The sequence below is a fragment of the Lissotriton helveticus genome, chromosome 3_1, assembly GCF_964261635.1.
Source record: "Lissotriton helveticus chromosome 3_1, aLisHel1.1, whole genome shotgun sequence".
Lineage (NCBI taxonomy): Eukaryota > Metazoa > Chordata > Amphibia > Caudata > Salamandridae > Lissotriton > Lissotriton helveticus.
The window spans coordinates 181,613,261-181,901,618 of NC_136061.1; the positions used below are offsets into that span (position 1 = coordinate 181,613,261).

General features: G+C 46.9%; 1 long non-coding RNA gene across 1 annotated transcript; it reads left to right on the top strand.

Annotated features, from left to right (window-relative positions):
- Window positions 1-99,955: 99,955 nt before the first annotated feature.
- Window positions 99,956-216,078, top strand: LOC144824467 (uncharacterized). The gene is made up of 3 exons (XR_013608964.1): window positions 99,956-100,041; window positions 188,374-188,442; window positions 215,676-216,078. It is a non-coding gene; the product is annotated as an uncharacterized LOC144824467 (long non-coding RNA).
- Window positions 216,079-288,358: the final 72,280 nt, after the last annotated feature.

Consider the following 288,358-nt stretch of genomic DNA (forward strand, 5'->3'; position numbering starts at 1 on the left):
TTTGTTTAGTGAGTTACATAAGAACTTTCCAAGTCGACGGTCCGCAAATCAAGCAATACTAATAACGTAGTAGACCACATGGGATCGGTCAATATATCCCGTGGAATAGTTGTCTATTTGCTATTTCGCCAAAATATTTTGTTATTGTTCTTTTGAAATGTGTGATTTGGTTGACAACAATCATCCATGTTTTCGTGTCTTTCTTTCTTTCATGTTGTACATCAGATCTCCCCAGGGGCAAGAGGACAGAGGAGGAGGTGGTTGCTGCTGCTGCTGTAGAAGGACAGGATCGGCCAGGCGAGGGCTCCTTTGCTGGCCCCAGTAAGTTTTCATTTTAATATAGAGTACCTATTTTTTCCTAGCGTTCCTCATTCGATTTTTTCTAAATCGTCTTTGATCTTCTTGTAGACTGTATCTAAATTCTTATCCTGCCTCGACTATGACTCCCTGTGGTATTACTAGATTATTCTTATTAGTCTGTCTATGTAGCTAACTAAGATTGCACATTTGGCAATTCCATTGAACTCCCATTCTAGTCAGCAATAGCTCTATGCACTGAGCCTTCCCAGGAAAAAGGAACATTTTTACTTTAGATTAGACAGTCACAAATTAATGCATTGTTTTCTGTTTTTTTTCACATTTCTTTATTCCTAGACCAAATATTATATAGTAGTGAGTGGTGTATTCTAACAATCTTAAATGTACTTTGTAGGTGGAACATCTGGTGGCGGGGCCAGCGCGGAGGTGGTGGTAGTGGATGAGGAGGACACTTCTGGGGAGGAGGTGGTGCAAGTGCCGGACAACACCAATGTGCCTGTGAGGGTTCACACGGTGGTGGCGGGCAGAGGTAAGCTATATATTCCTTACTTATTGAGATTGAAGACTGCAGTGTGTGCTTTCTGCACGGGTGTATTATAAATCAACCAGGTAGTAGCCTCCTCTAAATGTACTTCGACTTAGCTGTGAAGTTTTTGGCGAGAAGAATCCCAATCAGATCTGAGATGAACTTGATGGATGGGATGAACGAAAAGCGAAAGAAGGGTGTAAGTAAGTGTGGAAGGACGAGAAATTTAATGATGACTGGCAAAGAAGAATGATATGTGTTTGCTTGGTCCCCGAGGTGGCTGGGAAGGAAAGAATATGGTATGGTGCATGGCTGGGTGAATGATGAAGCAAGGATGGGTGGAAGGAGAACAGCCTTGGTGGGTGAAACAGAAACTGTATGTGTGCATATACTTTGAATGGATGGATGCCTGGATCATGGTACTATCTGACTCTTAGATAGCATATGTGTATCTAGAGAGAGTAGATGGTCACTGGATGAACAAAGTGTTACTTTGAAGATCATGTAACACCGCACCCGCACGTCCGTTCCAGTGTAGGAAAGGCAAGGAAAAGAAGTTGTAATTTTGTCCAAATACTACCATGAATAGTAGCAGTAGTTTGTATTGCAACTGCAAGCACAGCATATATCCGGTTATTATGGTGGACCCTCCCTACCTCTCTTAATAATTTTAGTTTAGTAGTAGTACGTCATTCATGTGTGGGTGTATCACTATTCACGCAATAAAAAGCAAAGCACCTAAAGTCATCCCATATGTAATCAAATACATCCCATGTGAAGTGATAGATAGTCAGATTATTTAGTTTCTTCTTTTTCCTTCTCTAGTACTCATTTGCACTGTAGGGTGAAAGTTAAATTAATTAAGCAGTAGCCCTTTTAACAGAGTATTCTCAGGGCCACCTGTAATAGAAAAATATGAGCTTCACCACCTGCATGTACTGTACCGGTACAGTAACGCAAGTCTGTCTCACTCATCATGGTGTGCGTCTGTTTTTCTCGGGTGCAAGTTCACTGCGCTGGCATTATGCCGGCTTGCAGAAGATAACGTACCAATTTTCCTAAACAAGAGAGAAGAATAAGAATAAGACTGGTGTACTGTCATAGTCGACTGTAATGGAAGTCCATAGTGCTCGTAGAATTTGTTCCTTAAACTCCCAATAATGTTAGAGCAAGGATGAAGAAGTGGGAGGTTAGATAGATACTGGCCTCAATAGTTATGTACTGTGCTTTCAAGTTGCTAGTTGTACTGTGACACAACTTCCTGCTCAATCATTTTGTGTTAATCTTAAGAGCATTGGTTACAGACTATGTCTTTCTTTCTTTATATAGTTGCTCCTTCCAAATCCAACAAACCATCAAGGAAGGAGCAGGCTCGAATGGCCCGGCAACGGAGGCTGGATGCCACTGTCGCAGAATATCGGCGGCTGCTGGCCCTGGAGGAGGAGGACACGCAGTCTACTAGTACATCTACTGCGACAGCTGCATCCTCCTCCGGGCCCACACGGGCAGCCAGCCAGCGCAGTGCTCCAGCGGTACGGAGCCGGGCTACCAAAGCCAACCGCCACCGCCGAGCAGCAAGGACATCAGCTGCCCCCCACAGGAGTTGAAAGGCACGCCAGCGCCGCTTATCCCTCAGAGTGTCCTACCTGGAGCAGGAGGTCTTAGCTTATAAGAACTTGGTGGAGGGCCTCCGCTCCGACCATGCCACCCTCCGCAAGGAGTATGATGCCCTGGCCGCTACAGTGAACAGCATCCTGCCGTAGTGTCCCTTGCTCCTTTTTTAGAGACTTTTGGGGGGTGGGATTTGGGAGTTGGGTTCTTTTTGGGACTTTTGAAGGACAATCGTTGGGGTTAGGGAGGGTCTTGCGGGAGATTATTTTGTTAGGGCTATACAAATATACTTTTTGAAACTTTATCTGAGCATACCTGTTTTTTACTGCTTTTGAGTCTGGTGGGTGGGGGTTTAACAGTAAGTTTGTTTTCCTGAAACTTAAGTCTGTGTCATTTTCTTCCATTAAGTGTAAATGGCTAAATGTTTTCAACACTAAGTGCCTCTCACAGAGTAAGTGATCCCCCCAGTCCGACCATGGATTTTCTTCAAATCACGTGCAACCAAAATTACACATTCCCACGAGTGCTCTAAGACCCCAGAACTCAGTTGCAAAAATCAAGAACACCCCGAAAAACATGCAATCCTGCTGCTAGGGCTAACCCTAACGAACCCTAAGTTACAAAAAGTGCCAAAAGGCTTTCCCGTATGGATGTTGTCCAAACCAGTTTTATCCGGTATTAGACCTTCCCAGCAATTGCCCAGAGCCGTCAACCCAGGCGAAAACAAGTAGAAGACCCCCAAACAGCCAAAAAGCAAAAGTACAAAAATTGGGACTTAGTTACTTTTCTGAAAATTTCCAAAATCACTCAACGCGCGCTCTGCAGCTAGGCCCTAACTCCCCTCTGCCTCCATGGATTTCCTTCAAACCTCTTGCTATCTAAACTATCCATACCCAGTAGTGCTCCCAGACCCTGAAACCCACCCACAAACACCAGGAAGCCCCCCAAACAGGCCCCTGAAAACGCTACATTGAGCGAAAAGTCAGCAAATGCAAAACCTTTTTCCTCATGGATGTTGTCCAAACCAGTTTTATCCGGTATTAGACCTTCCCAGCAATGGCCCCAGAGCCGTCAACCCAGGCGAAAACAAGTAGAAGACCCCCAAACAGCCAAAAAGCAAAAGTACAAAAATTAGGACTTAGTCACTTTTCTGAAAATTTCCAAAATCACTCAGTGCGCGCTCTGCAGCTAGGCCCTAACTCCCCTCTGCCTCCATGGATTTCCTTCAAACCTCTTGCTATCTAAACTATCCATACCCAGTAGTGCTCCCAGACCCCGAAACCCACCCACAAACACCAGGAAGCCCCCCAAACAGGCCCCCAAAAACGCTACATTGAGCGAAAAGTCAGAAAATGCAAAACCTTTTTCCTCATGGATGTTGTCCAAACCAGTTTTATCCGGTATTAGACCTTCCCAGCAATGGCCCCAGAGCCGTCAACCCAGGCATAAACAAGTAGAAGACCCCCAAACAGCCAAAAAGCAAAAGTACAAAAATGTGGACTTAGTCACTTTTCTGAAAATGTCCAAAATCACTCAACGCGCGCTCCTCAGCTAGGCCCTAACTCCCCTCTGCCTCCATGGATTTCCTTCAAACCTCTTGCTATCTAAACTATCCATACCCAGTAGTGCTCCCAGACCCCGAAACCCACCCACAAACACCAGGAAGCCCCCCAAACAGGCCCCTGAAAACGCTACATTGAGCGAAAAGTCAGAAAATGCAAAACCTTTTTCCTCATGGATGTTGTCCAAACCAGTTTTATCCGGTATTAGACCTTCCCAGCAATGCCCCAGAGCCGTCAACCCAGGCGAAAACAAGTAGAAGACCCCCAAACAGCCAAAAAGCAAAAGTACAAAAATTGGGACTTAATCACTTTTCTGAAAATTTCCAAAATCACTCAGTGCGCGCTCTGCAGTTAGCCCCTAACTCCCCTCTGCCTCCATGCATTTCCTTCAAACCTCTTGCTATCTAAACTATCCATACCCAGTAGTGCTCCCAGACCCCGAAACCCACCCACAAACCCCAGGAAGCCCCCCAAACAGGCCCCCGAAAACGCTACATTGAGCGAAAAGTCAGAAAATGCAAAACCTTTTTCCTCATGGATGTTGTCCAAACCAGTTTTATCCGGTATTAGACCTTCCCAGCAATGGCCCCAGAGCCGTCAACCCAGGCGAAAACAAGTAGAAGACCCCCAAACAGCCAAAAAGCAAAAGTACAAAAATGTGGACTTAGTCACTTTTCAGAAAATTTCCAAAATCACTCAACGCGCGCTCTGCAACTAGGCCCTAACTCCCCTCTGCCTCCATGGATTTCCTTCAAACCTCTTGCTATCTAAACTATTCATACCCAGTAGTGCTCCCAGACCCCGAAACCCACCCACAAACACCAGGAAGCCCCCCAAAGAGGCCCCCGAAAACGCTACATTGAGCGAAAAGTCAGAAAATGCAAAACCTTTTTCCTCATGGATGTTGTCCAAACCAGTTTTATCCGGTATTAGACCTTCCCAGCAATGGCCCCAGAGCCGTCAACCCAGGCGAAAACAAGTAGAAGACCCCCAAACAGCCAAAAAGCAAAAGTACAGGTGATTAAAGTTTTAATTATATTAACTGTGCAAAACAAAGAAAGACAGAAACACAGGAATAAAAGTGAATAAGTACGAAAAAGAAAATTTCAGAATTCATTGGCTCATTTTCAGGGCTCGGTGTCAGGGAAGAAGAGTTCGTCCTCATACTCTGCAAATTCAGACAGGAGTAGGTCAGTGTCACCTAACACAGAAGAAATTCCCTCATCTAAGTTGCTGCCCCCTCGTCTTCTTCCGTCGTGCAATCTGGTACTTTGAAATCTGGTGGTATGAGGTGCTCATTCATCTTCATCATTGTCAATATCTCCACATTTTTGGGCGAGAGGCGGGTCCGTTTGCAAGTTACAATGCCACCAGCAGCACTGAAAACACGCTCAGAAGACACGCTTGCGAGTGGGCAAGACAAGTAATGTATAGCCAGGTTGGTGATCTCTGGCCACAATTCTTTTTTCCCATGCCAATACGCCAATGGGTCAGCATTAACATAGACCTCTGTTGAGTCATTCAAATAGTCCTGCACCATCGACTCAAAGTTCTCCACGGTTCCTCCACTTTGCTGAATTTTTGCTCGGACATTTTGAGAACCATACCCAATCTCAGCTAGCCAATCCTCTTCATCACCCGATATTTCTGTTGTGTCTGGTGCAGATGATGCGATTGCTGGTGTCTTTGACGGCTGAGAGGTCACTTCTGCCACAGCCACAGGTGCAGAAGTGGAGTCTTTTGACTGGGGATGGCCTGCTGATGCTGATTTACTGCCTTTTCCTTCAATTTGCTTCAGTTCTCTTTCAAACCTGATGGCTGACAAGGCTAGCCAACGTTTGCACTTTGTAACATCTTCATCACTAAAAGGAAATAATGCACAGCCTGCCAGCGCCTTTTTGTAGCGTGGATGCAGAATAGTAGCACAAATGCAATGCTGTTCTGAGTGGATCTTTTGAAGACGTTCATCGCCAAGTAGGCGCTCTAATAATTTCTCCGCCAAAACAAAAGCTTCTTGCTTTTCTTCATCTTTTTGAAACTTTGAAGACACCGCCTTCAGTTTGTGCTCCAGCATGCGCAACTATGGGATAGCGTTTCCCAAATTACAGTCCTCCCTGCTGACTGCACGCGTGAAGACCTCAAAAGGACGAAGCATGTCTGTCAGGCTTTTAACTAGCTCCCATTCCGCCGCATTTAACCTCAGGTCCTCCTTCACAGCTGTACCCAGTGTTAAGAAATACTGATCGACTACCGCATACTGCTCATACAGACGCTCAAGCATGTAGAAGGTTGAGTTCCAACGTGTTGGCACCTCCTGGATGAGTGCTTTCACTGGCATTCGACGTTCATGTAGCAGGTGCCTCAGATGCTTCCGGGCCTTAAAAGAATGGCTGAAATGGTTGCACATTTTTCGGCAGGTGACCACTAACTGGCATGCTGGACTGTCTTTATCCAAGAATTTTTTAACTACCAGGTTTATACAGTGCGCCAAACTCGGCACTCTGAAATAGTCACCCAGTTCCATGGCCTTAACTACATTGGCACCATTATCCGTGGAAACATAACCAATGCCGCGTTTCTTTGGAGACAGCCAGTGAAAGACCTTTGTGTTGAACTCATTCAAAATGTTTTGTGCTGTATGACGTTTCTCCAAGCCAAACATGGCTAGTGTTGCATGTTTCCGAGCAGCTTTAAGAACTTGGTCAAGGTCAGCACTTGCGTTTAGCTTTGCTTTAACCCCTGAAAAAGAGACCCAGTGTGCAGTGATGCACATGTAATCAGTGCCTGCGCCACTGGTCCACATGTCTGTTGTCAGATGTATAGTGTGAACAGCACTCTTCTGCAAAGCTGCCCCAATCACCTCCAGCACATCTTCATGTAGTGCTGGAACCGCAACTCGGGCAAAATAGAACCGGCTAGGAACCTTCCATTTAGGGCAGATCGCTGCCACTAATTCTAGAAAACCAACCCCTTCTACAAAAGAAAAAGGGAGAAGATCCAGCGCTAGCATTTTAGCCAGCTTAGTGTTATACAGAAGCACCATTGGGTGGTTGCGTTCATATGGCGCGTCTGAAAACAACATGGTTTTAATGTTGCCCTGGACCATTTTACGGGATGATGATGAGTCTGACTTCTTCGACCCAGTTACGCTCGCTGATGAACTTTTTCGCATTGGTGTCTCACTCTGTCCCACACTCTTAGTGTGGCTCACAGGGGGTGTGCTGACAGGGGTACTGGGTGTAAGTGAAGCGTGTGACGCCTCTTCCTCCTCGTCATCATCAGATGGAACATCAACGTTTTCTCGACTTGCAATTCGGGCTTTCTTGATCTCCTCTAGGTGCGCAAACCATTGGACAGTGTGCTGTCTCTCAAGATGACCTCTCTGGCCTCCAGTCCCATAGTTGGTACCAAGCTTACCACGACTAACTGCAAGCTTACAAATGCTACAAATGGCTCGGTTTTCCTTTTTTGTGCAAATACTAAAGAAGTCCCAAACTGCGGACTTGAAATGTCTGGGGGGGCCGGAGGAGGCGATACTGGTGGTGGTCATGCTGCTAATTCCAGATGAAGTGGAGGATGCGTATTGCTGAACTTTACTACGTTGTGCACTTTGCCCACCACTAAATGAGGTCGAGGTGGATGGAGGTCCCTTCTGGCGAGGAAGAAATATGGAAGCGGTAGGTGGTGGTGTACTAGTTAACTTCAATGATTGTGGTGTTCCCATTGCCTCCTCGTCGACTTCATCATCACGCTCAGCAGCTTGTCGGGCTAGGGTCAAAATGTCTGTATGCTGCATGCCCGCTGGGGCTTCAGTGACGTTAGTGTTGACTGCGTCGTCGTCGTGAGAGTCTTCAGCAGCAGAAGTATACGCCACTTCTTGTTGAGCGTCATCACACTCCATAACTATGAGAGTTTCAACGATCTTCCTTTTACGCTTAGCTACCTTTGTCAGATCATGGTGTGCCTCAGCCTCACTCTCAGACGGCAGTGGTGCTGGTTCCCAAGTAAGATCCATATCATCAGAAGGAGGTGGGCTTGAAGAAGATGTAGACACCACCACCCTTGATCTTTTCCTTGCTCGGGATGTGGAAGACAATGAATGATCATCAGGAGGAGTGGCTTCCTCGAATGATACCTCGGCTTGATTGTCGAGTTCCAGATGTGCCCCTACTTCGGGAGGAAAAACTATTGTGGGCACTTGTGCCACTCCATGCACCTCTGCTTGCTCCTCTCCTTGCGCCGCCTCTCCTTCCACATGTACTTGGGCTAGTACTTGCACATGTGGTTGTTGTTGCGGCTGTGGTTGTTCAACACTCGTCAGATGAGTTACAACAACTTGTGTTGATTGAGGGGCATTGCTGCTACTTTCATGCGATGAGCCAACATCACTGGTCGATGGTGATTGAACAAGTAGACTGGCTGCCTCTGCAGCACTCAAGGTCTTGGACTTAAGTTGGCGTGGGGGTCGTGGCACTGAGCCCAATGGAGCGGGGGTGCTGCTCCCAGCTTGGTCCCCAGTAGATCCCTCTGCTGCTGCAGGCGTATTTTTTTTTTTATTCCCCAAAAATGTGGCGGGCGGCACACCAGTTTGCTTGGTAACTTGCTTCTTCTGCTCCTTTCTGCCATCTTTCTTGCTAGAGGAGCTACGGGGAACTTTTTTTGGGGCCATCTTCTTCAGATGTCACTCAGAACAGCAGACCGCAGTTGCACAAGTTGCAGAGTTGTCTGTGGCCACACGTGACGTTGTGCTGCACACACCGCAGCAGGACTTCTTCCAGGCACTGGTGGTTCTCTTGTGCACCTAAAAGCAATGTAAGACAGAGGAACATCAGTTATACAACCCAAAAAATCGACAAAAACCACAAAATTCAGCACAATCACAGCCCACCCATGCCCTCAATGATGTTTAAATTCAAGAAGACACCCCACAGAAAGACTAGACTCATGCACCACTCACTACCCCTGGGCATAATGGATGAAAGCTAGGCAAAATGGGTGCACCCCAAGCACATGTTGCCTGTACCAGCACTCAAGATGGCCACCACCACCCACATGGCCAGTCCACATCAACAGAACACCCCCAAAAAAACGAAAAACACACAAAAATCACCACAATCCAATGCCATCCAGGATGTTTACATTAAAGAGAGTGAGAGCCCACAGGCAGACTCAGTCCATGCACCACTCACTACCCCTGGGCAAAAGGCCCCACCAGCAGCCCCAAAAAAACGACAACCACAAAATTCAGCACAATCCCAGCCCATCCATGGCCTCAATGATGTTTAAATTCAAGAAGACACCCCACAGAAAGACTAGGCCCATGCACCACTCACTACCCCTGGGCATAATGGATGAAAGCTAGGCAAAATGGGTGCAGGCCTCAGTCACTGCCTGTCTTCAAAATGGCCCCTTGAACCCCAAGCACATGTGGAGGGCCTGCCTGTACCAGCACTCAAGATGGCCACCACCACCCACATGGCCAGTCCACATCAACAGAACACCCCAAAAAAAACTAAAAACACACAGAAATCACCACAATCCAATGCCATCCAGGATGTTTACATTAAAGAGACCCCACAGGCAGACTCAGTCCATGCACCACTCACTACCCCTGGGCAAAAGGTCACAACAGCAGCCCCAAAAAAATCGACAAAAAACACAAAATTCAGCACAATCCCAGCCCATCCATGGCCTCAATGATGTTTAAATTCAACAAAACAGTTGTATCATGCACCCATAACTAACCCTGGTCCTACTGGATACTGTGGCTACCCACAATATATTTTATTTAATGTTCTGAAAAAGTTCCAAAATTGTAGTTGCAGCAACTGTAATGCCCCAAACAAACTTACTTGTGAAAGTTGATTTCTAATCCAAAAGTGATCCAAAGAAAGTCAAAAAGGCCTTAAATCCAAATATCCAGCAGCATCCACAAAGAGTAATCCTTCCAGGTCAAGGTCCAAATGAAAGTGACCAGCACATGAAGAAAGCACTGGGAGGAGCCTGCTGTACAGGAACAGGAAGTTGGAGACTGTGGGGCACTTCCTTCCAAAATGGACTCCTTGCTAAAAAAAGTGCAGGCAAATGTCAACCTGAGGAGTGATTCTGATAAAAATCATCATTTTCTGAAGGTTTATGCTGTTTGCTGGTGGATTTTTTGTGCGAAATTGCAAAATCTGTATTTTGCGAGTGCGAGATTGTTGCTGCCCGCCGCACCTACGTGTTCGCAATTGCGAACTCTCGCGATGCGTGCTGCTGTGCAAGGTGGCAAGGCGCGATGACGTAATCGCGGTCGACAAACTCCCGCGGGATCCCGCAGCAAGATCCAAAATGGCGCAGCACTAGCAAAATATCGAGAAAAACAACTCGGCAAACGCGGAATGACGGTAAGTGAACGCCGCTCGCCGCAAAATTGTATCACCAAGAAAAAAAATCCGCCGCGTGCGAATTTACGGTTTTTCGGCAAATTCGCTAGAGTTCGCGGATTGCGAATTTACCGAAAATCCGCAAATTCCGCGAGCGGAACGGATTTTATGCCCATGCTTAGTTAGGGTTTACTGACCTAATCTTGTGCCAGCAATTGATGAAAGCTCCGTAGCTGGCCCAGGTTTGCTTTATGAGACCAAACTCCAAACAAATTTGTGCCGGTGAGGTGTAGGTCGGGAGGCTGAACATTGTACTATATGCTTTGACAAGTGTTTTATCCAGGAGGTTACTAACTCTCCCGCACAGTGCCTCAGTACCATAAGGAATAGAAGGTAGTATTTTAGCCCGGGCTACCATCAAGAGTGGGCTCAGAGGGGGACCTAGCAGTTTAGCTGATAATCTTTTCAAAGAAAGTGCAAGGATCATCCCTTTCCATTTAATCTCCTCTTGCTGGCGACTGAATAAACCTTCTTTGTCTATGTAAATTCCCAGATATTTGTAAGCCTCTGCTGTTTCAATGTGTTTGTTGCCCAGGTACCATTAGTAGCTCTTTTTTTTATTTCTTGTTGATTGTTATGGTCCTTGTTTTGCTTAAGGTTATTGAGAGACTGTTTTCTTCTACATAGACCTCTAGGCAATTCAGGAGATGTTGCAGGCCCACTGCCGTGTAGCTGAGTAGGACAACGTCGTCCGCGTAAAGTAAATTAGATATTGGGGAGCCCCCTAATCTGGGTGCCTGCGAATTACAGTTATTGAGTGCCAGGGTTAGGTCTGCCATGAATAGATTGAATAACATGGGGGCCAGCAAGCAGCCCTGTTTGAGACCTTTCGATGTTTTGATTTTTCTTGAGAGATGCGTTCCTGAGCCCAGTTTGACTTGAACCCAGGTGTCGGAATGTAGTAGCATGATCATTGATAGAAGGTTGTTGAGGATGCCCCATCTGGCTAACTTAGACCATAGTTTGGGCCTCTCCACATTGATAAAGACGGCACTGTAGTCAATAAGGCAGATATGGAGCTGAGTTTTCCTGATTTTTACCATGTCCATTAAAGTGACATTGCCATGATATTAGTTATTGTGCAGGAGCTTTTTTGGAATCCTGTCTGGTTTAGCGGGATCAGCTCCTCCAGCAGTGTGCCTGCAAAGTATTTGGCTTCATTATCGAACAGGGCCACTAACCGATAATTAGCTGGTAAATTCTTGCTTCCCGTTTTGTGGATTGGGATGATTGTCGACCCTTTCCATGAGTCTGGAATTATGTCGTACTTCCAGAAATAGTGAGTGGAGTATTTTTGCCCAGTCCTCCGGCTTTTCCTTAAGCACTGCTGGTGGGATTCCGTTCGGCCCTGGTGCTCCCTCCTTTTTCCCCTTCTTGATCTGTTTTTTAATTAAGAGCTGTTCAGTGGCGGGTGAACATTTGTCGCTGTGTAGCTTTCCTCCAGCAAGTTGAGATGTACTGATTGCCTTTAAACATAAACCTGCTTCGGGGTTTACAGGAGGGGAGCTACCGCTTTCCCTGCTCCAGTTGATGGTATCAACTGCATCCTTGACTGTTTTGTTCTTCCCCGCGTTAAATCAATGAAACTTTGGCTATTGAAGCGGGACTTTAGATAACTTGCCCATGTTTCCTCTAGTATGAAGGAGGTGAGGCCCCCTTGGTTCGGGTGTATTATCTTATTTACTGTTTTCCAGAATCGGGCACTGGCATTATGCTTGATGTTGTGCAAGAGTTTAGCCCAGAGGTCCTGTTCAATGTTGTTGTTAATGTTCCATTTCAACCTCTTCAATTTGGTTCTCTGTTTCCGCACATTAGAAATTAGCAATATATTGCCTGGGTCATGGCGTGAAGATCTTTGCAGGCCATTTATTGATTTTTTAAGTCCTTTTAGTTGTAATCTTTGACTCGTAGATAGTTTATTCTGTTGTGACTGTCCGAGAGAGGACCTTGATTTTGTAACTGTTGCCTTTAGACTACTGAGGTTGATTTAAAACGTTCCCAGGAATGTATCTGGTTCTTGCCGGGTGATTGAGCAGATATAAGGTTGATTGCTGTATCTGTCAAGGTCTTTATGGATTCTGTCGAGAACTTAATCCTCTTGTAGTTGGTTGTGTAACTTGAGCCTAATTGTAAATCAGGGAAGATGCTGTACGTAGGTGTACCCGCTAAAGTAGCCTCCTGCGGGCAGTGATCACTATCCCCTATATCACCCATTTTGAAGCCTGTTACGTATTGCAACAGTGAAAGACTGACAAACGTATAGTCTATAAGTGAGCTTGTTAGCTCAGTGTGGAAGATTTCCGCTGGGGGAGTGTCATTGACTGTTCTTCCATTAAGGGCCCTCAGGTTTAGGTGTTCAAGGTCTTCCAGGAAGTGTCGGTTTACCTTGTTCGGCCTCCCATGCATAAAGGAACCTTGCTGAGGTAAATTGTAATGTGATGATTGGAGACAGACTTCCTTTGACTCGAACGTTCCCATTAGAAATAGATTAATGTCCCCTGATAGAATAAAGTTTGAGACTTCCGAGCAGTCTCCATACGAAGTTACTAATTCTATTATTTTTACTGTGTCAGTTGTTGTTCGTTTCGGATGAATGTAAACATTGAACAGGATTACGTCGGTCTTTGCCTCTGCCCATGGGAGAGGGAGTTTAACTGCTAGTGCTACATCCGTTTCCGGCCCGTTACTTCCGCTGTTGGTATGGATGTTATTGAAATGTAGGTCGCCAGCCCCCCTGAAGCATGGACTATTTTGCTGCCCTTGGTGGCGGGGCGAGTGAAACAGCGAAATCCGTGGATGTGCTGTGGTTTCGTGAGCCATGTTTCCTGTAGCATGATGATGTCAAAGTTGTTAAGATATTGAAGGAAGTCTGAATCCTGGGTCTTTGCTGCCAAACCATTTACGTTCCACGAACAAAGGCGTATCATTGCTTCTTTCGGCACAACTTTATCATGGACTGCGTAGTTGTTATGTCATTGGGACACTGTTGCAAGGGTTATTGTTCTAATACATTGGTCGGCAAACCCAGATTTCCAACTGCTTGAAAATTCCGCCATTAGAGGCGCAAATTGTTTAGCTTGGTTAAAAGCCCTTCTAGGCTCTGAGCAACTGAGAGCCCCTTTTAGTACCGGGGTAGAGGGACGAGAGCATTTTTGTGATGCTTGTCTTGGACTCATGGTTAATAGCGGTGCCTGATAAGCTGGAAGATGATAGGGGCTGATTTGAATGCCCCAGTCTTTAAAGGTGGTGTAGTAGTTTAATACTCTTTGCGCTGTAGCCGCTGATTTCCATAGTGCCATTGTTGTTTCCGGATTTGCTGGATTGTCTGCGGGGAGGAACTCAATTGCAAGCAGATCTGAAGTATTCAGGCCTTTCAAGGAGGGAATAGCCCGAAGTAGTTTTAAAATATTCCCAAGATTCAGCAGATCATGGCGTCCTTTCGTGGTGTACTCTGGTTTGAGCAATATATAGCTCTCGTGTGGCATCTGATCATTTGATGGATAAACTATGCTTTCCCGAGTCCCTGGTTGGTTGGCAGCAGTATACTGTGATGGCTGGTAAGACATTTTCTGATCTTGTTGCACAGCTACACATAGATCATTGGGGCCTTTTCCTGTGAATTTTGTTGAGGTTGGAATTCCCGGAGGTATCTGAGCTTGCCCAAGGAGTGCAGACTGTAATATTTGGTTGGGGACTATCCTCGCTTGGATTCCCTCCGGAAAGAGTGCCACTGCCTGGGATGTGCGGGTCTTTCTCTTTGTCGGCTGGTGCGGATGTTGATCCCGGTTGGATCTGATCATGCCTGAGGAAAGGGTGCTGAATCAGCTGGTCGGGGGTTGTCCATGCTTGGTTCCCCTCTGACACAGATGCCGCACCCTGGGGTATGCCAGTCTTCTTCTCTCCCATCGCTTCATTGCCCGCTGGGTAGTGAATTGTTTTTAGCCCAGTTGCCTGCCAGGTGCTCACATGGGGAGACTCCTCATCTTGGGGCGTTAATTCAAATTGCCTAGGCAAACCGGCGTGGCTCTGTATCTCGAAGCTGGTGTTAAGAAGCGGAGGGCCAAGACCAGTTGTATTGGATGTTTTTTCATTTGCTGAGCCTAGGTCTATATCTGCTCGCTTAGGAGGGTCTTCCTTTGATCCTATTGGCTTGCCAACTGGGTTAAGGGGTGCTGCTGTGTGAGGATGGAAACCTGTGAGGGTCGTTTTTTCTTGCCTGCCATCCTCTTTACGAACTGTTATTAAGTTTGGGCTCTGTTTGATGAAGATTGGGTAAGTCTGTGCTTGCTTGAGTGGCAGTGATTTCTGGTTGTGACCTTTTCTTTTCAGCAGGCGGCGTTGTTTTGTGTTCAATGTAGTCACTCCCGTAATTACCATTGCTACCTTTGGAGAGTCGCCACTGCTGTTCAAAATGCTTACCCTTTGCAGTATGCCAGTTGCGATTGGTTTGCTGGGTTGCTCGGTTTTTATTTCTGCTGTTGGGAATGCGTTGCTGTTGTTAGTGGGGCAGTTGACCCTGGCAATGCCGGATGGTTTTTCCTTCAGCTCATTGAGCATGGTAGAGAGCATTGCCGGGAGCGTTGATAGCTTATCCACAAATTGACTGCACCCGTATTGGAGATATGATGCTGTCTGTTCCCTTCTTATTAATGAGTTGAGATCCCCAGTTTTTCATCAATCCCTGATGTAAACACTGCCAGTTTGTTTAATAATGTGAGCTGTATGTCCATCTTATCAGATTGGTATTGTAGTGCCTCCACTGACAGTTGCATAGTTTTTAGGAGGGAGGCCCAAGCGCCTCCATCTTGCGCATTTGGGTCCCCCCACTCCTTGAAGCCCCCTTCCACCGTCCCCCCCGAGGTCTGAGAGTCTGCTACTCAAATCTGCGGGTGGATCAGCTTCGGCGAGAGAGGGTCCTGGTGTAGGACTGGGGAGTATGCTGCCAGCAAGTCCTCCCATTCCTGATTTCCTAAATATGACAAAGCGGTCCTATCTTCCTCCTGCATTAAAGATTTTGAGTTGACTGGCAGGGGTGTGGGGTTCTGGGTGACTTGACTGGTGGAGCTAACGTTGCCACATAGTGTAACATTCCTTTCATCATTGCGATCCTTAGAGGCCTCGTGACCAATGGCCACCACTTCAGTGGCAGGTAGAAAACTAGAGTGAGCAACACGTACTCACAAGATGCGCGCTAAATGTTACATGGAACAATCGGTTCCTTCACTGTTTCATCTCATTATAATCCAACAAGGTTACTTCATGTTTGTGAGGTTTCAAAATTTTATTTTCATCTTTTGAATATTCATGATTTTACTGATGTCATCTCAGCATTAAATTAATTTCTCAATCTTCCCAAAAGAACCCAATGCATTTCGGGTCACGAGAACAAAGGACCCTTCCTCAGGGGTCTGCAAGGAAACATACAGGACCCTGTTAGTTACCAGCGCAAATAGTGTGCATTGTAAATCAACATACTGCCAAACATACATGACAACGAAAACATAAGGTACTGAACCCGCTGTAATTATCTGTAAACAATGCTAACGAAAATAAATACTACATAGCATTCCTCATTTTTTTCTCGCTAAGGCTGAACTGTGACAAATATAACGGCGATTTTGTGAACCGAGTATCAACATTTTGTACAAAATGATAACTGTTGCAGAATACACATCATTCCAAAGCCGCATGTTCTAAAACTAAAAACATATCTGGAAACGAAGTTTTGAACTTACGGAAAGATTGAAAAACAGCGCGTCTCTCACAACGCTTAGGCAGCCATGATCAAACACTTCCCTTCCGTTATTAACCAATAGCTGACATGGACCTGTGCACGTGACGACAGGTCACATGTTCAGAGTGGAGTGGCTTCAACATGGCAGAGTTGCCGGCAGTATACAAGATAATAACAAAGTACACATTGTGACATCAACGCTCCATTATTATGACAGTAAATATGTGATAGTGAAACTAACACGAAAAATACATTATGTAAAAGCAGCAAAAACGATAATAATGCAAAAATCTATAATAATGCAAAAAAGATTCATGTGATGTATGATGCTCAGCGGTGATAATAGCACAAAATTCATCAAATAGAAATCTTCTGTTACTGTAATAATTTGGTTACGAAAATAGTTCAGTTACAAAAAGAGGTAAAGGACAGTCCTTCTACCAATGTCTTCTGAGATCGAATGGTCTTTATAAAAAACAAGTATACTCAATCCTGTCGTTCATTCCGGTTGGCTGGAGAGAGTTTAATTTTTTGATCCAAAAGAATTCGGCTTGTAGTCTCTGTTTATTAGGATCCATGCCTCCGCGCTGTTTTATCACCTGCAGAATCATGCATCTTAATTGTGCGATTTGGTGACGAGCCTCAATCCAATGGTTTGCCACTGTGGATTTTTTGTTGGAAAGTCTAATATTGCTTTTGTGCTCTGTAATACGCACTTTTAATTTCCGCTCTGTCTGGCCCACATATACTTTCCCGCAGGGGCATTTGATTGCATATATGATGTTCTTAGTGTCACATGTTGCTGAATGTTGCAATTCAATTTGATATCCTTTCGAAGGATGGGTGAACTGGTTCCCTACAATTATGTTGCTGCAATGGACGCAGTTAAGGCATTTAGTCATTCCTTTATGTGTTCTGCGTTCTTTTTCTGGACAATTTAAGAACTCTTTCAAGTTACGTGACCTTTGATGTGCGAACAGAATCCTCTCACTAAATAATTCTTTTAAGTCTGGTTCTCATGAAATTAATGACCAATGGTGGTTCAAAATTCGTTTGATGCGTGTGACTTCCGTCGAATGTTTTAGTACACATACAGTTCTGTTTTTTGGACTCAAAGCGTTAGGTTCAAGTAGCTTCTCTCTGGATTTAGTTTTCACTCTTTCTAGAGATTCCTTCAAGATGGTTTCCGGATAACCTCTTGTCCTGTATTTCTGAACTTGAGTCTCTAATGAGGTTAACAAATCACTTTAATGCGAAGTGATGCGTTTCAATCTGGTAAATTGAGATGTGGGAAGATGCTTTTTAAGCGGTTCTAGATGAAAGCTCTGAAATAATAAACATGAATTGCGATCCGTTGGTTTCGTGTGTACCTTAGTACTCAATTGTTGGTTGCGAAGTGTGATTCTGACATCGAGAAAAACAATGGATGACTCATCAATGGTGTGGGTAAATTTGATTCTTTCATTGTAAGTGTTTAATATCTCAATGTTTCTTTCCAAATCACTCCTGGTCCCTTTCCAAATTAAAAATGTCATCAATGTAACGTTTAAATAAAACTGAACCACTTGTCCAGTCAGAATTTTGCAAAATGTGATCATGTTCAAATTTATGCATATAAATATTGGCATATGAGGGAGCCCCCCAAAGCCCATCGATGTTCCATTACATTGATTGTAGAATTTTCCATTCCATTCAAAATAACTGTAAAACAAAGCAAATTGCATTAGTTCAAGGATGAACATCTGTTGTGATTCATCCAGATCACTCTGTAATAAGCTCCACTCAAGTGCTTTGATGCCATCATTGTGCGGAATTGACGTATAAAGAGATACTACATCAATCGTACACAATAAATATGTGGATTCTTCATCAAATTGAATGTCATTTAACATCTTTAAGAATGCTGTAGTATCCTTAATGTAAGTGACACAATAGGCTGTAAAAATGTGTCCACAAATCTTCCAATCGGTTCTGAGATGGAGCCGCAGGCCGAGACAATGGGTCTAAAAGGAGGGTTAACAGGATCCTTATGTATCTTCGGCAACATATAGAGATGCGGTCTTCTTGGATATTTTACTCCAAAAAATGTTGGGGTCTTTTCACTAATCCAATTCATTTCTCTGGCATGATCAACTATATTCAGTAGAATAGCTTGATATTCCAATGTTGGATCATGAATTAAAGGTAAGTAAATGTTCTCATCAGCATCGTGATTTTTTACGCTGTTAGTGTAGAAGAATGTGTCCATAACGATAAGGGCACCGCCCTTATCTGCTTTTTGGAATGTTAAATTTTTATTGAGACTCAAGTTTTTCAAAGTGTTCCACTCTTTTGGTGATAGATTAGTTTTAGCCGGTTTCAAAAATAGTATTTTTTGTACATCAGCGAGCACTGATCTTTCAAATGCATCAATGGTTTTATGCGATGTGGGAGCACAAAATGTACTTTTGGGCTTGAAATCTTTATCCCAACTACTTTCACTGACAATTGCTGGTGTGTCTTTAAAGAAAAACTTAAGTTTTAGAGATCTGAAAAATTTAAACAAGGCTATTTCGGTTTCACCCAATGATGATCTGTAGGTTGGGACAAAGATCGTTCCTTTATTTAACAGGTTTTTTTGTGCGGGTGTCAGTGTGGTTGAAGAAATGTTAATGATTAAGTTGCTTTCGCAATTTGACTCCTTGTTCGTTTTGCAATTTCTTCTTCTGTTTCTTTTCCCCCTTCTAATATATGAGGGGGGGCATATGCCGCTGGACTGGTCTCCAAAAAAGACACCTGTTTAGATGAACCACTTGTTGATGGTTTCTGGGCTTGTTGTACAGGTCGTCTAGACTGTGAGATATCAGAATCTGAAACCACACCCTCCTGTGATGATGTTGCAGTGGTTTTTTGCGGTTGGGACGAAGGTTGCCATTTCTTCTGATTATAAATCTCAGCCCACGTATACACTTCCTCCAATTTATAATCGATAGTATCTCGGCGGTACTTACATACCTTGCGTTCATTGACTTCTTTTGAGTAGCGATCTAATTTTGCATTGATATCTTCTAGTGTTTTGAAACCGGCTAAAACTAATCTATCACCAAAAGAGTGGAACACTTTGAAAAACTTGAGTCTCAATAAAAATTTAACATTCCAAAAAGCAGATAAAGGCGGTGCCCTTATCGTTATGGACACAGTCTTCTACACTAACAGCGTAAATAATCACGTTGCTGATGAGAACATTTACTTACCTTTAGATCATGATCCAACATTGGAATATCAAGCTATTCTATTGAATATAGTTGATCATGCCAGAGAAATGAATTGGATTAGTGAAAAGACCAAAACCTTTTTGGGAGTAAAATATCCAAGAAGTCCGCAACTCTATATGTTGCCGAAGATACATAAGGATCCTGTTAACCCTCCTTTTAGACCCATTGTCTCGGCCTGCGGCTCCATCTCAGAACCGATTGGAAGATTTGTGTACACATTTTTACAGCCTATTGTTCAGAATTGTGTCACTTACATTAAGGATACTACAGCATTCTTAAAGATGTTAAATGACATTCAATTTGATGAAGAATCCACATATTTATTGTGTACGATTGATGTAGTATCTCTTTATACGTCAATTCCGCACAATGAGGGCATCGAAGCACTTGAGTGGAGCTTATTACAGAGTGATCTGGATGAATCACAACAGATGTTCATCCTTGAACTAATGCAATTTGCTTTGTTTTACAGTTATTTTGAATGGAATGGAAAATTCTACAATCAATGTAATGGAACATAGATGGGCTTTGGGGGGGCTCCCTCGTATGCCAATATTTGTATGCATAAATTTGAACATGATCACATTTTGCAAAATTCTGACTGGACAAGTGGTTTAGTTTTATTTAAACGTTACATTGATGACATATTTTTAATTTGGATAGGGACCAGGAGTGATTTGGAAAGAAACCTTGAGATATTAAACACTTACAATGAAAGAATCAAATTTACCCACACCATTGATGAGTCATCCATTGTTTTTCTCGATGTCAGAATCACACTTCGCAACCAACAATTGAGTACTAAGGTACACACGAAACCAACGGATCGCAATTCATGTTTATTATTTCAGAGCTTTCATCCAGAATCGCTTAAAAAGCATCTTCCCACATCTCAATTTACCAGATTGAAATGCATCACTTCGCATGAAAATGATTTGTTAACATCATTAGAGACTCAAGTTCAGAAATACAGGACAAGAGGTTATCCGGAAACCATCTTGAAGGAATCTCTAGAAAGAGTGAAAACTAAATCCAGAGAGAAGCTACTTGAAACTAACGCTTTGAGTCCAAAAAACAGAACGAATGTGTACTAAAACATTCGACGGAAGTCAAACGCATCAAACGAATTTTGAACCACCATTGGTCATTAATTTCAAGAGAACCAGACTTTAAAGAATTATTTAGTGACAGGATTCTGTTCGCACATCAAAGGTCACGTAACTTGAAAGAGATCTTAAATTGTCCAGAAAAAGAACGCAGAACACATAAAGGAATGACTAAATGCCTTAACTGTGTCCATTGCAGCAACATAATTGTAGGGAACCAGTTCACCCATCCTTCGAAAGGATATCAAATTGAATTGCAATATTCGGCAACATGTGACACTAAGAACATCATATATGCAATCAAATGCCCCTGCGGGAAAGTATATGTGGGCCAGACAGAGCGGAAATTAAAAGTGCGTATTACAGAGCACAAAAGCAATATTAGACTTTCCAACAAAAAATCCACAGTGGCAAACCATTGGATTGAGGCTCGTCACCAAATCGCACAATTAAGATGCACGATTCTGCAGGTGATAAAACAGTGCGGAGACATGGATCCTAATAAACAGAGACTACAAGCCGAATTCTTTTGGATCAAAAAATTAAACTCTCTCCAGCCAACCGGAATGAACGACAGGATTGAGTATACTTGTTTTTGATAAAGACCATTCGATCTCAGAAGACATTGGTAGAAGGACTGTCCTTTACCTCTTTTTCTAACTGAACTATTTTCGTAACCATATTATTACAGTAACAGAAGATTTCTATTTGATGAATTTTGTGCTATTATCACCGCTGAGCACCATACATCACATGAATCTTTTTTGCATTATTATAATTTTTTGCTTTATTATCATTTTTGCTGCTTTTACATAATGTATTTTTCGTGTTAGTTTCACTATCACATATTTACTGTCGTTATTATGGAGCGTTGATGTCACAATGTGTACTTTGTTATTATCTTGTATACTGCCGGCAACTCTGCCATGTTGAAGCCACTACACTCTGAACATGTGACCTGTCATCACGTGCACAGGTCCATGTCAGCTATTGGTTAATAACGGAAGGGAAGTGTTTGATCATGGCTGCCTAAGCGTTGTGAGAGACGCGCTGTTTTTCAATCTTTCCGTAAGTTCAAAACTTCGTTTCCAGATATGTTTTTAGTTTTAGAACATGCGGCTTTGGAATGATGTGTATTCTGCAACAGTTATCATTTTGTACAAAATGTTGATACTCGGTTCACAAAATCGCCGTTATATTTGTCACAGTTCAGCCTTAGCGAGAAAAAAATGAGGAATGCTATGTAGTATTTATTTTCGTTAGCATTGTTTACAGATAATTACAGCGGGTTCAGTACCTTATGTTTTCGTTGTCATGTATGTTTGGCAGTATGTTGATTTACAATGCACACTATTTGCGCTGGTAACTAACAGGGTCCTGTATGTTTCCTTGCAGACCCCTGAGGAAGGGTCCTTTGTTCTCGTGACCCGAAATGCATTGGGTTCTTTTGGGAAGATTGAGAAATGAATTTAATGCTGAGATGACATCAGTAAAATCATGAATATTCAAAAGATGAAAATAAAATTTTGAAACCTCACAAACATGAAGTAACCTTGTTGGATTATAATGAGATGAAACAGTGAAGTAACCGATTGTTCCATGTAACATTTAGCGCGCATCTTGTGAGTACGTGTTGCTCACTCTAGTTTTCTAGTTTCCAAGGCACGGATTGACGACGTGCGACAGATGCAGCGCAAACATGAATGTGTGAAATTTTCGGACAACAGTTCATTAAAGATTTTGAGTGCACAGGGGTAACACAGATTTGATTTACATCACCACTTCAGTGGCCCCAGGAGAGTCCTGCTTAGTCAGCTTGTTTTCTAGACTGAAAGCTTCTGAACCCAGATGCTTTCTCTGGTTAGCCTGTAGGTTTATTTCCTTTCGCAATTATTATTTTTTTAAGCGCACAATCACCCGTAATGGTCTCTAGGCGCTGGGGGCGGTCGGGAAGATTAAGCAAGCTATTGCCCAGAGTCACATGGTGCTGGGCTAATTTTGCACCGGTGCCGGGGATCGAACCGTGATCCCCAGATTCCGGAGTCAGTCACCCTAGCCGCGGCGCCACACCTCTACCAAATGCTGATCTTCTCCAATTGAGGGCTGCGGGGCCTGAATGGACTCAGGAGTTTCTGCTGTTGTCGATAAAGTTGTTGCCAGTGTGGCGCTGGCTACTGATAATGAGTGCTGTACTGCTGATTGTAGTGGTGACTGCGGCTCCTTGGGTTCTAGTGCATTTGTTAATGCCTCAGGATCACTTTGGGCTGGACCAGTAGGTTTTGCGTCTCCTGTAGATTGTGTGAGCTGCGCAGTGCGATGCACCGAAGGACTGGCTGAAAAGTTGGTTGTAGGGGTTCCAATTTTATATTGATTTGAAAATTTCTCAGTGCTGATTTTGGTTGGTGGTCCTTCATTTGTAGAAACCATCCTTATAGGAGAAGTTGTATTAGCAAGCAGAGCAGTTGTTGACTGAAATGCGGGGGTCTCCAACTTATCTGGCACGGCGGAATTATGAACTTGGTTGTGCACTTGTGCAATAGTTTGCTGCTCCTGCTGAGTTTGTAAAATTGACTGGCTTAACTGCCCTTGCGGTGGTACTGGATCTAGTGCTTGGTCTGGTAATAAGGGTGTCTGAAGGCCTTTCTCCATGTTGATACTGGAGTACAGGGTGGCCCCTACATCCTTTATGAAGTTGAATTTTGTAAATATTTTTGGTTGGACCAGTGGCGCTTTAAGCTTCTCTCTATGTGACTCTCCTGCACTTGGGTCGCTTACTATCGAGATTAAAGCTGATTCCTCGCTACTTTGATCGGAGGGGTCCAAAGAGGGATCTGCTTTGCCCTTTTTTCTCCGAGCTGCGGGCTTCGGGCGACCGACCACCCGAACCCGACCTGACCTCATGGTGAACAAACAGACAGACAGACAGCTGCCTTGTCAGATGAGGTAAGGGGTGTAAAGTTGTACTTTAGGTAAGCAATGCTTGTTGTTCTTTGTGAGTCATAGCACAGGCCAGCTACACTCTGGGAGCCAATGCAGCCCCAATGCTCTTGAACGACCCCCTTCTTACTGCTGCTGCAGATTCAGAAGTGACAGAATCTATTTTTTGCCTCAAACTTTTCCCCCCGAATCTTGCTCTTTTCTCCTTGTTCCTTGAGCCTGCTCCCAAAGCCTCCGCTGTCCACACAGAGGTATGTGTTCATGAGGCGATGGGTCTGTGCTTCTCTGAAGAGCAGGCGAGTGGGGCACGCACGGCAGAACGCAGGCTATTCCCGACCTAGTCAGGCCACCTCCGCTGAATCTGCCACGGGCACACACTTACCGGCCGCCAACTAATGACGGCCGCGCTCGCCCAGCCTACCTTGCTCTCTTGATTCCAAAGGAAGAGTCCTGGCTGATGCCAGTTGGGAGGCTGGAAGGCTCCACTGCCCCCCCCCCCGCCGGTGAGTACCGGAACAAGTCCCCGGTAGCCGCGCCGGCTGTTCATCCCTCAGAAGCCGGTGGGTCACGGGCGAAGGGAGCTGCAGGACACCGGCAAGAAGCACCCTTTTGAATTTCTGAAGGCTGATGCTTGAGTCCCAGGGTTCACTGGTACTATATCGATGACAAAAATATTGATGTTAAAAATATCCCCCGAAAAATATAGAATACAAAAATATCGACTTCCATACCTACACAGGTAAGTACAAACATATTGAATCAAAAATATTGAAGTAAAAAATATAGATGTAAAAATATCGATTTAAATATATATATATATCAAATAAAATAGAAATTAACTATAATAAATATTAATATTAATTTTAACAGAATAATGTCAATTTAATATACATTTTAACTAAATATAACAAATTAGCTTAATTAAAAAAATAAACTCAAATATAATAATTTATACATATATATTTACTTCAAAATAATTAATAAACGATTATCTTTAATTTATTGTGAAACTTTAAAATTATATACAAATAATATATATACATATATATATATATATATATATATATATATATATATATATATATATATATATATCTCAATAATTCAAAATATAAAAATAAAACATTCTACAATAATGTATGACAATACACTATTAAAAAATATTTAAACTTACATTTCCCAATACAATAGGTACAATAGTATGGAAAGTGTTGGATAGGAAAATAATGAAATTTACTATTCCAACTCCAGTGAGTGCAACAGTAGGGAAATTGTTGGCTAGCACAGGGGTAAAAATGACTATTTCCACTCCAGTGAGTGCAACAGTAGGGAAAGTATTGGATAGCGGAGGAGTAAAAACATTTTTTTTTTTTTTTACGTACAGCCCCCTTTCCCTCCCAGCCTCTCAGAACACCCGAGCCTGGGGCTTGCTCCTCCATTACTATTCCCACTTCAAAGAGTGCAGCAGTAGGGACCTTGTTGGGTAGCGGAGGAGTAAAAATGACTATTCCCACTTCAAAGAGTGCAAAGGTAGGGAAAGTGTTGGATAGAGGAGGGGTAAAAATTACTATTCTCACTCCAAACAGTGTAACAGTAGGGAAAGTGTTGGACAGCGGAGGGGTACAAATTACTATTACCACTACAGTGAGAGCAAAAGTAGTGAAAGTGTTGGATAGCGGAGGGGAAAAATTACTATTCCCACTCCTGTAACTGCAACAGTAGGGAAAATGTTGGACAGCGGAGAGGTAAAAATTACTATGCCCACTCCAGTGAGTGCAACAGTAGGGAAAGTGTTGGATAGCGAAGAGACAAAAATTACTATTCAAACTCAAACAGCTGAAACAAAAATAAAAAACATTAAAACTTTTTAAAATGTTTAAAAAAAAACTATATTTAGAAATTGAAAATCAAATATATTAAATATATAAATATTATAATATTAATTACATATAAAAAACCTACAAATAAAATAAAATATAAAGAAAAGATAGGATTATAAAATAACATTCTTTTAAACTAGAAAATATTTACAAACAAATAAATTAATTAATACATAAATATATTTATTGTATTTCCTACCCTATACCACCACATCAATAACAAAAAACGTCAACATTTCCAATTACATTCCCCAAATTAACATAATTATTAATACATTTAAAAAATATTATCAATAAACAAAAACTAATAAACATTCATTGACTACATACACTTTAACACTATGTTCTCTACATTACACACCTAAATTAAACTCTAAAATAATAAAACACAATTAAAATTATTTATAGGTTTAAAACTATTACTATTACCAACAAATAATAAAATAATTAAAATGTATTTAATACCTACCCATTACCCCTTTAAAAGTAAAAACACCAGACAAAAAAATAAACAATTACCCAAAATAAATATGAAATAACTAACATTAATTAATACCTATATATTAATTAAATACAAATTACCTCCCACCCTTTACTCCTATAAACACCAGAACAAACACCTAAAATTACACAATTACCATAATTAACTACCAATTAAATAATTCAAATTACTTAACATCAAATTATTAATTCATCAACTCAAAATAAATTACTTTCCAATCTTAACACCTATAAACACCACAACACACACCTAAAATTAATTACGCAATTACCATAAATAATTACCAATTAATTAATTCAAGTTAATTCACAGCCATTAATAATGCATCAAATAAAATAAATTGCTTCCCAGCCTTAACACCTATAAACATCACAACACACACCTAAAATGAATTACACAATAACCATAATTAATTACCAACTAATTAATTTAAATTAGCAATTATGAATTAATAACTTTACACATGTAACGCTAGAACATCTCAATTAAACACATATTAATAAATTAACAATAATCAATACATTTAACATAACTAAATTACTTCCCATCCTATTCCCCTATAAACCCACAACCCGCTACGGAACTAAAAACACAACATTAAAAAAAAAAAATTAATAACTACAAAAAACACCTATATTAAAAATACAAACAATTCTTACACACAAAAAATACAACACATACAAATAAAATAAATATTGTAATACATAATGTAGGAACTGGGGTCACCAGTTCCCCGGGGGTAGCCTGGCACGAGCAGGTAGGCACCCGAAAGCTTAGGTGTTAAGTGACTACACAGCACACGTAACCACTGAGACAATAAAAGGCACGCAATGACTGACGCCACTCCAGTGAGTTTGATTAAAAATCAAATAACTTTTATCTAAGCTCAAGGTTCAGGAGTGGAAAATCACAGTATCAATTACTCATCAAAGCATTTCATCAGAGGGGAGTAAAGGGAGCAGTTCAATAATCAATGTAGCATATTGCAAAAACCATTTCATGAAGGTATTAGCATTTCATTAGTTAACAATAAATATTTCATGAAAGAATTAGTTTGGACAACCAGCTCATCAGGCAAGGATGAGCATATCATGTAGCAAGAGTCCACAGGTCTTCAGGTAAGTAACCTGGTCAGTAGGCAAATCAATTAACTTTTCTTCAAGCAAGGGTGAACCTTTCATTAAACTCCTTTGCAAGAGTAAAACATTTCCTTCAGCAGGAATAAACAATGCCTAAAATTAGGATAGAACATTTCATTAAATGTAAAACATTTCATTAGGTATAAACCAGCATGTCATCAGGTAAGTTTACACATTGCCTCCAGCATGGGTAAAATATTTCATTAATAAACAACCCCTGCAGTATAGCCCTTTTAGGCATTTGGGCAACTGTTCCTTAGATAGGAAAACATTTCATGAAGCCCGCCCCTGCAAAGAATTCATTAAAGAATCATTTGAGTACAGTTCATGTAGAGCCATCACTATTCACCTGCAGCCATTCAGGGGATGCAGCGCCAAACGGGAGCCTAAACATTTCTTTGAAGGTAGAACCTTCAATTAGCTGGAGTAAATCGTTTCATTAGTCAGGTTAAACCATACATAAGGCTAAGAGTAGAACATTTCCCTATATCACTGTAGGCATTCAGGAACCCCTACCCTAGACAGGAGTAAAACATTTAATTAATTAGGAGTAAACATTTCACTAGGGTGAAACCAGCCCTTTCATTAGGCAACCATTTTAACAAGACTTCAAAGCCATTCCCTAAGGCAGTAAGAAGCAGTGCCTGCAGTAACATGAGCACCTCATCACATTCGAGATCAGCATAGCCTTAAACATATAAAACTTGGCTTAGGCATATGAACCATTTCCTTGGCAGAAGGAAAACATTTCTTTAGGCATAGGAAAAACCTTTCCTTAATTGGGAATAACTATTTCCTTTAACCTGGGTAGCATTAACTCCGATAAAAATAAACAGTTCCCTAATTAGGAATCACCATTTCTTTCACCAGGTTAAACCCTGCATAAGGCTAAAATGAACATTACATTAACCTAGACTTAGCCATATCTAAGGCCTAAAAGAGCATTCCATTATGGTAAAGATAAGCCAGGCCTCAGGCAACAAGAAGTCATGTTCCCCTAGTCAGGGGTTAACTTTTAAGGGCTCACCAGTCAATGGCCTCTGCCCAGTTCAGGGAGTGCAGGGGGCCAACGGGGGCCTAGTAACAGCTTTTCCCAGGGGAGGGGCCAACTCGTGCCTTCCGCAGCCTCCCGCCCTCCTCCCTGGGGATTACCTTAATCTTTGGCCCCTTTGGGGCCCTTGCGACGGTGATGGCAAGTTGGGGGAAGGCTCGTTCTCTTCCCTGAGCCCTCCGATGTGCACCACTCTGTCGGGGCTGGTTGCGGCACAGCAGGGCTACACAGGGCCCCGCGCTGCTGGTTTAGTCGGGCGGAGGCTACAGCTGGCCTCGGAAGGGAGGGAGCCTATCTAGGGAGCCCGCTCGCTCCGCTGCTCCTCCCGAGGCTGGTGTGAGCTCTTGGGCTCCTCCGGGCGTCAGCGCTGGCTCCTCTCCTGGTCTCGGGCCTCCAGAGGCTTTCCCGGGCCCAGGACCAATCGGAATGCGGCGATTGGGCAATGACGGGGGCGCGGCCGATGACGCAGCCGGCGTCCCCCGTCATGGGGGTATTCTTGGCCTTCAAGGCCTTGCGCAGCCTGACAGGATTTCGCGGCGGCCTGCCTCAGGCACCGGGGGCCGCCGCGAGGATTCCTCACTCCTGGGCTGGATGTAACGGGCCTCTTCTACACTCCTCCACCGGACCTGGCGTGGCCCACGGCACACGGCGGCGGCCCTCTCTAGGCACCGAGGGCCGCCGAGGGCAAATTACAGCTCTCCACAACGGCAGTGAGTGGGGATTAAGGTAGCGCCTCGTGAGACAGCGCTTCAGGGCCCTCACACAGCGCGTCAGCAGGTTGTGGATTACAGCGCTTCAGGCAGGAATAGCGCCCAGGAGCTTCAGGCAATTCAGTCAGGTTAGCAGTTCAGGAGGCTAGCGCTACGCAGAGTTAGCGCTCGGGGGCAATTTCACAGCGCTTAGATGCACAACAATTCCGGCAGTCAACAGCGCTTCTCAGGGGCACCATATGAGAGCGCTGATTAGGCAGGACAGTCAGATTTGCAGATCAGATAAGGCAGGACAGGCCACACGACAGTGGCAAAATAGCAAAGGGGGTCCAGGACAGGATTGAGGGGCGCAGAAGTAATACAGCCCAGTACCTGGTTGATTCCCCAGCAGTCCTGTGGTAATTTGAAGGTCTTCTTTTTGGCGCTTGATGGTTATTGCGCCCTTGTAAATAGCAGTTTCTTGAAGGGGGTTTGAGTTGGGGGCTTGTTAGCAGGTCACTGTAGATGGTACCTGGGTTCCCCTCCCGCCGGGCCAGATCAGTGGGTTAGTTCAGGGTACCTCACTCAACTTAAGAGGCAGCACCTAAGTCCTGTCACTCCCAGTGGCATAAGTCCCTGACTAGGCCCTACCGCCTAAATCTCCTGCGTGGGTCCCCCAGGTCAGTGATGCCCCAACTGACTGGAAAGTTTCCCTCCCTTTCCTTTTATAGGCCCAGGTCAGGTGACCACCCTCTAAGGCGGCAAAACTAGGCTCCGCCCCTATTCTAGAAGGTGCCAGGAGCTTCCCTACTCTAACTGTGGGCAGGCAAGGCAGGCTGGAATGGCAACAATGTTTGGGGTCCCTGCCAGCTCCTGGCAACTAGAATGCGCCTTAACAAGACCACGCTGCAGTAGCAGGGGCCTATGGCAGCCATGTTGAGGGAAGAGGGCACCTGCACCTAGCATTGATTTTAACATTACCCAGGGCACTTTAACCTCACAGGGCCTATACAACTACATTACAAGGAGGGACTTCCAGAATTAGGGGAAGCAAAAAGCAATAAAATTCCGGGCAAAAGGCCAAGTCCAACACAGAACATTAATAAAAATACAACACATACATATAAAATAAATATTGAAATACATAACAATCAATAAACAAACAATATTTTTAGCAATTATATTTTTGCAAACGATATTAAACACTTTGATATTTTTAACATCGATATTACTTGCCTAAAATCGATATTCTTGACCACGAGAATCTGTGTCGATATTTCTGACCCACAATATTTGCAATTTGATTTCTGCAAGTCGATATTTAACAATCGATATTCTGTCTCTATACCGAGTCCCAGGCATTCGATAAACCAAGCGTGTTCAGAGACTGGAACAGGTAAGACCTTGCTGAAGACATCGGTTTTGTTTCTAATTCCAACCAGGGATAGAGGCCTAGTGAATCTTCATTTGATGACCTAAGTTTATGACAACATATTGCAAAGGCCGCCTTCCGTGCCAAAGCCTACCTAGAGATCCCAAACGCCAGCCTTACTTGTGCTGGGAAATTGTGAGAAGGAAGCTCAAAAGTTGTTCTGTAGATCTTAAGGAGCAGCCGGAACAGAATTGCTGTATCCCGTCCCTTGAGGGCCTCACTTCTATTAGCTAAGGTTGGAAGAATCTTTCCTTGGCCACCTAAAGGATGGGCTTAAACGAAGGGCCTTTTAGTTTTGTATAAAGAGACCTAAGGGCAAAAAATAGTGCAGAACCCTTCTTTCTGATTTCATTCAATTGGTCACTGTATCCCCCATTGTTATTGAAGTCGACTCCAAGATACCTGAAACTTTTGGTTGACTTTAGCCTTTCTTGGTTTAGAAACCATTAACGTTTTTGTGTTTTGGTACCTCGGACCAAGAGGATCTTCGTTTTCTGTTTGTTGATTTGTTCCTGGTTGAGAAAGCTGGGGTAGCATCCAGAAGGGGTAGCAGGCTGACCTTGATTTTACTTATGAGAACTAGATTTATGCATACAGCAATTTTGCCAGGTGGAAGGCCCCCCAGTTTGTGCGCATGAGAATTGACTAAATTTAGAGCCGCGGTCAAGTCAGATAAAAACAGATTAAAAAGTGTTGGTGCATGGAACAGGCCTGCTTAAGTTCTTGTGAGGTGTTTATTGGCCTGGACAAGTGTGACCCATCTCCAATCTTCATTCTGACCAATGTTTCTTGGTGCAACAATTACAAGACCCTAAGCAGGCCATCCAGGATGTTGAGATGCACCAATTTCTGCCAGAGCTTCTCTCTATCATCCCTATAGAGTCCGGATTTATATTTGATCAATCCCAGGAAGACTGGTTGGCTAATAAATTCCACCTGATCATTTAAAAGGGTGAGTGCCATCAGATTCATAGAAGTCCCTATGTGCTTAGTCCCTGTGTGATTTGGTTTGACGGGATGATCTTGTTTGTTTTGGCCCACAACTGCAGCGTGTCTAGTACCAGGCCTGAAAAACATTTAGCATTGTTATCAATTAGTGCTAAAACGATAGTTGCCAGGGACTCTCTCGTCGCTAACCTTGAATACTGGAGCAAGTACTGAACCATGCATTGAAAGGGGAATACAGTTCTGCTGCAGTTTGGTCAAGAAGAGCGGGGTCAGTTGAGCGGGCCAAAATTTTGGATCAACCTTTTAAATGGCTGGTGGTATTCTGCCTGAGCCTGCCGCCACCTCTCTGCGGCCTTTCCCAATTTGTTTCTGGACTAAAGCTTAGGTGATAAGGTACCAAGATGTTTCTTAATCGCTGCTCTGGAGGACGGGTTCCAGTGGTAGGCTGACTTTCAGGCACTCCCCTTGTACAGAGAGCCGGTCTGACTGGGCTAACTGGTTAAAATGATTAAGCATAAAATGATACTAAGTTTGCCTTGAAATGATAGAGCCAAATTTGGGAGATTTCAACCCCCTCCATTTACAGTTCGCCGGAAGTTTGCGGAGTGGTCTGACCTAATATCATACAGTAGGTTTGTCCGAAAGGCGTTCCATTTCTCCATTTGATTATTCCATTTTTCCGTCTGTAGGTTTCTTCTTGCCTTTCTTAATTTGCATATTATGTTTGGCTCCATTGGCGATCTTTTGAGGCTTCTCCACAGCCGATTGATCCTTTTTTTGGCGCTCCTTATTAGGCAATTTGTTACCCATCCTTGTGAGGAGGTCAGATTTTTGATATTGGAGTTGTGTTTTTTATTTCCTGGGACAAGCTTTGCATACTGAGTTACAAATGTTTCAGTAAACCTTACCCAGCAGGATAGAGGGCCTCCCTCTAGCTTGTGAGTAGTAGCCAATAGTTGTTTGGTTTCTAAGGCCAGGCTTGATACGTAGCCAGTTGTGTACTTAATGCGCTCAAGACTGACTGTATGGCCTTTGGAGCCTGGGTCTACTGCACAATCGTACTCACCAAATACAATGTTGAGGGTTAGTTCTGTGATCACTATCCATTTTTTCTCCAAAGCCAAAAGAGCTGATAATATTTAACAGGGGGAGAAGGACAACGGTGTAATCAATTAAAGAAACTCCAGGACTTGTTAAATATGAGAGACCAGGTGGTTTATTGGTTAATATTCAGCTGTTTAAAGCTCCAAGATGTTCAAGATTCCCCTGCAGGGTCCCTCTTTTCTTATTGTCTGTATTCCACCCGGGGGTGGGGATCTTGAGCAGGGCTCAAAAAACTCACTCGCTCTCTCACCTTGTGAGCAAGATTTCATCCGAATGCTCTATTTTTAGGGACTACTCATCCTTTCTGGCTGGCTGAAAATCATCTAACTTCAGTCACAGAACAAAATGTAAATGAAGGAAGACAAACTGACTTTTGAGCTCTGTCTATGAATGTGGAGCAAATGTGACCAGATAACAGGATTTAAGACTTCTTTATTGCTCACAAAGGGAAAGCATAAAGATGCCTTTAAATCATGTTATCTTGTCACATTTGCTGGCTTTCAGAAACAGAGGTCAAAAGTCAATTAGTCTTCCTATATTTATTGTCCTTTCTGTGACTGAAGCTAGAGGATTTTATAAAGTGAACTGTGTGACAATTGAACTGTGCAAAGCATGAAAAATAAAAGGCTGTAAGATGTCCAGCTTTTTTCTAACACAACACTATAATAGCTAAATGAACTATTCAAACATTTCAAATATATTTCACTAATTATGAAGACACATTTTTTGTAATTCTGTAGTAAAAAACATTTTTATAGGATCAAAACAAATTAGAACACTTTATTTGGTGATATGCAAATTTTAAATATTTTTGCTGAAACCCAATTTCCAAGCATCGTTTATGCACTACTATCAGTAAAACTACATGTTAGTGGGAACGTTTTGTGGCCATAATATGCTATCTGTAAATGACAGTGCACTACCACATCATGCTTTAGTAATATATTTATGAAAAGTGAGTTTTTAAACATGAACTGGGAATTATTACTGCTTCTGCCAAGATGACACTGCTATTAGTGAATTGAGATGCAAGTCAGAGACAATGTGTACCCTGTATATGGGCTTAATTCTATGTCAGGACGGAGGCGAGGATTATGCAGTCCTTTCTTCTCTTTATTAATACAGCAATTCAAAGAAAAAATAGTCAAACAAATACGTCGAACCACAACTCCCATGAGCACATGGGGCACAGTGTCCATAGCAACCGCCAGCCAATGATATCGCCATCCGATGTATGACTAGCCGTGACGTCCCTTCCTCTTCCTCTTTCTTCTCTGCTTCGTCAGTTAAGTCACTATCTTTTCCTCTCTGACGCATTGTATTTTATCGATTGTGAGCTTTGCTAATTGTTTGCCTGTGCAATTGCGCTGTTTCCATTGTGCGCTTCTTTCCCCAGTTTACCCTCGGCAGCCGACGGGCGTCAGGCGCTGCCTGCGCCGTCTCTGCCGACTTAACGCGGACTGTTGCGAAGCGCGTCCTCGCGCTTCCTCGGCTCTGTGGGGCGCCACCGGCGGAGGGAAGGCTGCGCTCGCGGTGCTCTCTCTTTTAGGTGGGCGCGCTGAGGCGGTTTGTTGCTGCCCTCACCAACCCTCGCCCAGACACCGGCTCGGTGCTTTTCATCGCACTGTGTGCGCGACGCCACCTAGTGGCGGTTTGTAGATACCCCACCTGATTTATTGACAGATAAGCTGTCAGGGCACCGGCGAGGGGGCTGCCTTTTGGGATTTTAGGTTTAAGGTGTTTCTTGTGCCCACACCCTCAAAGAATGCAGTCTGCTGGGCAGTCTGACCCCCCCATTCAGGAGGTGGAGGAATCTTGCTGCACCCAACCCCTGCCACCGGCGGTTGGTCGCGCGCTTTCACAGGCACTGGACACGGTGCTGGCGCCCCTGCGGGAACGAGTGGATGCCCTCACCCAGAGTATCCCCGGGGTGTTTGGTACCGCAGTGCCTGTTGACCGCGGCCCCAAAGGTGCGCCAGGGGGAGGGGAAAAGTCAGCGAAGCGTCACGCGGGGCACCTGGAGGAGTTCGATCGCTTGAGGGACTCCTTCCGCAAGAGTGCGCGAACGCTAAAGCATGTACCCTGCCGGGAGGGCTTCTACCCCGGAGATGATGGCGACGAGGTCGCCCTGGACTCGGACCATGAGGATGGTTTCCCCGTGGAGGGAGAGGGTGTTACGGAGGATGAAGTCTCCTCGGAGGACGAAGATGAATACACTGGGCGGCCCTGGCGCCCGACGTCCCAATCTTCGGGGTCCATGGAGGGGGAGGACAAAACTCCCGATATGTTTGATCCGACCAAAATCTATCACCCTAGATCATCGGAATGGACCCCTGACCCCAAAGTAGCAACGTATGTGGCGGGGAAGATTCGTCAACCCCTGGAGAAAGAGGTCCGGGCCCGCATGCGGGGTGAATGCCCTCGTCCAAAGCTGGAGGGCAGAGTGGCTTCCACTCCGGACATCGATGAGAAACTTGATGCGTTCTTCGCAAAATTTATGAAGGACCCTAGGAAGGGCATAGATCGTTCCTGGCGCAACTGCCAGGATAAGCTCTTGGACGCCGTGGGCCCCGTGACCCAGATTATCCAGTTAGCCGAAAGGGCCAAGGACTCGGGGACGGCGATGTCCACGGAGGTCGTGGCAGGTTGGGCGCAGCGAGCGCTATGCTTCCTGGGCAACGCAAACTGTGCGTTGGCTGCGGAGCGTAGGAGATCTCTCCTGATCAAGATGGATCCTAAACTGGGGGTTCTGGCCACATCGGAGGCAGGGCCCATTGCACAAGGCAAGTTATTTGGTGAGCTCTTTATTAAGGAGCTAAATAAATTCGTCACCACTTTCTCGGCGCTGGACAGGGCGCAGACGTCCATCAAAAAGACTTTCCCTGGACGGGTTTTTGCTGGGGCCGGAAGAGGACGGGGTCGCTCCTCCGGCCGCCAGTTCCAGCAAGGCCCTAATAATAACAAGAACCAGCAGCGGCGCAACAACGGCTGGAATGATGGCCGACAGGGAAACTTCTATCCCTCTAGAGGTGCCAGCAAAGGACGCGGCAGAGGATATCATGGCGGAGCCAACGCTCCGGGAGGCCCATCCGGTGAGTGTTACCCTTTTTTCCCCATCCGTACTGGGGGGGAGGATAAAGAATTATCTCCACAACTGGTGCAAAATCTCCGCAGACCCTTGGGTTCTCCAAACCGTCAGGGGTTTCTGAATAGAATTTTATGGTACTCCCCTCCAGAGAGTTCGCCCTCGACCACTCACTTTTTCCTCAGAGGACAGGAGTCTGATCGACAGCGAGGTGTCGGAACTCCTCCGAAAGGGCGCGATTCGCAGAACGCGCCTTCACCCTTCGGGGTTCCTGAGCAACCTATTTTTGGTTCAGAAGAAGGACAAGGGGTTTCGCCCGGTCATAAACTTGCAGGACTTCAACGAGTGACTAGTTTACCGCCACTTCAAGATGGAGGGAATCCATCTCCTTCGCGACATTCTCCTTCAGGGGGATTGGATGGTCCGCCTGGACCTGAAGGACGCGTACCTCACGGTGCCCATATTCCCACCTCATCGGCGTTTCCTGCAATTTCAATGGAACGGGGAGGTTTTCAAGTTTCAGTCTCTCCCGTTCAGCCTCTCGTCGGCGCCCTGGTGCTTTACGAAGCTCCTACGGCTGGTGGTGGAGACTCTTCGCGAGAGGGGTGTTCGGATGATCATCTATCTCGACGACATACTGATCATGGATCAGTCGCCGGATCGACTTCGTTCCAACTTGAACATGACTATTGCATTGCTCCAGGACTTGGGGTTCGTAGTGAACGCTTGGAAATCCGACCTACTGCCGACGAGACAGATAACCTTTCTGGGTTTCCTCATAGACTCGGTGTCGGCTTGTCTCAGCCTTCCTCAACAGAAGGTGTCCAAGATCCGCAAGGAACTCTCTCAGATCCTTCGGAAGGAAAGAATTTCCCTTCGACATTTGGCGTGAATCGTGGGTCTCCTCTCGTCCTCGATTCAAGCAATTTTCCCGGGCCCCTTGCATTACAGGGCCCTTCAGCGCCTGAAGGCTCAACATCTCCGGAGAGGTCTCACGTACTGCGAACTCATCTCTCTCACGGAGGAGACGAGGACAGAGCTGCGTTGGTGGATCGATCACATGAGTGCCTGGAACGGCAGTGCGATCTTCGGATCCAGCCCGGACCTGGTCATCGAGTCGGATGCCAGCAGGACGGGCTGGGGGGCTCGTTGTGGCGAGATCACGATGGGGGCCCGCTGGTCGGAGGAGGAGCTTCTGCTTCATATCAATTGCCTGGAACTCCTGGCGGGTTCCTTCGCGGTGAAGTCTCTCACCCAGGACCGGGTGTCGTGCTGCATTCTGTTGCGCATGGACAACGTGTCAGCAGTGCAGTACATCAACCGCCTGGGCGGACCGAAGTCTCGGGCCCTGGCGAACCTGGCGAAGGACTTCTGGCACTACTGTCTAGGGAGACGAATCTCGGTGTCGGCGGAGTATCTGCCGGGCACGCAGAACTCGATTGCAGACTGGCATTCCAGGAATTTCCAGGACTTCAGCGATTGGCGGCTCCATCCTGCGGTCTTCCAGGCTTTGATGGACAGCTGGGGTCCGTGCTCGTTGGACCTGTTCGCTTCCCGACTCAACCGTCAACTTCCGAGGTTCGTGAGTTGGGGGCCGGACCCGGAGGCGGCGGCGGTCGATGCGTTCCTGCAGGACTGGTCGCGGGAACACGCATACCCTTTCCCCCATTTCTTATGATTCCTCGAGTAGCGGCGCAGGTTCGCCGTCAGCAGGCCTCCCTGGTGCTAGTGACCCCCTTCTGGAGGGCGCAGGCCTGGTTTCCCCAGCTGCTAGAGTTGTCATGGGACTGCCCGATTCGGCTGCCCTTGTTCCCTTCACTGCTTTCGGGCCCTCTGGGGGAACCACATCCGTTGATACTTCAGGAGACCTTGCAGCTCATGGCATGGAGGATTTCAGGGGATGCTGGCAGGACGGACACCTTTCGGCGGACGCTGAGGAGCTCATCCGTCGAGCCTGGGCCCCAGGTACCGTCAAGAGGTATAGATCGGCTTGGCAACGGTGGCGTCGTTGGTGTTTGGCAAGACACACCGATCCCGTGGGGACGGAGGTTGCCCACATTCTGAATTTTCTAGCTGAACTGGTCCAGTCAGGGTTGGCCTACCGGTCGGTCAATTCCTTCAGATCTGCCATTTCTGCAGGCCATACTTACATCGACGGTAGACCAGTGGGGGAACACCCGTGGGTTTGCAAACTCATGAGAAGTGTCAGACTTTCCAAACCCCCGGAACCCAGATATAGGCATCTCTGGGATGTCAACATCATACTGCGATTTCTTTGCTCTTGGCGTGACAACCAATATCTTACCAGAAAGGTACTGTCGTCTAAGTTGGCGATCCTTTTGTGTCTGGTGTCGTGCAAGCGCGTCTCTGACGTGCGGGCACTGGATATTACGTTGCGCATGTTCACTCCGGAAGGGGTTACTTTCATGGTCGCTAGGAGGACCAAGACTAATATCAGGTCGGTGTCCTACCCTTCTTTTCCGGAGCATCCTAAACTCTGTGTGGTGCGTTGCCTTAAGGCGTATGAAGACATGACGGCGGAGTCCCGCCCCCCGGGGAGCGTCAGCTTCTCATTGCCCTACAAAAGCCGTTTAAGCCGGTCTCGGCTCCTTCCATCGCGAGGTGGGTCGGATGGATCATGACCGAAGCGGGGATAGATGTCACCATGTTCGGAGCTCATTCCACGAGGGGAGCTATGGCCTCTAAAGCCGTTCAGGTGGGAGGTAGACTGGAGGACATTATGGCGGCGGCAGACTGGTCCTCTGAATCCACGTTCAAGAAGTTTTACTTCAAGCCCATCTATGGGGCGGCAGAACTGGTGGTGGATAAGCTTTGAAACTGCATAATCCTCGCCTCCGTCCTGACATAGAATGAAAAATTTCCTAGCTAACGTAACGGAAAGTTTCAATTCTATTAAGGACTAGGAGGCGAGGATTATCCCACCCGAGACTTGTCGGCTCTACCCGCCCATGCAACTTCGTAATTCAGTAAGTACCGATTTCTGGTGTTTTTTCCCTGTTATTGTTATTGCATCATGTTATTATGCATTGGATATTGTATTCTTGGCATATTTAAACTTTCTTGGAAGCATTGTTATCCTATTATGTCTTCATCATGACAGCGGTGTACTGCTTTTCTTGGCTTTCTGTTGTGACAGAAGGACTGGATAACGGTTGTCTTGTATTGGTTTAGGATAAGACCAGAAGGATTGAAGATCGTTCGCGGATTTTCCTCACAGAGAAGAAGAGGAAGAGGAAGGGACGTCACGGCTAGTCATACATCGGATGGCGATATCATTGGCTGGCGGTTGCTATGGACACTGTGCCCCATGTGCTCATGGGAGTTGTGGTTCGACGTATTTGTTTGACTATTTTTCTTTGAATTGCTGTATTAATAAAGAGAAGAAAGGACTGCATAATCCTAGCCTCCTAGTCCTTAATAGAATTGAAACTTTCCGTTACGTTAGCTAGGAAATTTTTCATTCTTGTTATATATGGAGCAAACATAGTAAATAAAAATAGGTTTTTTTTTACAGCTGGAATCAAGAACTTGCATATTTAAAGGTGCTCTCTTATGTGATAGGAAAGAAAAAGGAGGCTCCATAAAACAAAATATTTGCTTAGGATCATACAATTTGAGACCAGTTCACGGGTCGAGTACATTGCAGTTAGGTCGAGTGGATTATTCATTAAGATTTTTATGATTTTTCGAGCCCTAATTGAGATAGTTTTGCTCAGTCTGCATCTTGCACCTCTGTGATCTCATTTGTAGGTAGCACACTCATTAGCCACATATTGAAATAGCCTGATATCATGATGTTTTTGCTGGACTTCTCCAATCTAACGCCTAAAGTGATGTTGATCAGCTTATTTGAGACCTCTGTGCTTGAGCTGGAATTTGGGTGGGAATAGACATTTACCACTGTGATTTTTATAGATTGCCCGTTAGGAGTTTTAAGAGATAAATCTACTCCTTTTAGCCCAGCGTCATTGCTGTTGTGTTCTTAGGACTCAATTGCACTGGTAGCCAATACATATATGGCCAAACCGCCCATACTTCGGCCATACTTTTGTTTGATAGGAACAGAGATATAAGAGGGTTTCCAAGTCCCCCGGTTTATTCGCCTATCTGTTGATATTCCAGGAACATATCCTGAGTGCCTGATCTGAGAGTACTATTAGGGGGCTCTTTTGTCAGCATAGCAGTCTAGTTGAGTTGAGGGATCCCGACAACCAGCCCCAATTGTCTGCCACCTCTGAGCCAGCTGCTGTTTTTTCATGGCAACTGCTGATTTGCTCAGTTGCAGGGGTTTTGCCTTGTGCACCTTTATAGACCGAATAAACCAATCTAGGCTATGCAGATGTTTTGACCTCTTTGGACAGATCTTCGAGGATAATAAGGATATCCTGGTATCCTTGATTTTGTGATCGTAATCCCCCACTGTTTAAAGGTATCAGTGTTTCTCAAGACTTTCAGAGTCTACTCAGTGGATATCCAGGTTATCTTGGTCTTTTCGTTGTTCTGGCTTGGCCTTAGCAATGAATTCAATAGAAATGATATACTGCGATATGACGTCTCCGAGGGTGCCTATAGATTGAAGTAGCTTGTAAATGTTACCACAATTTAAACTCTCAAACGAACGTCTGGATTAGTGAAATTAAATGAAATGAAGTTAAAACTATATAGCGCAAGCCACCCTACGGGTATCCTGGCGCTTGGATTGACGAGTAGACACCAACCATAAAACAGAATCAATTGTCAGTGAAAAGAGCTAAAGATCTATTCCAGTTAGAATAGTATAGTAGTTTGGGCTTGCACTAAGTAGTGTCAGGGCAGCCTGCATGTGTCTAAGGGCCAGATGTAGGTAAATATCATTTACGGATTCTAAAATACCGAATTTTACCGATTCGGTATTTTAGAATCGGTAAATGACAGTAGATAATGATTCTGTAAATTTTACCGAATCTGTAAAATTCGGTAATTCCTATGGGCCTGGAGGCTCATAGGAATGAATGAGAATTACCGATTCGGTAACTACCGAATCGGTAATAGGGGGTAGACCTACAAGGGTGGCAGGGTGTCACATTGACACCCTGTTGCACCCCTGTATAGTGCATGGGTGCAAATGTGGCAGACATACATGCCCTAAGTGCATGTATGTCTGCCACATGGCACTGAATAAAAAGCTAAAAATTGCTTTTTGAAAGGTATTCAGAATTTACCACTAACTAATAGTTGGTGGTAAATAACGAATCCTTAAATGTAAAAAGCACTCACTTGAGTGCTCTCTACATTAAGGATTCGGTAATTTACCGAATCGGTATGTTAAGAGTTCGGTAATTTACCAATTCCTTAAGTTACCGATTCGGTAAATTACCGAATCCTACAATTTGGCCACCTACATCTGAAAAGCCTAATTCCGGTCAGTAACGGACAAAATTCGGTAATTTCGGCCGTTACCGACCGGAATTTGGCTTCCTACATCTGGCCCTTTGTGAGTGGTCGTACCTCCCTGTCCGGATGGAAAGAGGCTAAGGAGTTGGTGTTGACAGAGGCAAATGGGACAAGCTGATCATGGGATCCTCCCATGAAACCACAGGATGCAACTGTTGTCCCTCTTTTATTACAAGGCTTGTTGTTGAGAGATGAATAGGGGTCCCATTAGACGGGATTAAGGTCAAGGCTCAGGATGCCATTTCAGATGACAGGTAAAATGCCTGAGGCTTTGTTGAGCTCTTTATGGCTGGTCCGTTGGTGACGTAGTACTCTTCTTAGGTGGGTACTCATAATGTTGGTCTTTTGAGGTTTAATCATCCCATTTTTGCTGCCCTGCAGGTTATTCAGCCAGACACTAGAGCCCCCAACCAAATTGTTCAGCTTGGAGTGGAATTATCCTGCTTGGCTTGTGATACAAAGGTAGTGAGGCGATCCCTTTTCGTATGTTAATGAAGAAAAAATAGGTTTGGTGAAATAAAATATTTGTCTACGATCTCCCAACTTTAGCAGGGAAGTAGCGATTTATCCAGGTTTTCTGATTTCACCTTGTACAAATCATCCAGGAAATGGATATGTATTTGTCTTTCCTTATGTTATGGCTTTATTATTATTTCCTTGTGCATATTTCTGCAGTTTTTATATAGCAGGAACTCGATATGAAGGTTTTGGAGCACTTCACAAGAACGTTAGTAACGTTACATTTTCACATTCATTTTTATGGGATGGGGAGCGGGGGGTGGGAGGAGGGGTAATGATTTGCCCAGAAACATAGGATGTTGAGCCAATGTAGAGACACATCCTGGGGAGAGGGAGGAAGGCAGGCAGACGCCATATGAAACTTCTGGGCTCGAGGTTCCAACAGGACCTGAAGCTGAGCCAGAGCCATGCTTCAGGGTCCAACCTTGTACGAGCTTTAGTGGCTCTTTCACCTATACTCGTAAGCAGTGCTCAACACATAGCCTCCTCTCTTCTATCACATAACAAGTAGCGACTAGAATGACTTACAAAAAAAGGACATCTCTGCAGAGATAGAATACCTTCACAGGTCAAATTGCACAGTGTGTTCAAGTGTTTGCCAACACTATGAAATGACACTTTTTGGGTTGACTGAGGGAGCTCTAAAGGTCTAAGGTCTACAAAGGCAGAGCTCTCAAGTAATCTGATGTATTGTGTAATTAACTGATCCAGGCCACGTTTTTTCTGTGCCTTCTAGGACTTGTAGCCCTCATTTTTAATGGGATAATTAGGACTTTATATTGGAAACCTTTAATAGAAAATATGGAGTGTATCTTCTGCTCACACATGAAAAGGGGAAACTTTAGAGCTTTGCTAATGGGCTCAGAGGGTTAGCAAAGGGTTACAAAAAGCTCTGTTGGTTATTTAGTCATCAGTTGGGGGTCTCTTTGGCAGAACTGCTGGCCAGCAGCAGGTCCGAGTGTTGGCAGTGTAGATCTGAAAGGGTGTGGAGACCTGCTGAACAGCTGTTAGATTAAAAATAGGGATTCCAAGTCTCTACACGCTTGGGAATGGTCTCTGAGAGGTAAATGCCTGAGTGCAAGAGTGTGTCTGAAGCAGGAGAATAGGGGCTCATAAGCCAGAAGAGTAGGTATAAGGGTTAGCAGAACTAGGCGGCTAAATGGTGATGGATCTTTGACAATGGGTGCAAGAGTTATGTCATTTACACTGCAATCCAGCAGAGTAGGGCTAACTCCCAAAGTCAGGCTCCATTTTGAGAATGTTAAGATAGCCTCTCTGCCTTTGGTTCAGATAGCACGTGCCATTATTTTTTGCAGAACTTGTGAAAGTGCTATTTCATCAAAACAAGGACTTTGTTAAAACATCAGTCTGCCACAGGCTATGCAAAATCTATGTTTCAAGGTTTGACAGTTGCCATGGAAGATAAACATGTAGTCCAAGTTTGCATATTTTCATTCTTTTGGTTTAGACCGGTTACATGTAGGATTATTGGAATGTCCCTGCTATGCTTGGCAATGTAGGCTAAAAGTCAGTGGTCAAACTATATAAACCAAAATAAAACCAAAAAAAAACCCAAAGGTGGTGATGGACGGAGCGTTGACAATACAAACACTCACCCCCAGTCAACTGGCAGTTCGGGCTGGACTGTTCCCATGAGGCACAGGGTCAGACTGATTTGCATATGGCCATGTCTGAACTGGGGTGGCGGAGTGAGCTAAAGAACGGTGATGGATTAAACCCAGATCAGTTGACTGGGGGTGAGTGTTTGTATTGTCAACGCTCCGTCCATCACCACCTTTGGTTTTTCCCCAAACTATATAAACCCCTTGTAGGAGGCTGACTTAGTATGTGGTGCACTTTCATTTAAGTGATGCACATTGCACTAATCCAGGCAACTCTTATGGGGATTTTAGTGGTCTTTTATAACCATAGAACGCTCTCAAAGTGATAGATGTGGAAAGCAGGCTTCAGGCTTATCTTGAAGGGATGTTAAGCAGCTTGTTTTATCATTTTAATCATATAGTGTAAGTTAAATGAAACTCACAGAGTTTATTTAAAAATACTTCTATTATTACACAATGGAGAAGTCGCAGTTGCAGTTTTGCAGAAGAATGGCATGTTATGTTATTAAGGTATTTGTTAAGCGCACTATCACTGATTAGTTTCTTGGCGCTGAGGTCAACAGTAACATAGACATGGGTGAGAGGTGGAGAGTTATTGAAATGCTTGTCTGAAGAGCCAGGTCTTCAAGGCTTTCCGGAAAGAGAGGAGATCTTGACAATTCCGGATCTCCAGAGGGAAGGTGTTCCACAAGCAGGGGGCAAGTGTTGCAAACCTACGGCCACCAGCACGCTTGAGTTTGAAAGGGAGCGTCTGGAGGTGGCCCTGGCGGAGTGAGCGGAGGTTGCGAGATGGTACGTATCTGGTGATTAGTTGGTCAATGAATTTAGGGCTTTTGCCGTACAAGGATTTGAAGATCATGCAACCTGCTTTAAAGACACAGCGTTGAGTGACCGGAAGCCAATGCAGTTTACTGAGTAGGGGAGTAGCTGCATGCCACCTCGGTTGCTTCAAGATCAACCTTAGTTCTGTACCATCTGGAGACGTTTAAGTAGGTAGTTGGGAAGACCCAGGTAAATGGCATTCGCGTAATCCAGATGGGACAGAACAGTGGCGATCACGACCTGGGTGATTGCCTCCGACGTGAGTAGCCGCCGGACCTTCCGGATTTTTTTTAGCTGGAAGAAGCATTTGGAGACCACCTGGCCCACTTGTACTTTTAATGAGAGATCGCAGTCCACAATGACTCCAAGTGTTTTGGCCGATGGTGAGGGTGGCGGGGCTTGACCCAAATCCAATGGCCAATAATAGAGGCCCTAGTAGTTGGCGCTGTCCCCGGTAAGGACCAATTCGGTTTTTCCTGGATTTAATTTCAGCTGGCTTTGGTCCATCCAGGATTTGATGAACCTCATGGTTGACTGGAAGTGCAGGATGGAGTTTTCAGAGTTGTCAATAGTAAAGAGTAGCTGTAAATCGTCAGCATAGTTGAAAACTCTCACCTGTTCATCTCTGAGGGTCTGGATCAGAGGGAGTATGTATAAGTTGAATAGGTGGGGTGACAGGGAGGAGCCCTGTGGCACTCCGCATGTGATGGACTGTTTAGCGCCGGTTAGGTCTCCCAGGCGCACCGCTTGAGAACGGTTCTCCAAGAAGGACCTCAGCCAGCAAGCCGCCGTGTCCCGTATGCCGGCCTGTCCGACACGGTCGATCAAGATGTTGTGGTCGACCGTGTCGAACGCGGCCGACAGGTCCAGGAGCACCAAGGCCTGGGGGGAGCATCTATCGGCGCAGTCCCGCAGCGTGTCCAAAACTGTGGTGACCACTGCCTCTGTTGAGTGTGCCGGCCGGAATCCAGCCTGGTGGGGGTCAAAACAGGAGGAATCCTCAAGAAAATTAGATAGGCATTGTTGGACCTAGAGTTGTCAGGTCACCTAGGGTAGCCTGGCCTAGGGTAAGACAGTCATCTATCAGAGGCACATGTGTAAAGGTTGCACACAACCCAGCAGTAACTCCAAGCAATTCCACTCAAAAATGACACTACACCAATCTTTGTGTACAAATACGAGCTGGTTTATAAAAAATATTTTTGTTGATCTCTCTCTCTCTCTCAGTAGTTTACAATGAGGTACACAGTGCAATTTTTATCAGTTCTTTCCACATACTCAGTAACATTAGGAGAACCCCGTTCAGCAGTGTTTACTTCTCCAACATAGAATTATTCATAGGAAATACTTTCTTAACAGACTCTAATAGCCCCGTTTAGAGTGATGGATTGTCCACCCCAAGCTGAGGTCCCCTGGTTACACCAAAAGAACAATTACATGTTTATATTTCACCTACTCCAGCCTATTGCTTTGGGAATATCAAGGTCATGGAACTCTGGTAGATTTCCTCTTCCCCCACTGTATGGCACCTTCCTCCCAATCAGTGAGTAATCCAAGAATTTCAGTCCACAACTACTACATAAACAGCTCTGTCATCACTTATTCGCAATAAAGCACAGGTTGAGATCTCGACGTCTTCTTCCCTTCCTCCCCTGTAAGAAAATTCCAAAATATACACCACTCTCAATTCCCGGTATCCTCAGTGTCTCAGGTCACTTTCCCAACGCCGAGGTGATTCTCTGCTTTACTTATCCCTCTGAGCCTTTATCCCAACAGGTCTTCTGAACAGACCTCCTTTTCCCTGACAGGGTTAGTTACAGAGTAAACCGATGAATTCAAAAGGTGTGGGGAACCTCCAACAGTTATTCCTGAGGGAAATGACGTGACAGAACTCCTTCCCAGAGTCTTAGCGGTTTCCCCGGACTCTTGTTACTCTTTCCCCCCCTCTTTCTGCACCTTACTTGGGTTGAACTGAAGGCCGCTGAATTAAAGCTCCAGCTCTCCCTTCCTCCAGCTACTCCTTGGTCGGTAACCGGCCCTTCGCTCCAGAGCCCACCAGGAGACGGTATCAGACGGGGGTTACTGGAGTCGTAGTCACCCGCGGGAGCCTCGCGGCTCTCTCCCAGACCAAGAAGCAGCGCAGGCGCGGGTGAGCAGTGTTCCCGCTAGGCGCCGCCTCCCTCGTGTGGCGATCCGCTCACCGCTACAGAGCCTGCGCGGGGTATCAGTGCTTCGCCGGCTCCCCGCCTCTCCTACAACCGTACCACTGGGCCTGCGCCGGGATTAGTGCTACTTCCCTCAGTCGCTCAGCCCAACAACACCTACGCCAACACACGCCTCCGTTCCAGTGGCTCTTCGGCGGCGTAGGGTGACGGATCTCGCCCTGGTCTTCTCTCCCGAAATACTGGTAGGCTGGGTACTCGAAGGGAAAATGAAGGGAGCAAGTTCCCAGATAGTAGTTAGGAAACTGGGGGAGAGGGTCAAGAGGGGCTCAGGGGCCAATCGCCACAGCTGCACCGGTTCCCACAGAAAGTGGAGTCCGATGGGAGGGTTTGGTCAGGGGCCAGAGGGGGAACGTCTTCCTGAAGAGGTTGACTATTACTCAGACAACTACTGCTTCCAGTGCGTCCTCCTCCTCACACCACTGCCTCTCTCCTCCAACTCCCTGTACTGCACAAAATGGCTTCCTGACCTCTGCCCTTATATAGCCTGACCACTCGGAGTCCAGTAGGGTCCAGAAGGTTCTGGAAGGCCTTAATGTTAACCTATGGGGCATTCAAGGATATGACAGTTGTGGCAGTTAGTAGCCACCATTTTGTTGAACTGGGTGAATTCCAGTCATGAAAGGCACCTAGGCCTAAGGTGAAAAATCATGAGGGCAAAAGACCATCTATCCCCCCAGGCCAACACCATAACAATCTAGTGGACACAAAAAGATAGAAAGGGAATGAGGGGCAAAACGTGGACAAAATAAATGATTAATAGGAGGGACTACCCAGAGGCAGACAGGTCTAACACGCGCCCCCCCCCAGCTGAAAGTGGGGAGAGCTACCCAACCCCTTGGGAGTCCTCATCACTAAGGCGGAAATACCTGGAGAGACCGTCTGCATTGGCATGGTCCACTCCAGGCCGGTGTTCCACCCGGAAGTCCATTCCCTGTAGGGAGATGGACCATCTCAACAGCTTGGGATTTTCCCCCTTCATCTGCATCAGCCAACGAAGGGGGCGGTGGTCAGTCTGAACCAGGAAGTGCGAGCCAAACAGGTATGGCCGCAGCTTCTTCAGAGCCCACACCACCGCAAAAGCCTCACGCTCAATTGCACTCCACTTCTGTTCCCGGGAAAGTAGTCTCCTGGATAGGAAAACTACAGGCTGATCCAGACCCTCTTCCTTGAGTTGCGATAACACTGCCCCAATGCCATGTTCTGATGCATCTGTCTGGACAATGAACTCCTTGGAGAAGTCTGGGGCCCTCAGGACCGGTGCTGCACACATTGCCTGCTTCAACTTTTCAAAGGCTTGCTGACAAGCCTCTGTCCAAACTACCCGTCAAGGTTGTTTCTTTGAGGTGAGCTCTGTGAGGGGCGCTACCATAGTGCCATATCCCTTCACAAAGTGACGGTAGTAACCTGTGAGGCCCAGGAAAGCTCGGACCTCAGTCTGGGTCTTGGGGGGGTCCCAGGCCATGATTGCCTCAATCTTTGCCTGGAGGGGCTGCACTGTTCCCCTACCCACCAAGTGTCCAAGGTACACAACCGACCCCTGCCTTATCTGACATTTGCTGGCCTTGATTGTCAAACCAGCTTGTTTCAGGGCCTGGAGAACTGCTTGCAAATGTTGCAAATGGTCCTCCCAACTGCTGCTGAAGACAGCAATGTCATCCAGGTAGGCAGCGGAGAAACCCTCCATTCCGGAGAGGACCTGGTACACCAGCTGCTGAAATGTAGCAGGGGCATTCTTGAGCCCAAAGGGCATCACACAAAATTGGAAGTGTCCCTCAGGCGTGGAGAAGGCTGACCTTTCCTTTGCTCCATCTGTCAAGGAGATCTGCCAGTACCCTGAAGTGAGGTCAAAGGTACTGAGATATTGGGCAGCTCCTAGCCGGTCAATTAATTCATCCGCCCTAGTGATCGGATGAGCATCAGTTTTGGTAACTGAGTTCAGTCCCCGGTAATCCACACAGAACCTCAGTTCTGGAGTGGTGCCTGGTGGAGCGGCTTTTGGCACTAGAACCACCGGACTGGACCAGGGGCTGCTGGAAGGTTCTATAACTCCTAGCTCTAGCATCTTGGTAACCTCACCATGGATGCTAGCCTTCACCTTGTCGGACAGCCGGTAGGTCTTTGACTTCACTGGTGGGCTGCCTCCTGTGTCCACATCATGGGTACACAGGTGAGTCCTTCCCGGGACAAGGGAGAACAACGTAGAGTACTGCTCCAGTATCTGGCGGCAGTCCTCCCGCTGTTCAGGAGTTAGGGATGGGGAGAGAATCACTCCCTCCACTGACCCATCCTTTTCCTGAGGCGAGAACAAGTCTGGGAGAGGTTCGCTTTCCGCTTCCTCTCCTCCATCAGTCACCATCATTAAGATGACCTCGGGCCTCTCATGGTGGGGTTTGAGTCGGTTAGCATGTAGCACCCGTAGGGGCTGTCGAGGGGTCTTAAGGTCCACCAGGTATGTGGCCTTACCCTTCTTTTCTAACACCTCAAAGGGGCCTGTCCAGCGATCCTGGAGGGCACTTAGCTCTCCAGGCTCCATCACCCACACTTTCTGGCCAGGCTCCAACTCCACCGGGTGAGCGTTGTGGTCATACCACTCCTTCATTACTGCCTGGCTGGCCTCCAAGTTGTCAGAAGCTTGCTTCCACAACTTCGCCATTTGGCTCCTGAAGGCCAGCATGTAGCTCACCACATCCTGGGGGGGTTTCCTGGGAGACTTTTCCCATCCATCCTTCACCAGGCTGAGAGGACCGCGTACAGGGTGCCCATACAGAAGCTCAAAGGGGCTGAAGCCCACTCCCTTCTGTGGCACTTCCCTGTAGGAGAATAGCAAACAGGGTAGGAGGACGTCCCATTTCCTCCGCAGGCTTTCAGGCAGACTTCTGATCATGCCCTTAAAGGTCTTGTTGAACCTTTCTACCAGTCCATTGGACTGGGGGTGATAGGGAGTGGTGAACCGGTAGGTCACTCCACCATCCTTCCACATTGCCCGCATGTACGCTGACATAAAGTTGGTCCCCCTGTCGGACACAACTTCCTTGGGGAAACCCACTCGGGTAAAGATCCCCATCAGGGCCCTAGCCACCACCGGTACAGTGACAGTCCTCAGAGGAATTGCCTCTGGGTACCGTGTGGCATGATCCACCAGAACCAGGATGAACCTGTGACCAGCTGTTGTTGGTGGATCCAATGGCCCTACAATGTCGATGCCCACCCTTTCAAAGGGGGTGCTAACGACAGGAAGTGGTTCCAGGGGAGCTTTCAGCTTCACCCCTGTTTTCCCACTGGCTTGGCAGGTTACACACGTCCGACAGTAGGTGTTAGACGCCACTTTCATCTGAGGCCAGTAAAAGTGGGGGACAAGCCGAGCAAAGGTCTTGTCCTGACCTAAGTGTCCTGCCAAGGGAATTTCATGAGCCAATTCCAGCAGAAAGGCTCGGTACCGTTGCGGGACTACCAAGGCCCTTGATGAACCAGGTAAGGGTACCTTGGGTTCACTGTAGAGGAGTCCATCCTCCCAGTAAATGTGGTAGTGTCCCGCAACGTCCCCTGCTGCCTGGGCTTCAGCCTGTCGCCTCAGTCCCTCAAGGGTAGGGAACTCCTTCTGGCCCTTACAGAACTCTTCTCTGGTAGGCCCTCCCTCCACATGCCACTCAGCAGGGATGGGCAGGTCCTCCAGAGAAACTACTCCCCCCTCCACGGACTCCTGGTCCACCACCGCAGGTGGCCGATCTGTCACATGGGGTGTGGAAGCCGAAGCAGGCTTCTCCTGTCTTCGGGTCTGTCCCTTTTTGGCAGCGGGTTGGGTCATTGTTCCAGACTCCAACCCAGGTGAACCTCCTCTCTGGGCAGTCGCAGACCTTGTGCTTACACAGGCCCAGTCAGGTGTACCTAGCATCTCTGAATGCGTCCGGTATTCCACCTCTCTCCAAGCATTGTGCTCCATGTCATTCCCCAACAGACAATCAACTGGCACGGCAGGGCTTACGGCAACTCGAAGTGAACCTGCCACCCCTTCCCACTCAAAGGGAACCTCGGCCACGGGGTAGTGGCCCATTCTGCCATCAGCCATCGCGGCGGGGTGGAGTATATTGGGAATCACCTGCTCTGGAGACACCAGTTGACTTCTCACCATAGTCATACTGGCTCCTGTATCTCTCAGAGCCTCCCCTCTCTGGCCATTGATGGTGATCCATTGCCCATACTTAGTAGTATTTGGGCGCACCTGAATCTTAGGAACCATCTCCCGTTCTCCCAGGGACACTAAGGTGACACCCGCCCACTCACCGCCCTTATCTAAGGGCAACTCCTCCCCAAGAGCTACACTAGCTACTCCCGGGGCTTTTCCTCCCGTGGGAGGGGGTGGTCTCTTTGGGCATCTGACATCTCCCTTATAATGTCCAACACCACCACACTCAAAGCAGTGGACAACCCTTGGCTGCTGGCTCTAGCCAGGATGAGGGTTTCTGGGCGGGTTAGCCTTAGGGGTGAAACCTGTTCCCTTTCCCTGGAAACTGTTTTGGGGACCTTTAGAGAACTCCCGCTTTTTAGCTCCCCCCTCCTTCTTCTGAGGGGCGCCCTGTCCGGCCTTTTGGGAATCCCCTCCAGTCCCCTTTGAGGACACCCGGGTACTTGCCCAGATGTCCGCCTCCTCTGCAAGCTTCCGGGGGTTGGTCAGCTTGCTGTCCACCAGGTGCTGGCGCAGCTCGGGAAAACATTTCTCGAGTAGATGCTCTTTAAGAAAAAGGTCATACAAACCCTCATAGTCCCTCACCTCACTGCCCTGTACCAAGCCCTCCAATGCCTTCCTCGCATAATCCAGGAAATCCACCCAGTTCTGGGTGCTTAATTTGTGGCTCCCCCTGAACTTTTGGCGATACTTTTCCGGGGTTAGCCCAAACTTTCTAATCAATGCTAACTTCATGGTGGGGTAGTTGGTCTGCTCCTTCGGTTCTAAGGCTAACAAGGTGTCCCGACCAGTAGGAGGCATGTACTTATACAACCCACCCCCCCAGTGCTTTTCCTGGATCCCATGGGCTCTTAAGGAGACCTCATAGGCAGCCAGCCACTTAGCTATGTCATCCCCCTGACTATACCTGGCAACTATATCCTTAGGCAGGTAGGGTCTGGACTCCCTGGTTGGTTCTCTGGTTTCGCTGCCACCATTTGGAGAGTTGGCGAGTCCTAACTGTAGAGCCTTGAGTTCTAGCTCTTTTAGTCTAAGCTCATGAGTCATCCTCTGTTCCTCCCTCCCCTGATCTAACTTGGCCAACTCCCATTTCAGTTGCCTCTTTTCCCTCCTGTCTGTGAGTTCCGCTTCGGTCAAGCTTCCCCCGGAGACACTACTGCCCCCCCTAGAGGAGGTCATTGGTCCTGGGAGTAGGTTTCCCACCTCAGGGTGGAATAATCCCTCTACCTCTATGACCGTGTCCCGGTCTGTCCCTTCTTCCTCCTCCTTCCCTTCTCCATGTGCTGCCACCCAAGCCCTCAAGCTGGTCTGGAGCTCCCCCTTCTTGGCAGCCCGCTTAAAGAACACTCCCATCTGTTGACAAAAGTCCCTAAGCTGGGCCACAGAATAAGTGTCCAGTTCTTCCAACGCAAATTCCATTTTGCTAAAGGCAAATCAGGGACAGGCACACAAAAAGAATGGAGTTACAAGGGCAACCTGAAGCTACCTCTACCCCACCACCAGGAATAAATTTGGAAAAAGCAAAATTAAAAAAATTAGGAAGGCCGCCAGGAGAAAACTCCTGGTGTAGGTCAGTGGATTACGCTTAGATACTGCAGAGTAGTTGCAACCATAGTTCTCATCCCACCGCTAGACACCAATATGTTGGACCTAGAGTTGTCAGGTCACCTAGGGTAGCCTGGCCTAGGGTAAGACAGTCATCTATTAGAGGCACATGTGTAAAGGTTGCACACAACCCAGCAGTAACTCCAAGCAATTCCACTCAAAAATGACACTACACCAATCTTTGTGTAAAAATACGAGCTGGTTTATAAAAAAATATTTTTGTTGATCTCTCTCTCTCTCTCTCAGTAGTTTACAATGAGGTACTCTGTGCAATTTTTATCAGCTCTTTCCTCACTAACATTAGGAGAACCCCGTTCAGCAGTGTTTACTTCTCCAACATAGAATCTCCAACATAGAATTATTCTTAGGAAATACTTTCTTAACAGACTCTAATAGCCCCGTTTACAGTGATGGATTGTCCACCCCAAGCTGAGGTCCCCTGGTTACACCAAAAGAACAATTACACTTTTATATTTCACCTACTCCAGCCTATTGCTTTGGGAATATCAAGGTCATGGAACTCTGGTAGATTTCCTCTTCCCCCACTGTATGGCACCTTCCTCCCAATCAGTGAGTAATCCAAGAATTTCAGTCCACAACTACTACATAAACAGCTCTGTCATCACTTATTCGCAATAAAGCACAGGTTGAGATCTCGACGTCTTCTTCCCTTCCTCCCCTGTAAGAAAATTCCAAAATATACACCACTCTCAATTCCCGGTATCCTCAGTGTCTCAGGTCACTTTCCCAACGCCGAGGTGATTCTCTGCTTTACTTATCCCTCTGAGCCTTTATCCCAACAGGTCTTCTGAACAGACCTCCTTTTCCCTGACAGGGTTAGTTACAGAGTTAACCGATGAATTCAAAAGGTGTGGGGAACCTCCAACAGTTATTCCTGAGGGAAATGACGTGACAGAACTCCTTCCCAGAGTCTTAGCGGTTTCCCCGGACTCTTGTTACTCTCCCCCCCCCCCTCTTTCTGCACCTTACTTGGGTTGAACTGAAGGCCGCTGAATTAAAGCTCCAGCTCTCCCTTCCTCCAGCTACTCCTTGGTCGGTAACCGGCCCTTCGCTCCAGAGCCCACCAGGAGACGGTATCAGACGGGGGTTACTGGAGTCGTAGTCACCCGCGGGAGCCTCGCGGCTCTCTCCCAGACCAAGAAGCAGCACAGGCACGGGTGAGCAGTGTTCCCGCTAGGCGCCGCCTCCCTCGTGTGGCGATCCGCTCACCGCTACAGAGCCTGCGCGGGGGATCAGTGCTTCGCCGGCTTCCCGCCTCTCCTACAACCGTACCACTGGGCCTGCGCCGGGATTAGCGCTACTTCCCTCAGTCGCTCAGCCCAACAACACCTACGCCAACACACGCCTCCGTTCCAGTGGCTCTTCGGCGGCGTAGGGTGACGTATCTCGCCCTGGTCTTATCTCCCGAAATACTGGTAGGCTGGGTCCTCGAAGGGAAAATGAAGGGAGAAAGTTCCCAGATAGTAGTTAGGAAACTGGGGGAGAGGGTCAAGAGGGGCTCAGGGGCCAATCGCCACAGCTGCACCGGTTCCCACAGAAAGTGGAGTCCGATGGGAGGGTTTGGTCAGGGGCCAGAGGGGGAACGTCTTCCTGAAGAGGTTGACTATTACTCAGACAACTACTGCTTCCAGTGCGTCCCCCTCCTCACACCACTGCCTCTCTCCTCCAACTCCCTGTACTGCACAAAATGGCTTCCTGACCTCTGCCCTTATATAGCCTGACCACTCGGAGTCCAGTAGGGTCCAGAAGGTTCTGGAAGGCCTTAATGTTAACCTATGGGGCATTCAAGGATATGACAGTTGTGGCAGTTAGTAGCCACCATTTTGTTGAACTGGGTGAATTCCAGTCATGAAAGGCACCTAGGCCTGAGGTGAAAAATCATGAGGGCAAAAGAGCATCTATCCCCCCAGGCCAACACCATAAAAATCTAGTGGACACAAAAAGATAGAAAGGGAATGAGGGGCAAAAAGGGGACAAAATAAATAATTAATAGGAGGGACTACCCAGAGGCAGACAGGTCTAACAGGCATTTAGCCACGTGTGCCTCCAGGACTTTTGCCAGGTAGGGCAATAAGGAAATGTGCCGGTAGTTAGCCTTACAAGCTGGGTCAACCCCGGATTTTTTCAGAAGGGGTATGACCGTAGCTTCTTTAAATGCTGAGGGAACTATACCCGAAGTCAGGGAATCATTCAAGAGTATAAGGGCAGGGGCCGGGTAGGTGGAAAAACACTCTTTTAGGATACGGGGGGGGGGCAGTTATCTGATGGGGCACCGGATTTGACTCTTGTCAGTAGTTCCAGAAACTGGTCCTGGGTTATGGGGGAGAAATTAGTAAGGGTGCCAGGGCTCGTCTTGATTGCCATACCGGTAGTAATTGGGGACACAAGTTGGGGAATGCTAGCTTTAATGTCTGCTATTTTGTCGCTAAAGTAAATATTAAGTGAGTCGCAGAGAGACTGGGTGGGAATTACCTCGGGGCGAACATTGTCCAAATTCGTCAATTCATTAAAAATAGAGAAGATATCCTTAGATCTAATTGAAGATTCTAGGATTCGGGAAGAAAAGTAAGCCGCCTTTGCAGCGGAGATGGTGTTCATGTATTCCTTTCTGGTCCTTGTATATTTAGTTTTTAACTCAGGGTTGTATTCACGGCGCCATTGGCGTTTTAGATGCCGCAGGGCCGATTTCCTAGATTTTAAGTCAGAGGAGAACCATCTATTGGCATCAGTTCGCCGTGCCAATCTAATATTTTTGTACGGGGCGTGGAGATTGCTAGCCGCTTGTAGCCAGCCTGTGAGAATGGATACTGAAGAGTTGATATCACTGTTCAGGAGAGGAATGGTGTTAGCTAGTGACTGTAGAAAAGCAGTTTTGTCCATTGCGTTCCAGTATCTAGCTAGCCCGCCGGCGGTTGGCGCGGTAGTCCTAGTGGGGGCAATACATACTTTGAATTTAAGAATTAGGTGGTCTGACCAGAGACATGGCAAAATTGTCGGGGTTGTTACACAGGTGGTGTTGGACCACACCTGATCTAGGATATGACCCTTGCAGTGGGTAGAGAAGAGCACTAGTTGATTAAAGTTTAGGTTGGACTTGAGGTCAGTCAGTTCGGCCGATTGAGGGCCCTCCGAGGGATCTTTATACCAATAGTTTAGATCACCTACTAGGAAGAATGACCCTTCCCAGATGACCCTGAAGAATTATCTTGGACAGACAGAAGTTTGGAGAGACACCCTACCAATGGAGGCCCCAGGAAGCCAGGTGCATAGGGTTGAAGAGACGTCGGAAATCTCCATAGAAGACAATGGAAGACTTAGAAAAAATGCCTCTGGAGAAGAAGTCCGGTGGAATCCAAGGGTGAATTCTGAAAGTGTGAAGAACCTGGAAGCAGAGGGTACAGAGCCTATGCCACTGAGGAGTGACCAGGAGGCACGAAGACACAATGCCATCCGATTTCGGGAGGTTCAGAAGAGTCGGCTGTGACTTTGTCCCTGCAGCTGTGAGGACCAGGTGACACTGAGGAAGACCAGGAAGACCAGGAGTAGTGCACAAGCTGTTCCACGTCAAATGTTGGTGACTAAGCGGTCAGTGTCTGGCGGTAGCACCAACAAGACTTGGTAAAAGCAACTGGCATAGAGAACGACGAAGGAGCAACATTGGTACCAGCAAAGTCCCAGTCACTCACCAACACCAGGAGAGTCAGAGCAGGCCCCGAGCAAGCAGAGCTGTCCACTGAAGCGGAAGAAGACCCTTAGGAGGGTCCACAGGCCAAAGGCACAGGAGTCACAAGAGGACCTCGAGCAGCTCACCAAGAACGAAGGCCCACATGCAGAGGATGCGTGAGGATGCTGAGCTTGGAGGGAAGAGATGCTGGAGGCTGGAGTTTCTTGTAGCCTAAAGATCTGGAGTGCAGAGCCAACAAGCCTTGTCAACCAGGTTTGGGTCCCGTAGGGGTGCACAAGGGTTCAGTCCAAGCAGTTCTGACGAAGGATACTTGCCTCAAAATTGCAGAGAGGACAGGTCAGGCCTGCAGGGAGTTACAGAACCACCACCTGTGTTGCTGAGTCTGGGGAAGTCCGTAGGACGACAGGAGCAGCAGACTGGTCTGGTTCGTTGCAGTGTCTGCAGATGCAGGGGAGTGACTCCTACACTCCAAGGAAGATTACTTCAGGTTTCCTTGATGGCCACAGGTCTGTTGAAGAACCTGGAAGAAGCACAGATGAAGAAGATGACTTGTAGAACAGCGAGACCAGGAGCAGCACAAGTCTTCCTTGGTGCAGTCTTGGTTCCAGGCGAAGTTCAAGTGTCCAGATGGTCAAAAAGTGATGTGGTTTCAGGCTTGAATCTTGTCCCACGACGAATCTGAGGACCCACTTACAGGTAAGCCCTTGAGTACCCTAAGGGAATGGTTGGATCTACTCAAGGGTGCCTTGCAGAGAGGTGGCTGGACAGAGGGGATGATATTCCCATGTCCTTTGTCCAGTTTTGCGCCAGAGCGGGAGCCAAGGGTTCCTTGAACTGGCTGAAACTGGAGAATGCAAGCAGGGCACAAAATGTGCCCTCCAAAGAAGTCTGGTGTTGCTGGCAAGCTCCCCCACCTCAGCCCAATATAAGTCCTGTCTTGTATGTGATTACACCTCATGGTGACAGGAAACCTATTGTTCTACCTCCCCCATCTCAAGCTTGGCTCAGCAGCTGGAGGCCAGAATCGTGTCTCTGGTTGGCAGCAGCACTTGGTTGTAGTCAGACCCTGAAACACTGTTTCCAAGAGTACAGGAGGGGGTGTGCCCCCAGTATATTGGCTTTTATTCCCAGTACTTGAATCGGTGTTAAGGTATGCTTCCAACATGTTTGAAACCAAACATGACCGGGTTTGGTGCAGCCACAATATAGTTAGACATCTCTTAATGACTGATATCCACTATATGTATTGAAATGGCTGACTGCACTTACAAAGTTGGAAGAATTGACTCCGGGGTTTGTAGGAGTATCCAGCTCATGCAGGGTCACCCTCACACTTATTACCAGGCACCCTGCTCTCCGGACTGAAGAGCCTGCCACAGGGGTGACTTATATATAGGTATTAAGTGTAGTGACCTCCGATATAAGGAACTCATCTGTTGTGAGAGGTGCAAGCACCAACTCACACAGGCTGCAATGGCAGGCCTGTAGTCACAGTTGAAGTGAACTCCCGGGGTGGCACAATGCATGCTGCAGCCCAGACCCCTGATGTACCTATGCCCTGGGTTCTTTAGTATCATATACTAGGGACTTACAAGGGTACACCAGTAGCCAATTGTGGATGTACAAGAATACTAACCGTGGTGATTGTGGTACTGATTAGCAGGATCCCAGTCAGACTAGGTCGAAACCACACTGACACCAGGCAAAAAGTGGGGGTAACAATGCTAGAAGAATCTTTCCTTCCTACACCCCTTGAATTGACTGCTGAAATGGAGAGAGTCTCTGCACCTGATTATCTATAGAGGACCTGCTATACTGCTGGAATATTAACTATAATGTTAAGTTTATCCAGTAATGAGAGGATCTCAACCCAACTGATTGTCTGTTTTTCTGCTGAGCTGATTGCATGTTTTTCTTCAGAGGTAACACTCATTCCCCACTGAAGTCTGATAACCTCAGCTGACCCACTGTGAACAGGTATGCATAGCACTGGACCCCAGGGAATTCTAATGGCAAGCTAGCTATTCCATTATCTTTTAATGTAGTGCATAAAAGTACCTTTCGGTTAGTAGGCTGCTAGGAACATTCTGAATGTGTTAGAACTATTCATTTTATTCTGGCTGCTAGCAACATGCATTTGTGCTGTTTTAATTTTACTCTGTGTGGTTATTACTCATGTAGTAAGAAACAGGATATCACTACTGGAAAAAACCGAGTTTAAATATATAGTCTTAGTGCAAATAAAGCAAAATTGGATTTGAATTCCTACTATGTTCCTGAATCCTTTAGGGACTGTTAGTACCCCAGAAAGCACAGACACCACAACAGCAGGAATACACATGCGGTTTTGTGGGGCTACAGTAACTTGGAATTCTCTTTTCAGCATTGGTGTAGTGTAGTAAGAAATTGCACTCGTGGGTTGAGAAGTCAAACACTGAAGACCTGGGCTCGAGTCCCAGGATACGCAACAATTGAGGAATTTAAGGTCTCTATGAGCTACTATTGTGGAATTCTTGGTGACTGGATTTATAGATTCTCCTGAGGGCTAACGGTGGTGGGGTGCTAATGTTCTGGAAGGGGGGGAGGTATGAGAGTTTTTTGGGGTTCAAATAAAGGTCTTAGCATTACAAGAGACATTTTATCATGTGATAGGCTCTAGGTCTAGCTGAGGGGTATTTGGGGTTGACTGAGGTCACGTCTTCATTTTTTTTTAGGATCAGTATTTATTTATCTATTTATTTATTAACAGTTTTATATAGCGCGTACGTGACCCATGGGTATCAATCAATCAGGTCATTTATAGAGCGCACTACTCACCCGTAGGGTCTCAAGGCGCTGGTTTGGGGGGGGGGGGTGCCGTTACTGCTCGAACAGCCAGGTCTTGAGCTTCTTCCTGAAGGAGAGGTGGTCTTGGGTCAGGCGCAGGTCGGTTGGGAGTGAGTTCCAGGTCTTGGCGGCCAGGTAGGAGAAGGACCTTCCTCCTGTTGTCGCTCTTCGGATGCGGGGGACGGCGGCGAGGGCATGGCTGGTTGATCTGAGGAGTCGTTTGGGGGTGTAGAAGTTGATCCGGTTGTTGAGGTAGCTCGGGCCTTGGTCGTGTAGGGCTTTGTGTGCGTGGGTGAGGAGACGGAAGGTGATTCTCTTGTTGACCGGGGGCCAGTGCAGATCTCTCAGGTGTCCGGAGATGTGGCTGCGTCGGGGGATGTCGAGGATGAGTCTGGCCGAGGCGTTCTGGATCCGCTGGAGTCTCTTCTGGAGCTTGGCGGTGGTTCCGGCGTAGAGGGCGTTGCCGTAGTCCAGTCGGTGGGTGACGAGTGCCTGGGTGACCGTCTTCCTCGTCTCGGTGGGGATCCACCGGAAGATCTTGCGTAGCATGCGCAGGATGTTGAAGCAAGATGAGGAAACGGCGTTTACTTGTCTGGTCATGGAGAGGGAGGAGTCCAGGATGAAGCCCAGGTTGCGTGCGTGGTCCGTCGGTTTGGGTGCGGTGCCCAGGGCGGGGGGCCACCAGGAGTCGTCCCAGGCGGAGGGCGAGGAGCCCAGGATGAGGACCTCCATCTTGTCCGAGTTCAGTTTCAGGCGGCTGGTCGTCATCCATTCGGCTACCTCTCTCATCCCTTCGTGCAGATTGGCTCTGGCGGTGGCGGGGTCGTTGGTCAGGGAGAGGATCAGCTGGGTGTCGTCGGCGTAGGAGATTATGTTGAGGTTGTGTTGGCGTGCGATGGCCGCGAGGGGGCTCATGTAGACGTTGAAGAGGGTGGGGCTCAGTGAGGATCCTTGAGGGACGCCGCAGATGACTTTGGTGGCCTCTGACTTGTACGGTGGTAGGCGGACTCTCTGTGTTCTTCCGTCGAGGAAGGAGGTGATCCATTCCAGTGCCTTGTCCTGTATTCCGATGTTGCCGAGGCGCTGTACTAGGGTGCGGTGGCAGACAGTGTCGAAAGCCGCGGAGAGGTCCAGGAGGATGAGGGCCGCTGTTTCTCCGTTGTCCATCAGAGTTCGTATGTCATCGGTGGCAGCGATAAGGGCGGTCTCGGTGCTGTGGTTCGCTCGGAAGCCAGACTGTGAGGGGTCGAGGGATCCGTTCGTCTCGAGGAAGGCGGCCAGCTGTTTGTTGACGGTCTTCTCGATGACTTTGGCCGGGAACGGGAGGAGCGAGATGGGACGGTAGTTCTTGAGGTCGGTGGGGTCTGCTGTGGGTTTCTTGAGAAGAGCGCTGAGTTCGGCGTGCTTCCAGCTCTCAGGGAAGGTGGCGGTGTCGAAGGAGGTGTTGATGATGTCCCGCAGGTGGGGTGCGATGACAGCGTCGGCCTTGTTGAAGACGTGGTGGGGGCAGGGGTCAGTCGGAGATCCGGAATGGATGGAGTTCATTGTGCGGATGGTGTCTTCGGTGCTGATCGGAGTCCAGGTGCGGAGGGTGGTGGTGGGTGGCGTTGTTGCGGTTGTGGCTTGCGTTGGTTGGTTGCTGAAGCTGTTGTGTATGTCCGCGATCTTGTTGTGGAAGTAGGATGCGAGGGAGTTGCAGAGGTCTTGCGACGGGGTGATGTCATTGTTTCCGGCGTTGGGGTTGGAGAGCTCTTTCAGGATGTTGAAGAGTTCCTTGCAGTTGTGTGCGTTGTTGTCCAGCCGGTCCTTGTATGTATTTTTCTTGGTGGCGCGGATCAGTTGGTGGTGATTCCGGGTGGCGAGCTTGAGGGTGGACAGGTTGTCCGTAGTAGGTTCCCTTCTCCAGACTTTCTCGAGGGCTCGACAGTTCTTCTTGGAGCTCTTGAGTTCGTCGGTGAACCATGGTGTTTTTCTGCTGCAGGGTCTGCTGGGTGGTGTTCTCAGAGGGGCGAGTTCGTCTGCGCAGTTGTTGATCCACTTCGTGAGGTTGTCGGCGGCCTGGCTGGGGTTCGCTGAGCCGGCAGGAGGGTGCTGGCTCAGGGAGGCGGTGAGCTGGTCGGCTGTGATCTTGTTCCAGCTTCTTCGGGCAACCTGTTGCTGGTGGTGGTGGACCGTCGTTCTTCTGAAGGTGAAGTGGACGCAGCTGTGGTCCGTCCAGTGGAGTCCTGTTGCGTGGCTGAAGGTGACGTCTTTGCTGGAAGAGAAGACGGCGTCGAGTGTGTGTCCGGCGAGGTGGGTGGGGGTGGACACCAGCTGCTTGAGTCCGAGGTTGGCGAGGTTGTCGAGCAGGCTGATGGTGTTGCGGTCGCTGTTGTTCTCCAGGTGGAAGTTGAGGTCCCCGAGGAGGATGTAGTCCGCGGAGGGGAGGGCATGCGGGCTGATGTAGTCGGCGATGTCCTCGCTGAATCGTGTGCGTGGCCCCGGGGGTCGGTATATCAGGGTGCCTCTGAGGGTGGTGTTCGGGTTGGTGTGGATCTGGAAGTGCAGGTGTTCAGCGGTGGTTAGGGTGTCGTCGGTATTGGTCGTGATGCGGATGGTGTCTCTGTGGATGATGGCGATGCCTCCTCCCGTCTGGTTGGCGGTGCGGTCCTTCCGGATGATCTTGTAGCCCTCTGGGATGGCGATGGCGATGTCTGGGGCTGAGGAGGCGTTCATCCAGGTCTCGGTGAGGAAGGCAACGTCAGGGGCGGTGGTGTCGAGGAGGTTCCAGAGTTCTACGGCGTGTCTGTGGACGGAGCGGGTGTTGAGCAGGATGCACTTGAGGTGGTTGCTGCTGGTGTTCGGCTTGGCGGGTGCAGGGGAGGTCCGGATGCAGGTGAACTTGCAGGTTTGGCAGCTGAAGGGTCCGTGGGTGTGCTTCGGGGCAGCTCGATGACATCCTGGGATGCGGCCTGTGTTGAGTGCGATGAGATCGGCGGTGGTGTAGGTTCGGCGGGTCGGCTTCCGTCGGTGGGGGCCAGGGGTCCTGGCACTGGGCGCGGTCCAGGCGCGGACGGGCGCAGACGGGCTTACCTTTGGCGCGCCTTCGGCGCACAATCGGCGCGCCCGCTGCGCGTGACCGCTGCGCGTTCGCACGGTCGCCATTTAAGGCGAAGTGCGCGGGTGGGCGGAGCAGCTGGGAGGCGGGAGCGGGGAGGGAACAGAAGAGAAAAGGGGCGGGGCAAATGGCGGTGGCGGGAAGCGGGAAGCGGGAAGCGGGAAGGGAGAGCGGAGGGCGGCGAGGTAGGCGGCCAAACAGGAAGGAACCTGAAACACGGCACAGAGGTTACTTTAAGTGAAACAGGCACAAGTGGAGGACAAAATAAAAGGCAAAAACAGGAAGGAAAACGATGTCACGGCACAGAAATACAGGCACAAATGGCGGGCAAAACAATGGTGAAAACAGCAAAAGAAACGATCACACGGCACAACAGAAACAAGCACAAATTTAGGGCAAAACAACTGGCGAAAACCAAAGGGGAGCGACCAAGGCGGCAGCGAGGCCGTCGGCGAGGCAGAAGGCAGGCAATGGGGCACACGCAGCAGCTGGTGGCCGTGCGGCGCGGGGGTGTCCCACAAGTGGGTCACACTCACCTGCGTCGCACGGTCGCCATTTAAGGCCAAGTGCGCGGGTGGGCGGAGCAGCTGGGAGGCGGGAGCGGGGAGGGAACAGAAGAGAAAAGGGGCGGGGCAAATGGCGGTGGCGGGAAGCGGGAAGCGGGAAGGGAGAGCGGAGGGCGGCGAGGTAGGCGGCCAAACAGGAAGGAACCTGAAACACGGCACAGAGGTTACTTTAAGTGAAACAGGCACAAGTGGAGGACAAAATAAAAGGCAAAAACAGGAAGGAAAACGATGTCACGGCACCGAAATACAGGCACAAATGGCGGGCAAAACAATGGTGAAAACAGCAAAAGAAACGATCACACGGCACAACAGAAACAAGCACAAATTTAGGGCAAAACAACTGGCGAAAACCAAAGGGGAGCGACCAAGGCGGCAGCGAGGCCGTCGGCGAGGCAGAAGGCAGGCAATGGGGCACACGCAGCAGCTGGTGGCCGTGCGGCGCGGGGGTGTCCCACAAGTGGGACACCCCCGCGCTTAACAGCATGTGATATAAATACAAAAAGAAATGTACAAACGAGCAGAAAACCTGTTGACTTAGTAAATGGCGATTTAGATATAGTAATTACTATAGCTTAAAAATCTTGATAAGCAACATCGAGGTATTGGTTCAATACCTGAGTTAATAAAGTTCTGAGGTAGAGAATAATGGTGTTACATCAGATCCTATGGGAATAAAATCCATGAAAGTCTCCGGTTTCGAATTATCTAGATTATGGGAGGAACTTGTTCATAAGAAAGATCTTTATTTCTTTCTTGAATGTTGCTGTGTTTCTAATTATTCTGATGTTTGCAGGGAGGGAGTTCCAAATCCTGGGCGCTACGCCTGAGAAGGTCCTTTCATAAGTTTTTTTCTTCTTAAAGATAGGCGGTTTCAGGAGCAGATAGTTGGCATTCCTGACCAGTCTGTTTCTTCCTGTGATTTCTATTTTGTGGGCGAGATATTTAGGTGTGTTGTGATGAATCGCTTTATGGGTTATACAAGCCATTTTCATCTGTACTCTGGCTTCAAAAGGTAACCAATTTAAGGCCTTCAAGTGAGGTTTTATGTGGTCAAATTTCCTCGAGCCCGTAATTAGTCTTGCTGCTGCATTGAGGCAGGCTTTTAGGGGTGCCGTTGAGATTTTTGGTAGACCAGCCAGTGTAGTACAGCCGTATTTGATCCTGGAGATAACCAGAGAATGCACCGCTAGTTTCAGATCTGTCTCCGTTAAAAAGGATTTCATCTTTCTCAGCTAGTTCAAGTGGAAACGAGCGTTTTTTGCCATGGAGTTAATGTGCGTTTTCATATCCAGGTTCTCATCCAGAGTGATTCCGAGAGATTTCGCCGAGTCTACTAGGGTTGGGATGCAATTTAAAGCTGTAATCATTTTGGACCATTCTTTCACTAAGGATTGATTTTTATGTGGTGATATGAGCAAGAATTCAGTTTTGTTGGCGTTAAGCTTGAGATGGTTGTTCGTTAACCATTCCATCGATAGATTGAGGGCATCATTCATTGTGGTTATGTTTTCTAAGCTAGCAATCTTGATGTACAATTGCGTGTCATCTGCATACATGTGGTAGGATATTTTTGATTTCCGTAGAATTTCTGTAAGAGGTTCGATGTATAAGTTAAACAGAGAAGGAGATAAGGTGGATCCTTGCGGCACTCCGAGTGAGTTTGGGCATGAAGGCGATAGTGCTTGGTTTACTAGGAATCTCTGAGTTCTGTTCTTTAAAAATGATTCGAACCATTTTAGTACCGTGCCTGACATTCCCATCCTACCATGTAGTCTGTTCAGTAATTTTTCATGATTGACTGTGTCAAATGCTGCTGACAAGTCTAGGAGGATGAGTAGACAAGATTGATTTTTATCTAGCGCTTGAAGTGCATCATCGACAATGTGTAGGATTGCTGTTTCCGTGCTGTGATTAGCTCTGAATCCCGATTGGTAGTCATCTAGTAAGGAGTAGGTGTCGATATGTTTATTCAGCTGATTTTGTACACATTTCTCTATGAGTTTGGCGAGAAAAGGGATGTTAGTCACTGGGCGATAATTGTTTGGATCGGTTGGGTCCGCTGTGGGTTTTTTGATGATTGGGACAACTTGTCCCGTCTTCAGGCTGTCAGGCATGCACCCCTGTGTGAGAGAGGCGTTTATGATATCAGTCCAAATTGTAATCATGTTATGGCTAATTTCTTTCAGGCATTTTGATGGAAGTGGGGCGTTATAGTGGTTGTTGGGTTTCGTGGTTGCTATTATATTGGCAATTTCCATCTGGTCAAATGGTTCGAAGGTGTTCCAGTGGGCATTGTTTTTAGTCGTAAAGTTCTCAAAATTAGGAACAGAAGTAAGTGTATTAGTGTTGTCTTTTATATTATCTGCGGCGGTCTTAAGCTCTTCTTCCAACTTATCTGCTTTGTTACTAAAGAAGGTAGAAAATTCATCGCAGCTTAGTTGTGTTTTTGTAACCTCATGGGCAGATTTTGCCAGTGTTGTTTTATGATTTCGAATAATTTGCGAGGTCTATTTTTGGCGTTATCCAGTTCAGTTCTGATAAATTCCTTTTTAGTGATAATAATCTTCTTGTTATATTCATTTCTGATTTTTCTGAGTGATTTCAGTGTAGGGGAGGAAGGGTGTTGTCTCCATATTCTTTCTGCTCGTCTCAGATTTCGTCTTTCTTCATTCAATATTCCATTGAACCATGGATTTTTATTCTTTTCCGTTATTCTTTTTAATTTGAGTGGAATGGTGTCATTGACTATTTTTGTTACTACGGAATTGTAGTGGTTCGTTAGATCGTTGACATTTATCATATTGTCAGGTGAGTACAAGTCTCTCTTGCAGCTAGCAAATCCATATTAGCGTCTCTGGTATCTCGGATCCATTTTTTTTTCATCTTGGTAGTTTGTGTCGTTTTTATTTTCTCCTGTGATGGTATTCGGAAAGTTATGGCGTGGTGATCTGACCAGTCGCACTTTTCAATGGAGAGTATTGAGATGTCCTTGTTCTTTGAGATAATCCAGTCCAGTGTAGCTCCTTTCGAGTGCGTTGGTTGATGACAAGCTTGGTATAGTTTTAGGTCATTTAAGAATTCTTTAAAGGCGTTGACTTGTTTGTCGTTGTTGTCGTTCCAATGGAGATTGAAATCACCTAAAAATATATTGTTGATGTCAGCGTTGGCGTTGGTGGTGATGATCTCCATCATTTGGTCAATGAAATTCATATTGTTTCCTGGTGGGTGGTAAAGGGCGTGTAAGTTGCAGATATGTTTGTTAGCCGATCTTACGTTGAGCCCTAGGTATTCGCATGATTCTAGGGGATCTGATTGAAATTGGCTAACTTCAAAAGTCGATTTATGGATACAGGCAATTCCTCCCCCTGTCCTTATCAGCCTGTCTAGTCTCAATATGTTAGACCAGACCGAGTAGACTCGGTCTGGTGGGTGCTTGAGGCTCTCTGACGGATACTTGGTACCTGCAGTGAAATTTTGTCAGCCACCATTAATGAAATCAAGGCAAGTCAAAATACTAATGGTGAAAGCAGAAAGGCTGTCATGAGGCTCAGCAGAGAGCTTTGATCGGAGGGCTGCAAGGACTCTTGAGGCCAGTAGAGCAAGAAATTTGGGCTCTTCAAAGGAGCAGACGCATTTGAGGATAGCATATTTATTTTATTTATTTTAAGAGTTTTCTATAGCGCTAGCTGGGCCCAAGGGTATCAGAGCGCTTCACAACATGTACATTTAAGAGCAGAGAGCGGTACAGATACTTGAAATAACAGCAGGGTAGGGGATGGATGACAGACGCACATAGAAGGGAAGGGGGAGGGGAGGGGTAGGGGGAGAACAAATCGAACGAGTCTCTGAGCGGTTTCACTGTTCAGAAGGGTTACTATGTTCGGGGCAGTGACGTCTGCTATCTGTTCCTTTGAGATCGTTCGAGGAAGAGGGCTTTGAGTAAGATCTTGAATTTTGGAAACAAAGGGGTCGTCCTGATGTGAGGGGGAATGGAGTTCCAAATTTTTGGGGCATTTCCAGCGAATGATTTGGATGAAGTTTGTTTCTTCCGTGTTTCCAGCTGGATGAGTAGCATGGTGTTGGAGCTTCTGAGGCTTCTGGACTGGCCAGCCCTTTTGAGTTTGTCGGCTAAGTATTCAGGTTTGCCTGTGTGCAGGGCTTTGTGTGTGAGGCAGGCTGTTCTGAAGCTGGCTCGCAGCTCAATAGGGAGCCATTTAAGTTCTTTGGTGGCGGGAGTGATGTGTTTGAATTTTCTGGTTCCGGTGACCATCCTCACTGCTGCGTTGAAGGTTGTCTTCAGGGGGCAAGGTGTACTGCTGCTGTCCCGGTAAGGGTTGCAATCCCATAGTCAATTCTAGAGAGTACCAGTGCTTGGGTGGCTTGTTGAAGGTCCTTGGGGGGAAGGAAGGGTTTGATTTTGTAAAGTAGTTTCAGGTTGAGAAAGGCGCTTTTGGCAGATCGTGAAATATGATTTTTCATGTCCAGTTTCGGATCTAGGGTGATGCCAAGGGATTTTACTGACTCCGCCAGGGCGAGGTTACCGTTGAGGGCATCAATTGCTTTGAGCCATTCTTCAATTTGGGGGTTGTCGTTTTTGTTGGAGATGAGGAGCACTTCCGTTTTCTCTTGGTTGATTTCCAGGTGATTGTTTGTGAGCCTTAGTTGCACCTCTTTGAGCATATTATTAAGTCTTTGGATGTCATCAAGGAAAGTGGTTTCCAGATAAAGTTGCGTATTATCGGCATATAAGTGAAAGGGGATGTTGGATTTCCTGAGTAGAGAGGTGAGGGGTTCCATGTAAATGTTGAAAAGCTGCGGGGAATGTACAGATCCTTGGGGGACACCTCTGATGACGGGGTGGAGATTGGACTCAAAGTTTTTAATTTTGATTTTTTGTGAACGGTTGTGGAGAAAGGAGGAGAACCAGTGTAGGACCGTCTCCTGAAGGCCAGCCCTCTCTTGCAGAGCTTTGATGAGCAATTTGTGATCAAATGTATCGAACGCGGCTGATAGGTCTAGAAGGATGAGAAGACAGCAGTGATCCGAATCCAATGATTTGAGGATGTCATCAATGACATTGAGGTTTGCAGTTTCGGTGCTACAGCCTTTTCTGAAGCCGGATTGATGAGGGTCAAGGAGATTGATATTGTCAAGGTGTTGACTCAGCTGAGGGAGTATACATCTTTCCAAGATTTTGGAAAGGAGGGGTAGATTCAAGACAGGTCTGAAGTTGTTTAAGTCCTCGGTGTCTAGCTCCTGCTTTTTCAGAAGAGGAGTGACTTGGCCTACTTTGAGGCAATCTGGAACGCTTCCAGAGCTCATAGAACTGCTAATATGCTTGCACCCTACTGGCGCTAGCACAATCTTCTGGTCTTTGATCAGGTGCATGGGAAGCTGATCAAGGGCGTGTAAAGAGGGTCTAGCATTGGAGATTAATTTAACTAACTCTTCCTGGATGTGGGATGTAGGAGGACCAGTATTTAGTGGGCATCAAGGCTTCACTCTCATGATTGTTAGACACTAAGTTCACCGTGGGGGGGGAGAGCTTTGAGCCAAGCGAGAGATCTATCCTGGCAATTTTCTCATTGAAAAAGTTGGCGAAGTTGTCGCAGCGTTCTTTGGATGCTAGGGTTAAGGATGACATAGGTTTTGAGGTTTGGTTCCTGATGATGTTGAAAAGCTCTTTGGGTCAATTTTTCGCATTGTCTAGAGCCGTGCGGAAGAAAGCTGACTTTTTATTTTTAATGTGGATTTTGTAAGAGCTGCGGGCTTCTAGGAGTTGCTTAGGATGGAGGGTGGAGGGGTTATACCTCCATGTTATTGTTTGTGCTTAGATATCATGGTCTGAAGACCTTATTGGCTAGCTTGGGGAACTGAGAGCCAGTAAGTATCTCTGATGGAAAGTTGTGGGTCTCTGATGACAACTTGTGATGCAGTGAGGATGGCTGATAGTCAACTATAGGTCTTACTATTCAATTTGTGACTACAAGAGTTGGGGTATCCACAAGCGATGTGATGGCACAGTAGAGGCGGTGTGTTGTGGAGGAGGAGAAGTAGGGTGCCAAGGCCTACGGTGTGGTTCCACAGGGGTGTTACTTTGCCTATTGGACGTTTTTTTTTTAGTTGGCTGTGTTGTGCATATGTGGCTAAAGAGGCAGGGACAGGAGCAGATTGGGGGCACTAGCAAGTTAGAAAAATGGGAGAAAACCTACGAAAATGCTATAAAGGCTCTTCTCAGTCCTTTCTCTGTGTTGCTGGTGGTGCTTAAAAGACAACAGTTTGTGGAAACTGGGCAAGGGAGTAGGCAGAGTATCTGGGTCTCTATCTCTTTAGATATCCTTTCTAATATCTGGTCTGAGTGGAGGGTGCTGTACAAGCTATACCTTCTCTTCTTCCATCTGAGCTTCACTAAAAACCTATTCGCTTACATTCCGCCTCTGCAGTCTCCTCTTTTATATTTTAATAGATCACTCTAGTAAGGCAGTAATGATGCAAACAAGGGGAAACAATGTGTACATTACAGATCACCTTGCAGAACAAATGTGGGTCCTGATTTAGATCTTGGTGGGTGGGTCACTTGTCACAACGGTGATAGATATCCCACCCACGAAATATAAATACCATTATAACATAAGGGATTTATATTTCTGCGGATGGGATATCCGTCTCTGTTGTGACGGAGTTACCCATCTGCCAAGATCTAAATCAGGCCCTTGGTCCCAACCTTCTCTAGCCCTCTCAGCCTCTCCTACAAGGTTGCTCCCCATCATCCAAGTCACCTGCCGAGTCAGCTCGTCATATCCCAGATATCCAGGATAAAAGTATCGGGAGAAGAAGGCTTGAAGATGAGGCCAGAGTTGAGGAGGTCCTCCCTGGACTGAAGAAGTCTGCTTGACCCATGAAGAGGGGGACATATCAGTATCAATACTCCCACGTCATAGTCCTCACACTGTTGCATCATCAGCAGCTTTTTTACATTGCCCTTTCCAGTTGGTATAGGGGAGAGGGAAAAGCCTGAGCTAGAATAACTCGAATGGGACCCCTTACCAGGTTAGATTCCATGTGGATTTTACCCCAACTAGGAATGGGCAGCAGGAAGACTCACAAATGTGGGAGCAGCTGAGGCTAATGGTGAGGTTCTTTAATTTTGACTCCATCTTACATTTGTCGTCATTTTTGTTGCCTTTACACAGGCTGCTCTATTCATGAAGTGTCTCTGCCCTTTGGACTGCAACGTGTTGAAAACCCCCCTTTGTCCTTGCTTTGAAATTAATCTCAGACACCAGCTGGCCTAACTGCATACAGACATGTCCTGCCATTACTGATTGACCTATAGGTGTTGTAATTGATTTACTTGTGGGTTGGGCAGAAACACGACGTAAGGGGGGTGTTCTGGTTATATGATGCCTTGTTTTGAATGTTTTCCTATTGGCTAATATTTTGCAGATCTTGTATGTCCATATTAGGTATTTTGCATGCTTGTAAAAGCTAGGACTGCCCCTTACTTTTGTGCTGAGTTTGTAACCCTAAGCATATAAAAGGCCTCTGTGTTTTGTACTCTTTAGACTGCCTCATTCAGTTGCGAAGGCTCCTGTGTGACGTAGTCTCACTTAATTAAGTTTAATAAAGATGTCTTTTCATATCTCAGCTTCTGTGCCAAGTTCTTTGTATTAGTGAGACCCCTGAGAATCAAGATTACAGTTCTTCAAATGGTGCCCAACAACGCGGGCCTCATCAGAGAAGTGACTTTCTGAAGGAGTGATCTTGTCAGGAGACTGAAATCTACTGAGGAGGACAGGACGGGACTCTACTACTCTGTGCACAAGGATTCTGGGGATTCTTTGTCTTTGCAGCCCAGTATATTTCTGATCTTCCTGATTTTGATCCTCCACATGATGTCACTCCTGACTGAGAACCTTTTTGGCGTGAGTATTCTAAAAAAGGACCGTTAGGTCATTTAGAACTTGGCAGTTAGAATTTGGACAACCTTTTGATTCGTAAGAGTAAGGTAGTTTAGTAACGCTTACTGTAGCTTTGGAACTTTGGAATTTGTGTTGGCCAACTTTTGATTTGTATGGATTTGATATGCAAATTGCAATTTGTGTAGACAGGTAATGAGGAGATTTTTCTCTATTTGGGTTTGTTGAACGGTGCACGTACGAAAAGTACATTAAGCACTACTTTGATTATAATATTGTATATTCTGCAATATTTTTGGCATGCCTGTTTTCAAAGCTCACATAGAAGAATGTGTTGCTTTTTCTTGGCGGTACCATAGTGTGATGTGAAATTAATTAGCCGGCTCTCCTAGAAGGAATACTTAAATAGGTTTAGGTATACAAACATATTTCTTCCTTCGTGATTCTGTATCCCCAGGGAATTAAAATATGGACATAATACATACAATGATCCTTTGTTCTGTGCAATTTTATGAATGAAGATATGCAGAGCGATTTTTGGTGTTCTGCTAGCCAAAGCTAGTGAATTGAGTGTATTTTCACTTCTTGGACACACATTAGTCTGTTGAGCTGTTTTTGCAGTCTTTTGGAACACAATTGAGAAGCGTTTCTTGTAAATATGACTTACAACTCGTATTTACAAATGGTTTGGTTTAAGTACAGTCTGTGGGCTGTCCTTTGTTTCAGTTCTGAGTATTGGTTTGTGGGTTAAATGTGTATTTAAATGTCTATGTGGTTTTCCCATTAGTACAATTTCTGTAAGTGAATAGCGATGGCGCTATTCACGAAATAAATGGCTAAAGCCCGCCGTATTGTGTGTCCTGAGTGTTTGACCCCTTTCTGTTTATGTCTGAAATGAGCTCAATGTCTGTTCGTGGTTTTTCTTGATGTTTTCAGTCTATTAAGCAAAATGTCTAAATGCTTAAAAACTAAAATGTAAATTCACATTCGCTAGGAATAAAAAAAGCCTCAAAATCGAAATTGTGTGTTTTGTAGAAAAATAAACATATAGTATTTTTTACTTACATTCATTGTGTTAGATATTAACAGGCAAACACTTCAGCTGAAGTAAATTTTTGCTGAATTCAAACGCATATTATAGAACACGCATTGATATGTTTTAGTTTGAAAAAGATTGCCACCGTGCTCATGTTACAAACATTGAGAGACAAGCTAAATAAACAGGAATATTTACCAATCTCAGGACTTCGCCCTCAGTTGCACGGGTGAATCTTTGCATTTCAGAATGTTGTTTTAAAAAGGTTCCAAAACTAAGGTTCATTATTTTGTATTATAGGACGACATTTCAATTAAGGGTTTTCCTCTCTTTAAGCAATTCTTTAAGCATATTCTTGGCTCTGTTGCTAAATAATAATTAACCCATGTAATGAAGAAACATTTAAAAAGAAAGAAACAGTAACATATGCTGAAACAAGATAAGGCATATGCAAGGAAACTAAAAAGTTAACGATGTCTTGAAAATTGATTGGCAATCTCAGATAAAGATCAATCAGGGAAATTGGCTTTGCGAGGTCAGTTTCAGGTGAAGAGGTCAGTTTCTTACAGTTTATTTCAGAGTAAACCTGGTTAATGTGTACATGAACAGGGGAGGCCAGGCCACCTTGTTCGCCAGGCTATCTTTGCAGGCCTACGTGGCACAGAGCAAAAAAAAAGAAAATGAAGTCAGATTCGAGGAATTACAGAACCTTAATATGTGGAATTATCAAAAATGATTAGGTTTATTAAAAATAATTATTAATTAAGCAAAATAATTATTAAAAATAAGTGCTACAAAATTCGTTTTTTACTATTCATGAAGCTTAATACTTATACTGTGACCTCCTAGCATTATAATTTAATTTAAGTTATGTTATACTGCATAATGAGGACATTGGCATATAGAATTTCACTTGGCGCAGGCGTGACAAACTCATTTTTCTAAGGAATTACATGAGATATGTCTAATGTCCAATCTTTGTAATCTGTAAAGAACATTCTGAGGATGATTAATATGTATCACAATTGTAGGATCTTTATTTTTAAGTGCCCCAAATATCAAAGTCGAATTTGGGTAAAATTTGGGCATTTTTGCCATTTACATTAGCTTTAAAGTGCTTTAGGCTTCAGTAAATGCATACATTTAGGTATAATACAGATTTGCAGGTTGTTCCTATTTAGGGTTGCTTTTAATGGCTCGGTGAGCCAATGTGCCTGGTGCAGAGGTTTGAGTTTAATATCAGGGTGGAATGTTTTAACTTTAGCTGGACCTACTGAGACCTTTATCTATTTAAGGTTGATGAAATAAGTACCATTGCAACAAGCATTTGTTCTCAATACATTAAAGAACTTAATTCCAATGGGAAAATATGAAAAAAGGGTCTCTTTGAAAGTCCCAACATCATGCTAAATACTCTGCAGAAATGATACATTTGTATCCCTGCTCTGAAAAAATAATGTCCGCTAGTTGCTTTTATTTGGCAGAAAATGAGGTATTGCATTAAGTTTTAGACAGAAAATAAGACAAAGCTCTTTATTAAAATTTTTAAGGCTACATGCCTAAGTGAGAACGATTTGCCAATTAAGAATTATTTTTCACAGTGGAAATTGTGGCACAAAGCTAACATGGAGTGTCAGTGAAACAATTTTACTTTTAGTTTAATGTTGCAAGTTGACTGACAAGATGGTAACAGTTAAGTAATGGAAATTTATTTTTGTGTTTATTAATGTGTATCATGTTTTGTCTTCTGATTAAAAGTTATAAAGGATATTTGTTTGTTATGAGAAATGTCTCTCTTTTGTGTGTTGTGTATTTTTTTTTGTTGCTTCTGCCCACAGATCATTCATGGATTGTTCTGGGCGATTTTAAGGCTGACAAGACACGTGAGTTTGGTTGGTTGAAAAGAGATGTGTTTTTGCGTAATTCCTTTGGAAAGAAATGTTCATGTTTTTTTTAAATGTTTGTGTATTTGGTCCTATCATGAATTGCTCTTGCAGGTCCTGTATGTCAGAAGTGACACAGTAGAGTGTATTGACAGCCGATCACAACTGACTAGTGACCAGCTGTCAAAAGGAGGGTAAGGAAAGTAAAAGAAAGTGTGAAGAAAGTAAAAGAAAGTGCGTAAAAGAAAGTGTAATTTTGATTTTAAGCCTGACAAATTAAGCAGGCCTGAATATTGGGTTTTGGGCTGCAGGTTTACAGTGCATAAAGTGCATGCAATGGTGTTGTGTGTCACCGCTTATTTACATATGCTATTTGTACTTTGTCTATGCTTTTTGTGCTTGATATACAGCGCGTATATCTGATGGCTTGGCATGTGTGTGTTTTTTTTATTTATGCATGTTTTTGTTTTATGTTGCTGCTTTAGATACTATTACAAGTTCACCTGTGTTGTGAAGGGTTCTACATGACGATGTATATCTCTGCACAACAGTTGGGTGAATTTGCGCTGATACTAAATTTCACAGATATGATTTTTTATGCTGTGAACAAGACAGACAACACTTCACCAGTGTATGTCAAATTTGGCTATATAGTATTGAAGTAAAATAAAAGAGATATACAGGATCAAAGTGTGTCACCTGCAATTAGTCACAATACTGTCCTCTTCCCTTAAGGAACAGGCAGCCCTAAATGTATGTTTCCTTGATTGGACCTAAAGATGAAATTATAGATTTGTGTCTCTTGCTAAAGGTGACCTAAAGTTTTCATTTTTCCCTGAAGAAGGAACTGGAACATTAGCTGAGGTTACCGTATATGGTTTAGCGGCCAGCGGTAGAGCTAACATTTGTGAACTATTTTTGATTTTTGTTCACCCAAGTAATTCCTTGTTCTTCCTATAGATTTTTCTTTTGTTACTTCTCCCCTGACCGATGTCGCATCGTGCCTAGTTATTGGGGATTTTAGCTGTGTCCTAGTTCCATTTCTCTTTTCCCTATTCCTTTCACCAGTTAGCCCTTTTATTATTTTTGTATTGTTCAGGTTCACACTTCCAGATTGCAGTAATGTACCAGAGACACCTATAATTTGTATAATTCCCTTTTGTATGACCAGACTGGTTTTCAAGAATTTTCTTTGGGCCTACTTTGATGTTTTCCAGTCTGACTGTCAGGGCAGGGATGGACTGGTTAACTGACTCAATACTATAGTAAGATAAGTGTTCCACCTCAATAGGAGACACCTTACGTTTTTTTGAATATGACAAATTCAATGCCTATTCTAATTTGGTTTTTAGTTCCTTTTTTCTGCTGCTTTAATTTTTGGTGGATTAGATGTGTTCTAAATCATGGAAATACCAGGACTCTCTAGTTCTTGTCTTTTGTTTCCACATTTTGATCATTAGCCTTCGTGTTGTATAGTGCACCTGATGCACAGTTATTAAAAGGGAGGTATCTACATGTCCCTGATAATCTGTATCATGTAATTTCTCTTTTGAGGTGTTCTAGATAAGGAATTTAGGAACACCTAGACGTAATCATTGAGGGAAAGAAATGTTTGCCCCATTAGACAATGCCACCATGTGTGAGGACATCCATTCAGATAGAATTCCCATGTAGCTATCTACCCTTAGATGGTAGAAGATATGCTCTCACATGGAAACCAATTGAAGAGGCTAGAGGCACTGTTTTGTCTACTGCCTTTGTCTTTGTATTGCCTTTGAGAATGACAGTGTGTTCTAGACCAGAATTGTCCCATGACGTATGGCCACTCCTTTAAAGATTGCAGGCCACCTGCTTGCAGTCCCCTTGTTATACAATGAACTGTTTTTGTACTTAATTGAAGGAAACTAACAACTGTGTCACATTTTCTACGTCACTAGGTTCTGCGGGGTTAAGTCATAATAACCTGCGGAACTCACCCACAATCCCATCAGTGACAGCTATAGATGAAAAGTCCCAGCACCCAGAAAAGAAGCAAGACTGGACAGTGATCGCCAGCGTGCCATCAGTGGTATCTCCAAAGTATTGTGCTTGCTTCATCAGACCGCATTGGACATCACAGAACCAGAATTTCAGTGCAAAAGAGCGAAAGAGAAGGATTCTTGTTGTTTTGAGGCTTCAGTTTTCCACCTGTCATGTGCTGGTAACCTCTGACAGTGTGCAGTCCCTTGAGCCCCTTGGCCTGAGTTTTGGTTTGGCCACACACCCCCTTTTCTTTGCTCCAACGGAAGTGCAGTGCACCGGAGGATCCAGGATTGGCAAAAGGCACTACATTGTGGTACCTATGATTAAATGAAAGAGCAGCCCAAAAATCCTCTGACACTGAATAGATAGTGTTGGAGCCTGAAAGTGTTGCTGAGTGTGACAGTCTGTTGCTCTTTCCCGATTAATAGTACTTGGGTCTGCATGAGATGATCTGTGCCCATGACTAACGAAGAGCACAATATCTGTAGTGCCTGCAGCACAGAAAAAATTGGTGCACTGCATTGAGACATTGAGACTTTCAAGTGAGCTGTGAGTGTTTGCCAGGAAGGCACTCCAACGGATACCATTTTCATGAAAGGCCTGAATGAAGAGGCCCATGCGGAAGAAAACAACAGAAGCAGATTTGATGGACAATAGAAGCCTGCCAGAGAGGCTTCGACGGACTCTGGGTATTTCCCGTGCGATTGCATAGAATGGGTGTTGGGAGACTGATTCTTATTGTTTCACTGGCATTGTCAATAGTCGCTGAAATAACTAGGAGCCCTGAAAATGTTTGCAAAATAATTTTAGGATTTGCCTGTGTAATGGCAAAAGGAGGGTCTGAGGTTCTTTAATTTTGACTCCATCTTACATTTGTCGTCATTTTTGTTGCCTTTACACAGGCTGCTCTATTCATGAAGTGTCTCTGCCCTTTGGACTGCAACGTGTTGAAAACCCCCCTCTGTCCTTGCTTTGAAATCAATCTCAGACACCAGCTGGCCTAACTGCATACAGACATGTCCTGCCATTACTGATTGACCTATAGGTGTTGTAATTGATTTACTTGTGGGTTGGGCAGAAACACGACGTAAGGGGGACGTTCTGGTTATATGATGCCTTGTTTTGAATGTTTTCCTATTGGCTAATATTTTGAAGATCTTGTATGTCCATATTAGGTATTTTGCATGCTTGCAAAAGCTAGGACTGCCCCTTACTTTTGTGCTGAGTTTGTAACCCTAAGCATATAAAAGGCCTCTGTGTTTTGTACTCTTTAGACTGCCTCATTCAGTTGCGAAGGTTCCTGTGTGACGTAGTCTCACTTACTTAAGTTTAATAAAGATGTCTTTTCATATTTCAGCTTCTGTGCCAAGTTCTTTGTATTAGTGAGACCCCTGAGAATGAAGATTACAGTTCTTCAATGGGTAATAATGAGTTAGAAGAGGCCCTTTGTCTAAATACGTACATGCAACCCAAAGCTCCAGGTGTCTGACTGGAACTTATTGTTCTCCAGTATTAGGGTGTCTTTCATAGATTCACATGCTTGAATATTCCCCGTCGTCGAAGTGGGAGTCCCACGGTAAATAAAATAGCAATAAAATACTAATAACATATGTATGTAAAAACATAACACATAAAATACACATTAGAAAAGGTAGTAAATACCCAGAGATAATTCCTACATAGGAATACATGGTAGAGAGAAAAAACACATGTAACATATTCCTGTCATTATGTTAGTCCAAACTACAGCCAATCAGGCACCAGCACCCTTCCAGAACCGTCTCCTCAGAGCTCAGTCCCTCAGATTTTCTACCGCACGTCGTGTGAAGGGAGTCTCCCTGAGCTCCGCTCAGTTTTCTCAACTTCTTCAAGTTTTCCTATGATTTCCAGCATGTCTTCAAGTAAGAAGTCTTTATTTGGACCTTGTTCTTCTTGTGGGAAGCTGCGTCTTTACTCTGAAGATCCCCACAAGAAGTGCATTTACTGTCTTTATCCCGACCATGAGGTTGGCAACTGCAAATTTTGCAGAACCTTCTCTACAAAAACCCTTAAAGACAGGGAAGGCCGTCTGCTCCTGTGGCTTCAAAGTCTTAAAGATAAGGATTCGGTCCTTTCTGACTCAGAAAGCCTGGTGTCTGGACCTTCAAAAGCAGCCTCCAAACGTATCAGTGTGCAGGATTTGCCTTCTTAATTCCTGAAAAAGAAGAAGCTTTCTCTCTCTGTGGCTCCTGCGGTGTCTTCACCTCCTCCTGCTACGTCCACACCCACGAGACCTGGCTCTCAGGCGTCTACTACTTCTTCCCATCATGTTTCTGCTAAAAAACATGTATCTTCGTCGACGGGAGCGTCGACAATCGTCCCGACGACGAGTTCTGCCATCTCCGGCTCGTCGACGGTGACAGTGACGATGACATCTGCTTTGGGATCGTCCACGACTGCAACATCGACGTCATCCATGTCGACAAAGGTATCCCTCAGTTTTAAGACTGTATCGTCGACGATACCTATTGCTTCGTCATCGAAGAAATCTCTATCGTCGTCAGCTAAATCTTCGTCGACGAGAGTTGTTAAGAAATCTTCTTCGTCGTCCCCCCCGTCGACGAGTGCTCCGTCGATGGCGGCTTCATCGACGACGACTTTGTCGACGGCGGTGCCTTTAAAGATGGCCCTGTCGACGGTGACCCCATCGACGGCGGAACCTTCGGCTACGACTCCGTCGACACATATGCCATCATCGTCGTCTGGTCCGTCGACGACGATTGCTTCTTCTTTTGCTTCGTTGCCTTTGGTACCGATTTCTTCCACCGGGTCTGCCGCATCCACCGTCGACCCACTGCACCAACGTTGCAAGATGCCCTTGTTTGCTACGGGTTCCGAGCAGAACTCTGGTTCGGACGACGATGTGGATGATTCCTTCAGGGTGGCACGCAGTCCTTCTGATTTAGTTATCAAATGCTAGGACTATGGTGAGGACGATGAAGAACAGTATTTTCAGGCGTAGGAACGTTCTGTGCAGGTTCCAACTGCGACATTGCCGCTATCGCTCATCTCCGATCTCCAGCATATGTTGAAGGATTACAACCATGAAAACGAAACTGGGTCTTGACTCCTAACCAGCAAGGCTAAGTCAATTATAAACTAAACTAACAATACAAGTGCCAGTACTGGGCTAACTTCTTATGTATTAGCCAGAAGATCTGTTATGAATAAAACGTAGCAGGCTATTATCACATTTGTTACAGATTTATTCGAATACTTTTTCAGAAATTTTGCATATTTGTCAAACAGAAATTTTGGTGCATATCATGAATATATACAAAATGTACAAATACATACAAACTTTTTACAAATATTTACAAAACAGCAACTTTTGTAACACAACCACACTGAAACTTTCACGCCCCAAGCATACCATTCATATTAAAAAAAAAAAAAAATACCTCTGAGGTAAAGGTCCGTGTCACTATTTCATTAAATTATATGATACACCAAACATATATCATTAGAAACGTAAATAACACCAGTAATTTAATCAAAACAGATCTCAATATATTTTTTCCTTTAATCTTTTATATGACACTGGACCAACAAGGTCGACGCGTTTCGAACCCCCTTAGTACAGGGGTTCTCCTCAGGACCAAACACGATTTCTACAAGACAAAAGACGTGTACACCACGGTAAACTATCTGCGCTAAACACTACGTTTAAAGAACTGCGTTTAAGGAACAGCCACCAGCTGGCTAGCCACCGCCTACCTTAATTATCCTGTGTATGGAAGCACAGTCCGATGTAACCAAATCTACACATAGAAAAACAAACAAAAGGGATAACATGTATGACATTCTAAGATTGTGACTTACAATTGAGGTTTTGGCAGGAAGGGGGGTCACCTTCACTCTTTATTATGTTGGCTTCGGTTACCTAAACAGAAGGATGGAGTCAGTTAGGACCTATCGAGGTGTCCGTGTGGAATACTGGCTGATGTGGAGCATAGTGACTTTCAAAAAGCTTACCCGGTGTTGGCGTGGTTATCGTTAACCCTGGGGTTTTCAAGGCGTGGGTGAGCTCAGTCCATAGCTTGAATCCGTTTGAAACGGCGGAGCCTACAAATAAACTGAATAGCGTATCAAAGTTGAGTGACAGTGTCACAAAGTCCTTGGCGTTTCACTAAACTTAAGTAAACGGGAGCAGTCTCACTTGTGCCGCCGAGTGTTCTAAACAATGTGCGTCATCACTAGGACAGCGGGCGTGCTTCCTGGAACTCATCATGAGAACGCGCGTCTTCTTACAGGGCCAGCCCAATTTCGAAAGATTAGTCATTATGTATAACAAATAGTTCAAGATCAACCAAATAAGCGGTCTCACAGTCTAGCTGACATTGTGAAGGTTATAATCTTAAAGGTTTCGTCAAAAACGGATACATTATTATGAATGATCCATGTGCAAGGCATTGTGGTTAAGGTAGTCCGCTAGCGAGAAGACTTGACCAACATCAGAGAGCCACTTCAGTTTTTGGTTGTAATACTGTGGATGGAGTGTCCTACACTAATGGGCATGAGATGGTTAACCAGGGGTCCCCCTATAAATCTCAGAAATGTCATTAAGTCCAGATGAAGCTGTATTGTATTTCATTATTAAGAATGCTTCTCTTTGAGCTAGCTTCAATTCCATATCACCACCTTGTGAATCGTTTTCAATTTGGAGATGATCGTCCAGCGAAGGTCATTTTCTTTGTGTTCATGTGTAGTCCAATGATGGACTAAGGGTGCATTCGGTACCTGTTTCCTAATCCTTGACTTATGCTGAGTGATTCTCTGTCTTGCCTCCTGTGTCGTTTTGCCAATATATAGTTTTGGACATGGGCACCAAATGCCATATACTATATTTTTTGTTAGACAGTTGGTGAAAGTTGTATGTTTCCAGTATATGCTTTCAAAGCAAAAGACAGTACCTTCTTCCGTTGAGTCACAGCAGGTGCAGTTACCACATTTACGTTGTCCGGTAACTGGAGGTAAACCCATCATACCTCTTAGTGTCAATTTCGGTTCTCTTGGCAAACTTGCCCTTACGATATGATTGGCCACACTTTTCTCTTTTTTGTATGCAAAAAGAGGAGGGTCCAATAATTCGCAAGGGAGATCTCTCACCAAATGCTAGTTTTGCAGTACCAGTTTGCGTAATTGATGTGTGTTGGGACCGAAAGTTGTTAAACACACAATCCTTTTCAACTCATGGCGTGTTTTTTTATGCAACAGTGTCTCTCGAGGGACCCACCAAGCTCTTTTCAGGGAGTGTTTTAAAAGTTTTTTAGGTTAGCCCCTGTCTAGTAAATGGTCCTTAAGGCTGTTGGCATGTTTGAAATATTCCTCCTTGTTGGAACAATTCCGCCGAATTCTTAAAAATTGTCCGAAGGGTAAGTTTTGCTTCAGACTCCTTGGGTGGTGGCTGGTAAAATGTAATGCCTTGTTTCTATCTGTAGGTTTACGAAATAAAGTTGTGCCCAGTGTGCCCTCTGCGGAATATACCTGGACGTCCAAGAATGTGATGCTCTTGTTCGAAGCTTGCGGTCCTATTCATGGGCCTATATGAAGACAAATTCATATATAACAATAACCCATTTGCTGACTACATTACAGAATACATGCGTTATATTGACAACGTCTTCTTTATTTGGTCTGAAACACATGAAAGGTTAACAGAATTTATGACATGGCTCAATATGAGGACGGTAGACATAAAATTCAGTCATATTGCTTCGAACAAGAGCATCACATTCTTGGACGTCCAGGTATATTCCACAGAGGGCACACTGGGCACAACTTTATTTCGTAAACCTACAGATAGAAACAAGGCATTACATTTTACCAGCCACCACCCAAGGAGTCTGAAGCAAAACTTACCCTTTGGCCAATTTTTAAGAATTCGGCGGAATTGTTCCAACAAGGAGGAATATTTCAAACATGCCAACAGCCTTAAGGACCGTTTACTAGACAGGGGCTACCCTAAAAAACTTTTAAAACACTCCCTGAAAAGAGCTTGGTGGGTCCCTCGAGAGACACTGTTGCATAAAAAAACACGCCATGAGTTGAAAAGGATTGTGTGTGTAACAACTTTCGGTCCCAACACACATCAATTACGCAAACTGGTACTGCAAAACTGGCATTTGGTGAGAGATCTCCATTGCGAATTATTGGACCCCCCTCTTTTTGCATACAAAAAAGAGAAAAGTGTGGCCAATCATATCGTAAGGGTAAGTTTGCCAAGAGAACTGAAATTGACACTAAGAGGTATGATGGGTTTACCTGCAGTTACCGGACATCGTAAATGTGGTAACTGCACCTGCTGTGACTCAACGGAAGAAGGTACTGTCTTTTGCTTTGAAAGCATATACTGGAAACATACAACTTTCACCAACTGTCTAACAAAAAATATAGTATATGGCATTTGGTGCCCATGTCCAAAACTATATATTGGCAAAACAACACAGGAGGCAAGACAGAGAATCACTCAGCATAAGTCAAGGATTAGGAAACAGGTACCGAATGCACCCTTAGTCCATCATTGGACTACACATGAACACAAAGAAAATGACCTTCGCTGGACGATCATCTCCAAAATTGAAAACGATTCACGAGGTGGTGATATGGAATTGAAGCTAGCTCAGAGAGAAGCATTCTTAATAATGAAATACAATACAGCTTCATCTGGACTTAATGACATTTCTGAGATTCATAGGGGGACCCCTGGTTAACCATCTCATGCCCATTAGTGTAGGACACTCCATCCACAGTATTACAACCAAAGTGGCTCTCTGATGTTGGTCAAGTCTTCTCGCTAGCGGACTACCTTAACCACAATGCCTTGCACATGGATCATTCATAATAATGTATCCGTTTTTGACAAAACCTTTAAGATTATAACCTTCACAATGTCAGCTAGACTGCGAGACCGCTTATTTGGTTGATCTTGAACTATTTGTTATACATAATGACTAATCTTTCAAAATTGGGCTGGCCCTTTAAGAAGCCGCGCGTTCTCATGATGAGTTCCAGGAAGCACGCCCGCTGTCCTAGTGATGACGCACATTGTTTAGAACACTCGGCGGCACAAGTGAGACTGCTCCCGTTTACTTAAGTTTAGTGAAACGCCAAGGACTTTGTGACACTGTCACTCAACTTTGATACGCTATTCAGTTTATTTGTAGGCTCCCCCGTTTCAAATGGATTCAAGCTACGGACTGAGCTCACCCACGCCTTGAAAACCCCAGGGTTAACGATAACCACGCCAACACCGGGTAAGCTTTTTGAAAGTCACTATGCTCCACATCAGCCAGTATTCCACACGGACACCTTGATAGGTCCTAACTGACTCCATCCTTCTGTTTAGGTAACCGAAGCCAACATAATAAAGAGTGAAGGTGAGCCCCCTTACTGCCAAAACCTCAATTGTAAGTCACAATCTTAGAATGTCATACATGTTATCCCTTTTGTTTGTTTTTCTATGTGTAGATTTGGTTACATCGGACTGTGCTTCCATACACAGGATAATTAAGGTAGGCGGTGGCTAGCCGGCTGGTGGCTGTTCCTTAAACGCAGTTCTTTAAACGTAGTGTTTAGCGCAGATAGTTTAACTTGGTGTACACGTCTTTTGTCTTGTAGAAATCGTGTTTGGTCCTGAGGAGAACCCCTGTACTAAGTGGGTTCGAAACGCGTCGACCTTGTTGGTCCAGTGTCATATAAAAGATTAAAGGAAAAAATATATTAAGATCTGTTTTGATTAAATTACTGGTGTTATGTACGTTTCTAATGATATATGTTTGGTGTATCATATAATTTAAAGAAAAAATTGCCACACGGACCTTTACCTCAGAGGTATTTGTTGTTTGTTTGAATTTGAATGGTATGCTTGGGGCGTGAAAGTTTCAGTGTGGTTGTGTTACAAAAGTTGCTGTTTTGTAAATATTTGTAAAAAGTTTGTATGTATTTGTACATTTTGTATATATTCATGATATGCACCAAAATTTCTGTTTGAAAAATATGCAAAATTTCTGAAAAAGTATTCGAATAAATCTGTAACAAATGTGATAATAGACTGCTATGTTTAATTCATAACAGATCTTCTGGCTAATACATAAGAAGTTAGCCCAGTACTGGCACTTGTATTGTTAGTTTAGAAGGATTACAACCGGTGTTTACCGCCATCTCCACAGGGTTCACCAGTGCCTACTGCTCCTGCGTCTGTTGCGTTTCCTGCTCCGGCTCCACAACCACCTACGTCTTCACCTCAGGTTCAGACGTCAGTTGGAATACACACTACAGTGTATGTCGATGACGATGATGACGTTCCTCCAGAACGTGAGGATGGTGAAGTTCATGATGATGATGATGACGCCAGACACATGGCTGAGTGGGACGACTACCAAATTCAAACGCCGTCCCCCCCTCCGGTGACGCCAGGAGATTCTCCTCTGGTGGACATTGCAAGTTTCCATCAACTGATGGATAGAGTGGCTCAACGCTTTAAGCTGCCAAGAGTCCAGAGAGAGGAGGACTGTTTCCTCTACGATTTCAAGAATCAACAGTTTAAACAAATCCATACGGTTCCCATAATCGATTTCATTTGGAGTGAGGGGGTGAAATTAATGCAGACGCTGAATTCCTTACCGGCGCAAATGCCCCGCCTTGAAAAGAAATATATGGCTCCCTTTTGATCTCCAGCGTGCCTGATTGCGCAGCCAAAGCCAGATTCGGTAGTCACCCAGGCTGCACAGCACCTTTACTGGAACCCGACTTCTCCCGTTACAGCGCCTTCACGATCGGGAAGTTTGTCGCCTTGACGCTTTTGGCCGCAAATTTTCAACGATGGCCTCTACTACGGTGAGAGCGGCTAATGCTTTACCCATTTTAGGGCGCTACGACCGCCAGATGTGGTCAGACATGTCTGCCCTCGTGGCCCTAGTCCCGGAACTCTCCAAGGCGTAAAGCCTTGAAAATTCTTCAAGAAGGAGAGAGAACGTCGGAAGAAATTATTGACTGTGCTGTTGATATTGCTTGTACTGGCTTCCGGCAGCTTGCTGGGGCAGCTGTTTTGCGATGGCAGGGTTGGTTACGTTCCACCTTTTTTCGCCAGGAGGTACAGGCGAAGATCCTGGATATGCCGTATGACGGCGAGTCGCTTTTTGGTGCACATGTAGATGAGGCACTACAGACAATCAAGAAAGACACTGACACTGCTCGTTCTATAGGGACTTTACAGTTTCGTAAGCAGCCTTTTCATGGTGCACGTGGACGCGGCACCTCTTCTACTTTCCGTGGAGGAAACACTCAATATCGCTCCTACCACCAGGGTGATCAACGATATTCTTCCAACCAACAGCGGTCCTCCCGTCAGCAGTCTTCCAAATCCTACAGGGGGAAATCTTCCTATAGAGGATCCACTTCCAAACGGCAATGACTTGTCTTTTCCCCCAAAATTGGAGGTCGAATCTCTCTGTTCCCTTCTCAATAGTCCTCAATCACCTCCGACCGTTGGGTTCTGGACATTGTAGCAAAGGGCCATGCTCTAGAGTTTGTCAAGATTCCTCCTCTCACTCCACCATCTGGCCCGCCTCCGGCCCACCTCAAGGAGCTTTTCCATCAAGTTCGTCTTATGATCCAAAAAGGTGCCGTCGAAGTGGTTCCCAAGTCTCAAAGGGGGAAGGGATTCTATTCCCGTTTTTTCTTTATACTCAAGAAGACAGGAGACTGGAGGCCGATCCTGGATTTGCGAGCACTCAACAGGTATCTCAAATGCCAATCCTTCCACATGCTTACACTCGTAGAGATCTTGCGTCTTCTCTCCATGGGCAACTTCATGACCACCATCGACCTCCAGGACGCTTACTTCCATGTCCCTATTCTTCCACGGCATCGGAAGTACTTGCGCTTCCGGGTGGGATGGATAGACTTCCAGTTCAGGGTGCTGCCTTTTGGCCTATGCTCCGCCCCTCGTGTCTTCACAAAAGTATTAGCTCCAGTGGTGGCTTACCTGCGTCTCCAGGGCGTAGAAATGTTTCCATACCGGGACGACTGCCTCCTCAAATCACAGTCTCGCAATCAGCTACTTCGGGACACTCGTCTTTGTCAGGACGTGTTTCGCTCTATCGGCCTTTCAATCAATGCCGAAAAGTCCCCGGGGTGACCCAGCTCCGTGCAGAAATTTTCTAGGAGCCACTTTGGACACAACACTTGCCAAGGTATTCGTGTCTCAAGAGCGTCAACTGAAGATTCCCCGCTTAATGTCTCTGATACGTGCAAAACAGTCCGTTTCAGTCCGGATCTTAAAGTCATTTCTGGGGATGGCATCATCATGCATTTCGCTGATCCCAAACTGCAGACTACGGACTCTCCCCATTCAAGAGGAATTGGACGGACAGTGGTGTCAGGTCACCGGTTCCTTCAATGACCTCGTCAGTGTCACCGCTCGCATGAGGGCGGCTCTCAAGTGGTGGGCGCAGCCATCCAACCTTGCAGCAGGGACTTCTTTCCTTTCCACCATTCCAGAACTCACTCTGACAACGGACGCCTCCTTAGAAGGATGGGGTGCACACCTTCAAGGCCTGTCCATAAAAGGCAAGTGGACTCTGCTTCAACGATCTTGGCACATCAACAGACTGGAGTTGATGGCCATTTTTCTGGCACTCTAGTCGTTCCATCCTCTGATCCAAGGGGAATCTGTGCTTATTCAGACAGACAATACAACCAGTATGCACTATGTCAACAAGCAGGGCGGAACCAAATCTCCACTCTTGTCTCAGTTGGCTCAGTCGATCTGGGATTGGGCGCTCCTTCACCAGGTTACCCTGACCGCAGTTCATCTTCCAGGCATCTCCAACATCCTAGCAGATTCCCTAAGCAGATCCACGTCGTCGACCCACGAGTGGGAGTTACATCAACCGACTCTCGACTTAGTCTTTCGACGGTGGGGTCATCCGTCTTTGGATCTCTTTGCAACCCCGGAGAACCGGAAATGCCCATTGTGAGAAGTTGGCCTGGTATATAATGTTCGCTATCCTAGTGAGCACCTTGCGCCAGTCCAAACAACCCTTATGGTGATGGTTGTAAAGTCAACCTTATAGACCAGCTATCCTAGTGGTAGCATGGACAAAGCAGTCTTAGGCTAAAACTTCAGAGAGCATGTGAAGCAAGCTGTTTTACCATATGTAACCCCTTGAATACTAAATGAAAGGACACCACACAGGTTATATATAATATATATATATATATATATATATATATATGTATTTATTACTAACACAACCCCTCTGAACTCTTTATGAGGTCAGAGGACAAAGCACATAACAGGTTACTTAATTATCATACAATAAGTTGCACAAAATACAGTTTAGCCCTAGGGGCGTTGAAAACCATATACTAAAATAGTGGTATAAGTACCATGTCACGAACAGGGAGTAGGCCTAGGGCCTAGGGAATCGCTGGGGCTACACTGATCTAACAAGTGTTAGGAAGCAGGAGGCCCACGGGATGCGTGTGTAGTGTCTATTCACACACGCGAGTTACCATAGGGAAACAATGGGAACGTAAGAGTTAGAAACTAGTTATTTTAGGACACTTCCGGATGTACTAGGAGAAAGCCACTGAAAACTAGGACACTAGTATAGTCAATACGCACAGGAGCACCGGAGTGCCCGCATTACCTCACCCACAGGAGCCGAGTGCATAGGTGTCAAGTTGTGTCGGGTTTCATCGCTGAATCCTATGGTGACCTGTAAAAAGATGCTGCAGGCGACCAGGAGAGAAGTGTCCGGTTGGATCCAAGGGCGGATCGAGGATGAAGAGTACCTGAAAGCAGAGGGGACAGAGTCTGGGTCACTAGCCAGTGACCAGGAAGGAACCAGGAAGGTACCAGGCGATGTCGCGAAGCAATCAGGTGATGTCGTGAAGCTTGACTCTGCAGCCACGTGGACCAGGAGGTGTCGACGATGACCAGGAGCTGGATACGGACTGTCCCAGGAAGGATCTCGCTGTTGGCGATGTCAGCTTCCGGATTGGAGTCAACAGGCCTTAGCAAATGCAACCCACGCAGGAATCGAATATTCGCTTCGAGTTAGACTAGCAAGGTCTAGGGGGCTTCTCCTTTGCAGGGAAGCAGGGGCCCACCTGGAGCAACCAGGTAGGCGGTTCAAATTCAAAGGTTCATCGTCACAGAGGCCACTAGCCAACGGGCAAATAACCGGACAGACGCGTCGAGCACAAAAACACTAGCAGGCCTCACGCGGCACTCGTGGAGTGTGGAGGGCTGTGCGTCAGTGCTGAAGGTGCTCGGGGCTGGGGCTTTTCAATCCCCAATGCAGTAATGCACAACTTCGAGGGTGCCTCAGAAGCTGCACAAGTAGCAAAGAGCAGGTTATTCAAGATGCCCGGTCCCACGTCTCTCGTCTTCTCCACGGGTCTCAGCTTTGCTGTGGCTGTGGATCGGGGTGAAAGAAGTCTGGAAGTCTGGCTGGCACCTCCCAAGACAGGAAACCTATTGTCCAAGCCTCCCTCGCTGGAAGGACTCCCAGCAGCATGAGGTCAGACTTGTGTCTGTGGCAGCAGCATCCATTTTGTGATGCTGAGGCTCTGCTTAACTTTAACCGGGATTAACAGGAACAACATGTCTTCTCCCTCTAGAAGGGTGGAATGCTACCCCCGTCGCCAGAACTGGCAAGGGGGTAGTATTCCAAAGCGTATGACATCTTGCACGACCTGTTTTGATAAAGCAAAACCAGAGTTAGCATTTAACCGCGAGGATTATAATGCACTTGAGTATATGGTATGGCTATATCATAGAACAGCTATAAGGACATGGTTCTGAAAGCTGCAGACAGGCTCAGCTCATGCTATAGCACCATCCCACATAAAAACAAGCACTCGGCCTTCAGGTTAAGGCCTGCCATAGGAGTGACTTATAGGTGCATATGTGTCTATATATAATGTGAGATATAGGAATACTATCTCTAAGCCAGGGGTGATTACATGACCTTGCCCCAGCTGAGTGATCAGCCAATTGTGTCAATGTGGATGGGCAGCCAGGGGTGGGATAATATATGCTGCAGCCCCTGGTAGGCCTTGGATGCACTTATGTCCTGGGTACCTATGGTAAACTATACAGGGGCTCACAAAGGTGACCCAATTCCCAATTGGTTATGTGCCTAAAGTACATGGTATGAATTTAGAGAGAGAACAGCTGGGCTGTGGGTCTGATTAGCAGGCCCACAGCCACACTAAGTCGAAAACCAGTAAAGCAAAAAGTGGGGAGACCATAGGAAAGCAGACCCTACTCTCCTACATAACGCCCAACCCCCCCAAACAAAGGGACATTAAACTAACCTTGACCAGTTGAGTCTTCATGTTCTGAGTGGAAATATCTGGTGAGGCCATCTGCATTGCCATAGTCAGTCCCAGGTCTATGTTCCACTGTAAAGTCCATCCCCTGTAGGGAAATGGACCACCTGAGCAGTTTGGGATTTTCACCCTTCATCTGATTTAACCACAAGAGGGGCTTATGGTCTGTCTGAATTTTGAAGTGAGTGCCAAACAAGTATGGCCTCAGCTTCTTCAGGGCCCAAACCACAGCAAAGGCCTCCCTCTCAATAGCTGACCAACGTTTCTCTCTAGGGGTCAGCCTTCTGCTAATAAAAGCAATGGGCTGGTCTTGACCATCTACATTCAGTTGTGAAAGTACAGCTCACACCCCTAACTCAGAAGCACCTGTTTGGACAATGAACTCTTTGGAGTAATCAGGACTCTTCAGAATAGGTACAGAGCACATGGCCTTCTTCAGGTCATCAAATGCCTTCTGACAGCTTACTGTCCACTGAACTTTCTTTGGCATCTTCTTTGATGTCAAGTCATTAAGTGGTGTCACAATGGATCCATAATTCTTAACAAACTTTCTGTAATAACCAGACAGGCCCATGAAAGCTCTGACCTGTGTCTGGGTGGTTGGAGGAGCCCAGTCCTTTATGGTCTGGATCTTACTTTCCAGTGGTTGAACCTGACTCCCACCTACAAGTTGGCCCTGGTACACAACCTTACTTTGCCCTATCTGGCACTTAGTGGCCTTGATAGTTAGGCCTGCCTTCTGCAGGGCCTCCAAAACCTTCTTCAGGTGGATCAGGTGATCCTCCCAGGTGGAGCTGAAGACAGCAATATTGTCTAGATGAGCTGCACAAAAGTCATCCAACCCAGTGAAAACTTGGTTCACCAACCTTTGGAAAGTGGCAGGTGCATTCTTCAAGCCAAAGGGCATCACCACAAATTGGTAATGACCTCCTGGGGTTAAGAAAGCAGTTTTGGCTTTTGCATCCTCAGCTAATCTGATTTGCCAGTAGCCTGCTGTCTGGTCAAATGTGCTCAAAAACTTGGCAGAAGACAATCTGTCAATGAGCTCATCTGCCCTTGGAATTGGGTGGGCATCTGTCCTGGTGACAGCATTGAGACCTCTGTAGTCCACACAAAACCTCATCTCTCTCTTACCATCTTGGGTGTGAGGTTTTGGCACAAGGACTATTGGACTGGCACATGGGCTCTCTGAGGGCTCAATAACTCTCAGCTCCAACATCTTCTGTACCTCTGTCTTAATGCAGTCCCTTACATGGTCAGGTTGCCTGTAGATCTTACTCTTCACAGGCAGACTGTCACCAGTGTCCACCTCATGGGTGCACCAGTTTGTCTGGCTAGGTGTCAAGGAAAACATATGTCTGAAGGACTGTAGAACTTGTCTGCACTCCTGTTGCTGCTGGCCAGTGAGGCTGCCAGCTAAGGCCACACCATCAACTGAACCATCATCAAGGTTCTGAGTCAGAAGGTCTGGGAGAGGGTCACTCTCTTCCTCCTGCCCCTCATCTGTAGCCATGAGCAAGCCCATGTCTGCCCTGTCAACATATGCTTTGAGTCTGTTGACATGGAGCACCCTGTGGGGGCTCCTGTGAGTTCCAAAGTCCACCAGGTAGGTGACCTCTCCGTTTTGCTCAACAATTGTGTGTGGGTCCAGACCATTTGTCTTGGAGTGCTGCTGGGGCCACTGTCTCCAACACCCACACCTTCTGTCCTGGCTGGTACACAGTCAGCACAGCCTTTTGGTCATGCCAAGCTTTTTGAAGTTCTTGGCTAGCCTCAAGGTTTTTAGAAGCCTTCTTCATATACTCAGCCATCCTGGAGCGGAGACCAAGTACATAGTCCACTATGTCTTGTTTAGGCTTTTTGAGAGGCAACTCTCATCCTTCCTTCACCAGACATAGGGGTCCCCTTACAGGATGCCCAAACAAAAGTTCAAAAGGGCTGTAGCCAACCCCCTTTTGTGGGACCTCTCTTTAAGCAAACAGAAGGCAGGGTATAAGGATGTCCCATATTCGCCTAAGCTTTTCAGGTAAACCCTTGATCATACCCTTCAAGGTTAAATCTTTCTTCAATGCCATTGCACTGTGAATGGTAGGGTGTAGTGAATTTGTAATTTATACCACACTCCTTCCACATTGCAGTTAGATACCCAGACATAAAGTTTGCACCTCTATCTGAGACTACCTCCTTCGGAAAGCCCACTCTTGAGAAAACTCCCAGGAGGGCTCATGCCACAACAGGTGCTGTTGTGGTCCTTAGGGGAATAGCTTCTGGATACCTGGTGGCATGATCCACTACCACCAGTATAAATCTGTGCCCAGAGGCTGTTTGGGGATCCATTGGTCCAACAATGTCAATCCCTACTCTTTCAAAGGGAACCCCCACCACAGGTAGTGGTATAAGGGGGGGGGGCTTTGTTGTGCCACCTGATTTGCCACTGGCTTGGCAGGTCACACAGGAGCGACAAATCCTTGGTATCTTCTGACATATGGGGCCAGTGAAAGTGAGGGACAAGCCTGTCCCAAGTCTTGTTCTGGCCTAGATGTCCTGTTAAGGGAATATCATGGGCTAAAGTAAGAAGGAAACCCCTAAATGCCAGAGGTATGACCAACCTCCTGGAAGCACCAGGCTTGGGGTCTCTAGCCTCTGAATAAAGGAGTCCTTCATCCCAGTACACTTTGGGGGTACCTGTAGCATTCTCAGCAGCCTCAGAAGCAGTTTGCTGTCTGAGGGGTTCAAGAGAGGGGCCGTCTAACTGTGCCTGCCTCAAGTCTGCCCTTGAAGGTCCCCCTGTCCCAAGAAACTCAACCTGGTTATGTTCAAGTTCTTCTAGGACAGTTCCTTCAGGGGTCTCACAACCAGCTTCTTGAGAAGGCTGATCTTCACTTGAGGGCAGGGGGGAAGGCACTGCCTTAACCCTACTGCTCTTTCTCTTGGGTGGTACTTGGTCCATAGTTACAGGATCCAAGACCTGTTCAGTTTGGCACTTTTTGGCCTGTGACCTGGTCACAGCAAGGACATGAGCTGATATGCCTAACATCTCTGCATGAGTCCTATACCCCACTTCTGACCAGACTGAGGATGCAAGATCATTGCCCAACAAACACTCCACAGGGAGATCGGCACTTACCACAACTCTTTTGAGGCCAGTTACCCCTCCCCAGAAGAAGTTAACAACTGCCACACTATGTGTAGTAGTGACATTGCTTGCATTGGTCACCAGGTAATTATCACCCAGTATAATCTGTCCAGGGTCCACAAAGCTAGGCGTCACCATGGTGACACTGGCACATGTGTCCCCGTAGGCCTGAGCCACTTTATCATTGATCAAAGGTGTTTGCCTGTATTTGCCCAGAGTACTGGGACTCACAGTAGAGGACATAGCCATGTCCACATCACAGACAAGAACAGCCTGAGTTGGAATCCTGACTAGACCAGAATCCATCTCAGTACCCATGGTTAATCCCACTATAGCCTTGGGTTGGGAACTACCACTGTTAACTGTACTAGGGTGTTCAGTTGCCTTAGGGGCAACAGTGGTAGGGGCTGTCCCCTTCTTGGTGCACTCACTGAACCAGTGAGAGGCAGATTTACAAAAGTTACACCAAGGTTTCTTTTGGCCATCTTTCTTCTTTTTCTTGGAAGTTTGGGACCCCCCTCATTAGAAGTTTGTTGGGGCCCGAAGAAGACTTCTAGTTTTTTGTTTTCTGATCCCCACCTTTTTGGTCTGCCTTTTTCTGATCACCACCTTGGTTCTGGTTTTTCTGCTTAATGCTGGTTCTGGCCCATTTGTCTGCCTTCTTTCCCAATTCTTGGGGAGAGGTCAGATCAGAGTCAATCAGGTGTTGGTGCAATAACTGGTTCTGACAATTGTTAAGTATTTGCTCTCTCATGATCAAATTATACAATCCTGTATAGTCCTTAACTTTACTTCCCAGCAACCAGCCTTCAAGAGTCTTAGTGGCACAATCAACAAAATCAGTCCTGTCCTGAGTCTGTGTCTTCTGGGTATCTCTGAACATCAACCTGTGCTGTTCAGTGGTTAGGCCAAACCCATCAATCAGAGCACTCTTCAGGACAGTGTAATTGTTAGCATCATCATCACTGACTGTGAGGAGCTTGTCTCTTCCTTTTTCTGAAAAGGAGAGCCATATTATTGCTGCCGACTGACTTTGGGGTACCTGCTGTACTTTGCAGGCCCTCTCCAAAGCAGTTATCCATTTGTGTATGTCATCCCTAACTTTGTAGGGGGGCACAATCTTACTCAGGTGTCTATTGTCATAGGACCTGTCTTTATCCTTAGTGATATTGCTGCCACCAGTGGAATCTAATCCACTTAACTTTTGCTCTCTGGCAAGGGCAAGTTTCTCCTTGGTGAGGGCAGTTTCCTCCCTCTGGATCCTCAGATTGACTTCCTTCATTCTTGCCTGATGTTCTCTCCTCTGAGGAGAAGTCATTCCCCTCTGAGCAGACAGAGCCATTAGAGCCCCTAGAAGCTTTAGACTGGAGAGATTCCCTGGAGTGGGACCTCCTCATCCTATACCTCTGGCTAAGTCTACTTATAGGCCTGTATGGGGCTAGCCCTTCTGCAGCCCCATGTAGGCTTACGTTAGCCTGGCTAAGTCTTCAAACTTGGACCTGGCTGTCTACTTCCTCCCCAGAATCTTCTGCCTCCACCTCTTCCTCATCATCTATGAGTGTAGGGTCAGTGGCATCTTCTGCTGAGGGTAGGACCTCATCTGCATTCCCAGAGGGGCCTGGATTAGAGGCTTTCTGAGCATCATATCCTTCCATGAGCTCTATCAGGTGCTTGAGGGTAGGGTTGGAACCCTGTTTTAACCTTCTAGTTGTACACAAGTGCCTTGAGTCTTGGAAGGTTAGGGTATCATATCTGGAAGGTGCCCTGGCAGGGTCACTTCCCACAGGGAGAGTCACACTAGGCTCTCCTGTGGTAGACATGATCTAGTGTGGTGTGGTGTGTGCACCTATCTACACTAAGGGGTCGATTCCGATCCGGTAAAAAGCGCTCCGAATCGTCGTACGGAGCGTTTTTTCCCCGTACGAATCGTACCTGTAAACGTCCCGTACGTACGACGAAGTACGATTCGTACCAGGAGCCGTACTCCGTACGAGTCGTACAAGACACCGTACGACTCTAATCTCCGTACGATTCTCCCTCGGAACCCGCTGTACGTGACATCTATACGGTTCGCGGCTGGTTTTTACGACCCAGCAAGTACGATACGTGTCGGGTACGCACCGTACGACCCTTTTTCTACGGGAGCTGAAAACAGCCGTAAAAGCAGAGTTCGAGCCGAAACAGGTACGGAACGGCCCCCCCGGGTACGGTGCGTACCCCCCATGATCGCAGGGGTACGCACCGTACCCCTGCAATCATGGGGTGTACGAGCCGTACCCCCATTGTACGATCGGTGTATGAGCCGTACCCCCATTGTACGATCGTTGTACGAGCCATACCCCCATTGTACAATCGGTGTACGAGCCGTACCCCCATTGTACGATCGGTGTACGAGCCGTACACCCATCGTACAATCGGTGTACGAGCCGTACCCCCATTGTACGATCGGTGTACGAGCCGTACACCCATCGTACAATGGGGGTACGGCTCGTACACCGATCGTACATGGGGTACGGCACGTACACCGATCGTACAATGGGGGTACGGCTCGTACACCCCATGATTGCAGAGGTACGGTGTATACTCCTGATATCATGAGGGGTACAGACCGTACGGTGTGTATGTGTTTGTGTGCTTTTCCGTACGACTCGCCCTTACCTGACGTGGACCGTACAAATCGCGTCCTCATACCCCGGTCCGGATCGTACTCGTCGGGTCGTACGGCATGTGTACGAGTCGTACGGTATGTGTACGAGTCGTACGGTTCACGGTTTCAGCCTTGCAATACGTACGGATCGCGACGATTCGGACGGATTCACGGAATACGGCTCGTACTTCGCGACTCGGACGGACGGGTACGATTCGTACGGAGAGGGCTCCGGATACAAATCGTACGGACGGTTTTTTTCCCGAATCGGAATCGACCCCTAAGTGTTTCCTACTAAACCTCTATAGGAGTTGTAGTCAGGGTGTGCTAAGCCCTTTACTCTACAACAACTAATTTCAGTAGAACTTAAGTATTATAAGACTTGTTATATGTACCTATAGGTACCTAATGTGATCTTTCAAATTATATTTTAAGATTACAATTGGTAACACAACAGCAAGCTCTTATCCCAATCGCTGCACACCAATGTGAGAAGTTGGCCTGGTATATGATGTTCACTATTCTAGTGAGCACCTTGCACCAGTCCAAACAACCCTTATGGTGATGGTTGTAAAGTCAACCTTATAGACCAGCTATCCTAGTGGTAGCATGGACAAAGCAGTCTTAGGCTAAAACTTCAGAGAGCATGTGAAGCAAGCTGTTTTACCATATGTAACCCCTTGAATACCAAATGAAAGGACACCACACAGGTTATATTTAAAATATATATATGTATTTATTACTAACATAACCCCTCTGAACTCTTTATGAGGTCAGAGGACAAAGCACATGACGAGTTACTTAATTATCATACAATAAGATGCACAAAATACAGTTGCAAACCATATACTAAAATAGTAGTATAAGTACCACGTCACGAACAGGGAGAAGGCCTAGGGCCTAGGGAATCGCTGGGGCTACACTGAGCTAACAAGAGTTAGGAAGCAGGAGGCCCACGGGATGCGTGTGCAGTGTCTATTCACACACACACGTTACCATAGGGAAACAATGGGAATGTAAGAGTTAGAAACTAGTTCTTTTAGGACACTTAAGGATGTACTAGGAGAAAGCCACTGAATACTAGGACACTAGGATAGTCAATACCCACAGGAGCACCGGAGTGCCCGCGTTGCCTCACCCACAGGAGCCGGGTGCATAGGTATCAATTTGTGTCGGGTTTCGACGCTGAATCCTATGGAGACCTGTAAAAAGATGCTGCAGGCGACCAGGAGAGAAGTGTTCGGTTGGATCCAAGGGCGGATCGAGGATGAAGAGTACCTGAAAGCAGAAGGGACAGAGTCTGGGTCACTAGCCAGTGACCAGGAAGGAACCAGGCGATGTCGCGAAGCAATCAGGTGATGTCGTGAAACTTGACTCTGCAGCCACGTGGACCAGGAGGCGTCGACAATGACCACGAGCTGAATACGGACTGTCCCACGAAGGATCTCGCTGTTGGCAGCGTCAGCTTCCGGATTGGAGTCAACAGGCCTTGGCAAATGCAACCCACGCAGGAATCGAATATTCGCTTGAGTTAGACCAGCAAGGCCTAGGGGCTTCTCCTTTGCAGCGAAGCAGGGGCCCACCTGAAGCAACCAGGCAGGTGGTTCAAATTCAAAGGTTCGTCGTCACAGAGGCCACTAGCCAACGGGCAAGTAACCGGACAGACGTGTCGAGCACAAAAACACTAGCAGGTCCCACGCGGCACTCGTGGAGTGTGGAGGGCTGTGCGTCGGTGCAGAAGGTGCTCGGGGCTGGGGCTTCTCAATCCCCAATGCACAACTTCGAGGGTGCCTCAGAAGCTGCACAAGTAGCAAAGAGCAGGTTATTCAAGATGGCCGGTCCGACGTCTCTCGTCGCCTCCACGGGTCTCAGCTTTGCTGTGGCTGTGGATCGGGGTCAAAGAAGTCTGGAAGTCTGGCTCTTGTTGGACTCTGTGCTAGGGCTCCCGCGGGAGCGTCGACAAAGTAAACCGCAGATTGCTGGATGGTGCCTGTTTGCACAGGGTGGTCACTCCTTGACCACAAGGGAGATTCTTCAGTCTTCTAGTTGCAATAGAATGTTGAAGGTCTAGAGTTTCGTTTCGAGTTTCAGTTCAGGATTAATCTAAAGTCCCATGACTCAGCTCCTACCTATTTACCTATCTGAGGGGCTGGATTACCTGCTAGGTCCCTCCTATGGGTGGGACCAGGGAAGGGGGTGGTTACACCCCTTTCGCTTTGTCCAGTTTTGCGCTAGAGCTGGGGCTGGAGTGCCCCAGCAACTGGTTTGAACCGGACTATGCATAGGACACCTTGTGTGCCCCAGGCAGTGTCTCATTTCATTCAGCCCTCCTTGCCCCAATACACTATGGCCTGTCTGGGGTGGTGCTAGCACCTCCCAAGACAGGAAACCTATTGTCCAAGCCTCCCTCGCTGGAAGGACTCCCAGCAGCAGGAGGTCAGACTTGTGTCTGTGGCAGCAGCATCCATTTTGTGATGCTGAGGCTCTGGTTAACTTTAACCGGGATTAACAGGAACAACATGTCTTCTCCCTCTAGAAGGGTGGAATGCTACCCCCGTCGCCAGAACTGGCGAGGGGGTAGTATTCCAAAGCGTATGACACCTTACACGACATGTTTTGATAAAGCCAAACCAGAATTAGCATTTAACCGCGAGGATTATAATGCACTTAAGAGTATATGGTATGGCTATATCATAGAACAGCTATAAGGACATGGTTCTGAAAACTGCAGACAGGCTCAGCTCATGCTAGAGCACCAACCCACATAAAACCAAGCACTCGGCCTTCAGGATTGTTAAGGCCTGCCAGAGGAGTGACTTATATGTGCATATGTGTCTATATATAATGTTAGATATAGGAATACTATATCTAAGCAAGGGGTGATTACACGACCTTGCCCTAGCTGAATGATCAGCCATTTGTGTCAGTTTGGATGGCCAGCCAGGGGTGGCATAATATATGCTGCAGCCCCTGGTAGGCCTTGGATGCACCTATGCCCTGGGTACCTATGGTACACTATACAGGGACTCACAAAGGGGACCCAATTCCCAATTGGTTATGTACCTAAAGTACATGGTATGAATTTAGAGAGAGAACAGCTGGGCTGTGGGTCTGATTAGCAGGCCCACAGCCACACTAAGTCGAAAACCAGTAAAGCAAAAAGCAAAAAGTGGGGTGACCATACTAAAGCAGACCCTACTCTCCTACACCCATCTTACGCAAGTTGGCATCCCCACCACGGGTCGTGCGGGAATGCCCTTTTGATGAACTGGTGTGATCTATTCGCCAATGTTTTTCCTCCAATTCCGCTGGTGCCTCGCGTGTTGTGGAAGATGCGGAGGCAGCCTTTCCACATTCTCCTGATTGCCCCCAGATGGCCCCGACAGGCATGGTTCTCGGAGCTGCTTCTTCTATCCCAGTGCAAGCCCATCCTCCTTCATCCTCGAGCAGATCTCCTCACGATGAACAAGGGTCAGATTTGCCATCCGGACCCCTCTTCTCTGAAATGATCAGCCTGGAACCTGAGCACCTTGAATGTGCCCATTTGAATATTTCGCCAGACTGCAGAGACATTCTCGCTCAGGCCAGAGCTCTGAATACAGTTAAGACCTACAAGCTTAAGTGGAAGAGGTTCTGTCATTGGTGCGCAGCTGCTAATATCCATCCTATTCATTCCACTTCGGCTCAGCTGCTCCCGTTCTTTTTGCAACTGGCTCAATCTGGGCTTTCCCATTCTACTTTGCGAGTTTTCTTGGCGGCAATTTCTCGTTTCCGTCAGGATGGCTCCTCCTCGCTCTGTTCTTCCAGAGTCATTCGCCAATTTTTCAAAGGACTGTTCTGGAAGTTCCCACCTATTCGGCGTCCTCCTCCTGCCTGGCACCATAATGTCGTCTTGGCTCAACTAATGAAGGCACCATTCGAACCTATCCACAAGGCGGACTTAAAGTTTCTGACCTGGAAGGTAGCCCTTCTCCTTGCTCTGACCTCATCACGTTGCGTGAGTGATATTCACGCCTTCACCATTAAGCCTCCTTTTCTCCAATTTAAATCGGACTGTGTAGTGCTTCGCACCAACCCAACCTTTTTGCCTAAGGTGCCCACGGATTTCCATATTAATTAACCTGTTTTCTTGAAAACCTCCTTTGTCAATTCTCAATCTCCGGCAGAGCAATGCTTACATTCCTTGGACATTAGAATATGCCTTAAATTTTACATCAATAGGACGGCCCCCTTTCGCAGGTCCGCTCAACTGTTCATTGCTTATGGACGCATGTGCAAAGGGCATTCTGTTACCAAGCCAACTATTACACGTTGGATTTCTTCAGCCATTGCCTTCCGCCATCAGAAAGCCGGCAAGCCTCTTCAGTCTTCAGTGAGGGCTCATTCCACCAGAGCGATGTCATCCTCTACTACCCTGTTTGCCGGTGTGCCCCTTCATCAGATCTGCAGAGCAGCCACATGGTCCTGCAGGTATACGTTCACGAAACACTACTGCCTGGGTGCCATCAACAAAGCAGATACAGCAGTAGGACAGGCAGTGCTTCGCAATCTTTTTAACTAAGGTGAGCCTCTGTCTTCCCTCCTCCATTATGGTTTTACATGATTACTGTTATTACTTGCATGACTATATTATGGTCTCATTGAGTGTCTTCCATGCTGTTGCATGGCTTTTTGAGCCTTAATCGGCTACTACTGCTCACTATTCTATTCAAGAATGTGAATCTATGAAAGACACCCTAATCCTGGAGAAGAACATTTGTTACTTACGGGAAACATCCTTTACAACGCAACTTTTACCACGCAGTGCCTTTACGACGCAACTTTTACAACGCAAACCATTACAACGCATTGCGCTGGGGGGCGCTCTAGGATAGGGAATAGATTTAATTTACTATCCAACACCTTCCCTAGTGTCCACGGGGACTGGAGTTTGAATAGTAAATTAAACTATTCACTATCCAGCACCCCAAAGCGCTATGCGTTGTAAAGGCATGCGTTGTAAAAACCGCGTTGTAAAGGCATGCGTGGTAAAAGCATGCGTTGTAATGTCATACATCCGTTACTTACCTGTAAACAGGTGGTTCTCCAGTATTGGTGTCTTTCATAGATTCACATGCGACCCCCCCTCCTCCCCTCAGAGGCTCGCTTCTCCTCATAGACTCTTTTGTCACTCTTGTGCTACGAAAATCTGAGGGACTGAGCTCTGAGGAGAAGGTTCTGGAGGGGTGCTGGCGCCTGATTGGTTGTAGTTTGCACTAACATAATGACAGGAATATGTTACATGTGCTTTTTTCTCTCTACCATGTATTCCTATGTAGGAATTATCTCTGGGTATTTACTACCTTTTCTAATGTGTATTTTATGTGTTATGTTTTTTAATACATATGTTATTAGTATTTTATTGCTATTTTATTTACCGTGGGACTCCCACTTCGACGACGGGGTATTTTCAAGCATGTGAATCTATGAAAGACACCACTACAGGAGAACCACCTGTTTACAGGTAAGTAACAATTGTTCCTAATAGGCAATACACAGAGTTTAATTTTAGTTTATTTTATTTTAATTTTGGAACATGCATTTGTCTAAAGAATTTCCTTTTTTATAAAAAAAAGTTCCTCAAAATTATCAACAATTCAATAAAGTGGATTTCCATTATGTGGGGGTAAATGTAAAGGCGACCCCCTTCTTTGTATTGTGCACTAATATACAATACTGGGCATGAGCTAAACATAAGAACATTAAACCAATTAATGTATCGCCCTAGCACTGGGTAGATGAACCCTACCTATTTCCGTTTTTGAATAGACTGGGAAATTCGATACAGATAGGTCACATTAAGACATGTAAACTATATCGATATAGCCTGTATACACCAAAGAACTCGATGGTATCTGGTTTAAAACGCAGTACTGAATCATATATTGGCCCATTCAAAGATGGCGCCCACAGTTGAGATGTAGATCGATAGTAAGATCTCGCGAGAACACGGAGTATACCGGAGCACTCGAGTGATTTATAACACGAGTCAGTTCCCCGAAGGTACACACAGGCTGAGGAAACGCTAGCGGCTTTTACATACCGGTAAGGAGTAAGGGGTCCCGTTGGTGCATAGAAAAATAGAACTCTGGCCATTATTAGTTAGACTCTTGGCAAGGTCAGATCGTTTGGAGATAAAATAGCGAGCAGTCTAGTAAACTCTCACAATTCCGAGTTAGACTCTTGGCAAGGTTAGATCGTTTTGAGATAAAATAGCGGGCAGTCCAGTAACCTCTCCCAATTCAGAAGGGTTTAGTAATAGATGAAGCACGAAATTAAGCAGGTTGTATATCTAAAAAATAAGATAAACGTGTAATCGTGCACTGTTTTCAACTCCCTGCAGTGTCATTACAGATGGAAAAGAAAAGAGACTCACGTTTGGAGCATTTTTAGAAACACAATCAGGTGTTCACCTCTCGGCTGGTACGAGATTGGATAGCTGATAGAGGGTAAATAAATACATTGGAGTTATGTGTAATTTGGTCTGGCCACATTAACAGTGGTTTTAAAGGCAGGTTGACAATTACTACAGTGCTGTGTATTTTATCATTTTCACAGTTGTCAAGACGATATACGTCCAATGCAGTGGCTTGAAATACGTAATGCCCTGAAGAAATTACCAAAAAGTTGAATGGCAATGAAACATGTCGGCAAGTGGAGTATGGTTGGATAAGTAGTAACCACACTCACTTTTTTAATAATCCACAACCAACACTACGGAGAAAGAATAAAATTGGTTATCTGTGTTGTTTGTGGTTTGTCTGTTGTTTTGACTTTATGTATGTCATTTGTCTTTCTACACTGCACGTTTTTCACAAACACAATCCTTGTTTGTTTATTTGGACACAATTATTTTTGAGCTTGATGGCACCAATGATGAGAACGGGGCAATCCTGGTGAGTACCTGCCAGGTTCCCGTTGGTGGTGCGCCCAGGAGGTGCCATCTCGCTTACACACACTTTTTTCTTTAGTCTGAACGTGACACCAGGGTGTGTGTTCTTTGTAGTCTTGCAACTGTGATTTTATAGTTAGGGACTGGGCAAGTTTTAAATAAGGCATAATGTGGATGTATCTCCTACCCCAGTAATTGAAATAGGGGAGATTAGTTGCAACGGTTTGCGGCATATGATACACCATCAAATATAAAATTATACAATGCCTAGGTTCTTTTTTTGTAAAGATATCCTAATAGCCGAGACAAAGAATTGCCAAATTGGCAGCCTTTCAGGGGAAATGAAGACTCATAAAGGAAAGATCAGGACATCAGTTCTCATAATTATGTAAAGCCCACATTGAAGACAAGGGTATCATAGGCAAAGCTCACTCAGCAGTTACCAATGGTACTGGAATGGGCATGTCCCCTGCTGGTAAAGTGGTGACCCAACTGCATGATCTCTTGTATTCTGACTTTTGTGGACCAGCTGACATGCTCATCTAGTTTGCTCACTGTGGCCTAGACCTGTCTTTTGAGATGATTCTGTGACCTGGAAGGGTGTATCAATTGTGCCTTTAAGCTGACTTGGAACTACTGTCCTTGTCCTAGTTTGACAACATTAGGCGGCAGTGGCCATTTTTTTATGTAACACTGAACAGATCTTTTTCTTTGATGCAGGAGTGTGGTGCCTACTGTAAAGATCCAATTGTATAGGACATGCAAACCCTTGCGCTAAAATCTCATGTGCATGCTGTGTGGAGAGTATATGATAGCATCAATTTGCATGGAAGTGCAGGCGTGGTACCAGGACTCTGAATAAACAGAGAGACTTGGGCAAATATTCAGAAATACCTCACATGATTCTCAACTCAACAATGGCATGCCAGTATTTATACCTCCAGTCCAGATCCTTCACACCGGTGCAGTGACGACAGTTTTTCTGCATTCCCTGCTGGTAGGGGGTAAGGGAAGAACTGAGTTTGTAATCATTCAAAGTAGCATGCTAACCTTTCCACTGCAACTGAATAGCTGCCTTGGATCTATGCCTGCGTGATTTGCGATTTATTTCACACATTCTCATTTTTAAGTCTGTGCGCTGTGCTTGCGAGGTGTATGGTTTGCAATAAAGGGCTTGGAGCTCATCTTGCTTCTCATTCGTTAAAGCCATTGTCGTTCCCCTTTAGTGCCTCTTGATTGACCTGTTTCAAATCTGGCGCATGGACGAAGTACACATTGATGATTCCTGTGGATTAATATCCGTTCTGCTGCTCGCGCTGTCATTCAGGTCCTATTTCTTTTCCTCCCATGTTTCTGCTCTATGCTGTTTTCTTTCAGCATTGTTTTATTTTGTTTACGACCATTTTTGGTTATGAAAACTTTTTTTTGTGCGACATGTTTGTCTCGTGTCGGCATTTGTCATTTTTTTATGTGTAGTTTTTTTCTTTTTTCCGATCAGCATGTTTATTTGTTCGACGTTGTCTTATTTTGTTTACGATGGGCATGCACTGTGCTTAAGAGAAACATTTTTCTACTGCACCATGTTTCTTTCCGATCAGCATGTTTAATACATTCTAACGCCCGCAAACCTTTTCCCCTCCACCAGTGCCACTATTTCTCTCTCTAGGTTATGGGATTAGTCATACTCTAGGTTATGGGATTAGAATCGCTTCAGCTGTTCTAGCTCAACCCTAAACCTGTGACCAAAGACTGCATGCTTGCCCTCTTTCATTGTGTACAAACATTATTTATCATGGTGTGTTTCACGGACAGAGACAAAGTGCTGTCATATAAACGTGCACACATTCTCCCCCCTCCCCCCCCCCAGGCTTTCTTCGTTATCAAAACATGAACATTTATTTTGTACTAGCCCCAGAATTCTGCTTTGTGTCCAAATAAAAAAAGCTGAATTCTGGTGCTAGTACAGAATATATTTTCCCAACAGATTAAAAGAAAGGATTATGTTGCTGTGCAATGCGTTTACTTTTCATGTTTTGATAACGAAGAAAGCCTTTGAGGGAAAATGTGTCCACGTTTATATGACAGCACTTTGCGCTCTGTCTGTGAAGCACAACGTGAGAAATAAGATTTGCAAATAATTACAGAAGGCATGTACGCAATCTGCTTGGTCGCAGTTTACGGGTTGAGCTAGAACAGCTGAGACGATTACCATACCATAACCTACTTCAGAAAGAAATCATTGTGTAACATGCAGGTCACAATCTTTGTAATGTGTCTCAGTGGGTTTTCCTCCATCTGCAAAAAAACGGTGTCTAACCTAGAAGGCTCAAATGGCGATAGGATGTGGAGTAACTTCCAGAGTTGCCAACTTTAGAGCTAGGGAACTGGATTCAAGTCTGGGCATCAGCTCAACATCCTGTGATTCTGGGCAAATCACCCCCCATACATACAAAAAAGGAGAATGTATAATGTATCAGGTGCTTAAGTAAAGCACTCCAATACCTTTGGGTTGAGTTTGCGCTATATAAAACTGCAAAAAAAGTTATAGTCCTACAAGTTTTAATTAAAACTGTCATTATTTTAAGGTTGATTAAATTGGTTCTGTTGTGCAGTAGTAAACCATTATTATTGAGTGCCAAAAACCAGTGCCTTTAATAATTACGTGGAAAATAAATGTTGAGTGTGTATTTGTTTCTTTGGGTAGGATCTTGGTTTGTGGTGATTGGCTATACGCATTGCATCATTATTGTGCCTTCAGATTAATCTTGGAATATCATTTATAAAATATTGTGTATCTTCACACGTTTTGTGTTTAGGTTAACATTTTTTTATTTATTTGAAAGAGATAAAAAAGATTCAGTCAGCAATACATATCCCCATTTGTGGGCTGAAGACATTTGTAGTGCTGTATAGTGCATCAAAAATGAACAAAGAACAACAGCTCAAGCCCCCCCCCCCCATGTCCCCTCTCTCCCTAATTCGACAGCCCCAGGAGAAAAGAACATATATGGCGCATGGTATGTCATGGTGTTGGCGGTTGGGCCGGATCCTGTGACAGCGCGGGAAGTCGGAACAGCCGCATGTACTTGGGGCAGGTGAGCTCGCAAAATTAAGAGCATAACAGAGCTATACAGGGATGCCATAGTTCAGCAAAGGGAGCCCGTCTCCTTCAGGTGACAAAGAAATGCGCTCCATGCCTAGCACATAATACAACCTGTGCAACCACCCCTGCAGTGAATTGAGGGGGAAGGTGAGTCTGGCAGAGACGCCCAGTATGACATACTCCGGGAAGCCTTATATGTTGGTATCGAAGTGTTTATCAATCTCGTCTCAAATCTGTTCCCAGTATAGTGCAAGAGTGGGACATTCCCATAGTAGGTGGAGCATTGTGCCCTCAGCCCCACATCCCCTCCAGCATCCCGGGGTTGCGACTGGAGTCCCTCCTATGGAGTCTGGGGGGAGTGAGATACCAATACATTGTTAACTTAGTGGCAGACTCTATACTGGAGATATTGCGCGCTGAATGTTAGGCCCTATAATAGGTATCATCCCATTCCTTTGGAGACAACGTCCGCCCCAGCTCCGCCTCCCATCTCTTCTGGCCTGCAGATTTGGTCAGCTGTTTCAGGGGGCGTAAAATATGATAAGAGTTCTTTATTAAGCCGTTTGTTTGACTGCTTCAAGAGCAGCCATCTCTCATACGGGGTAAGCCTTCTCTCCGCTCCCTGAAGTATTTAGGGCTGCATTATCGAGTGGCAAATCTGCTGGTAGTGGTATCGCTTAGTTTCGGGCATTGCAAAGTCGGATCGAAAGTCTTCGAAAGACAGGGGGCCCTCTGCAACGAAAAATGCTCGGTGACCCTCCCCATCCCAGTGACCAAAGGCAACCTGGTCGAGGCCCGGGGTGAAGTCTGGGTTATTGGTTATAGGGGTGAGAGGCGATGGGAATGAGGTAAGGCCATTACGTATAGCCGTTGCATCCCAGGCTTTTAGAGTGGCCCGCACTATTGGCGTTCCATATAGTCCTGGAGGCCAGGAGGCTTTGCTTAGGAAGGGAATCTTCTACAAGGACTGGCCAGCCACTGCACGCTTCATGATAAGCCAATGTTTCTCGGATTCCTTTTGAGCCCACTCTAGCAAGGATCTTATCTGCGTAGGCTTATAGTAGCGGTCTAGGTTAGGGATCCCTAGACCCCCTCCCCAGGGGTCTGAAATTCATGTCCTTGCTAGACCTTGTTTTCTTGTCCGCCCAGACAATGGAAAGAACTCCTTTTGAAGCAGTTTCAACATGCCTGGGGAGGGGGTTAATGGGCAAAGTTTAAAAGAGATATAGGATTTCGGGAAGTACGCTCCTCTTAAGGGCTGCCACCCGGCCCAACCAAAAGAGGCCGAATGACCGCCAGGGGTGCATGTCCCGTCCGATCCGCACCAACAGGTGAGTGTAATTTAAAGGAACTGTGTCTGGAGTGGACACTGTTAGTTTGATGCCAAAGTAAGGAATAGTTTTCTGATCCCATCGGATAGGGCAAGCTTGTTTAAAGATGGTAATGGTTGACGGCTTTAAGGAAAACCCCAGGGCTTGCAATTTTGACAAATTGACTCGGAAGCCCAAGGCGGCCGCAGACATTTCCAGTTCAGCAAGGAAGACCGGTATTGATGTCTCGGATGTCTCTAGCGTGGCGATTACATCATCCGTGTATAGGCTGATGGTATGCTGCTCTCCTCCAAAGAGGACCCCTCTGATCTGCTGGTTATCCCACACCCTCTGTGCTAATGTATTTCCAAATGAGGTCGCACACTGCTCGTCCCATCAGCGTGTGACCCCGGAGCATGATGGTCGATGTAGTAGGTATCAGCGGGTGCGCTTCTACCCGAGTCTTGAATCTTGAGGGTGTTCACTGATGTGCTTGCCATCCCTGGACACGTGTTTCGCGTTCATTAACGCTCGTCAGCAGGGAAATACTATTTATACTGGCCCCACCTGCGCGCCATAAGAGGTATCTGGAGCTACGAATATTTTCGGCAGCCCACACAGCAACCCCGTGCACACGCCTAATCCCTGCTGACGAGCAATAATGAACGCAAAACACGTGTCCAGGGATGGCAAGCACATCAGTGAACACCCTCAAGATTCAAGACTCGGGTAGAAGCGCACCCGCTGATACCTACTACATCGACCATCATGCTCCGGGGTCACACGCTGATGGGACGAGCAGTGTGCGACCTCATTTGGAAATACTATTTATACAGGCTCCCTTGAGCCGGTGGAGGTGACGACCTCGAGATTCCGCACCTGCACGCCATAAGAGGTATCTGGACCTATGAATATTTTCGGCAGCCCACACAGCAACCTCGCCGTCAGTTATTGTGTTCCCCATGGTGTTGCCAACTGGGGGAGTTGTGCTTACAACGGTGTGTACACCAAACGTGACGAGGCCTGATGCCACTAAAGCCCAATGAAGAAACATGCACAATTTACTGGAGTACTGGCGAGGAGTGGGGACTGCTGTTCTGCGGCCCGCCCCTCTATTAATACTTCCACTGTCATGTGACCTTGGGAGTAACCGTGCCGGCTAAATACTTTGGGGCGGTGGGTTACACACCCTTTGACCCTCGATATTACAGTGGCCAAAGGGATTGTCTCAATCATGCCTTTGCCCCATCGAGCACCTGCACTCAAATTGCCCCGCATGGCCCTCCAAGTGCGAGCCACGTCCAAGCTTTGGCCGCATATTCATGGACATCAATTCATCATAATGCTAGGGGTAGCAGACGTGACATCACATGCCCTTTGACCCCGATGACATCACAGGATGTGACATCACACATCCTTTGACCCTGATGACACTCAATGCCATGTATTTGTGAAGGCATCACAACCTACAGCAGATGCAAGATCAATTAAATGTTTAATAACACAAAATGAAACTAAGACAGAAAAAAAGAGTAGTTTAGTTGCCACATGAATATTACACGGGGAGTTACAACGATATGATTGGGGTAAATCAATACACTAGTTATGTAAAATTTTACACAATGATGACGTAGAAACTTAAATGTCTGATAAAAACCTGACATGCACAAATTAAATCTCAAATGTCCAGGATTAACTATCATAATCCCGCTTCAAGGCATTTCTTTCAACCCCTTACTACCCTCCTTTTTCTTTTCTTTCTCTGTTGTTAATTGCCTGCATTCTGTCCCACTCTCTTTCATTCTTCCTCTATCTTCTACTGTCCCCTGTTCTATCCCCCTTTTTCTTCCTTTCCTTCACCATTCCTTATTTCTCTAATATCATTAGTTGTCATTCCCTCCCATGTCGATGAGTTATTTTCTGATCTTTAGTCCCTGGGCTTTCAGCCGTGCCAGTTACATCTCTTACCTAGGTTGTTTAGTACAAACGTAACCGATGAAGAGGGCCCATAATACGTACTTTTCCACTTGCAAAAGAATGCAAAAGCAAAGGGAACAAGAGAGCAGGATGCTTTGTTTAAAAATAAGCGGTAGATGGTGAAAATATCGATTCCAAAATATAGACAAACCAAAATATCGAGTCCAAAATATAGAATGGACAAAATATAGAATGGACATAATATAGACATCAAAAATATCGTTTTGAAGGTAAGTAATGTAATATCGATTTAAAAAATATAGACAGTCAAAATATCAAAGTACATAATATAGTTCAGTGGTTCCCAAACTTTTGACTCCTGAGGACCCCCATTGAGTCATCACTGGAAGCCGGGGACCCCCAAGCAATTTGTATGAGTTACATTTCAAACATTAAAACAGTAATTCGAAAAAAATACACACGTGTGCACACAAAACAAATACTCAAAGTACTAAGGATTTTGGGGCCAGATGTACGACCATTTCATTTAGCGCCTCGCAATTTGCCACACATTGTGAGTGGCAAATTGCGAGTCGCTAAATGAAATGTACAACAGTTGGGAATGCCAGCCCTCCCAGTGATGGTGGCCTGCTGGGCTCTGCAGGCCACCATGTCTCGAACTGCTTTTAAAGAAAGCAGTTTTTTTTTTAAATGCAGCCTGTTTACCATGCATTAAAAAAAAAAAGAAAATGAAACGTTTCCGTTTCATTTTCTAAGGGCAGGCAGAGGTCCCTCGGACCACTGCTTGACCGTAAAAAATAATTTTGCATGCATTTGCGAATGCATTACTATTTACTTGAAGTAGGTGGTAATTGTGAATTTTTTGTGACCGCAAAACATTTGTACATGGTTTTGAGGCTCGCTCTTTGGAAGGGAATGCCCCTTCCAAATAGCAAGTTGCAAAACCTATTTAGAGAGTCGCAAACAAATTGCGACTCGCGAAATAGGCAATGTACATGGCCCATAAGGTTTTGCGAACCCGTTTGCGCATATAAAACCAGATCGTCCATCTGGCCCTTTGTATTTTATATTGAAGTAATAGCCCCTCTGTCACATGTATTTCATTTGTTTTGTAGCATCTCTCATACCATTGTAGGATGTCAGAGCACTTTACATCACACACATATAGAGACATTGAATCATACATGTAAATCAGTGTGTATATAAAATGTTTAAAGAGTGCTTGGTCTGGAAAAGCACAAACTCAGGATTCAGAGCATAACACAGTGGCTAGTATTGACTTTAACATTAAAAATGTATTTCCACCCAAATATATCTTTTTATCAGCATCAGGATAATGAATAACTGGGACAAAATAATAAGTTACTAACTGGTACCATGCAGTTTGCAAGCAGCTCTTTGATAACAGTTTATAGGTCCCTCTGCTAGATTACGATTGTCACTTATGAAGTGCACAGTAATAAAGGAATCTCTGTGACAGAAGCAGTAAACACGAACCTAGGCACATAAAATGATGCTTTTTAAGATGCATGTTACACGTTCTTTGCAGTAGGCACATTAACCCTCTGTGCTTCATTAGTTAAATCAAAGCTGCCACTTAACAAAACTCTCCTCGCTCTCCAGCAGGTACATTAATCACTGGCATTCTCTTGACACTTTTATTGTTGCTGGAAAGCTGCTAATTATACAAGAAATGTTTTTGTGCTTTTAAAACTGTTGCCTACGGACCCCCTGGGAATGTGTCACGGACCCCTGGGGGTCCTCGGACCACAGTTTGGGAGACACTGATAAGGTATTTTCTTGTGGAAGACTGGTGTATAGGCTTTACACATCCAGGCTCCCTAGTAAATCCTGTTATTCATCAAATTCTATGTGTAATGTGTGCTGCCAGATCATTTTTGTCTCTTCTGTATGTCTCAGCTTTTTGCAATATAGGTTTCAAAAAGAAGTCACAAAACTGGGACAAGGTTTCCAGAAGGGATGTCTGATACAATTGGTCTGCCAGGAATTGGCACCCGTATTTGTGAATTTTGGGTAGGGTATGAAAATACAGTATTACAGAGTTGGTATTCCGTAAGAAATCCCCTTCCTGCTTACTGATTCTAAAATCAGTCTTATCTGTACCTCGCAGGATCAGCGTGATCAGTTTTCCTGAATATTCCCCTTCCTTGGGTGCTGAAGCGGCAGCAGACTCAGATAAGTGCGTTGCACACAGTCCAAGTGGCTTGCACTTAGTAGTCGGAGGATCCTCACATGCGGTCACGCCTCCACAGCAACTGGAAGTTCTCAGCGGCTCTTCACTGCAGCGTGTCTGGTTCCTTTAGTGGTGGGGGAGTGGAGGTGATATGAAGCTCCTGGTGCAAATCCTATGTCCCAGGCAGGTGCACAGGGTTCCACAACAGACTTCCTCCTCTTGGTGATGGCTCCAACCAGGTCACATTACTTTCTAGTCCGGATGACCCCCTCTGGCAAATGGGGTCACTGTATCCTCATGGTATGCTGGCTCCGGCCCGATCAACATCAGTGAAATCCTAGGTAGTGGCCCTACCTAACATACGGTGTAGGGACCCCATACTGCACATGGGCTATGGCCCTTCCCACAATGCAGTCTTCTCATAGTGGTCCCTTTTAGCACACAAAGTCACCGTTTTGCAGGACAGGCCCCAGTTTGATCAGCACAGCGGTGCACAAGGCTGAATTCACCGTGACTCTCCTCAGGCGTACAAGGGTCACAGGCTTCATTCTGCACACGGGCAAAGACCCAATTGGTGCACCAGCTCTCTCCTCATAGTTCACAAAAGGAGTCCACTAGACAGGGCTCCCCATTGGACCTCATTACTGGCAACGCTCTCCTCTGTCTTACAGCGGCACACTAGTCTTGGCAAGCAGGGAGGTACTGGTAAACCAGGCCCTAAGGCATTAGGTATTGGATTCCCTGGGTGATGTCCCCTCACCAAACAGATAAGACTAGCAGACCTTGGCACCCAGGCCAGGTCACAGGCAGAAGTCTTACACTGCTTCCCCTCCTCACATTGCCCATCTGGCTGCTTGGTAGACCTTCTTATGGTCCATTTCCAGACACCAAATGTGATTTAGAGACTGAGTCTTTTAAGTTTATGTTGGGGGTCTGCTTACTTTAAATTGCCCACTCTTCTGCTCTCTTCTTCCTCTTGAAATCAATCTGTAAAATCAGGAGCAATTCCAAAGCTGAAAACCCTAAAACACAGGCCATGGGAGTGACTGGAGTTCACATCTGGATGTCAGCCACAGTGATATGTGTATCAAAAGTAGGGGTGGGTGGAATTTCCGAAATTGCCTTTCGCAAAATTCAGCGAAACGGCAAAAAAATCGCGAACATGCGGAATTTGGCGAGCTCCCGGACATTTCAAGTGATTCCAACCTGGTTTCTCTGTTCCTAAGTGGCAGCTCTGCCCCGTGAGCCACATCTCCTCGCTCTTACCAAGCCTGAGTAACGCTGGGTGGGGAGTACCAGGGTAGGGCAGAGATCAGAACCTGTGGCGAGGGGGCACCAGAAAGGCAACTGTGGTATTGTGAATGTACCAGAGATATACCCGCTATGGAGCTTATGGCCACAGCTGCGTAAAGGGCCAGAAGAGTTGTCTTCAGTGACCATGTGTGTGTAACTTTGCCATCGTGCCGAAAGGCGCCGGGGTCCCTTCAGTGAACTGTCCATCATGGTGGGTAAAGTGCGGGAAGACGGTGCACACTGCTAGTGTGTGGGGCGGGGTCAAACGGGCGGGGCTTCTATGCGAGTTCACATGCAAGTTCACATGCCTCTTGTGTTTATAAAAAGTCAGAGACCGATAAGAGCAGCAGATGAGGAGAAAGAAGCTCCTGGTCACAGGAACTGCACGGGGATTGCGCTCATGAAAGTCAAGGATGCAAAGGCCTCCATCAAACATCACAGCTAATTTTTGACGGTAGATATGCAAGTTCACACGCCTCTTGTGTTTATAAAAGGTCAGAGACCGATCAGAGAAAGCACACCTGCCCAGCCTCGACAAAGCTCCCGATTTCTTTGGGCTGATTAATGAGTTACTGAATTTGAGCTTCAACACGGGCACCTGCTTTATTTATATCTGTAAGTGTTTCCTGTTGTACAATTCTGTTCCGCCGAGGATCGCGGACGTTTTGACATTTTCGCGTTCTGCGCGGAATGCAAAAATGACAGAATTTTGCAAGTTCCGCGAGCGGAACGGAATTTGCTACCCACCCCTAATAAAAATGTTAGCCCAGGGCCCCAACCCTATTCTTTATGATTCTCTTTTCAGCCCCATCTTCTTCCTGAGATGTGCTCAGGCCCCTTCCTTGTGACCTTTCCCTTAATCAAAGAATACCCATTGAAGTGTACAGGGGAAGCCTGTCTCTTGCATCTCCAGCGTGTTATGTTAAAATAGTTGGCTTTAACGGCATGAAGAAGGAAAGCTGGACCCGGGAGCCTATAGAGTGATAAATAGGCAGGTTTTTAGAGTTTTCCTGAATTCTAATAGGTTGGGTGCCTCCTTGATGTGCAGTGGCAACATATTTCAAGCTTTTGTGGTGCCTAGCATATAGTTCCTGCCACTCCAAGCTGCTCACTTGAACCTAGGGACCACTGAATTAGACAGTAACCAAACGTAGGGTCCTACCTGGGGTGTACCATTTGAAACTCTATTGTAGGAAGTCAGGGCCGAGATTGCTGAGAGCTTTATAAGCAATGCCGAGTGCTTTGAAAGTAATTCTCTGTCTTAAGGGAAGCCGATGCAGTTTTTTCAAAATAGATTAGGAGACCAAGCGATGTTTTTTGGATCTTTAGGAGGAGTCTAGCTGCAGCATTTTGCAGTTTGCAGTTTGTTCAGTAAGTATTGGTATGCAGTGAGAAGTAAGCCATTGCAGTAGTCTAATTTTGACATTACCAATGAAGTGACAACAGTTTTCTGAAGGTGCTCTGGAATGTAAGGAAGTATCTTTGTTATTGTCTTGAGAGTAAAATAGGCGGAGGAGGTCATTGCATTCCAGTGATCTGTGTAGCTTAGTTTTTCATCTATAAGAACTCCTAGGTTGCAGGTCTTCCTGACAGGTGTCGGTAGGGAGTCATTTGCTGCAGCCAGCTGGCCAGCGTACAAAAGAAGGTTTGACATCCACACAATACAACTTCAGTCTTTGCTCAATTAAGCTTTGGGCAGTTCCTGTCCATCCAAGTACTGACTGTCAGCATGCAGTTACAAAATCTGGACCCTGCGCCATTGTCATCACCAGGGACAATTTGGGTATCATCTACATAGGAGGTCAGGGAAAAGCGGAAGGTTTTTATTAATTCAGCCATTGGGGTGTCATACAAAAAAAGTTTTGGACTGAGTAAGGACCCTTAAGGGACCCCACAATGGATAGAAAAAGGTTGTGAAGCCGATTCGCCCAGTCGGGCATACTGCTTGCGACCTAGGAGGAAAGATCGCAGCAGATCCCAGGCGGGGCCGGTAACCCCAATTTTCACTAGTTGATCCAGCAACAAATCATGATTGACAGTGTCAAAGGCTGCCGAGAGATCAAGCAAGATGAAGGCTGCTCCCTTTCCCGCCAGCCTTGTCTCCTCGATAACCTTGACCAATGCCGTTTCGCAGCAGGGGCCACTGCGGCACCCAAATTGAGAGGAGTACAAAAGATTGTTAGATTGAATGTAAACCTCCAAATGATTATTCATGATATTTTCTGCCATTTTCGCTGGAAGAGGACGGCACAGCTGTTCCGATCCCCGGGATCCGAAGTAGCTTTCTTTAGCGCAGAAGCATGGAAGCTTTCTTCCAGATCATTGGAAACCTTTTGGATTTGAAGTGAAGTTGAAAAATGTATGAGACCATTGGGGCAATGGTCTCTGCCACTAGCTTGGCCACCATCAGAGGACAGGGATCCTGTGGAGAACCTGAGGTCATAGATCTAAGAAATGTGGTAACTTTTTTTAAAGGGGGCGTGGCAACGTAACTTAAGTTTTTCCGCTCTGCAAGCGAGCTGGAAGAGGACCTGTTGCTGAAAGGTACTGAAGGAGTGAACCTATCATACATTGCTTCCACTTTTTGTCAAGAAAGATTGGCCAGGGTGTTTTCCGAAAGCTAGACTAATTTCAGTGAAAGTTTAAGTAGCATCCATGGTTAGTTTGATGACAGTTTGAGGGGGTTCTTAAGAACTCGGAATTGGGGGTTGTCGCAGGAGAACCAACAGAATTGGAAATTGTAGATTATATTAAGGAGTCAAGATACTCTGGGGCAATGGGACCAGATGATGTTCCAGTAGCCATAATAAAACAGGATTGTGAAGATTGGGCAACATTTTTATATCCGTTGTTTGCTCATTGTTATGACACTGGAAACATCCCATACTCCTGGAAGGGAAGTATATTGGTTCCGTTATATAAGAAGGGCCCAAGAAATTCCCCGTCTAGTTTCAGACAAATTTCCCTTTTAGATGCAACGGGGAAACTGTTTGCGAAGAGTATTCTTGGCCACTTGCAAGAGTGGGCATTTGGAAACAATCATATACCTCTGGAACAAACAGGATTCTGCAAGAATAGTGGCACTCTGGATAACATTTCTGTTTTACAAACTTTAATTGAAAAATATCCTGTGGGCAGAGGGGTCCCGTTGTACACCGCTTTTATAGATTTCTCCACAGCGTTCGATAGGGTCGATAGGGGGACGCTGTGGAGGAACTTGGTGACAATGGGGATCCCAGGGAACCTTTTAAGACTAATAATTGCACTTCATTCCTCTACGTGGACACAAGTTTTATTGGGGGATCCCAAGGCCTATCAAGGAAAATCTGTACTTACAACGAACTAAAGCAGGGGTGCCTTTTGGCACCTTTACTCTTTTCTATCTATATCAATGATTTGCCGAGTAGTGTGGGACGGAGTAAAGGTGACCCTCCCCAATTAGGTCTTCTTAAATTAAGTTGTTTGTTGTATGCAGATGATGCAATAATAATGGATTTAACACCAATTGGGCTGTAAAGAAGATTGAGAGAGCTGGTTAAGTACACAGAGGAGCATTTTTTAAAAATAAACATTTTAAAGAGCAAAGTTATGATTTTTAGCTATCAAGGGTGTAAGGTGAGAAAAAATCTGAGTTGGTTTCTGGAAAGGGAAAAACTTGAAGTTGTGAAATTTTATCCATATTTAGGAAAAATATTCTCAAACAGGTGCTCGGCTAGCAGACATATGGACCATTGTAAAGGGAAAGCAATTTCACAAGCATCGGCAATTAATCGCCTGTATATGCAATGTGGGAAAAGACATTTTTCCCACATCATTTTGGTGTACAAAATAAAAATACCGCCGACATTGAATTATGCCAGTGAAACAGTAGATGAGTGTGAATGGGCCAAATTTGAGAAAGTGGAAGGAAAGATCTGGCGCCAAATATGTAATCTGAATTATGCTGCACCAATTGCGGCACTTAGGCTTGAATTTGGTCTTCTTTCAACATATGTGTTATCAATGGCTGCCTGTCTAAGATGGTGCAATACTTTGATTAATGGCCCGATAATTATTGAGGGCAGCATTGCACAGGGAAATATTCGTAAATATGAAGGGGAAAAGCGCTATTTTTAGAAATTATATAAAGGCTTTAAGTATGTTCGGTCTAGATAAGGAAGGGGCAGCAGCTTTATGTAAAACCTCGTTAAAGCAGATAATTAAGAAGTCAATTTATGTGGTCTCTCGCGAAAGAGATCTGATTCTATGTTCATTGAATGGGAGGATGGACTGCATTGCGGGGAGCTCTATTGTCAAAACCCCCCAGCCATATGTTCTGTGGAACCTGGAACACGGTGTTCGTAGGGTTATTCTGTTGCTAAGATTGAATTTATTACCCCTAAGAATTGTAACAGGTGCCTGGGAGGGTATTCCCAAAAATGAAAGATATTGTCATCTGTGTAATTGCGGAATACAAGATCTGAATCATATTTTGATTGTGTGTCCCGCACTCCACTCAATATGCCTTTTTAAAGTATAATATCTCAACAGCTGAACAGGCCCGTAATTGTCTTCTGTCCCTCCATCTGAACTGATGTGTTTTAAACTTTTTCGGTTCTTTAAAGAATTTTTAAATGTTTATTAGGATTGAAATATTTTTAAGTGAGTTAAAAGGTTGAAATATCTCAATGGTAATTCATCTATACTGCTGCTATATCTGTTAAATGAAATTGCACTGAGCACTTGCACTCTTTGTATGACATGTAAATAGTCATTTTTAATACTTTGGGGTTAAAATGTTTGTATAGCTGCTAGGGGAGTGTTGGTAATATCTCCTCCAAATTTAGCACAGAGCATTTGCACTTTTCTATGTCAATGTAGTGCTTTTCCCTTCTCCCTAAATTCGGATTACATCTGGTATTGTTTCTTCTGTGTACCTTTTTTAAAATCAGGTACTCCTGACGGCCCATAGTGTGTGTTTTAATGGAAAGTTGTTCATTTAAGTGACTCGAGTATTTATAATATCTCGATGTTAAATCAAATATACTGTTGCTAGGGGAGGGAGGGAGGCGTTTGCCCTAAAAGATTGCACAATGCACTTGCACTTTTTGTAGGGTAGCTTTTGGTAGGCACCCCTCTGGAAATTGCCTAGAGCACTTGAACATTTGTATGATGGGGTAGTGCTTTTCCCTTTCCCTAAGACCCTATTATGATTGTGATTAACTCTTCTGTGTACCTCTTTTTAAAATAGGTTCTCCTGACAGCCCATATTGTGTTTTAACTGAAAAAAGATCTTTTGCATTGATATGATGTAGCCCAGTGTATAGTTTAGTCTACTGTAGGAAAAGGTCCTCTCTTTTAATTGCTGGTATTTTAGTATAAAATTGTACTTGTATTCTTACTTCGCATTTCTGTATGTAATGAATGATGTTTTATTTATGTACTTTATGTGGAATTCTTCGGAATTCTAAATCATAATAAATACTAATTGAATTGAATTGATGACGGTTTGGAACAGTTCTTTAGTAGAGTTTTTGGCTTCTTCTATCTTTCTAGTAAAATAAGAGTCCTTTTCCTTTGTAATAAGAGATTTGTAATTTGCTAGGGAGAGCTTATATTTGACCTTTTCCCCTTCACTGTAGGCAATTCTCCATCTCTTCTCCTGTCTCCTACAACTTTTTTTAAGAGCCCTTAGCTCAGCTGTGAACATAGTGGCCAAATTGTTATTGCATTTAGACTTTGACATTTTAACTGCAGCCAGAGATCTGGTGGCTATGTCCTACCATAAAGTAGATTGAGAGACCGCTGTGTCTATATTAGCCGAGAGTGTAGGCAATGACTCAATAAGGATTGTAGATAGAACATTTGGTTGAATAGTGTGCCAGGCTAGGAAGGAAGATCTGATTGGTTGGCCTTTGGTAACAGGAATGGACTGATCGGCATACATGTCGAAAACAATGCCACTGTGGTCTGACCATACTAAAGGGAGAGTTCTAATGTTGCCTAGTGAAGACATGGCAGACTCTGAAGAAGAACTGCAGTGTGACTCAATGTTCCCTCTAATTTTTTTCCTCTGTGTGCGGCAGTGGAGGGTCTCTGTGCGCTGCAACCATGGCTATGTGCGCCAGGAACCAAACAGTGCATGTGTGCGGCGCCAAATGTCACGTACAACGTTTACTTAAAAAAGTTAAAACATGAATTTAATTAGAGCGGTTCACTCTTGCAAACAAGTAAGTAACATTAGCAGTGTTTCTTCAACCTAGCTTGAATAATCAACCACTTGAATGGTAACATTACATTTACTTTGGAAATGCTATCAGTCAGACTCCAGTCACCAGCTAGCTTGTTGCTGAAAATATAAATTTTACTATCAAATAACAAAGTCAGTTGCCCCAAATTTGCCGAATGTCATTGTACTATGATTCTGCCTGTTGTGCCCATGCACTGCAATCACAAGAAGGAATGGCCACCACAATGCACAGAGCAGAGGAGAAATTTGGAGGGAAAACAGAATTGTCACAAGGAGGAATGAGAGGGATAAACTACAGAGTTTGGACTGCAAATCCCACAATTCAACACGTTAAATGGAAGCAATCATGTGCAGCGAAAACCACAAGTTTAAAACACAAAACAGGTGATGAAATATGCAATCACAGGCAGGTTAAAACTACAATTTTAAACTGTAACAACCACAGGCAAAGACAGTAATCACAGAAAGGGAAAATCATTTAACAACTTTTGTTTTGGGGAAGCTGGTGCTAACTGATTAGAGTGCCCTGGAGATTCTTAAGGTCCTTAAACACTCCAGTGGGATCTGTAAAAGGGCCAGAAAGCTGTAGGGTGGGCTCTGTAGGCGTCAATTTGCTGAAGGGTCACAAACAAGCCAGGAAACTCTGGTGCACTGGGATCAGCATGAGTGGGGATTAGCTCCGCAGTCTGGGACTGCAGATAAGACCTACCAACATGTAGTGTAAAGTATAGCTTTGCCTCCCAGTCCCAACTGCTTTCAGGTGCATGAGAGAACTCTTGTTGCTTAGGTTAAACTCCTGGCCTGAACCCAGACGCACAGTGTGCAGGTCTGTGACCAACATCTATTTTCTGCAATGCTTGAAGCCGGTTTAAAAAAAAAAAAATGGCTCTTGGTTTTAAAATGTAAGATAACGTTGTAGACCAACACGTGCGTGCTGTGCTGCTACACAGCATTGGTGAGGTTTCCAGCTTCTTCAGGCAGAAGTAATCAGATGATTAGTTACGCTAAAGGCATCATCTCAAATCGTTAACCTGAAATTGCATACGATTCCAAGACAATAAACACAGGATAAGTACAACTGATAGGCAAAGACTGTGGCAATATAACTTAACAAAATGGAGATACATAAGCTTGCTTCACAAGACATTTAACTAATGAACTTTCTTTACCATAAACAATGTGATGACCATCAAAATATGATAATCTGAATGTTGAAAAAGAAAAAAAATACAATCAATAATTTACCCAGGCCCTTTCGATCTCATAATCTTAGCATGGGATTGGTTCAGAGCCAGAACTCTGCAGAATCATGACAAAATAGTAATCACCGAAAAATAATAAAGAATAAAGCAGGGAAGACTAGAAGACGTGAAAGGCAGAAGCTGCCCCAGAGACTGTAAAGTAGGAACCATTAAGGTGGATTAACAGTCTGCTACAGTGCCGTTCTTCATCTCCCTGAGCCTTCACCAACAGGAAGCATTATTTCAACACGTCAAAGCTATTTCATCATAGAATAACCATGGCCAGCTGCCCCAGAGAAAGACAATTGGAAGATGTTTTGGAAGGCATGCCTATTATGGCCACCTTCACAGCTCTGGAATACCTCAAAGATTTAGTCGTTGTGAATACCATGTTGTAATCACAGACAAGGGAAACAATGCCTAGGACTCCTAGGTACAGGATGTAGGAACTGCGCGCCACTAATCAGTCCATAACCAGGTCTAACCACTTGCTTTTATCCACACCATGCCTTACCATTCCAAATGCCCAGCTGTGCTTTACCCAGTAATTCTATGCTATGAAACACTTAGAGTGCATAGCTACCCATAGGTATCACAGCAATGAAAGTGCGACCCAGACTCTTATGGAGAAATTATCGGGACAAAGAAAACCTTTCAAGGGTGGAAATCAACTTTGAACAAAAAAATGCCATATTTCTTAGTCTCACTAGTCTACAACTAGACTCCAATCAGCACATAGGGATGGTTAACTACATTAAAAAAAAGGGCGATGTGGACAAACAGGATCTCAAGAGGTCCTTTTATTTGCTCAGGTTTCAAGCCCTATTAATGGTAAAATTGTAACAATAAAATTACATTTAAGTGCCAGGCTCATGCAATGCAGCCGGAGTGTCTTGCGGATGCTTTCCTACAGTATATTTCCTCCTATGTTTATACAGTAAGGCTGCTTTTGTGGATGAATTTGTTCTGGTACTCTTATGTTGACCAAATTAGGTCACAAGCAGCTACCACATAGAAGCCCTTTTAGTTAACAAGTTTTCAAAGTTAAAATCAACAGCCTCTGTGAAAGCCTAGCAAAACATCGGCTGTCACCCTGCAATGTACCTCGGAAAGCAAAATTCGAGCCGCTACTTCAAGTAGAACATGGGAGACATTTCACCATAAACCTGTATATATGCAGGGTATGCACCTGAATAGAATATCCACACAATTTACAGTATAGTGCTAATTTGTGTTAATTTCGCAAACATCACATGCATTTGATGAATTAATGGTTTGTGCTCGTTTATTAGATATTGTCAAGTCAAGGGACATTACCCCGGGTAATTCGTAGCATGATGGGGCTGAATAATGAAAGCTATTCAGGTACATTACAGGAAGCCACTTTATAAAGAAAAGGGGCTTTACATGTTGCATTATGTGGTGTTAGAAACAGTATATCTTTAATTTACAAACATTCACTCTGTTTTGTCCTACCCATGCATCCACATTTAGGAATCTGTGGAACTTACAAAAAATAGATGCAAGGAATTATTTTTCCCCTTAATAATCATTGGAGTCAACGTTTTAAAATCTGCAGACTCTATGTCTGACAGCGTATTGAGCCTGTGACTGGTGCATGCTGCAGAGATGTGCGGGTCTACATTTGAAATATATCTTTTTAGCAGCATCAGGATAATGAATAACTGGGACAAAATATAAGTTACAAACTGGTACCATGCAGTTTGCAAGCAGCTCTTTGATGACAGTTTATAGGTCCCACCGCTAGATTACGATTGTCACTTATTAAGTGCACAGTAATAAAGGAATCTCTGTGACAAAAGCAGTAAACACGAACCTAGGCACATAAAATGCTGCTTTTTAAGATGCATGTTACACGTTCTTTGCAGTAGGCACATTAACCCTCTGTGCTTCATTAGTTAAATCAAAGCTGCCACTTAACAAAACTCTCCTCGCTCTCCAGCAGGTACATTAATCACTGGCATTCTCTTGACACTTTTATTGTTGCTGGAAAGCTGCTAATTATACAAGAAATGTTTTTGTGCTTTTAAAACTGTTGCCTACGGACCCCCTGGGAATGTGTCATGGACCCCTGGGGGTCCTCGGACCACAGTTTGGGAAACACTGATATAGTTTATTAAAAATATCGAATTTTTAATAATATCGAATTTTTTAAAGTGTTTTTTATGTTAGTATATGTGTGAAAAGTGTATATATTTGTGTAATTTATTTTAAGTAATTAATTTTATGTTATTTAATTATTGCGTAATTTAATTCTGTAGCGGGTTGTGGGTTTATAGGGGAATAGGGTGGGAAGTAATTTAATTATAATTAATTAAAATATGTTAATTACTTAATTGGTATTATTTAGAATAAATTGTTAATTAATTTTTAATTGGTAATTAATCAATTCTTAATTGATAATTATTTTTTATTAATTGATTAATTGATAATTATGTGAATTAAATAAATGTATTTTCTGTAGCGGGTTGTGGGTTTATAGGGGAATAGGGTGGGATGTAATCTAATTATAATTACTTAAATATGTTAATTAATTAATTGGTATTTATTTTGATTACATTGTTAATTAATTTTTAATTGGTAATTAATTAATTCTTAAATGATTATTTTGTATTAATTGATAATTATGTGAATAATATTAATTTATTTTCTGTAGCGGGTTGTAGGTTTATAGGGGAATAGGGTGGGAAGGAATTTAATTATAAATAATTAAATATGTTAATTAATTTATTGGTATTTATTTTGAACAAATTGTTAATTAATTTTTAATTGATAAATTCTTAATTCTAAATTGATAATTAATTTTTATTAATTGATTAATTGATAATTATGTGAATTATATTAATTTATTTTCACTAGAGTGGGAATAGTAAAATGTACCCTTATGCTATCCAACCCTTTCCCTACTGTTGCACTCTCTGGAGTAAGAATAGTAATTTTTACCCCTACGCTATCCAACGCTTTCCCTACTGTTGCACTCTCTGGAGTGGAAATAGTAAATTTTACCCCTACGCTATCCAACGCTTTACCTACTGTTGCACTCTCTGGAGTGGTAATAGTAATTTTTACCGCTACGCTATCCAATGCTTTCCCTACTGTTGCACTCTCTGGAGTGGGAATAGTAATTTTTACCCCTATGCTATCCAACGCTTTCCCTACTGTTGCACTCTCTGTTGTGGGAATAGTAATTTTTACCTCTACGCTATCCAACGCTTTCCCTACTGTTGCACTCTCTGGAGTGGTAATAGTAAATTGTACCCCTTCGCTATCCAACACTTTCCCTACTGTTGCACTCTCTGGAGTGGGAATAGTAATTTTTACCCCTACGCTATCCAACGCTTTCCCTACTGTTGCACTCTCTGGAGTGGGAATAGTAATTTTTACCCCTACGCTATCCAACGCTTTCTCCACTGTTGCACTCTGTGGAGTAGGAATAGTAATTTTTACCCCTACGCTATCCAACGTTTTCCCTACTGTTGCACTCTCTGGAGTGGGAATAGTAATTTTTACCCCTACGCTATCCAACGCTTTCCCTACTGTTGCACTCTCTGGAGTGGAAATAGTAAATTTTACCCCTACGCTATCCAACGCTTTACCTACTGTTGCACTCTCTGGAGTGGTAATAGTAATTTTTACCGCTACGCTATCCAATGCTTTCCCTACTGTTGCACTCTCTGGAGTGGGAATAGTAATTTTTACCCCTATGCTATCCAACGCTTTCCCTACTGTTGCACTCTCTGTTGTGGGAATAGTAATTTTTACCTCTACGCTATCCAACGCTTTCCCTACTGTTGCACTCTCTGGAGTGGTAATAGTAAATTGTACCCCTTCGCTATCCAACACTTTCCCTACTGTTGCACTCTCTGGAGTGGGAATAGTAATTTTTACCCCTACGCTATCCAACGCTTTCTCCACTGTTGCACTCTGTGGAGTAGGAATAGTAATTTTTACCCCTACGCTATCCAACGTTTTCCCTACTGTTGCACTCTCTGGAGTGGGAATAGTAATTTTTACCCCTGCGCTATCCAACGCTTTCTCTACTGTTGCACTCTCTGGAGTGGGAATAGTAATTTTTACCCCTACGCTATCCAACGCTTTCCCTACTGTTGCACTCTCTGGAGTGGGAATAGTAATTTTTACCCCTACGCTATCCAACATTTTCCCTACTGTTGCACTCTCTGGAGTGGGAATAGTAAATTTTACCCCTACGCTATCCAACGCTTTCCCTACTGTTGCACTCTCTGGAGTGGTAATAGTAACTTTTACCCCTACGCTATCCAACGCTTTCCCTTCTGTTGCACTCTCTGGAGTGGGAATAGTAATTTTTACCCCTACGCTATCCAACGCTTTCCCTACTGTTGCACTCTCTGTTGTGGGAATAGTAATTTTTACCTCTACGCTATCCAACGCTTTCCCTACTGTTGCACTCTCTGGAGTGGGAATAGTAAATTGTACCCCTACGCTATTTAACGCTTTCCCTACTGTTGCACTCTCTGGAGTGGGAATAGTAATTTTTACCCCTACGCAATCCAACGCTTTCCCTACTGTTGCACTCTCTGGAGTGGGAATAGTAATTTTCACCCCTACGCTATCCAACGCTTTCCCTACTGTTGCACTCTCTGGAGTGGGAGTAGTAATTTTTACCCCTACGCTATCCAACGTTTTCCCTACTGTTGCACTCTCTGGAGTGGGATTAGTAATTTTTACCCCTGCGCTATCCAACGCTTTCCCTACTGTTGCACTCTCTGGAGTGGGAATAGTAATTTTTACTCCTATGCTATCCAATGCTTTCCCTACTGTTGCACTCTCTGGAGTGGGAATAGTAATTTTTACCCCTACGCTATCCAACGCTTTCCCTACTGTTGCACTCTTTGGAGTGGGGAATAGTAATTTTTACTCCTACACTATCCAACGCTTTTCCTACTGTTGCACTTCCAGGAGTGGGAATAGTAATTTTTACACCTCCGCTATCCTACGGTAATAATATTGTGTATTTTTAATTAATATTATGTTAATATATATATATATGTTTTAACAGATATGATTGTATTTTTTTATATAAGTTTAATTAGTTATTTGACCATTTTAAGGTAATTGAAGTATTTTTAAGTAAATTTTAGCTATTTATTTTTAATATTTTTTTAATTTTACATTAATTTTAAGAAATTCGATATTTTTATAATGTATATATATAAACGATATTTTGGTGTCGATATTTTGGTACTTACCTGTTTGTAGATAGGAATTCGATATTTTGTCTGTCGATATTTTGGAATCTATATTTTGGATAGTCTATATTTTGTCCCTCGATATTTAGTCAGTGATCCGCACACAACACGGATAGGTATTAAGGATTACCTCACTTATATGCATCAGTAATGCAATCTTTTCTCAGAGACACAGTACAGGTACAGCAAGGCGGTGAAGGTGTAAGAGCATGCAGATACACATTCACAAAACAGGCTCAACATAAGAAGCAGGAGAGCAAACATCCATCTTAAAAGCAGTTACATTTGAGCAGCCCCACGTCAAAATGCTAGTACAGATTGTAATGAACAAACCAGGCATCTTTTTCACAATACTGGTAACTTGTAAATAGCATAAGTGTCTACCTTACAGAACAGGTACAGCACAAGACATAGCACTGCTGGCCTCTGTCATACAAAACGTGTACAGTAGAGGAATCAGCACAGTCTACCTCGCACAGCAGGTACATCACAGGACGCAATCAAAATGTCAAGCCTCTTTACATAACAGGTTCATGGCTCAATGTGCACAAGTGGTGGTGTCTACCTCCACATCATGTGGGGCACCATCCTGAATATATATCCAGCATTATTTTGCATGCTATTATTTTAAGTGCATACACATAACAGCAAGGGTACAACTATAATAGACAGTGCAATGTGCTGTTGGTGAAGAGGTATGACTGTCTGAATGTGTAATGACATAGGTGAACTTGATAGCAGTGTTTGTGCAGATAGCATCTGTTAGACATGGGTATGGCATTTATGTTTAAATGTCATAAATAATCTGAAAGATCAGCCAGTTGTGTGCACAATACTTTAATCTCCTCCACAAAGCAATGGTTTCTGTATATCTTTTAGGGTGGAGAGGGTATTATGGGTCTGAGAGAGTAACAATGCATTGTAAAACATTCAGTCTTAGTTGCCACATGGGACTAACCAACGGATGATAGCCAGGTGTCTGTAAGTGGCCCACACTAACTACTCGGTATCACATTTTAACCAGATACCTGGGCAGCTCAAGCCTGCACATAGGCGTCAGCCAGGATAGTTCACCAATGCAGTCTCCACAAGCAGGCTGGCTTTCTGTTTTCCAACAGTCTTCTGTAAGATGGGTGTGAAAGTGTATTACTTTATGTTGCCTTATAATAAAGGCAATGTTCCACGTGAAAGGTAAAAATTGGTAATTAGGACAGGTAATATAAGGACCCTTGTAATCAATGTCCTTTCTACAGACTGTCTGCAGCTTTTAAATCAAAACATTAGGCTATCACAATTTTAAGGGTTGAAGGATCCAGAATGCACAAAATAGAATCTTGCTGGAAGAACAAACATTACATAGTGAGGGGGGTGAATTGATGATTTATGTGTGATAATTACAAAAGAAGGATAAGGTTAGTATTATTACCAAACAGTAACAAGTATTTCAGGGTACACAGAATGTATGTTTGGATCTTGAGGTTAAACGTTCATTTGCAGTGCTGTGAAATATAAACTGAAGTCTATACTGTGTGTCTAACATTAGACCCTATTGAATCCCATTCAGGACCGAAATACAACAGGATTTAAAGTTGGTTTCCCGGTCAGAATTAGCCACCTTAGCTCAATAAACTTCCTCTTACAGAGCTTGTATACTTAGCATTATTTTTCTTTCTTTTTTACCTGTCGCTTTTCCCCTAGGATCTTCTCTTATTGAGTATAAGTATTTCGTTTTTTATTACATTCCTTCTGGTACCAGGCAACATTAAGGTGGTGTCGTTTTGTTAAATTAACTTTAGCAAAGTCACTGTTTAATGTTTAGGATCATATGTCACAACTAGACTCATAAGGAACAAGCATGCCTTAACTCCAGACCAGTTTATTTTATCTAAGAGTGTTATTATAATTTTTCTTAAAATACACCAGTTTGTCACTAAACAACTGAGGTGACACATTTAAGACAGCATGGGTTTCCACAGGCTTGAGTAGGAAATATGATCCGATCCTTCAAAGATAGTCTATCACAATGGGAAACTGACAATCAATGCTATTGTTGCATACCTTTCATTTCTAATTCTGTACTATTGTTTGTTTCTTAGCCCGAAGAAGTCACTGTCGACAACCGTATGTGCGACGAAACACGTGTTGGCTAAGGCTGTTATGAATAAACTGGAGCGCATGCTCCAGCAAAGACTCAAGCTTTTGTCACACTGTTATTGATATAATTGAGATAATGTTAGCGTGTGCAGGGTACTGTTGTTCTGTTTTACCAGTGGATATCCACACTTTGGGGAGGAAGGTGGCTCTCCCTACCCTTATATACCGCAATCCTCACTCAGTACTAGAGTATACCTACCTGCGTATTGCCCAAAAGCGCCAATACCCTATAGAACCATCTACCAAACAGTTTCATCTAAACCAGATATTTCCTGTAACACATACTATTTTTCTAAAGTCCCCTTAAGTAAAGCACATTACTCCCTTGAAGCACCTCTGTTCAGTAAAGCATCTCTCTCTGGAGCAAGGTTCTCCGCAAAAGGATCCCCTCTAGTATAGCCACCCTCTCCTCTAGTGCACCGACTCTTGAAATGTATCCTCGTCCTTTAAAGTACACTTACTGTAAAGCACACACCATTTGTAGTACCTTTCCTGTAAACAGCACCTCTCTTTGGTAACGCCCCACTGTCTTATAAAGTACTTATCTCTTATAAGCACATGTCTTCAGTAATCCCACTCCTTAAAAGAACACCCACTGTAAATCACACACACTGTTGAGAACATTTCCTGTAAAAAAATCCCTCTTGTGTCAAGTAGCTCTTCCTTGCAAAAACCTCTCTTTGGTGAAGCACCTGTTTTATAAAGCAACTGTCTCCTGTAAACATCTCTTTCTTGTAATGGAAGCCATTCCTATAAAGTAAATGACTGTAAAGCACACCCCTTTCCTGTGAACAGTACTATTTGTGTAAAGCAGCCCCTCTCCTAAAAGACACCTCTCTTTGGTAAAGGACCTCTATGTTATAACATGGTCTATTCCTGTAAGCACCTCTCTCCTGTAAATGTATCCCAGCCTGTAAAATATACCTACTGTAAAGCACATGCCCTGTGAAGTAACCCTCATGTAAACAATCATTTTATGTAAACACCTCCATTTGGTAAAGCTCCACTTTTTTCTTTAAAGCAGTCTTCTCCTGTTAAGCACCCCACTGCTGTAATGGACCTCTCCACAGTAAACTCATTTTCTGGAAAGCACCTCTCCCCAGTAAAGCAAATTTTGGTAATACCCTTAACTCCAGTTGACCACCTGGCCTCTAAAGTACATGTTTTCCTTACTTGCAAACCACATCCCCTATAATGTACCACTCTCTTCGCATGCTGTAAAACACCATTCCTATGATGTACGACTTTTCTGTATTTCTTACCTCTGTTTCCCACCAGCTCAGTTGGATGGGATTGAATTGAGTAATAAAAACACCAATCCCATCTGTGGGTAAAATCAGTGATATATCTTTGGAAACTCAAGAAAAAACTAAGTCTCAAGTGTAAAGCTGTAATTGAGCTCATACATGATTAAGTCCCAGAGGTTACAAGTAACACATGGTTAACATTTGCCATTGTTTTATAGACCTGAGATGTCCTTACCTAACATGACTCTTTATTTACCTGCTTTTCAGTCTGAGAGAGTGGTTCTTCTCTCACTGAGCAGCAACCATAGGCACACTGATGAGATGCTGGGTATGTTGGAGGCTGACTGCTTTCTTGCTCTCTTGTGTGTCTGGCTCAGACTGTGCTGTACAGAGAGAGCCTTTGGTCTTGTTTCAGGGATTCTGCGAATTCAGAGAACTATGCTTGAGACAGTAGAACCATAGTAGGCAGGGACTGTGTTATCCTACTACCTTACTACCCATGAGCCCGGGACCGACTAGCTATAGTATCTCACTTGCCCTCCTACTCACTCACAGAGGAACAAGCAATTTGAGACCCCAGAACACAACACTCCTGACTCTCCCAGGAATCATGGTGACAGAACACACCCTTTCGCTCTAACACTCTTACTTGTCCACAAAGATATCTGACAGAGACACAAGAAACGTTTAAAATCAATATTTTAGCTTTCGTGCTCTAGTATGCAGTAAACGTGCCACAAAAAGTAAGAATATGCCTAACACACATATGGTTGGCATAGTCGTATGTGTTCGCTAAGAACAGCTGCATGTGTGTGTATTGTCTATGTGCTAGAGTGTTTTTTGTCTATGTGCTAGAGTCTGTCCAAAATAGAATAACAAGGTTTATTGTTTGTTTTTTTAAATCTTTTTATTATCGTACCAGAGCAGAAACACAGCTTACATAGTCATTATTAAGTACACAACCAAATCACCACCACCTCCCGCCATGTCAGCAGTTCTCAATGAGCCTTGCTGGGATATTGTGCTCTTCACCCACAGTCGTCCCAATAGTTCCTTTGAATGGCCTCCAAGTGGGCTATAGACAAAGGTGGTTCCTCCTAAATACGTTCCATTTAATCCAAATTTCCCCCCAATTCTTGGGGCATCCTCTTTTTACATAAACGTTTTTCTCTGCCACCATGCACCAGTCCATGTCTTTTTTCCAATCGGAAAGTGTAGGAGCGAGGGCAGCCCCCCAGTGGCGCGCTATGTTTCTTTTTGCCAGCATAAATTCCAGGGTAACCCAAATTTGGTCCGGTTATACCATGTTTATATCCTCCCACACATTTAGCAGGCACCACTTGGGCGATAGTGTAAGCTCATCTCCCACCACCCCCTACATACATGACCCAATCTTATACAGTAATCCTGAATCACCCGACATGTCCATATTATATGAACAAGGTTTATTGTCGTTTGACCTTGTCTTGGTGTTCAGACTAAATCCCAGGAACATATAGAGCATAAAATAACAGTAAATTCTGTGTGGAATTACAGAGTGGTGCAAAGCAAAATACATGTATAGTAACGCTTGCAAAGCAAAGTAAGGACTGCAGCTTGCTCATGCTAACATAGAGAAAACGGCAATGGGCCTGCACTGGACATGTGACAGTCTGGGTGGGTCTTCTCTCGTTAAATCAGATCACATGCCCCCTGCAAAACTGTACCACAAGCCCACTGGCGCATTCGGCCGCTTTAAGGAAGATAACCCCCCGGCACCTACATTTCATTCGTCCAAAGCAACCTCCTACCTTGACTTCACTTTTACAACACTATCTATGTTCGACAAGATAGCCTCATTCCATATAGGCAACAGTACACTTAGTGATCATATGCCACAAGAAATGATACTTCATTCCACAGCAACATTATCTCAGAAGGCTGAAAAATCCATTTTCACGGTAGGAACAACCAACCTTCATCGTATTAGGTGCAATTCAACAAACATAGAAACAGTAGCAGTAGTAGCAAAAGAAGTGCTTAAGGAAGTACACGACTACTTAGGTCATCCGTTGGAAACTTGGGAAAAATTCACCTGCGCCCTTGGCAACAAATTTTCCACCAGCAAAGGCCCAAAACGAAAGAACGTAAATGATCCTCCAAATTTGATGATAACGAGCCCAGTCTCCAAGAAACTGAAAACAACAACAAACCAATTATTACGGCAACGCCGAAGATCACCTGGAAATCAAAATTTGCAGCAGTCTCTACGTGACTCAAAGGCCCTTCTTAAGAGAAGAAGATGGGCCAGGAAAATGACAGTGAATAATGAATTTTGGGCTAAACTGCTTTACGATGCCAAACAGAAAAATAGCGCAAAATTTTGGCAAACCGTTAATAAAGCACACCGGCAAAATCACCACGGAACCAACTCCCACATCTCTGAAGAGGTTTGGACAGCCTTCCTTTTTAATCATATTAATAATAAAGAAGAAACAGTTTTACACCCCAAATGCCAAGAGCCTGAGAGCTGCAATAGGGACGCAAAGGAGCCAGTACCACTCTGCCAATCTCCTACTGAGGTCAATAATAGATTAGTACTAATTCAAGAACGAGTACCAACAGAAACCCCTGCACAAAATGCCGAATGGAGATTAAAGGAGGGGCATATCACCCAATCAACCAAACAGATAACAAACAAATAGCAAGGGGTCGACTGGCAGGAGCACCCCGTCCCAACGACATTCCTCCAATGCTGTTTAAAAACGACCCGGACTACTGGAGCAACGCACTTGAACCTGTTTTCAAGTATGCAGTTAGAAATTCCACAATTCCCGAGTCGTGGAGAGGCTCTATCATAAGCCCAATTTATAAACAAGGAACAAGGGCTGCGCCGAAAAACTATCGACTAATAACTGATCGACATCGAGGCTAAATATTTTGCAGGGCTTCTCTTAAACAATATAACCACTTGGGCTGAAGAGAATCAAATAAAACCACTAACACAAACTGGATTTCGGAATGGGCAAGGATCAGTAACCAAAATAATGGCCCTGACCCTCCTCATGGACGCAGCCAAACAGGGAAAATATCCGCTCTTCCTCTGTTTCATAGACTTTGTTGCAGCATTCGATCACGTAGATCGAACTAGATGGCTGGGGGATTTCGTCAAACCTTCTACTTCAATTAAGGAATTTACACAAGCGTGGCTCAATGGTTAGAGTGGCAGACCCTGATGCAGAGGTCTGGCCCGGGACCAGGGTTCAATTCCCACCTCGGCAGCTCTTGGACTCAATTTCCCCGGATCTGTTAATTCTCGCCTCGGTGCCTAGTCTAATCATGGGTCCCACTCTGTGACTCTGGGCAATAGCTTACTTAGGGGTCGATTAGGATGGCGGACGGAAATGGGTACTGTCCGCCATGGTGGGGGAAATTTTACTCCCGGCTGCGCCGCGGAGATTCCGCGGTTGGGATTAGGATAATCATGTCACGAAACTCCGACCGCGGCGGACGGATCATAACCAACACCGTCCGCGGTGGACGGAACACATCCAACTCCGTCCGCGGCGGACGGAGTCCAATGAACAACCACTGCCGCGGACGGAAATGACCGCGGAAAATAACACATGTACCGCCATACCTGTGAATACTCCGTGGCCGCAATTAGGATAAATCCGCCCATACCACGGAACGCACAGCCATCCACGTCCGCGGCGGAAAGAATGCAATGATAACCACAGCATCACTGCGGAAGGCCAACACGCACAACATCCCTAGCGGCAAACAAATGTTAGAAAGTGTACCGCAAGTCCAAAGCAAACATACGAACATTGACAACGCCCCCCCCATACACCAACACCAAGCACAAGCCACCATGACACGTCCCAAGTATCCAATAATGCACACTAGTCAACACGCCCACCTACCACCTGACTGCCAACAACCATTGAGACACGACTATAAAATGACACCCACACACTACCACAATCCTTTGCATCACAGCATTGCTGCTAGCAAGAGGCCCTATTCGAGATACTGCTAACTCACATAGAAGACACACAACCACCACCCTACCACACCCACCACACAAACACCAACCACACAAATCCTACACATCACACACCACACACCTGCACCCCCCAACTCACTCAACTCACACACTGAGCACCACACACCATGGCACCCAAAAAAAAACCTAAATTCACGGAGACAGAGTTGAGGGTAATGGTAGATGAAATAATCCGTGTTGAGCCCCACATCTTCGGGGCCCAAGTCCAGCAGACGTCCGTGGCGCAAAAGAACCACATGTGGGACAGGATCGTCACTCGGGTGAATGCGTCGGGGACTGTGCCGAGGAGGAAGCATGACATTCAGAGGCGGTGGCATGACCTGAAGACCAGGGTGAAGGGCATCCGAGCTAAAAACTTTGCTAGAGCCAATCATACTGGCGGTGGCACACCCCCGGAGCCCATACCCTACACCGATTGGGAGGAGAAGGTGCTGGTGATACTACACCCAGAGAGCCTAGACGGACTTGACGAAGGAGAAGAGGCTGGTGAGTACAAACCAAGCACCACGATCAGCACGACATGGTCAGGCTCACACAACTGAGAAGAAACATCTCCTACGACCCAACCCATGCACGTTGGACACCAACTCACAAACATGTACATGGCTCCCAACAGGCCCCCATGTTCACGGGGAGGGTGGTGGTGGTGGAGGGTGGGGTGTGTGAGAGGGCCAAACTACAACTCCCAACAGGCCCCCATGTTCACGGGGAGGGTGGTGGTGGTGGAGGGTGGGGTGTGTGAGAGGCCCAAACTACAACTCCCAACAGGCCCCCATGTGCACGGGGAGGGTGGTGGTGGTGGAGGGTGGGGTGTGTGAGAGGCCCAAACTACAACTCCCAACAGGCCCCCATGTGCACGGGGAGGGTGGTGGTGGTGGAGGGTGGGGTGTGTGAGAGGCCCAAACTACAACTCCCAACAGGCCCCCATGTTCACGGGGAGGGTGGTGGTGGTGGAGGGTGGGGTGTGTGAGAGGGCCAAACTACAACTCCCAACAGGCCCCCATGTTCACGGGGAGGGTGGTGGTGGTGGAGGGTGGGGTGTGTGAGAGGGCCAAACTACAACTCCCAACAGGCCCCCATGTTCACGGGGAGGGTGGTGGTGGTGGAGAGTGGGGTGTGTGAGAGGCCCAAACTACAACTCCCAACAGGCCCCCATGTTCACGGGGAGGGTGGTGGTGGTGGAGGGTGGGGTGTGTGAGAGGGCCAAACTACAACTCCCAACAGGCCCCCATGTGCACGGGGAGGGTGGTGGTGGTGGAGGGTGGGGTGTGTGAGAGGCCCAAACTACAACTCCCAACAGGCCCCCATGTTCACGGGGAGGGTGGTGGTGGTGGAGGGTGGGGTGTGTGAGAGGCCCAAACTACAACTCCCAACAGGCCCCCATGTGCACGGGGAGGGTGGTGGTGGTGGAGGGTGGGGTGTGTGAGAGGGCCAAACTACAACTCCCAACAGGCCCCCATGTTCACGGGGAGGGTGGTGGTGGTGGAGGGTGGGGTGTGTGAGAGGGCCAAACTACAACTCCCAACAGGCCCCCATGTTCACGGGGAGGGTGGTGGTGGTGGAGGGTGGGGTGTGTGAGAGGCCCAAACTACAACTCCCAACAGGCCCCCATGTTCACGGGGAGGGTGGTGGTGGTGGAGGGTGGGGTGTGTGAGAGGGCCAAACTACAACTCCCAACAGGCCCCCATGTGCACGGGGAGGGTGGTGGTGGTGGAGGGTGGGGTGTGTGAGAGGCCCAAACTACAACTCCCAACAGGCCCCCATGTTCACGGAGAGGGTGGTGGGGTGTGAGAGGCCCAAACTACAACTCCCAACAGGCCCCCATGTTCACGGGGAGGGTGGTGGTGGTGGAGGGTGGGGTGTGTGAGAGGCCCAAACTACAACTCCCAACAGGCCCCCATGTTCACGGGGAGGGTGGTGGTGGTGGAGGGTGGGGTGTGTGCGACAGGAAACAGAAATGTCTACAAATCTATATGACCATGTAATGTCCACATTACTGACCAGCTCTATCTTGTCCCTCAGGTGATCGTCAACTGACTGGGGAAACCAGTACCCGGCCGCCAGCCTCGCCTCCCACACATACAGGACTCTCTGGTGACGAGGACACAGGCAGCTCCGGTGCGGAGGATGGAGCGGGACCAAGCACGCAGCCAGGGCCATCTGGCTCACAGGGACTCCCGGGACCGACCAACGTCGCATGTGTGACTCCAGCGACACCTGTCTCTGTGATCTGCACAGTCCCCACCACCACCAGTACCACCAGTACCACCAGTACCACCAGTAACACCAGTACCACGACTCCTGCCTGTGCCACCCAGCATAACCCAGCGCACGACGCTGGTCCATCGGCCTCACACACAAGCAGGGTGAGTGGGCCACAAACACAGGCAACGGGACATCAGCCAATCAGGCGAGCCACACACCGCCGTGCAGAGGAAGGACAGCTACCCCATCCAGTGGCAGAGTCCCTACAAGCCCTTGCCAGGTGTCAGGCGTCATACGACCGGTCCCAGGCAAACGCTGATCGTGCACACCAGGACTCAGTGGACAACACCAACATCCTGCGCGAAATCTCTGGCTTCCCTGGCCAGATGGTGCACATCATGGGCCAGCAGGCAACGATGTGGAGGGAATGGGTTGGCCGGAACAACCCCCCCCTCCACCAATTGTCGTAGCGCCACCGCCACGTCACCTCCGCCTCCACCGCCACCGTCACCTCCGCCTCCACCGCCGCCACCACCACCTGTGCCCCTGGCGACGGATGTGGCCCATCAACAACTTGCCCCCCCAGCTGACTCTGTTCCACCTCAGAGACGGAGGGGCCGGCCGAGGCAGGAAGTGGCTGAGAGCAGTGTTGGAGCGCCATCCACACGCTCCAAGAGGGGATGCCAATGACAATGTCACTGCCTGTGCCAGACATTCACCCTGCTAAGTATCCTGTCCCACAGACAATCATTCCCACTGGTCTGCTGGACTACCCTGACACCCCCCAATGTGGTGTCAGCACGGACATTTCATCTGCCATTACCTTCAACTCCAACTCCCTCCACCCCACTTACTTGTAAATATTCACCAGCACAAAAGCACAACCTGTAAATAAATTGCACTTACACACACAATGATGTTTTGCCTCCATGTTTATTCACATGATTGCCTTCAGAAACAGACGTAAACAGGTTCAGGGATCATAGTCGTACATGATCATGGCGCTGCGGGAGTGACCTAGGGAAAATCAGAGACAGCAAACACACGTCAGGAAACAGATTCACACACATCACAACACAAAGCACAGCAACATTACACAAACGACAACCATCACAAAAGCATGGGATGAGAGCACACACATCATGGAGACTTGTATGTCCAAAGACATGAAGACACACATAGGCAACCATCACAAACAACACCCAGCTGATGAACCCCACATCCACACAACACCAGCAAACATACATGAGGCATTGTCAACCGCCACTAGAGGTAGTTACTCACATTCAAGGGAAGTAGCGATCTATGAGCTGGCGCCTCTGGTCCACACCTTCCTCCTCACCACTATCCTCATCAGTCGACATGGGTGGGATGGGAGGCCGAGGAACTTCTTCGTCTTCAGGGTCCAACAGCAGTTCAATGTCATTGCGTACTGCCAGGTTGTGGAGCATGCAGCAGGCAATCACGATCCTGCATACTTTTCCTGGTGAGTAAGGCAGGGCCCCTCCGGTCTTATCGAGGCACCGAAACCTAGACTTTAGCAGTCCAAAGGTACGTTCGATGACTCTCCGTGTCCTTCCATGTGCATCATTGTACCGCATTTCACCCGCTGTTGTAGGATTACGTAGGGGACTGAGGAGCCAGGGCCGGTTTGGGTACGCCGAGTCGCCTATCTAGGGGGATGACAGACACAAACATCACAACAAGATATGGTGGGTACCCCATGCAACACAGAGATCACAAGAGTCCCCACTGCACACTCACCAACAAGCCACGCTTGACCGGGTCGCAGATTTGCCATGAGTCGTGGGACAATGCTGCTCCGCATGATGTGGGCGTCATGTGCGGAGTCAGGAAATCTTGCACACACATGGGAGATGATGTTGTTTGCCAGGCACACCACCTGCACGTTCAGCGAATGGAAGTGTTTGCGATTCCTGAAAACTTGCTCCCGTGCCCGTGGTGGAATGATAGCGATGTGTGTGCCATCAATTGAACCCACAACGTGAGGTATGTGGCCCAGTGCATAGAAGTCAGCTTTGACTGCTGCCAACTCTTCCGGCCGTGGGAAATGTATGTAGTCATTCTTGTACAGCATCATAGCTGTTAAGACATCCCGAAGAACCGTGCTGAACATGGCCTGTGACATCCCCCCGGCATGTCCAACTGTGTACTGAAATGTGCCAGTAGCAAAGAAATGTAGTACCGCCATGACCTTTGCAGTGGGTGTAATCGACCCAGGATACGTCCTACGTGGCTGCAGATGAGGAGACAATTGAGCCACAAGCTCCAGCAACCGACGTCGATCCAGCCGGAATTTCCGAATCACCTCCTCGTCAACCATATCCTCCAGCACAGTGTATGGGCGATGCACATTTGGAGCCCTCCTGTGTGGGAGAGAGATGTAACTTAGGTCAACTTACAAACGACGCATACGTGTACAACTCCATCACATGTGAACCTTACTGGCAAAACTTCAGTCTTCACCCTAATGTTTAGTAGCCACATCACAGACACACATGCAACTGCATGCACACAAACGATAATTATACACACGCCATGTCATCAAGCACAAATGCCAACACCAATAATGTTGTGCATACGGTAATTACATGCATGGTGACACAACGTCCAAAACACATACACGGAATGCATGTGTACCACCACCACTGTAGTCACCTCGCCAGAACAAGACACTGACAACAGATGCATAATTTGGCCATACAGCCGTGATGTACTGTGTAGTTGTGAAGATGTAAGAACGTCTGTAGGGTCACACCCGACGTCAACACGTACAAATGCACATCTGTTGCCCATTGTGTGCCGACCGATGGGCATAGTATGGACACACATGCTATATTGTATGACATATGACCTTTCCCTATCACGCTCACAACCCTCATGACGCAACTGCACACAACACATCACGGTGCAGCGTCTGACAAGATAACATAATTGGCGCCGCCATGGCGGTGCACAACTTCCGCTACTTCCCAAAGGCCATACGCGGCCAGCGGCCCTCTTCCCATTGGCTGCATGTGCAGGGACCGTCACTGGCACACATCGGCAACCGCACGTGCAAGCTTCAGGCACGGATGCTTCAGTTGCAACAATGTTCTATCACTGGCGCCTCCATGGCGGTGCACGTACTCAGCGGGGGAGGTGCAGGCCTATACACCCTGTAGATGTACTCAATGGACATGCCAGTTCATGACCCCCCTTACAGTCACATTGCATCATCCACCGTACACCGGCCGGAGCGGCCGGGCCTAGGACGGCCGTGCCCGGCCATGTACACAACCACCGTGGCCGGCCATGTACACAACCACCGTGGCTGGCCATGTACACAACCACCGTGGCTGGCCATGTACACAACCGCCGTGGCCGGCCATGTACACAACCGCCGTGCCCGGCCATGTCCACAACCACCGTGCCAGGCCCGGCGGGTGTGGACATGGCCGGGCACGGCGGTTGTGTACATGGCCGGCCACGGCGGTTGTGTACATGGCCGGCCACGGTGGTTGTGTACATGGCCGGCCACGGTGGTTGTGTACATGGCCGGCCACGGTGGTTGTGTACATGGCCGGGCACGGCGGTTGTGTACATGGCCGGGCACGGCCGTCCTAGGCCCGGCCGCTCCGGCCGGTGTACGGTGGATGATGCAATGTGACTGTAAGGGGGGTCATGAACTGGCATTTCCATTGAGTACATCTACAGGGTGTATAGGCCTGCACCTCCCCCGCTGAGTACGTGCACCGCCATGGAGGTGCTAGTGATAGAACATTGTTGCAACTGAAGCATCCGTGCCTGAAGCTTGCACGTGCGGTTGCCGATGTGTGCCCGTGACGGTCCCTGCACATGCAGCCAATGGGAAGAGGGACGCTGGCCGCATATGGCCAATCGCAAGTAGCGGAAGCAGTGCACCGCAACAACAGGGCCAGTCATTGGCCCATTTCACGAACACGCTTCCAGGGCTGACCAATTGCTGGCGACGTATGCCACTGACACGTGCTGAGGGCCCTATATATGTGTGTTGGCCAAAATGACACTTCCTACCCTGGGGACCAGTGCTGCCTGTTCACCTCGACCTGCTGCTGCTGCTGAGCTGACCACCGACTGCTGCCTGTGACCATCACCTCGACCTGCTGCTGCTGCTGAGCTGACCACCGACTGCTGCCTGTGACCATCACCTCGACCTGCTGCTGCTGCTGAGCTGACCACCGACTGCTGCCTGTGACCATCACCTCGACCTGCTGCTGCTGCTGAGCTGACCACCGACTGCTGCTCTAGTGCCATACTCCGTGATCTTGCCATGTCGAGAGGCAAAGAGATCCGGTCTCGACCCTTCACCGCCGCGGAGCTTGATGTCCTCGTGGAAGGTGTACTCCGCAACTATGGACGCCTCTACGGCGCACCAGGACGGGTGGTAAGTGCAGTGTGGGACATGTTGGTGTGCATGAGGGGGCCAAATAATCAGGCCTATTTCTATCTTAGCTGTGTAGTGTGGGCTAGACATATGTTCCTGATTGTGCATGGCTGCTGACAGTTACGTCTTGCCCCTATGTGTGTGACAGGCCAACTGTCCACTGACTTAAACCCTTTTGTCTCCCATCATGGTAGGTCAAGCTGCACCTTCGCAAGGACCTGTGGAGGAGCATAGCACGGGAAGTACCGGCATTGGGGGTGTGCAACAGACGACATACACACTGCCACAAACGCTGGGACGACATTTCCAGGCTGAGCAAGAATGTAGCGGAAGTAACACTGGGCATGATTCCAAGGACACCCCGTCTGGCCCGACGCTCCATGACCCCTCTCATGCACCGTATCATTGCAGTGACGCATCCTGAACTGGCCGAACGTCTGAGTGCTGATCAACAGCAAACTAGCGGTGAGCATACTGTCTGTGTAGGAAACCTGTGAGTGCTATGCATGTATTGGTGCACAGACACAGTATTGAGTTCCGTGTTGCGTATGTATCTCTGTGATGCCATTTTGGTCCCATTGGGTGGTTCTCATTTGACATCCAGGTCCGCCATGTTGACACGCCACTTGCTTAGTAGTTGAGTGTTGAAACACATCCCCTAGTGGTCCATGGCCCCATGGCAGGAAATGTGAGGATGACTGGTAGAGGTGGGCCGTGTGCAGGATGAGGGCTACAAAATCTTGGTCAGCTATGTAATTTGGCAATCCTGGTCCTTCTGTATGTCAGTCTGCCCATGACTCACACAAACACGCCATCGACCTTTGGAATCTACTAGACACCTCTTCTCCGGACATCGCCTTCCTAACAGAAACCTGGATGAATGCCTCTTCTGCTCCAGACATCACCATAGCCATCCCGGACGGCTACAAGATCATCCGTAAGGACCGCCCCATCCAAACAGGAGGAGGCATCGCCATCGTCCACAAGAACACCATACGCGTCTCAATTAGCTCAGAAGACAACCTCGCGATCGCCGAACACCTTCACTTCCAAATCCACACCGACCCCAAGACCACACTCAGAGGCACCCTCCTCTACAGGCCACCAGGACCCCGTACAAAATTCAGCGACATCATCACTGACTTCATCACCCCACACGCCCTCCCCTCGGAAGAATACATTCTACTGGGAGACCTCAATTTCCATCTGGAAAAGAGCAACGACAGCAACACTGCCACCCTTCTGGACAATCTCGCCAATCTCGGACTCAAACAACTTGTCAACATCCCCACTCATCGCGCAGGACACACACTCGACCCTATCTTCACTTCCAGCAAGCACATCTCCTTCACTCACACCACACCCCTCCACTGGACGGACCACAGTTGCGTCCACTTCACCTACAACAAGACCACGATCCACAACCGCCCTCAACCAACTTTGCGAAGAAATTGGAACAAAATCACCATCGACCAGATCTCCTCATCGCTTCTTCAAAAACCACCTGCCTATTCAACGAATCCTAACCAAGCCGCTATCAACCTCACACAATGGCTAACCCAAACCGCCGATAAACTAGCACCCCTGAAAAAACATCAAATCAAGCAAGGAAGCAAGAACGCCCCCTGGTTCAACGATGACCTCAAGAAATCTAAGAAGCTATGTCGCTCCCTTGAAAAAACTTGGAAAAAAGACCCAAACAATATCACCCAAACCGCCTTCAAAAACGCCACCCGCAAGCACCACCAACTAATCCGAACAGCCAAGAAATCAGCACTCAAAGACCGACTAGACAACAACACTCGCAACAGCAAGGAACTTTTCAACATCATCAAAGAATTCTCCAACCCCACCGCCAGCTCAAACGACATCACCCCATCTCAAGTCCTCTGCGACTCCCTCGCCTCATTCTTCCATGACAAAATTGCCGACATTCACAACAGCTTTGACAACCAACCTGTAAACCAGTTCACCTCACTCACCTCCGAACTTGTACCTCCTCCGAACTACCTTCTCGACTGGAACCTAATCACCACAGAAGACACCATTCACCTGATGAACTCCATCCACTCAGGATCCCCGACAGACCCATGCCCCCATCACATCTTCAACAAAGCAAACTCCGTTATCGCACCCCATCTCCGAGACGTCATCAACTGCTCCTTCAACTCCGCCACATTCCCAGAAAGCTGGAAACACGCCGAACTCCGCGCCCTTCTGAAGATACCTACAGCTGACCCCTCCGAACTCAAAAACTACCGCCCCATCTCGCTCCTCCCATTTCCTGCCAAAGTCATTGAGAAAGCCGTCAACAATCAACTCGCCGCCTTCCTCGAAACCAACAAATCACTCGACTCCTCACAGTCTGGCTTCCGAGCCAAACACAGCACCGAAACCGCCCTCATCGCACCAACAGATGACATTCGAACACTTCTGGACAACGGAGACACAGTCGCCCTCATCCTCCTTGACCTCTCTGCAGCCTTCGACACAGTCTGCCATAGCACCCTGATACAACGCCTTAGAAACATCGGAATTCAAGGAAAAGCATTGGACTGGATCATCTCGTTCCTCGCTGGAAGAACTCAGAGAGTCCGCCTCCCCCCTTTCAAGTCAAAGGCCTCCGAAGTCATCTGCGGCGTCCCGCAAGGATCATCACTCAGCCCCACCCTCTTCAACGTCTACATGAGCCCCCTCGGAACCATCGCACGGAAACACAACCTCAACATCATCTCCTACGCTGATGACACTCAGCTGATCCTCTCACTCACCAAAGACCCAACCACCGCCAAAACCAACCTACATGAAGGGATGAAAGAAGTAGCCGAGTGGATGAAGCACAGCAGTCTGAAACTGAACTCGGACAAAACGGAAGTCCTCATCCTAGGTACTTCCCCTTCCGCATGGGACGACTCTTGGTGGCCAACGGCCCTAGGAACAGCCCCCATACTGACGGACCACGCACGGAACCTGGGCTTCATCCTGGACTCCTCACTCTCGATGACCAGACAAGTCAACGCCGTCTCATCATCATGCTTCAATATCCTACGCATGCTCAAAAAAACATTTCGATGGATCCCCACCGAAACAAGAAAAACGGTCACCCACGCTCTGATTACTAGCCGTCTAGACTACGGAAACACCCTTTATGCCGGTACCACCGCAAAAGTGCAGAAAAAACTCCAACGCATCCAAAATGCTTCAGCCAGACTCATACTAGACATCCCCCGCAAAGACCACATCTCCGGTCACCTGAAAGACCTGCACTGGCTCCCCGTCAACAAAAGGATAACTTTCCGTCTCCTCACCCACGCACACAAAGCCCTCTACGAACTCGGACCGGATTGCCTCAACACGCGCCTTTCCTTCTACACCCCCACCCGCCAGCTGCGTTCGTCCAACCAAGCCCTCGCCGCCGTCCCGCGCATCCACAAAGCCTCCATGGGGGGAAGATCCTTCTCCTACTTAGCAGCCAAAACCTGGAATTCCCTCCCCACCCACCTCCGCCTCACTCAAAACCACCTAGCCTTCAGAAAACAGCTTAAAACCTGGATATTCGATAAGTAAACCCCCCCCCCCTCCTCAAGCGCCTTGAGACCCTCTGGGTATGTAGTGCGCTATATAAATTGTGACTTGACTTGACTTGACTTGACACATCTTTTATGTGCATTTCAGCTATGACAGAGGACACTCAGCCACAGACGGTGGAGAGTAGTCGAGGAAATGAGTCCGGCTCAGACTTCGCACACACGCAGACTGACACAGAGGAGGCCAGCGCCGGAGAGGGGGACAGGACCGTCCCTGAGGACTCGCATGTGGAGACACCATCGTCCTCCTCGTCGGACACTCTTGGTGAGCCTGCACTGTTGTCACAGACTGGGAGTGGGCACTCATCACATTCTGTCGGAAGACAGCACACAGGACCCACACTTCCGCCAACTGCACCGTGTACTGTTCGTGGCCGGAGGAGTAGGGGGAGCAGAGTGGCGTTTGATGCAGGCACCGCTGCCCCTGCCACGGTGAGCCAAAATGCACTGTGTGCTGAGGCCGTTGATCTGCTGCCACAGCTGTGTGTGAGGCAGACCAATATGACAAATGCTTTCCAGGACCATGATAGGAAGTTGGGGCAGGTGGTGGCATTCATGGAAGGGATGCATGGCGATCTTGCTGGTCTACACAGGACAGTGCAGTCATTGGCAAGCAGTGTGTCGTCTGCAATAGTACAGTCGCATGGACAGGGTGCTACTTCTGTTTCCCCATCTACACCACTGGATGTCTCAGGGGGTAGTGAATATTCTGACCAGGACTCTAATACAGGTTATTGTACTAGAAGCAGCGTCAGACAGCACGTCAGGGCACGGAGGGCACAGACACCATCCCCTAGGTCAGCAAAATCTGTTCACGAAGACAACGTCAGATACACTGGAGTACACACACAGGATCCACAAGTGTTGTTGGGGGACATGCCTTCAGGAGCTACACAGGCATTCAACACAAAAGGTACTCCCAAGGCAAGGGATACTCACATGTCCATGGACTGTACCTTGGACAAGGCCAGTCAGAAGACAAAGGCACCTCCTAGGAGCAGGGAGACTCCCAAGGGCAGGCCCACAGCAGAGGAAAGGGACACTCCCGAGGACAGTGAAAAGACAAAGGCAACTCCTAGGAGCAGGGAGACTCCCAAGGGCAGGCCCACAACAGAGGAAAGGGACACTCCCAAGGACAGTGAAAAGACAAAGGCACCTCCTAGGAGCAGGGAGACTCCCAAGGGCAGGCCCACAACAGAGGAAAGGGACACTCCCAAGGACAGTGAAAAGACAAAGGCACCTCCTAGGAGCAGGGAGACTCCCAAGGGCAGGCCCACAACAGAGGAAAGGGACACTCCCAAGGACAGTGAAAAGACAAAGGCACCTCCTAGGAGCAGGGAGACTCCCAAGGGCAGGCCCACAACAGAGGAAAGGGACACTCCCAAGGACAGTGAAAAGACAAAGGCACCTCCTAGGAGCAGGGAGACTCCCAAGTGCAGGCCCACAACAGAGGAAGGGACACTCCCAAGGACAGTGAAAAGACAAAGGCACCTCCTAGGAGCAGGGAGACTCCCAAGGGCAGGCCCACAACAGAGGAAAGGGACACTCCCAAGGACAGTGAAAAGACAAAGGCACCTCCTAGGAGCAGGGAGACTCCCAAGGGCAGGCCCACATCAGAGGAAAGGGACACTCCCAAGGACAGTGAAAAGACAAAGGCACCTCCTAGGAGCAGGGAGACTCCCAAGGGCAGGCCCACAGCAGAGGAAAGGGACACTCCCAAGGACAGTGAAAAGACAAAGGCACCTCCTAGGAGCAGGGAGACTCCCAAGGGCAGGCCCACAGCAGAGCAAGGTCCATCTCCCAAGGGCAGGAACACACACAGAGAGCAGGTGTCTACTGGAGACAGGTGCACCACAGACGACAAGTCTGCTGGCAGGAACAGGGCGGCGACCAGGGCACAGGCTACATCCAGAGACAACACTCCACCTAAGGATAAGGCACATCCTACGGACAAGGCATCTAGCATGGACAATGGCGCAATCAAGGACAGGCATACTTCACCCCTGGCTGCACTGAGGCTGATGTTTTCTAGTGAACGCCAAACAGATGTCTCCGCGGCGGAGTCCCCCCATACCTCCACTCCCATCCAGGCCAGTCAGAAGCAGAGGAGGGTGTCCCCTGTTGTTGCATCCCCCATTATACATGATTCCGAGTCCAGGCGGCAGGCACAGAGCAAACGACAAGCAGGCTCCAGCACGTCCCCAGAAACCAGATCCCCGGCTGCAGATGCTCCACCTATGGTGGGTGGTGATTCTTTAGAGTCCCCACCACTTGGCAGTCCTGTCCTGTCCAGGGTGCACTCACACGTCCCTAAGAAACGCAGACACACACCATTGACACCTGCCAACCCCGATTTGGCTCAAGGTCAGCTATCCCCAGCTCCCAGGCCCACCCTGCCTCCTGGCCCATACAGCCCTGTGGCTCATCATTTCAGTTGTCCCAGTGGCGCTGGTGCAGTTGACTCTCATGTATCAGATGGTGGCACTGTGTCTGTTGTTGGCTGTCATGCATCATGTAGTGGCACAGTCTCAGTTGTGCCCTCTCCTGTTGCAGGTCCTGGCAGTGTATCTGGGTCTATGGCTCACGTGTCAGTTAGAAGATCTGTGGCTGTGTTGCACACTCCTGTTTCTGGTGCTGGCAGTCTGTCTGGGTCAGTGGGTCACGTGTCAGTGACTACATCTGTGGCTGTGTTGCACACTCCTGTTTCTGGTGCTGACAGTGTGTCTGGGTCCGTGGCCCATGTGTGTGTCACTCGGGCTGTGGCTGTGTCTCACACTCCTGTTGCTGGTGCTGACAGTGTGTCTGGGTCCGTGGCCCATGTGTGTGTCACTCGGGCTGTGGCTGTGTCTCACACTCCTGTTGCTGGTGCTGACAGTGTGTCTGGGTCCGTGGCCCATGTGTGTGTCACTCGGGCTGTGGCTGTGTCTCACACTCCTGTTGCTGGTGCTGCCAGTGTGTCCGAGGCAGGTAGTTCACGCAGTCCCCCTGATTCTGTGATGTGAGGTGCTGAACACTTCACTCAAATGTTATTTCACATGGTGTGTCCATTGAGAACTGCGTGGCACTCTTGTGGTTCCTGTGACGGGTTGGTAGGGACACGTACTTGTGCTGCCTCTGATGTACCTGCTCTGTGCAATGGACTGTTGATGCATTCTGCCCTCTCGTTTACTGCCTATGATGTACCTGCTCTGTACTCCACAATGCCCTGTTGATGCTCTGATACTGCATTCTGCCCTCTCGTTTACTGCCTATGATGTACCTGCTCTGTACTCCACAATGCCCTGTTGATGCTCTGATACTGCATTCTGCACTCTCATGTGCTGCCTTTGATCAACCTGTTCAGTGCAATGGACTGTTCATGCACTTAGCCCCTCTCACGTGCTGCCTCTGATGGACCTGTTCTGTGCAATGGACTGTTGATACACTTAGCCCCTCTCACGTGCTGCCTCTGATGGACCTGTTCTGTGCAATGACTGTTGATGCACTTAGCCCCTCTCACGTGCTGCCTCTGATGGAGCTGTTCTGTGCAATGGACTGTTGATGCACTTAGCCCCTCTCACGTGCTGCCTCTGATGGACCTGTTCTGTGCAATGGACTGTTGATGCACTTAGCCCCTCTCACGTGCTGCCTCTGATGGACCTGTTCTGTGCAATGGACTGTTGATGCACTTAGCCCCTCTCACGTGCTGCCTCTGATGGACCTGTTCTGTGCAATGGACTGTTGATGCATTCTGCCCTCTCGTTTACTGCCTATGATGTACCTGCTCTGTACTCCACAATGCCCTGTTGATGCTCTGATACTGCATTCTGCCCTCTCGTTTACTGCCTATGATGTACCTGCTCTGTACTCCACAATGCCCTGTTGATGCTCTGATACTGCATTCTGCCCTCTCGTTTACTGCCTATGATGTACCTGCTCTGTACTCCACAATGCCCTGTTGATGCTGATACTGCATTCTGCCCTCTCGTTTACTGCCTATGATGTACCTGCTCTGTACTCCCCAATGCCCTGTTGATGCTCTGATACTGCATTCTGCCCTCTCGTTTACTGCCTATGATGTACCTGCTCTGTACTCCACAATGCCCTGTTGATGCTCTGATACTGCATTCTGCCCTCTCGTTTACTGCCTATGATGTACCTGCTCTGTACTCCACAATGCCCTGTTGATGCTCTGATACTGCATTCTGCCCTCTCGTTTACTGCCTATGATGTACCTGCTCTGTACTCCACAATGCCCTGTTGATGCTCTGATACTGCATTCTGCCCTCTCGTTTACTGCCAATGATGTAGCTGCTCTGGTGCCCACTTTGCCCATGCTCACGCATACACTGTGATTATACCCCTATTATGTACAATAAAGGTAGTCTATCAAGTCTCGTGGTCTGTCGTTGTCATTCCTGCTTGCGTACTACAAATGTGTATTCGTATTTGCTTCTCATCAGTGGTTTCGGTAACATGACACTCCCCCTCCCTACGTCACGTCCCTTGCTGGTATTCCCCTCCAGACAGCCAATGGTTTGTGCCTTACCTGCGTCGTCGTCCATAGTGGGCCATGACTAGGACGTGGTGGATCGCGAAGAGCATCGGGAAAGCGTGTAGCGCTGGGTCCATGGTGGTGGTCAGCTTGCGGTGGGTATCTCTGCTGTGTCACCTATGTTCGCTGTGGGGATTCCGCCGTGTTCAGACAGGTTGTTTTTCCGCTGCGGTTTTATGTGTATTTTCCGCCATCTTGATTTGGGGGACGGTCTTAGACGTCAGTACGTACGGCGGGGCCTCCGGATGTGTTCCGTCCGCCACGTGGTCGTGTGTAGTTCGGCGGCGGTGCGTGCTTTTCCGTCGCGGACGGAAATTTGACACGTTTTCCTATCCTGATATGGCGGACGGAGTATCCGCGGCAGGCGGACACGGAAAAGGCTTTTTCCGCCTACTCCAGGGCCGCGGTGGCTCTTCCGTCCGCCATCCTAATGAGCCCCTTAATCTCCACAACGGCCCCTGCAGCGCTTGGATGCCTGGCTTCACCTTGGGGTTGCCCAGGAGTGGACATTTCACAGGAAAGTCAGGATGGGTTCCACAGCGGTATGAATACAGCGCTACGAGACCTCTGGGTAGATGTGCGCTATATAAATACAAACACATTTACATTTACATTTACACCAAAACATGGGTCAGGATAAAGCTCGGTGACGGTCGACAAATATAAAAAAAATGCCCACTTCAAAAGGACTTAAACAAGGGTGCGTTCTAGCCCCTATGCTATTTACTCTCTTCCTAGCGGACTTACCGGAGAAGCTGAATAGCTGTGCAGCTCACGCACCAAAACTAGGGAACGCTACTCTGTCAAACCTGCTATACGCGGATGACCTACTTCTGATAAGCAGGATCCCAATTGGTCTCCAGCATCTATTGAATGTCACCAATAAATTTTCACAAGAAAACGCATTAAAAATAAACTACAATAAAACAAAAATAATGGCAGTTGATTACCGTAAGAATAAACATCTGAGATGGTTCATTGATGGTCACTGCTTGGAACAAGGAGTGAGCTATAAATACCTACGGGTAATATTGGACCAAAACAATTCATCAAAACCACAATTAGAAGACCTCCGGAGAAAGGGGGCAATGACCTACCTAGCCATAAAGCCCCTAAAGAAGCTTTTACCGGACCTGACATTCGACCCTTTACTAAGGGTCTGGCAAGCAAAACTCCAGCCAACGATTACTTACGGGAGTGAAGCGTTGAATGGAAAAGATGAAACAACTCTTGATAATATAATATCTAAATCATACCGTGCAATCTTCCAACTCCCCAGAATGGTCTCCCTGGCCCAAATACGCTTGGAATTTGGGCTCCAAAAACAGTCACTTGAACGCATGGGAGCATACGCGAAATGCTGGCATAAAATCAAAGGCGATGAAAAGGGAACCCTGAACGACCAACTTTGGATGGAACTTTCCCACCCAGGAAAATCACCAGCAAGCATTTACCTTGAGGAATCTATCACACACCTAGGTTTAAGAGAGCTGTGGGACGTCCAGGTAAACCATCTAACATTAAAAAAAACAGTGACAAAGGTAACTTGTTTACTATCCGCAATAGAGGACAAGAAAACATTAGCCAAACGATCACACGGCTGGATGGTTCTACATACATATAATAAGTTAAAACCCCAGTTTTACCTGAATATGGGATTAAAAATTAACCTCAAGGAAAAATTCCTAAGACTCCGACTGAGGGTCGGCCCCTTTAACCAATTTCGGCCACCTTGGGAGAGAAAGGGAGGAGCTCAGCAGTGTCGTTTATGCGGCAGCGGTGTTGAGGACGCAATTCATGTTATATGCATCTGTAACACGTTAAAAGATATAAGGAACTTAACAAGAATAGCAACAGTCAAAATAATATTAGCAGTCAATACGGCTAACGTACAGAATGTTTTAATAATTTGTGCTATTTTAATATGATGTAAAACGTTTTATTAATAACAATTTTATTATACCGTGAGAAATGTTATCTTTTGTATGCAATGGTTTTAGTTAATCAAGCATAGTAAATAAACTTCAAACTCCACTGGCGCATTCCTTGGTTGTTACAATTTTGTAACAAATGCACCTGCTCCACGTGAAGAAACCAGCAGCTGCAGATATGAAAAGGAAGATGGAAATCATGCTTTCTGTGTACATGGATTTCAAAGTTAAACGTTTATTGGGCCAAACATAGTTGCTTTCTTATTTTGAATTCAGCTTTGATATTCAATATACATAAATATTAAAACCTTGTTTAGTGTATTTCACTACATAGTGCTTTTCCATTGCACTCCTATTTCCCTACGTAGTGCTTTTCCATTGCACTCCTGTTGCTTTTTCTCCTCCTTCACATTCAGAGCAGTTCCAAGAGAAACTATTTAATTAGTTCAAGACGGGCTGTGTAAAAAAAAAAAAAAAAACATTTCAGTGCAGTCTTCTCCACCCTGTGTCAACCATGGCTTCTCCTCCCTAGGGTGACCAACTGGCATTGGTGCAAATTCAGGACGGTGAGTGTAAAAATTCAGGACAAAGGGTCAAAATTCAGGACACAAATTCAGGACAGGAGGTCAAAATTCAGGACAAAACTTCAGGACAATTGGATACGTTTTACAGACACATCAGAGGTCGCGCAATAGTATATAAGTAAGCGCAGCCATATCCAAACATATTCAACTATTTGCAAACCTATCCGTCACGTATCCTTCCATCTATCATTTCACTTATCCATCCCTTCATCCATCCTTTCACTCATCCAACCATTATCCATCCATCCACCCTTTCACCCTATCCATCTGTACCCTCATCCATCCACTCTTCTACCCATCCATCCATTCACTCATCCATCCAGCCATTTACCCTTTCACCCATCCAGCCATCCTTTCCCTTACTCATCCATCCACCCAGTCACTCATTCTTCCACCCATCCACCCTTTCAGTCATCCATCCATCCATCCTCCCTTTCTCTCTCCATCGCCTCTTTTACTTAGCCAGCCTTCCTTCCATCCATCCACCCACCTACTCATCCGCTCATGAATCCATCCATTGACCCTATCACTCATCCATCCTTTCTCGCATCCATTTATCTCTTCACTCCTTCACTCATCTTTTCATCATGTTGTCCATCTAACTTCCCTTTCACTCACTCATCCATCCTTACATCCACCCTTTCACTCATCTGTCCATCCATTCACCCTTGAACTTATCAATTCATCAATCCATCCATCATTTCATTCATCCATCCACCCACCGACTCACTCACTCTTCCACCTTTTCACTCATTCATCCTTTCACTCATCCATCCACCCTTTTACCCATCCAGCTGCCCTTCCACCCATACATCCAGCTATTTACCTTTTCTCTCTTCCATCCTTCCACTCACTCATCAGTCCATCCATCCTCTCCCATTATCCATCTATTCAATCTTTCATTCATCCATTCACCCTTTCACTACTTCATCCAGCCATCCCTTCACTTACTCACTCGCCGACCCATCAAGAACTTCACCCTCGCTGCAGAAGCCATCCCAGGACTCGGACAGAAGCCACCCAGGGCAGAGACAGGATTCATCACATGGGGGGACGGGAGCCATCACCGGCGGGTGCAGGAGCCACCACATGGGGGTGGGGGAGAACAGCATCCACCAGGGTGGGCACAGGGGCGGGCATGCAGTATTCTAGTTTCATCCTGGTCTCTTCCAGGGTGGGTTAGGGCTCCTCACCCCCTCCTGGACAAGACAATGAGAAGACAGGCTGCGTTTCCAAAATGTTAATTTTGCCCCCCTCACCCGCCCACGCTGATGTACAGTACTGAAAAGAGATACTCCAAGAGAACTGATTTAACTGATTGTCCTCCATACTTTCTTAATCAGTGTGGGTGCGATTGTGCCATTTCTCTCTTTTATTACATTATAGACTGCATGTTTGAAGAATCGAGGTTTGTTTACAATTTAGTGACTAATTAAGCTCTGTGAAGAGTACCATGTGCTACCTGGGGCCGGTTGTAGGATGTTTGGGGCCCTGGGCAGAAAGAGAATGTCTCACACAAATTGCAGAGACATGACGCACTCAGGGCTGTTTGCATCTGAATAGATGCCCCTGCTCCTGAAGCTGCAGCCCCCCCCCCCTCCCGCCCTCAGTCACCTTCAAGCACCTCTTAACAGCTCATCAAGGGCTGAAGGTGTGAGGGTTGCCATCCCGCTGTGCCTCTCCAGTGCTGATGGGTGTCTGAGCTTTCACACAGCATCGGAGTCTTACACCCGACGTCAACAGCATTAGAGTGAAGAAGGGAGGTGGGGGCAAGAAGGGAGGTGTGGGCCAGCTGTGTGCCCGGTTAAAATTACGGACAAATGGCGTCCGTTAAAGAATCCTTCACGGACAACGGACAGGCGGCCGAAATTACGGACTGTCCGTGAAATTTACGGACGGTTGGTCACCCTACTCCTCCCGTTTTAAGCGGAAAGAAACAATTTGGATACTTCAAAAGTGTACGATTATATTTGCTTTATAGGACTCATTTAGTTAATTCAATTCTGGTGGTAAAGGTAAAGAACCCGCTTTTTTTGCACTGCCTTTGCTGCCTTCTGAGGCCAAGGGTCGCAAGGGAAGTGCCAGGGGTTGAAAGGGGCAAGCTAGAGCTCGCATTTGCGACCAAATGTGACCCCTAAATTACGTCCGTACGCACATCCTCTCCACTTACCAGGTTAGCCTCTCCTCTCCAGATACGCCGTGCGATCTCCTCGCAGCAGCTGGTTCTATCCCGACAATCTGTCCAAACCGCAAGATGGTAGGCGAACTGCGCAGCGCTGGCCATTTCTCAATGGGGTAGCCTCTCAGGGTAAACCGGAGCTTCTAAGCACATCCTTGAAGTCATCAGATTATTATGCAAATCGCTTTGGTGGCGTCTCAGCCGGGCAGGAGCAAGGATGTTGTCTGATTTTGTCTATCTGCCCGCCGGAGCTTCACCGCAGAGGGTCTATCTAGCACGCCAGTTCTCTGGCCACCTCACCCCCTACTTCCCCCTCCAACCAAGAATCTCAAATTACTACAAAGAATATTGGTTGTGTGAGATTACTTGAGAGTTTAATCAATATATAGAGCTGGTTTGTGTACATCAATGAGAAGATAATTTCCGGTTGAGCTTCGTAGTGTTGTGTATGGGTTGGTATTCCAAACAAGCTTTCTCTTTTTCTCTGAATTGGGTGAACGGTTGTCCATGGCTCAGTAGAAATAAATCGTTCTCTGTACATCACAATGTAATATGGAAATAAGATTGAACATTCTTGATAGGAGGTTCGCTCTGCTTGGATGATACAAGGCTAATAGTGTACTGTTTGGAGACTAAAATAAGGCAGGGCCAAGCAGAAGTTCATGCTGCTAGAGCCACAAAGCACGAATGGGAAGGAAGAGCACTGTACAAGCTAAGGTCACAATCACTAAAAGAGCACTTGTGAGACATGGTACACGCAGTTCACATTGATAGCTACACAGTGCTGCTAGGATAAAGAGTACACTGCTGGAGTTCCAAGCTACTAATGGGACTGCTGAGAGGAGTCTCAAGTCCTTACTATGATTAAGGTCATACAACTGCTGCTGTCAATGAAAAAGTATCTCAGTTATGTTCTTTTAGATCAGTGATAGTTATCAGTCGGCATTTACAAGGGTGATTGGATCTCTATATCCTAGTGGACTCGGAAATGCAGCATCTTGATTATAAAATTAAAGGCTGCTTCCAAAAATGTCTTTCCTACTGCCAAGTTTTGGTGGTTATTCTAGCAGCATTATCCACGAGGAAGTGTGCTTTCCTGTCACTTCCCATGGGTCCTCTATTGGTTTTGGAGGGTGTTTAGCTTTTAAAGCTGGCTATTCAATTGTTGGCATTTTGTTGGCATTGTCTAACATCTCCCGGAAATCCCTCCCTTTCCTTGGCAAGAGACGGTGTGTGGGGGAGACCTTTTTCACTTACCTGCCAGACGCCGCCGCCACAGCTAGGCACTTGGAAGCACGCCGCCACCGCCAAGAGTCACTTTCCTTCAGACTGCACGCGCCGCCGCTCCGGGACCACAAATCCCGGCAGCCTACGCGGCGGTGCGCCTTTGTGACACCGCGAGGGCGCCAGGGAGGCGCACATAAGCGCCCAGGAACCGGCTAAGCGGGGGAGACCTTTTTCACTTACCTGCCAGACGCCGCCGCCACAGCTAGGCACTTGGAAGCACGCCGCCACCGCCAAGAGTCACTTTCCTTCAGACTGCACGCGCCGCCGCTCCAGGACCACAAATCCCGGCAGCCTACGCGGCGGCGCGCCTTTGTGACACCGCGAGGGCGCCAGGGAGGCGCACATAAGCGCCCAGGAACCGGTGAAGTGGGGGAGACCTTTTTCACTTACCTGCCAGACGCCGCCGCCACAGCTAGGCACTTGGAAGCACGCCGCCACCGCCAAGAGTCACTTTCCTTCAGACTGCACGCGCCGCCGCTCCAGGACCACAAATCCCGGCAGCCTACGCGGCGGCGCGCCTTTGTGACACCGCGAGGGCACCAGGGAGGCGCACATAAGCGCCCAGGAACCGGCGAAGCGGGGGAGACCTTTTTCACTTACCTGCCAGACGCCGCCGCCACAGCTAGGCACTTGGAAGCACGCCGCCACCGCCAAGAGTCACTTTCCTTCAGACTGCACGTGCCGCCGCTCCGGGACCACAAATCCCGGCAGCCTACGCGGCGGCGCGCCTTTGTGACACCGCGAGGGAGGCGCACATAAGCGCCCAGGAACCGGCGAAGCGGGGGAGACCTTTTTCACTTACCTGCCAGACGCCGCCGCCACAGCTAGGCACTTGGAAGCACGCCGCCACCGCCAAGAGTCACTTTCCTTCAGACTGCACGTGCCGCCGCTCCGGGACCACAAACCCCGGCAGCATACGCGGCGGCGCGCCTTTCTGACACCGCGAGGGCGCCAGGGAGGCGCACATAAGCGCCCAGGAACCAGCTTCGCGGGGCGCGAGCGGGACGCCCGGGGCTAAGCCCGGGTAAAGGGCGGGCCCTCTACGGCCCTCATCGGCACGAGGAGGCAGGGGCAGGGCCAGAAACGCTGCAGGATTCATCTTTGCAAGTAAGACTCACAGTTGAAAGAGTTTTCCTATTAGTTATCATATTAGTTTAAAAATCAAGGCTGTGAATATATTGTAAATATGTCTACAAAATCGAAGGATGCTCCACAAAACACTCTTGACAACTACCTTGTCCAGACCGTGAAAAAAATAAACACGCAGAGGAGAAACTCTCTTGGGTTAAGCCAATCCCCAGACCTTCGTTGTTTGTCCCCGACTGCATCTATCCTGATTGATGACACAATTTTGCAGGAAGCCAATCAGGAGAGCATAATTAGTGGCCCTATTGTTCAAGGACTAAGCAGCGCACTTGACAATGTAGTCCCGGCCTCTGAGGTTTCCAATATACAGGCCGAAAGTGACATTGACATTGACTCTGACCAGGAGAAATACGCACGAGTTTCATCTGATGGGCAGACACCTAAAGGGCGCGCAATAAGGCCAAGACGATTATGTACTAAAAATCCACCTAAGCTGGGTGGACCACGTCCAGGGACAAGAAGGAAGAGGGCTATTACCCCAAAGACAAAGCAAGTAAACACAGTGGAGGATAAACAAAATCACATTTTTGAGGACGCATTTTTTGAAAGGATTGCTGACTTTCTTGAGTTAAAAATTAATGCCATTGTAAAACCTTTAATATCTAAAATCGATAAATTGCAAGTGGAGATTAAAAGATTGGGCGGTCTCCACACCACGGTTGCAGGAGGGGTAGAAAACATTACCACGATAGTTACAAACTTGAGCAATAACACAGGGGGAAATGTGGTTAACGAGGTTGTAAGCGATGGTGCAGGGATTCAGTTGTCTGTTGAGAATTTACCGCCCCAACCATTAACATCATTGACCACTACTATTGAGGGCTCTCATTTAGTTAACATCCCAACAGATAATAATCCCCCTGTCAGCTTACCCCCAGTAATTGCTCATTCTACGGACCCCCTACAATTTTTAGTCGAGGCCACACCAGTGGTTCTTGTGTTAGCGAATGTCCCTCCTTTGGAAGGGGGAACAGTGGAAAGCCCTACCTCCCTTACAAGCAAGGCTCTGCACTGGCTAACCAGTAATATGCGGTTAGCTCCAGGGGGAAAACATCAACTGGCAAACGTAATTAAGTCAGCAACCAGGGTCCCCTGGCTGGGAAACTGGCCGAAAAAGTTTAACGGGGACTGTGTGGCAGTGAGCCTCTCAAATCAAGATGTCCTTCCTAACATACTTGCTAATCTATTCCCTCCTTAACGCAGACAGGGTACTGTTGTTCCTCTAACCCTGAAGTTTTTCTATGGGGAGCAACAGAACGCCACTCATCCAAGGACTCCTGCGCCAGGGTGGGATAGATTTTGGGACTCTAATCCTAGACGGGGGCAAGATATAAGGCATAATGCATTGGTCCATTATCCCCTTCTACCACAGCAAAATTCCTTTGTAGAACCCCTTCAATTATTTAATCGCTATGCCCCATTATCCTTCATGGATCAAAACGATTGACTCTCTCTCAGAAAAGATACTAATGATGAGGGTCCTTTGCCTGTTTTCGGGCCTTTAGATCCAAAACTCACAGATAAGAGGGCCTGCAGAATTATGAGCTGGAATGTTGCTGGCATCAGATCTAAATTCAACGATAAGAACTGGTTGGAGATGGTCAGATCCAATGACATTCTTGCCTTCCAAGAAACTTGGGAAACGTCAGACAGACTTGTTCTAGACGGCTTTTCCCACTTCTTTGTACCTGCAGTACCTAGTAATTCTGGAAGGGCAAAGGGGGGCTTGGCTATATATATTTCCTTAGATATTCAAGGAAAGCCAAGACAGATTAAAACCAATTCAACAAATATCTTAGCGGTTGAATTAACCACACAAAACTCACAGCCTATACTATTTGTTAATTTTTATAATTCCCCCGTCAGTCAAATCTTGAACGAGCATTTGGTAACTCTAGAGGATTTCCTGTCCACCCACAGTGAGAATAGTGTTCATGGTTTCGATGTGATTCTCATGGGAGACTATAATATTCACCCATGTAACATGGATTGCCGTGTGGAATACGAGGATTTTCCTCCTTACCTCCCCACCCCGCACTTTGAACACTCATTTATTTATTTATTTAATGCCATTTGTAGAGCGCGTACAATTACCCTTAGGCGTCTCGGCGCTGAAATTGCATTAAAGTCTCACCCTAAACAGAAAGTGCGGAGATGTGGGTTACTGATTGAAGAGCCATGTTTTCAGTTTTTTTCTGAACTGAAGAAGAGTGGGGCTGGTTCTTATGTGATTAGGTAGGGTGTTCCAGAGTCTAGGGGCCGCGATTGAAAAGCGGCGATCGCCCCAGGAAACTGTTCGGCTGCGGAGAACCACTAGTTGGTGAAGAGAGGTGGATCTAAGCATTCTCGGGGGGTTATAAAGAATCAGTTGCTTTTTGAGGAATCGGGGTCCTAGATCCTGTAGTGATTTGAAGACTGTTAGACCTGTCTGCTTCTGGGAAGACTCTAACCACCATGATTTATTTTTGTCCCCCTTAGCCTCCCAGACTTTCTATTTTTATTTTTACATATGTCCATCAGGAGTTTTTTTTAATGCTGTCAGGAGGCTAGGTGCTCCTTGGCGATGACGCCATTTTTCCCTCATAACCTGTGAGGCCTAGTCAGCCCCCTTGAAAATCTAGGGATCTCCAGAGACCTAAGATGGTGTCCACCAACTGCCATAACGGACACCACTGGAGGACAGGTCCATAGGTTAACATTAGGGAACTTTCTAGAATACCCTAGAGAATTCTGCAGGTCTCAGGCCACCCTATATAAGGCCAGTGACCAGCAGCCATTTTGTGCTGACCCCAGAGTAGAGGAGTGAGGCAGTGGTGAGAGGAGGTGGACACACTGAGAGCAGCTAGTTGTCATTTGAGGCTGACAGTTACTTCAGAGGATTGTTCCCCCTTTAGCCCTTGACCGATCCCTCTCTCAAGACAACAGCTATTGACCAAGAAAACAAGCTTCGTGAGAAGAAAAACCCTTCTGGATCAGCATTCCTGTAGAAACTGACAGGATCTGCTTTCTGAAACTTAGTCTTATATGCCCTGCCCAGCGCTGCACCTACCAGGGTAGCGAGTCATTTGTGGTCCCCTTGGAGCGCCTTGAGGTGGTTGGGGAACTGTGGAGCCTGGAGCACCTGGAGGAGCGAGTGCCCGATCTGTGAGGTACTTCTTCTGGAGCCGGGTGAGGAAAGCAGCAGCGTGTGAGGAGCGGCGCAGTGTGGTCCGTCTGCGGGACCCCGGGGGCACCAGGCGCGTCAGGAGAAGCGAGGAAACGCTTCCGCGCAAGCCAGTAGCGCGACCGCTTCTTTCAGCAGGAGGGGCCTAGGGTCGAGCAGGCCCAGGGGTGCAGTGTTCCCTGCGTGACGAGGTCCGGGGAGGAACACGCAGGCGCCGACGAGCAGCGCGACCTGAGAGGTGGAGCCATTGCGAGGAACGCGCATGCCCCAGAGATCAGCGCGTCCATCGGGTTGCCTGAGGCGGCGCCAGACGACCTTCCGGAGCGCCGCGTTGACAGCGGAACCCCCTACTTGTGAGCGCTTGCTGGAGGAACTAGCGCTTGGGCAACCGACCGCCCATCTAACCCCTGGTGATCCGCAGACGCAGGAAATCGCCGCGTTAAGCCTGAAACGAGGCCCCCTAGCCAGCGCTGACAGGAGAACGCGCGCTTGGGCTGAGGAGGCCGGCAAGGCTCTTCCCACGTCAGTGCAGGGAAGCAGCTGATCGGGGGAGCTTGAGAGGCGGGTACCAGCTGAAGGCCTATGGACTGTGGCATATCTGCCACCCAGACAGTAAGGAGAGTGGGAGTGTGAAGAGGGAAGTGTTGGGTAAAAAGGGATAAAAGGTTGACAGCTATTTTAAACAGGTCTATAAGCAGAGAAAAGGGCCTTGACCTTTCTACTTCCCTGGAGATTCATTCTGTGACAAAGGAGAGAAGGGGTTAGGAAGCGTAACCCTAGATGTGTTAACATAACCAATGAATTGGTAGGCTGTAGTAAAGAGTTATTGATGTCATTGTGTATTAATGCAAAATACCCCTGTAGAGTGTGAAGTCTAGGAGCTTCAATTAATTATCCAAGAAGTTCTCTGAATGTACTGCTGAATTCTGATAAAAGTATATGATTTACTGCTTTTTCCACAGCTGGAGGAGTGAAAACTATTTTCTCTAGTAAAAGTGCAATGTTTATTCCTAAAAGCAATTGATGTGATAACCTGTATGCTTTCAAATCCAAAGAGCCATATTATTTTTATAAAAGGTAACGGTATTTTTGCAAACAAAGGTGTTGTGTCTTTATTTTAGTGGTTCATCAATGTGTTACTGTGGGTAAGCTGTGTAAGTACTTAGCCAACGCCTGGAGTTAGCTGTAGACCACTACTGTGCCAAGCTACCATATGTAGGCTTGGGTAATCTAGGTCCAACATAATTGGTGTTTCAGCGGTGGGATCACGGATTTGTACTTACACTCACTTATTAGTAACACAGTGACAACCACGAGACCCCACCTGGAGTTTTCTCCCTGCGGCCCTCCTAATTTATATTTTTGATTTTTCTAAATTTACTTCTGGTGGTGGGTGGAGGTTAACCTCAAGTCACTTCGTGGGTTTCTCCTGTGAGTAATTTTATACCATGGCAAAGCTGGAGGTGAATCTTAAAGAGTTGGAAGCCAATACTGTGGCCCAACTCAGGGATTGGTGTCAGCAGAACGGGGTATTTTTCAATAAAGGTGCCAAGAAAGGAGAGTTGCTGACAAGCATAAGGGCATGGTTAGAAGCTCGCCTAAGGGAGGAACCAGAAATGGAAGTGGGTGATGGGGACACTGTTACTGAGGCTGCATTGCTGAACCAAATGGGGAGAGGGAATCTTCTGACAGGTCCCAGGTTACCTTCAAGGGCAAGCAGCAGTGTTTCAGACAGGGGCTTAACCGAAGCCGAGCTGGAAGATAGGAGGGAGGAGAGGAGGTTGAAAATAGAACTAGCCAGGATGGACATGGAAAGGGAGGATAGGAGGTTGGCACATGAGCGAACCATCAAAGAGATGGATTTACAAGCCCTAAACCGAGGATCCCCCAAATCAGAGAATGGTGGCAGCGATACCCAGACCAACATCAAAGAACCTAGACCGTACCTACCAAAAGATATTATGGCTTGTTATGTACCCAGTGACGACATTGCTAAGTGGCTAGCCGCCTACGAGGTCTCGCTAAGGGCCCATGGGATTCTGGAAGTCCACTGGGGAGGTGGGTTATACAAATACATGCCCCCCACTGGCAGGGATACTTTGTTGGCTCTTGACCAGAGTGAACAGACCTACTATCCGGCTATGAAATCAGCGCTGCTCAAGAAGTTTGGGTTGACCCCTGAGAAATATAGGCAAAAGTTCCGGGGCAGCTACAAGCTGGGCACGCAAAACTGGGTAGATTTCTTGGACTACTCCAGGAAGGCCCTGGAGGGTTGGGTAAGAGGCAGCGATGTAGGGGACTATGAGGGACTATATGACCTCATACTCAAGGAACACCTACTCGAGAAGTGTCTTCCCGAGCTAAGACAGCATCTGGTGGACAGCAAGCTGACCAGCCCCAGGAAGCTTGCTGAGGAGGCGGACATCTGGGTTAGTACCCGGGTGTCGACTAAGGGGACTGGAGGGAATTCCCAGAAGCAAGGACAGGGCGCCCCCCAGAGGAAAGAGGGAGGGGAAACTAAGAGGGAGTTCTCAAAAGGGCCACAAAATACTTCGCAAGGAAGGGGCAGAGGATTCATCCCCAAGAGTAACCCCCCTCGCAACCCTACCCCTGGCCAAAGCCAGCAGCCAAGGGTTGTTCATTGTTTTGAGTGTGGTGGTGTGGGACACTATAAAGGAGATGTGAGGTGCCCAAAAAGACCACCCCCTCCCACTGGAGGAAAAGCCCCGGGAATCACTAGTGTAGTGCTCGGGGAGGAGATACCTTTGGTTAATGGAGGGGAGCGGGCGGGAGTCACCTTAGTGTCCCTGGGAGACAAAGAGATGGTTCCCAAGACCCAGCTGCCCTCTAATACTACTAAGTATGAGCAGTGGGTCACCATCAATGGCCGAAGAGGGGAGGCTCTGAGAGACACAGGAGCCAGCATGACTATGGTAAGGAGTCAGCTGGTGTCTCCAGAGCAGGTCATCCCAGATGTACTCCATCCCGCCGTAATGGCTGACGGCAGATTGGGCCACTATCCTGTGGCTCAGGTTCCCTTTGAGTGGGGAGGGGTTGCAGGTCCACTTCGAGTTGCCGTAAGCCCTGCCGTGCCTGTTGACTGCCTGTTAGGGAATGATATGGAGCACAATGCTTGGAGGAGGGTGGAGTACCAGACTCACTCTGAGATGCTGGGACCCCCTGACTGGACTTGTGTCAGCACAAGGTCCGCGACTGCCCGAAGGGGGAGTTCATTGACGCTGGAGCCTGGAACAATGGCCCAGCCGGCTGCCAGAGAGGAGAAGGACAGGAGGCCGGAGGACCCTGCCTCGACATCTCCACCTCGTGAGACAACTGGACCACCTGCGGAGGTGGATCTGGAGTCCACCGGGGAGAATGTTGCTTCCCTGGAAAACCTACCCATCCCCACTGAATGGCATGTGGAGGGAGGTCCTTCCCGGGAAGAGTTCTGCAAAGCTCAGAAAGAGTGTCCTACTCTCGAGGGGCTGCGGCAACAGGCCAACGCCCAGGCAGCGGGAAACATTGAGGGGAGCTACCAGATTTACTGGGAGGATGGACTCCTCTACAGTGAGCCCAAGACACCTGGCCACGGTTCAGCCAGAGCCTTGGTGGTCCCTCAATGCTTTAGAGCCTTTCTACTGGAACTGGCTCATGAGATACCATTGGCAGGACACCTAGGACAGGACAAGACCTTTGCCCGGCTTGTCCCCCATTTCTACTGGCCTCGAATGAAAGTGGCGTCGGATACATATTGTCGGACGTGTGTGTCTTGCCAAGCCAGTGGGAAAACTGGGGTGAAGCTAAAAGCTCCCCTGGAACCACTACCCGTCGTTAGCACCCCCTTTGAGAGGGTGGGCATCGACATTGTAGGGCCATTGGATCCACCAACTTCAGCTGGACATCGGTTCATACTGGTTTTGGTGGATCATGCCACCCGGTACCCAGAGGCAATACCTCTGAGGACCATCACTGCACCTGCAGTGGCAAGGGCCCTGATGGGGATTTTCACCAGAGTGGGTTTCCCCAAGGAGGTCATTTCCGACAGGGGGACTAACTTCCTTTCAGCATACATGCGGGCCATGTGGAAGGAGTGCGGTGTTACCTATCGGTTTACTACTCCCTATCACCCACAAACCAATGGTCTTGTGGAAAGGTTTAACAAAACCTTGAAAGGTATGATACGGAGTCTTCCTGAGAGCCTACGAAAGAAATGGGACATCCTCCTACCCTGTCTCTTGTTTTCCTACAGGGAAGTGCCACAGAAGGGAGTGGGCTTCAGCCCCTTCGAACTTTTGTATGGGCACCCTGTAAGGGGACCTCTCAGCCTGGTGAAAGACGGATGGGAACAGACTCCCAGGAAGCTTCCCCAGGACGTGGTGAGCTACATGCTGGCCTTCCGGAGCCAAATGGCTAAGTTGTGGAAGCAGGCTTCAGACAACTTGGAGGCCAGCCAAACAGTTATGAAAGAGTGGTATGACCACAACGCTCACCCAGTGGAACTGGAGCCTGGACAGAAAGTGTGGGTAATGGAACCTGGAGAGCTGAATGCCCTCCAGGACCGTTGGACAGGCCCCTTTGAGGTTTTAGAGAAAAAGGGGAAGTCTACCTATTTGGTGGATCTTAAGACCCCAAGGCAGCCCCTCAGGGTGCTGCATGCCAATCGTCTCAAGCCACATCATGAGAGGCCCGAGGTTGTCTTAATGCTGGTGACCGATGGAGCAGAGGAAGAAGAAAGTGAACCTCTCCCTGATCTTCTCTCGTACAAAGAAAAAGATGGATCAGTGGAGGGAGTGATTCTCTCGCCATCCCTGACTTCTGAACAGCAAAGTGATTGCCGCCAGATCCTGGAGCAATTTTCTCCCCTGTTCTCCCTTGTCCCAGGTAGGACCCACCTGTGTACCCATGACGTGGACACAGGAGACAGCCCACCTGTGAAATCTAAAATCTACCGGCTGTCGGACAAGGTGAAGGCCAACATCAAAAGTGAAGTCGCCAAGATGCTGGAGCTAGGGGTGATTGAACCTTCTGGTAGCCCTTGGTCTAGCCCGGTGGTTTTGGTACCAAAAGCTACCCCACCAGGCACCACACCTGAATTGAGATTCTGTGTGGACTACCGAGGCTTGAACTCAGTGACTAAAACTGATGCACATCCTATCCCACGGGCGGATGAGCTTATTGACCGGCTGGGAGCTGCCCAATACTTAAGTACCTTTGACCTAACTTCAGGGTACTGGCAGATTTCCCTTACTGAGGAGGCGAAGGAAAGGTCAGCCTTCTCTACACCTGAGGGACACTACCAATTTCGTGTGATGCCCTTTGGGCTCAAGAATGCCCCTGCCACTTTTCAGAGGCTGGTGAACAGGGTCCTTTCGGGAATGGAAGCTTTTTCTGCTGCATACCTAGACGACATTGCTGTCTTCAGCAGCAGCTGGGAGGACCATTTGCAGCACCTGCAAGCTGTTCTTCATGCCCTGCAACAGGCTGGCTTGACCATCAAGGCCAGCAAGTGTCAGATCGGACAAGGGTCGGTGGTGTACCTAGGTCACTTGGTGGGCAGAGGGACGGTGCAGCCCCTCCAGGCAAAGATTGAGGCTATCATCGCCTGGGAGCCCCCCAAGACTCAAACAGAGGTCCGAGCCTTCCTGGGCCTCACTGGATACTACCGTCGCTTCGTGAAGGGGTATGGCACTATCGTGGCCCCCCTCACTGAACTTACTTCCAAGAAGCAACCCCGACGGGTAGTCTGGACGGAGGCTTGCCAGCGAGCCTTCCTGACCTTGAAACAAGCATTGTGTTCCGCTCCCATTCTCAAGGCCCCTAATTTTGCTAGAGAATTCATTGTCCAAACAGATGCGTCAGAACATGGCATTGGGGCAGTGTTATCGCAGCTAAATGATGAGGGCTTGGATCAACCCGTGGTCTTCCTGTCCAGGAGACTACTCCCCAGGGAAAGGAGGTGGAGTACAATTGAGAGAGAAGCCTTTGCGGTGGTTTGGGCTCTGAAGAAGCTGCGACCATACCTGGTTGGTTCGCACTTCCTAGTTCAGACTGACCATCGCCCCCTTCGTTGGCTGATGCAAATGAAGGGGGAGAATCCCAAGTTGCTAAGGTGGTCCATCTCCCTACAGGGAATGGACTTCAGGGTGGAACATCGACCTGGGGCAGACCATGCCAATGCAGACGGTCTATCCAGGTATTTCCGCCTTAGTGATGAGGACTCCCAAGGGGTTGGGTAGTTCTCCCCACTTTCAGCTGGGGGGGACGCGTGTTAGACCTGTCTGCTTCTGGGAAGACTCTAACCACCATGATTTATTTTTGTCCCCCTTAGCCTCCCAGACTTTCTATTTTTATTTTTACATATGTCCATCAGGAGTTTTTTTTAATGCTGTCAGGAGGCTAGGTGCTCCTTGGCGATGACGCCATTTTTCCCTCATAACCTGTGAGGCCTAGTCAGCCCCCTTGAAAATCTAGGGATCTCCAGAGACCTAAGATGGTGTCCACCAACTGCCATAACGGACACCACTGGAGGACAGGTCCATAGGTTAACATTAGGGAACTTTCTAGAATACCCTAGAGAATTCTGCAGGTCTCAGGCCACCCTATATAAGGCCAGTGACCAGCAGCCATTTTGTGCTGACCCCAGAGTAGAGGAGTGAGGCAGTGGTGAGAGGAGGTGGACACACTGAGAGCAGCTAGTTGTCATTTGAGGCTGACAGTTACTTCAGAGGATTGTTCCCCCTTTAGCCCTTGACCGATCCCTCTCTCAAGACAACAGCTATTGACCAAGAAAACAAGCTTCGTGAGAAGAAAAACCCTTCTGGATCAGCATTCCTGTAGAAACTGACAGGATCTGCTTTCTGAAACTTAGTCTTATATGCCCTGCCCAGCGCTGCACCTACCAGGGTAGCGAGTCATTTGTGGTCCCCTTGGAGCGCCTTGAGGTGGTTGGGGAACTGTGGAGCCTGGAGCACCTGGAGGAGCGAGTGCCCGATCTGTGAGGTACTTCTTCTGGAGCCGGGTGAGGAAAGCAGCAGCGTGTGAGGAGCGGCGCAGTGTGGTCCGTCTGCGGGACCCCGGGGGCACCAGGCGCGTCAGGAGAAGCGAGGAAACGCTTCCGCGCAAGCCAGTAGCGCGACCGCTTCTTTCAGCAGGAGGGGCCTAGGGTCGAGCAGGCCCAGGGGTGCAGTGTTCCCTGCGTGACGAGGTCCGGGGAGGAACACGCAGGCGCCGACGAGCAGCGCGACCTGAGAGGTGGAGCCATTGCGAGGAACGCGCATGCCCCAGAGATCAGCGCGTCCATCGGGTTGCCTGAGGCGGCGCCAGACGACCTTCCGGAGCGCCGCGTTGACAGCGGAACCCCCTACTTGTGAGCGCTTGCTGGAGGAACTAGCGCTTGGGCAACCGACCGCCCATCTAACCCCTGGTGATCCGCAGACGCAGGAAATCGCCGCGTTAAGCCTGAAACGAGGCCCCCTAGCCAGCGCTGACAGGAGAACGCGCGCTTGGGCTGAGGAGGCCGGCAAGGCTCTTCCCACGTCAGTGCAGGGAAGCAGCTGATCGGGGGAGCTTGAGAGGCGGGTACCAGCTGAAGGCCTATGGACTGTGGCATATCTGCCACCCAGACAGTAAGGAGAGTGGGAGTGTGAAGAGGGAAGTGTTGGGTAAAAAGGGATAAAAGGTTGACAGCTATTTTAAACAGGTCTATAAGCAGAGAAAAGGGCCTTGACCTTTCTACTTCCCTGGAGATTCATTCTGTGACAAAGGAGAGAAGGGGTTAGGAAGCGTAACCCTAGATGTGTTAACATAACCAATGAATTGGTAGGCTGTAGTAAAGAGTTATTGATGTCATTGTGTATTAATGCAAAATACCCCTGTAGAGTGTGAAGTCTAGGAGCTTCAATTAATTATCCAAGAAGTTCTCTGAATGTACTGCTGAATTCTGATAAAAGTATATGATTTACTGCTTTTTCCACAGCTGGAGGAGTGAAAACTATTTTCTCTAGTAAAAGTGCAATGTTTATTCCTAAAAGCAATTGATGTGATAACCTGTATGCTTTCAAATCCAAAGAGCCATATTATTTTTATAAAAGGTAACGGTATTTTTGCAAACAAAGGTGTTGTGTCTTTATTTTAGTGGTTCATCAATGTGTTACTGTGGGTAAGCTGTGTAAGTACTTAGCCAACGCCTGGAGTTAGCTGTAGACCACTACTGTGCCAAGCTACCATATGTAGGCTTGGGTAATCTAGGTCCAACAAAGACTATACACAGAGATTTGAATTTGACCCTGTTGTGAATGGACAGCCAATGGTATTTTTTAAGCGTGTCCGAGATGGGTGCAAATCTAGGTTTTTTTGAGAGTACGCGGGCAGCGGCATTCTGCACGGTCTGTAATTTATTGATGACTCTGTTCTGGGCATTAAGCAACAGACCGTTGCAGTAGTCTAATGAAGAAAGCACTAGGGAGGAGACTAGTGTTTTAGCTGCTGACTCTGGTACGTGGAGAGGCTTTGGAATCACTCTTAGCAATTTTTAATCTTTATGAATTTTATAGTAGTAACACCTGTTTGAGGTTACCAACATACGTGGGTAACAACACCGGCACAGTTGTGGATTATATTTTTTTATCGTCCAGTATTCTGTCTGAAGTGTTTAATTACAAGGTAGAAACTTCAGTTTTTAGTGACCATAACCCAATAATTTTAGAGATTGTATCTCAGGGAGTTTTGGGAAAGAGAGAAATTGAAGTTTTATGTGTGACTGATTTAGTTCTGGGAGATCAGAATCGCAGACTGAAAAGGGATCAAGTAACCCCAATTACCTTTATACAGGATACCCTGGCTAAAGTTGAGGGGGAGGTTGCAATCTGCTTGGATAATAATAACCCTGTTACCACCTTGATAGAAGCGTTTAATGTCATTTGCCGCCAGGTCAATCTAGACCTGACTGTAAAGAAAAAGCCCCATTTATATAGAGGCCCAAAATGGTTCGATTCAAATTGTTCCAAGGTCACTCAATCCTCTTGAAGGCTTTAAAAAACAAACCTAGAGACAAAGAACAGATAGCATTACTGAGAAAAAAATATAATTATGCTATCAGGATGAGGAAATCTGAGATCAAAAAGGAGGCCTGGAACGACTTATTGTCGCCCGATACACAGAGAGATAGTTCTAGATTTTGGGCGATAATAAACCATCCTTTTTTTGTGGGCTTAGAGAAAAAGAGAGCAGATTGCACCATACCCGATGAACAGTGGGTTACACATTTCAGTAATACTTATAGCTGCCCTGATAACACTCCAGGTTGTGAAATACAACCTACACAAGTAGTAGCTATCATCCCCCCTTTTAGCACTGAGGAGGTAAAAAAAGCGATCAGTGACACACACTCTAAAAAGGCACCGGTCCCCGATGGGGTTCCCGCAGATTTCTTTAAGAGTGCCCCTGAATTAAGTGCCAAAATTCTCACTAATATTTTTAATGCCACAAGAGATTTTATTTTTCCCATTAGCTGGTCTAAGTCTACCATAATACCGATTTTTAAAAAGGGACAAAGAACAGACCCGGCCTGTTATAGGCCAATCTCCCTTATTGATTCTAGTGTTAAAATCCTGGGGAGAGTCCTTTTAGGAAGACTGACTCAGCTTTTAGAAGGGAAGGGTGCCTTATCAAATGCACAATATGGTGTTAGAGCCAAAAGAGGAACTCTAGATCAGTGTTTAAATCTAGAACTGATCGTAAATAAATATGTAATTGCCAAGGGGGGCTCTCTGTACATGGCCTTTATGGACCTCTCCTCAGCTTTTGACCTGGTTAACAGGGCTAAGCTGTGGGGGGTCCTTTTGTCCATGGGCATTGATGCTCCCTTGGTGGGGTATCTGGCGGAGCTACATAGAGACCTTAAGACCTCGGTCAGAGTGACTAGGGAAGGAAGATGTACTTGTCACTTTAAGTCAGAGAGGGGGGTTAGGCAAGGATGTATCCTTGCCCCCCTCCTCTTTACTCTTTATATAAATGACCTTGAGGCAGTCCTGGCAGATTCCCATACTGACATCCCGCGTGCAGGTGAGATAAAGATACCTGTCCTCCTCTACGCGGATGATGCTGTCCTCTTAGCACGCTCTGGAGTGGCATTAAATAAACTCCTTTTATCCTTTGGGGATTTCATGTCCTCGTTCGACATGAAAACCAATGTAGAAAAATCCCACGTAATGATAGCAGGAGCCGCAGGCAGGAAAAGAAAGACAAAAACTTTTTTCTGTGCTGGGAAAGAGGTTAGGAGAGTCCCATCCTTTCCTTACCTAGGAGTGACCTTTGATGAAAAGGGCACGTGGGGCCCCCAGCTTTTGGCTAAAAGCAACGCTGTAGCAAGAGCGGCTGCTGGGTTGCTTGGTTTTGCTAAAAAACTTGGAGCCCGTCCCATGGAAAGCATTATAAAGGTCTACAAAGCTAAATGTTTGTCGGTTGCTCAATACGGCTCTGTTATTTGGGGGTACACAAATCATGAATATGATAAAATCCAGAAAGTAGAAAATAAATTCTTGAGAACCCTGCTTTCTGTCCCTCAATCGACTTCCACATATATAGTACATACAGAGCTTGGACTGGGCTATATCACCGACATTTTAAAATTAGCCCCAGTTATTGGATGGTTGAAAGTTTGGCTCAACCAGGAGCTTACTTTAAATCATAACATCCTTAAAGACTATTTAGCCCTGGATAGAGCACATAATATTCCATGGTTAAAATACGTTCAGACGCAGTTAACTTTAGTTGGCCGAGCCGAACTTTTTTCTTCTCCACATTTGATAACTCAGGAAGACATAAAAATAGTTAAAAATCTCCTGATAAATCATTATGTTTTGGAGAGGGAAGCCACAGAGTTAAATAAATCTACGGTTAGGAAACATTGCACGTTAAGATCTGTCCCAGGTATGGAACCATATCTTTCTTTGGTAAATAAACCATACCACCGTTTCCTTCTAACGAGATTTCATCTTGACCTGATTCCCTTCATTCTGGGTAATTTTAAAAAGTGGATTAGACCTCAAAATGCTGAACCATGTGATTGAGATTACTTTTCCATCCAGGACACGACTCACTTTATCTTGTTCTGCGGCCATTATAAAGAGATTAGGAAAAAATATTTGCTGCCTATACTGTGCAATTTGGGTTTTACACAGGTAAAACCAGCTATGATGTTCCTGCAACTTCTTCCGAACTTAAAAGTAGCATTTCATGTTGCTAGTTTTTTGGTTGCAGGCGTACGTACAAATAAGCATCGTTCTAGAATTAGGCACCTTGTCCCAGACTAACGTTTACCTTTTATATTTTATCGATTTTACTCTTTTTAAACATTAATGTATAACTTATTTGGTATAATGTGATTTTAGGGTTTTTTTAACAAAATATTGATCTATATTACTATGTGTCTTGATGAAATGTTGTCATCTATTATTGCTCGCTCTTTTATGATTTTTAATAATCGAATGAAGATAATTGACTGACTGACTGCTGCTGTCACTGAAAAAGTATCTCAGTTATGTTCTTTTAGATCAGTGATAGTTATCAGTCGGCATTTACAAGGGTGATTGGATCTCTATATCCTAGTGGACTCGGAAATGCAGCATCTTGATTATAAAATTAAAGGCTGCTTCCAAAAATGTCTTTGCTACTGCCAAGTTTTGGTGGTTATTCTAGCAGCATTATCCACGAGGAAGTGTGCTTTCCTGTCACTTCCCATGGGTCCTCTATTGGTTTTGGAGGGTGTTTAGCTTTTAAAGCTGGCTATTCAATTGTTGGCATTTTGTTGGCATTGTCTAACATCTCCCGGAAATCCCTCCCTTTCCTTGGCAAGAGACGGTGTGAAAATGTGACTTACCGTGCTGCTCTCCTTCGAAAGCTGTGTTTCATAACAGTACTTTGTGAGTTTTTATTAGGAGTTGAAATCACACAACAGACCAGAGATTTGCATTACCAGCTTCTCCAGGCCTTCAGTGTTCATTAAATCACTTAGGGCCATATGTATCACCAAACTATTTTGCATTTCCTAAATAGCGAATTTTAAGGAATCGCTATTTAGGAATTGCAAAATGGTATGTATGAAAAAAATCGCTTTTTATTTGCGATTCCTTAAGCTTCCTTATTTGTGAATTCGCATTTTGCGAATTCGCAATTAAGGAATATTTTCCAATGCATTCCTATGGGCCAGGAGGCCCATAGGAATGAATGCAAAATAATTCTCAAATTGCGAATTTGCAATTTGCTAATCGCAATTTGAGAATTATTGCAAGGGTGCAGGGGTGTCTCAAAGACACCCTGCTGCACCCCTGAAAAGTACATGTGTGTGCATATGGCGCACATACATACCCTATGGGCATGTGTGTGCATCACATGCCACCTTTAAAAATGCCAAATTGTGCATTTTTGGAAGAATTCGCAAGTTACCATCAACTACAAGTTGGTGGTAATTTGTGAATTCTTAACCAAAATTCGCAAGCCAAAAATGCTACATACATAGCATTTAAGGAATCGCAAAATTGCGATTCCCTAAATGCTATGGTAAAATAAGGAATCGCACAAGTTTGCAATTCCTTATTTTGGGAATGTTTCATACATCCCAAAACATGCAATAAGGCCGTTTGCGATTTGCAAAGGCCGAAATTCTGCGAATTTCGGCCTTTGCGAATCACAAAAGGCTTGATGCATATGGCCCTTAGATGTCTAAAATGTCAGCAGACCCGGATCCAGGAATTTTTATCTGGCATTCGGGTGGGCCATAGTTTGCCAAATTTTTGTCAATTCTGGAGGTAGCCTACAAGCACTAGATATACATTATATTGTCTTCCAAACAGTGATACATAGCATATGGAGAGTTATTTGAAAGTAAAAGCTGATGTTTATACTCGTCAGGCCCAACCCTCATAATTTCCAGCAGGCCCGGCTTCAATAAAAGTGGGCAGTGTGTGTGCCTCCTTAAGCCAGGCTTTTGGAGGGTGCCATAGGGCTACCAACGAACCCCTGGACAATGCCCTGTAGGCAGGTGCAGTCAATAGCTTCACCTGCCTGCAAGAGGATTTCTCTCCATTGTTTAAATTGAGGCAGTATGCCGCCTGCATTGTGCAACACAGTATTTCTATACTTATAAACAGCCTCTTTGTATTTCACTAAATGCACTGCCCACAGAGCAGGCACATGTTCCCTGCTGCCTTGAGGGCAGCACATTAAGTATAACAGGGTGCACTATCCCTGTTTGCTCCCAGCACACCTGTAAGATGCACAGGTCGCAAACAGGAACAATGCTCTGTATCTGTAATACAGGCCCTGTTCTCTGAAAACTCTCTCTCAAACTCAACCATGCATAGGTTTGCTGTGAACTCCATCTCAAGTGCTAAAATAGTCGAATTCTGCCACCCAATGTGTAATGAAAAGGTATGAGTGTTGAAAAAATGCTCTTGCAGGCTGCCGTTGCAAATCCCTACAACAACTGTAGCTACATATATTTCATGTAGCAAAGGAAAAGCTTCAGCTTAATTATGCACCATTTCACAAATGATGGCAACATCCACACCATTGAGGTGAGATATGTGTCTCAGGATGTGAACGCATGAGGTAGTGACAGCATTGACTTGGGCTGTCATGTCAAGTTTTCGGTCAGTGATGAAACCGAGGTTCTTGGCTTGGGTGATGGGGGTAGGAGTAATCCCTCCGAGAGGCGCAGAATAACATATAGCCCTCCAGTTTCTCTGATGACCTTTGCCTGGACAAATGGGTCAAGGATTTTATTATCCTGTAACTAATTACCTTGTCACTATTTTTAGGTCTAATTTGTTTTCTATTGACTTTTCGTAAAGAAGTAAAGGAGGAGCCTGCAACATAATGCTAGTATCTCAACCTGTGAATACCTTAATAAACCCTCTTAACTGTGCCCCTTAAGTTCCCGGTAAACATCCCCTACAAAGCCAATGTAAACCCCTTTCATACCTCAACTGTCCTCAACAAATAGCATTTAAGGTCTCAACCGATCCAGGTGTCTCTAAGGGGTCTGCCCAGAAGACCAGGCACCCTCAGTTGTTTGTGAATAGATCAGACATCTATAGTCTTTGTCAAGGTAGAGAGCACCGAGCCCCATACTCTGCAAAACACTTGGTCCAAGTACAAGACTCAGGACAATTTGTCTTTCACCATTAACGCCTATAACCTCTGCGCCCAAAGGACTAGAGTGGGCGTTTGGTTCCTGCCCCAAAAAGCTGTTAACACTAATAATAAGGAAGAATTATTCTTGCCTGTGAGAATGCAGGGGATAAATGCTTTGAGCTGAGCGACCTAATAAGATGATTTCTGGACAAGGTACTATTACCACTTGTCATCTGAATTCCATGCGGAATTTAGGTCCAATACTTAGCCAGTCACGGGCAGCTACAATTAATGTGTGTAGGACGGCCCACCTCTCTACACCCTCTCTAATATTCTGGTGTGAAAGACTTGAAGTTTAACAGACATGTAATGTCACCTATATAATATCTTGTATATCGTTTCCCTTCCTTAAACATGCCTAACAAAATTATTTGCCCTCAGAACGGCTTTATTCCTTTGATCAGGGTTCAGCGATATACCCAGTCATTGTAGTTGGGATGAGAATTTAAATTCTGATTGCTATAAACACAGAATCTGATATATTTTGGGCACTAATTGTCTAGTGGAACACAGCATCTGTAAATACCTCTTGAATGTGGTAGACTGTCTTGTTGCCCGTCTTTCACCTCAGGCTTTAGTACTCAGTGGTGTAGCTGCAAGTAGTAAAATCCCTCCATCTCTGGAAGAGCAAACTCTTTTTTCACCTATTGAAGTGATGTGATGGTTCCTTTGTGGAAGAGGTCTCTCGACTGGAAACACCATCCTCCCATGCACCAAAATGTTCCCTAGCTGTATCAGAGATAAGAGCTGCGCTACCAAATAGCAGTGTAAATGTTGATTGGTAGGTAGTTGTTCTTCTCCTATGGGTCACATGAACCAGAACAACTAACAGGGCTCGAGTAACCAGTGAAATATAGATTTCTTCCCCGCTGTTACCTCTGGGCTCAGGGAACTTCTCCTAAGGAGTAGTATAAAACACAGCAATTTTTCAGTTTATCCACTACGCTAAGGTGTATCCTGCCCTCGCCTAATAGTATGCGTGCAACCACCATTTGTGGCTTCAGGAAATCAGGCTGATTAGCCTAGCAGCGATTCGGAGACACGGAGCTCCCGACCGAATCACTGCTCGGCTAATCAGGCTGATTTCCTGAAGCCACAAATGGTGGTTGCACAATAAAGCAGGGTCGGGGGAGTTAATGAAGCCCTAAATCAGCGTGCTTCCAGTTTTTAATCGGAACTACACGGAGAACAACATTTTTTGGAAATCACCTGTTTGTGATTTCACACATACTATTAGGCGAGAGCAGGATACACCTTAGCGTGTGTAGACCACCCAGCCTAAGATACACTGGTCCTGATGAAAACCTCTACATTCACTCGAAGGTTGAAACATGTAGACCTCCCCTTTTAACTTTCTTTACGTCTTTTTTCGACACCACAGCCTACCTAATCAGGCAAAGGTGCCACATGTAAATATAATTGTATATATATTTTTACTGGTTGTCCAACCACTCCAGAATAAAGTCTTCGAGTGGGTAGTGTTGAGACAACTTTTAACCACACTTTTCTATTCATATCACATATAAAACAAGAATAACCAGCTCCACTGTAATCAGGTGTCGCAGCACACCTGGATGGCATTCGGCCGTCCGGGTGGGACCCCGATGATGAAGCATGTCACCAACTAGGTTGGTGAGTGAGGGGTCTTCTAAGGACAAAGGATTGTCCCAGATTGGGTCGCAGGGCATGCACCTCAATACCGTAATAACTACACAGGTATTTAGTATCCTTAGTGGTTTCTCCTCCATTTGTTTAATTATCCACTACACCAGTCAACTAGGAATATTGCAGATGGGACACTTGATAGCAGTGTAGCTGGCCAGGTCACTCCTGTTTCAGGTGCCCCGAGCATTGTCTCAGACAGATCTGGGTTTTGCACCAGCACGGATAAAGGTAGCGTGAAAGCCCTGTAACTGATTAATATCGCTCCTTCCTAAGTGGAGCGGTTGGACCTGACACATGTACAATATCTTTGGTAAGATCATGATTTTCAAAGCTGCAATCATACCCACCTAGGCCAGGTATTCCAAGATCCTGGTCTTTTCAGTTCACAGAAGAGCGAAAAAATTCTCAGGCACAGTGTTGCATAATTGGGAACATTCGAATTCTCAAATAGTGAACCTCAGCTGTGTTCCAACAGAAAGGAGTGCATTCCCTGAGGCGTAGTAACAGCCCGTGATCAGACCTTAGGACATATACAGAATGATCTGTAAACCCACTGCATCTTAAAATCATCCCTGTTCTGCCAATATTTCTGTTAGAGTTCATTCTGGGTCAGTTAGTGTGTTCAAAATGACACCATCAAAGGCAGTAACATTAAAAGTATCAGGCCCCAAAGCAATTTCCCCCAATAACTGATCTTCGCCTAACTGTCCGAAGGAATCGTTCTGTCATCAGTGCAAAAAGTAGGGAAGAGGAGACAACCCTGCCTCATACCACTTCGAGTATAGAGGCAACCTGTCCACTAATCGTCATTCGAATCTTTGCCAAGATTCCCTTGTAGTTAGGCAAGATTATTATGATATTTAAGTTTATAAAGCGCACAGCTACCCGAAGGTTTCCCGGCGCTAAACCAAAATTAAAGAGAAAAGAGACTGAAAAATAAGGAGGTCGACTATTGGTTAAATAACCAGGTTTTTATCTCTTTGCGGAACTTACGGTAACAAGATTCAGTACGCAGGGCCTGGGGAAGAGAGTTCCAGAGGGAGGGGGCCAGATAGAAAAACGAGCGGCCACCCATTCTTGCTCTTTTTACTCTGGGGACCTGAAACCTATTCTGGTTGGAAGAACGAAGGGTACGGGCAGGACAATAGTGATGAACCAACGCACTGAGATAAGGTGGGGCCCGGCCTGCATTGATTCTGTGCATAAGGCAAAGTGCCTTGAATTTCGTACGGCTTTCAATGCGGAGCCAATGCAAGTTACGAAGGGAGTTAGAAGTGGGGGATTTATTGGGAAGATTACAGAGCAGCCGAACCGCCATATTCTGCACTGTCTGAAGTTTCCGGGTTACCTCTTTACTTGCCCCCAGGAGAAGAATATTACCGTAGTCCAGTCTAGAGGTAATTAAAGCATGGACTACGGTTTTCTGTGTGTCTAGGGGCAGCATCCAGATGATCTTTCGGAGCCATTTGATGATAGTAATGCAAGTGGAGGAGGTTTTGACCACGTGGTGTTTCATAGAGAGCTGTTCATCAAAGATGATGCCAAGGTTACGAGCTGTTTTAGAGGGAATAGGGAGGGTACCCATTTGGGTAGTGTTCTGGCCAAACAGGAGGAGCTCAGTTTTCCCCCCGTTCAACTTAAGTTTATTTGCGTGCATCCACGTGGCAATGTTATTAAGCCCTACGCAAAGGGAAGAGGGGGTGGAGTGAGATCCCGTCGTGAGGGAATAGATGATCTGCTTGTCATCGGCATATGAAAAAATAGTTAGCCCAGCTTGTTCCGCGATCGTGGCCAAGGATCTAACATATAAATTAAAAAGTAAAGGGCTCAAGATGGAGCCATGGGGGACACCATATGCCGATTTATAAGTTTGAGAAGCAGAGGAGGGGGAGAATACTTGAAAAGTACGGTCTGTAAGAAAACTGACCAACCAGTTGAGGGCAGAGCCGGTAATGCCAGATGGTTTAAGGGCATTAATAAGGATGGGGTGGGAAACCGTGTCAAATGCGGCACTCAAGTCAAGCAGATGAGTGCCACGTTTTCCCCCCCATCCACTCGGCGACGGATGGTTTCTGAAACCCCCAACAGAGTAGATTCAGTCGAGAAACCGGATCTGAAGCCTGATTGTGATGGATGAAGAATGTTTCTTGATTCAATAAACCGGGTGAGTTGTGAATTAATGTGTTTTTCCAATATTTTGGAAAAGATAGGGAGGAGAGAGATGGGACGGAAATTGGATGGATTATTGGGATCAGCATTAGCCTTTTTTAGTATAGGTACAATCATTGCATGTTTCCAAGCAGAGGGTACCTTCGATTCTCTGAGGGAAGAGTTAAGCAAATCCAAAATCAGCTTAAAAGAAGAAGGGTTCAGGATTTTTTGAATATAAGGGGGAAGTGGATCAAGTGGGGAACCAGATTTAATATTGCTGATGGTATCATGAAGTGTGGAGGTGGTGAGGAGATCCCAGGTACAGATCTGCTGTACAGGTGAGAGGTTATTCTCTTCTGGGACATTGGGTTCGCAGAAGATCACCGGGTCTGGTGCGTTAGGGAAGCTATTCTGTTGTGCAGGTATGAAGTGCAAATCCGTCAAAGTTTCAGGATTACAAGAAACAGCTGGGTCAGGTGATTGAGGGGGGGTAGTAGGTGTTTCAAAGTCAGTGTAGATGACGTCGATTTTAGAGATGAAAAATGCAGCCAAAGAGTTACATTGTAAGGCATCTAGACAAGGCGATTTGGGAAGGCATGACGCGCCCGAAAGTTCTTGTACTACCTTGAAAAGTGCCTTAGGGCGATTTTGTGCCTCAAGTATGGTTAGGTTAACATAATTCTTTTTGGCAGTTTTACAGAGTAGGTGATAGTTGGTTAGGGCAGTCTTGTAAATTTGCTTAGAGCATAAGTCATAGTGTACGGGCCACCTGCGCTCCAGGTTTTTACAGATAGTTTTTTCTTTTTTCAGAGCATCTGTAAACCAGGGCGCAGGAGGATGATGTAGATTATGCTTTTGCTGACGTTGAGGTAAGCATATGTTGGCGGGTCGAGTAAGCCAGCTCTGAATAGCAGCTTCTGCTTCAGTGCTGATGACTTCGGCGAAAGGCATGGTATTCTCGAGACAGAAATTGAATTTAATGGGGTCTACATTTTTCCAAACTCTGGTGGGCCTAAATTCCATCGGGGGGATGGAGGAAGATTGGCCAATGGTTACAGAAAAGGTAACCATATAATGGTCTGACCATAGAATGGGTAAGGACGATTTGAATGTAATGGATTCCAAGTTTGACAAGATGGGGTCCAAAAGGTTCCCTGCCTTGTGGGTGGGACCAGAGTTATGTAGAGTGATGTTGAGAGCTGTAAGATCCTGAAGGAGGTTGGCACTAGTAGGACAAGAAGGGTCATTGAAGTGTAAGTTCAGATCACCAATGATGGAGAAATTAGTGGAGGTTAGAAGTAAAGGTGCTATGTACTCGGGGAGGGTGATGGCCCAAGAACTAGCTGGGCCAGGGGGGCGATAAATGAGCATCCCTGAAAAGGTGAAGTTAGGGGACAATAAAAGTTTAAAGTGGCCCGCTTCACAATTAGGTATATCAATGTCCTCCCATTTACAGGAGTAGAGTCGGTTAAAAGTGATAGCTATCCCTCCTCCCTCTTTCCCCACTCGATTCTTTCCTGTGTACGTGTAGTTATCAGGGAGGGCGGATGCAATGTCCGGGCCGGAGTAATCTTTTAGCCAGGTCTCAGTGAGAAACAGGGCCACTGGTTGCGATGCAATAAGGAGATCAAAGATATCTCTCTTATGTTTAACTAATGACCTACAGTTGAGGCTAATAAACGTACAAACTTGGGGGGGATCTATATGTATAGGCCTAGGTAGGAATGAAGGGGAGGTACGAGCAGCTGTATTCGTTAAGGAGGGGAGGGAGGAGAGGGAAAGGTAACAATCAGGGCAGGTGATGGGGGCCACCGCACAGTTCAGAGGTTTGTTGTACGAACAGTGTGAGAACCGAAGGTTGAGAAGAGCCTCTCTAGAATAAGTGAGAGAGGAACCGGGGGCGGTAGTGACAGGGGGCATAGCCCCTAGTCCCAGACCGTCGCGATGGGCGCAGACGGGCTGGACTTTGGCGCGACTTCGGCGCGCCATTGTCGTGCCCGCTGCGCGCGTCCGCTGCACGCGTCAGCCAACACATCGGTTTAAGAGGGGAGGTGGCGGTAGGAAACTAGACTGCTCCCTCCATCCGCCGGAAGTGAGGACAGGTAGAGCAAGAAACTCCCTCCACAACAACGAGCAGAGCTCGGGGTGGACCGGGGAGTGGGAAACAGGTGAAAGTGCACGTGATCTAAAAACAACACTGCGTAGCGCCTGAGGTCGTGCCCCCCTGCTCTCTCACAGCAGGAGCGCCAATGCCAGGAACAGTAAAGCGCAGAAAGAACAAAGTTAAAATGAGCACGCAGTGCGAGCACCTCAATCGTGCCCCTGCGATTGCAGCTTAAGAAGATTAATAAGCAGCGCAGTGGAAGCACCTAACTCGTGCCCCCTGCTATTAAAATTAATAAGCCGCTAGGTCAACAATATCAGATAAGCGCAGCAGCACTCTTTACCCTGATTCGGTAGGTCTGCAGCCGGCCAGCGTCCAGCGTTTAAGAGGGGAGGCGGCGGTAGGAAACTAGACCGCTCCCTCCATCCGCCGGAAGTGAGGACAGGTAGAGCAAGAAACTCCCTCCACAACAACGAGCAGAGCTCGGGGTGGACCGGCGAGTGGGAAACAGGTGAAAGTACACGTGATCTAAAAACATACACTGCGTAGCGCCTGAGGTTGTGCCCCCCTGCTCTCTCACAGCAGCAGAGCCAATGCCAGGAACAGTAAAGCGCAGAAAGAACAAAGTTTAAATGAGCACGCAGTGCGAGCACCTCAATCGTGCCCCTGCGATTGCAGCTAAAGAAGATTAATAAGCAGCGTAGTGGAAGCACCTAACTCATGCCCCCTGCTATTAAAATTAATAAGGCGCTAGGTCAACAATATCAGATAAGCGCAGCAGCCCTCTTTACCCTGATTCGGTAAGATCCATCCTGCACGGCATGACCCAAAGTGAAGGACCTGAGAATATCTACCAAGAAGGCACAATTGAGACAGTCAGACTCTAGTTCAGCATCCAAAAGTGACAGAACTGATTTCCTCCCCCCTAAGCCTGGCATTATCTATCAGGTGTAAGGACTTTTTGTATTATCACACTTACTGCGACCATTAATAGACCTGGTTTGATTTTCTTTGATTATACCCAGATTTAATAAAGCCATTGGGTAGCATAAGGCACGTAATATGGGATAATTATGGATTTTGGAATAACCCACACTGTTGCTTGCATGATGGAGGAGGTGACTCCTCAACTTCAGTTAAAACCTTTAATGACTTCAGTCAGGAGGGGTTGATGTGGAGAAGTGTGGCTCAATTGTTAGAGCGGCAGACCCTGATGCAGAGGTCTATCCTGGGACCAGGGTTCAATTCCTGCCTTGGCAGGTCTTGGGCTCAATTTCCTCAGACCTGATAATTCTCGCCTCAGTGCCTATTCTAATCATGGGCCCCACTCTGCAACGCTGGGCAATAGCTTGCTTAATCTCCACAACGGCCCCAACAACGCTAGGATGCCTGGCTTCACCTTGGGGGTGCCCAGGAGTGGGCATTTCACAGGGAAAAGCCAGGAAGGGTTCCACAGTGGTATGCGTACAAGCGCCGAGATACCCTCATGGGTGATTCGTGCGCTATACAAGTACTACTACATTTCTAGCAGTTGGGATGCAAAGGTCGTAAGAAAATTGGTTGTGCCCTAAGCATTTTCTCTGAATGACATGTGCATCAAGCAGGTCTGCAATAGTGATATTGATCTTTGGCAGAATGAGAGAGTTTAGAACAGGTCATTGCGTTTGTCTACCGATTCTGTGGGCACTGCAGTATACAGCTTCTAGAAAAAGGCTTGGGAAGCCTGAAGCTTCTCCAGTTATCTTAAAGAACTCAGGGGCATATTATCAAGGGATTTATCTCCGCTTTTTTGGCTTTAAAAGCCAAGAAAGCGGAGATAAAATTATCTCCCTATTACCTAGCTGTCGCTAACACCAGTTAGCGACAGCTAGTAGGAGATAGCGACCATCTTGGGCGCCGCTTTGCATGTCAGAGAAATTTATCACTAATGACATGCAAAGTGGGCGTGCCAAGATGTTAGCGACTGGAAACAGTCGCTAACATCGCTATCTCCTATTACCAAGTTTTGGAGATATTCGCGCTAAGCGCGAATATCTCCAAAAGCTAACTTCTGCCCTGAGCAGTTCTTAGCCATGTTATCCAATGGGAGGTGGATAACATGGCTAAGAGCATTTGCTCGGTAATGCATGAATATCGCGGACTTTTCAGCGATATTCATGCATTTTGGCAGATTTTTATCGCTTAGGAGATAAACCTTGATAATAGCAAGGCTCCTAAGTGATAAAAATCGTCGCTACACGGCGATAAAATTATTGCCGCTAAGCCAACCTAGCGATAATTATCGCTAGTTGTTGGTAATATGCCTCTCAGGGTCCTCCTTAACCGGTGGTATAAAATGAAATGCTTGCTGTGATGGAAGCGTTCTAGCTAGTAACTTACTTGCCTTTTTCCCCCTCCAAGTTATTGTATTACTAATCGAGTCAAGACTTAGTTTGCTATGTTGTTCTACATTTTCTGCATCTGCCTTCTAAGTGCTATAAATGTCTGCCACAATGGCCTAGCTGGTGCTGCCTTCTGTTTATCCTCTATCTCTGTTTATTCTTGCATGGGTTTTGTCAACAGAGTCTCCCTCATTGACTTCAGGCTGTCTGATAAATTAGTGTTCCTTTCGTTACTACTTTGAAGGCATCCCTGACCACACTCTTGCAGACCTCTCCTGTATCATTTAGGGTGAGGCACTTCCTGATATGTTTTGAAGAGTGAATCGTTCAGCCTGTGGGATGGGTGTGCCAATCAAAAGTCCCCATCACTGGGCTAGGATCACAATGTCCATACAGAACAATTTTATTTTTCCCAGTTAGATCGTAAACCAGAGATAACTCTGTACAAGTCCAATATTTCCATCAGCTTCGCATTGGTCCTTCACGTTCTTGAAGATAAAACAACTGCAAATGTCTCCCTGAAACCCACACAGATAAAGTTCCGTAGGAGACATTTTCCTTCAACTCGTGGATGAAAGTGATGTTTGCTTCCCACTCAAACCATTTGATCCGCATTGTTACTCAAACATGCAGTCTGCTTCTATATGATACTCATCTGTGCTTCTTATTGGTATGTGATAGACACACCAGTTTGCATTGCTGAGGAAGGTCTGCTTTACTCTCGATTTTTTTGTTTACCTTTTGAGTGTCTGTTCAGAGTTGATTTTACAGTGTTGCCAAAATCTCTGTTTGAGCCTTTAAAGTCCTCTGAACTATCATTCTATACCTGGAAAAGCAGTTATAGCATAATAATTCATGCATAAGTCCAGCAACAGGGTTATCGAAGTAAAGGATATTTCCTTCTCAGAAACATATTTCCCAGGGATAAGCCAGTCCCGTTCATTAGTTCATAGGCGTTTCTGATTGTCACATAAAAAATGAGACCAGTCTCGCAGTATTCTTTTGCAGACCTTGCTTGTGTCTACTTCAAGAGACCTTTACAACCTGCATGTATAAATTGCTAGCTTTATGTATGCGTTTTTGATAAATATTAGACGTTCTGCAGGTAGTTTGTCACTTACTGTAAACCTACTGGGGATTTAAATAACTTTTCTAACTTCCGTTGTTTTTTGTATTCTTTTTGTGCCTTCCATTTTGAGGAGACTTACGAATTTTCATTACCCAAGCAGGCCAGCGCCCATGTCATGAGAACACAGCTTCCTGTATTCGGTTCTTTCTAGGGTATATTTCTGCTCTGATGTGGAACCAAAACATCTGTTCTTCTTAGCCTGTTTATTTGATCCCTGGCTCTGGATTTTGTTGTAGTTTTCTCCCAACCCTTCTGCAGCAGCCTGATTGGCTGTCACTTGGTTTGGGAAAATAAAGAAACTACACGTTTATAAGAATCCTATTTTTGCTTCTGCCAGTGGTAGGCCACTCTGTAAATAATACATATGCAAAATTTGGGTGATGATCATATCAGCACTCCCCCTTGCTGCACTCTTCATATGAATGAGAGTGTAAGGATTGTTGAAGTTGACTGAGGACTGTGGCTTGAGACTCCTTTATCAGTATTTATGTATTTATTTATTTATTTATGCAATTTTTAAAGCGCTGCAATTACCCATGGGTGTCTCGGCGCTATGAGCTAGGTCTAGTGCCAATATTTTAGAGATCCAGTGCAGTATTTTTGTGTTTGCTGTTGCTAATTAAGTCATTGGGAAAACAACCATGTCTTTAGTTGCTTTCTAAAAATGATCAATGTATGACTAGATTTTATATTAAGAGGAAGAGAGTTCCATAGCTTTGCAGCTGCAATGGTAAAGCTTCTGTCTCCCCAGTTAACTTTCCTTGTTCTGGGGATTTGAATCAGGTGAGCAGTGTTAGAGCGTAGCGTTCTTGGGGCTGGTAGAGGCTTGAGGGAGTTTCTAAGAAATTTGGGTCCTATGTTATTTACTGCCTTATACACAATGCATAAGGACTTGAACTTAGTACGACTCCTAACCGGAAGCCAGTGCAGTTGAGCCCGGTGATTGGAAACAGAGGTAAATTTTGGAATGCCCAGTAGAACTCTAGCTGAGGCGTTCTGAATCATTTGAAGTTTGGACATGACCTTCTCTTGCGCATTGAGGAAAAGGGCATTACAATAATCAGTGCGAGAAAACACCAATGTTGAAATTAGGGTTTTGCCTGTAGTGGTGGAAAGATATGGCAGAAGTTTCTTAATTTTTCGCAAGATGTTAAATGATGATGAAACTACAGAGTTCACGTGGTGATGAAAAAGGAGTTTATCATCAAATATTACTCCTAAGTTTCTGACTTTGCTGACCGGTTCAGGTGGAGTGCCCATTTCCTCCGGCCACCACAAGGGAGACCAAACAGGCTGAACCTTACCGAACAACATCACCTCGGTCTTTGAAGAGTTCAGTTTAAGACAATTGGAAGCCATCCAACTGCTGATGGCCCGCATGCCGTCCTTGAAATTTGCCGCTATGGTGGAACCGTTTTTATGTATGGATAATACCAACTGGGTGTCGTCAGCATATGTAGTTAGGTTGATGTTGTATGCTTTTATTACCCTCGCTAAGTCCGAAACATAGATATTAAAGAGGGTCGGACTTAGCGAGGAACCCTGTGGGACACCGCAGGGGAGGATGAACGTCGGAGAGGTGAATGAACCCAGCTTAACTGCCTGTTTGCGATCGGCCAAGAAGGATGCAATGAGATCCCTGGCCTTGTGTTTGATACCGATTGCCTCGACACGGCCGATCAGAGTAGAGTGATCGACCGTGTCGAAAGCCGCCGATAAGTCCAACAGAATCAAAACAGCCTGTCCATCATTGTCCATTATTGTTCTTATTTCGTCAGCGGCCTTGATCAGAGCAGTTTCTGTCCCATGACCTTGTCGGAAACCGAACTGTGTGTCATCTAATAGGTCTTGAGTTCGCTGGGATCAGCGGAGGGTTTCTTGAAGAGAGGTCTGACCTCTGCGTGTTTCCGTCAGGGAATGCTGCCCTGGTGAAGGATGCAATGAGAATAGAGGTGAGTGCACCATTGATTTCCTTGTGGTGGGGGCTGGGTCCGTGGGTGCCCCAGAGTGGATGGAATTCATGATCTTGTTCTCAGTGGTTGACAGGAAGTAGCACTCTCTGACGATGCTGAAGAGTTCCTAGTTGTGGTTGGAGCTTACTTTGATGCTGTCTGCCATTGTGCCTCTTTGTGTGTCTTTAAGGCTTTGTTGGTATTTGTTGAGGGCTAACTTCTTGAAGGTGGTTCAAGGGTTTAAGGGTACCTTCTTTAGTAAGGGTGACTTTAATGTTGCTTCTACAAAGTCATTAATTAAAAGAGTAGTATTGTATGTCTTTAAGTAGGTGACTAACAGTGGGTAGTTTTCAGTTTGTAAAATAAAAGGAGTCCTTTATCATGTAATATATCTGATCGTCAAGAATAGAAATAACAGATGATGCATCAAACTCCGTTTTTGTAACTCTATGGGGCTGAGAAGAATGAGATCTGAAATGACCCAATGGGAGTCTTGGGCTGGAAACTCCTATGAGAGGATACGTACCAGCTGCTACTATTTTACCGCTGAGTAATGTTCATAATATTAGTAAATCAGGATGGTAATTCCTTAATGGCTGAGCATTCCCATTTCTTAGTCAAGTTCACAAATGCTTTATTTTCTTTGATTTCAGAAAATTAATTTAATTACTCTCCAAAAAGATTGCTTACGGAATTATAGGCAGATGCAGAGTTTCCTGGCCAAAATCACAATGTTTTGGGTACAACCTCAAAGACGCGAACTACGTTGACCCCCCGGAAAGCAGGGCACAATCAGCCTCACCCAACTGGTCACCAACTCAACACACAGCACAGAACACATGTTTGACCAGACCTTCACTGCCAGCGACAGTCAATTACAGTCATGTTACTGAACTCACTTGGAGTAGCCACACCATCGTACACTTCACCATCGCCTGATTCCCATGCACCACCACCTGGCCCTCCAGCTCCTCCCACTGCAGCTGGGATAAAGTGACAGAGACCCAATGGGCAGGTGTCCTTAACACTACCCAACCCAACCCTGCAACCAATTTACAAAAGACTGTCCAGAATTTCTCCACCAGGATCGCCAACTAAGCTGACAGGGTAGCCTCCATCAAGCAAGCTAGGACCACCAGATCCTCAAGCCAGTTGGTATACTACAGAACTCAGGGCAATGAAACACAACTGCAAAATGATGGAAAGGAGATGGCGAACCAGCAGAAATCCCACAGACAGAGCCACCTTCAAGAAGTTAGCCCTCAACAAATACCAACAAAGCCTTAAAGACACACAAAGAGGCACAATGGCAGACAGCATCAAAGTAAGCTCCAACCACAACTAGGAACTCTTCAGCATCGTCAGAGAGTGCTACTTCCTGTCAAGCACTGAGAACAAGATCATGAATTCCATCCACTCTGGGGCACCCACGGACCCAGCCCCCACCACAAGGAAATCAATGGTGCACTCACCTCTATTCTCATTGCATCCTTCACCAGGGCAGCATTCCCTGACGGACTGAAACACGCAGAGGTCAGACCTCTCTTCAAGAAACCCTCCGCTGATCCCAGCGAACTCAAGAACTACTCCCCTATCTCTACTTCCTTCCACACCAAAATCCACGAGAAGGCTATCAACCTCCAATTTATCAACCACCCGGAGAGGAACAACCTGCTGGACACCTCCCAATCTGGTTTCTGTGCCACCCACAGCACCAAAACCGCCCGATCACTGCCACTGACTACATCAGAACCCTCCTAGACTGGTGGGAAACAGTGGCCCTAATCCTCCTTGACGTCTCAGCAGTGTTAGACACCATTTCCCACCGCACAGTCATCAATAGACGCCAACACATCGGGATCTGGGAAGACACCCTCAACTAAATCTCATCCTTCCTCACAGGACAAACTCAGAGAATACTTCTACCACCCTTCACTACAAGACCTAAGAGTATCAACTGCAGTTTCCCCCAAGATTCATTCCTCAGCCCCACCCTGTTCAATGCTTACATGATGCCCCTGTCCAACATCCTATCTTATGCAGACAACACGCATCTCATCCCTTCCTCTCAGAAGATTCTCACTTCTAGGACCAAGTTCCACAACTACATGCCAAGTGTCGCCAAATGGATGAAAACCAACTGCCTGAAGCTCAACACAGACAAGACAGAAGTGCTGCTTTTTTGGGAACAACACCTCCCTGTGGAACGACACCTGGTGACCCTCTTAACTCGTATCTACATCAACAAACCATGGCCGCAACCTTGTCATCAACCTGGACAGGAAACTAAAACATGAAATGCCATATCAATGCATTCCCCTCTGCCTGCTTCCACGCCCTCAGCATGCTCCAAAAAATCTTCAGATGGCTTCCTGTCAGCAGCAGGGAAACAGTCTCTTAAGTCCTAGTCACCAGCCGATGGACTACGGCAACGCGATCTACGCAGGAATCACCACCCAACTTCTGAGGAGACTCCAGACGATGCAGAACTCCCCTGCCAGACTCATTTGCTACTTCCCCAAACGGACCCATTTCACCTTCCCTCCCCCTCAGAAGCCTCCACTGGCTCCATATCCAGAAAAGATGCAATTCAAGATGCTAATACAAGCCTACAAGGACCAGCATACACCAACCATCGCCTGAACTTCCACCAACCCTCCTGACACCTGCACTCTGACTCTCTCACTCTCGCACACACTGCCCACATTCACAAAAGCTACAGTGGAGGACGATCATTCTTATACCTCGCCAACCAAGTCCTGGAACGACCTTCCCCTTCACCTCTGAACATCATCCTCTCTTCCGGAATTTAGAAAGGGACTCAAGACCTGACTTTTCGACTGATCCCAGCAAGAACCGAACTCCTGGATAACCTCTCGGGTGATTAGCTTTGTTCTATAAAACCATGTTGATTGATTGACACTTTGACAGGTGGGTCTTTGAAACTAGCTTTTGTGTTAATTATGCTTGAGCTGTTTGTTATTCGTACAACCATCCAATGTAGCATCATGCTTCAAAACTAGGCAGACTTAAGTGATGTTGCTATGTACACTAGCGCTTTTATGGGAAATTTGTCATCAGCGGGAGAATTAAATAACGTTAAAACTTTAGTGAAGCCCAGACATATCCTTCCCTGAGGATTTCAGACTCCTGAGCTTTGTTAGATTATCATTTCAAGGATGTAAATAATGCGACCAGTTTGTGAGGTATTTTGTCTGTTACCTTCGACTTACTCCGGTGTTATGATAATCGAGTGTCAGACTGTTACTGCATACTGCTGAGGCTGTGAGACAGGGTGTTGTTCATGATGTCTATGTTTCTTTACTTGTGAGGCCTCATGGCAGCTCGGGTTAATCCGAGCTCTGAATACAAGCCCAGGAACTAGCATTCCACTGACTGCATCTAGGGAGATGAAACGGGTCAGTCCAACATTAATTTGTGTGCGCGAGACATGATGGAATTTCATTTGTTGAGAACAACATTACATGCTGTAACCTTTATGAAAACAGTGTGTACTGCAGACTTTTTTCGATAATACATACTAGAAAATTCGAATGTATGATCAGATGTCCTGGCATCTCTGTGACTTGGTTTCAGAATACAGCTGGAGGGAGAGCCTGTCTGGCTGAAGTTCCTGGCTTTCTGTCACGTTTTTCTTTAATCTTAAAAGGGCATTTTTGTTCAGAATGCACGAGAAAGTAACCAAACTTCTCCACGAGCTTTCCAAAATAATCAAAACCCTGCAAAGTCTTCCAGCACGCTTCACTGCAAAGTGCTTGGAATGTCCTTCGTCTCTCCCCATTCTCACCCACATCCTCAGCAGATAAAAAGAGTAGGCCTAACTTTTTGCGGTTATTAACAGACACATTCAGAGCGATTTATTAATCAGAATCTTGTTCTCGGAAGCCCCGTGCGACCACTGGTTGATAAAGCTTCTCATTGCATTCTCCTCTGTGGACAATCTAGGCCCACACCCGGCAGCTTTCATCTTGAAGTGCCAGGGCCGGAATCAAATAAAAGAAGGTGCACGATTTATCTTGAGTAGTAGCCAGAGTTTTTTATTTTTTATTTTAGCTTGTCTTTCCTCCAATTGGGGGAACGAATCCAAAGTGTGTTATTTGTTTGAAAAAGCTAAGAGGTTTTGCGATCTATGACTCAGTAGAGGTCGAAGTGGTTAGATTATTTTAGATCACTGCCGAAGTAAGGAGTTCTGGAATATCTGCTCTTGTCGTGCAATCAGCTCGGAATGAAGGAAGCTATTCTTGTGATTAACTTCTCATATATGTGTGTGCACGCGTGCCATACCATAACCCTTTATCTATTTGCATATAGAACATCATAAAGCCACAGAATAATATCAGATTTCTAATGCAAACCATTTTTACATATTGAAAAATATAGACGGCGGGTTTCAGTGAGAAACAGTTACTGAATGTTTAATCTTTGGCTGACCATGCTCATGTACCATAATCAAAAGACCTAACTACCCTGACCGCAATAGTTCCTGTTGAAAACAGCTTGGCCATAAGCCAGACAGACTCTTCTGTGCCATATGACCACATCAACATTTATATGTATATGCGTTTATGCTTTGTAAACACAGATTAAAGAGAAATGGCTCCAACTGATGAATAGATCAATTAACATTCATTATGTCCTCACATTCTAGTAGCACTAGAAGATGAAGGTGATGAATGTCATTATTCTTCTGAAGCACAGCAGATACTTCTTTGTCAAGGGATTTTCCTTCTTTCACAGAGTGATTGTGCCCCCCCCCCCTCGCAACCATCGTCAGGAACCATGGGCTCAACATCATCAGTTACGCCGACAACACCCAGCTTATCATCTCCCTCACCAATGGACCCAACATCACCAAACACAACTTCCAAGACGGGATGAAAGCTGTCGCCACGTGGATGAAGACCAGCTGCCTGAAACTCAACACTGAGTAAACAGAAGTTATTATCCTGGGCTCCACCCGCTCCACATGGGACAACTCACAATGAAACGCCAGATCAATACCATATCCCCTACCTGCTTCAACCCCCTCTGCATGCTTCGAAAGACATTCAGATGGATCCTATCCAAATCCAGAAAAACCATCATGCACGCCTTCATCTGTAGCAGACTAGACTACAGCAATCTGCTCTACGCTGGAATCAACAAGAAACTCCTTTGCAAACTCCAGACAGTATAAAACGCCGCAGCCAGACTGATTCTCAACACCCCCCTGTCGCAGCCATATCAACCCCAACACCTCAGCGATCTCAATTGGCTCCCTTCTCGAAAGAAAAATTAACTTTAAGCTCCTCACCCATGCATACAAGGCCCTGCATAACATCGGACCAACGTTCTTGAACAACCGCCTATCCTTCCACGCACCCAAAAGACACCTCTGATCAGCCAAACTCCCTCTAGCCACCGTCCCACCCATCTACAGGACCAGAACGGGAGGAAAGTCCTTTTCCTACCTCACAGCCAAGGCCTGGAAAGACCTCCCCCTCCGGCAATCCCCCACACTGTCCCAGTTCAGGAAGGACCTCAAGACCTAGCTCTTGGGTTGACCCCAGCACTCAACAGAGTCTCCCCCCGCCCCAGCGCCTTGAGATCCTCACGGGTGAGTTGGTGCCCTTTACAAACCATGATTAATTGTTTGATAGAACATCCTTCCCACCCCCTGGCATCAAAACAGGGTTTGCCGGTAGGCCCGATGGGCCCTAAGTACAGTCACACTAAAATGTTGACCTCCTCTGCCAGCCTGTTTCCACGCAAAGGCTCTTTAAAAAACTTTAAGGAATATCTTTGAAGAGCTGAGAGATTGAGACTGAGGACTACCTAGTACAGTAACTGAGAAACAGAGTTTTGTGGGTTCACTCTCATGGAAGGTCTAAACACCGAGACATAATTAAGATTTAAGTTTTATTCACTTCTTCTCGTCTACTATAGCTTTACTGTGTCTAATTTATAGTTACTGTCAATTCAAAAAAGACACGGGCTGATACAACGCCGGACACCTTTCACCAAATCGTAAACTGATGGGGAAGGATTTTTATTGAGGGTTGCAGTTGTAGCCCCAAGAGACGTATACCCCCCGGCCGGTACGAGTCGGAATGGCCGAGTGAGGTTGTGCCGACCAATTTGTCTATATGCAGTGGCTCTAAAGTACACGACGCCCTGAAGAATTTGCCAAAACCTTTTAATGGCAATGAAACATGTCGGCAAGTATAGTAGTGGTGGTTAGATAGTTAGTGACCCCATCTACTATTTTTAATTTCCACACCCAACACAAGAGAAAGAATAAAGTTGTATATCTGTGTTGGTGTGTGTGATGTTTTTACATGTTGTTGGATTCTGTGTAGATCACTGTTGATCTTTCTTTCACTGCATATATCTTCACACATTTTTTTTGTGTTTGTCGGACACTTTATTCCTCTTTCTTTCGAGCTTGAAGGCACCAATGATGATAATAGAGCAATCCTGGTGAGTACCTTCCAGGTTCCCGTTGGTGGTTCGCCCGTGAGGTGCCTTCTCGCTCTCACTCACATTTTTTTGTTGTCCATGTCTCACGGTTTGACACAAAATTGTATGAGTGTGTTGTCTCACAACTGAATTGAACTATGCTTGGAACGGGCGATTGTTAAATGAGGCGCTATCCAGGGTTATACCGACTACCCCAATAAACTAATGAGAGGGGAGTGACTACTTATAAAAATTGCATAAATTGGTATCCCCTTAATAGAAGGAGGATGTTATAAGTGCCTATCAAGTCTAGGTCTTGTGTGTATTTGTTGTAATTCAAAAAAGAAGACAGGCTTAAAGTTTTAACTCTTCTTTCTATTTGTTTTCTCTTTTTTACTTTTAGGCATTTTAGATGGGCAAGACCACCTTGGATCTGGGTCCCTCAGAAAAGGAAAAAAAACATAATTATCAGGTAAGCCTAGCCCTTTTTTGTAATTATTTTCATTTACTTATTTTATTGCATTAGTTCTCCTATTCAAATGTTGTGTTTCGCTGGCTGGGTCTTTACAGCTTCTTTTCCTGTTCTTAACTATTTTCGTTGTCCACTCGAGTTTATTGCTAACCTGGCTATTAGTTTCTATTTGTTTTCTCTTTTTTACTTTTAGTCATTCTGGATGGGTCAAGACCACCTTGGATCCAGTCCCATGATACTGGGTCCCTTGAGTTTATTTCTCAACCTGGCTATTAGTTTCCATATACCCAGGGACATGCTATTGGTTAGTTTCTTTCCATGTAAACTCAGAAACTTTAAGAGTTTCATTTATAGTTTCAAATAGCCCCAATCTAATCCTAGATAGGTGTGTTATTTGTAACTCTTGGTTCTGTTTTCAGCTATATGAACATACCACCAAACACCTTTGTTTACCCTCAGACTTCAATTAATAAGAACTTTTTATAAACCCTCTTCAGATTTTATTTTCAATTCATGCATCAACATCTTCTCCCCACTTATTTTATGTCTGTCCTCATCCTCAATCACTCCTGGAAATGGACCAGATGTCAATGTTGGGCGCATGAAATTGGGTACTACAAACCTCGTCTTCAGTTCCCCTCTTTGCATCCTCTCCTGCTCTACTCTGCCCGTCCTCAACGTGGCCTAACAGGTAGACCTTTCCTCTGCTTGGCAGACAAAGATTCCATCCTTTTTGTCCGTTTCGTTCTTCTCCTTCTGCTTCCTCTGTCTGCTTTCCGGGGCGCAGGCAGTCTTTTTCTCTTTTTATCCTGTCTCTCGTGCTTGTCCTCCTTTACTTCCTCTTCCCCTTTCTGACTGATGTTTCAATCACTTCCTGTTTTCTTTTCCTTAATGCTTATTTTGTTTTCCTCTTTATTGCCCTTTTGAGCCCGGCAGTAAGGAGTATACTGACATATTCGGACCCAGTTAAAAACTCTGACTCTCATAGATCTCCTACCCTAGATACTTCAATTTGGGAAGTTCAATTATAGAGAAGTATGAAAGGAAATCTGTGCTCTAATTTTTTTACTACAAAACCATTGGGTTGGAGTGACAAAAGCCACCCCAACACCTGTGTGTCATTTCAATTCAATTCAACATAACTTTATTAGGTCTAAAAATTAATAGACCATAAAAGTACATGAAAATATTACACATACCTATAATCGCGCATAATTTAAAAAAAAAATGTTTGTACGTAAAAGCAGTTATAAAATAAGTGCATAAAGAACTTTCAGGGTTCAACAACACATCAAAATAATATGATAAATAACCATGCTCAGAAAGTGCCTTCATGCTTGGCAGTGCAATTTACAAAAGAACTTAAAGTGCAACAGTGATTATGCAGAATGATTATCACATGGGGAGGAGGAGACTATGTTCCCTCTGGGTCTAAGAAGTGTTTGAAAAGTATAGACCAATAAATTGTCCCTGCTCTGAAGAGGAAATGAAGTGACCGTGCCCATCTTGACAGTTCGAGCGACAGATACAGAGGGGGATCACCCGTATATAAAAAACTATAGTAATGTAACAGCAAGGGTTTGGATAACTCGTATTTCAGCCTGATGTTTACATGGTAGTCCTTAAATAATGTTTTCACCTCCAACTTGGAATTTTTGGGGATACGACTCGGGTCGGTAAACCACCAGGATATACAGAGGGAACCAAGAGTATTCCGTATATAACCAGCCAGGGTATGGAGTGTGCCTTATCCAACGTCAAGCAGTCAGATATAATATCCTTACAAAGTTTAGCAGCTGGGTTCAACCAAATACTAACCCATAATAATATTGGTGCCATGCCTCACTCCACTCTTCAGGGGGAATAAAGAAGAAAGCGCCCCAAGGGAATTTAAACAATCCTGAGCTGAAAGATCTGAGTGCAGGCAGTACAAGAAATTCACCGGTGGAGGGGGGGAAGGGGTTAGGTCCATTACTTGATCCAGCAACATTAACTAGAGTTTGGTTATGTTCACTGAGTCGAAAGTGGTGGATAGGTCCATGAAAGCTAAGTAGATGGGGGAACGCTTGACTTTAGCATATTTAGAGATGGTCAGAGCCAGATTCAGACATTGTTCATTGGTTCCTAATTTTGGTTAGAATCCGAATTGAAAAGGGAAGAGTATTTCCTTGTCAGCTGCCTATTCGACCAAACGGTCATAAATGACTCTACTGATGACTTTAATAGGGCTGTTGATGAGTGAGATAGGACTTGGGCGACATACGGTCACCTTTTTTGAATATGGTACTATTGTTGCAGTAGACCATGACTGACTGGGGAATACTTGTAGATAGGGAAGTGTTAAATGTATTCTTAAAAAGGGGACTCCAGATTTCAGGCATGTTTTTCAACAAATCCATCGGTACCCCATCTAGCCCTGGGGTTTTCCCACCCTTGCTGTGGTGGATGGCTGACTCAACTTCCTGCAAAGTTAATAAGAGTGGGGGAGATTTCTGCAATCTTTTGAGGAGAGTAGCAGACATAATTTGTGCGTCCTCATTGTGGTAGATAGCGGCAAAGTGAGTAACCCAGTCTGCGTCTGAGATGTTATTTTGCAGGGGGCGATTGATAGAGGAATTCCTAGAACAAATTAACTTTACTAAGTCCCAGAAGTATGTACTGTCCGTTTCCTGGGACGCGTGTTCCAAAAGTTCCCAATCTTGATTACATACTTGCCTCTTCCTTTTTGTGGGTGCAGTATTGTACTCGGTGCGTGCCTGAGAGATTTCGGTCGTATTCCTGGGGTGGGCGTTGAGGGCTTTCCTCAGCTTCTTATTAGCTAGGGAACAGACCCAGTCGAGCCATCTTGGGTCCGTGTTTGAAATACAAATTGACTTAAGCATGGAGCACCTGATTGTATGTATTAGCCTATTATAGTGTGGGGCCATAAATTCCTGTAAGTACTCCGCTAGGCAGTAGAGGAATTTATTTAAGTTTGACTTAAGTAAGGCCCCTAATGACTCTTTTGGGTAAAATCATGTGCCAAACTAGTAGTAAGCCATCCGAGGAGTGATACTTAATAGAGGTTCTATTACTATTGCAGGCGAGGCCCTTAAGCCGTAAAAACAAAGAGGCGCTCAAAGCCTTATGATCGCCCCAATCTGTGGGCAAGATCTCTCCTTTGGAAAACCAAGATAATAAATCAGGGCTGACAAACATATAGTCTATAAGGGAGCCTCTCTCCCCCCTCTGAATGACCTCAACGTGTTGCAAGCTCAAAGGAAGAGGAACTAGATTTAACCTGTGAAACCTCTAACTGAAGGATTAAGCTGATCCAGGTAGCTAATTCACCGGCTGCGCGGCCATGAGTGGAGGGAGTAGCAGGACTTGAATACCAGGCGTAGTCCTCAAAGTGCGGTGTGACAGTGAGCCAGGTCTCCTCTAGAAAAATTAGGTCAAACTTAAAAATGAATGCCCTCAGCCTTCGTTATTGATCTTTCCTTTAAGTTCCAGCTAAGGACAGAAAGAGTTCTGTAGTGCGTATGTAAAGTGTGAGTTGCGACTACCATTGTCTTTGAAGAGGGGTAACAGTGGTTGTCACTGTAGAATTGTCAATTAAAGATGTAGTATAAGGAGTAGCAGTTGTTAAAACTACTTTAGGCCCCGTGAGTCCATTCAAATCAGAGAGTGTGTCAAATCTATTAGATGTGGGTAAAGGGCACGAGACAGGGGAAGTGCTCTGCGAAGTCTGAGCTACTGGCAGGACTTTAGAGAATGCTTGACTAACTGTGACTGTCTGTGTTAAGTTATCTAGGTGTTTGAGTCAATTTATTGTATGTTTCTTATTAGTGGCATGGGCATATCAACCTCTGTCCGATCAGTTTTGTTTTATGGGTCTGAGGCCTGCTATTGGCTGTGCCAGTCCGGTTGGTGCAGTCACGCACCAGGCTTGAGCATACCCTACCTGTGCTATTGAGCTCTTCACCATGAGTTCGTAGTGTTGTCTACTTCTATCCCATCAGAGAACCTGTAAGGTGTGCTGCCTTTGGCCTGTCTGTGACTGACAAGTTGTCACTCTTAGACAGCTCCAGCGATGCTCAACTGTCTCTGACAAGCCAGTCCAGTCATTGGCTCAACTTCATAATGTGAGATCTTCTCCTCCTAACTACTTTAAAGTCACCACGGCAGATTGCTATCCTCTAAACTACCCTTCCTTAAACAAACACACGTGAAATTAAGCTCTGCAAATTCCCTTCTATGGATACCATGCATCGTCCTCTACAGAGGGGCACATAATGTGCTTTGTAATACGTTTTGCTCTTTTCACTATAGTGATCTGAAATGAAATGTGCACTTTTTGTTTTTATTTTTGTTTGTGTCATTAAGGACTTGTATTTGAGTGATTCACGGTATGTCTCACTCTTCCTTTGCAAAGAAAGAAATGGAGCATAGCAAGACTGTCTTTTCTGCAACTCTACTCATGTACTAAGGGGGATTTTAGACGTGGATCTCTTTTTCCTGCTCATATGTCAATTTTTTACTCGTAAAGCATTCGAATGTCAGATGTAAGCAGTCTGAAAACTTGACACCCGTGTCTGTTAGTTTAGAAGCGCCTCTGAACTATAACTGCCTCTAAGCCAGAGCTGTGACTAGCCTGGAGATGGCATGACTCGGTCTTGAATGGAGGATCTTTTTCCTTGTGGTCTGCGACCTCATCCCAGACACACCTGCACTGCCTAGATTATTTCATTGTAAACGCTTCGGGAAGTGCCTGGCTCCTGTGTGGTTGGGCGCCATCTTAAGGAGGCACATCCCCTTTTATCCCTTTTAATCCATTTTAACCCTTACGTGCTGTTACTAGTATTTTGATTGATTGATTTTATTTTACTAGGATTCAGTTTATCACAGGGGAGCCTGTGAGGGCTGAAGGAGTTGCTGGGCCCTGATTAGAAAGCCCTGTTTGCTTTTCTCCCGCATTCTTGTGGCTGCCCCAGGCCACCGTAGGGGGCCGCTCAAGAGGGCGGCCTGTTAGTGCCAGCGGGCTTCCCGCGCCCCCCTTTTCCTCCCCCCCTTTTCTTGTCCTCAAGGGGGGGGTGCCGAGAGGTGGAGTCTCGTCAGGGGTTGTGGGGAGCTACGTCACGTCCGGTGCATCAGGCAGGGCAGGGGGTACTTAAGCCATCCTCGCCATTTCCCCTGCCTCTTTGATGCACCGGGCGCACCGTGGATGCCTCGGGAGGGGACACGCTATCTGCCTGTCCTCGGTCGTCTGATCCCCTGTGAGATGTGTGCTGCGGTGAGTGACTAGATCTCACCCTCCTTTTCCTCCACTTTCTTTGTTGGCAGGACCAGCTCATGCAGGCCGTCTTCCCTCCAGTGGGGGAGAAGGGGGCACAGCTCCCGAGGGTCTACGACGGCCGCACCCGGGCCGGGCGGTGCTTACCAGGGAAGGGAGCAGAGCCAAGTTTGGCTGATGCCCCTCTCCGTCAGGGCGTTTATTTCAAGCGGGTCCGAGGGTTTGTTCTGGGGCTTGTGGTTGCGCCCTTGGGGTTGCCTGTTGTCTGGGGCAGACCTTCCTCCTGGAAAGAGCACTGGGGTGACATCGCCACCCGCAGGCCGCCCGAGCGGGGCCTGAGGCGCAAGCGTCCTGCGGCTTCATTTGCTCCTTGGTGTCGGGGCTGGCGCCGTGGCTCATAATAGTCGGGATCACTCGTTCGGGAGTGCGGTCAGGCGGTGTGGGCCCGGGAAGTCGCTTGGAAGGGGGTCGCGCACGAGTGAGTACTCGCGACTGCGGCGCGGTCCAGTACGAAACCCCCCCCCCTCATTACCCCCACCATAATAGGCTGTTTTGGATGTACCTCTTCTGCCTACTCTCTGCCTATTGCGGTTCGTGCAGGGGCAGCGCTTGGGGGATCTACAGCGGCTACCGTGTGTAGAGCACCAAGAACCCAGGTCTAGAGGCGTGCTGCAGGAGGGTGGTGTGCATCGGTGAGTGCTCGCGACGGTTGCGCGGCTTGGTGCGACCCCCCTCCCCCACCAGGGTTGTGCTGGATCTGAGGCATGAAGGTCCTTAGTCTGCCTGTTTCGGCCCTTTGCTCGTTGGGACAGAGCTTGGGGCTCCACAGCAGCTAGTGCGTTTAGAGCACCTAAGAGGCTGCAAAGGCTGCCCCCCCCCCGCTGCGCCCTATTTCTCATTTACCGGACCTAAAATAGCGCCCACGCACGGAGGACACCACCCCACCCCCACTCGCGGTGGGCATGACGGGTAAAATGGCGCCCACCCTCTTGGTTTACAAGCCACGTCCGGCAAGCTCGAGCGGGTACCAAGCCTGCCTCTTGTGCTGCACGACATTTTGATATACAGGAGCGTTTGTTTAATTCGACGTTAGTCATTATAGTTTGCACGGCAAAATAGGCCGCTTCGTGTCCCGTGAGCGTCCTCAGAAGTGGGATACGCTTTGACGGACAGGAGTTCTAGACCCCTCTTTGTGAGCATGATTAATTCAGGCACATTTGTGCTTAGTTCCGGGGGGTTTTGTGTTGTGCGATTTTGGATTCTGCCCGCACTACACCCTGTATGAGCTTCATTTCTCCAGTATTAGGGGTGTCTTTCATAGATTCACATGCTTGAATATTCCCCGTCGTCGAAGTGGGAGTCCCACGGTAAATAAAATAGCAATAATGCTAAATATATATAAATATATATAAACATAATACGAGAAAAAAGAAAGGAAATACAACTGAAATCCTCTAAAAACGATTCCTACATAGGAATGCAAGGTAAAGAGAAAAAACTATTTGTAACACATTAGTGTCATTATGTTAGTCCAAATTACAGCCAATCAGGCGCCAGCACCCTCTAGAACCTTCTCCTCAGAAGGTCAAGCCCTCAGATTTTCTACCGCACGTCGTGTGAAGGGAGTCTCCCTGAGCTCTGCTCAGTTTTCAACTCTACTCATCTAGTTTCCAGTGTTTTTCTCAACATGTCAAGTAAGAAGTCTTTATTCAGACCTTGCTCTTCTTGTGGGAAGCTGCGCCTTTTTGAAAAGGACCCCCACCAGAAGTGTATCTACTGTTTATACCCTGATCATGAGGCTGCCAGCTGCAAGTTCTGTAGAACCTTTTCTACTAAGACTCTTAAAGACTGAGAAGGCCGTCTTCTCCTTTGGCTGCAACGTCTTAAGGACAAGGATTCTGCACTGTCTGATACAGAAAGTTTACAATCTGGTCTTTCTACAGCAGCCTCTAAGCGTGGTAGTGTTCAGGAGTTTCCATCTCCTTTCCTCAAAAAGCCTAAATTGGCCTTGTCTCTGGCTCCTGTGGTGTCTTCTGCCACTCCTACCAACTCTACGCCCACGAGACCTGGCTCTCAGGCGTCTTCTGCTGCCTCTTGAGGTGTTTCCACGCCTCTTAAAGTTCCGCCGTCGACGGGAGTGTCGGCGAGCGTTCCGACGACGAGAACAGCATTGCCTGCATCGTCGACGACGACGCTGACTACCACTTCAGCCTTCTCGTCGTCGACGACGGTATAGTCGACAGCCTACACGTCGACGAGGGTTTCGTTGCCATCTAAGCCTGTTCCGTCGACGATTCCCATCTCCTCGTCGGCGAAGAAGAGAGAATCCTCGTCGACGAAAGACCCGAAGAAATCTTCGTCGACGAAGACACCGTCGACCAAGCTCTCGTCGACGAAGACACCGTCGACCAAGGTCTCGTCGACGAAGACACCGTCGACCAAGCTCTCGTCGACGAAGACACCGTCGACCAAGGTCTCGTCGACGAAGACACCGTCGACCAAAGCCCCGTCGACGAAGACTCCGTCTACAGAGGCTCTACCAGCTTCGACGACGGCCCCGACGACTGCCCCGTCGACGACTTCGTCTACAGTGGATCGCCCGTCGACAGTGACCCTGCCGACGACTCCGTCGACGTCCACACCGTCGACGAAGACTTCTCCAAAATTACCTTAGTCGACAGCCAAGTCAGTCTCGTGGACGTTAACTACGATGGCACCGTCGACGGCGGCACCGATTTCGTTTGCCTCTTTGCCGTTTGTGCCGTTGAAGACTTCTGAATCTTCACATCGTCGCACTACGGTTCCCTGCCAACAGATTTCTGATCCAGAGCCACAACCACCTTCTCCGATGTTTGCAACTACATCTGAGCATGACACAGACTCGGAGCATGAAGGGGGCACGTTTGGGGCGTCACATAGTCCCTCTGATTTAATAATTAAATGTCAAGACTCTGATTCTGACGACGATGGCGGAGACCAGGAGTCTCAGCAAGAAGAGCAGTTGGTCCAAGTTCCTATGGCTACCATCCCATTAACCTTGATCTCTAATCTCCAACATATGCTGGACGATTACAACCTCAGTTTTCCTGCAACACCGCAGGCTACACCTGTACAATCTCCTGCTCCTGTGGCACTACCTCCACCTTCTTTGCCGTCTATCTTACCACCTACAACTTCGTCTCAGGTTCAGACGTCAATTAGAATTCATACCACTGTTTACCCGCAGGATGCCGATGATGAGGCGGTCCCAGAGCGTGAGGACGGAGAGGTCCCTGACAACTCGGATGACGATGCAGGCGACCAGGATATGGCTGAATGGGACGATTATCAGGCACAGACGCCCTCTCCTCAGCCTGGGAACTCGGGGGAATCCCCACCTGTAGATATCGCCAGTTTCCATCTTTTAATGGATAAAGCGGCTCAGCGTTTCAAATTACCACGATCACAACGTGAGGAGGACTGTTTTCTTTATGATTTTAAAAATAAACCTTATAAGCAGGTACACACAATTCCTATCATCGATTTCATTTGGAAGGAGGGAATTAAACTCATGAATGCTCCAAACTCCTTACCGGCTCAGATTCCGCGCCTTGAGAAAAAGTACAAAGCCCCAACTGGTTTTCCAGCTTGCCTGATTTCTCACCCCAAGCCGGACTCTGTGGTGACTCAGGCCGCACAGCGTAGAGCACGGAATCCAGCGTCCCAGATCACAGCCCCTCCGGATAGAGAGGTTCGACGCTTAGATGCTATTGGCCGCAAGTTCTCAACGATGGCTTCAACATCTGTCCGGGCAGCCAATGCCTTAGCCATCTTGGGACGTTATGACCGGCAGATGTGGTCGGACATTTCAGATTTCATGGCACTCATACCTTATGCTTCCAAGGCTGATGCTCAACAGATTCTTCGCGATGGTCAGAGGGCATCGGAAGAAATGATCGACTGTGCAGTCGATATTGCTAACACAGGTTTCCGTCTGCTTGCAAGTGCGGCTGCACTCCGACGACAAGGCTGGCTGAAGTCCACCTCCTTCCGGCAGGAGGTCCAATCCAAAATACTGGATATGCCATATGATGGGGAATCGCTATTCGGATCCCATATCGATGACGCCCTTGAGTCCATTAAGAAGGACACCGATACGGCAAAGTCTTTGGGCACGTTGCAGTTTCGGAAGCAGTCCTTTCGAGGTGCGCGCGGACGCGGCACTTCTTCCAACGTTCGAGGTGGGCAACAATACCGCTCCTACAATCAGAGCGGCCAACGTTATACGCCCAATCAGCAATCTCGTCAGCAGCCCTCCAGACCATACAGAGGAAAGTCTTCCTATCGTGGATCCAATACTAAACGCCAATGACTTTTGTCACCCTCAAAGTGTTGGAGGACGAATCTCTCTGTTTTATTCTCAGTGGTCCTCGATCACCTCGGACCGCTGGGTTTTGGACATTGTCAAACGGGGTCATACCCTGGAGTTTGTAGAGATTCCTCCTTGCACTCCACCTCATGGCCCGCCTCCTCCATATCTCGAGGAGCTTTACCATCAGGTCCGTCTTCTTGTTTTAAAAGGTGCAGTCGATATTGCTAACACAGGTTTCCGTCTGCTTGCAAGTGCGGCTGCACTCCGACGACAAGGCTGGCTGAAGTCCACCTCCTTCCGGCAGGAGGTCCAATCCAAAATACTGGATATGCCATATGATGGGGAATCGCTATTCGGATCCCATATCGATGACGCCCTTGAGTCCATTAAGAAGGACACCGATACGGCAAAGTCTTTGGGCACGTTGCAGTTTCGGAAGCAGTCCTTTCGAGGTGCGCGCGGACGCGGCCCTTCTTCCAACGTTCGAGGTGGGCAACAATACCGCTCCTACAATCAGAGCGGCCAACGTTATACGCCCAATCAGCAATCTCGTCAGCAGCCCTCCAGACCATACAGAGGAAAGACTTCCTATCGTGGATCCAATACTAAACGCCAATGACTTTTGTCACCCTCAAAGTGTTGGAGGACGAATCTCTCTGTTATATTCTCAGTGGTCCTCGATCACCTCGGACCGCTGGGTTTTGGACATTGTCAAACGGGGTCATACCCTGGAGTTTGTAGAGATTCCTCCTTGCACTCCACCTCATGGCCCGCCTCCTCCACATCTCGAGGAGCTTTACCATCAGGTCCGTCTTCTTGTTTTAAAAGGTGCAGTCGAAGTGGTCCCGAAACATCAAAGAGGGAAGGGTTTTTATTCTCGATTCTTCCTATACTCAAGAAGACCAGAGATTGGCGACCCATTCTGGATTTGAGGGCTCTCAACCAGTTCCTAAAGTCCCAATCGTTCCGCATGCTGACGTTACTGGAAATCCTGCGTCTTCTATCCAGCGAGGATTTCATGACCACCATAGACCTTCAAGACGCATACTTTCATGTCCCAATAATCCAACAACATCGCCAGTACCTGCGTTTCAAGGTGGGACCAATGCATTTTCAGTTCAAAGTTCTGCCCTTCGGACTGCGATCAGCTTCTCGTGTGTTCACGAAGGTACTGGCCCCTGTGGTGGCTCACCTGCGTCTACAAGGAGTTCAGTATTTAGACGATTGCCTTCTCAAGTCTCAATGCCACCATCAGCTAGGTCAGGACACTCGCCTTTGCCAGCAAGTGTGTCAGTCTCTGGGGTTGACCATCAACATCGAAAAGTCACAGTTTGCGCCTCTGCAAACCAGAACCTTCCTGGGAGCGATCCTAGACACGCAGCTTTCAAAAGCGTTCGTCTCGAACGAGCGACGTCAGAAGATCCTTCGTCTTGTCTCCTTCATTCGAAGAAAACGGTCCGTTTCTGTTCGGACGTTAAAGTCATTCTTGGGAATGGCTTCATCTTGTATCGCACTGATCCCAAATTGCAGGTTGCGCACCCGTTCTATTCAGGAGGAACTGGACTTACAGTGGCGTCAGGTCTCCGGGTCCTTCAACGACCTAGTTGCCGTCACAGCCCGCTTGAGAAAGAGCCTGCTTTGGTGGGCGCAGCCCACGAATCTGGAAATGGGAATGTCCTTCCTCGTTCATGCTCCAGATCTTACACTGACGACGGACGCCTCCCTGGAGGGGTGGGGCGCTCATCTCCAAGGCTTATCCATCAAGGGCAAGTGGACCCCGACGCAACGCACGTGGCATATCAACAGGCTAGAATTGATGGCGATCTTCCTAGCGCTCAAGTCCTTCCTCCCGGTTGTTCACGGGGAATCAGTGCTAATCCAAACAGACAATACCACCAGTATGCACTACGTGAACAAACAGGGAGGGACCAAGTTTCCACATCTGTCCCGCTTGGCCCAGTCGATCTGGGATTGGGCTCTCCGCCATCACATCACCTTGACAGCTGTCCACCTTCCGGGCGTGTCCAACCTCCTGGCGGACTCTCTGAGCAGGTCCACTTCCTCAACACACGAATGGGAACTGCACCAACCGACTCTAGATCTTGTGTTACGCCAGTGGGGTCACCCAGATCTAGACCTCTTTGCAACACCGGAGAATCGGAAATGCCCGTCTTATACAAGTTGGCATCCCCACCCAGGGTCCTGCGGGAATGCTCTTTTGATCGACTGGTGTGATCTATTCGCTTACGCTTTTCCACCGCTCCCATTAATACCGCGGGTACTGTGGAAAATGCGGAGGCAGCCCTACCACATCCTGTTGATCGCACCTCGTTGGCCCAGGCAGGCATGGTTTTCGGAACTGCTTCTGCTGTCCCAGTGCCAGCCCATTCCTCTACGTCCTCGTCCAGACCTTCTATCTATGGACAGGGTCCTAGTATGTCATCCGGACCCCTCCACGCTACAATTGTGGGCATGGAACCTGAGCACCTTGAATTCGCTGACTTGAACATATCCCAGGAATGCAGAGACATCCTAGCTCATGCCAGGGCTCCGTCTACTGTCAAGACTTACAAACTCAAGTGGAAGCGATTCTGTCATTGGTGCGCTACAGCCAATATCCATCCCATCCATTCCACTCCTGAGCAGCTTCTTCCATTCTTCTTGAGCCTCGCTCAGTCAGGGCTCTCTCATGCTACTCTGAGAGTTTTCTTAGCTGCAATATCTCGTTTCCGACATGATGGCTCTTCTTCCCTCTGTTCATCACGGATCATACGTCAATTCTTCAAAGGGCTCTTCCGCAAGTTCCCACCTGTTCGGCGCCCTCCTCCATCTTGGCACCTCAATGTTGTACTATCTCAGCTTATGAAGTCACCATTTTAACCTATCCATAAAGCGGATATCAAATTCCTCACCTGGAAGGTTGCACTTCTTCTGGCTTTGACCTCATCTCGTCGCGTGAGCGACCTTCACGCTTTCACTATCAAGCCGCCTTATCTTCAGTTCAAACCTAACGGGGTGGCGCTTCGCACTAACCCCTCCTTCCTACCTAATGTACCTACGGATTTTCATTTGAATGAACCTGTGTTCCTCAAGACTTTCTTTCCGGACCCAAAGTCTCCGGCGGAGCAGAGCTTGCATTCTTTGGACATCAAACGATGCCTTAAATTTTACATTGCCAGAACTGCCCCTTCCGCAAGTCCGACCAGCTGTTCATTGCCTACGGACGACTGCGCAAGGGACATCCAGTTTCCAAACCAACTATTGCCCGGTGGCTTTCTTCAGCCATTGCCTTCTGCCACCAACAAGCGGGCAAACCATTGCAGTCTTCAGTGAGGGCTCATTCTACGAGGGCGATGTCTTCATCCACCGCCTTGTTTACTGGTGTGCCACTTCATCAGATCTGCCGTGCAGCGACATGGTCCAGCAGGCACACCTTCACCAAACATTACTGTTTGGATGCCATCAATGAAGCGGATACCGCAGTGGGACAGGCAGTGCTTCGCCATCTTTTTCAGTAAGGTGAGCCTCTGTTCCCTCCTCCTTAGTGTTCTCCTGTGATTGCTATGATGTGTTATATGACTGTATTATTATTAGTACAGTCTTGATTTCTTCTTTATATGCCTAGCAATCTCAGTTCTCAGAGGTTACTGCTTTTTATTCTATTCAAGCATGTGAATCTATGAAAGACACCCCTAATACTGGAGAAGAACAATTGTTACTTACCTGTAAACAGGTGGTTCTCCAGTATTGGTGTCTTTCATAGATTCACATGCGACCCACCCTCCTCCCCTCAGAGGCTCTCTTCTCCTCATACACTCTTGGGTACTTTGTGCTACGAAAATCTGAGGGCTTGAGCTTCTGAGGAGAAGGTTCTAGAGGGTGCTGGCGCCTGATTGGCTGTAATTTGGACTAACATAATGACACTAATGTGTTATAAATAGTTTTTTCTCTTTACCTTGCATTCCTATGTAGGAATCGTTTTTAGAGGATTTCAGTTGTATTTCCTTTCTTTTTTCTTGTATTATGTTTATATATATTTATATATATTTAGCATTATTGCTATTTTATTTACCGGGGGACTCCCACTTCGACGACGGGGAATATTCAAGCATGTGAATCTATGAAAGACACCAATACTGGAGAACCACCTGTTTACAGAGAACAATTGTTCTCTTACATGGGTTCCCCTCCAGTACATTGCCGGTACACATATACTTATAGGTAGTTGTCCGTGGAAATAAGGGTGAATTATGCCTCGCACCGAGGGAGTATTTGTTCGGTGTCGGTGAAGTTGAGTGCCGGTATTAGGCGCACCTCGACTCCGCCTTCCACCCGCACCGCGCGTCATCGGATGGGGGGGAGTTATTTCAGCGGCACCCGGGTCGGACATTTCGTTTCTGCCCCCACGCGGTGCTATCCCTATAATGCACGCAATCGGTTCCTTTTAGCAAGTTTGAAGGAGGTCTTGCTGGGGAGAAGGGTGAGAACGGTAAGCAGGAAGGGCGACTTGATTGCAGGGTTTCAGGTTTCGAGACCAGGGGTGTGTCTAGAGGGCTGACACTGGCACTGGTCGCAAACGGTGCAACAGCGAGAGGGTGTGGCCCGTCGGCACAAACGCCCGACGCGGGTGCCGGAAACCAGGGCTCGAGCCTCAAGGTCGCGTCCACATCCGGTCATTTTGGGCAAATCACTTTATCTCCCGCCAGCCTGATTGTGTAATGTAAATGCGGTGCGCAGGTAAAGCGCTCCAATGGCTTCGGGTCGAGTTTGCGCCATAGACGGCCCGGGGTTGGAGTGCGTGGTATGATTACCGAATATCACAGTGTATTGGTACACCCGCCCTTGGCTCCCATGGCGCTATGCCCTGCCGCAGTCCCCCCTCCTTCACAACTTCGCCCTTTCTTTCACAAACAGTTAGAAATTATCGCCCTGACGCGGGTGGGGACGCGCCACAATTCGATACCCCACTCCAAATTCAAATAACAAAGTGTTCCCGCGGGCTCAGGCAGCTTGCCCTGCATTCAGGGCACAGTATTGCAAGGTTAATCGTACAATGTTCTGCTAAAGAATTTAAAGTTTTGAACGATACGGGGTCCGACTGCCCTTATGCCTTTAGTGGTATGTTCGGATGGCGATAGCCGGTATCCATGGCAGCGTTTAGGCGAAAGAGACTCCCTCCATGGCTCACCGGGGTTGTGCTCTGACTCTCCAGCTCGGCAGACCAGGGTTTGGGCCCCTGAGGAGTCAGAGCAATTTACAGTATGACACAAGTTGTGGCAATTGCAAGTGAACAATTTACAAAACAAAATGTCACGTTATTTGAGGCAATAGTGACTATGGTGAGCAAACAAAATACAAGTAGCAAACGGTGCATTACAGGGGACATAATAAGTGACATGGGTGCAAGTTACAAAAGCGGACATAAACAATTAGAAGTTTAAGGCTACAAAAAACAAAACAAAAAAAGCACTTGGGCGCATGTCATGTAGGGTTCATCAGTTCATCGTGGGGGTATAGACTTCTTCACCCCTTTTGTGCTTTCACTGGCGGGTATGTCCAGTCCACTCTGGGGGCGAGGCAACGGGACAGCGCTTAAGGCCCGGCGGGTAGCGCTTATTGTGGCAATAAAGGGAGGCAGATTAGGGTGGTGAATGGACGGCCTCCATACTGCAGCAAAACCTTGACGCGGGCTATGTTTACTTCCCGCCCCCACGCCGCGAGGTGGGCCCGGCTTCCGGCAGGCCCCACGCCCGAAGGGATGGCCTCGGACCCGTGCGAGCTACGTTAACGAGCCTGCGGCCCGGGACCAGTCCCTTCTGCAGCCCGGCATCGGAGATCACAGGTGAAATCCCGCGACCTGCCTTCTGACATCCAGCTCGTGACCCGGCGGAAGTATGTCCTGTGTGCCGTATCAGGGTACCCCGGGTGCAGGGGGGATCAAGCTTGACCAGGGCGCTGCCACCAGGTATGGGATGGCGGTGCCCGGCCCTGGTTGAAGAGCTCAATTAGGTGAATTTTCAGTTATGGCGCGGGCGTGGGGGGTCGTAGTACTTCCACTGGCATGCGCGCACGCTGAATAGCCAGCCAGTTGCCAGTGCAGCATTTAATCACCTGCTCATGGTCTGCTTATAACCCCCCTTTCTTGCAATTTTGCCAGAGTGGAGAGCAGCGATGAGAGCCGACATCGGGAGTTGGGGCTCAACCTCGGGCACATCCCACTCCTAGGTTGTGCCAATAATTATTCTATACACATGTGGGCCCTTTCTCTGTCGGCAGGGCCGCTTTCCTAAGTTTAGTGCCTCTGGTCTACGACTTGTGAAGGATGCATACACCCAATTTCACAGGGAAATACAACTTTTGCATTTATCTATGTCTGTTGATAAGGAATAAGGCACCTCTTATTTCAACAGCCCCATGACATCCGAGTTGGTCTAATTAGTTGGGGTTGAAAGCTATGTTCTCCAGTATTAGGGTGTCTTTCATAGATTCACATGCTTGAATTTTCCCTGTCGTCGGAGTGGGAGTCCCACGGTAAATAAAATAGCAATAATATACTATATATATATATATATATATATATATATATATATATGTTTATGTTATGTTATTATTTTTCTTGTATAGCGCACGGCTACTCAAAAAGAGTGTCCCGGCGCTTTAAGTAAGGAGAACTACGGCACAATAACATAACACAGTAAAAAAAAACAAAAAAAAAAACAACATAAAACCTGAAATATGTAATAGAAAAAAGGCATAAAAAGCCTACACATATTTCTACATAGGAATTAATGGAAAAGGAAAAAAACCATTTGCAGCCTATCATTGTCATTATGTTGGTCCAAACCACAGCCAATCAGGCACCAGCTACCCTCTAGAACCTTCTCCTCAGAGCTCAGCACCTCAGATTTTCTACCGCACGTCGTGTGAAGGGAGTCTCCCTGAGCTCTGCTCAGTTTTCTTCAATTTTCTTCAATTTTCTTCAATTTTTTCTTCTTAATTTCACAGTTTTGTAATGTCTTCTTACATGAAGTCTACGTTCAGACCCTGTGTCACTTGTAGGAAGCTGTGGCCTTTTCCTGTGAACCCTCATGAAGAGTATATGGAAACACTCTGCTTGTCTCTGACATGGTAAGAGGAGAAGGGGTTGGTCTTGTGCTTAGACTGTACCCCCCTTCTGATGTTGGAGGAATTATTTTGTTTGTCCTGCTCATTAAGGTTTTAAGTGATGCTTCTCCTCTACTTCACCAGCTGAAGTAATATCACAATTAAGGGGTCTCTGGCCTTCTTTGAGTCTGCCTCCCACATCTACGCCCACGAGATTTACTCTCAGGCGTCTAGACTCACTCTGCACACTTTTCTACGTGAAAATGTGCCAGCTTGTCGATGATACGGTCTATGTACCCTCTGACGACAATCTTTGCCGTCACTGTTGCTCTGCAACGACTACGCCTCCAGGCATGCGTCGACGACAGTGAGAACAGTGCCCTCTTGTCGACTACAGGCTTGTAGCAGTTGGCCTCGTCGACGGTAGGCTCATCGACAATAGGCCCGTCGACGGTAGGCACGTCGACGGTGGCCCTGTCGACGGTGGCCTCGTCGACAGTGACCTCGTCGACGGTGGCCACGTTGACGGTAGGCTCGTCGACGGTGAGCTCTGTAGATGGTGAGCTCCGTAGACGGTGAGCTCCGTAGACGGTAAGCTCCGTAGACAGTAAGCTCCGTAGACGCTGAGCTCCGAAGACGCTGAGCTCCGTAGATGCTGAGCTCCGTAGACGCTGAGCTCCGTAGACGCTGAGCTCCATAGACGCTGAGCTCCGTAGACACTGAGCCCCGTAGACGGTGAGCTCCGTAGACGGTGAGCTCTGTAGACGGTGAGCTCTGTAGACGATGAGCTCTGTAGACGGTGAGCTCTGTAGACGGTGAGCTCTGTAGACGGTGAGCTCTGTAGACGGTGAGCTCTGTAGACGGTGAGGTCCGTAGACGGTGAGCTACGTCAACATTCAGCTTCGACGCCAGTTGGCTTCGTTGACGGATGACCCTGTCAACTGTTGGATTCATCGACGATTGAGCCCGTCGACAGTTGGTTTCACACACTGTTGACTTTTATGCACAATGTGTTTTGGGTAGACGATTTATCTCGTCGACTGCAGCTTTCTGCTACATCCACGTGATGGCGTGATGGCTTTTTACTCCTGCCTTTATATCTTCTTCTAAAAACTGGAGCTCTATTGCATTCACCTCCGGTGAATATTGGAGGTTTTCCCCTCCTTATGAAGAGAGCGGCAAATCGTTTTTCCCTTTTCCCCTCGTCTTGGGGAAACCACAGAAACAAGTTCGTTCAGTTCCTCTCATAGACTTTATTTAGCAAGAAGGTGTTAGACTCTTGCAGAGGCCAAACTCTGTGCCGGCGGTTTGTTTTCCCACGCCTCGACAAGAAATGTGAAGCTCCCCACTATTCAGCCTACCCTGACTCAGTCATTACTCAGGCGGCACAGCGATTATCTTGCAAGCCAGTTGGGCAGGTATGCCGCCAGATGTGTTATGACATGTTGGCGCCAGTAGCACTTATTCCAGAATCCTCCAAGCCTCACGCTTTGAAGATCCTGCAGGAGTGAGAGAGAGAGAGAAGTGCATCAGAAATGATACACTGTGAAGCGGACATTGCGTGTACAGGTTTTCCACAGCTCGCTATAGGGGCAGTCTAGGAAAGACAATTTTGCTTCAATGCTACGTCTTTCGCAAGGAAGTTCAGACTTCAATACTTCACTTGTTCTTTTGATTGAGTATCCCTTCTGGCCAGCATGTTGATGAGGCACTGCAGACCATCTTAAAGGACACAGATACTGCCCGCACCTGCGGGATATAGAATCGCAGCCTTTTCGTGGTGCCGAGGATGTAGCTCCACGTCCTTTGTTTCAAGGGAGTTCCATCCAGTATTGGCTCGTACAATCAGAACCAACTGCGTTACTCAAATCAAACGCAGTCACATAGGCACAGTACCAACAGGTCCTACATAGACAATCATCGTACAGCCGAGGCAACTCTTCTAAGAAACAATGGATTACCGGGAACAGACCTTTATTCCCTCCAAAAACGTCAGAGATCTAATATCTCACTTTTACTCCAATTGGTCAAAGGTTACAGAGGACCGTTGGGTTTTTAAACGTCATGCCCAAGGGCACACTTTAGAATTTGTCAAATTTCCCTCTTTCTACACCTCCAAAGGGACCTCCTCCTTCTCATCTACGGGTGTTGTTTGCACAAGTGTCTATATGGATACAAACAGGGACCGTCGGAGTGGTTCCGAATCTCCAACAGCGTTGGGGTTTACTCTCAGTTCCTCATCAACAAGCAAATGAGGAAAGTAGCGCATGATTTTAGATCTTTGCACAAACTTTACAAATGTTGTCCCTCAACAAAATCCTAAAGTTCTTATGCCAGAACGACTTTATAACTACTCTCAACCTCCAGGATGTCTATTTTCACGTGCCAATCCTTCCTAAGTTAGGAAGTGGCTACGCTTTACAATAGGTACAGAACTTATTCAATTGAAGTCCTACCTCTTGGATTTAGGTCTGTTTCACTTGTCTTTACGTACATCCTGGCATTGCGGCAGCCTATCTACGTCTGCAAGGCATACAAATTTATCATTGCTGAGACAATAAGAGCTCACTCTTATTTACAAGCAGTCCAGCACACCCAGACTTGCCAGTCACTGTTTCAAAACCTGATTTTCAATAAATCATGGCAAGTCCCAACTAGTACTAGCTCAGATATCAACGTTTCTCGGAGCATCAATCAATACAAACCCAGCAAAGGTGTTTGTCTCTCACGAACGACGGGACTGCATCTCCCACTTGGTGGTTCTTCTACGTTGGTTGCAGGTCTCCAGTTCCTTCGAAGATCTCATTCAAATCAATCCTCAGATGCAAGAGGCCTTTTTGTTTGATGGGTCCAAGAAAGAAATTTGTAGAAGGGGTGTGCGTTATTCCTTCGAGGGTTGGGGAGCATATCTTCAAGGTCTGAAGGTCAGCAGGGAATGGAACCCTCAACAAAAGGCTTGGCACATCAATCGTCTAGAGCTAGGTGCCATCTTCTTAGCCCTCAAATCCTTTTGTGTTATCATTCAAGGGGCCACAGTATTGGTTTGCACAGACAATACTTCAAGTATACCTTACACAAGCAAACAGGGAAGAGCGAGGTCGGTTCTTCTATCTCAGAAAGCCCAAGAGATATGGGCTTGGGCAATATGGCACAGGATCAAACTCTTGGCTGTTCATGTGCCGGGAGTTGCTAATGTGCTGGCGGACACCCTCAGCAGGTCAACAGGTGTCCAATCACAAATAGGAACTGCGCCAGCCAACGGCGGATCAAATCTTCCAGCAGTGGGATCATCCCGATCTGGACCTCTTTGCGACAAAAACCCCCCCAAAAAACAGCTAATGCCTGTTTCTTTGCAAGCTGGCATCCCCACAGGGACTCGCAGGGGAAGGTGTTTTTCGATAAACTGGTCTCAAATATATGCTTACGCCTTTCTTCTGATACCGTTGGTTCCGAGAGTTCTCCGTAAGATGAAGAACGAGCCGTGTCGTTTGATTCTCATCGCCCACAGGTGGCCTCGCCAATACTGGTTCACCGAACTTCTTCTCCTCTCAGAGTACGATCCAATACAGTTACGACCAATTCCAAATCTCCTCTCCATTCAGAATGGTCAAATTTGCCATCCGATCCGGCTTCTCTAAAATTAGCAGCTTGGCGCTTGAGCACCTTGAATTAGCTCATCTGACTATCTCGGCGGATTGTAAGGAGGTACTGGCTTACGCGAGAGCACCTACTAAAATAAAGATCTCAGTCTTTAAAAAAATAAATAAAAAAAAATAAAAAATCTGCATTTGGTGTTAATCTGCTGGGGTTCACCCATTTCTTGCAACGCCGGACCAGATATTACCTTTTTTCTTGCACCTGGCAAGATCAGGCTTATCTCATACAACTTTGAAGCTCTTTTTGGCAGCCATTTCAAGGTAAAGTCAGGATGGGTCCATCTCTCTTTATTCTTCAAGAATGCAACAGTTCTTTAAGGGACTACTCAGAATGTTTCCTCCTGTACGTCGTCCGCCTCCATCATGGCATTTTAATGTAGTATTAGCGCAGCTCATACGCCACCCATTTGAGCCAATTTTCAGGATTGTTAGACCTGGCATCATTGGCATGAGTCTCTCCTCCATTTTTTCTGTTTGCCTCCTCTGTTTACGATGTTTTTGCTGGTATATGCTTTGGGCACTGTGCCACTGCTGATCAGTGCCACAGTGCAAGTGCTCCCTATGTGAAATTGCTGTATTGATTGACTTCCATGTTTGGCTTATTTGGTTTACTATCAGTCCCTAGTAGAGTGCACCAGGAGTGCCAGGGCTTGTAAATACAAATGCTGCTAGTGGGCTTGCAGCACATGTTGTGCCACCCACAAGAGCGGCCTAGTAAAAGTATGTCTGAAGGTCTGCCATTGCCAGACCACGTACAGTCTGACTGTCACGAGGACTGCGCACGTACACCTACTTGCCAGTCCCTAAACCTTCCCTTAACTTCATGTTAGTCACCCCTATGGTAGGCCCACGGGCAGGGTGCATTGTAAGCATAAGGTAGGACAAGCCTGACAAGGTTGGCATGTCCTAATAGTGAATTACATCCATAGTCGTTTTTCACTATTGTAAGGTAGCCTGCTCTCCATCAGTTAGAATGGGCTGCCAGGATTATTAATGTTATAATCCTAGCGGGCTCGGGGAGCATGGTGCGATGTCGAGTTTGGTATCCCTGAACTCAGGGTTTAATAACGCATCCGTTTGTGTGGATGGTTTTTGGACTCTGTGTTTGAAAATAGCACTTTTAGAAAGTAGCTATTTTCTTGTCTAACTGTCTACCGGTCTCTGCTGGTTCTGGTGTGTGTGTGACAGGAGCTGGGTGGCTCCAGAGAGTCTGAATGAGTCAGTGTGGGATGAGTGGGGCATTTGCATTGAGAGTAGGGGAGAGTAGCTCTTGATAGCCTGCCCTGCCTGATACAATGTTGGCTCCGCCCCCCTGCCATGCGACTGATGACTCTGTGCTTGCCTGGGACTTCCCTGGCCCGCCTCCTGCCGGGCAACTGATGGCCCTGCCCCTGCCAGTAACAATGCTGGCTCCGCTCCTGCTGAGCGGCTGAGGACTCTGCCCTGCCCAGTGAATAGGCCAGGTGCTCTGGCCTGGCAACACCCACAACAAACCCAGGATGGGGGGAAATTCCCCTGCATGGACAAAGGGATCAAAGCCAAAAAGGGGTATAAGAGAAGGACCCCTGAACCAAGAAATCAGATCACTTCTGACAAGGAAACCTGAACCAAGGACAAGAAGCCTGCTGATCTAAGGACTGCCTACCCCTTCTGCCAGAGTGCTGTTTGTTGGGGGAATCCTGCATTGCTTCTTTATTTTTGCCAAGGAACCAGGAGAGAGGAACTTTGTGTGTACTCTCACTCTTTGCTGAGAAAATCTCCAAGGGCTGGAAGAGTGCCAGTCTCCTGTTGAAGTCACAGGGCTAAAGGACTTCATCTGCTTAAAGTGCTATTCGCTGGAGTTTGTGAATCCAGCACCTCTGAAAGAATCCAACAATCTCGACGCCGACGGACGCCGCCGAATCCAGCTCGACATCGTGAGTAACGGCTCCAGTGTCCCGCTTCCTCGACGCCGGCCGCCGGGCCCGATCGACGCCAGCAGCAACGCCAGTGAGTAGTGAGTTCGGCTCCAGCTCCAAGTGACCCCGTGTCTGCACCGCTGCTGATCGCATCGACTTCGAGCCCTCTCGACGCCGTGAGCGCTGCTCACTCTTGCAACATCGACATCGACGACGCCGTATCCCGCCTCATCCCGTGAGCGCTGCTCCCGCCTGACTTCGGTCGACGCCGCTGCAGATCGCCCCGACTCCGAGGCCCGATCGACGCCGAAGACGCGACGCCGGACATCTCGACGCCGCTGATCATCGAGTGCTTCACTTTTTCCAAGGTACTGTGTTGTTGGGGTCTGTGCGACTCCGGGCTCGACGTAGCGCTCCTCGCGGTCGACGCCGAACCTTTGGATTAACTTTGCCTCGACGTCGTGTGACTCCCGTGTGGGTTACATTGTTGCCAAGAACTTTGTTTTAGAGAAGAAGAGTTGCTTTTGATACTAAAGACTTTTGTGCTAAGAAGAAACCGTGCTTGAACTATTATTTTTCCTTCCAAGAGTATTTATTGAAACTGTGGTATATTTTTGTCGTTATTTGGTCTTGTGCTAAGCCTTATATAAAAATACTTATTTTTATAATACTACTGTGTCGTGTCCATTTGTAGTGTATTCACTTTATTACTGTATGTGGTCATAAATGCTTAACGCACTGCCTCTGAGATAAGCCTGTCTGCTTTGCCAAGCTACCAAGGGGGTGAGCAGGGGTTATCTAAGTGTGTGATCTCCTTGCCCTGACTAGAAAAGGTGTGTCCCTATTTGTCAGAAGTGTATACCTCTGCCAACTAGAGACAGCCGCTTCTAACAAGGATGTATTTCAAATTCCTAACATGCAACGTTTTTTCTCTTTGCTAGCATTAACTTCATCTAGAACAGTCTGTGATGTTCAAGCTCTCACTGTCAATTCACCTTTCTTATAATTCACGCCCAATTCTGTGGTGTTACGTACAAACCCAAGGTTTATGCCTAAGGTCCCTTCGGATTTTCACCTGAATGAACCAGTTATCTTAAAGAAGTTTTTTCCTAATCCGCAATCCCCTGCGGAGAGGGCATTACTTACCCTTGACATCAGAAGTTGTTTTAAAATTCTATTTGCAAAGGACCTCTGTCATTCTCAAATTCGATCAACTGTTTATTGCCAATGGAAATATACGGCAAGGACAAGCCGTGTCTAAACACACCATAGCTAGATGGATTTATGCAGCTGCTGACATTTGCCATCTTCATAGCTTATGGACGTCTCCACTAGGGCGCCCGGTTCCCAAACCTACAATTGCTCGTGGGATTTCCTCGGCCATTGCTTTCTGCCATCAACAGGCAGGCAAGCCTCTACAGTCTTCAGTGAGGATCCATTCTACCAGGGTGATGTCGTCTTCAACTGCCCTGTTTGTCGGTGTGCCGCACATGTTTACAAAACACTACTGCTTGGTTACCATTAACAGAGCAAACACTGCAGTGGGACAGGCTATGCTTCGCTATCTTTTTCAATAAGGTGAGCCTCTGTCTTCCCTCCTCCATTATGGTTTACCTTATTACTGTATGTCTTGCATGACTATAGACATATTTGTTTTTATAAGTCTATGCATGTGTATCATGCTGGGAAGTTTTCTTCGGATATTACTGCTTTCTATTCTATATTCAAGCATATGAATCTATGAAAGACACCCTAATACTGGAGAAGAACAATTGTTACTTACCTGTAAACAGGTGGTTCTCCAGTATTGGTGTCTTTCATAGATTCACATGCGACCCACCCTCCTCCCTTCAGAGGCTCTCTTCTCCTCATAGACTCTGTGGTCACTCTTGTGCTACGGAAATCTGAGGTGCTGAGCTCTGAGGAGAAGGTTCTAGAGGGTTGCTGGCGCCTGATTGGCTGTGGTTTGGACCAACATAATGACAATGATAGGCTGCAATGGTTTTTTCCTTTTCCATGCATTCCTATGTAGAAATATGTGTAGGCTTTTTATGCTTTTTTTCTATTACATATTTCAGGTTTTATGTTGTTACATATATATATATATATATATATATATATATATATATATATATATATATATATATATATATATATATATATATATATATATAGTATATTATTGCTATTTTATTTACCGTGGGACTCCCACTCCGACGACGGGGGATATTCAAGCATGTGAATCTATGAAAGACACCAATACTGGAGAACCACCTGTTTACAGGTAAGTAACAATTGTTCTTATTAGTGGCTGTGGTGTTTGTGGAACCGTTTGAAACATAGATGCAAACATTTAGTAAATAAGAAGGCCAAAATTGAATAACACATATTTGAGTTGATAGAGTGAATGGAAGTTTGTGAATTGCTCGCTCAATGCATCACTTGCCAATTACGAGATTTCGGCATCCTTACTGTATGCAATTTGCGGCACAGCTACCTCTCTGGCTTGGCACCAGCACTGTTAATATTAATGTCGGTTATGCAATTTTGTAGGAAGTTTAAAGCATGTACCATCGAAGTTGGGCGCTTTGAACCTCTGCGGTTGTAGGAGGAGTCTGAAAGGCAAAATGTTAATAATAATATGGTGACAGTTCACGTCCACAGATCACTTTCACCATTGCAAGATGGGCAATTTGGTTTTACGTCCCTGTTATGAAGAGCCTGATTTAAAGTGAATAAAGGTGGACACGTTGTAGTGTTACTGACTGTTTTGTCCTGCGCAGACACTTTTGCATTGTCAACCGGAGGATCACTTACGTTAAAAGACTGAGGTTGATGGTGCAACCAGTGCCTACCTGGGCTAGGATGAGGCAGGTCCTCTTTACCACCCCTTGGTTCTCCCTAGTGCACAGTCCAAGGTCTGGGGAATTAGGTACAGGGGGATAAGAGGTGACCGGTGAGATAACGCATGCCAGGGGGTAAGTCGCTGTGCGGAGGTTAAAGATAGGGGTTACCCAGCTAGTGGTACATTGTTCGCACAGGTGTGATATTTGCCAATGGTCCTACTTCCATGGGTTAGAGCCTGGGACTTGTAGGGGCATCTCCTGCCCTGGTGTTTCCAAATACAGTGATAGTCCTCGCTGGGCTAGATGTACCATGAAGGGCCTGATTACTACATGGGTCTTCCCAAAGCAATGGGGTCATAATTGGTGGGAGCTTTAAGTCTACAGCCCTTAGGAAGCATTCAGTATTCTTTCAATCCAAGCAAGGGCAGTTCTTTAAATCCAGAGGCAGAGCTTCAACAACTAGGGTGCCAAGTAGCAAGAACAAGTTAATAGTTAAGAGGTGGGTCTCTGGCCTTACAGCTGTGTGAAGCCACAACCTTTTAGAGCCATGCCTAGGCGAGACTAGGGCGCTTCTTATGGTCTCATGACCTATGCGGTTAGGGTGCCAAGCAGCAAGAACCAGTTAATAGATTTAAGAGGTGGGTCTCTGGCCTTACAGCTGTGTGAAGCCACTACCTTTAGTGGCATGCCCAGGCGAGACTAGGGTGCTTCTTAGGTTCTCATGACCATTGCTGTTTGTGGGAGCTCCCGGCAGACACACTGGTAGTGTGCTGCAGCTAGCATGAAACTGGGAACCTGGGTTTCCGACACTGACCATGCTTGGTGGGGATGCTGTCAGCCAACCTAGGGTGCTGCCGTCCCATTATGGGGTAACAAGGCGCCTAGCACAATGGGAATACCATGCAGTTAGTTTAAAGTCAGCATGGGTCGCATTTACCCATTAGGAGCGTTACAGCGGGGTGGAGCCAGTCCCATTTAAAGGTACGCCTGGGGGATAATGGTGCGCTCCTTGAGGTTCAGATGTCCTAGGCGGTGAGTGGCATCCCCCACATCAAATGTTAGGCATCATTTTACAGACAGTGCGCCCTGTATCGTATCAGACAGATTCCCTAAGCTGGTATGCCTAGGGGGCTCCACTAGAGGGAGCTGAGCGGGTGAAATTTCCATAATGAAGTGTGATGCTGGCCAAGTGCTGGAGGGCAGCCTGGCTCATGATCTCATATGCACACTGTTGGCCATTCCTGTTAGTCTTACAGGAATCTCTAGCGCAGGAGGAGTGCAGGAAAGCACAAGAACGGTTTAGTGGGCGGCCCTGGCGGCGACGGTGGCCGCCTCCAGGGCTGTGGAGGAGTTACATGGGGATCTGGAAGCATATGGGTACAGAAGTGTACCTCAGCACGGCACATAGGGGTGCCAGAGCCAGAGCCCATGAGCCTCATGGCAGGTTCCTGGAAACTGTGTCGGCGCCCCGTTGGTCCTTCGGGCGGTTGTGGGCCTGAACAACCGGGGTCTTGCCTAGCTACGCTCCGCCCCAAAAGGGGTGTGCGTACAAGGGACCAATAGTCAGGTGGTCCGGGAAGGGATTACCAGAAGGGCTCATCAGGCGGGCAGGTAGCGCGAATGCTGCCTGCCCTTGGATCGCCCGTAAGCTAACCTACAGTGATTACATAACGTTGTATGAAATAAACACGTGTGGAGTGTATTTATTTGCGGGATGCATGCTAAGAGGGGTGGGGCTGGTTGCCATGATGGTACTATATGGCTGCCCCAGGCCACTGTAGGAGGCCGCTCAAGAGGGCGGCCCGTTAGTGCCAGTGGGCTTCCCCCGCCCCCCCCCCCCTCATCCCCCTTTTCTTGTCCTCAAGGGGGGGTGCCGAGAGGTGGAGTCTCGTAAGGGGTTGTGGGGAGCTACGTCACGTCCGGTGCATCAGGCAGGGCAGGGGGTACTTAAGCCCCCCTCGCCATTTCCCCTGCCTCTTTGATGCACCGGGCGCGCCGTGGATGCCCCGGGAGGGGACACGCTATCTCCCACCCTACTGCTTTCCCAGCGTGTCGGAGTAAGGGATATGGCAAGAACGTTTTAATATTTTACTTTTTTCATTGCAGGAGCGGTTACAGGGCGATCTGGAAGCATATGGGTACAGAAGGGTACCTCAGCACGGCACATAGGGGTACCAGAGCCAGAGCCCAGGAGCCTCATGGCAGGTTCCTGGAAACCGTGTTGGCGCCCCGTTAGTCCTTCGGGCGGTTGTGGGCCTGAACAATCCGTGGCTTGCCTAGCTACGCTCCGCCCCGGAAGGGGTGTGGGTACAAGGGACCAATGATCACGTGATCCGGGAAGGGATTACCAGAAGGGGCAGTACATAGGTGGTTCGCCACAGTGCTGCTTGGCTCATCAGGTGGGTAGGTAGCGCGAATGCTGCCTGCGCTTGGATCGCCCGTAAGCTAACCCACAATGATTACATAACATTGTATGTAATAAACCTGCAGCAGTTTTTTCCAAAGTTAACACATGTGTGGAGTGTATTTATTTGCGGGATGCATGCTAAGAGAGGTGGGGGCCGGTTGCCATGATGGTACTATTGATCACGCTTCGGCGCTGCAAATCAGTACACGACCCCTCCTCCTGGAGGGATATTTAAAGAAGAACATACTGCTTCCGCGCAGCTCCTCCCAAGCACAACTGCGCTGCCCTGATTATTTCCTTGTAACCCCTTCTGGAGGGCCCAGGTTCCCGTGTAGTTGGGCACCATCTTAAAGGGAGTCACATCCCTTTTTATTCATTTTATGCTTTACGTTTTATCGCTGTTATTTTGGGTTTAAATCTGTTTTATTGATTTATAGGACACAAGAACTATACATTATAGCCCACCTACATCCATCAGCCAGTGGTAGTCCCAATGAAAATAGGAGTGCAGCATGTAAAGTTAGAAAAGAGCAGAAAAGTATAGAGAGACATTGGGAGGAAATGGTTGGGGAAGTGACGCCTGGCGGTCGGTGTAATTTAGGCAGCCAAGGTATTTTCCAGATGTGTGTGGCCATAATAGCCTGATCTATAAAACACCAATGTTTTTCTGTGAGTGTACGGGGCCATTCCACCATATAATGCAGTTGGGCCGCTTGGTAATAACAGCGCAAGTTTGGGATCCCTAGGCCTCCCAGAGACATTGGATGGAAGGCATGTGTATAGTCTATCCAGTAGGGTGAGGTGTTTTTTTTTATTCATTTTATTTATACATTATAAGTAACACATAACACAGGTGTACATTCAATGAAAGCAAAGACTTATGCATATTAGTTGTAATCAGGACAGTTACATACATTTTAGTCAATCACATGAGAGACCCCTCAGTTCCTGAAAAACCATTGAATCCTCTTCTGAGCATGTACTGTCCTCCTCCTCCCAGGTGTGCTTCGTGGGCTCACCTGCGGCTCCTCAACCAATAGGTCATGGCAGAGTTCTCGCCATGCTCTTAAATCCTCCTCTAGCTCCTCGCCGCTGCGACACGCTTTCATATGTGTCTCCTCGGCTAGTATCCATTCACGCACGTCTCTCAGCCATGCTGTGACCTCCGGCACCCATACTCCCATCCAGACAATGGCTGTTCTATGCCGCGCTAGCAGTAGTAGGAGCTGCAGACGCTTGTATGCCATCTTGTTTTTCTTTTTTTGCCATCTTGCTTTATGTTTAGGTTTATATATGATCCCCATCAGACAGTGGTCGGCATCAATTTCACATGACAGCTAACACTACTCCTTACCCTCTCTACCACCTTTGTTCAGAAGTGTCATACTTCAGGGCACTCCCAGGCCAGATGCAGGAAATTGGCCCCTTTATTATGACTCCTAGGAAATTAAACCTCTCCGGGGCCACGCAATGTAGCTCCTCTGGGGTCATGTATGTGCGATGCGCGTAATTATAATTGACGAGCCCAAAGCGGGCATTGTATAATATCGTGCGATTGAGCACACACACTATCCTCCTGTCCCCGACCTCTAGAGGCTCCTCAAGAACCGCGTTCCATGTGGCAAACACCCTTGGGGGAGGATCAGCCGCATCTGCCCTCATGGCCTTGTACAACAGGGAAATGAGGAATCTACCAGCTCCGCATGTAAGTATTACATCTAAGGTCAGCGTGTGTTTCGGGATTGAGGGGTGTGTGGGCTATATCTCTTTGAGTAGGTTGGACAGTCCAGTGTATTGTAAGTATTGTCCCTGAATCAGCCCAAAGTCCCTGCACGCCTGTTCATAAGTGATAAAGCTCTCGACCGGATACAGGTCTGCCAGTATGCCACATCCCCCCTCCTGCCACACCCGATATGACATGCTGGACATCACCTTCCTAACCGGGATGAGGTACCATATAGATAGCTTCCTGTGGATCAGAGCCTGCTTTAAGATTCGCTCCACAAAGGTCTGCCAGGTGCGTGCAGTCTGCTCAACTACGTATGGCACTGTGCTGAAGAGTCCCGCACCCTCCAGCAACAGTGGCGGTGGGCTAGCAGCCGGTGCCCCATCACGTAGTAACCTCGTCTCCCAGTTGTCCCCTTTGTCTAGCCAACGAGCAGCGTGCTGTAGATAAGTGGCATGATAATAAACATCCAGTTTATTTGACTCAAGCCTGCCGTCCTCATACATGTGGCTCAGTGTGGCAAGCACCACTCTGCCTCGACGGCCTGCCCAGTAACTATTAGTATGGAGTCCAGTTTCCTGAATATCCACCTGAGTATGGGACATAACCCATTTTGCAACATCTGTAGACAGCGGGGCAGCACCACCATTTTGGCCACGGCTAGCCTGCCCATTAAGGAAAGAGGAAGGGTATTCCAAAAGCTCACTGAGAGCTTCAGAGCGTCAATTGTCTTGTAGACGTTAAGTCGCAGTATTTTTGCATCCTCTATTGCCACCTGTATACCCAGGTACCTGAAGTGCTCCGTCTCCCATTGCAGACCCAGCTGTGGGAGGCCGTTCCCGGGAAGGCTGGCCAGCCAAGCCAAAGGGAAGAGCAATGAATTGTTCTTATTCAGCCGCAACCCTGAACACATGCCAAACTCCTCCAATACCTAAAGGAGCTTCAGGATGGTCTCCCGAGGCGAGGAGACATAAAACAAAGCATCGTCGGCATATAGGGAAATGATGTGAGGGCTTCCACCCGTACTAATGCCCCAGCCCCCTAGTTCCCTACGCGCCTGGATCGCTAGCGGCTTGATTGCCAGTGAGAATAATAGGACGTGAGTGGACATCCCTGGCGAGTGTTCCTCTTCAGCTGCCAGTCTTCTGACCTCCTATGTACCTGCCAGACCCTGGCACTGGGTGCTGTATGTGGCGGAACCAAGCCGTCAATCCTCAATACCGCCAACAGATACTCCCAGTGCACTGAATCAAATGCGTTTTTAAGTCTATAGGCACCAGAGCTAGTTCCTCATCGCTGTGTCGCACCTCTTGCAGAATGTGTGTCAGTCTTCTGATGATCATACCCATGTTGCAGGATGGTATGAACCCGCACTGGTCCTCATGAACTAGGTGTTCCATATGTGGGACCAGTCTGGCTGCCAAAACCTTGCACAGTATTTTGATGTCTGAATTGATAATGGTGAGGAGTCGATACACCGCAGGGTCTCAGTCGTTTGCCCCAGGTTTGAGTAGTATGACTATCTCCCCTTCTCGCATAGTCAGGGGCAGCAGCCCCATCTCAAAGGCTGCCTCACACACTTGCAGCAAAGGCTGTGCCAGCTGGCTTGAATATGCCTGTAAAAAGGCCACCGGAAAGCCACAAGCCCCTGGGTCCTTGGTTCCCGGCATGGCTCCCACTGCCTCTTGGATTTCATCAACAGCGATTTTAGGATCCAATTCCGGCACACCCGTGGGCAAGAGTTGCGGTAAAGCCAGCATCCAGAGGAGGGGAATATAGCAACCCCGTTCATCCCTGGGTAAGCAGTGTAGACACGTCATAAATGTCGTTGGAATACCTCCAGCATTCCCACTCTGGTGTGGACTAGGCTCCCTCCCTCAGCCATCAAGGTGGTCATCAGCGGGACTGTCCGTTCCCTTCGCACGATCCAAGCCAGGAGGTGCCCTGATTTGTCCCCCTCAGCATGTAGCCTCTGGTAATACTGTGTCAACATATACTTGTCTAGTCTGCCCCAGATGTCTGATATATGAGTGTTCATGCTCACTCGAGTCTGAGTCAGTCGGGTCCCTTGTCTGGATCACAGCTAGGGCTTTCTCCTCTCTGTCAAGTTCCCCCAGTAGCTATCTTCTCACCCTGCACACCAGACCCATACCGGCACCCCGTACCACTGCCTTGAGGGCTTCCCACTCAGTTGCCCTCCCAGTCGGCCCCGCCCCCACAGTTCACAGCCAAGTAATCGGTTACCACCTTTGAAAGGGCGGACCTCCCCACCAAATCCTCTGGCTGATCCGGCGACAATATCCATCTCCTCTTTGCCAGTATGGGATACCCCCACCTCACTGAACAATGCACCAGGGCATGGTCGGACAGGAAACGCGCAAAGTGGGTTACCTCTGCGTCAGGAAAGGCTGGGGTGCCCGAGACCAGAACTCTGTCCAGCCTACTGTGCGTTCCGTGAGTGAATGGCATGTAAAAAGTGGGAGTGCAGGGTCGGCATCCCGCCAGATGTCCCAACCACCTAACTCATGCATGATGTCTCAGAGCTTTTGTGTCATTCTTGGTTCCATTACGGATTTGCGGGGATGTCTATCTAGCTCAGAGTCGAGGTTGCAATTAAAGTCTCCTAACCATAGGAACGGGGCATCTAACTCGTTGGCCAGTAGGTCCTGAATAACCTGGAAGAACATGGGGTCATCAGTGTTCAGTGCATATGTGTTCAGGATAGTAATCTCTTTACCATCTAGCATGCGTAGCAGAAGGGCATACCAGCCATTTCTATCGGACTCGCTATAAGTTGGGGTGAATAGTGTGCCCGGAGCCAACCGAATCATTGTACCCTTGGCATATGTAGAGAAGGAGAAATGATGCATTTCCTGGAGGCACTCTATGGATATGTGATGACTTTTTAGAATGGTTAACACCCTATGCCTCTTAGTGCAAGTGCGCAACCCCTCAACATTCCAGGTCAGGAATCTAAACTCTGTCCTCATGTTGGAATAATCTCGTGCTGGTGCCTAATGTTGGCCCCTGCCCACCCATTGCTGACCTCCTATGGTGTACACCTTTAAAACAAACCTGTACAAGAGCACTTCCAGTATTGAAACCCCACCCCCCACCCACTGACATTATACGAGCAACAGTGCGTTTGTTAATGACTACCCATAATACGTGCCAGGACATACATGTTACCCTAAGTTGCCCAACTGGGGCCATCACTCTCATCCACCTAATAACAGGTTGTCCGGATCGGCCCGCTCAAAAATACTAAGGTCTGCCCTTATCATAAATGTATGTCCTAGTGCCAGGACCCACTAGTCCCCAGGGTGGCACCCTCTTTGCACCCGCCACTGGAATTCCCTTTAGCAGCCCACCTACCCACTGAGCCAGACAACTCCACTCACCCTCAAAACTCAGACAAGCATTTAGTCACTGAATTAAGTTCCTCCAGCACCTCTGCGCTGGCCACCTGGCCCTCACTCCTCAGCCGCATCTGCTTCCTGTTCTAGCAAAGTCACTGGTTCCCTCTCCAAGCCCAAGCTCTGTGGTACATTGGTGCTCATTAGGATGATGCCGTCTCTCCCAACTGTCACTCTTTGGTCCCGGTCGGGGCCTGCGTCTGGGGACTCCACTCCGCTCCTCTTGCTCCGGACTATCTTCGTCGGTCTCGTGCCCCACTGCTGCCTTTGGTCCCGTTTCTCCAGCGGGGGAGTGCATCCCCATGAACCTCCAAACATTCCCATGTCTCCTCCGGAGTTTCAAAGCAGTGTGCCTTCCCCTGGGCCAGGACCTTCAGCTTAGTGGGGTATAGTAGCATGTATTGAAGGTGCATGTACCTTAACTTCCGCTTGACTCCAAGGAATGGCTTTCTCTGCTCCTGCACTTGTTTTGTGGACTTCGGGTATATGGATATTTTGTTGTTTTCATAGCATATGTCCTGTTGTTCTGTGGCCGCCCGCAGGATGCAGTCTCTATCCCTGTAATTCAAAATGTTCACAATGAATGTGTGTGGAAGAGCCCCCGGCGGGGGAACCAAGACCCTGTAAGCCCTTTCTATGGCGAAGATGCCCAATAGGCCCATAGGGCGCAGCTGGGTCTTGATCAACTGCCTAAGGAACTGCTCTGCCGATTTCCCCTCAGCCCTTTCGGGAAAGCCTAGCACACAAATGTTGCTGTGTCTGGCCCGGCCCTCTGCTTCCTCTGCCCGGCGCTCACGGTCCTTCATTATGGAGGATATTTGAGCAACTTGCCTCTTCAAAGTTGCAATCTCGCCCTTAAGTCCTGATATGTCTTCCTCTGCTACAGTTACCTTGTTGGCTACTTTGCGGAGGTCCACCCGCATCATCTATTGATGCCGCCTCTATTTGGTACTCCAGTGCTTTTCACGAACCCTGAATAGTAGCCAGAAGCTAGACCCTTGAGGATTCGGTGGCACTCTCCCCGTCGTCTTTATCTCTTCTGTTGTTTGTCGTGAGATGCGTAGAGGGGGTGGTGTGGTGTATTGGGTGAAGGTGTCGGTACCCCCGTGCAGGCACCTCTGTCTTTGCCCACGTCTTCTGTATTGGGGCACCTGAAGCCCGCCCGGGCACTGCCTCTGTCCGGTTCTGCTCCACGGAATCCGATTGATGCTTATAAGGGTCCACCTCCAAATGTTACAGACCCTCTCGTACAATCACACAGAGGTTTTGAACCAACGACAAAACATATACTTAGAATCGCTCTAGTGAAAACAGTCTACTCTCAAATGATCTCACTAAATGTCGCCTAAGTAGCTTTTGGTTTGGAAGAAAACAGCCTTGGTGAAAACTTCTCAATCACCTTCTGCCACTTCTACCAATCTGCCACTCTATGAATCCTATTGGAACACAAACACAGGTCAGGGAAAAAGCACACCCTCTTGAACACTCAGACCTCATAAATCACACCCCTGTATTCAGCATACCATGACAAAAGGCAAGAGAGTTGAGTTACTGGATTCTGCTATGCACACAGCTCCTTGCTGGGATAGTACAAATGATAATGTTCCACTGGGATGAAATCATAAAAACACGGATTCCTTATTCATAGATACGGCAGAGCGTGGGAAGCAAGAACCACCACACTCCACTCTACGTGTAATTAGGACCTAAACATAAACTGCGAATCTCCCCAGAAGGTAGCGGCTGAAATCAAAGGATACACAGTTAGATCAAATAGTGGAAAATCCTCCCCACTCTTGGATGAAAACAGTAAAAGGTGACAGTCAGGAAAACAGACAGTGCACGGTAGCGTGTAGATGCGACCACCACCGCGCTCCGCGGACTGTTTGCTAAAATCCCAGCTATGTCCAGAATAAAGGGTAGAACCCTTTGATGCTCTCCTGGAAGTTACTTCACTCCCAACGAGGCAAGGACGGCAACGCGCGGCTGTTAACCGCTGCGCTCCTCTCACGCAGAAGATAAACAAAACACAGCGAAGCAGAAGCCCGCCTGTAAATAGTTAGGCGCTCCCCGCTGTTCCGATCCTACCTGGATCAATATGGTCACGAAGACTCCGACCTAAGCTTAGTCCAAGACAGCCGACCATACGGCTGCACGGTGTCTCCAAACGGTTCCCGGAACCCGGAACCAAAAGGAATTACACGCAACAGGAAGCGTGTTTGGGTTGTACAAATACTCCCCTTTCCCCGGGGAGTCTGGGTAATGTAGTTTTTACCTCCCGTTCCGTTTCAATGTCTTTCCACCTAGCGCTTGCGCCCATGAGTGTTCAGCAATGCAGGCGCAACCTGGAATTTCCTGACAGCCTCCTCGTCCCCGTGCACCAGGACCCACTGAGCGACCTACAGATCTCTGGTTCTCAGCCGCTTCTGGCCAAGTGCTTCCGCTGCTCTGGTTGTCTGTTGGTGGGGGGCGCTGGCTACAGTCCATTCTTCATCTTGTTGATGCTGGGGGGGAACAAGTATGCTGCATGCGGGCGGAAGGCTTCCCTCCCAGCCTAGGACAGACTCAGTTGTGCTCAATGTCCACATTGTCACTATGTCCCCCCTCTGCTGGCACCTCCTGTAAATGTGTGCTCTGGGGCGCCATGCCTCCAGGCATCCCCGCTTTTCCTTTGCGGTCCATGGTCCCCTTGTGGGGCCGGGAGTCAGTTCTTGGGCCAGATAATCCCCCAGGAACACCTAAAATCCAAACAGGGGCTGTGCACCCAGTCATGAGCAGATCAACAGCCCAACCTTGTCATCCGCCTGCTGGTCATGTTCATGGCCTCATGGGCCCAGCAGCTCAGTCCCACTCCGCATTAGCCCGCAGCTCCTGGAATGCAGCACAGGCCGCAGACCTCCAGCAGGCAGCAACCAAGTCCCGGCTCACCACAGTGGGGCATGCAGAAAAGCATTGTTTCCTCTCACTGCATCGGTGCCTGGAGTGCCACCTTACTAGCTGTCTTGGCGCCCGTGGTGTTGTGGGCTCTCCTATGCTGTGGTCCTCCTCTGTCAGGGCCTGTCCTGTTGAGCCAGTCACTTCTACTCACGGCACTGGAGAACCAGCACAAGGGTCAGGCACACAAGTCTGATTTCCACGAGCCGCAGTCCGCAGGGGCAGCCTGCCACCTGATGACCCGGTCCCACACACTTCACCTCCAGGTGCCGATCTCCATTTTCATCTTGCAGAGTCGGCTATGCAGGTAGGCTGTAGTCAGACGCACCTCGGGTTGCTTAGTGTTAGTCCAGAGGCGGGCAGCCTGGTACCCCCCACCTCTACCTCAGCCCTCTTGTCCCTTTTCTTAGCCTTCACAGGCCCAGCAGCTCTGTCACGCCTCACGGTTGCTGGCAGTCCCACGTTTGCCGCATTAGCCTTGCACCTCCAGCGTGCAGCAGTGCGGCCTGGGCTCACCTACTCACAGCCGTAAGGGCACTCGTGGGAACATCGGCTCCTATCGCTTCATTGGCGCCTAGGGTACGTCCTTTCTAGCCGTCTCGGTGCCTGTGACGCTGCTGTCTTTTTACCGCTGGGCTACTCTGCCGCCCGGGCTGGTTCCAATCCACAAAGTGCCTTCGCCCATGGCACAGAGGATATGATACACAGGTCAGGGTTACGATTTGGTTCCCCACGAGCCTCAGTCCGCGGGGGCAGCTAGCCAGCTGATGGGCCCTGAGCTTGCACACTTCTCCTCTCTGCACCGCCAGCCAGGCCAGGCTTGGCTCCAGGCCCTGTGAGCCCCGATCTCCATCTTCTCCTTGCTTAGTCAATCGTGCGGGCAGGCTATATTTAAAAGCACCTCAGGTTGCTTGGCGTCTTTGCAATGTTCCAGGCTGATTTTCAAGTCCGGATTACAGGATTAAGAAAGATTATTAGGTGAGTCATCTGGGAGCTGCAAAACTCACCTCTTGTCGGCCATGTTGCTTGGCCACACCCCCCTGAAGCACTATATCAACCTTGGGGGAGGTCATCGAGTCAGGTAAGGAGCCCCCCCTTATCAAATGATTTAAATGACCGTGTCAGAATCAGGGTCAATTGGGGAGTAAAGACTTTATCAAATTTCGCACCATAGCCATCGGGGCCTTGTGCCTTATTGGGCTGCAACGTATTTATAGCATTGAGTACTTACCGAGGCGTAATATCCCTTTCTTTTTTTTTTAACTCTTTTTTATTTAGCATCATAACAAATTGCACAGGTATGCAAATTAGCAATAACATATGATGAAATGTAATATACAGGTAGATTATTTGCAGCAGAATGGTACAACATAAATTCATCACTCAAGCACCTCAATGTATTCTGGGTCACGCAATCTGTCTTCGCTGTGTTGTACATTGATGATTGCTTCCTTCTGTGGTCTGGCACAATAGATTCTTTGAATTCTTTCTTTAATTATCTTAATGGAAACATTTGGGGCATTCAGTTCACTATGCAATTCAGCAAAGACAAGATGGAATTCTTAGATTTAGAATTTTACATAAAAGACAATAAACTCCACAGCAAATTATATAGGAAACCCACTTCCTGCAACTCAATTCTCCATGCCTGCAGCTCCCATCCTACACACCAGATACAGGCCATACCTTATGGTGAGTACTTAAGAGCCAAACGTAATTGTAGCGAGCCAAGAGAATTTGACGACTGTCTTAACAACATGAAAAGCAGATTTTTGAACAGAGGCTATCCCCTCCGGACTCTAGACTCTGCGGAGACAAGGGTTCGCCGTGCCTCGAGACCAGATTGTTTAAAGAAACGTACCGATAAAGATTCCTCTCCCCAGAAAATTAGACTCATTACTGAGTTTAATGCCTTACATCCAACAATCTCTAGGAGTTTCAATAGACATTGGAAAATGTTATTGGAGGACACGACATTAAAGGAATGGCTACCTGACAGACCAGCCATTACGTATAAGAAAGGATGTACACTGAGGAACAAACTTAGCCCTACTGTTCCACACAATACCGTGGCCACAAACTGGCTTACCACACGTAGTCTGGGTTTTTACAAATGTGGTTTTTGCTCGTTATGTGTGTGGTGTAAACATGGCACCAAGACATTCAGAGGCCATGATGGTTGTACATATTCAATCAGACACAACATCACATGCATAACCAGGTACGTGGTATATATTATTGAGTGCCAGTGTGGCTTGATATACGTAGGCAGTACTATCAGACCCCTCAAGGAGAGGTTAGCGGAACACATACGGGCTATCCAAAAAAGGGATCCCAAATATCCGGTTGCGCTGCATGTGGCAGCTTGTCAACCTTTGGAGGATGAAATAAAGGTGCGTTTCTTTGGGATTGACGTCATCCCCCCAAATATTAGGGGAGGAAACAGAGAACTGACTCTGAGGCGTAGGGAGGCCACGTGGATCATGCGTTTGCAATGCGTGGAACACGGGCTCAACTATGACCCGGAGCTTCAATTCTTCCTAGGGAACTAACCGTCCCTCTGATTGTACAGAATGTTGCTGCTGATCATTAACCATTGCTATATGAAAACTTTACAATAGTCAGTAAGATGTGATGTGTCTGACTCAATGGGTACTGCATGAACGTTCTCGTTGTTTTTATGTCCACACGAACTCATTTTGGCTTCAACTGCTGTTTTTCTCTTTTGATTGTGTTTCATAATTATGTTTTAAAAATATGTAAAAATAATTTTGACATCTATGAAGAAATACCTAACTGAGGCCTCATCAAACTCTTAGAATTACACGTAACTTGTTTGAGAGACACAATGACGTGTTTGTTTAGCAATGAATTTGAATGTCACGAGTCACAGCATGATTTATGTGTCTGTCATTTAAGGGTGCTCAAAAAATGGGTCACCAATTTTTCACGACCACCTTTTGGGTTATAATGGTTGTTTCTCCCTTTTCTCGTATCGCATTACAGTTGTTTTATTACTCCCCATAAGGACTCATTTTCGTCATGTACTTATGGAATACAAAGGGCCAGCTCTCGTGTTTGAGATCCTTGAACGGACCGAAATACCTAGTTCGTTTTCTTGTCTGAAATGGACCGCTAACATACGGGATCACTGTCAGGATCTTCACGTTAGCTTTGTTGCGTAATTTAAGGTGAACCACTATTACTTTCTTGGTTCACGCTTCTCCACACTTTTATCCAAATATATATAAAATAAATTAATATTTTCTTTATATACCTTTTAATAATTTTTTACCCTTTTGCTTGCCTGGAAACATAAACCCAGCATGCCCTTACGTCTACAAACCCTTCTTTATGAACCTTATATCAATCTGTGCGCCCTTTTGTACTGGATTTGAGGCTTCTAACCACCGCCTTTTACACACCTAAGATGGCGGACTCAGTAGGACATGTGATATGATCATTGCATACCAGGCAATGAGTGACGAAGACTATTTAAAGCCCTCCGACTTCCGGTCACGTGTCCGTTCTTGGAACACGGCGACCGGGAATCAACGGAGGAGGGACTTCGACTAACAGGTAAGAGGCAACACTCTGGATATCTCCGTTTCTGTGGTTGATCTTCATGATCTTTGCAGATGTAGACGACCCTAAACTAAAGTCCTCTTATGTGATTCTCTTAAAGATTGAACCTAACGCTACCCGTGAAGAGTTCTATACCTACACACAGAACGCGCTACTCCTGCAGTCGGGTCCCCTCCCGGTACAGCTATTCACGCACTCGTGTATAGGTATGCACCGTGCGTTCCGTTTTCTTCTTTTTACTTAAATGATGTATACGTTGTTCACTCTCCCTGGATTTGGCGAGAGAGTTGTGTCCTTTTGTAAAACAGCCTGTTGGTGTTTTCCTTCTTCTTTTCTCATGCAGTCATCGTCGAATACAGACATGCAACATTTTGTGTGCTCAAAAATAAATTAGCGGTGTTAAAGACACTCCTGAACCCGGAACCAGGGTTGATCGAATAAATATATTGGCAGACTCGCCAATATCTTACCAGGGTGAGCCTTTACAATCTTCACAGTGTGCACCCTGCTAGAAGCACGCATTTGCCCTCGCTCATCATTCTCCCGTATATTATGTATACATATTCATGTGTACATTTTTCTTTTTTATTCTTAAAATAGACAAGCCAATTCTTCGCGCAGAGTATTCACGCATCTAACCGTGGATGCCCGAATGCTATCCACTAGGTATGCATTATCTGCCACTTTCCTTGGATACACATCACCTTTTCACAGCATGAGACTCCACTGGCATGCCTATTGCTTAGTTCGTTGATACACTCATACACCCTGACACCCCACAAACGCGGATTTCTAGTGAGCATGAGTTAACTATTCAATGCAACCTTATAGGAATTTTTGTACGATATTCACTAGCATATAGAAACGCCACCTTTGAAGTACAACTTTGACACTATTCACAATTCGCCACCGTTACCAGGAGGAGTTTGTGGTTGTGCATGGTTTAACTATCACGAAAACGACCACGAAGGCACTTAATATTCCGTCACTATCACCTCCATGCACATACATGTTATAAATCCATGTAACAATTGTAACCTACTGAAAGTTACTATACAATTGTTTTATTTACTTTCATCAGCCCTGAAGAGTCGTGTTGACTCCACTTTAACACGATGAAACACGTGTCGGCTGAGCTTGGATCCAATTAAAACATCATTGAAAAGGAATTTGAACAAACAGATCTGCTGCTTTCTTTCAATTGTATCAATACCAATTGTTGTTTTGTCTAAACTGTACACTGTTTTTTGTGGCTGCGAGAGCGTTGCTGTGTTACAGTTTGGGTAATCTCTGATTGTCTTAGAACGGTTTTGGGTTAATCCGTTCGCTCTTCACGCGCCACACCCAAAAACTCATTTCCACACACTGTCCAGCGTACACTTCAGGTAGAGCGCCTTTTTCTGAAATTTCTAAGAAACCCTTCTAGCCGTGATCTTTATTGTTTTCAGATTGGTTGCCTCCACGCTCTGTGTATATATCAGCTCAACTCTCTCCTTCCCCATTATGAATAGGGACAAGGTAGCAGCGGATCTTTTCGATAACCTTGCGAAAGGGATGCCCACACACCAGGCATCTGCCACTACGGGTCCTGCACCTGTGGAAGGTCTCAGGGATAAGTTTCTCAAACTGGAGAGGCTAAAAAAACAGGAGAACTCACGGTGGTGGGATGGAACCACCTTGAAGTATTACAGACGTATTAAACAAATTCCCAGAGGCTTACGTTCTCAGACGTTTCCCACCTATGATAATCTAGACATTGACCTCATGGTCAAGTGGGAAGAGTCTCTCAACCTCAATTCCATGAACCTTATGGATATACTAATAGAGAGTGCAGAACGAAAGTCTGCCAAACTATTATTAGAGATATCCACCTTGGAACAAGAAATTCAGGATCTTAATAAACCGGAATCCACCGTAAAAAATTACACCACTTTGGATGAAATTCTTCTAAGACATCAGGCAGACATCAAAACCAGGAAGGCTCGACAGATTAAAAGGGACGAGTCTGACTACAAGAATGGGAGGGTCTATACTTATGATCAAAAATATGATTCACTGATTCCCAAACCTAGACAGGGCTCCCAAATGGGCAGATCCACTGCAGCCAGCTCAGTTACTTCGAGCACGTCCTCACTCAATTCTGTAGGATTGGTAGAATCAGAGAATGAGAGATCAGAGAACCCCGATCTAGTTAATATGCCCTTTTTTTTTAGAGATGGAACGTATCAGGAAGGGCAACAGGTCAACACTTACCAGGGGCGCCACAGACCCAAAACCCACAGGGGCAGGCGTAGCCTCAAACGAAGATTATCGAAAAAAACTCAGATCAGGCACACAGAAGAACTAGTTGACCCTGATGACACTGTCCAGGTAATGAACCTTTCATCCTTTCCTTTGACACCTGACATGATTTCTCTACTTGGTAAGGGTTTAAACTTTAATCCATATAGTACTGGGGATGTCTGTCAGAGCAAAATTGACATTTTCAAGTTCATACGCAAATTGAAATTGAAAAAGTATTTTTCTTGTAAATCTAAAGCTACTGGTGATTCTAGGCCTTCTCCTACTGTATGTGACACAGAAACGTTGACTATTAAAGATATTCAAGCAACCCATCTGCTTCTTTCATTAACAGACAGGGAGGAGAGTCCATATGACATGGAGAGGCTTTTAGAAGAATTAGATATCGAAACAGACTACAGTCAGACCAGTGGTCTTAAGAGTAAATCCAGGTGGACCCCTACTCTTTCTGGGGGTAACGTCATAGACAATTTTCATAAACGTGTTTTGGAAGACATTGACAAATTGAATATGAAGAGCTTAAATGACAAATTTAAATATAAGGACAACCTAACAAAAGGCGAACGTCTTGCACTCTCTATCCTTAGTGACAATTCGGACATTATCATTAGGGAGGCGGATAAGGGGGGCAATGTTGTTGTGATGAATCTGTCCGATTACAATAATGAGATTTACACGCAATTGAGTGACACCTCTTGCTATGAACCACTTTCCCAGAACCCTATAGGTCCTCTTACTATTCTAATCAATCAACTTTTGCTTGAATGGAAACAATCTGGCCTCTTGGACGATGACGAATACTTGTATCTGAAAGTGTTTAGACCAACCTATCCTTGGCTATACACCCTTCCGAAAGTACATAAAAACCTAGCATTCCCGCCTGGTAGACCTATCGTCTCAGGCATTGGGGGTCCCACAGAAAGACTAGCGGAATACGTGGACCTTTTTATAGGTCCGTTAGTGAAGAACTTACCATCCTATATCCAGGACTCGAAACATATTTTGGAAATGATGTCGGATATTGACTGGCAACCTGGAACTATTATAGTCACAATGGATGTGGTGTCTCTGTACACCAGCATCAATCCAGAACTAGGGATGCAGGCAATTGAGAGAATTCTCTCTAACCGTCCAGCTTCGCTGTGGGCTCACACGAAGATGTTACTTCGAATGATGGAAATCATTCTAAACAACAACGACTTTATCTTTGACCGCAAGTGGTTTAGACAGACAAAGGGGGTAGCCATGGGCTCGAAATTTTCCCCCTCCTTTGCGAATCTATTCATGGGGGCCCTTGAATCTGATCTCATTTGGGGCTCTAAAGGTGCCGAACATATTGACTCCATTTTATTTTGGGGACGCTACATTGATGATTGCTTCCTTCTGTGGTCTGGCACAATAGATTCTTTGAATTCTTTCTTTAATTATCTTAATGGAAACATTTGGGGCATTCAGTTCACTATGCAATTCAGCAAAGACAAGATGGAATTCTTAGATTTAGAATTTTACATAAAAGACAATAAACTCCACAGCAAATTATATAGGAAACCCACTTCCTGCAACTCAATTCTCCATGCCTGCAGCTCCCATCCTACACACCAGATACAGGCCATACCTTATGGTGAGTACTTAAGAGCCAAACGTAATTGTAGCGAGCCAAGAGAATTTGACGACTGTCTTAACAACATGAAAAGCAGATTTTTGAACAGAGGCTATCCCCTCCGGACTCTAGACTCTGCGGAGACAAGGGTTCGCCGTGCCTCGAGACCAGATTGTTTAAAGAAACGTACCGATAAAGATTCCTCTCCCCAGAAAATTAGACTCATTACTGAGTTTAATGCCTTACATCCAACAATCTCTAGGAGTTTCAATAGACATTGGAAAATGTTATTGGAGGACACGACATTAAAGGAATGGCTACCTGACAGACCAGCCATTACGTATAAGAAAGGATGTACACTGAGGAACAAACTTAGCCCTACTGTTCCACACAATACCGTGGCCACAAACTGGCTTACCACACGTAGTCTGGGTTTTTACAAATGTGGTTTTTGCTCGTTATGTGTGTGGTGTAAACATGGCACCAAGACATTCAGAGGCCATGATGGTTGTACATATTCAATCAGACACAACATCACATGCATAACCAGGTACGTGGTATATATTATTGAGTGCCAGTGTGGCTTGATATACGTAGGCAGTACTATCAGACCCCTCAAGGAGAGGTTAGCGGAACACATACGGGCTATCCAAAAAAGGGATCCCAAATATCCGGTTGCGCTGCATGTGGCAGCTTGTCAACCTTTGGAGGATGAAATAAAGGTGCGTTTCTTTGGGATTGACGTCATCCCCCCAAATATTAGGGGAGGAAACAGAGAACTGACTCTGAGGCGTAGGGAGGCCACGTGGATCATGCGTTTGCAATGCGTGGAACACGGGCTCAACTATGACCCGGAGCTTCAATTCTTCCTAGGGAACTAACCGTCCCTCTGATTGTACAGAATGTTGCTGCTGATCATTAACCATTGCTATATGAAAACTTTACAATAGTCAGTAAGATGTGATGTGTCTGACTCAATGGGTACTGCATGAACGTTCTCGTTGTTTTTATGTCCACACGAACTCATTTTGGCTTCAACTGCTGTTTTTCTCTTTTGATTGTGTTTCATAATTATGTTTTAAAAATATGTAAAAATAATTTTGACATCTATGAAGAAATACCTAACTGAGGCCTCATCAAACTCTTAGAATTACACGTAACTTGTTTGAGAGACACAATGACGTGTTTGTTTAGCAATGAATTTGAATGTCACGAGTCACAGCATGATTTATGTGTCTGTCATTTAAGGGTGCTCAAAAAATGGGTCACCAATTTTTCACGACCACCTTTTGGGTTATAATGGTTGTTTCTCCCTTTTCTCGTATCGCATTACAGTTGTTTTATTACTCCCCATAAGGACTCATTTTCGTCATGTACTTATGGAATACAAAGGGCCAGCTCTCGTGTTTGAGATCCTTGAACGGACCGAAATACCTAGTTCGTTTTCTTGTCTGAAATGGACCGCTAACATACGGGATCACTGTCAGGATCTTCACGTTAGCTTTGTTGCGTAATTTAAGGTGAACCACTATTACTTTCTTGGTTCACGCTTCTCCACACTTTTATCCAAATATATATAAAATAAATTAATATTTTCTTTATATACCTTTTAATAATTTTTTACCCTTTTGCTTGCCTGGAAACATAAACCCAGCATGCCCTTACGTCTACAAACCCTTCTTTATGAACCTTATATCAATCTGTGCGCCCTTTTGTACTGGATTTGAGGCTTCTAACCACCGCCTTTTACACACCTAAGATGGCGGACTCAGTAGGACATGTGATATGATCATTGCATACCAGGCAATGAGTGACGAAGACTATTTAAAGCCCTCCGACTTCCGGTCACGTGTCCGTTCTTGGAACACGGCGACCGGGAATCAACGGAGGAGGGACTTCGACTAACAGGTAAGAGGCAACACTCTGGATATCTCCGTTTCTGTGGTTGATCTTCATGATCTTTGCAGATGTAGACGACCCTAAACTAAAGTCCTCTTATGTGATTCTCTTAAAGATTGAACCTAACGCTACCCGTGAAGAGTTCTATACCTACACACAGAACGCGCTACTCCTGCAGTCGGGTCCCCTCCCGGTACAGCTATTCACGCACTCGTGTATAGGTATGCACCGTGCGTTCCGTTTTCTTCTTTTTACTTAAATGATGTATACGTTGTTCACTCTCCCTGGATTTGGCGAGAGAGTTGTGTCCTTTTGTAAAACAGCCTGTTGGTGTTTTCCTTCTTCTTTTCTCATGCAGTCATCGTCGAATACAGACATGCAACATTTTGTGTGCTCAAAAATAAATTAGCGGTGTTAAAGACACTCCTGAACCCGGAACCAGGGTTGATCGAATAAATATATTGGCAGACTCGCCAATATCTTACCAGGGTGAGCCTTTACAATCTTCACAGTGTGCACCCTGCTAGAAGCACGCATTTGCCCTCGCTCATCATTCTCCCGTATATTATGTATACATATTCATGTGTACATTTTTCTTTTTTATTCTTAAAATAGACAAGCCAATTCTTCGCGCAGAGTATTCACGCATCTAACCGTGGATGCCCGAATGCTATCCACTAGGTATGCATTATCTGCCACTTTCCTTGGATACACATCACCTTTTCACAGCATGAGACTCCACTGGCATGCCTATTGCTTAGTTCGTTGATACACTCATACACCCTGACACCCCACAAACGCGGATTTCTAGTGAGCATGAGTTAACTATTCAATGCAACCTTATAGGAATTTTTGTACGATATTCACTAGCATATAGAAACGCCACCTTTGAAGTACAACTTTGACACTATTCACAATTCGCCACCGTTACCAGGAGGAGTTTGTGGTTGTGCATGGTTTAACTATCACGAAAACGACCACGAAGGCACTTAATATTCCGTCACTATCACCTCCATGCACATACATGTTATAAATCCATGTAACAATTGTAACCTACTGAAAGTTACTATACAATTGTTTTATTTACTTTCATCAGCCCTGAAGAGTCGTGTTGACTCCACTTTAACACGATGAAACACGTGTCGGCTGAGCTTGGATCCAATTAAAACATCATTGAAAAGGAATTTGAACAAACAGATCTGCTGCTTTCTTTCAATTGTATCAATACCAATTGTTGTTTTGTCTAAACTGTACACTGTTTTTTGTGGCTGCGAGAGCGTTGCTGTGTTATTCGCTGTGTTGTAGTTCCACAGTAGGAGACAAGCATATCCAACCCCTGTACGTATTCCAGGCAATCCACTCACTATCCCATTTTTTAGAGCATCCTCTGTGTTTGAACACATCCTTTTCAGCAATCATGGCTCTATCCATATCGGCAACCCAGTCCCTGACAGTTGGTGTTTTACCCACACCCCATTTTTGTGCAATGTTTGATTTAGCTATTGCCCACCCCAGTGAAGCCCACACTTTCTCAGTCTGGGTGATGTCTGTGGCTTTCCATATGTTTAAGAGACAAAGCTTTGGGTTGATCGTCAATTCTTTCCCCCTAGCGCTCTCCAATCGATCTGTAATTTATTTTCAGTATGTTTGGACAGTTGGGCACTGCCAAATGATGTGAAAGAAAGTTCCCTCCTGGCAACAACGTCTGGGGCAATAGGGATCTGGTCTCTTAACTATTTCTGCCAGGACTCAAGTGACCAAGTAAACGTGATGTAGGACTTTTGTTGGATTAGCCGCAGTCTCACAGGGATAGCAACCTTCATTGGGGAGGCCAGGGCGTCTCTCCAGTCTCCCTCCTCTAACTCTCCCAGGTCCATCTCCCATCACCTTTGCAGGCGCGCTAGGAGATCAGGGCGGTTGTTACACAATTTTTTATAAATTAGGGATATGGCCTTCTTGACCATGGGGACAAGTATCAATCTATCTTCAAATATCTAAATGTTTCGGTTGAAGCCAAGTCATACTCTTATGTAAATCCGTGAATGTGACCAATCCACTAGAGTTCCACATGTCCCCCACTGTTAAATCCCAATCAGGTCTCATATATCAAACCCTGGACACACCCTCAGTCACCCCAATTGCTCGCGTTTCCAGAGGGGAGTTGCACGTGTGATTTTATTGTGCCACCCCAGTTTTTTATTAACTCGTGCCAGGATTTTTATTGTACGTGCCGTCGGGCCAGTAAGGCCCAATTTCCTGGGGTTTGTGTATAACGCTCTATGATATCCACCTTGCCCCGTAAACCCCAATCAGTGTGGAAATTTGGATCTCTCCGTTCTTCATGTGCCTAGCGATTGATTGCCACAAGTTGGGACGCCGAATAATATGACTTGAGGTCTCGCAGCGCAATTCCCATGTATTACCATCCCATCGTTAGTTTCTGTAGGGCTATACGCGGTGCCCATCTGTCCCACAACAAGGTGCACACTGCGCTATCAATATTAGTGTCAGATATATCAAGCACTCCTACCTGTGTGTTCTTGAACCCTTACCTGTAAGGTGCTTGTTTGGTTTTGCAGAGACGCTATGAGCCAAACTCCCAGAAACCCTATCCTACAACCTGTGATTCTTTTATAACACTAGGATGAAAGATAACAGTCAGGGAGGAAGGCCGGAATCGGACGCTAGGGTTTTTCTTGTAGTCGACCTGCAAAGCAACAAGAAATTCTCTTTAACTTTTGTCCTATTCCTTAACCATTGGTTTTAAGAACATCTAGCATTGATCTGAATAGTGTTTTCTTCTAAGGTTCCTACCTGCGATCTACTTTATTAGGCTTCGCGTCCAGGAAGTCGAGAATGTCTTGGAGAGGTGAAGTTGGGTTGGCAGGAAGTTGTTTCTTTCTTAGGATGGCGGGATCTTTTGAGGCTTGTGTTTTGTTGAGTTGTCACCCCTTAATCCTTTGCATTGGACAGTGACTCGAATATTCTGTGTGAAATAATGACATTAATTTAGTGCATTTTCTACTTCAGCTTTTCTTAGTTATAACACCTTTCCTGATTTTTTACTTACTTGGGATCCCCCTGCCTGATGCCCAATTCGACTTCACACTTTAAATCTAAATCACAATAAAAGCAAAACAACAACAGAAACATTCTATAGTCTTCTACTGTACACTTTGTAATTAGTGAACTCAGTCTTTTCTTCTGTAATCTTCTTATCTCTTTATTCAAAAAGAGTGTCCAAAATTATCTTTTATTTCAAGTGGAGTGTGAGAAGTTGGCCTGATGTGCAGTGCTCACTATTCTAGTGATCACTATATATCAGTCCAAACAACCCTTATTGATGATTGGTTGTAAGTCAACCTTATAGACCAGCTATCCTAGTAGCATGGATACGAGCAGTCTAAGGCTAAGACTCTAGAGGGCGTGTTAAGCCAGCTGTTTTACCATCACATTACCCCTTGAACACCCAGTGAAAGGACACCACACAAGTTGTTATGAAAATAAACAGTGTATTTATTTATAACAAGACTACCCTGGCTCTTTATGAGACAGAGAGCTAAGCACACAACAAAACTCTTACGAAAATACTTAAGTTAGCACGTTATACACAAATGCCCGAGGGGCACGAAAAACCATATACTTTAAAAGTGGAATGCGAATTACTAGCAGGTAAGTAACAGTTCTAATAGGCTTTGGAATCGCTAGGACTGGACTAGGGAATCGTTAGATTACTACTAGGAGGCCCAAGGGACTCGGGTGCAGAGTGTGCACTCTCACGCGGGATGCGGGACAAAGTCTATGGTAGCTAGAATTCACAAAGTTAGTGTTCACGGGCGAACCCGACCTGGTAGGAAGAAAACGACAGTGGATCCTGACCCTTGGATAGTGAGGCTATGCGGGGACACCGGAGTGCCGAAGTTACCTAGCCCAGGGGCTGCAGCTGCATAGGTCTGAAAAGACGTCGGGGATCTCGTTGCCGGACCAGGAGCCTGGAAGGAAGAAGTTGCTGGCAGGCGACCAGTGAAGGAAAGTTCGTTGGATCCAAGCCTGGATCGAGGAAGAAGAAAACCTGAAAGCAGAGGGGACCAAGTTCTTGAATCACTAGCCAGTGATTAAGTGGGCACCAGGATGGCACCGGGCGAAGTCACCGCAGTCAGGTGAGTGGGCGCTGCTGGGCTCTGCAGTCTCTCGGACCAGGAGGCGTTGTCGGCGACCAGGATGGAGGTGCGAGCTGTCCCACGAAGGTTCTTGCTGTCGACGTCGCTGGACCCAGGATTGGGCAACAAGTCTTGGCAAATGCAAGGCCCACGCGGTGGACCTAAAATGGCGTCTTGGGCGGACCAGGAGGGTCCAGGGTACTTCTCCGATGGAGGGAAGCAAGGGCCAGTCTGGAGCAACCAGACCAGCAGCAGAAATGTCGTCGGGCGTCGTCAGGAAGGCCACAAGCCAGCGGGCTAGTAGCCAAACAACGCGGTGAGCAGTAAAAAGCAGAAGGGCCCCACGCAGATCGTGGAGATGCTGGGGGGCTGCTCTTCGGTGCTGGAGCTGCTCAGGGTGGGGGCTTCTCGGACCCCAAAGCACTCACCAGGAATTCACTCGGCGGGCTTGTTGTTCAGAAGTCGTGCAGTCTTGAAGATGGCCGGTCCCTCGAGGTCTCGTCACACCCACGAATCTCAGCGTGACTGATGATGTAGGTAGAGGTCAGAGGTGCCAGGGAAGCCGGTTCTCGTCGAGCTGGGCAGTCGGATTCCGGAGGAAGGACTTGCAGCAGACCGCAGTGTTCTGTAGATGGTGCCTGCGGATGCAGGGTGACTACTCCTTAGTCACAAGGGAGAAATCTTAGGAAGAAGTCTTGAGTTCCTTTCGTGGAAAGTAGTTTCAGGATTCAAAGATGATCTGATTTGGAAGGGGGCCAGTTCCTACCTTTATCCTGTAAAAAGGGGCTGGCACGCGACTAAGTCCTGCCCTATGGGTGGGACTAGGAGGGGGGTGGTTACACCCACTTCCTTGGCGGGCTTTTCCCCAGCCCAGGGTCTGGAGTGACCCTGGAACTGGTTCCAGCCAGCCTATGCACAGTGAGCACCGGGGTGCCACGTGCAGTCACCTTCCTCTAAAGCCCTGCCTACCTACAATACACAAAACCCTGTCTGGGACGGTGCTGGCACCGCCCCTGGCAGGAAACCCTTTGTCCTTATCTCCTGCTCTGGGAGGACTCCCAGCAGCAGGAGGGCAGACTTGTGTCTCGGTGGCAGCATCCATTTTGTGGAGCTGAGGCTCTGTTTGACTTTAACCGGGGTTAGGGGTTACATACATGTCGTGTCCCTCTAGAAGGGTGGAATGCTAACCCCGTCGCCAGAATTGGCGAGGGGTTAGTATTCCAATTCGTATGACACCTTACTCGACATGTTTTGATAAAGCGATACCAGAGTTGGCATATAACCGCGAGGGTTATAATGCACTTAAGAGTATATGGTATGCGATATCATGGAAACGGCTAAGGGATGGATCCCGAAAGCCGCAGACAGGCTCAGCTCATGCCAGAGCACCATCTCACACGATTCCAAGCACTCTGCCTTCAGGATTGTTAAGGCCTGCCATAGGAGTGACTGATAGGAGATCTGTGTGTCCATTTTAGGGTTAGATATAGGTATACTATATCTAAAGCAAAGGGTGAGTACACCACCTTGCCCCAGCTGTCAAGCAGCCAGTTGTGTCAGATTTGGATGGCCATCCAGGGGTGGCATAATACATGCTGCAGCCCCTGGTAGGCCCTGGGTACACCTATGCCCTGGGTACCTAAGGTACACTGTACAGGGACTGATAAGGTGACTCAGTATCCAATTTAGATATGTACCTAAGGTACATGGAATCCATTTTACAGAGAGAGCAGTAGGCCTGGGGTCCTGAATAGCAGGGCCCCAGGTCAACTAAGTCAGAAAACCAGCAAAACACCAGGCAAAAAGTTGGGGGCAACCATAGTCAGGGATCAACCTTCCTACAGGAGTCTTTAGCTAGCGGTGGGCGCCTTAAAGTAAAGAAATTGTACTTAGCTTTCTTCTTTCTTTTGTAGGAGCATCGTGGGTTCCTGAAGACTCTGGCTGGTATGCTGCACCGAAGTTCCTAAAAGCCCCCAAAGATACTTCTGGAGATTTCAGGTGAGTATTTAGTCAAGCGCGATGTTCCTCTGCAGATTTCCGGAAGACTAAGCATCTTCTGGAAGTCCGGGTGTGGCTTTTATAGTCTTGACCCACACCCTAGGACGTCCGTTCTGCCGTCTGCGTGAATCTTACCCTCACGTTGTGCTCAGAGCTGAACACAGCGCGAGGGGATAACTGCTATTGATGCGTGCTGATTAGGCGCTTCCTGAAAGTCTTTCCTTTTTGCAAAACCATCTTGCGCTGTGTTTGAACATTCACACAGCGCGAGAGCATTGCTTCTAATTCCTCAATGAATTCCGGAGATAGGGTGATTGTTAAACACGCATTGGAATAAATAATGGTACGAGTAAAAAAACAAGCATTGACATAATCACTGAGTGCAATTATAAACATTGGCATTTTCAACAAAACCGTCATGAATCACAGAATACACCAATTACACTTATACACAAAAGGAGTGCAGGATGCACGGGACAGGGGCGGGTTTCTTTAAAGAAGATCTTGTAATAATTACAAGGAGATTTTACTGATATAGTGGGGCATGGATAGCAGAATCATGACAATTAGAGAAGTAAGCGTCAGGGATTCTATAAGGAGTATTTTGCAACACGTAGAGGAAACGAGGTAATACCAACATCTTAAAAGGGGCAGCTCGTCCCAAGAGTGTCAATGGGAGGAAACTCCAATATGTAACATCTGCTCTAAAGCGCCTCAAGGGTCCTAATAAGTTTGCCTCATGAAAACGATTGTGGTCCAGTGTGATATAGATTCCTAAATAACAGAAGGACTCTGAGGCCACTGGGATATCATATTCTCTAGGTAAACGAGGTTGGGGGCCCGCCGTAGGAATAATTGCGAGTTAGACCAATTTATCATATACCCTGAGTGATCACCAAATATATACGCAAAATATGAAGGATACGATGGAGAGTGGTTGTTGGAGAGGCCATATATAAGAATATGTCTTCCGCATATAGCGAAATTCTATCTTCATGGTCCTCGGTCCATTTGAGTCCCCATATAAGGGGATCTCCCCTCACCCATACCACCAAATTTTCTAGCACTAGGGCAAATATTAAGGGCGACAAGGGGCACCATTGCCGTGTTCCCCTTTCCAACTGAAATTGTCTAGATGTGTGTTTATTTATTACCACTTGAGCAACTGGGCTAGAATAGAGCCATTTGATCCACTTTGTGAAATTGGGTCCAAATCCTATTCTTTCTAGGACCGCAAGCATATAATGCCATGTTGGTGTCAACGGCCATTTTTGCATTGTAATATCCATTTCTAAAGCTGTAACCATGGTTACACCCATGTCAGAGGGGAACACTTGAGCCAGATATGTCACCACATCGGAGTCTTGCAGTGCCTCAGCAGAGTAGAGGGCCTTATAGAAGGTCCCAAATACGTTTGCAATACACTCATCTGTATGACACGTGTTGCAGTCTGCCCCTGTATCTTGGATATCCTATAATCCACAGTCTGGGCCAGGAGACAGTGCACCAGCATATGTCACGCTTTATAACTCCCAGCATAATATTTATGGTGTAATTTTAACAATGAGTATTCTGCTCTTCCTATGTCTGTGGCCTGCAATTGTTTCCGGGTGACTGTCACTTGGCGGTGGATCCCCACCGAGCCCGACCATGCATGGGCAGTTTCCAGTTCTCATCAAAGCCATAAGCACTAGAGTATTCCCGCCCATGCGCGGGACCCCGGAAACACCATCATATAGGTGAAAACATATATGTATCTCCATATATATATACATATATATATATATAATAAAACAACAAAAAAACAGCGGGCAAACAACAAACGCTGGCAGCGTCGCAAATGCAGGGCCCGGCAATTCAAACGACAACAATCCGGGCAAAACGGGACGCTGGCGCAACCAACGGAAGGCGCGAAAGCAGAAACAAAATCAGTAGTCAACCTTTCAAATGCCATACTCACCTCTGCTGAAATTGCTGTATTGAATTTGGGACTCTCATATTGCCCTCCATGCAATATGAATTATGCTGATACCCGCATGGATATCTATAGGTTCACACGTAAGCTCAAGCTTAAGAAATTCTTTGAGCTACATCCAAAAAAGATCAATGAACCAATAACTCCATCCAGTCCCACTTTTTCCAGCAGTCAGAGTCAAGCCAATTTCAATGTAATTTGGGATCTACAGAATCAGGGAAACTTGAGTGATGTTCCTCTTGAACTAAACGAACAACGAGTTACCCCCTTTAAACCGAAATCCACCTTTCAACCAATTATGGTTCATGATAATCTAGACACGTTCCAGGAAAGTGTGGTCCGCGACATCAAACACTTGTATTGCGCAACCAACAGGAAAAAGTTTCACATTTCAAAACAAAATCATTGTTACAATCAATTAGTGGTGAAACTTAGGAAAAATAATGATGTAATTGTGAAGCAGGCCGACAAGGGCGGCAACGTTGTCCTGTGGCCCAGGGCCTTGTATTTACAAGAGGCGGATGCACAACTCAACGACATTTCCTGCTACCGTAGAAGTAACATTCAGATTATCAAAAACACATGGACCGAACAACGTCAAAAACTTCAAGTGTGGAGAAGTGCGGGGTTGCTTACACATGAGGAATTCCAATACCTAAAGAAGGACTATCCGGTTATTCCCTCGTGGTATTTGCTCCCTAAGATTCATAAAGACCCTTTAATACCACCAGGCCGTCCGATCATTTCGGCCATTGACAGCTCTCTGGAGAACGTGTCTAAGTACATCGACTTTTTTTTGCAAGGTCATGTAAGAAATCTTCCATCTTATGTCAAGGACTCTTTTGATTTTCTTGCGAAAATTGAACAGTTCATTTGGGAGGACAACATGATGCTTGTAACTTTGGATGTTTCATCCCTCTACACCTCAATTAAACATGAGGATGGACTCAGGGCCTTAGACTACTATCTGAACAAGGACTTACCTCTCCTGTCAGCACATAACAGAATGTTGGTCGACATGACCAAAATGTGCTTAGAACAAAACTTCTTCATTTTCAATGGCGTAGTCTACCACCAAGTCAGAGGTGTGGCGATGGGGGCCTGTTTTTCTCCCAGCTATGCGTGTCTTCACGTTGGGCTGTGGGAGGAACAGGTCCTAGTCGGTCAACACCATGATTATTTTCTTCACAATATTGTTTTGTACTTACGCTACATTGATGATGTGTTCTTGATTTGGAGGGGAGGTGAGGCAGAGGCCAGGAGTTTTGTGAATTTGATTAATTTAAACACCGTTAATCTGATTTTCACAGCAAACTTTAGCTCCGAGTCCATTTGTTTCTTGGATGTTGAGGTATTTGTGGAGGGCAATGGCCTTAATACCAGACTGTACAGGAAGCCGAGTGCTGGGAATACCATCTTACACTCTAATAGTCAACACCCAGCACATCTAATTCGGAGCATTCCCTTTGGGGAAATGCTCCGGATTAGAAGAATCTGCAGTACCGATGCCGAATGCGCGGCTGCGCAAGAGGCTTGCAGATTACGCTTCCTGGCTAGGGGCTATTCTATTGAAATCCTCACTAAGGCTATTTCACGTTCTAATTCGGTGAGCAGGCAGGAAGCTCTCATAACCAAAAAGAAAGATGTGCAACTGGATAGCGAGGCAACCAAGGACGTTCAGAAAAGTTCTCCTAGAGCCATCTTAACATACAATAGGCAACATGGGGCCCTTCGAAAAATACTCACCAAGAATTGGAATTTGGTCCGCAGTGACCCTGTGATTGGTCACATGGTGGACACCAAACCGATTCTCACTTTTAGAAGATCTCCCTCTATGTCGAAGGCCTTAGTTAACAACACCCTAGAACCTAAGATTTCTACAACTTGGTCAGCATTGAGGAAAGGTTTCAAGACTTGCCCCCAGTGCAAAGCCTGTCGGTTTGGCTCCAATAGGACACACTTTAAAAGTCCTTTCTGTGAAAGTCCTATTGCCATTTCAAAATGGCTGACATGTAAAACAGAATATGTTGTTTATGTGTTGGAGTGTCCTTGTGGGCTCCAGTATGTGGGCAGCACCAAGCTGCCCGCCCACAAGAGGATACTCCAACACATACGAGCAATTTCTGGACATGACCAGAATTATCCGGTTGCCAGGCATTTTCAGGATAAACACCTCGGTGTCCCTGATTCATTAACATTCTTCCTTATTGATTGTGTTGAGGCTTCAAGGAGAGGAGGTGACCGTGAGGCCAAGCTCCGTCTCCTTGAGACCCGTTACATATTGGAATTGAATTCTAAAAATCCAAATGGCCTTAATGACAGGGAAGATCTGTACACTTGCCTTTAAAAACTTAAAAAACTTTAAATATCTTAACTTTTCATGGTTATGACTGTAAATTGCCTGTCCGGATATTTTAATGATTATGGATTTATCTCCCGTATAAACTGAAAACCTGCTTCCTGATGTATATATGATGAATTCTCTTTTTTATCTTTAGCATATAATTGCTTTTGATTTTAACTTTGGAATCATTAACTGATAAGTATTATGCACTTTCAAATTTTGCACTTTAAATTTTGCACTACAATTGCCTATGACCATTTAAGTGACTTGCCCACTGTGGCTTTATTTCGAGAAAACAAGAGATAAATAGAATACATTTGTATTGTGTTATCTATTTGCTGCTATTTGTATTTTTCTATTATTTACACTACTTGTAAATACTAGACATTTTTTACAACAATGTGGGTTTAATACACTTCTGAATGTACATAGATGAATTTATTTATCATGGACACTTTTCTGATAGTGTATGTTTGTTTATTGATCAAGTTTTGTAACTACTACATATTTATACAGTCTTGCGGTTATTTTTGCAGTAAGATGTTATTGGTTGTAAATATGTACATTACCTAATCTTGAATCTTGATGTCCCACTTGGGCTCGATGCAGCTTCCCACTATATTTACCTATGTGTACAGCAATTAGGCTTTGAAGTATTTTCTTCATTTCTATAACACATTCTAATGCACTGTCACTTTAAAAGGTCGAGTTCGATGCTCGCTGCTTTGTCATGTGATCAAGCCTCCTTGGGAGGTGAAACGCGTCATGGCGGCAGCGCTGGCTTTGAAAGAATAAACCACTGTTCACCAGCACTTCATGGGTCGGCTCTTTGTTGCTATTATTGGACTTTCTTGGTTCGGTGTGACAAGCTACACCATATATACATATATATATATATATATAATAAAACGTAAATGAAGCCTTCCAATAATGCTGTAAGGACACCCCTGCATATCATAAACAATACATTAAAAAAAAGGGAAAAACAACAGCAAAGCATGTTTGAAAACTGTTTTAATGCTTAGCACTCAGCACAATCCCTCAGATAGGACTGAAAGCATTAACAGCTCACAGGCTGCATTGTAGAAAAACATAGCATAGAAAAGCTGAAAAGCTAACTCTTAGCAACATAGAAATAAACTGGCACCGTGCCTTTAAGGCAGCCATGACCCCTAGCTTCCCATCATGCCTCAGGGGTGACAGTTAGGTCAGTTGTTCTTTCCGGCTCCTTCAGTCATGCCCCTGGTTACACAGTTCCACCTTTTTCAGATTTTTTGTCAGAAATAATCTCCAGTTTTTGGAAAATCTCTTCTTACTTCGACGTCTAACAACTTGAGAAGTAAGGTACTGTCTTTTTTTGACAGATTTTGGCTTTTTTTTCTAGTCCAAAATGCCATCTCTTTTTGATCCCTGTCCTTCTTGTGGAAAAAAGATCGGCGTCGAGGAACAGAAGCCCTCCGCCGTCGTCATCCAGGCGACGTTCGGCGTCGAGGAACAGAAGCCCTTCGCCATCGTCAACTCCACGGCGATCAGCGTCGAGGCACAGAGGTACTTCGCCGTCGTCAGCAAGGCACTCGATGTCGAGGAATACAGAACCGACGTCGTGACCAGTTCTGAAAACTGGACGAAAATCGACGTCGCGTAGGAGATCTCATTCGGTGTTGAGGGAGGTTCCGTCGGAACAAGTCATACGCTCTACGTCGAGGCCAGCATCTGTGAGGTCGGGAGGAGGCGCTGTGGTTTTGGTGACGGAGTCAGTGTCACGGCACTCGTCCCACTCCTTGAGGCGCCCTTCACCAGAGCATTCACCATGCACATCTCCAGAGCAACATTCGGATAGGTTGCGACAAAGGTCTCCTTCACAACACAGGGGTGCTTCCCCTTTTGTGCATTTGTCTCCGAGACGGATGCTTCCACTCCATCACTGGAGCAAAAACCCTACAGGAGTAACGCGACGAGAGGAGGAATACACCAGTCCTCTCCACAGGTCGCCTCTACAAAGATTGGTGCAGGAGGTGGATAGATCCCCATCAACCAGACGTAGGGACCGTGCAGGCAGGTCGCGGGAGCGCAGACATGCTGGTTCTCATCACAAGTGAAGAAGGTCCCCTACATGGTCTTCCTCCTCCACTCGTTCCTCTAAGAGGGACTACTCTCCCACTCTATCTGATAGCCCTCAATCAAGAGTATCGCCGACGAAGACATCAATACTTATCATGAGGTGCTTCAGAGGGGAGCTAAAAACGGAACATCGAGATGTCAACTCCTCAAGTCGCTACTACGTTTATTTTTGAGACACTACATAAGAGATCAGCGTCTCAACCGTTGCTCCCTCTTTTGGAACAAGTGATGAACATTTTTCTGACTCCATCTTCAATTAAGGCTGCACCGCCTAGAATCCAGAAGAAATATAAGCCGGCAGAAAAATACCCTCTTTTCTTGAAATCAGATCCGCCTGCGGACTCTGTTATCATTGCGGCGGCAGGAAAAACGCATGCAATAACTGCATCTTCGTCAGTCCCACCGAACAAAGAAAGTAGGTCCCAGGATTCTTGGGGACGGAAGGTGTGCGGGTCTGCAGCATAGCCTCTGAAAGTGTCTAGTGCAGGAGCATTACTAGGCCGCTATGACAGGGCCTAATGGAACTCCTTGGACCTTTTCAAGGAAATGATTCCCAAAGAAGACCAAAGAGGCTTCGAGGAGATTATCAAAGAGGGATCCCTCGTAGCCAATCAAGTAATTAGCACGGCAGCGGATGGGGCTACACTGTCGGCGCATTCTTATGCGCATGGTGTTTGCGCTAGGAGGTCGGCTTGGTTGAGGCTAAAGGTTCTTAAACCAGATGCACAGCAGAGGATCCTTAATCTGCCCTTTGCTGGCTCCTCCATATTTGGCTCCCACACTGATGACGAGATGGCGAGGATGAAAGCTGAGTTAGATACTCTCAAGGCTGTGGGATTAGAAAAGAAAAAAGTTCAAACAAAGTTAAAGACCCAACCAGCGCAAGGGCTACCAACAGAGGGTTCAAACCACTCAGTGGTCCCAAAGCAAGAACCAAGGCAAATCGCAGTTTCAAGGCCGTAAGTCAAACAGAGGTAGAGGAGGTCATCAACAGCAATCCTCCAACACGCCAGATCAGCAGGAAAGCAATGAGCACAAGCTTCCTCTAGCACCGTTGCCCACTTCAGTGGGTGGAAGTGTTTCACATCATCTGAGAGAGTGGTGCAATATAACAAAAGATCGGTAGGGGCTCGGTATACTGCGCAATGGATGCGCACTACGTTTTCGTGTGCCTCCAAAGGACATTCCTCCAAAAAGATCTCGTCGTCACCAGCTAAAGTTGCCTCGTCAGGAAGTGGTAAACCTTCTGTGAAAAAAGGCCATAGAAAAGGTACCTCCTGCTCAGCGAGGGAAGGGAGTATATTCCAGTTATTCCAGTTACTTCCTTGTGCTAAAAAGAGATCACAAGCACAAATTCAGACCTATCCTGGACCTTCAATCGCTGAGCAAAGTCATCTTGAAGGAGACGTTTCACATGTTGGCACTTCATCAAATATGTCCACATCTACAAGAAGGAGATTGGATTTGTTCGATGGATCTCCAAGATGCATACTTCCACATACCAATCGTTCCACGTCATCGCAAGTACCTACGATTCGTGGTCGGCAGCAAGCATTACCAGTTCAAGGTCTTGCCCTTCGGACTAAAATCTTCCCCGCGAGTCAAGTGCATGGCAATGGTGGCGGCAGCTCTGAATCGAAAGGGTCTGTTTGTTTACTCTTACTTAGACGATTGGCTGTTGAAAGGGCCATCCCCTCAAAAAGTAAGGAACGATTTTCACATTTGTTTAAATCTGCTCCACCGGTTGGGCCTTCATGTGTACATGGAAAAATCAGTTCACCGGCCTATTCAGACGATCCATTATTTGGGCTCCACTCTGGATTCAAAAATAGGAAGAGCGTTTCCTTCGGAGGAGAGACTTTTTTTAATACAGCAGACACGAGGGGCTGCTTTACAGATCGGATCTTCTGACCAAGATGGGCGGGAAAATTCTCCATCCCAGCCTTCCCTCTCTTGGCAGCATGGCTCTTGAGGTCCTGCAATATGGACACTTGAATCTACCGCAGGACTGTATGCACATCTTGAAGGAGGCAAAAAGACTGTCCACGAGGGCGTCGTACGCTTTTAAGTGGAAGAGATTCTACTTGTGGTGTTCACGTAATCATTTTATTCCTACAACGGGACAGGAGGAGGTAATCCTTCCTTACCTCCTTTACTTAACCAAGGCAGGTTTGAAGTACTCATCGATTAGGGTACACTTGACGGCCATTACGGCCTACAGAAAGTCCGCCTTCTTCTCCTCCTTAGGAGTTGAATCTAGTCCTTGCCAGATTGATGGGACCTCCCTTTGAGCCCATTCATAATGCCACGCTGCAGCACTTGACATGGAAGACCGATTTCCTAGTGGCAATAACATCAGCAGAGTAAGTGAGATCCAATCCCTATGTGCCAAAGAACCATATACCGTGTTTCACCACAACAGGGTGGTGTTAAGGACTCACCCTTCTTTTTTGCCAAAGGTTGTGTCTGATTTTCATGTTAACCAGACGATCTCTGTACCTTCCTTCTTTACCAATCCGACTACTCCTGCGGAGAGGTCACTTCACCCCTTAGACCTTAATGTAAATGTAATGTAAATTGATACTTGTATAGCGCACTACTCACCCGCAAGGGTCTCAAGGCGCTTGTACGAATACCGCTGTGGAACCCATCCTGGCTTTCCCTGTGAGGTGTCCACTCCTGGGCACCCCCAAGGTGGAGGCCAGGCATCCTTAGCGTTGTGGGGGCCGTTGTGGAGATTAAGCAAGCTATTGCCCAGAGTTGCAGAGTGGGACTCCATGATTGGAATAGGCACAGAGGCGAGAATTATCAGGTCAGTGGAACTTTTGAGTCTAAGACCCGCCGAGGCGGGGAATTGAACCCTGGTCCCGGGCTAGACCTCTGCATCAGGGTCTGCCGCTCTAACCATTGAGCCACACTTGTCCAGAGAGTGCTCAAGTTCTATTTGGAGGGAACGAAGGCCATAAGGAAATCAGACCAATTGTTTTAAAATTATGGTGCCATGAGGACAGGCTTTCCAGCTTCCAAAAGGTCCACCTCAAGATAGATAGTGTCCTGTATTAGATTGGCCTACCAGTTGGCAAACAAACCCATATTGTTGTCTCCTAAAGCACATTCCACTAGGGGGAATGCGGCTACAGTGGCTTTCTTGCATGACGTGCTGTTAGACCTGGCACCATTGGTGTGGGTCTCCCTTCCATTTTTGTTGTTGCCTCATGTATGTTTGCTGGTGTTAGATGCTTTGGGCACTGTGCCACTGCTATTCAGTGCCACAGTGCAAGTGCTCCCTATTGTAAATTGATGTACTAATCAGTGGTTTCATGTTTGGCTATTTGGTTTACTTGTCAGACCCTAGTCTAGTGCACTGAGTGTGCCCAGGGCGTGTAAATCCAAATGCTGGTGGTGGGCTTGCAGCACTGGTTGTGCCACCCACAGAAGCAGCCTTGTAAAATGTGTCTAAGGTTTGCCATTGCAGAGCCTGCGTGCAGTCTGGTACTGTCATGCTGACTGGGCAAGGGCACCCACTTGCCAGTCCCTAAACCTTCCCTTTTCTTCATATCAGTCACCCCTATGGTAGGCCCAAGGGCAGGGTGCATTGTAAGTATAAGGTAGGACAAGCCCTGATGTGTGTGGTATGTCCTAATAGTGAATTACAGCCATTTTCGTTTTTCACTATTGCAAGGCTACCTGTTCTCCATAGGCCAGAATGGGCTGTTAGAGTTATTACATTTCGTAATCCTAACTGTCTCAGAGAACATGGTAGAAATTCAAGTTTAGTATGCCTGAACTCAGAATAATAAAATACATCTTTTAGTGAAGTTGGTTTTAATATTCTGTGTTTGCAAATACCACTTTTAGAAAGTAGGTATTTGCTTGTCTAACCATTCAAACCTGCCTCTGCTAGGTTGTGTTTTCCTATGTCTGGTTTTGTGAGTGACAGGGCTGGGGAATTCCAGGAGACAGGCTGAGTCTCCCGGTGGTGAATAGAGAGATCTGCATCTAGATGGGAGGGAGGAGTTGAACCTGAACCTTGAATAGGGTTGTGCCTGTCTTCCACAATGCTGGCTCCACCTCCTGGGAGTGGCTGATGTCTCTGCCCTGCACACTGAAAGAAGAGAAGGAGTCCTGTAAACAAAGTGCTCCAGGACTGTACTTGCCTTCCACAATGCTGGCTCCACCTCCTGTGGGGGGTCTGATGTGCCTGCCATGCACTGTGAAAGAAAAGGAGAAGTCTGGTAAACAGAGTGCTTCAGAACTGGTTTGAACTGGGCAAAGGCCCCTCTCCCCTCAGAGAACAAAGGATGTTGGGGTATAAATATTGGGACCCTGATCCCAGGAAATTAGATCACTTTGGATTCCAAGAAGAAACCTTGCCTGAGGAGATGAACCTGAAGAAACTGAGGAGAGGCTATTCCCAAGCTGAAGTGCTGCTTGGGGGATTGGCCTGCAGTGGTTGCCTTACTGCCAAAGGAAGGAAAAGGAACTTTGTGTACTTTGCTTTCAACTTGTGAAGGATCTCCAAAGGCTTGGAAAAGAGTTTGCCTCCTGCTGAAGTCTCAGGGACAACAGACGTCAACCCCCAGCTCCCCAGGGTTCTTGTGGAAGTGCCTGCTGCTGTTTTGGGCCTTCTGAGGAACTGCGTGTCGCAAGTAGCTGGAAGCACGATTCAATGAGAAGAAGCGTGCCGCCGACGCTGGGCCACCCGTCACAACTACGAAGGAGGGTGTCGCCGCTGGAACTGTTGCACTACACCGCATCGGAGAGAAGCATGCTGCAACGAAGAGGAAGCGTGTCGCTGTCGCTGCCATCGCAACTCCGCAGGAGGGTGTCGCCACTGTAGTAGTCGTATTGCACCGCATCAGGAGAAGAATCTCGCAACGAGGTCGGAGCGTGTCGCTGTCGCTGTGCCTGCCGTTGCAACTCCAAAGGAGGGTGTCGCCACTGAAACTGTCGCACTGCACCGCATCAACCAAGAGCACCTCGCATCCCCGAGAAGCGCACCGCCGTCAGAGCTGCTGCCGTCGCATCTTGGATGTCGCCGCTGTAGTTGTCGCATGGAGCGGAAGGTTCACGCATCATGGGAGAAGAGCGTCGCCGCTGGAGCTGCTGTCATCGTATCGTAAGGGTGTCGCTGCTGCAGTTCACGCATCAAACCGAGAACTTCTTGCATCCCCGAGAAGCATGCCGCATCTGGATGATCTTCACGTCTTTATTTCTTTGTATCTGAACTTTGCCGCGTTTCCCATCGCTGCGACATTGCTTGTCATGGAAGCACAATGCAACCTAAGGTACATTGACGCAGAGTGTCGCATCTGAGAACTGAACTGAACTAAGCTTAAATCTACCATCTTAAAGTAATCATAGTGTTTATTTTTGTCATTTATGGTCTTGTGGTAACTCTATATAAAGTCTACTTATTTGTGATATAAAACCTGTGTGGCGTCCATTTGTAGTGTTGTCACTGGGTTATAGTGCGTGGTCACAACTGCCTAACTAACAACGCCTCTGAAGTAAAGCCCTTCTTCTCGTGCCAAGCTACCAAGGGGGAGAGCAGGGGTTATTTAAGGAGTGTAATCCCCTTATCCTGACTAGAGGAGAGGGTCCCTATTTGTCAACACGTACCTACCTGTGCCAACTAGAGACCCCCAAATCTAACATTGGTAGTCAGCGGTGAGGATTCTGGATTTGCATTTGTGACTCATGTACAGTGACTGGTGAACACTACTTTGTGAGTGCAGACCATAACGATATCACATATGTTTTGGTAGATTCCTTTTTGGTTTTTTATTCTATTTTTGAAAGATGCCTTATTCAGTTGTCATGGGAGATACAGAATCAATAGCCTCCATTGAATGTGAATGGGAAGAAGAAAGGTTAGAAAGCTACAAAGTAAAGCAGCTGAAGTATTTTTGCAGGAAATTCAAAGTTTCCACTGTTGGGTGCACCAAGAAAGAAGAATTCTACAAGGCGCTGAGGGCCTGGGTAGAAGCAAGTAAAACCCCTGAAATTGAGGAGGGGGATGACCATGCAGAAGTACAACAGGAAGAGCCATTGGGCTCAAGAGGAAGGAAAGTACCTTCATCTGCAGGTAGCATTGGTTCTAACAAAAGTCTGTCTCCAGAGGAGTTGGAGGACAGAGAGAGATCAAGGAGGCATGAAATGGAGATGACCAAGTTCAAGGTAAATAGGCAACTGGAATTAGCAAATAGAAGATTAGATCTTGAGGAAAGGAAAATGCTGTTTGAGCATGAAAATGTTTTGAGGGAGTTGGAGTTTAAAACCAAAAGTTTAGAAGTTACTCCCTCTGGTGGCAGCATACCGTCAGTACATACAGAAAGTAGAGTGTATATTCCCAAGGATGTGGTGAAGGAGTTTTACAAAAATGATGATATTTATCAGTGGTTACCCATGTCTTCCCACCGGGTCCCTGAGAGAGATTAGGGAACGGGGTTGTGGGGAAGGTTCCTTAGTGAGGGGCGGGACACATTGTTAGACTTGCCTCCTGAAGTCCACAATTCATACAGCCACATTAAAGATGCATTGATGTCCAGATATGGTTTGACACCTGAGCTCTATAGGCAGAGGTTCAGGAAATGCAAAAAGGTAGAAAACAGTACTTGAGTTGAATATGTCACTTTCTTTTGCAGAGCATTGGATGGTTGGGTAAAAGGCAGCAAGGTTAATGATTTTCAAGGTCTCTTTGATTTGACTGCATGGGAGCACTTGTCTAATAATTGTTTTCCAGAGCTGCACCAGCATCTGATAGATAGCAAGCTGACTAACCCTAGGAAGCTTGCTGAGGAGACGGACCGCTGGGTGAGCACCCGGGTCCACAAGGGTCATGTGGGAGACTCAGCCAAAGGTGGGCAGGGTCCCCAGCATAAGAGTGGGGGGGACAAGGGTTAACAGAAGGAGTTCCGCAAAGGGCCCCAAAGTAGTCCCCGAGGGAACCCCGTGAAAGGTTCTCAGCCTCCCCTTAAAAGAAAACAAAGGGCCTGACAGGTAGTCCTGTTTCCCAGGGGCCCCTGAAGTGTTACAAGTGTGATGACCTGGGTCATAAGGCGTATGATACCAGGTGCCGCCTGTTTGGTAAACCAGCACCCACTGGTGCTCCACCCTGGCAGATGGCTAGTGTAGCCTTGGGGGAGGAGATTGATGTCCAAGGTGGGTAGGGTACCGCACAGATAACCTTAGTCTCTTTAGGAGACTATGAGATGGTCTCAGAAGCTCAGCTGCCCAGAAACACTAAGAAATATGGGCGGCGAGTGACCATCAATGGCCAAAAGGTGGAGGCTCTTTTAGATACAGGAGCCAGTGTGACAGCTGTCAAGTGTCACCTGGTTTCTCAAGAGCAGATTGTCCCTCATGCATTTTGCCGAGTTGTTAACGCCGACAACACAGAGAGTCATTGTCCAATGGCTCAGGTTCCCTTTGAGTGGGGGGGGGGGTCTCTGGTACTCTTCAGGTAGCTGTGAGGCACGCCATGCCTGTTTTCTGTTTGTTGGGAAATGATTTGGAGAGCTCCCCTTGGGAAAAGGTGGAGAAAACAACTCACTTGAAGATGGTTGGACTGCCTGAATGGGCATGCATGACTACCCGGTCAATGTCAGCCAGTAGAGGTTCTCAAGAGGACATGGAGCCTGAGAGGGAGGCCCGGGAACCTGCCAAAGAGAGAAGTGACCGGGGCGCGGAAACCGGCCCCAGAAGTTCCCACAGCCCAGGAGGAGGTAGACCCTGAGTGGGATGCCCTGGAGCCTACCGGGGAGCAAGTAGCTGAACTGGGGGACCTGCCTGAGCTGACCCATTGGCAGCAAGAAGGAGGCCCCTCCAGGGAAGAATTTTGCAAGGAGCAGAGAGAGTGCCCTTCTTTTGTGGGCTTGCGGCAACAGGCTGCAAGCCAGGCAGCAGGTGATCAGTCAGGGTCACACTTGATTTACTGGGAGAATGGTCTCCTGTATAGTGAGCCTAAGGTTGCTGAACCTGGGTCAGCCCGTGTGCTGGTGGTACCCCAGAAGTTCAGAGCCTTCCTACTGGGGCTGGCTCTGATTATGGATTTATCTCCCGTATAAACTGAAAACCTGTTTCCTGATGTATATATGATGAATTCTCTTTTTTATCTTTAGCATATAATTGCTTTTGATTTTAACCTTGGAATCATTAACTGATAAGTATTATGCACTTTCAAATTTTGCACTTTAAATTTTGCACTACAATTGCCTATGACCATTTAAGTGACTTGCCCACTGTGGCTTTATTTCGAGAAAACAAGAGATAAATAGAATACATTTGTATTGTGTTATCTATTTGCTGCTATTTGTATTTTTCTATTATTTACACTACTTGTAAATACTAGACATTTTTTACAACAATGTGGGTTTAATACACTTCTGAATGTACATAGATGAATTTATTTATCATGGACACTTTTCTGATAGTGTATGTTTGTTTATTGATCAAGTTTTGTAACTACTACATATTTATACAGTCTTGCGGTTATTTTTGCAGTAAGATGTTATTGGTTGTAAATATGTACATTACCTAATCTTGAATCTTGATGTCCCACTTGGGCTCGATGCAGCTTCCCACTATATTTACCTATGTGTACAGCAATTAGGCTTTGAAGTATTTTCTTCATTTCTATAACACATTCTAATGCACTGTCACTTTAAAAGGTCGAGTTCGATGCTCGCTGCTTTGTCATGTGATCAAGCCTCCTTGGGAGGTGAAACGCGTCATGGCGGCAGCGCTGGCTTTGAAAGAATAAACCACTGTTCACCAGCACTTCATGGGTCGGCTCTTTGTTGCTATTATTGGACTTTCTTGGTTCGGTGTGACAAGCTACACCATATATACATATATATATATATAATAAAACGTAAATGAAGCCTTCCAATAATGCTGTAAGGACTCCCCTGCATATCATAAACAATACATTAAAAAAAAGGGAAAAACAACAGCAAAGCATGTTTGAAAACTGTTTTAATGCTTAGCACTCAGCACAATCCCTCAGATAGGACTGAAAGCATTAACAGCTCACAGGCTGCATTGTAGAAAAACATAGCATAGAAAAGCTGAAAAGCTAACTCTTAGCAACATAGAAATAAACTGGCACCGTGCCTTTAAGGCAGCCATGACCCCTAGCTTCCCATCATGCCTCAGGGGTGACAGTTAGGTCAGTTGTTCTTTCCGGCTCCTTCAGTCATGCCCCTGGTTACACAGTTCCACCTTTTTCAGATTTTTTGTCAGAAATAATCTCCAGTTTTTGGAAAATCTCTTCTTACTTCGATGTCTAACAACTTGAGAAGTAAGGTACTGTCTTTTTTTGACAAATTTTGGCTTTTTTTTCTAGTCCAAAATGCCATCTCTTTTTGATCCCTGTCCTTCTTGTGGAAAAAAGATCGGCGTCGAGGAACAGAAGCCCTCCGCCGTCGTCATCCAGGCGACGTTCGGCGTCGAGGAACAGAAGCCCTTCGCCATCGTCAACTCCACGGCGATCAGCGTCGAGGCACAGAGGTACTTCGCCGTCGTCAGCAAGGCACTCGATGTCGAGGAATACAGAACCGACGTCGTGACCAGTTCTGAAAACTGGACGAAAATCGACGTCGCGTAGGAGATCTCATTCGGTGTTGAGGGAGGTTCCGTCGGAACAAGTCATACGCTCTACGTCGAGGCCAGCATCTGTGAGGTCGGGAGGAGGCGCTGTGGTTTTGGTGACGGAGTCAGTGTCACGGCACTCGTCCCACTCCTTGAGGCGCCCTTCACCAGAGCATTCACCATGCACATCTCCAGAGCAACATTCGGATAGGTTGCGACAAAGGTCTCCTTCACAACACAGGGGTGCTTCCCCTTTTGTGCATTTGTCTCCGAGACGGATGCTTCCACTCCATCACTGGAGCAAAAACCCTACAGGAGTAACGCGACGAGAGGAGGAATACACCAGTCCTCTCCACAGGTCGCCTCTACAAAGATTGGTGCAGGAGGTGGATAGATCCCCATCAACCAGACGTAGGGACCGTGCAGGCAGGTCGCGGGAGCGCAGACATGCTGGTTCTCATCACAAGTGAAGAAGGTCCCCTACATGGTCTTCCTCCTCCACTCGTTCCTCTAAGAGGGACTACTCTCCCACTCTATCTGATAGCCCTCAATCAAGAGTATCGCCGACGAAGACATCAATACTTATCATGAGGTGCTTCAGAGGGGAGCTAAAAACGGAACATCGAGATGTCAACTCCTCAAGTCGCTACTACGTTTATTTTTGAGACACTACATAAGAGATCAGCGTCTCAACCGTTGCTCCCTCTTTTGGAACAAGTGATGAACATTTTTCTGACTCCATCTTCAATTAAGGCTGCACCGCCTAGAATCCAGAAGAAATATAAGCCGGCAGAAAAATACCCTCTTTTCTTGAAATCAGATCCGCCTGCGGACTCTGTTATCATTGCGGCGGCAGGAAAAACGCATGCAATAACTGCATCTTCGTCAGTCCCACCGAACAAAGAAAGTAGGTCCCAGGATTCTTGGGGACGGAAGGTGTGCGGGTCTGCAGCATAGCCTCTGAAAGTGTCTAGTGCAGGAGCATTACTAGGCCGCTATGACAGGGCCTAATGGAACTCCTTGGACCTTTTCAAGGAAATGATTCCCAAAGAAGACCAAAGAGGCTTCGAGGAGATTATCAAAGAGGGATCCCTCGTAGCCAATCAAGTAATTAGCACGGCAGCGGATGGGGCTACACTGTCGGCGCATTCTTATGCGCATGGTGTTTGCGCTAGGAGGTCGGCTTGGTTGAGGCTAAAGGTTCTTAAACCAGATGCACAGCAGAGGATCCTTAATCTGCCCTTTGCTGGCTCCTCCATATTTGGCTCCCACACTGATGACGAGATGGCGAGGATGAAAGCTGAGTTAGATACTCTCAAGGCTGTGGGATTAGAAAAGAAAAAAGTTCAAACAAAGTTAAAGACCCAACCAGCGCAAGGGCTACCAACAGAGGGTTCAAACCACTCAGTGGTCCCAAAGCAAGAACCAAGGCAAATCGCAGTTTCAAGGCCGTAAGTCAAACAGAGGTAGAGGAGGTCATCAACAGCAATCCTCCAACACGCCAGATCAGCAGGAAAGCAATGAGCACAAGCTTCCTCTAGCACCGTTGCCCACTTCAGTGGGTGGAAGTGTTTCACATCATCTGAGAGAGTGGTGCAACATAACAAAAGATCGGTAGGGGCTCGGTATACTGCGCAATGGATGCGCACTACGTTTTCGTGTGCCTCCAAAGGACATTCCTCCAAAAAGATCTCGTCGTCACCAGCTAAAGTTGCCTCGTCAGGAAGTGGTAAACCTTCTGTGAAAAAAGGCCATAGAAAAGGTACCTCCTGCTCAGCGAGGGAAGGGAGTATATTCCAGTTATTCCAGTTACTTCCTTGTGCTAAAAAGAGATCACAAGCACAAATTCAGACCTATCCTGGACCTTCAATCGCTGAGCAAAGTCATCTTGAAGGAGACGTTTCACATGTTGGCACTTCATCAAATATGTCCACATCTACAAGAAGGAGATTGGATTTGTTCGATGGATCTCCAAGATGCATACTTCCACATACCAATCGTTCCACGTCATCGCAAGTACCTACGATTCGTGGTCGGCAGCAAGCATTACCAGTTCAAGGTCTTGCCCTTCGGACTGAAATCTTCCCCGCGAGTCAAGTGCATGGCAATGGTGGCGGCAGCTCTGAATCGAAAGGGTCTGTTTGTTTACTCTTACTTAGACGATTGGCTGTTGAAAGGGCCATCCCCTCAAAAAGTAAGGAACGATTTTCACATTTGTTTAAATCTGCTCCACCGGTTGGGCCTTCATGTGTACATGGAAAAATCAGTTTACCGGCCTATTCAGACGATCCATTATTTGGGCTCCACTCTGGATTCAAAAATAGGAAGAGCGTTTCCTTCGGAGGAGAGACTTTTTTTAATACAGCAGACACGAGGGGCTGCTTTACAGATCGGATCTTCTGACCAAGATGGGCGGGAAAATTCTCCATCCCAGCCTTCCCTCTCTTGGCAGCATGGCTCTTGAGGTCCTGCAATATGGACACTTGAATCTACCGCAGGACTGTATGCACATCTTGAAGGAGGCAAAAAGACTGTCCACGAGGGCGTCGTACGCTTTTAAGTGGAAGAGATTCTACTTGTGGTGTTCACGTAATCATTTTATTCCTACAACGGGACAGGAGGAGGTAATCCTTCCTTACCTCCTTTACTTAACCAAGGCAGGTTTGAAGTACTCATCGATTAGGGTACACTTGACGGCCATTACGGCCTACAGAAAGTCCGCCTTCTTCTCCTCCTTAGGAGTGAATCTAGTCCTTGCCAGATTGATGGGACCTCCCTTTGAGCCCATTCATAATGCCACGCTGCAGCACTTGACATGGAAGACCGATTTCCTAGTGGCAATAACATCAGCAGAGTAAGTGAGATCCAATCCCTATGTGCCAAAGAACCATATACCGTGTTTCACCACAACAGGGTGGTGTTAAGGACTCACCCTTCTTTTTTGCCAAAGGTTGTGTCTGATTTTCATGTTAACCAGACGATCTCTGTACCTTCCTTCTTTACCAATCCGACTACTCCTGCGGAGAGGTCACTTCACCCCTTAGACCTTAATGTAAATGTAATGTAAATTGATACTTGTATAGCGCACTACTCACCCGCAAGGGTCTCAAGGCGCTTGTACGAATACCGCTGTGGAACCCATCCTGGCTTTCCCTGTGAGGTGTCCACTCCTGGGCACCCCCAAGGTGGAGGCCAGGCATCCTTAGCGTTGTGGGGGCCGTTGTGGAGATTAAGCAAGCTATTGCCCAGAGTTGCAGAGTGGGACTCCATGATTGGAATAGGCACAGAGGCGAGAATTATCAGGTCAGTGGAACTTTTGAGTCTAAGACCCGCCGAGGCGGGGAATTGAACCCTGGTCCCGGGCTAGACCTCTGCATCAGGGTCTGCCGCTCTAACCATTGAGCCACACTTGTCCAGAGAGTGCTCAAGTTCTATTTGGAGGGAACGAAGGCCATAAGGAAATCAGACCAATTGTTTTAAAATTATGGTGCCATGAGGACAGGCTTTCCAGCTTCCAAAAGGTCCACCTCAAGATAGATAGTGTCCTGTATTAGATTGGCCTACCAGTTGGCAAACAAACCCATATTGTTGTCTCCTAAAGCACATTCCACTAGGGGGAATGCGGCTACAGTGGCTTTCTTGCATGACGTGCTGTTAGACCTGGCACCATTGGTGTGGGTCTCCCTTCCATTTTTGTTGTTGCCTCATGTATGTTTGCTGGTGTTAGATGCTTTGGGCACTGTGCCACTGCTATTCAGTGCCACAGTGCAAGTGCTCCCTATTGTAAATTGATGTACTAATCAGTGGTTTCATGTTTGGCTATTTGGTTTACTTGTCAGACCCTAGTCTAGTGCACTGAGTGTGCCCAGGGCGTGTAAATCCAAATGCTGCTGGTGGGCTTGCAGCACTGGTTGTGCCACCCACAGAAGCAGCCTTGTAAAATGTGTCTAAGGTTTGCCATTGCAGAGCCTGCGTGCAGTCTGGTACTGTCATGCTGACTGGGCAAGGGCACCCACTTGCCAGTCCCTAAACCTTCCCTTTTCTTCATATCAGTCACCCCTATGGTAGGCCCAAGGGCAGGGTGCATTGTAAGTATAAGGTAGGACAAGCCCTGATGTGTGTGGTATGTCCTAATAGTGAATTACAGCCATTTTCGTTTTTCACTATTGCAAGGCTACCTGTTCTCCATAGGCCAGAATGGGCTGTTAGAGTTATTACATTTCGTAATCCTAACTGTCTCAGAGAACATGGTAGAAATTCATGTTTAGTATGCCTGAACTCAGAATAATAAAATACATCTTTTAGTGAAGTTGGTTTTAATATTCTGTGTTTGCAAATACCACTTTTAGAAAGTAGGTATTTGCTTGTCTAACCATTCAAACCTGCCTCTGCTAGGTTGTGTTTTCCTATGTCTGGTTTTGTGAGTGACAGGGCTGGGGAATTCCAGGAGACAGGCTGAGTCTCCCGGTGGTGAATAGAGAGATCTGCATCTAGATGGGAGGGAGGAGTTGAACCTGAACCTTGAATAGGGTTGTGCCTGTCTTCCACAATGCTGGCTCCACCTCCTGGGAGTGGCTGATGTCTCTGCCCTGCACACTGAAAGAAGAGAAGGAGTCCTGTAAACAAAGTGCTCCAGGACTGTACTTGCCTTCCACAATGCTGGCTCCACCTCCTGTGGGGGGTCTGATGTGCCTGCCATGCACTGTGAAAGAAAAGGAGAAGTCTGGTAAACAGAGTGCTTCAGAACTGGTTTGAACTGGGCAAAGGCCCCTCTCCCCTCAGAGAACAAAGGATGTTGGGGTATAAATATTGGGACCCTGATCCCAGGAAATTAGATCACTTTGGATTCCAAGAAGAAACCTTGCCTGAGGAGATGAACCTGAAGAAACTGAGGAGAGGCTATTCCCAAGCTGAAGTGCTGCTTGGGGGATTGGCCTGCAGTGGTTGCCTTACTGCCAAAGGAAGGAAAAGGAACTTTGTGTACTTTGCTTTCAACTTGTGAAGGATCTCCAAAGGCTTGGAAAAGAGTTTGCCTCCTGCTGAAGTCTCAGGGACAACAGACGTCAACCCCCAGCTCCCCAGGGTTCTTGTGGAAGTGCCTGCTGCTGTTTTGGGCCTTCTGAGGAACTGCGTGTCGCAAGTAGCTGGAAGCACGATTCAATGAGAAGAAGCGTGCCGCCGACGCTGGGCCACCCGTCACAACTACGAAGGAGGGTGTCGCCGCTGGAACTGTTGCACTACACCGCATCGGAGAGAAGCATGCTGCAACGAAGAGGAAGCGTGTCGCTGTCGCTGCCATCGCAACTCCGCAGGAGGGTGTCGCCACTGTAGTAGTCGTATTGCACCGCATCAGGAGAAGAATCTCGCAACGAGGTCGGAGCGTGTCGCTGTCGCTGTGCCTGCCGTTGCAACTCCAAAGGAGGGTGTCGCCACTGAAACTGTCGCACTGCACCGCATCAACCAAGAGCACCTCGCATCCCCGAGAAGCGCACCGCCGTCAGAGCTGCTGCCGTCGCATCTTGGATGTCGCCGCTGTAGTTGTCGCATGGAGCGGAAGGTTCACGCATCATGGGAGAAGAGCGTCGCCGCTGTAGCTGCTGTCGTCGTATCGTAAGGGTGTCGCTGCTGCAGTCCACGCATCAAACCGAGAACTTCTTGCATCCCCGAGAAGCATGCCGCATCTGGATGATCTTCACGTCTTTATTTCTTTGTATCTGAACTTTGCCGCATTTCCCATCGCTGCGACATTGCTTGTCATGGAAGCACAATGCAACCTAAGGTACATTGACGCAGAGTGTCGCATCTGAGAACTGAACTGAACTAAGCTTAAATCTACCATCTTAAAGTAATCATAGTGTTTATTTTTGTCATTTATGGTCTTGTGGTAACTCTATATAAAGTCTACTTATTTGTGATATAAAACCTGTGTGGCGTCCATTTGTAGTGTTGTCACTGGGTTATAGTGCGTGGTCACAACTGCCTAACTAACAACGCCTCTGAAGTAAAGCCCTTCTTCTCGTGCCAAGCTACCAAGGGGGAGAGCAGGGGTTATTTAAGGAGTGTAATCCCCTTATCCTGACTAGAGGAGAGGGTCCCTATTTGTCACACGTACCTACTTGTGCCAACTAGAGACCCCCAAATCTAACATTGGTAGTCAGCGGTAAGGATTCTGGATTTGCATTTGTGACTCATGTACAGTGACTGGTGAACACTACTTTGTGAGTGCAGACCATAACGATATCACATATGTTTTGGTAGATTCCTTTTTGGTTTTTTATTCTATTTTTGAAAGATGCCTTATTCAGTTGTCATGGGAGATACAGAATCAATAGCCTCCATTGAATGTGAATGGGAAGAAGAAAGGTTAGAAAGCTACAAAGTAAAGCAGCTGAAGTATTTTTGCAGGAAATTCAAAGTTTCCACTGTTGGGTGCACCAAGAAAGAAGAATTCTACAAGGCGCTGAGGGCCTGGGTAGAAGCAAGTAAAACCCCTGAAATTGAGGAGGGGGATGACCATGCAGAAGTACAACAGGAAGAGCCATTGGGCTCAAGAGGAAGGAAAGTACCTTCATCTGCAGGTAGCATTGGTTCTAACAAAAGTCTGTCTCCAGAGGAGTTGGAGGACAGAGAGAGATCAAGGAGGCATGAAATGGAGATGACCAAGTTCAAGGTAAATAGGCAACTGGAATTAGCAAATAGAAGATTAGATCTTGAGGAAAGGAAAATGCTGTTTGAGCATGAAAATGTTTTGAGGGAGTTGGAGTTTAAAACCAAAAGTTTAGAAGTTACTCCCTCTGGTGGCAGCATACCGTCAGTACATACAGAAAGTAGAGTGTATATTCCCAAGGATGTGGTGAAGGAGTTTTACAAAAATGATGATATTTATCAGTGGTTACCCATGTCTTCCCACCGGGTCCCTGAGAGAGATTAGGGAACGGGGTTGTGGGGAAGGTTCCTTAGTGAGGGGCGGGACACATTGTTAGACTTGCCTCCTGAAGTCCACAATTCATACAGCCACATTAAAGATGCATTGATGTCCAGATATGGTTTGACACCTGAGCTCTATAGGCAGAGGTTCAGGAAATGCAAAAAGGTAGAAAACAGTACTTGAGTTGAATATGTCACTTTCTTTTGCAGAGCATTGGATGGTTGGGTAAAAGGCAGCAAGGTTAATGATTTTCAAGGTCTCTTTGATTTGACTGCATGGGAGCACTTGTCTAATAATTGTTTTCCAGAGCTGCACCAGCATCTGATAGATAGCAAGCTGACTAACCCTAGGAAGCTTGCTGAGGAGACGGACCGCTGGGTGAGCACCCGGGTCCACAAGGGTCATGTGGGAGACTCAGCCAAAGGTGGGCAGGGTCCCCAGCATAAGAGTGGGGGGGACAAGGGTTAACAGAAGGAGTTCCGCAAAGGGCCCCAAAGTAGTCCCCGAGGGAACCCCGTGAAAGGTTCTCAGCCTCCCCTTAAAAGAAAACAAAGGGCCTGACAGGTAGTCCTGTTTCCCAGGGGCCCCTGAAGTGTTACAAGTGTGATGACCTGGGTCATAAGGCGTATGATACCAGGTGCCGCCTGTTTGGTAAACCAGCACCCACTGGTGCTCCACCCTGGCAGATGGCTAGTGTAGCCTTGGGGGAGGAGATTGATGTCCAAGGTGGGTAGGGTACCGCACAGATAACCTTAGTCTCTTTAGGAGACTATGAGATGGTCTCAGAAGCTCAGCTGCCCAGGAACACTAAGAAATATGGGCGGCGAGTGACCATCAATGGCCAAAAGGTGGAGGCTCTTTTAGATACAGGAGCCAGTGTGACAGCTGTCAAGTGTCACCTGGTTTCTCAAGAGCAGATTGTCCCTCATGCATTTTGCCGAGTTGTTAACGCCGACAACACAGAGAGTCATTGTCCAATGGCTCAGGTTCCCTTTGAGTGGGGGGGGGGTCTCTGGTACTCTTCAGGTAGCTGTGAGGCACGCCATGCCTGTTTTCTGTTGGTTGGGAAATGATTTGGAGAGCTCCCCTTGGGAAAAGGTGGAGAAAACAACTCACTTGAAGATGGCTGGACTGCCTGAATGGGCATGCATGACTACCCGGTCAATGTCAGCCAGTAGAGGTTCTCAAGAGGACATGGAGCCTGAGAGGGAGGCCCGGGAACCTGCCAAAGAGAGAAGTGACCGGGGCGCGGAAACCGGCCCCAGAAGTTCCCACAGCCCAGGAGGAGGTAGACCCTGAGTGGGATGCCCTGGAGCCTACCGGGGAGCAAGTAGCTGAACTGGGGGACCTGCCTGAGCTGACCCATTGGCAGCAAGAAGGAGGCCCCTCCAGGGAAGAATTTTGCAAGGAGCAGAGAGAGTGCCCTTCTTTTGTGGGCTTGCGGCAACAGGCTGCAAGCCAGGCAGCAGGTGATCAGTCAGGGTCACACTTGATTTACTGGGAGAATGGTCTCCTGTATAGTGAGCCTAAGGTTGCTGAACCTGGGTCAGCCCGTGTGCTGGTGGTACCCCAGAAGTTCAGAGCCTTCCTACTGGGGCTGGCTCATAATGTGCCATCAGCAGGACATTTGGGGCAGGACAAGACCTTTGAAAGGCTTGTTGCCACTTTTATTGGCCCCAAATGCGCAAGAGTTCAGATGCTCATTGCAGGACTTGTCAGACTTGCCAGGCAAGTGGAAAGAGTGGGAGGAAGCACAAGGCTCCTCTCCAGCCATTCCCTGTGGGCTGTACTGTACGATGCAGTGGTACCGTAATGAAGACACGGAGCCGCTGTTGTACTGATTCAAGCCTTTATTTACCGAGCGCCGGGAAAACGCCGCGCTTTAACACTCACGCGTTCAGCACCTAAAATGGCTGCTGTGAGAACTCCCAGCAAGCAATGGGGCGCGTCGCCCAAACAACTAGAGCGCCTCACCACATATCTCCCCCTTTTGCAATGAAGGGAACAGGATAGGTAGAGAAAAAGAGGGTAGGGGGACAAAGGGGTAGGATGCAGTAGTCTTACTTGTCCTTCATGTCAAACCCTTCGAATCTCTTAGGCAACTTGACCAGTCTGCCCCTGCGTGTGCGTGTGTGTGCAGTGTAAATGTCGGCTTGCTGGACGTTCACCGGGAGATCTCTGTCAGGTGTTACGTTGGCCTGCTGCGTCATTTCTCTCCCGTTGATACCTGGGCTCTGTTGAATGGACTGCTGACAGGATTCATCCATGCCATACCTCCCTTCCTGGTTGTCCAGATCTTCATTTCTTTGGCTCATTGTGGTTGGACCCTGCACCACACCTTCAGGTGCCTGTGTCGTTTCTTGTGGACTGTTTCCTTCCGGAGTAGTTGGAATCGTTCTGGTAGGGTTTTCCCACCTCATGATTCGGTTACATTTTGCCATCCTGTCCTGCGGCCATATTTTGTCATCACTTAGTAGGGCTGACCTGGTGTATGGTTCCACTACTTGTAACGATGAACTAAACTCACTGTCTCCGTTCTTCCTTAGCACGGCCTGTTTCACCCTCGCCCACTCGCCCTTTTCCAGGGTAACTTCTTTGACATTGTCTTGTTTGTTGTAATATTCTGTGTATAGGGCCTGCACTTTGTCGAGATTGAGACGTACCACCGCCGGAGACCACTTGCTTTGGATGGTGAGTTGTTTCCATGCTAGATTGTCTCTCGTGAAGGGGTCACGCCCGCTTAACATTTTGAACGGACTGTACCCTGTGTTCGCCGGGGTGATGCGATATGCGCATACCATTCGTTTGAGTTCCTTTTCCCAGTCTTTTCCTGCACTTATCGCTGCCTGTTCCGACCCTCTGCTAGTCTATTTCCTGCCGGGTGGTACACTGGGGTGTGCTTAACTTCGATCCCATCGATCCCATGAAGGCCTTCCATCTTGCGATGTGAATTGTGGTCCATTGTCACATGTCACGATTGTAGGGATTCCTTCTCTCAAGAATGTGGAGGTGAGGAAGGACAGCACTGCTTCTGTATAGGCTACTTCACATACTTCCACTTCCAGCCACTTGGAGTACTTATCCACTAGTACAATTGCATACTTGGGTATCCCATGCGCATCCAGTATGGGACCCAGGATGTCCACTGATAGCTCTTCCCATAGACTGGAGGGACTTGCGAATCTCCCTAGTGGTGGGCGTAGTATGATCTGTGCTTTATCTGCGTTGTTGCAATGCTCGCGGGAAACAACCATAATAACGAAGTTTTAAAAACGACTGACCTGAACAACGAATCCTAAACAACGACGACACCTTAACCACGGTATCCTTAAGTACGACTTACTTGAACAACGACTTTTTTAAACCTCGACAAAGAGACCCCGTGACTGGCCAGTAGATGGCACTATTGTAATTACAAGCACAGCTTGCAAATGATACTTAGCAAGGCTGGGGGCTGCATCAAAACCCACGCGCTCCCTTTAATTACATTTTCACATTTGATTTGTTGCAAAGCATTGAATGAGTCTAATCTGCCTTAATACTCTGTAAAGCTTACATCATGCTTTGGCTCATTTGAAGTGCTTGCACTGACGGGCACAGATTAATAAAGTTTGTATCCTAAGAATTACTTCACTGGTGGAAATCTAGGGGGCATTTTATTTTTACATTGGTTTTGTTTAACTCTGTACTTTGACACATAGGTTCAATGAATGATGTAACAGCATGGGGAATTCAGCTGAGAGTGCTTACACTGATAAGCTCAGCATTTTCGTTGTTGTCATTGCAATGTAGACGGTGCTCCTGCTTAATTGGAAATTTGAAAACCAGACTTGCATATCTGAAAACCTCGGCTGGCACAGCTCCTCGCCAAACACACGCAAAATGTTTTCAAGGCCGCATGATGTATTTGTGTTCGTTCGTTGTTTAGTGCTTACGGAGATAAGCACAGCCTTAACACACTCTGCTTGAACGTGCGTATTTTAAATAACACAGTGGTGTAAAAAGATATGAGAAAATTTAATAGTTTTCGTGCTTTAGGAACTCGTAGTTAATAATGCAGTGGTTAAGCATTACTCGTGGTTTAGCCTTCGTGGTAAAGGAAGTCGTTGTTTAGGCAGTAGTGGTTTGATCATATATCCACTGTTCGCACATCCTGACATGTTTCTCCACTTGACTGTCCATGGCAGGCCACCAATACGCTTGCTTTGTCCTTAATTTGGTTTTTACTATCCCGAGGTGTCCTTCGTGTAAGATGGTAAGAATGTGGTTCACCAAGGATTGTGGGGGAACTACTTTATCTCCTCTTAGTAGAAAAGCTGGGTTGTCTCCTATGGACAATTCCCAGAACTTCCTCAAATTGCTGTCCAGGTGCATCTTGTCAGGCCGCCCTTGTGTCACGTATTTCTTGACTGTCTTAAGTGTTTCGTCATTGGCATAGGCCGTTTCCCACTCTTGCGCACTTATCATCTCTTCGTGGTCTTCTGTAAGCGCAACCACATTATCTTCTCATTCCGTAGGCTCTTTGCCCGTTGCTGGTTCTATTGCAGCAGCTCTACTTATGTAATCCGCAACCTTGTTTCTGGTGCCAGGAAGGTACTCCACATCATATACGTAATCAAGTAGCCTCAGGGTCATCTTCGCAATGCAGGGCTTCGCATGTGCGTCTCCACAGGAGGTTAGGACTCTCACCAGTGGCTTGTGATCTGTGCGGAGCAGGAACCTGGAGCCCCAGATGAATTGTCTGAACCGCTCCATGGTCCAGACAGCTGCCAGCATCTCCTTTCGGTTACGCTAAACTTCTCCTTGTTTGGTGCTAGCGACCTTGATGCAAAACTGATTGTGGTGACCTCCCCCTTGTGGGATTTCTGCGTTAGCACTGTGCCTAGACCCTTGTCGCTGGCGTCCGTAGTCAGAATAGATAGCGCTTCCTGGTCGAACCCATGGAGAGGAACTGCGGCGCAGATGTCTTGCTTCAGGAGATCGAATTCCATTTGTTCCTCTTCCAACCATTTTAAGGTATTTTTCTCTTTCAGGAGTTGTCGCAGGTGATGTGTCTTTGATGCAAAGTGAGGTACAAATTTACTGTAAAATTCTGCCATCCCTCGGAAGGAACGGACATCCTCCTTCAACTTTGGCATGGGCGCTTCTTTGATGGCCGCCACGTTAGCTCATTTAGGTTCTATGCCTTGTCGCTAATCTCGTGGCCCAAGTACGTCACCGATCTCGCTCCAAATTTTCATTTTTCCCACTGTGCCGTAAATCCATTTTGTGCCAATACGCTCAGGACAGCCTTTATTTTTGCATCGTAATCAGGTTTGGATTTCCCCATGATGAGGATGTCATCCTGAAAGTATTGCACTCCTTATATTTTCTGGAAAAACCGGTGCATGAGTTTCTGAAATACCGCTGTGGTGGATGCCAAACCGAAAGGCATTCTCAGGAATTTGTAGCACCCAAACTGCGTGATGAAGGATGTTATATGGTTGCAAGAAGGGTGTAGAGCGATTTTGTGGTATGCCGACGTAAGGTCCACTGTGGAGAACCACTTGACGCCTTTGGTCCTCGCCAGCATTTCATTTATCCTGGGTAGTGGGAACTTGTTCACCACGATATTCTTGTTGAGCTCCCTTAGATCCACACAGAGGTGTACCTTGCCATTCGGTTTCTGCGCGACCACCAATGGTGCCTGCCATTCCGCACTTTCAATTGCTTCGATCACCACGTTTCCTTCCAGGCGTTGTAGTTCCTCCTGTACCGCTGCTCTGCTCCTGAAAGGGACGTTGCGGACTTTGTGACATACCGGTTTTGTTTCAGCCTTGAGTCAGATTTAATGGGTGAATTTCCTCAGTCGGCCTATCGTGCCTTGGAAGACTTCCGGGAACTCTTCCTTCCATGCATTTGTCTCGTAAGTCTGGGCGGTATCTGTCATGAGCCCTTGTGTCGTGCCACCCGGGTTTAGCTGGATGCCTAGGGCTCCTTGGTCCATCCACCCCAGTACTGAGGGTCCTTTTTCTGCGAAATACAGTTTTCCTTCCGCTGTACGCCCTTTGAACTCGAACAGCAGTGGGCGATATCCTACCATGGGGATGGGTTTGCCTGTGAATGTAACTGGATGTATGTCTGTGGGAACCAGGTGAGCGCCTACTTTGGGTTCAAAGTCTTGTTCCCATACGTTGTGTTGGATGATTGTGTATGGGGAGCCGGAATCAGCTACCATGGTCACCTGTACACCTCCGATCGACATTGTGCATGCGAGCTTCCTGGATCTTGTACAGTCAATTCCCAGTATCTGGTCGTCTATGCAGAAAACTTCATCTTCTCCTTTTCTTCGGCGACCTCTTCCTCCCTGTCCGATTCCTGTGTGACGTATTTCACTTCTGTCTTCCTGGGCTTAAGTCGGCATACTTTTTCATTGTGTCCCATAATTCCGCAGTATGAGCATTTGGCTCTGAAGGCTGGGCACCCTTTATCGTTGGCCCTGTGTGTCTGGCTACGGCATCTGTAGCAGGTATTCTTGTTGTCCCCTTGCGGTCTCTGGGGTTTGGAGAACTTGGACGGGTATTTCTTTTGGTTCCTCGCCCCTTGCGGCTCGTGCTGATGCTTCGTCTCTTGTGTGCTCCTGTCCGATACTTTGCACACCGGGGCTCTGTTAATACTTTCTCTTTTAGCTGCTTCCGCACACCGCTTAGAGAGTTCCGCTTTCTTCACGAGTGCTACTACTTCCTTGAGGGGAGCATCTCCGTTGAGCCATAATTTTTCCTAGATTGTCGTGTTTACCGTTTGCATTATGATCTGGTCCCTGATGAGTTTGTCGTGTAGTGTGCCGAATTTGCACGTCACTGCTAGTTTCGGTAGTGCCGCCACGTGCTCGTCTATTCATTCCCTGCTGGTTTGCTTCTGTTGGTAGAAGTTGAACCTGTCTACTGCGGTGCATACTACTGGGCGGTAGTGGGAATCCAGGTCCTCTAATGCGTGTTGAAACACATCGGTGTCTTCTGGGGGTCTGGCTTTCTTCACGAGGTTGAGGTATACCCTGAGACCGTCTGGGCCTAGTTTGTGTAGGAGGATTTTCTTCCTTCGTGAACTGGAGAAGGCTCCCTCCCCTTCCACTTCCAATGCTGGTAAGTAAGTCAAGTCAAACCACTTTATTCGATTAATTAAAATCATAAAAGTATGCCATACATATACAGAACGGTTAAAAATATTGTTAAAATATGTTATACAAGATAAAAACACAGTACAAAAACGTTTAAAAACCATCACAATCAATTCCATGATAAAAAAAAAAAAATAATTAAACGCTATACATAAACATTTTTTTTTTTTTTTTTTAAGGGGATTGAGTTACTTGTGCAGCTTCCTGTCTAATCCTCCTGTTTCTAACCGACGCTGCAAGGAAACTGGCAACACAAAACATGATTACAGGGGATTCCAAAAGTTGTAAAAACAGTAAAGCAGGTTTACACTGGATAAAATTCATCATTTTCAATAACGGAAGAATAAACCTTTTCCTGGCCTCATGGTAGAAAGGACAAAATATCATAAAGTGCAGAGTGTCTTGGGTGGAAAAATCATCGCATTTACACGGAGCAGCGTCCTCGAGCCTACTCCAAACCTGCAAGTCCCCTAATACCATATGTATTTGATTAAACCGGAACTTTGTCAACAGCCATCTATGAAAAGGGTTAGTCACTAAGGACAAATATGGTGGCATTGCTGATGACAAAGTAACCAGTACATGGCCCCTGACCGATGGTTTACACAGTTCTACTACTTCCCGTTCTGCCTCCATTAGCATGGTAAGATTAGTTTTTACCCACGCTAAATCAGCCTTACATAAGGATTCAGGATTGAAAAAGATCTCAGGGCGCCCCATATACACAGATAGTAGTTTAATGTAGGACAGCCACTGAATTTCTTTCATGTTGTCTAAGATAATACAATCCTTTAGAATCTTATGATTTAGAGAGAGATTCGGATTTAACCAAATTTTGATCCATAACAGGATCGGGGCCATTTTGATTAAGTCTGTTATGTATCCTATCCCCAACTCAAGATGGACCGAGTGAGTTGCTGTAGATTGTGGAAGGCCTAAAAGGGACCGTAAAAATGTATTTTCTTCAATTTGTATATGGTCGGGCTTGGCAAACCCCCATATTGCTGGGCCATATGTGGCGATTGAAATAGTCTTGGCTTTATAAATTGCCAGGATTGCCTCATAGGGTTTCCCCCCCAATCTTTTAGCGAATCCTAACACTGCAACCGAAGAACTTCTCACTGCGTTTACCTTTATTGAGAGCTGTTGGGACCATGTTCCCCTGTCGTCAAAAACTACTCCCAGATAGGTAAATACTTTAACTCTGGTGATTTCTTCACCACCACAGAAGAAGGTCTTAACTTTATTTTTTGAAATGCCCACCGGCATAACATGAGATTTGCTTTTATTTACCACCAGGTCCAGGCTTTTCATGTAATCCCCGAAGGAGTCCAGCAATCTTTGTAGGCCTATCGGAGTCCTTGCCATTAAAACGGCATCGTCGGCGTAGAGGAGCACCGGAATCGGTGTTCCTCCCAAACGCGGGATGTCAGGGGTGGCTGTCAACAAATTTTCCTCCAGCGAGTTTACGTACAGCGTAAATAACATGGGGGCCAAGATGCATCCCTGACACACCCCTCTACCAGATTTAAAACTTGCTGTACATTTCCCCTGGTAAGTAATTTAGGAAATAACCCTTCCAATCTTCCCATGGTATTGCTAGGTCGCCCGTTTTGGGTAAGAAGGAAACTGGGTTGGTGAGGGAGAAAGTCTGAGCGCACACGTTGGAGGCGTTGAGTGACGGTGGTGGTGAATGTTCTGCTGCTCCTGGTGGGCTCCCCGGGGTTTGCCTCTCTCTGGGCACTGGTGTCTGCATGGGTGTAGGGTTGTTATCACCCTCGTAGGCTGAGCGTTGGTGCGCCAGTATTCTGCACCCACTGTCGGGTGTGGTGTCTGTTGCTGGCTGGCTGGAATCTATGTATCCACGCTAGGATCAGTGCCCCCTACTGTGCTGTTTCCCGTGCGTGCAAACGTGCACCGCAGTGTAAGACAGGGCACTCACAGTTAATTTGGGGCTACAGTCCCAGCTTTCCCCTGGCTCCACGGGGCTCTGGGATCTCCTATGGGAGTACCTGCCCGACCGCTGGGTGGAGCAACTGCTACCCGCTGGACAGTGCATGTCCTGCACTCCCCCCCAGGTCTGGGGCACTGTGTGCCTCCTCTCTTGCTGCCGGCGGGGCCTGGGGCTCTGTCTGCCTCTTCTTGTGAAGCCGGCGGCTGCCTGCATGGATAGGGGCCTTTGCGCTGGCACGCACGGCCTGCGGGCCACCGGCGGGAGTGTGGCCACCCGCTGTGATGCCAGGGATTGCTGTATCCTCTGCCTCGCTCGGGTACAGGCTGATGGTAGCACCGTGGGACTCGAGGTGCACGCCGCCGTTCGTGGATCCGCGGCAGCACCCCACCGAGCCTCGTCGCCAATTTGTACGATGCAATGGTACCGTAATGAAGACACTGTTGTACTGATTCAAGCCTTTATTTACCGAGCGCCGGGAAAACCCTGCGTTTTAACACTTGCGCGTTTGGCACCTAAAATGGCTGCCGCGAGAACTCCCAGCAAGCAATGGGCACACCGCCCAAACAACTGGAGCGCAACACCAGAAGTACCCCCTTTGAGCGGGTGGGGATTGACATTGTGGGGCCACTGGACCCCAAGACAGCCATGGGCACGAGGTTCATCCTGGTCTTGGTAGACCATGCCACCCGGTACCTGGAAGCCATACCTCTGAGGACAGTGAGGACAGTGACGGCCCCCGTGGTGGGACGAGCACTGAAGGGATTCCCTTGTGAGGTAGTGTTTGACCGGAGAACCAACTTCATTTCCAGGTATATGAAGTCCCTGTGACAGGAGTGTAGTGTGACTTACAAGTTCACCACTCCTTACCACCCCCAAGGCAATGGGCTGGTTGAAAGGTTCAACCGGACCCTGAAAGGCATGATTATAGGTCTTGAGGAACCCATGAGGCGTAATTGGGACGTTCGCTTACTGTGCATACTGTTTGCATACCGTGAGGTGCCACAGAAATCTCTAGGGTTCAGTCCCTTTGAGCTTCTCTATGGACACCCAGTTAGAGGACCTCTGAGTCTGGTTAAGGAAGGAGCAATCTCCCAGGAAACCTCCCCAGGATGTATATACGCCTAGTCTGGTTCCTGAAGGCCTTCAGGAACCAGACTTGGCGTTTCAGGCAACTCGCTGAGGCGAATCGGGAAGCCAGCCAGGAGGAGATGAAGCGCTGGCATGACCAGAATGCCACTCTGGTAGAGCTTCAACCTGGACTATTACAAAGCTACCCCTAGTGAGAGATAGTGCCTCTGTGCACAGCTTGAAAAAACTCAAGGGTTTATATCAATTGTCAAAATCAATAAAGTTTGTTTAAATCCAAGACGATTTTTGCTTCTTAGTCTCTTTGTTTTTCAACTCATTTGCTTCATGGTTGCATTTTACAATTCGTGTAAATCCTCCGATATATCATGTCAATTCCATCATCACCAATTATTTGTTTTCCCAATGCATTTCGGGCTCAAATAACGCCCTTCGTCAGAGGATCACTCTACAAGTAAAGAAAGTATATGTGTATAAATTTCTGTTATCTCGCTATCTGGCTCAGACGGTACAAAACTGTTCATACCAAATATAAATCATGCGTCATAAACTAAATATTGTGACGACTGCTGCCTGTGGTGTTAACTGAACAGGTGCCATGCGTGTATTATCGATAGGTGAGTAAGGCATTTGAAAAAAATTGGGTGCAGGACGTTGAATACTGTTAGACCTGAGTCGGTCTGCTCGTACGTGTGCGGAATTAAACGCTCGGCTAGCGTGTGTAATGAAGATCATGCACGATGTTGGGTGCTGCTTACATTTAACTGGGCGTGAACTTCAATTCATAACATGCAGAGTTAAAAAGAAACCGTGGTTCACTCACGCAAAAATGCAGTGAGTGTCTGATCGGCCTGTCAATTAAAAATAAGTGTTAGATGCTGCCAGAACCAAAAACTTTACTCGGTCCAAAAAAATCGATATCATGCCGTTGGCATGTCCTCGGGAGAGGTACTTACTTGGGCAATGGAATAGCCCTGCGTTGTGCCGGGGCACCCGCGAGTACCGGTTTGTCAGTGTGGCTCGCTCGTAGGGTTGGACTGAATCAGGGCTAACATGGTGAAAATAATGAAAATAAACGACGCCCTGCTTTGGGAATCCCTAAGACGGTCGCCATTTTGGAAGGTTGTTTGTATAATGTAAACCTGCTGTAATGTGTGCCTATCACTCAAAATGTGTTCAGTGAGATGACATTACCCTGTATCAATGAATAAATGTGTACAAGCAATCTATCACATACATATGAAGGTACATTGTGGCATCATATGTTCGGAAATGAAGCAGAGTGTGACCAATGTACATTCAAATCAATTAAAGATAGCATAAGAACTCCATCCTGTCGTTCAATCCGTTTGGTTGCATCGTGGCCATATACCGGATCCAGTAGTTTTCTCGTTTAAGCAGTGTGTTTTTATTGTTCTTTGTGGGTTGGATTTGTTCTAGAATGAGGAACTTCAATTGTGCGACGGTATGATTTTTTTCCAGAAAGTGGGCTGCTACGGTTGATTTGGTATTTCTTGTTCTGATGTTGCTCTTGTGCTCCAGTATTCGGACCCGTATTTTCCTCTCCGTGTGTCCCACGTAGCAGGAGCCACAGGGGCATTTCAACATGTAGATGACATTTGATGAGTTGCATGTGGCGTTCACCTTAAGTTTGATCTTATTACCTTTCATTGGATGGTGAGTGTAATTCCCGGGAATGATATTGTGGCAGTTGCTACAGTTATAGCATGGCATTAATCCCTTGTAGGTTGTTGTAGGTTGCTTGTCCACTGGTCTCGTGAGGATTTCTTTGAGGTTACGACCTCTAGTGAATGCAAAAATTGGTGGTTGTGAAAATAGTCCTTGAAAGTCTGGTTCTCTACTCAGTAATGGCCAGTGTTTTAAAATAATGTTCCTGAATTTTTGACACCTATCAGAAAGCTTATGAGGCCCTGAAAGCTGCCATGTGCACCCAACTTCTCAAGAGAGTTTATCGTTCAGACAGACGCTTCAGAGCATGGTGTGGGGGCTGTTCTGTCACAGATGAATGAGGAGGGCCTCGATCAACTTGTAGCCTTTATCAGTAGAAGGTTACTTCCACAGGAACAGAGGTGGACTGCTTTTGAACGTGAGGCATTTGCTGTGGTCTGGGCACTGAAGAAGTTGAGACCATACCTGTTTGGGACTCACTTCCGGGTTCAGACAGACCACAGGCCCCTCAGATGGTTGATGCAGATGAGGGGTGAGAATCCAAAGCTGTTGAGGTGGTCTATTTCTCTACAGGGTATGGACTTTACGGTGGAGCACCGCCCTAGTACAGAACAGGCCAACGCTGATGGTCTGTCCAGATTCTTCCGCCTTAGTGAAGAGAACTCCCAGGAGTTAGGGTAGTTCTCCCCAATTTTCAGCTAGAGGGGACAGGTGTTAGACCTGGCACCATTGGTGTGGGTCTCCCTTCCATTTTTGTTGTTGCCTCATGTATTTCTGCTGGTGTTAGATGCTTTGGGCACTGTGCCACTGCTATTCAGTGCCACAGTGCAAGTGCTCCCTATTGTAAATTGATGTACTAATCAGTGGTTCCATGTTTGGCTATTTGGTTTACTTGTCTGACCCTAGTCTAGTGCACTGATTGTGTCCAGGGTGTGTAAATCCAAATGCTGCTGGTGGACTTGCAGCACTGGTTGTGCCACCCACAGAAGCAGCCTTATAAAATGTGTCTAAGGACTGCCATTGCAGAGCCTGCATGCAGTCTGGTACTGTCATGCTGACTGGGCAAGTGCACCCACTTGCCAGTCCCTAAACCTTTCCTTTTCTTCATATCAGTCACCCCTATGGTAGGCTCAAGGGCAGGGTGCATTGTAAGTGTAAGGTAGGACAAGCCCTGATGTGTGTGACATGTCCTAATAGTGAATTACAGCCATTTTCATTTTTCACTATTGCAAGGCTACCTGTTCTCCATAGGCCAGAATTGGCTGTTAGAGTTATTACATTTTATAATCCTAACTGTCTCAGAGAACACGGTAGAAATTCGAGTTTAGTATGCCTAAACTCAGAATAATAAAATACATATTTTAGTGAAGTTGGTTTTAATATTCTGTGTTTGCAAATACCACTTTTATGGTTTAAATCTTTTTATTGGTTTCAAAGACAAATAAGACAACAAAGAGCATGACCCCCAGCTCTCAAACTTATCTTAGTACAGACAACAATTGTCCTAGGAAGCTGTAGTACTGTAATGTCTACATGGAGCGGGTCTGGTAAAGCCGGTGCATACGGCGCTGCAAGAAGTAAACAACTAAAAAAAAACAACAGTCTCACCCCCACCCCACCCCTCGTCCACCAAATGAACATGAATAAAAGAAAGAAAAAGGGGGAGAGGAGGGAAGAGACAGAGTATCTTAAGATTCATCGCGGTTTGCGAGTCGGAGATATCTGGGACATGTCAATTCCCTAAATTCTGTTGTGAACAGCGCTAGGAAAGGACGCCACAGTTCAGGAAACTCAAAGCTCCTACCCGCTAGAGTGAGAGACGTCTTTTTCATCCCCAACACCATCCAAAGTCTCTTCAACCATCCGGAGTGCGGAGGCGGCTGGGGGGAACGCCAGTATGCAAGTATGTTTTGGGTAGCCGCTCCTAGGGCGATAGCAATCAGGCGCCCTTTCTGTGACTTAGCCGGGTAAATGAGCGGATTGGGTAAGCCCAGAATGATATAGGCCGGGAAGCGTGGAAGTTGTGGGTCCAGGTGCGAGTCTACTTCATCTGAAATGTGGGACAAGCACGGCTGAATTTGAGTGCGACCCCATAAAAGGTGTTCTAATGTGCCCACCTCCCCACACTCCCTCCAACACAGGGCGCTCTGGCGGGGGTCAAACTGGTGGAGACGCTCTGGGGTGTAATACCAGTAGGTCACTACTTTAATCAGTGTCTCGGTAAGGCCTGCGTGATACGCCGAGTACATGGCCCTGTAATAAATACTATCCCATTCCCTATGACTGAGAGTACGGCCTAAGTCCCTCTCCCAGCGAACTCGCCCTGCATTATATGTGTGTACAGTGGTGAGTAGTAGGTGCTTGTAAAGATCTGAAATGAGTTTCTTGTCTCCAATGCGAGTGATAAGCCACTTCTTGTATGCAGTTAGGAATTGCTGAGCCCCAGGTCTGACTTGTGGTTGAAGAGCCCAGTGTCTTAGTTGCAGATAGGACTACCTCTCCGTCTCCGGTATACCGTAATCTCTCTGGAGACGTGTAAATGGGATAATTCCTTCTAGGTCAAATAAGTGACCCAACGCTCTGCAAGGGGTGGGGCGCCAATGTGTAAAGGCCTTGGCAATGGTACCCGGGTGGAACTCTGGAATATTAAATAGTGGAGTGAGTGGGGAGGGGAACGACGCCAGCCCATGAGTTATGGCAGTGTGATCCCATACTTCCATCATGGTGCCCGTGACGTAAGAGGCATACAGATTAGGTGGTCTGTGTGCTCTATTAAGGAAGGGGATACCCTGTAGGGGCGTACGGGCGATTGCTTGGTCCTGAAACAGCCAATATTTCTCGGATTCGAGACGGCTCCACTCCACTAAGTAGCAGAGCTGGGAGGCGTAAAAGTAGAGCTGTAGGTCAGGGACCCCGACACCTCCTTGTTCCGGAGGCAGAATTGCTATGGCATGCTTGAACCTGGGCTTGCGACTCTGCCAGATGAATCGCGCCAAGTCTGATTGGGTTTGTTGGATCCAGCCCAAGGGGGGGCGCAGGGGAAGCGTCTAGAAAAGATAAAGAGTCTGTGGAAGTATGGTCATCATGGTGGCTGTTATTCTGCCCAGCCAGGGTAGGGTATGATGTTTCCAACGATCAAGCTCCTGGCGGATGTGGGTACGGAGCCTCCCATAATTAGCGGCGACGGTGGCAGGGATGGTGGCCCCCAACTGCACTCCTAGGTATGAAATGGTGGAAGCGGACCATTATTTTGTCACGGATGTGAGTCAGGGTGTCCGGCGCGAGTGATATGTCAAGGGTGGTGGATTTCTCCATATTAATCCTGAACCCGGAGGCCCGTGCAAAGCTGTGTAGCTCGACGAAGAGAGCCCTCAGAGTCTGGATCGGATTAGAGAGAGAGAGAGAGGGCAGAACATCGTTTGCATATAGGCTGATGGTGTGGGTATCGCCCCTGAATTTAATCCCGGCAATAAGAGGGTGCTGACGAATTCGCTGCGCCAGTGGCTCCATATAGAGCGCGAAGAGGAGGGGAGAGAGGGGACACCCCTGCCTTGTTCCTCTGTTTATGGGGAATCGGGACAATGTATGTCACGGACCGTCGCCTGAGGCAGGCGGTAACAGTTAAGTATTCGTGTGCGTAATTTGTCCCCAAAGCCGAATAACGACAGGACTTGCTCCAGGTAGGGCCAGTGCACCCTGTCAAAGGCCTTCTCTGCGTCAATAGCCAGGAGTGGAGTGTGAGAAGCCTTCTCAATAAGGTGTAGTACCCTCTTAGTGTTATCGCTGGTCTGTCTCTGCGATATGAACCCTGCCTGATCCGGTTCAATAAGCTGGGGCAAGTAGGGCGTTATGCGAGTCACTAATATACTTGTGTAGAGCTTTATATCAATATTTAGAAGGGAGATGGGCCTATAGGTGCTACAAAGCGTACTACGACAGAGGCCTCCAACATTTCGCCGGGGATGGCCCCTGTTTGTGAAAAGGTATTAAAAAGATGCCACAGAAGGGGGACAAGTTGACCACAAAAGGTTTTATAAAAGGCTGCCAAGTAACCATCGGGCCCCAGGGATTTACCAAGTCTGAGGCGGGAGATGGCCGTGATTACCTCCTCCGTCCCTATATCCCTATCTAGGTGTTCTGCCTGTGCTTGAGAAAGTGAGGGTGTCTGCGCGGTCTCTAGGTAGGCAAGCCTGTAAGAAGCACCAAGAGAGTCGCTTGAATATAAATCCGCGTAGAAGTCTCGGAAAACTTCCGCTATGTCTGCGTCTTCCGATTGAAGCTCACCCCGAGGCCTCGAATGGCTTGTAAACCCTGGCGTTGTCACGCTTCCCGCAGTTTGTGAGCCAGGAGGCGGCCACATCTATTGCCTTCCATGTAATAAGAATGGCGGAGAGGAAGAGCCGAGTATTCGGCCTTGTCCTGGTCTAGTGCTGCCAGTTGTTTCCTTTCTATACAGAGCTGGCGCCAGGCCCGAGCGGCTCCTGTGCGTTGGTGCATTTGCTCCAATTCCGCTACCCGCTGGGTTAGTTCAGCTCTTTTTGTGCTGCGTTCTACATTATTGGCCGCAGAAATGGCGATAAATTCCCCTTGCAGGACAGCTTTGAGGGCAGACCACTGCGTCACCAAAGATGTGTCTGGATTAGTGTTGTGGGTCAAGAAATTTGTGATGGCTGTCTTGATTTGAGTGACCGTAGACGCGTGATGTAGTAGTGTGTCGCACAAGCGCCAGTGTCACTGCGGCTGCCGGACGTGTGTGAAGTGAAAGGTGGCCACAACAGGGGAGGGATCAGAGAGGGATGCAGTGAGGATTTCAGTGTCTATTGCAAGCGCCTGTAAGGGGGTGGAGCTAAGGAGATAATCCAATCTCCAATATGTTTTATGCGCCCCTGAGTAGTACGTATACGCCAGAGTATGAGGGTGAAAGTGGCGCCACATGTCTGAGAGCCCAAGATCGCGAAGCCGATCCAGGTTGGTTTGGGAGAGGGCTCCGACTTGGGATGTGCGCTGACAAGAGCAGTCAGTGACGTTATCCAAGACCATGTTTAAGTCCCCCCCTAATGGCAAGTATCGTTCGGAATTAGCTGTCGCCTCTGTGAGTGCTGTGTGAAGAAATCTCCCTTGACCTTCATTGGGGGCATAAATGGAACCCACTATGAGGGAATCCCCGCCACCTGGAACCGGTATGTGAGTAAGCGGTCTTTAATCTCCGCCTCCCTCTGGAGGACCTTACCTTGGAAAGAGCGAGAGACAAGTATAGCAACCCCGGCCGATTTAGTGGAATTAGAAGAAAATAGTTACGTGGGGAATGCCCGGGACCTCAATCTGTGATGATCTTTAAGGTCAAGGTGGGTCTCTTGTAAGAGGCAGATATCAGCTTGTGCGTGTTCTAGACAGTGGAGGACCGCCCTGCGTTTGACCGGGTTGTTGAGACCTCGGACATTGAAGGTGAGAATTTTAAGCGATGTTGGGGTCATGGGACATGTAGAGGGGGAACTGGCTGTGATAAGGTCCGGAAGGGCCTCTCAAGAGCTCCTGGTTACAAAGGGGAGAACAAGGTTCGAAAGCGCTGCAATCTGATACCTGAAAGGGGATGGAAGGTGGACGAGGGGAACAACACCCCAAAATAAACCCGCACCAAAGAAAAACCCCACCCCCCCTAATCCGAAAGCACCTTGAGCAAGAACTGTTTGGAAGTATGGTCCGTCGTCCCAAGACGACTGGTATAACATCCAGTTGGGGTCCATGGCATGATCAATGGGAAAGGAAGCCCTCCCCCCGCCCCCACCCCGAATCAGCAAGGAAGCAATAGGATGGTTCAAAAAAGCGTAGTAGGTTCAGGCCCATCATTGGTCCTCAGAGCCCTCTCCTGCGAGGGCCTCTGTAGCTGCCTCCAGTTCTTCCTGTTGGCAACGGGCAATTTCCGAGGCGGGCGGTCTTTGAGGGTGCCGTCTTCTGCCCTGACGTTGCCATCCTGATGGAGAGGTCTCTAGCCTGGATCCCGGCCCGTCGGTGTCCTTTTCCTCACTCAGTGGGGCCAACCCCAGCAGTCGGCATGCATCCATTAAAGAGCGCAGTTGGTGGAGTTTACTGTTGTATCTGAAAATGAGGCAAAATGGGTGCCCCCAGGAGTAAGAGATCCTCTGTTGCCGCAAGTGGTCGATCACTGGGCGGAACTACCGTCTTCGCTGGAGGGTGATCAGTGCTAGGTCTTGATATAGGGAAATGACCTTGAAACGAGATAGGGTGGAGGGTCCGTGCTTTAGAGAGGATAGATTAGTTGGTCTTGAAATTTTTACGCACACCAGGATGTCTGCCGGTGGTGCGTTGGGACCGCGGGGCGGACCCATTCTGTGTGCTCTGTACAAGACGACGTCAGCCTCGCGGGAATCACCGAGTATGTGCTGGAAGAGGCCAATTTTGAAGGCAAAGAGGTCCCGGTGTCGTCTGTCAACCTCACTCCCCGAATTCAGATGTTATGTCTGTCTACGGGAGCAGTTTTCTAAGTCTTCCAAATGCATTTGCATGTCCACGTTCTGGTCTTGCAACCGTAGGACTTCTTGCTGAAGCGTTGTCAAGTCTGTGACTGTGGAATTGCTCTTCTCTTTGAGTGCAGCCACCCGCTCACCGACTCCGTCGACATCCCGGCGTATATCTTTGAGTTCCGTGGCGAATTCGGCTTTGACTGATTGTATTTCTTCCCTGAGAGTGATGGGCTCATCGAAGGCCTTCGTGATGGGCTCATCCCCGGTTGCCGCGGGGCCCTTCGCCGTCTCAGTTTCCGGCGCCATGTTAGCCATGTCAGTAGGGGGCTGTGGGCCACCAAAGATGTCTCTCTGGGGTTTCGGTTTGTTGGTCCTGGCTTTCGACATGCTCACTCAACCCCCCAAGCACCCAATGAAGCAGTGTCAGAGGCTTGAGAAGCTCCCGTGGGGGGAGTAGGAGGGGGCGCAGGTCTTCCAACCGGCGGCTGTCGTCTCCCTGGGAGAATTAGTGCTGACAAAGATGTGTGGGCCCTGCCTATCGCAGCCGCACTGACGGCTGGAGTCCAGTGAAAGGGCAATTCCCAGAGTTGTTATCGTGTGTATTCTTCCGTCAAAGATGGCCACCGTTCAATGAGGTGCAAGCAGGGATGTTCCCGTGGAGAGCCCTGTGATGGGGGTGTAGGGCCGCTCACCGAGTGCGCCAGACCCCCTCCGAAGCGGCCCCGGGCCGCCCCTCTGTCGCGCAGTACTTCCAGCAGAGCTGCGTGGTCAGGAGAGAGATAGGTGCAGGGAAGTGCCACTCACGATGGGTCACCCCGAGCCAACCTTGTCTCCCAGTGCCAGATATCAGCAGTATCGGGGTCCAGCGGTCTCTCCCAACGTGTCCGCAGACCAGATAAGGGCGCAATTTGGGGCCTCTCCCAAACCCTCGGGTCACCACCGGTTTGGGATACGGACCCGCCACCGGTTCCCGCTGAGCACTCAATCGAGCGTCGTGTTGTTTCTCAAGGCCCTCTCCTGCACCCCCCTGCTGGAGGGTCCCAGGGCACGGTCCCGAGCCGTCCCCCACTCGTCCCAGTCTGCAGGCGAGTGACCCAACCCTCGTCCGCTGATCTCCCGGCTGCCGTCCCACCTCTCTCTCCAGGCCTCAGAAGGACTTCCCTGCTGGTGCTGGCGCCCTGGAGCAGCTACTCCCACCCCCGGAAGCAGGACGCGGTCTCAAATGTCCCCCCCAGCAGGCATGGGGTGGATGGGGCGTCAGGAGGGGTTGTGTCGGCTCTTTGAACCAGTGCGAGAGGACTGTAACAGGTGCAGGCCTGTCCCCGGGATGCCGCGGCCTCACCTGCTGCACCGCCGCATGGTGTAGTGCTTTGCCGGGTGCTCCGCCCACCGTGGGCCGGGGTTCTGCGCGTCCCAGCCAGATGTTAGAAACCGGGCCACAGCAGAAATAACCCTTTCTAGACTCTCCTACTCTACCCCTCCTTGAATCATCTCACACCTCTTTTACTATACCAATCCCCCAAAACAAACCTTTCTAAACTCTTCCTTCTTTTCTACCCCTCCCCGACCCTTCTCAATCCAAGTAACTGACTAACATATCCACCACTAAAATTACTTTCATGTTTCACCATACTAATTCAACACTAATACTGATGGGTTCCAGAGCAGCGAGCTACTTGCACGTCAAAACCCCATCAGGGGTAGCAAGCGCTATATAAATACAAACCTCTTTCCCTTCACTATCCCGCCACCTACCCTTCTCTACCCAAATAACTGAATAACATATCCACTACTCAAATTACTTCATATTTTTCTATACTAATTTTCAACACTAATCCTTTATGGGCTCTGAAGTGGCATTCATCTCACCAGAAAAGCGCTTCAACATCTATCAGGGGTAACAAGTGCTACATGAATGCAAATCTTTCTTCCCTTCACATATATGATGGTGTTTCCGGGGTCCCGCGCATGGGCGGGAATATTCTAGTGCTTATGACTTTGATGAGGCTACCCGTGGAAGAGAACTAGGATTACAGGTAAGTAATTAATCCTTACTTAATCTGTGTTTCCAGCCTGCAGCGTTTGTCCCACCTTTCCCTATTGTATCCCATGGAGATCCCAATAAAGTTCTCTCTAAGAACTACTTTTAATGTTTCCCACAGAGTAAAGACGTCGGTATGGGGCTGACGTTAAGCTCCAGGAAAGAGGGCAGGGTCCTCAGAGTATCAACACATATTTTGAATTATGTGAGGAGTTTTGTGTGAAGTCACCAGCATGGAGAGGCAGTCGATTGTCTGCTAGGGTGGAATCGCATATAGATGGGAGAGTGGTCAGCGAGAGCAGCAGCTCCAATACCCACTAAAATCGTGGCTACGAGTCACATGATTTCCCAGTGGTTGTGAGGAAGTAGTCTTTGGGTGCGTACATCTTATGGACTGCGGAGTAGAACGTGTAGTCTACTTCTGTGAAGTGGGTATGTCTCCACATGTCTGCCAGCCCTGCTTTAGCCAGTCAATGTTTTGTACCCGAAGTGAGTCCCCCATCTTGTCCCGTCGGTGCGGCTGACCTGTCTTTCTCTTTCTCTATTAGGATGTTAAAGTCACCCCAAACCACTAGTTCTTTGTCTGTGGAGGTCAACTGGCATCCCAGTGTGTCCATAAAAGTATTCCTGTTTCTCATTGGGAGCATAAACAGTAGCAATTGTGTATTAAAACATGCAATGCGACCCAGGATTTCTAAAAAGACCTGTTCCATCCATCCCGCAAACTTTTAGGCTAACAAATTCCCACCCCAGCTTTCTTGGTAGTCCCAGTTGAGAAGTACTGCCAGTCAAACCAGCAAGAGGGTGATCATCAAAAGTCACTCTCTAGGAAATGGCTTTCTTGTAGCATACAGATGACGTATTTTGAGTTTTTAAGACATTTTTAAGCACTGCCAGTCGCTTAGCTGGAGTACTAAGGCCTCAGACATTGAAGCTAAGCAGGGACACTACCATTAATGCACATATGTAGCACATTCCACCCAATCAAAACCTGCGCATGCCCACCCATCCTCCCAGGAAGGTGATATAACTGTGATATGGATGTAGGGAGCAGAATAGAAAAGCTGGAAGAAGAGAGGCAAGAGTAACAATAGACAGGTAATATATCAAAAAACTTTCCCCACCGGGAAACATTCAAAACACAGATATTAGGGTCCATGTCACAGGCGTATATCAGCTCAGATCTGGGCCATCAAGGAAGAGCTTCCCCAGATGGTGCACTCGGTTCAGGCCGTAGTGGCTCAGGGTCGAGTGATCAATCTTGGCAGGCATCCAAAACGTCGAGGGGAGGTAGAAGGTCCGCGAATGTTCACTTCATGTTAGTCCTAATGGTGGTCAGTTGGGCTCTCTCAGTTCCCCTCCCGTTGTAGTTGTTGAAGCAGTAGTGATCGTTCCTATCAGCCACAGTGGACTTGCTCAGTGATTTCTTTCTCCACCTGGAAGAGTGTCGCGTACCTAGGCCTCTATTCATAAGTTCTCAGACTTGTGATCCGGTGAGCCTGGACTGACACTGATCTGGGATGTCTGGCAAGTCCTAGGAATCTTAAAGGGTGCGGATCAGCCGGGCTTCCTCTCGCCATACAAACTGGAGGCAAAGGGGGTGGCCCCATTTCTATCTAATCTCTTCAGCCCGCAGGAAGTCCTTGAGGCTGAGGGCCCTGTAACTCTGTAAAATAATTGGGGAGGGATCTTGATTGAGCCATAGTCGAAGGCCTTCAAATTTGATAATTTTCAATTTCTGTGCAGCTGCCCTAATGACCTCCTTCTGCCAATAGCAGTGCAGGCAGGTAAGTATGCCTTGAGGTTGTCCTGGTATGTTAGTCGGTATCTTGGCCCAATGTCTATGGTCAAGAATGATCTCCTGGTCTCGAAGGGAGGGTGCAACGTGTTTAAAGAGTCGAACCACACATTCCTCTAGGCTGCCTGAGATGGCCTGTAATGGAGCACCCTTAAAGAGTATATTGGAACATCGTGATCTATTCTCCAAGTCTTTTGTCTGGTACCTGAGTTTTAGGTTCTGGTCTCGCCGTTCCAGTAGTTCTTGGTGGTGTCCATTCAGTGCCTCCTCTCTAGCATCCTGGTTTTGTTTCATCTTTTTCATTCTTTGGTCTATGGCGTTGACGTCATGTTGAATCCCTTTAATGTTTGCAGCGATACCATGCTTTAATCTTGCAAAATGTTCCCGAAATGTTTTGGTAATAAGGGACTCATCTCTGTTGGTTTTTCCATCCTGGGATTTTCAGTGGATGTTCCTGGTTCCTACCTCCGGTGTCACCTCAGGTTGTTTCAATGTCATTTTAGTGAACATGTCTTTTAAGGTGGGATCTTTCTTCGGCGCACGGTGGGAGGATATTACAGCAGGGAGCGGGACATTTGCTGGGCCTCACCACACATAGGGCTCTATGGTAGGTGGGTATCGCACCCCTGTCTCCAGGACCACCCCGTAGTCTCGGTCAACCACTTGGAATCAATGTTCTGTGTAGGGTTGCCCGTAACCTGGATTCCCACCCCAGATATTGAGTGTTCGGCAATCAGCACATATGTGAATAGTAGGCAGAAGAAAAGAGAAGAGGGAGAGGGGAGGGCAAGTTAATCTGAAGCAGGCCAGCCTGTTACCTACATGCCGCAGAAGGCCATGATAAGCAGCCTTTGTCTCAAATCTGCGAAAGAGGATAAAGGCCTTCAGGGCTGCGCTTCCAGTCTCACCATGCGTGGTGTCGTCTAGCGCCTCCCCACACTGCTGCGGTGATGTCTCCTGGGGTCCACCAATGTTCCACTCTAATCAATTTAAGAGACTGCCCGGATAGGGATCCTAGAGTACAGAAGTCTAACTTCTGATTACCAATAGGGGAGGGGCACTGTGGGGACAGGCCGACTCACAATCTGTGTGCCACAGTAGTCCGCCAGTGTCAACACTCATCCCGGATCCCTTGGTAAGTGGTGACTGGGTGGTAAATGAGATGGGGCGTGTCCCTCTCCCAAAAGACTCCCGCACCTCTGCCCCCAGTCGCTGTGCCTAAATTAACATCAGGGGCCGCCCGAACACGGTCTCCTTTTTGTGGGTACTCGTGGCCCCTCCCTGATGTCACATGGTGGGCCTGCCACAAATCTGAATTGTAGCCTTCCTGCAGTCCTCCGACTGTGTCCCGATTCACCGCAGCTCCCCCACCCCACCGACACTAGGTGTGACAACTCACCGGGACAGGAGTCGGGGTGGGGGTGTGGGCCTCCGATTGCCATCCAACCGGTGTCTCTGTTTCCGCCGAACGGTCGACCGTCCCTCGTGCTGCCTCTTTCAACCCCGCGGGCAGGGCCTCCGCGTCTCCAGGAGGTGCGGACCGAGGAGTCAGCCATCCGCTCTCCATCGGCCCCAGAAAATCCCCTGTTCGGTGGCCCGTACAACCAATGGATGAATGGGGGCCAATACTATCGTGTGGTCACCTCTTCTGCGGCTATGGTGCTGCACGGCCTGGAAGTCTGGTGGAGCTCCACCATAGGGGTCCTAAGTGGCCGCCTTCTTGGACACTCCCCCCATCACTGTTATTTTAATTGATTTTATTTTACCAGGATTCAGATTATCACAGGGGAGCCTGTGCAGGCTGAAGGGGATGCTGGACCCTGGTTGGAAAGTCCAGTTTGCTTTTCCACTGCATTCTTTGATTGTGCTTCAGCGCTGCAAATCAGTACATGCCCCCTCCTCATAAATGGATATAGAGAGCAGGCCATAGAGCATGTGTGCCGCTACTCCTGAGCATAACTGTACTGCCCTTATTATTTCCTTGTATCCATTTCTGGAGGTACCCAGCTCCCGCTTGGTTGGCACCATCTTAAAGGGAGTTAAATCCCTTTTTTTTTCATTTAATGCTTTATTTATATCACTGTTATCACTGTTATTTTAATTGACCTCTGTTAGAAAGCTCTGTTTGCTTTCCCCACGTATTCTTTGATCGTGCTACGGCACTGCAAATCAGTACATGTCCCCCCTTCATGGAGGGATATATAGAGAAGGCAAAAGTGCGTCTGCGCCACTGGTGCGTCAAAGGCAAGCCCATCTGTGCCCTTCTTTAGCTGGATCCCGCCTAGCGCCAGAACGCCTTCTCCTCTCACCTGCCAACCAGCTATTACAATCACCTAAATCGGTAAGGAACTCCACATTCTCAGCCCAACACATTCATCTAGCAGAACCAACTGAAACTTCTACCTAGCTGAGCCCTTCTCTCGCTTTTTCCTAAGTGAACTCTTACCACTCCCACATTTGCAAGCTGAAAAGCAAGCTCCCAACCTTCGCAGCGCTAGCATTAACCCGCGTTCCCTTTCAAAGCATAAAATTGAAATAGCCAAAGTTTTAGATCTATCACGGTAACCTGGGCAGTCACGGTGTCTACCCTTGATTTCCCCTTTGTAGTACCCACTGGATTTTTTTACAACGGTTAGACAGACCAAAAAAAGAGGGGGAGGTCTAGCCATAATACACCACAACTCGATCACTTCAACTACTAAAGCAGTGCCATCCGACAACAGTGAGGCCCTTCTCTTTAACCTAGAGATAAACTTTAAACATTAGTTCAATGGACTACTCATCTACTGCCCACCCGGCCCTAGAACCAGGTTTGTTAACAACCTTAATGTCCTAGTCAAAGAGTTTTTGCTTTAACAACTTTACTATATTAGGTGTCTTTAACTTCCACCTAGAATCTCATCCAGATAGACACAGGATTGGTACTTGATACTTTTGCCTCTCTAGGATTGTCGCAACTTTCAAGGAACCTACTCACCTGGCTATAGATGCACTCTGTACGGTTTGTTTACTAGTAACCTCCGGATCACTATAGAGGACGCCTTTCCACTCAGTTGGTCAGACCATTATGCCATCATCTTTGGACTTAGTGTTCCCCTTGACCTCAGTCCCATCCGCAATCTTCTGACTATGCCCACCGGAGTGCGGCTTAATGGACTCAACCACATTATTTTAACACCGTTCCCAATTTCACACCACCCTCCCACATGACACTGAGCTAGCCTTTTCCTATTACATAGACTGGCTCAACTCAACCTTCTCGAAGCTAGCTCCACCCAAACATTCACACCAGAAGAAGTAACCATTCCGCCCCTTGATTCACTGAGGCTCTCAGATTAGAGACTCAGGCCTGCAGAAGGCAGGAACTACGTTTGTGGACGCACTATGATATCCACGAAAAAAAATCCTAGAAACTAGCATTGACGAAATATAAAAATCTTTTAGTAAAAGAAAAATTTAACTTCTTTATCTAACAAATTAAAGAAGCTAAAGACTCCACTAAGGACCTGTTCCATGTGGTAACAAAGCTCACCACCGTCCCTAGCAACAAAACAGGTGGCTACAGTCAGCAGTTTTACGACAAAGTCACCCATAG